Source organism: Thalassophryne amazonica, chromosome 16, assembly GCF_902500255.1.
Source record: "Thalassophryne amazonica chromosome 16, fThaAma1.1, whole genome shotgun sequence".
Lineage (NCBI taxonomy): Eukaryota > Metazoa > Chordata > Actinopteri > Batrachoidiformes > Batrachoididae > Thalassophryne > Thalassophryne amazonica.
In genome coordinates, this window is record NC_047118.1 from 80,415,570 (window position 1) to 80,651,896 (window position 236,327).

Below are 236,327 nucleotides of genomic sequence, written 5' to 3' on the forward strand. Positions count from 1 at the left end.
AAACTGTTAAATTTTCCACAGCAAGATCAAATAAATGCTTGAACAGACCCTCAAGTTGAACCTTTAGTGTTGTGTGGGCCGCTGAAGAGGAGGTACTGCTGGCCCACCACCACCAGTCAGCGCCCTGCTTGGAGTGCGGGCTTCAAGCATGAGAGGGTGCCGAGACAGAGAGTGACAGCTGTCACTCATTTACACCAGCTGTCACCAATTACCACCGTCCCTACAAAAGCCGGATTATTACTTCCACCTCCTCGCCGAGAAATCAGCTACCGTCTAAGGCAGTGATTTTCAACCTTTTTTGAGCTGCGGCACCCTTTCTATATTTACAAAATCCTGCGGCACACCACTGTCATGTGTCACGCACCACTAACTCGACTGTCTCTACACGGTGCGTTAGCACGTTAGCAACACGTGCGGTACAGATATGACGTAACATAGTATACTATAGTCATGGAGCTGTATAAACTAGAGAGCGCAGTCCCAACGCTGCACACTAAATGAAAACGTCCCTTCATGAACAGCGACATGACGTCTCCTAACCGGGCAAAATATTGACGAAGTACCCGGATGTTAATGCATTTTCAATGGAGATTCGCGACTGAACACACTCAGAAAAATGCTTGCAAAATACGTGTTAAAATGCCATTTTGTCCTGGATATCGAGCCAGTAAAATTAAATTGCATTAAATTATGTCAGGAAAGTATTAAACTTACTCTGACACACACACATTCAATCAATCAAGAACATACTCTGGTAAAATATGTCATCACTTACATATTTAGTGGGCAAGTCTTTATCCTGTAGCATGGGATAATACTCCACAAGCTTCTTGGCCATGGCAATGACTTCATGCTTGGGAGGGTAATGGAGCTCCTCTGCTTGTTGGTTAGCTCTCAACATCGAAATCATGTTGGTGACAGTGTTCCTCACCAGCCTACATCTCAGCTCCTTGGACATGGCAGCCTCCCCCTCTCTACCACAACGGACCATCTCAAAGTAGTGCTTACGAGCTAGCTCCAACTCAGTGTCTGTGTAGATTCAAGCTTTCATTTTAAAGCTTGACTCTTAGTCTTGTCCATCCAAATTAGAAGTCCCAAAAACCATTTTTATTTGTTATTATCTATTGTCCACCTGGTCGTTACTGTGAGTTTCTCTGTGAATTTTCAGACCTTTTGTCTGACTTAGTGCTTAGCTCAGATAAGATAATTATAGTGGGCAATTTTAACATCCACACAGATGCTGAGAATGACAGCCTCAACACTGCATTTAATCTATTATTAGACTCAAGTGATGGCTTTTTAAGTAATGTTTAATTACTGCCACCTTAAAAGCCTGTGGTACATAGCCAATTAATAAAGATAGATTGATAATATTTAAGATTGAAGCATTAAATAATGGTAGGGCTTCCTTGAGCAGCCTGGTAGGAATGGGGTCTAATAGACATGTTGATGGTTTGGATGAAGTAACTAATGAAAATAACTCAGACAGAACAATCGGAGAGAAAGAGTCTAACCAAATACCGGCATCACTGAAAGCAGTCAAAGATAACGATACGTCTTTGGGATGGTTATGAGTAATTTTTTCTCTAATAGTTAAAATTTTATTAGCAAAGAAAGTCATGAAGTCATTACTAGTTAAAGTTAAAGGAATACTCGGCTCAATAGTTTTCTCTGGGCCCCTCCCCAATCGGACCGGGAGTGACATGTTTAGCCGCATGTTCTCGTTGAATTGCTGGCTGTCTGAGTGGTGTCCAGAAAATGAGGTGGGCTTCATAGATAATTGGCAAAGCTTCTGGGGAAAACCTGGTCTTGTTAGGAGAGACGGCATCCATCCCACTTTGGATGGAGCAGCTCTCATTTCTAGAAATCTGTCCAATTTTCTTAAATCCTCCAAACCGTGACTATCCAGGGTTGGGACCAGGAAGCAGAGTTGTAGTCTTACACACCTCTCTGCAGCTTCTCTCCCCCTGCCATCCCCTCATTACCCCATCCCCGTAGAGACGGTGCCTGCTCCCAGACCGCCAATAACCAGCAAAAATCTATTTAAGCATAAAAATTCAAAAAGAAAAAATAATATAGCACCTTCAACTGCACCACAGACTAAAACAGTTAAATGTGGTCTATTAAACATTAGGTCTCTCTCTTCTAAGTCCCTGTTACTAAATGATATAACCCAGACAGAGCTTTAATTCATTTGAAAGCTTGACTCTTAGTCTTGTCCATCCAAATTGGAAGTCCCAAAAACCAGTTTTATTTGTTGTTATCTATCGTCCACCTGGTCGTTACTGTGAGTTTCTCTGTGAATTTTCAGACCTTTTGTCTGACTTAGTGCTTAGCTCAGATAAGATAATTATAGTGGGCGATTTTAACATCCACACAGATGGTGAGAATGACAGCCTCAACACTGCATTTAATCTATTATTAGACTCAATTGGCTTTGCTCAAAATGTAAATGAGTCCACCCACCACTTTAATCATATCTTAGATCTTGTTCTGACTTATGGTATGGAAATTGAAGACTTAACAGTATTCCCTGAAAACTCCCTTCTGTCTGATCATTTCTTAATAACATTTACATTTACTCTGATGGACTACCCAGCAGTGGGGAATAAGTTTCATTACACTAGAAGTCTTTCAGAAAGCGCTGTAACTAGGTTTAAGGATATGATTCCTTCTTTATGTTCTCTAATGCCATATACCAACACAGGGCAGAGTAGCTACTTAAACTCTGTAAGTGGGATAGAGTATCTCGTCAATAGTTTTACATCCTCATTGAAGACAACTTTGGATGCTGTAGCTCCTCGGAAAAAGAGAGCTTTAAATCAGAACTGCCTGACTCCGTGGTATAACTCACAAACTCGCAGCTTAAAGCAGATAACCCGTAAGTTGGAGAGGAAATGGCGTCTCACTAATTTAGAAGATCTTCACTTAGCCTGGAAAAAGAGTCTGTTGCTCTATAAAAAAAAGCCCTCCGTAAAGCTAGGACATCTTACGACTCATCACTAATTGAAGAAAATAAGAACAACCCCAGGTTTCTTTTCAGCACTGTAGCCAGGCTGACAAAGAGTCAGAGCTCTATTCAATCAATCAATCAATTCAATCAATTTTATTTATATAGCGCCAAATCACAACAAACAGTTGCTCCAAGGCGCTTTATATTGTAAGGCAAGGCCATACAATAATTACGTAAAAACCCAAACGGTCAAAACGACACCCTGTGAGCAAGCACTTGGCGACAGTGGGAAGGAAAAACTCCCTTTTAACAGGAAGAAACCTCCAGCAGAACCAGGCTCAGGGAGGGGCAGTCTTCTGCTGGGACTGGTTGGGGCTGAGGGAGAGAACCAGGAAAAAGACATGCTGTGGAGGGGAGCAGAGATCAATCACTAATGATTAAATGCAGAGTGGTGCATACAGAGCTGGGACCTGATTATTCAAAACCTTATAAGTAAGAAGAAGAATTTTAAATTCTATTCTAGAATTAACAGGAAGCCACTGAAGAGAGGCCAATATGGGTGAGATATGCTCTCTCATTCTAGTCCCTGTTAGTACTCTAGCTGCAGCATTTTGAATTAACTGAAGGCTTTTCAAGGAACTTTTAGGACAACCTGATAATAATGAATTACAATAGTCCAGCCTAGAGGAAATAAATGCATGAATTAGTTTTTCAGCATCACTCTGAGACAAGACCTTTCTAATTTTAGAGATATTGCGTAAATGCAAAAAAGCAGTCCTACATATTTGTTTAATATGCGCTTTGAATGACATATCCTGATCAAAAATGACTCCAAGATTTCTCACAGTATTACTAGAGGTCAGGGTAATACCACAGGCTTTTAAGGTGGCAGTAGTTAAACATTACTTAAAAAGCCATCACTTGAGTCTAATAATAGATTAAATGCAGTGTTGAGACTGTCATTCTCAGCATCTCTGTGGATGTTAAAATCACAGCTATCTTAGCTAATTATAGGCCAATCTCCAACCTTCCTTTTCTCTCAAAAATTCTTGAAAGGGTAGTTGTAAAACAGCTAACTGATCATCTGCAGAGGAATGGTCTATTTGAAGAGTTTCAGTCAGGTTTTAGAATTCATCATAGTACAGAAACAGCATTAGTGAAGGTTACAAATGATCTTCTTATGGCCTCAGACAGTGGACTCATCTCTGTGCTTGTTCTGTTAGACCTCAGTGCTGCTTTTGATACTGTTGACCATAAAATTTTATTACAGAGATTAGAGCATGCCATAGGTATTAAAGGCACTGCGCTGCGGTGGTTTGAATCATATTTATCTAATAGATTACAATTTGTTTATGTAAATGGAGAATCTTCTTCACAGACTAAGGTTAATTATGGAGTTCCACAAGGTTCTGTGCTAGGACCAATTTTATTCACTTTATACATGCTTCCCTTAGGCAGTATTATTAGACGGTATTGGTTAAATTTTCATTTTCATTTTTCAGACATAAAGACATGGATGACCTCTAATTTCCTGCTTTTAAACTCAGATAAAACTGAAGTTATTGTACTTGGCCCCACAAATCTTAGAAACATGGTGTCTAACCAGATCCTTACTCTGGATGGCATGACCCTGACCTCTAGTAATACTGTGAGAAATCTTGGAGTCATTTTTGATCAGGATATGTCATTCAATGCGCATATTAAACAAATATGTAGGACTGCTTTTTTGCATTTGCGCAATATCTCTAAAATTAGAAAGGTCTTGTCTCAGAGTGATGCTGAAAAACTAATTCATGCTTTAATTTCCTCTAGGCTGGACTATTGTAATTCATTATTATCAGGTTGTCCTAAAAGTTCCCTGAAAAGCCTTCAGTTAATTCAAAATGCTGCAGCTAGAGTGCTGACAGGGACTAGAAGTGTTGTGAAAGTGTAGTGACACGGACCCACAACAGGGGGCGCAAATGAACGATCGATAGATGAGCCAAAAAGTAACAATTTAATGTTGTGAAGGTGCACAACGAATACACAGACAATCTCAGAATATGATTACAGTCAATCCACAAAGGTGACGTGTGGGCAGGCTCGAGGATAGAAGACGTCTGTCCTGAGAAGAGCCGGAACCACACGATTTCCGCCGCCACCGAACCTGGTGAATACTGGAGCCGCCAAGTCCCGAATTCCCAGGTGATCACCGTCCCCGACTGTCGGATCTGGTACTGCCGGCAAAGAACAAAGACAGTCAAGTGTGGGTGTGTGTACACCCAGTAACAACAACGGTGGGAATGCCACCTCCACCTCTCACTCAATATGCTGAAGAGTACTGCAGTGATTCCTCAGAGGAAAACAGTGCCGTCCTGCACTCACTCAGCTTCCACAGAAAGAGGGACTGGTACTCCTGCAAACGCTCACAATATACAGATATATTGCAAAACAAACGGCTGAGGATATTACCTCCAGTGAAGTACGATATCTCGGCGATGAGGTGGAGATGACGTCTGGGTTTTATGGAGTGGGATGATGAAGAATGAGTGACAGCTGTCAGGACATAATGAGTAACAGCTGTCACTCCCGGCTGTGTCTGTGGCGGCAGCGCCCTCTCGTGCCTGAAGCCCGCACTTCAGGCAGGGCGCCCTCTGGTGGTGGGCCAGCAGTACCTCCTCTTCTGGCGGCCCACACAACAGGACCCCCCCCCTCAACGGCCGCCTCCTGGCGCCCGACCAGGTTTATCGGGGTGTCGGCGGTAGAAATCAGCCAGGAGGGCCAGATCCAGGATGAAGCTCCTCTTCACCCAGGAGCGTTCTTCGGGTCCGTACCCCTCCCAGTCCACCAGATATTGGAACCCCCGGCCCATTCGACGGACGTCCAGGAGCCGGCGCACTGTCCAAGCCGGCTCCCCGTCAATGATCCAGGCAGGAGGCGGCACCGGACCGGGAGCACAGAGGGGTGAGGTGTGGTACGGTTTGAGTTTGGAGATGTGGAACACCGGGTGGATCCGCAGTGAAGCTGGGAGCTGGAGCTTCACTGTGGCAGGGCTGAGGACCTTGAGGATGCGAAATGGGCCGATGAACCTGTCCATCAGTTTTGGTGACTGTACTTGTAGAGGGATGTCCTTCGTCGACAACCACACCTCCTACCCAGGCTGGTATGCAGGGGCCGGGGACCGCCGGCGGTCTGCATGGGTCTTGGCCCTTGTCCGGGCCTTCAACAAGGCAGAACGGGCGATGCGCCATACCCGACGGCACCTCCGAAGGTGGGCCCGGACCGAGTGCACACCGACCTCTCCCTCCACCATGGGAAATAATGGGGGCTGGTACCCCAAACACACCTCAAATGGGGAGAGGCCGGTGGCAGAAGACACCTGGCTGTTATGCGCATACTCGATCCAGGCCAGATGGTTACTCCAGGCCGTCGGGTGAGCGGATGTTACACAGCGGAGGGCCTGTTCCAGCTCCTGGTTGGCCCGCTCTGCCTGTCCGTTCGTCTGTGGATGGTACCCGGACGAGAGGCTCACGGTGGCCCCCAGTTCCCTGCAGAAACTCCTCCAGACGTGAGAGGAAAACTGGGGACCACGATCCGAGACTACGTCAGTGGGTATCCCATGCAGACGGATGACGTGGTGGACCAGGAGGTCCGCTGTCTCCTGGGCCGTAGGGAGCTTCTGGAGGGCCACGAAGTGGGCCACCTTGGAGAATCGGTCCACTATCGTGAGGATGGTGGTGTTGCCCTGGGACGGCGGGAGACCAGTCACAAAATCCAGGCCGATGTGGGACCAGGGGCGATGAGGCACAGGAAGCGGTTGGAGCTGACCTTGGGACTTCCTATGGTCAGCCTTGCCCCTGGCACAGGTGGTACAGGCCTGGATGTACTCCCGGACGTCGGCCTCCATAGACGCCCACCAGAAGTGCTGCCGGACAACTGCCCCGGTCCTTCGCACCCCTGGATGACAGGAGAGCTTGGAACCGTGACAGAAGTCAAGGACCGCAGCCCTGGCCTCTGGTGGGACGTATAGTTTGTCTTTTGGTCCAGTTCCCGGGTCCGGGCTTCGTGCCAGGGCCTCCCGGACGATCTTCTCCACGTCCCAGGTGAGGGTGGCCACGATAGTGGACTCAGGCAGGATGGGCTCCGGTGGATCCGACAGTGCAGTTTTGACCTCCTCTTCGTGTACCCGGGACAAGGCATCCGACCTCTGGTTCTTGGTCCCGGGGCAATAGGTGATCCAGAAGTCAAAACGCCCGAAGAACAGTGACCAGCGGGCTTGCCTGGGGTTCAGCCGCTTGGCAGTCCTGATATACTCCAGGTTCCGATGGTCAGTGAAAACCGTGAACGGCACAGACGCTCCCTCCAACAGGTGTCTCCACTCCTCAAGAGCCTCTTTCACCGCAAGGAGTTCTCGATTGCCGACGTCATAGTTCCGTTCAGTCGGGGTCATTCCTGCATGAAAAGTAGGCACACGGGTGAAGAACCTTATCAGTCTCTCCGCTCTGGGATAGCACGGCTCCTATCCCTGAGTCAGAGGCGTCCACTTCAACCACGAACTGGCGGCTAGGGTCAGGCTGCACCAAAACTGGCGCAGTAGAGAACCGTCATTTCAACTCCTTGAACGCGGCTTCGCACCGATCCGACCAGGTGAAGGGGACTTTTGGAGAGGTCAGGGCTATCAGGGGGCTAACTACCTGACTGTAGCCCTTAATGAAACTCCTATAGAAATTAGCGAAGCCAAGGAACTGTTGCAGCTTCCTACGGCTTGTTGGTTGGGGCCAATCTCTCACCGCCTCAACCTTGGCCGTATCAGGGGCGACAGAGTTAGAGGAGATGATAAACCCCAGGAAGGACAAAGACGTGCGGTGAAACTCGCACTTCTCTCCCTTCACAAACAGTCGGTTCTCTAACAACCGCTGCAGGACCTGACGTACATGCTGGACATGGGTCTCAGGATCCGGAGAAAAGATGGGAATATCATCCAGATATACGAAGACGAATCGGTGCAGGAAGTCCCGCAAGACGTCGTTAACCAAGGCTTGGAACGTCGCGGGGGCGTTGGTGAGGCCGAACGGCATGACCAGGTACTCAAAGTGACCTAACGGGGTGTTAAATGCTGTCTTCCATTCATCTCCCTTCCGGATCCGAACCAGGTGATACGCATTTCTAAGATCCAGCTTAGTAAAGATTTTGGCTCCATGCAGGGGGGTGAACACGGAATCCAACAATGGCAACGGGTATCGGTTGCGAACCGTAATCTCATTCAGCGCCCTGTAATCAATGCATGGACGGAGTCCGCCATCTTTCTTGCCCACAAAAAAGAAACCTGCCCCCATCGGGGAGGTGGAGTTCCGGATCAGCCCGGCAGCTAATGAGTCCCGGATGTAGGTCTCCATTGATTCGCGCTCAGGTCGTGAGAGGTTGTACAGCCTGCTGGACGGGAACTCAGCGCCTGGAACCAAATCAATGGCATAATCGTACGGACGGTGCGGGGGAAGGGTGAGTGCCAGATCCTTGCTGAAGACGTCAGCAAGATTGTGGTACTCAACCGGCACTGCCGTCAGATTGGGAGGGACTTTGACCTCCTCCTTAGCCTGTAAACCGGGAGGAACCGAGGATCCTAAACATACCCGATGGCAGGTTTCGCTCCACTGAACCACCACCCCAGACGGCCAATCAATCCGGGGATTGTGCTTCAACATCCATGGGAAGCCCACACAGCTTCCACCGCCAACGGATCTGAAGAAGACCGGAGCTGCCAAGTCCTGAATCCCCAGGTGGCCACTGTCTCCGGCTGTCGGACCTGGTACTGCTGGCAGAGAACAGAAACAGTTCAGGTGAGTGTGAGTCCGCACACTCAGTAATTCCACAGTCAGTGTTCTTTTAGGGAGGGAGCACCTCCACCTCCAATCACACACTCATGCAGCTCCTGTTCTAACCACTTATCTGGTTGGAGTGTGAAGCGAAGCCGTCGCGGATCACACTTTACGCCAATCTCACAGATAAGGACACACCAACAGGAAAACGGCTGCAAAGAAGAGTTTAGACTAACAATACAGTCTCAGAATAGCAGAGTATTACCTCTCAGTTGCTGTTTTCTCGGCAGGGAGGTGGAGTGGCAGTCCGGCTTTTATGGGAGATGTGGTTGATGAGTGACAGCTGGTGTGGATGAGTGACAGCTGTCACTCCCCGTAGTTCCGACGCACTCTCGTGCTTGGAGCCCGCACTCCAAGCAGGGCGCCATCTGGTGGTGGTGGGCCAGCAGTACCTCCTCTTCAGCGGCCCACACAACAGGACCCCCCCCCCTCAACAGGCGCCTCCTGGCGCCCGACCAGGCTTGTCCGGGTGACGGTTGTAGAAATCGGCCAGGAGGGCCGGGTCCAGGATGAAGCTCCTCTTCACCCAGGATCGTTCTTCGGGTCCATACCCCTCACAGTCCACCAGGTACTGGAACCCCGGTCCTTTCGACGGACGTCCAGGAGCCGACGCACGGTCCATGCTGGCTCCCCGTCGATGATCCGGGCAGGAGGCGGTGCAGGTCCAGGGGTGCAAAGCGGCGAGGTGTGGTGTGGTTTGAGGCGAGACACATGAAAAACTGGGTGGATCCGCATGGAAGCTGGCAGCTTTAGCTTCACTGCGGCCGGGCTGAGGACCTTAAGGATGGTGAATGGTCCAATGAAGCGGTCCTTGAGTTTCTGTGACTCAACTTGGAGTGGAATGTCCTTGGTTGATAACCACACCTCCTGCCCGGGCTGGTATGCAGGGGCCGGGGAACGCCAGCGATCTGCATGGGCCTTGGCCCTTGTCCGGGCCTTCAACAGGGCAGAACGGGTGGTCCGCCACACCCGGCGGCACCTCCTGAGGTGGGCCTGGACCGAGGGCACTCCGACCTCTCCCTCCACGAGTGGAAACAATGGGGGCTGGTACCCCAAACACGCCTCAAACGGGGAGAGGCCGGTGGCAGACGAAACTTGGCTGTTATGAGCGTACTCAATCCAGGCCAGATGGTTGCTCCAGGCCGCCGGGGGCGCAGAGGTCACGCAGCAAAGGGCCTGCTGCAGCTCCTGGTTAGCCCGCTCTGCCTGTCCGTTTGTCTGTGGGTGGTACCCGGACGAGAGACTCACGGTGGCCCCCAGCTCCCTACAGAAACTCCTCCAGACTTGGGAAGAGAACTGAGGACCACGGTCCGAGACGATGTCCGATGGTATCCCGTGCAGACGCACGATGTGGTGGACCAGGAGGTCTGCCGTCTCCTGGGCCGTCGGAAGCTTCGGGAGGGCCACGAAGTGGGCTGCCTTGGAGAACCGGTCCACTATCGTGAGGATGGTGGTGTTGCCCTGGGACGGCGGGAGGCCCGTGACGAAGTCCAGACCGATGTGGGACCAGGGGCGATGAGGCTGGAGGGGGCCCGTAGTTCTTTTGTGGTCTGCCTTGCCCCTGGCACAGGTGGTATAGGCCTGGACGTAGTCCTGGACGTCGGCTTCCAGAGACGCCCACCAGAAGCGCTGCTGGACCACTGCCATGGTTCTGCGCACCCCTGGATGACAGGAGAGTTTGGAACCGTGACAGAAGTCCAAAACGGCAGCTCTGGCTTCCGGTGGGACGTATAGTATAGTCGTATAGTCCCCGGGTCCGGGTTCCATGTCAGGGCCTCCCGGACGGTCTTCTCCACGTCCCAGGTGAGGGTGGCCATGACAGTGGACTCGGGGATGATGGTCTCTGTTGGGTCCGACAACTCGGCCTTGGCTTCCTCTTCGTGCACCCGGGACAGTGCATCCGATCGCTGGTTCTTAGTCCCGGGGCGGTATGTGATCTGGAAGTCAAAGCGCCCGAAAAACAGTGACCAGCGGGCTTGCCTGGGGTTCAGCTGCTTGGCGGTCCGGATGTACTCCAGGTTCTGATGGTCCGTGAAAACCGTGAAGGGCACCGTCGCTCCCTCCAACAGGTGTCTCCACTCTTCAAGAGCCTCCTTCACCGCGAGGAGTTCCCGATTGCCCACGTCATAGTTACGCTCGGCTGGGATCAACCTGTGGGAAAAATAGGCACAAGGATGGAGAACCTTATCGGACTCCCTGCTCTGGGACAGCACGGATCCTATCCCTGAGTCAGAGGTGTCCACTTCCACTATGAACTGGCAATTAGGATCAGGCTGCACCAGAACTGGCGCAGATGAGAACCGGCGTTTCAATTCCCTAAACGCGGCTTCGCACCGATCCGACCAGGTGAAAGGGACTTTAGTGGAGGTCAGGGCAGTCAGGGGGCTAACTACCTGACTGTAACCCTTTATGAACCTCCGTTAGAAATTTGCAAAGCCGAGGAACTGTTGCAGTTTCCTACGGCTTGTTGGTTGGGGCAAAACTCTCACCGCCGCAACCTTGGCTGGGTCAGGGGCGACGGAGTTGGTAGAGATGATGAACCCCAAGAAGGACAAAGACGTACGGTGGAACTCGCACTTCTCGCCCTTCACAAACAACCGGTTCTCTAACAACCGCTGTAGGACCTGACGTACATGCTGGACATGAGTCTCAGGGTCCGGAGAAAAGATGAGTATATCGTCCAGATATACGAAGACAAACCGATGCAGGAAGTCCCACAAGACGTCATTTACCAATGCTTGGAACGTCGCGGGGGCGTTGGTGAGGCCAAACGGCATGACCAGGTACTCAAAGTGACCTAAGGGGGTGTTAAATGCCGTCTTTCACTCATCTCCCTTCCAGATCCGAACCAGGTGGTACGCATTCCTGAGATCAAGTTTAGTGAAGATTTGGGCTCCATGCAGGGGCGTGAACACCGAATCCAACAGGGGCAACGGGTATCGGTTCCGAACTGTAATTTCGTTCAGCCCTCTGTAATCGATGCATGGACAGAGTCCGCCGTCCTTCTTACCCACAAAAAAGAAACCCGCACACATTGGGGAGGTGGAGTTCCGGATCAACCCAGCAGCTAAGGAGTCCCGGATGTAGGTCTCCATTGATTCGCGTTCCGGACGTGAGAGGTTGTACAGCCTACTGGACGGGTACTCAGCGCCCGGGATCAAATCGATGGCACAATCGTACGGACGGTGCGGGGGAAGAGAGAGTGCCAGATCTTTGCTGAAGACGTCAGCAAGATCGTGGTACTCCTTCGGCACCACTGACAGATTGGGGGGGACTTTGACCTCCTCATTAGCCGTCACACCGGGTAGAACCGAGGATCCTAAACACTCCTGGTGGCAGGTTTCGCTCCACTGCGTCACAACCCCAGACGGCCAATCAATCCGGGGATTGTGCTTCACCATCCATGGAAACCCTAAAATCACTCGGGAGGTGGAAGGTGTCACGTAAAACACAATCTCCTCCCTGTGATTCCCAGACACAACCAAAGACACGGGCTGTGTTTGATGTGTGATTAATGGAAGTAGGGTGCCATCTAGTGCCCGTACCTTCAAAGGTGAAGGCAGAGGCCCCAGAGGGAGCCCTACTTCCTTTGCCCATCTGCTGTCCAGCAGATTCCCTTCCGACCCCGTGTCTACTAGTGCTGGGGCGTGAAGGGTTAAATCCTCACTTAGGATCGTTACTGGGATTCGTGCAGATCTACGGGGCTTCCCCGCGTGCGTGTTATGGCCCACCCTTAGCCCAGTATCTAAGGACGGGCGTTGTAGTTTGACTATTTGGGGCAGTTTTTTTGTATATACTAACAACAGCCACAGAAAAAACACTCCCGCGGGCCAGCCTCCTTTGTCTGACGTTTGGTTTCACTTTGGCCCTGCTCGTGTCCATAGCTTCGTCAGCAGGGGGAGCTGTTGCCACACGGAGCTCTCTGGCAGTGGAGCATGGGGACGACGGCACCCTTTCGGACCCGGAAGGAAGAGGGACGGCTCGTGCCCGGCCACGCCCCCCGACCTGCTCCCGACGGTGTTCCTCTAATCAGTTGTCTAAGCATATAACCAAATCGACAAGCCCGTCAAAATCCTGCGGTTCCTCCTTAGCCAGCAGATGCTCCTTCAGGACCGGAGACAGTCCGTTTATGAAGGCGGCGCAGAGTGCAAAGTTATTCCAGCCGGCTCTCGCTGCCGCGATGCGGAAGTCGACTGCATACTCAGCTGCACTCCGGCGCCCCTGTCTCATTGACAGTAGCCCGCTCGAAGCAGTCTCGCCTCTGTTGGGATGATCAAAAACCTGTTTGAATTCCCTTACAAACCCAGCGTATAACGTTAGGATTCGTGAGTTCTGCTCCCAGAGCGCCGTAGCCCAGGCGCGTGCCTCTCCTCGAAGCAAATTAATGACATAAGCCACCCGGCTAGCGTCTGACGCGTACATGACGGGACGCTGTGCAAAAACAAGCGAACACTGCATTAGGAAGTCTGCGCACGTCTCGACACAACCTCCGTACGGCTCCGGAGGGCTTATGTATGCTTCAGGGGACGGTGGGGGGGGGGGTCGTTGAACGACCAGTGGAATGTCCGTGTCGGGCCCGGGGCCAGCAGGAGGAGGTGTTGCAGCAGCGCTCTGATCGCGCGTCTCCACCCTGGCGGTGAGAGCCTCCATCCTCCGATTGAGAATTACATTCTGCTCGGTTACCAGATCCAACCGAGCCGTGAAAGTGGTTAGAATTTGCTGCAGCTCACCCAACACACCTCCTGCTGACGCCTGCGCTCCTTGCTCTTCCATTGGCTGTTGAAGCTCGGGTTGACGCCCCTCGGGATCCATGACGCTGGCCGAGAAATCCTGTTGTGAAGGTGTAGTGACACGGACCCACAACAGGGGGCGTTAATGAACGGACAATGGATAAGCCAAAAGAGTAACAACCTAATGTTGTGAATCGCACAACGGAATACAGACAAAGACAGAAATGCGGGTTGCCAATTATACACAAGGTGACGTGTGGGCAGGCTCGAAGATAGAAGACCTCTGGCGAGAGAAGAGCCGGATCCCACACAGCTTCCACCGCCAACGGATCTGAAGAACATCGGAGACGCCAAGTCCTGAATCCCCAGGTGACCACTGTCTCCAGCTGTCGGACCTGGTACTGCTGGCAGAGAACAGAAACAGTTCAGGTGAGTGTGAGTCCGCACACTCAGTAATTCCACAGTCAGTGTTCTTTTAGGGAGGGAGCAACTCCACCTCCAATCACACACTCGTGTAGCTCCTGTTCTAACCACTTATCTGGTTGGAGTGTGAAGCGAAGCCGTCGCGGATCACACTTTACACCAATCTCACAGATAAGGACACACCAACAGGAAAACGGCTGCAAAGAAGAGTTTAGACTAACAATACAGTCTCAGAATAGCAGAGTATTACCTCTCAGTTGCTGATTTCTCGGCGGGGAGGTGGAGTGGCAGTCCGGCTTTTATGGGAGATGTGGTTGATGAGTGACAGCTGGTGTGGATGAGTGACAGCTGTCACTCCCTGTAGTTCCAACGCCCTCTCGTGCTTGGAGCCCGCACTCCAAGCAGGGCGCCATCTGGTGGTGGTGGGCCAGCAGTACCTCCTCTTCAGCGGCCCACACAACATTAAAGGCACTGCGCTGCGTTGGTTTGAATCATATTTATCTAATAGATTACAATTTGTTCATGTAAATGGGGAATCTTCTTCACAGACTAAGGTTAATTATGGAGTTCCACAATGTTCTGTGCTAGGACCAATTTTATTCACTTTATACATGTTTCCCTTAGGCAGTATTATTAGACGGCATTGCTTAAATTTTCATTGTTACGCAGATGATACTCAGCTTTATCTATCCTTGAAGCCAGAGGACACACACCAATTTGCTAAACTGCAGGATTGTCTTACAGACATAAAGACATGGATGACCTCTAATTTCCTGCTTTTAAACTCAGATAAAACTGAAGTTATTGTACTTGGCCCCACAAATCTTAGAAACATGGTGTCTAACCAGATCCTTACTCTGGATGGCATTACCCTGACCTCTAGTAATACTGTGAGAAATCTTGGAGTCATTTTTGATCAGGATATGTCATTCAATGTGCATATTAAACAAATATGTAGGACTGCTTTTTTGCATTTTGCGCAATATCTCTAAAATCAGAAAGGTCTTGTCTCAGAGTGATGCTGAAAAACTAATTCATGCATTTATTTCCTCTAGGCTGGACTATTGTAATTCATTATTGTCAGGTTGTCCTAAAAGTTCCCTAAAAGCCTTCAGTTGGTTCAGAATGCTGCAGCTAGAGTACTGACGGGGACTAGCAGGAGAGAGCATATCTCACCCGTGTTGGCCTCTCTTCATTGGCTTCCTGTTAATTCTAGAATAGAATTTAAAATTCTTCTTCTTACTTATAAGGTTTTGAATAATCAGGTCCCATCTTATCTTAGGGACCTCGTAGTACCATATTACCCCATTAGAGCGCTTCGTTCTCAGACTGCGGGCTTACTTGTAGTTCCTAGGGTTTGTAAGAGTAGAATGGGAGGCAGAGCCTTCAGCTTTCAGGCTCCTCTCCTGTGGAACCAGCTCCCAATTCAGATCAGGGAGACAGATACCCTCTCTACTTTTAAGATTAGGCTTAAAACTTTCCTTTTCGCTAAGGCTTATAGTTAGGGCTGGATCGGGTGACCCTGGACCATCCCTTGGTTATGCTGCTTTAGACGTAGATTGTGGGGGGGTTCCCATGATGCACTGTTTCTTTCTCTTTTTGCTCCGTATGCATCACTCTGCATTTGATCATTAGTGATCGATCTCTGCCCCCCTTCACGGCATGTCTTTTTCCTGGTTTTTTCCCTCAGCCCCAACCAGTCTCAGCAGAAGACTGCCCCTCCCTGAGCCTGGTTCTGCTGGAGGTTTCTTCCTGTTAAAGGGGAGTTTTTCCTTCCCACTGTTGCCAAGTGCTTGCTCATAGGGGGTTGTTTTGACCGTTGGGGTTTTTCATAATTATTGTATGGCCTTGCCTTGCAATATGGAGCACCTTGGGGCAACTGTTTGTTGTGATTTGGCGCTATATAAGAAAAAAGTTGATTGATTGATTGATTGACAGACGTCTTCTATCCTCGAGCCTGCCCACACGTCACCTTTGTATCTTTGACTTGATTCTAAATCTGCAATTGTCTGTATCCCGTTGTGCACATTCACAACATTAAATTATTTTTTTGGCTCATCTATTGTCCGTTCATTTACGCCCCCTGTTGTGGGTCCGTGTTACTACACTTTCACAACACAGCATTTTGAATTAACTGAAGCCTTTTCAGGGAACTTTTAGGACAACCTGATAATAATGAATTACAGTAGTCCAGCCTAGAGGAAATAAAGGCATGAATTAGTTTTTCAGCATCACTCTGAGACAAGACCTTTCTAATTTTAGAGATATTGCGGAAATGTAAAAAAAGCAGTCCTACATATTTGCTTAATATGCGCATTGAAGGACATAACCTGATCAAAAATGACTCCAAGATTTCTCACAGTATTACTAGAGGTCAGGGTAATGCCATCCAGTGTAAGGATCTGGTTAGACACCATGTTTCTAAGATTTGTGGGGCCAAGTACAATAACTTCAGATTTATCTGAATTTAAAAGCAGGAAATTAGAGGTCATCCATGTCTTTATGTCTGTAAGACATTCCTGCAGTTAACTAATTGGTGTGTGTCCTCTGGCTTCATGGATAGATAAAGCTGGGTATCATCTGCGTAACAATGAAAATTTAAGCAATGCTTTCTAATAATACTGCCTAAGGGAAGCATGTATAAAGTGAATAAAATTGGTCCTAGCACAGAACCTTGTGGAACTCCATAATTAACCTTAGTCTGTGATGAAGACTCCCCATTTACATGAACAAATTGTAATCTATTACATAAATATGATTCAAACCACCGCAGCGCAGTGCCTTTAATACCTATGACATGCTCTAATCTCTGTAATAAAATTTTATGGTCAACAGTATCAAAAGCAGCACTGAAGTCTAACAGGACGAGCACAGAGATGAGTCCACTGTCTGAGGCCATATACTAATGCTGTTTCTGTACTATGATGAATTCATAGTACAGACTGAACTGACTGAAACTGACTGAAACTCTTCAAATAGACCATTCTTCTGCAGATGATGAGTTAGCTGTTTATTATAAGAACAATGAATGTACTGTTTAAATGTAAGAAAATCGTGTTACTGCTAAAGATGTGCAATTGTTGCCTGATGACTTGACGGTCTTTGTTGGAAATGATGAAACAAATGTCCGTTAAAATATTTAATGCCTGTTATATAGAGCAGACAATACAATAATTATTGTCCTTCTGTTCCTTCATGTTCATGAACAATGCCCATGGACGTAAACAAGGAATTAAGTGTCATGAATGAATTGATGCGCTCATATCATGAACAAATCAGCCGGATCCGTCCATCCAGCTGTCCAGTGTGCGCCACGCCGAAGGACACAGCGTCATGTGGACTGTAACTCACGTGGTGGATGTGATATTTGGATCACCAGCTGGGTGTTCACATGATCAGATGGATATTTTCACCTGGGGCAGCCTGTCTGATGGTGTCTGCAGTGCACACTGAGGGGCAGCTGAATGCTTTGCAAAGGTGACATACATTTTAAATTTTAACATGTTGCGGTGGCATGTTGAGAGGTGATGTTCTTCATGCTTCATGGCACCATATGTGTTCAACATCCCACCACAATGCACATGTGTGGGCAGGCTCTCATGACAAGATCTTGTTTGACAAAAACAAACAAGATCACCTTTGGATCACCCCCAGCCACGTCTCAGCGCATGGTGCTGACCATGCAGCAAGGCTGGGCCATCTGAAATTATCCATGTGATCTTTGTGATCACACAGCCGGCCAGGCTAATGTCAGTTCCACCACGTAAGTTATAGTCCACATGACAGAAAGAAAGAGTGGAAAAATAAATAAACATACACACCAATAAGGGGAAAGGTGTTGAACTCATTCATTGTGATCACTTTGCTCTTCGTGCTCCAACCAAGTGACTCACTCTCAGCGGGCACAGTGTTAAATGTATAAATTAAATCAAACAGAACAGAGAGAGGGAGAAAAAATAAATAAAATAAATACAATAAAATAATACATATTTACATAACAAATACATTGTTGTGGTTAAACGTCTGGGACAGGGACCGAACCGTTATAGGTGATGGACTCAAATGCTAGGGAGCAAGAACCAGAACAGGTTGTTGTGACACGAAAAGAGATTTATTTACAATAATAAATAAATGAGGTGGTGAGCTGGAGGAAGCCTGCCGGAGCTGAGACTGGGCCCACACATAGTGGTGGAGGTTCGGTGAGCCACAGTGCACACAGGGACAGACTTGGGAGTCTGAGAACAAGCTGGAGTCCTGGAGTATATGGAGCTGGAACCAGGGCCAGGTGGGACGCAGGGAGCCAAGGATGAGGAACTAGGAGGACGGAGTAGAACAGAGGGAGTGATTGCACTCAACAACACTGGAAGCCCTCAACACATTTCACTGTCGGCTTAAAGCAGGAATGTTCACAGTTCATGAATTGTCATCAGAGGTCAGCTGCTGCGCATCTTGTGACGCAGTTCCAATTAAACTGGACTTGACTTTAGGAATGACTTGGAAAGTTTTTAGTAGTTCTGTATCAAAGCTCATACTGTCAGGATCTGTGGTGATGTGGCGTGGCAGGCAGGTGGACACCAATGCAGACTCATAACTCAGATGGAGGATAACGGTTTAATCAGAAACAGGCTTGGTCGGTGCACAGGTAGACAATCAGACAGGCGGCGGTACAGACGGTCGTCAGGCAGAGGCATGGTCAGTAAACAAGCGGAGTTCCAGCACGGGCAAACAGGTACATAGAAGGTGGCAAAAAACAGAGTCAAAAACAGGCTGGGTTCAGGCATGGAGAAACAGGTTAACTGGCTCAGGCAAAAGGCAAGTCAAGACAGGCGAAGGTCATACACGACAAGGAAACAGACTGTGGCAGATCGAGAGGCTTGGAACGAGGCAATATGCACAACGAACTAGCAGTGAAACAGGAAAGCATGGACTTAAATACAGAGGTTAATCAGGGCGTGATGAGAAGCAGGTGCAGGGAAGAAGGCGTGGCTGGATGAGACAGTTGAGTGACAGGTGGGCGTGTCAGAGCAAGCGGGGAAAGTGAGTGACAACAAACGCGAAACAACAAGGAAATAATGATACCTAGAATACAAATGTGAGAAAGAATAAACAAATGAAAAGGCAGAAACAGAACAGAAAATTAAAGGCTGGATCTAAACTAGATGAGAACTCAACATGTGGCAGGAGTGTACAGAAAAACTTGAGGGACTAATGTGCTCAAAACAGAGTGACTGAATAACCAGAAAATAAAAGACAAAGACTAAACTAGAACGGAACTCAATAAGTGGCTGACGTATGACATAATTCTCAAAACATAACTTGATAACACAGAATGACTAAATAAGAAACAGAGACTAAACTAGAAGCAAACCTAATGTGGCTGAAGTGTAACAAATCACAAAACCAAGACTAAAGTGTAAGAAGCAGAAAATAGACACTCAGAGCCTAACAGAAGGACCAAGACAGGGAAACGGACGACGACTGTGGGACAAAACCTTATTCTGAGCAGGTCCAGGGCCAAAGCATGACACATACAGTTCTTGGAAACAGTTCTTGGTAGTAGTTCTTGGAAACAGTTCTTAGTACTAGTTCTTGGTAACAGTTCTTGAATACATTTCTTGGAAATAGTTCTTGGTCATGCACAGTCACAAACAGGAGCAGCGTGACAACAGTATCTCACAGACATGCAGGAACTTAGCTGAACGTGTCAGAGCTATGCGCCCTGAGGCTGAGAGCAGATGAGTTCCAAAGTGACGTTGTGCAGAAGGTAGCATGGGAGCCAGGAGCATGCAGCATGGAAGCTGCGCAGGAAAGCGTCTGGAAACACCAAAAGATCAATGAGCTCTAATACAGGAATTAGAGGTGGCCAGGTTACCTTGAGATGAGCTGCAGGAAGCTCAGATGTCAGAATGCATGGAAGCGTCATCATAGACAGGGTCAAGGATTTCTTATGGAAGGCTCATGGAGTATCACGGAGAGTCACGGAAGACTCTTGTGGGTCAGGGTCACCAAAGACTCTGGCAAAGACTGAGCTTAGAGCCGGGGTTGAAGTAGCCGGCTTTTGATCAGGAGCTCAAGTGCGTCAGGTGTAAGGAGATGATAAGCTGCAAGTGTTCCTCAGCTCTGCAGCGTGCCACCTGGAGGGAAAACAAACTACACACAAGAGGAAAGACAAAGGCAGACTATGACATTCATAACTAAAATAAAACAATGATTAAATACATAAACAACTAACACAAACATAAATAATATAATGGAATGAAAGTAATAAATAGGGTAAAAATAAAATAAAGTAAAATAAATAATCGCTCCTCCTGACATGGCCACCAACTTGCCTTCCACCCAGACGTCGGATGGCACGTACAGCATTGGAGGTGCATTCTGCATTTTCCTGCCGCATTTTGGCCAGCTGGCTGATCACAAGGATATGGCCTAGCCTGGCTGCATTGTCAGCACCGTGCACACTGAGAGGTGGCTGGGGGCGATCCAAAGGTGATCTGGTTTGTTTGTAATTTTCACCATGTTGTGAGACCCTGCCCACACCTGTGCATCATGGTGGCGTGTTGATTTGTGATGTTCTTCATGGCACGATATGTGATGTCCAGCTGTGAATTGCAATGACACAGTGGTCAGCTGTTCCAGCATAGACATGATAGCTGTCCAGATGTGCACGCTGTGCTGGACAGCGATTGTCCTGTGCTGGACAGCGGAACAGCAATCACACTGTGGCCACCGTTTGAGCCCTCACCACCTCAGCTGCACCTTGACAATGTTGGATCATGGTGGGTGTGTGTGTGTGTGTGTGGGGTGGGGGTGGGGGGGGGGGTGGGTGTGTGTGTGTGTGACACACTCGCACACTATTTGTGTTGCTTGGGGGTGGACACAACATACTGACCACCCTTTGAGCTTTCGAACACCTGAACTGCAGCTTGAAAGTGGTTGTCTGCTCTCTACTTTCGTGCTGGCAGCGCAAATGGCCAAGCATTTTCTAAGTGCCCTGCAAGTGCTGTTGGATGTTCATGGGTGGCACCTGGACTCTGGCCGAGAGTGGGTCGAATGAGTACTTGCACGCCATTCACCACCATTTGGCTGCTGGTATGAAGGCTGCCTCGATCACAGCATTTGGCCAGGGTTCAACGTGGCTGATGATTTCATGCAGCCCCTCGGCCGCAGCATGATATGTCTGACCCAGAAGCGTTTTTTGATGCGGGTGAAGCGGGCAGGTGCCTGGGGTGCATTTTTATAATTTTTTTTTATCAAATTGGCACCCCCTCCCTGCAGCTGAAGGCGCCCTTGCATGCTGAGCTGCACAGAACAGAACCAGTGTAAAAGGTTCGGCAGTTCTTTTCTGTGGTTGTCCCCTGGGACAGGCATTCTGCTCCGTCCGCTTTGACTCCAGACGGATCAGCCTGCAGTGCTCCCGCTTCTCCGCTGTTCCGCCCAGCAGAATCCTGCTGTCCTGTGTCAAAGTCCACTTAGGACGCAGCAGAGAACCAGAACTCTGCACCCAGAACAGGTATTTGAAAGCAAACAGGCAGAGTGTAAGAACGGTTTGAATTTCACCAGAGAGGACAATCTGCCCACTCATGGAAAAAACATTTGCAGATGGAGAACCTGCTTATCGAGGGTTTAGAAATTGAGATGCGTTCACATTACGAGCTGAAGTGACTTGAATCTGACCTTGTTTGGTGTGCCTGTGTGATCTAATTTTTTGTTAACCCTCACCACATAACCTGGTTGTTTAACAAAATATATAGCTAATTTAACAAAATCTACAATTAACTGTATTTTATTTTACAGTATATTCTGTTTAATATTAAACAACTGAGATATGTTGGGCCGGTTTACCAAACTAGATTAAGTGAATATAGCAGAATGTGAATGTGCCAAATCAAATTATTTGATGTGAGATTTAAGTTCCTTACTGCTTTATGAGCCATCTGAACATGTCATGTTTAATGTATGTGTTGCTCTTGTTACCTTCCTTTGCGTTTGTGCTCAGAGATCAGATTCAGTTCTGATTTCATTCTGCTTTCTGTGTCATCACTGGTGATATGACTGGTGTGAGATCAGATAACGATCACTTAGAAACAGGAAAAAACAAAACAAAAAAGATTCAGGAACAAATATCACAAGGACTCAGATATGGACGGACTGTCATCAGAAACTGTAACGCTGAAACCAAGACCAGAAGGAAAGTCAGCACTACAGAGTCACTGTCATCTACGTACAACAGACGTCTGTCTTCATATGTCAGAAATGTCACAGAGGATGGAAATCTAAGATTGATCCACACAGTCAAACAAGATGATCTTTTTGGTGCTACACCACAGTCAATATGACTGATGGTTGACAACAGATATAAATAAGTAATAAAAAATGGTGAGACCACTTTAAACCTTTAAAAATGCAGAACTGTTTTAGGTGGTTTTACAAACATCAAGCTAAATATTTAGCTAAATGTTGAGACAAATATGCACCGTAATAAATTTGCTAATCGTTCCTCCCTAAAAGACAGATTAATTTAGCATCTAATGATGAACATTTAGCATGTGAGGGCATATTTATTCAAATTTGCAGTTCATGGATGTTTTGTATAAGAGTTATATTGTAGCCTACAGTCTTTTGATGTCAATTTCAATTGCAATTTCAGGGGCACTTCTAAAATATTTAAAATAATAATAAAATAAGAAAGAATGGCTGTTTGTGCAAATTTTTTTTGTGGGGGGGGGGGGGGGGGGAGGGGGGAGTTCTCGGAGAGAATCTCGCCCGGAGAGTAATTCAGTGTATAACCGCCACTGGTCCGACCTGCATTCGACGTGTGAATGTTGCAAGTATGATCAGATGGCAGTGCAACCTCATCTTGCCCGCCATTCGAATGGGTTCCTGACACGAGCTACACATGAATGTAGAGTGCATGTGCTGTGCCCAAAGGGATGTGGCGACTGCTGTACGAAGGCATTCAGGGTGGCTCCGATTTTTCACGAGTGCCATTCGAATCCTCCTTCATGCACCATTCAGCCTCAATCGTGCTATGTGTGAAGGGGCCATTAGAGGTCACTCTCAAATGTTAGAAGTATCCAGATGCCATTAGAATATTACAAAATAGTTCTTCAGTAAAACAGCAGTGTGCCCATGGAAGAATGTCAAATGTTTTAAGAAAGTGTCTTTTTTTTGGTTATTGATTTTATGGTTTTATGTCTGACTTTATGATTTTGTCCTAGTGTGTGTGTGTGTGTGTGTGTGTGTGTGTGTGTGTGTGTGTGTGTGTGTTAGCAATATTAAGTACAATATTTGCTTTTACGTATTGTGTACAAATTTTCACTTTAATGGTTTTAGGACCTGTGGCCCTTAGTCACATGCATATGTGCTTTTTATGTACTTTGTGTAATTATTTCAAACTAATAAATAAATTAAATTGTGAATTATTATTATTATTATTGTTATTTGTTTGTTTATACTATACTACACTGTTCCTTTTGACTAGTCTGTTTGGTCTCAGGTTGCTTTTCATTGAGGGATATGTGTACTTTGTTATTTCTTCTTGAAATAAAAAAAATAAGTCCCTTCGGTTGCTCCCTTGTTTTTCACTTGGGATCGCCACAGCAGATGGTGGATCTGCATGTTGATTTGGCGCAAGTTTTATACCGGATGCCCTTCCTGACGCAACACCACATTATATGTAGAAATGTGGCAGGGGTGGGGTTTGAACCTTCCGCACTGAAACCAAACTAACCACTTTGCCACCACCTTCTTCTTGAAATAAAGATGAATAAAAAAGTCAGGTGATGTAGTAAGCAACATAAACCGATGCTTCTTTCAAAATAAAAGACCACCATAAAAAACCAATACGAAACCAACAATCTCAACTCATGCAAGTCAAAAACACTTTTACTTTGAAAATGTCAGCCAGAGGAAAAGCTGATCATGCCGATGCATGGCAGGTCTGCCGAGCGCTTTAAGAAACCCCCAGATAAGTTTTTCTTTTTTGAGTCGCAGTTGACTCTTTTGCGCTTGGATGACAACACGGATACGATACGTTAAGAGATTCAGGTCTGCATTTTATCATTGAGCTCTAGTGGGTTTGAGTGACAGCTCGGAGTGTCAGCTAGCCTGGAAGCTAAACTAGCAAGACGATGAGCAGTGTTTACCTGTCTTTTAAACCGGGCGTAGTTTGCAACGACATCACCGATCTGCTGTGTTACCTTAACAAAACATTTACGATATTTGTAATTTCAAGTCATAACTCTGAAACTGTGTCTACTATGCGAAGCTCTGCTAACAGTTTTAGCCGGGGAAGTGAATAAACGTGCTAGCTGGACTCCAGCTGTTGATGTTGTAATTGCATAAATCCCAAATTTTACAGGAAACCCGCTTTTAAATTCTCACTTAATTATAGATTAACATTCTTAAAAGCTTTCAAAATAGAAAAGCTACAAAAACCTTTAATTTTGGGAAACGTTTGATTTGTTATCTGAAACATTTTTTCTCTATTTAAAAAAAAAAAATTCTTAATGGGAATCTATGCACTAAATGTTAAATTGTTGTTTGATGTGGTGCCTGTTGTGTTTTTTGTATTTTATTTACTTTTGTAGTTGTGAAGTTTGTGTTTCTTTTTGTTAAGTGTAATGAGTTACACAGGTGCTTTTTATGGTTGATTTGTCTGATTTGAAAAAGGATGCCAAACTTGAGGATATATGAGCGTGTGTGTCCAGTCAAATGATTTTCCATGAAACCTTCAAAACTGATTAACATTCTCATCTGTCCTAAAGATTTTGGGTTCCCTGCTGCTACCTGCTCATTTTGGCTTTCTGGTGAAGAACAGAATTTTCAGTCATGGCAGGAGGAATTACAGAGACTGGAGAACCCTACTCTGCATTTGTGAGTATCATTTTGGATGTCATGTCCAGTAAAGCCCCTTTCACACTGGGCTTGCATACAGTTGTGATTGGAATGGATTATGCTAGAAAATTGCGCAGATTTGGAATAGATTTGGTGTAGTCCCTGTGGCTGGTGTATGATGGGGTTTGGTTGTGTTCCTAGTCTTGCTTATAGTTGCATATGGTTGTTTACTGCCTTCTATGTAGCCCTCGCCACTATTTTTCTGCTTGGAAATGCGCTCCATTCTCAAAATGGTACATGAAAAGAAAACATCACTCATGTTCCAGACATACAGGGTGACACACTGCTGCCTCGTCATGGCTCATAGCAACAGATCACAAAGTTCAGAGTCCACTGTGCACCCCCTCCACCCCCCAAAAAAAGCAGAAAATATTGCCATTTAAACTCAAAATTCTACTTAAACATCCTGTTTCTTGTTTCAGCATTCTACAGAGAGCGAGTGAGCGAACGGTCTCTCTCTCTGCTCTTTTATTCTGTTTTCTGGATTTCAAAACAAATGCAATTTTTGAATTAAAAGAATCTAAACCATGTTTTCTGATTATCGGATGACTGAAGTGCATGTAAACAGCTCACTCAGCCGTTTTCTGAACACATGCAGCTAAGTAATTATTTTATTACGCACACGTGCTCCAGTTCAGTCAACCTGTTGTAAGCAGGTGCTGCGGGCTGTTTGGATCATTTCACCGCACACTCACGTGTCAGTTTGATCGCCTGTTGTAAGCAAGCACAGGTGCTGTGGGCTATGTGGATCATGCAGCCTCACACATGCTACCCCTCTTCCCCTCCAGCTGATTCACTCTGGATGCATGCACTCAGTTTTTGGATGTGTATAGTTGCACAGTGTTGTGTAGACTTGATTTTAAAAACTGCGTACTTTCTGCGTCCAGTGCTCTACGCAGAAAAAAAATTTAACATGGTAAATTTTTTGCGTCTGCCTCACGTACCCTCAGCATACTGCCGTGTAGGGGAGCAGAAACTCAGTGTAGAGCTGCATAAACTCAGTGTAGAGCTGCATAACTGCAATACACAACTCTACGTTGGCCCCTGTGTGAAAGGGGCTTAACTAAGTCTCTTCGGCTGCTCCCTCATTTTTTCACTTGGGGTCGTCACAGCAGATCCAAGGTGGAACTACATGTTAATTTGGCACAAGTTTTACACCGGATACCCTTTCTGACTCAACACATTAGCTGGATAAATGTGACAGGGGTGGGGCTTGAACCAGAAACTTTCCATACTGAAACCAAGTAAACGAACCGCTTGTCCACCACCCCTGCTGTGTCCTGTCCTCATTTTAAAATACTCCACATTTCTGAACACTACAGCTCTCTCAGTACAGCAGGTTGTCTGTGAGCTAAAGGGTCAGTGGATCCGAATGTCAGATTTGTTGAAGTGTTGTTGAGTCAGAAGCTGAACCCCTAAACTGCTTAACCATTGACTATAAACAAGTGTACATCAAAAAGTACAATACTTACCCTATCCTACACCACAGGGCCTAACTTCAGGCCTGTGCAACGTATGAGCAACCTTAGGGTAGTCCTGACAAAGAAATTCGAGGATGAAAAATGTCCGCTTTGTGGCAGATTTCCGCTTTTTTGCGAGTTGCATGGGTCATTTTGTAGATCAGTATTGTTCAGTAGGAAGCATTAAGTGCTGAGCTTTTCGCTGTTGTTTTATTTTGCTTTATCTTGATTTTTCCTTGCTAAAACCCTAAAGAGCATATGCTTGTGAGTAATATTTCAGTTTTTTTATGTTAAAATGACCTTTTATGGTCTTCTAAAACAGTTGATGGATGTATTTTATAACTTAAGAATGGGAGCGATACTAACGCGTTAACATGTCTATGGCATTGTCAGTGTTAAAGTTAGCATTAAGCTGTTCACATCTCAGCACATTTGTGTGCATTTGTTTTCTGACTCGGTGTTTGTTGTCATAAGAGTCAAATGTATTACAAATTGTAATATTTTTTAATTTATTTATGTATTAAAAATAATAGCAACAATAATAGTAATGATAAACTATAATGCTACAATACAGTTTTAAATAGAGACAAAAAGAATCTGATTTAAAAAAACAAAACAACAAAAGATAAAATCAACTAACAATTAATATAAATATAGAAATAAATAACGGTTTCCTGTGAACACCTAGTGACTCTTACACCCCCACTTCATCCCTGTATCCTGTGAAAACTAGGGATGGGACCGGTATAGGAACCCGATACTGATTATAATTTACGTATCATAAAATACTGATCCAACCTGCGGCATTTTCCAATACCGCAGAAAAGCCATTGTGAATCCTCTCAACTGCTGTTTGCTCTCTGCTTGTTTACTGCTGAGTGGGAGGAGGGGAGGTTTACTGTAGCCGAGGTGTTTGAGAGAGCTCTTTTCCGCACTGTTCTAGCTGTGGTTAGTGACAAATTTCTATTCGGCTCTCAGGTCAAATTGTCTGTTTGACGAGCACGGTTTTTCTGAAAAAAGAACTGAATTGTTGCTGAAAACACATGCTAAATAGTTAGCCGCTTCACTGTCCCGAGGCTGTAAAATGCCAGCTCAGTGTGCAGCCAAGGAGGAGAAGCCGAACAGAGATTTTGTCCCTAAAAAGCCTTCAGTTAATTCAAAATGCTGCAGCTAGAGTACTGACGGGGACTAGAAGGAGAGAGCATATCTCACCCATATTGGCCTCTCTTCACTGGCTTCCTGTTAATTCTAGAATAGAATTTAAAATTCTTCTTCTTACTTATAAGGTTTTGAATAATCAGGTCCCATCTTATCTTAGGGACCTTGTAGTACCATATCACCCCAATAGAGCGCTTTGCTCTCAGACTGCAGGCTTACTTGTAGTTCCTAGGGTTTGTAAGAGTAGAATGGGAGGCAGAGCCTTCAGCTTTCAGGCTCCTCTCCTGTGGAACCAGCTCCCAATTCAGATCAGGGAGACAGACACCCTCTCTACTTTTAAGATTAGGCTTAAAACTTTCCTTTTTGCTAAAGCTTATAGTTAAGGCTGGATCAGGTGACCCTGAACCATCCCTTAGTTATGCTGCTATAGACGTAGACTGCTGGGGGGTTCCCATGATGCACTGTTTCTTTCTCTTTTTGCTCTGTATGCACCACTCTGCATTTAATCATTAGTGATCGATCTCTGCTCCCCTCCACAGCATGTCTTTTTCCTGGTTCTCTCCCTCAGCCCCAACCAGTCCCAGCAGAAGACTGCCCCTCCCTGAGCCTGGTTCTGCTGGAGGTTTCTTCCTGTTAAAAGGGAGTTTTTCCTTCCCACTGTAGCCAAGTGCTTGCTCACAGGGGGTCGTTTTGACCGTTGGGGTTTTACATAATTATTGTATGGCCTTGCCTTACAATATAAAGCGCCTTGGGGCAACTGTTTGTTGTGATTTGGCGCTATATAAAAAAAAATTGATTGATTGATTGATTGAAAGGGAAAAAGTCTTGATTAAAATCCTGCACATGAGCATCAATGATGACATAGTTATTTTACAGTTGAAAGGGTTCGTGTTTCCAAAAAGTTCAAAGTTTGCACAGCGCGAAAACCACTGTTTTTGAGAGGAAGAAAAAGAGAGACAGAGGGAGAGAGTGAGCGAAAGAGAGGAAGTGGAGGGAGAGAGACAGACAGGCAGGAAGACGGTGCTGTCTTTTCTGTTTAAGTCTATAAAAATAAGGCTCTAAAAGTCTATAAAAAATAGAAGTACTTAATTCTTTCACCAAGACATCAAATCTAGGCTTTGATCTTAGATACATCTGACAAGTTGTAGCTCAACTTTCAGGTCTCCTTTTTAACAAAATCCTCATAAAATCAACAGTAATGATTATAATAATATTAAAGCAAATAGAGGTCTGATATCAGATCGGAAAAGTACCGGTATTGGCAGATATCCAAATTTAGGTATCGGATCAGAAGTGGAAAAATTGTGGATCGGTGCATCCGTAGTGAAAACAAATTTTGTTTTAAACTGTTGAATGTTTGGACACTGCTTTAACTCCTCACCCACATCATTCCACAGTCTCACCCCACAAAATGAAATGCAGAATCTTGTTTGTACGGATTTTAATTTTAAAGTTGTTTTTCCCTCTTAATTGATATTCCTCCTCTCCATCCCTGAACAATTTCTGTATGTTTTTGGTTAAATGTTATTTTTTGCTTTGTATAAGATTTGTACTGTTTGGAATTTTACTGTCTGTTAATTTTAATCATTTTAACTTTAAGAAGAGTGAGTGAGTATGGTCTTCATAGCCGACATTGTGAATGACGCGTATTACCCTTTTCGAAGAGTAGTTAGTGATTTTATTGAACTCGTAGTTATTGCCCCAAATCTCTACACTGTAATTGAAATCTGGTAAGACAATGGAACATTGTAGGATACAGAATGATTTATGATCCAGAACATGTTTTGCTTTTTTTTTTTTTTTTCTTTTTTTTTTTTTTTTTTTTTTTTTTTTTTAAACACTGAAATGCTTCTTGAAATTGTTTGTATACATTTGCTGTGTGGTTTCCAACTGATTTTCTCATCTATTTATTTTCATTAACCCTTTCAGTATACACCCCATCTATCTATCTGTATTTGTACTTGCTCATTCGTTCTGCAGTTCCAAATCACATTAGTCTTGTTTTATTTAAGTTTGATGACAGTTTGTATCAGTCAAACCATATTTTCGATTTGTTAATTTCTTCAGTGATTTCCTCTAGAACTATCTGCCAAGCTAGAAAACTGCTGCATCCTAGTAAAGGCAGAATACTGCTGGAGTGATTTTGAATAAGGAAAGCTGGGTTTTTTTTTTTTTTCTCACCACAATGGATGCTGCACTCACTGTAATTTGTTGTCTGGAATAGCCCCAGATTGCATTTCAGAGCTTCTAGAATTCAAAAATATTCATGCGGGGGTAATTTTGGGTTTCAGCTTTTTTGTTTTCACCACTTTTATCCCTGGAGTCTTCAACTTTATCAAAGTGCTTCTTCATTTTTTGGTTCCGTTAGGGGCAAAAATAAATTGGGTGAAATTTAATGAGATTTGAAAAAATATTAACCACTGTTGCCCGGCCCCTGTGTTTTGTAACGTGTAAGTGACATTTTGAGTTCTGGATTTTGTTACATCTGCCTCAGGTCACATTTTTGAGGCATTCACCGTCAACATGGAGTTTCTCATCAAGGACCCTTCAGAGTGGGAGGATGACCCATCATTCCAGTCGTCACAGCAGGTCCTGTATAACATTGCTGCTGTCAGTGATTTTGCTCATCGAGGAGTTGCACTTATCCAGGATTACAGTCAAATCTTAATGAAGGAAGAACAGCAGCGCCAACACCTGCTGCAAGTTGTTGAGTGGCATTGACGTTAGTTCCCAGGGGCACAGAAAATCGGAACCAAACACCCCTCCCCATGAATGTTTCTTTTCACCACATAGGTGGACAGTGACATGTAATACTTTTTTTTTTAATCTCTCCTCTATGGTCAGTTAAAGGAGAAAGGATTGTTGTTTCAGTTTGTATTTAATTCGTAAACGGGTACATTACTATTGCTAGTTTGCACTAATATGCTCAACCATTGCAATTTCCACCGCGTGTGCGGCAATGGTTAGAATAGTTGTATTGTTTTACAGTAGTTGTAAGATTTTCTCAAGATAAACAGTTTTGTCAGGAAGCACCTTTTAATAAAAAAAAAAAGTCACATCTGTATTTTTGGCATAGGGTAGCAGACCACCCTAGAGCAACCTGTAACACTGGTCAAAAAAACAATGTGATCTGGTCATTTTTACTCACGGAAATATTGTGAAAGACATCGCCTCAAAACTCAAGGATGTGTTACACAATATACAACACTGGTTAAATGACACTTGCCTGCAGTTGAATACAAAAAAAACAAAACAAAATAGTATGTATGATGTTTAGTAAACGTCCCACTGACATTAGAAGCTCCAACGTGTTTTTTGACAGGGAGGAGTTGGTGCTGGTATCCCAATTTAAATATCTTGTAATTATCTTGGATTCAAACTTGTCCTCCAAAAAAACATATAAAGAAAGTCAAAAACACAGTAAATTTTAATTTACTAAATTTTAAACATATACGTCCCTCTCTAACAATTAATGCAGCCAAAACGTATCTCTTTTGCATGGTTTTCCTCACACATTGACTACTGTTTCACTAACTGGGCATTTGCAGGCACCTTGGTATTAAAATCCATAGAGCAGCTGTATAATAGAGCAGTTATGATAGACAGTCTAACTCTTTCTAACTGTAAGGTTCTGGAAAAGCATACGTTTCTAGACTTTGAAAATCTGAAGGTATTCAAATATGCCTGCTTCATATATAAATGTTTACATGGACCAGCACCAACTCCTGTTAAAGAATTCATACACATAAAAAGACTCAGAGGGTACAAGATCTGACACAAGAGGTGACTGTCAGATTACTCATAGAAGGACCACCTTTGGTCAGAACGTGTTATCCATAAAAGGTGGGCAAGCTTGGAACAACCTCCCAGTCACAATCAGGGAGAGCACCACTTTCAAAGGACAACTGAAAACTTGGTTACTGGCAAATCAGACATGCAATCATCTGTAGCCTAAAAAAACAATTCAACTGTTTGTTTTTTCAGTTATACATGCACAATGCCCTTGTGTATTTTATTTTATTAAACGGTTTAGTAGTCTTTACACAGTAAACTTGTGTATGACACCCTGTGCAATATTTACACTTGTGCATGTGCAAATGAGTGTATTGGGCAACGTGCAATACAATAGTACTGTAATGTGCAATTACAACCAGGCACTGAAGCACTTTGCATGTAGCACTTGTCACTTTAATACTTTTGCACCTCAACACCCATCATAGAACTCTTTTGGTTCCTCCACCCACATATATATATATATATATATATATATATATATATATATATATATATATAAAATTTATTCTGTTTTAATTGTTTTTCTGTCATGATTAATTTATTTTGGTATGTTGTGTGGTCTTGGTCTGTTTCTGTTACTGGGACTACGGATGGAAATTAGCATCCTGCTATAATCTGGTATATTTACATGTAACAATGTTCATTAATATGCATTGTCCCATTTCAAATAAACATACACTCAACAAAAATATAAACGCAACACTTTTTGTTTTGCTCCCATTTTGTATGAGATCTAAAACTTTTTCCACATACACAATATCACCATTTCCATCAAATATTGTTCACAAACCAGTCTAAATCTGTGATAGTGAGCACTTCTCCTTTGCTGAGATAATCCATCCCACCTCACAGGTGGGCCATATCAAGATGCTGATTAGACACCATGATTAGTGCACAGGTGTGCCTTAGACTGTCCACAATAAAGGAGAGCAAAACCAAAAGTGTTGCGTTTATATTTTGTTGAGTGCATATAAAACAAAAAAGTTTCTTGCATGGACTTTTAGAACTGATTTAGATCTAGTCTAGTGGTCTTTGTCCAGTGGCCAAAGTTAGAACTGAAACATGACCATTGTGTACCTCGTTTCACCTTGATACACAAAGGCTTTCTCAAGATTTTGTGCGCACAAGATTTCACAGTATGATAGTACATGCAGCATAATGTGACTGATGAGCGTAAAGTGGGAGCAAAGTTCACATGACGTGAGATACAACTGGACAGCAAGCAACGGCAAGCCTTAGCTTAGCTCTTGAGCAGTTGTTGCTGGTTGGCGATGGATGCAGCCAGCCAAACACCGTGTGGACTGAGAAAGAAAATGAAGGTCTTTGCACACAGGAGTGAGTTGACCCGCCCGTAGCCTATAGCAGCAGTAGAGAGCGAATCATGAATTGTATGAAAATTGTGTGCCGAGGCGTCACACTTGCCGGATATGTGATTGAAAACGCATCAACGTTCACTAAAGAAATCTAGCCTTACACATTTGCTTTTGTCGTGTTTTTGTTGTTAACCCACTGTACTGAATTCATAACAAAATGTTATGTCTAAACATGTGTGAAGCGAACCATGACTCCTGTGTACCATGACACTCCTAGTGGGTAAGAGATTCCTTCAGTGATGAATTTCTATCAGTATATCGATATATGTCCCCATACCCATCCGACAGACAAACATGTTTGGACACCCAGCTATGTCAACATTGAATTGATGTTGCTTGTGTTCAGGGTTTATTGTGTAATTCACTCATCTCTGAGTACAAAGTCCACCTGCCTGCAGTTATCAAATGTTTTAAATGCTGCAGCACATAATGGAACATGTTGATTGGCCTTTTTTTGTTTAAAATGTCAGTAGATTTAAAAAGAAAATGCATATTTCAGTTTTTCAGTACTCAGAACTACCTTTATCGGATTTCTGAAAAAAAAAAAAGCCCTGATGCAGACTGCCCTTGTAAAAGAAATGATTCATTCATTCAGTGTAGATTCACACATTAACCTGATGATGAGGTGTGGGTCATTGTTTTTAGAAAAAAAACATCTCAACCTCTTGATACAAATACTGAAAATAGAAATAAATTGTTGAAAATATTTCTGAGCTGCCATTGGGGGAAAAATGTGTCCAGTAAAGACTCATTTGAAAGAGGAAACTATAATGCTTACAGATTAGGTTTTTTCTTCTTCTTTTGCAACACCAAGTCTAAAACCTTGTGGTCTTGAAGGCATTTTGACTAGTCATGTCTCCGAATTTGCTTATGTCAGCGTGAAAGAGCCACAAAGTGTTCGTTCCTGCTGGTTATGCGTTTTATTCTGGGAAGCTGAAGCTTTGTGATTATCTGCTCCCGGATGAGTGTAAGTGCTTTTCAGGTGTTGAGTCCTATAACTCAGTGGATCAGCCACATTGGCTCCACCTGTGCTCAGCTCAGTAAGCTCAGGTTGGTGTACACATTCAGTCCTCGACACCTGATATTTTGGTTTGATTGTTTCTCTGTTGGGCCAAGAAGCACTTGAGTAATATTTTAGCTACACGAAGATGACAGGAACTGATAAAATCCAAATTATCCCTGTCCTTCCTGACCCTTAAGGGCCACAGAAAAGGGCATTTTGGGCATATGACCAGTGGTGGCTCATCCATACAGGCAATCTTGTGACACGCCATTCGGGGGGATATGGAAGGGGAGAAAACACAGGAGCAGATTTTTTTTTTTTTTTTTTTTTTTTTTGGTCACATGCTCCCACACCATTTTTCATTTGGCCCTGCCTCTGAATCATTGTCCAGTCAGATTGAATTTGTTTTGTGAAGTACTGCCCCTTTTGGATGACTTCAGCGGCACTTAAGGATTGCACTGACCACTCCAGTGGACTTAATGCAACCTTTCTTTCCAAAATCCAGGCTCTCCGTGTAATCTCTATGGGTTCCAGTCACTTTGCGCACTTAATGTCCTTATGTCATACGTAACCCGTGGGATAGAATCCGCTTAACGTTGAGTGGCCAAGCGGTTGCACGATACTCCAACTTGTCTCAACATATACTGCTCAGACCCTCTCTAGGATAATTTGGCAACAGGTAGCTACAAAGTGGGATTTCGGTTGATGGAGTGTGTCCCAGCTGTTACTGGGTGAGCGAGAGGCGTTGTACACCCTGGACACGCGGCCAGGATATCGCAGGGTCGCATGGAGACAAACACATTCTCACATGTGTGCGCACACACCTGCTGTCAAATTAGTCACAAGTTCACTCAAGTTGCATGTCTTTAGAAGTGGGAGCACCTGAATGGAACACAGGGAGAACATGCAAAGTCCACACAGAAAGGACCAGGTGGGAAGCGATCTCTGGTCCTGAACTGAGGCGATAGCACTAACCACTAATCCACAGAGCCGCCGGCTTGTTCTTCAGTTTCTTTTTATGGCTAAACATCCAATGTAATAGACAGACTTCACATTTTGTTTGGATGTTTGTGCTCTTTTGATAAATGCTTTACCATAAGTGAGTAGTCCATGGTCCAAATAAAAACATGGAACTTTGTCTGGTTCTCAGTGGACCATGGCTTAGATAAGATCAGTGCAGAGAAGGAAGGAAGAAATATGTCTGAATGAGAATGGAATTTAAATACACTTCTACAAAAGAAAATACATCATAGTTTTTTTTGTTTTTGTTTTTTTTTTGACAACAGGGCTGGTACTCAGATGTACCAGTAAGTGCTAAAACATTTGCAGCCTTGTGGCTCAGCACAAATGCTAAATTAGGGGGTTGTTTGCGCAACTATACACAAGGGAAATTCAGAGGCAATGTGAATGGCTGTTAGTGACACAAACATGGCCATATAGACAGCTGACAAAATGCTAAATGGATTCCATTTACGTAGCCGTTTTCCATCTGATACATGTGTACTGATCACTGATGTCAGTGATCTCCACAAAACGGAGTTGTTGTCATCTCCCTCCACCCCCACTCAGTTGTCTTAACCTTCCTTTGTTCTGACTTCTTCTGCAGGTGGGGCTGGTGTACATGTTCAATCTTATTGTGGGAACGGGAGCTCTGACCATGCCCAAGGCCTTTGCTACAGCTGGCTGGGTTGTCAGCTTAGCACTTATCTCCTTTTTAGGCTTCATGAGGTGAGTTTTTGTTCATCCCAGCCTGATCAACATGAATGTTGATGCCTGCTGATGGTTTATACTGTATTTCCTTTTTTAGATGTCATTCTTCCTTTTAAACCAGCAAACCTTCTCTGTTTCATATTATGCATCTACAGTATGTAATGTTCAGTTTCGCAATGTTGTTCAGCAGTCAGCCAGTGCCAGTGTTTCGGCACAGGAGGTACAAAATGTTTGTACTAATGTATTTCAATTTTTGAGCTGTAAGCATATTGCTTTTGCCATTTGCTGTATGAAATTCAGTAAGGTATATCTATTATACATTCCAAATCTAAGGTGGAACTCTACTAGTGTATACTAAAATACACCTAAATATCTTAAAAAAAAAAAAAAAAAGTGTAGAGCCACTTAGGTACCTGGTCTTGAGAACCAGGGATGGTAGGTTGAAAAGCCACTTAGCTGCCTGGTCTTGAGAACCAGGGATTTTTTATCCCATGGGAACTCTCCCTACCCACCCAAGTGGCCCAAGAAAATGGACATCATGTATATAAGTGATATTTACACTTTCAGGGCACAAAACATATACAAGAAATATAGTTACTACATAATATTATAGGAGTTAGCTCCTGAAACCTAAGTGTTCATACAGGAGAAGATTGTAGTATACACCTAACTAGTCTGTAGACTTGTTGTAAAACTAAATTATAGCTAGTAGGCTAAGCTATAAATCGGTTATGTTATTATAGAAACAGAAGCTATTATGTTTTAGGTTTCTGTTTAAAGTTCACCCTGCTAGCTAGGTTATGGATTGCTACTATAGGAAGACAAATTCCGTACTCTACATGCTTTCTAATGGAAACCCCAAACTTAGATACTATCTATTGATATCTGTTAAAGAACCCTTTAAACTGAAGAACCATTTAAAAATCTGCATCACGTAAAATAAAAGTGCAAATCCCGAAAGTAGGCTAACTACAGTCAGATGAGCTACCGTTATTTTAGCTGTTAACTAGCCTAGCGCACCTTGCTAGCCAACAAAGCTAAACAAAGCCGATAACTGGCATATAAAGCACAATAGCGTCACTTCACTCTACAATAACGGTTGCAACAACAAATACATATAACAACAAATGCAACAAAAGTGTATATTAATGTTAGCTTCCTAAACAGAACTGACTATGTTGTTATCTATGGCAAACTGTGCTGTAGCTGGCTCAGTAAGCTAATGTTAGCAGCTAGGTTTAGCTAATTGTACCCCACTCTTGCCTTGTTGTCACTAGAATCAGAATCAGAAGTAGTTTATTGCCATTGCCAGTGAACAGGATTCACAGACTAGGAATTTGCTTTGGTACAATGGTGCAACATTAAGAAGAGATAAAATGCTAAGATAAAATATAACATATGTGTCAAAATAAGATAAAATATAAGATTAAAAAAAAAGAAATACAACCCCTGGAAAAAATTATGGAATCACCGGCCTCAGAGGATGTTCATTCAGTTGTTTAATTTTGTAGAAAAAAGCAGATCACAGACATGACACAAAACTAAAGTCATTTCAAATGGCAACTTTCTGGCTTTAAGAAACACTATAAGAAATCAAGAAAAAAGATTCTGGCAGTCAGTAACGATTACTTTTTTAGACCAAGCAGAGGAAAAAATATGGAATCACCCTGTAAATTTTCATCCCCCAAATTAACACCTGCATCAAATCAGATCTGATCATTGACATTGACCCTATGCCATGACATTGACCCTATGTGTCTTTTTGCAAGGAATGTTTTTGCAGTTTTTGCTCTGTGGCAAGATGCATTATCTTGAAAAATGATTTCATCATCCCCAAACATCCTTTCAATTGTCCAAAATATCAACATAAACTTGTGCATTTATTAATGATGTAATGACAGCCATCTCCCCAGTGCCTTTACCTGACATGCAGCCCCATATCATCAATTACTGTGGAAATTTACATGTTCTCTTCAGGCAGTCATCTTTATAAATCTCATTGGAAAGGCACCAAACAAAAGTTCCAGCATCATCACCTTGCCCAATGCAGATTCGAGATTCATCACTGAATATGACTTTCATTCAGTCATCCACAGTCCACAGTTGCTTTTCCTTAGCCCATTGTAACCTTGTTTTTTTTCTGTTTAGGTGTTAATGATGCCTTTCGTTTAGCTTTTCTGTATGTAAATCCCATTTCCTTTAGGCGGTTTCTTACAGTTCGGTCACAGATGTTGACTCCAGTTTCCTCCCATTCGTTCCTCATTTGTTTTGTTGTACATTTTTTGATTTTTGAGACATATTGCTTTAAGCTTTCTGTCTTGATGCTTTGGTCTACCAGTATGTTTGCCTTTACCAACCTTCCCATGTTGTTTGTATTTAGTTCAGAGTTTAGACACAGCTGACTGTGAACAACCAACATCTTTTGCAACATTGCATGATGATTTACTCTCTTTTAAGAGTTTGATAATCCTCTCCTTTGTTTCAATTGACATCTCTCGTGTTGGAGCCATGATTCATGTCAGTCCACTTGGTGCAACAGCTCTCCAAGGTGTGTTCACTCCTTTTTAGATGCAGACTAACAAGCAGATCTGATATGATGCAGGTGTTAGTTTTGGGGATGAAAATTTACAGGGTGATTCCTTAATTTTTTCCTCAGAATTGAGTGATTCCATATTTTTTTCCCTCTGCTTGGTCTAAAAAAGTAACCGTTACTGACTGCCACAATCTTTTTTTCTTGATTTCTTATAGTGTTTCTTAAAGCCAGAAAGTTGCCATTTGAAATGACTTTAGTTTTGTGTCATGTCTGTGATTTGCTTTTTTTCTACAAAATTAAACAACTGAATGAACATCCTCCGAGGCCGGTGATTCCATAATTTTTGCCAGGGGTTGTATGAAAGGCTGTGTGCAACAGAGAAACAGAAAAAACAATGCAGTGGGAGGAGTGCAATTAGAAACCAAAGTACACTGTCTAAAGTGACCTGTGATAAAATGATAAAGTGACAGAGTTAAGCTTAAGGTGACTGAGTTATGAGGAGTTTGAGTCTAACAGCAGAGGGGAAGAAACTGTTCTTATGGCGGGAGGTTCTGGTCCGGATGGACCATAGCCTCCTGCCCGAGGGGAGTGGTTTGAATAGACCGTGTGCAGGGTGAGAAGGGTCAGCTGTGATCCGACCTGCTCGACCCAGAGTCCTGGAGACGTGCAGGTCTTGGAGAGATGGAAGGCTACAGCCGATCACCTTCTCAGCAGAGGCCACAATGCGTTGCAGTCTGTGTCTGTCCCTGGCTGTGGCCCTGGTGTACCACACCGTGATGGAGGAGCAGAGGATGGACTCGATGATGGCCGTGTAGAACTGCACCATCAGCTGGACAGGCAGCTTGGCCTTCTTCAGCTGCCGCAGGAAGTACATCCTCTGCTGGGCCTTCTTGATGAGGGAGCTGATGGTTGACTCATACTTGAGGTCCTGTGTGATGGTGGTGCCGAGGAAGCGGTGACAGACCACAGTGGTGATGGGGCTGTTGGTGAGGGCGAGGGAGGGCGGGGGCTGTGGCTTTCCTGAAGTCCACGATCATCTCCACTGTTTTCTGGGCGTTGAGCTCCAAGTTGTTGCTGCTACACCAGGTCACCAGCCAGTCCACCTCCCTCCTGTAGGCAGACTCATCCCCATCCGAAATGAGTCCGATGAGGGTGGTGTCGTCCGCAAACTTGATGAGCTTTACAGAGTCGTGGCTGGAGGTGCAGCAGTTAGTGTAGAGGGAGAAGAGCAGAGGGGAAAGGACACAGCCCTGTGGAGATCCTGTGCTGAGAACCCGAGTGTTCCAGACATTTTTTCCCAGCCTCACACGCTGACTCCGGTCCGTCAGGAAGTCTGTGATCCACCTGCAGGTGGAGTTGGGCACGTGGAGCAGAGAAAGCTTGTCCTGGAGCAAAGCTGGAAGGATGGTGTTGAATGCAGAGCTGAAGTCCACAAACAGGATCCTAGCGTAGGTTCCTGGGGAGTCCAGGTGCTGCAGGATGGAGTGCAGGGCCAGGTTTATGGCGTCGTCTACAGACCTGTTGGCTCTGTAGGCAAACTGGAGGGGGTCGGTGATGGACTTCAGGTGGGATAAAACCAGGCATTCGAAGGTCTTCATGACTACAGACGTGAGAGCCACAGGCCTGTAGTCATTAAGTCCAGTGATGCGTGGTTTCTTGGGGACTGGAACTATGATTGAGGACTTGAAACAGACTGGAACATGGCATGACTCCAGGGAGGTGTTGAAGATCCCCGTGAAGACTGGGGCCAGCTCATCAGCGCAGTGTCTCAGGGTGGCAGGAGAGACACAGTCTGGGCCTGGGGCCTTACGTGCATTCAGCCTTTTGAAATGTCTCCTCACGTCCTCCTCTTGGACCGAGAGGGCAACAGGGGGAGTGGGGAGGGCAGCAGTGAGAGGGGGGAGGTCCAGAGTGTTTGAATATCCAGTTGTGTTGGGGGTGAGGAGGTGAGAGTCCTTGTTTTCAAACCGTGAATAGAAGACGTTCAGGTCGTTGGCCAGCTTGAGGTCATCAATAGAACAAGGTGCTTTGGGCTTGTAGTTGGTGATCTCTTTCAACCCCCTCCACACAGATGCCGAGTTATTGGCAGAGAACCTTTGCTGCAGACGTGAACTGTACATGGATTTAGCCTTTGCCACCTCCTTGCTAAATCTGTATTTTTCACCTCTATAGCTGTCGCTGTCTCCTTCTCTGAAAGCCACCTCTTTCTGCTGACGGAGCTGCTGGAGTTTAGGTGTGAACCAGGGCTTGTCGTTGTTGTATCTCACCCTGGTACGCTGTGGGATGATGCTGTCTTCACAGAAATGAATATATGACGTCACAGTGTCCGTGTAGTCATCTAGACTGTCTGTTGAAGCCTCAAACATATCCCAATCCGTGGTGGCCAAGCACGCGCGTAGCTCCTCTACAGCTTCGTTGCTCCACACTTTAGACGTCCTCACAACAGGTTTAGAGAGTTTAAGTCTCTGTCTGTACGTGGGGATCAAGTGGACCATCACGTGATCTGAGAGTCCCAAAGCTGCACGGGCCACCGCGCGGTAGGCGCCGCTCACTGTCGTATAACAATGATCTAACGTGCTCCCTTCTCTGGTCGGGCATTTTACAAACTGTTTGTATTTTAGTAATTCCTGACTGAGATTCCCTTTGTTAAAATCGCCGAGAATTATAACAAGAGAGTCCAGAAAGTCTCTCTCCACGCTCATAATCTGATCCGGTGGAATATACACAGAGCAAAGTATGAAGGAGTTAAACTCACGTGGAGAGTAGAACAGTCTGCAGTTTATGAGGAGATATTCCCGAGAGGGACAGCAGTGTTGGGAGATCAGTCACATCGGAGCACCAGGCGTTGTTGATATAGAAGCAGAGTCCTCCACCTCTAGCTTTTCCACCAGAGAGTGCGCGGAGGAGTTGGAATCCCTCTAGTTGGAGAGCGCAGTCCGGTGTCTGTGCATTTAACCACGTCTCCGTGAAGCACAGTACACAAGATGAGGAGCTCATCCATCTTGTTGTGGAGTGAGCGGACGTTGGAGAGAAATATCCCAGGTAGGGGCGTGTGCGTGCCCCTTCGTCTGAGGTGCACAAGAGCTCCAGCGTGTTTCACTAATATAATAATATTAAAGAAAAGAACAAATAAAGACATTTGCATATATTTACAACCATAAAGCATGCTGAAATGTATATGAAGGCAAGATATACGTGCCGCAGTGTAAGGATACTGAGGTTGAACAGCTCCCAGCTAAGGAGAGCTCGGGGCTTGTGGCAGCAGTGACACGTAAGCCTGCAGGTGTGCTGTTCTGTGGCGACACTGTGTGCATTTTCACTCATCACAATATGTGTAGTTTGTTTACAACTGTAAGTTGTGCTTGTTAGGAAAATTCTGTTGTTCCGTATGTGCTTCTGTCAAACTTTTGTATCTTAGAAGTGAAGAACCATAAAATGTCGGCAAAATTGTAATTTTTGTACATTGATACTGGGAGGTCAAAGAACTGCATGCCCCCAAAAAATCATGTATTTCTAACACATATATGTTAGAAATATATGTGTTAGAAATATGTGTATATGGCTGAACCATTAATATATATATATTAATGGTTCAGCCATTAATATATATATTAATGGCTGAACTTTAGGTTTCAAGTTTCACATCACTCACTAAATCAATCAATCAATTTTATTTATATAGCGCCAAATCACAACAAACAGTTGCCCCAAGGCGCTTTATATTGTAAGGCAAGGCCATACAATAATTACATAAAAACCCCAACAGTCAAAACGACCCCCTGTGAGCAAGCACTTGGCTACAGTGGGAAGGAAAAACTCCCTTTTAACAAGAAGAAACCTCCAGCAGAACCAGGCTCAGGGAGGGGCAGTCTTCTGCTGGGACTGGTTGGGGCTGAGGGAGAGAACCAGGAAAAAGACATGCTGTGGAGGGGAGCAGAGATCAATCACTAATGATTAAATACCCCTAAGAGCCTGGTCTGCTTGAGGTTTCTTCCTTATAGGGAGTTTTTCCTCACCACAGTTGCCTAGTGCTTGCTCTGGGGGTTGGTAAGGTTAGTCCTTCTGGCGTAAAGTGCCTTGATTCGACTTTCTTGTGATCTGGTACTATATAATTATAAGTGAATAGTATATTGATGTGTATGTCTGTGTGTCGACATGTAGTAGTGAATTTGTATTTATGTAAATATGACTGATTAGAATTGTTGGACTTGTACTAGCAGGGGTGGGCACTAATAAGCTTTGCTTCAGCCCACACCCTTTCAGACTCACTAGTTTTGTCTGTGTTTGTTTGTGGAATTGTTCATTTTTTTCTATTTGAATATTTTGTGTGCCGAATAAAAAACTTTGTCACTTGTCAGAGTATTTGTTCTGTTTTTCTTGTTGCTTAATGCTAACCAATTATAGTGTATTTGTTGTCTTTCTGCAGCCTGATTCTGTTTTTCTCTCTGTTTGAGGTGCGGCTCCATCCAGAGATGGGAGTGGCTGTCTTCTTCTGCAGGCCTCCCACCCTGTGCACCAGCATGGACTCCCAAAATTTCTTGTATATTCGTATTCTCAATTGTTGGTAGCATGGCTCAAGCAGATGGTCGTCCCTCTGAGTCTAGTCTGCTTGAGGTTTCTTCATCAAATCATCAGAGGGATTTTTTTTTCCTTACCACTATTGCCTGTGTGTTTGCTCTAGGGGTTGGTAAGGTTAGACTTATGTGAAGCACACCTTGAGGCAACTTTGTTGTGATTTGGTACTATATAAATGAAATGAAATAAAACTTTACAATACTGTGTCGAAAAACTATAGAGACGCTCAAATGACCAGCAGTTCCAGGGTTCTCATTATAACAGTGTAGCGGTTCATTACACTGTTATTACACTGCAGTTGCGCTGTTATGTTTTCAGGGTGTGTAACGGGAAAATGATTTCTCTACATTGATTGTGGCTCCTACAGACTGAATTAAGCTTCCTATTGGAGCCTGTCAAGTTTCCTGTTGGTTCCCACCGGCTCCTATCGGTTCTCCTGTTGGTTCCTATTGGCTCCTTTCGGTTCCTGTCAGTATTTAGCTGCACTGCACCCCGCCTGTCAAAATGCATAGAAAAACACTGCCATCTACTGGATGGAAATGAGAATAGTTATTCACATACAGTTGTATGCAAAAGTTTGGGCACCCCTGATAATTTTCATGATTTTCCTTTATAAATCATTGGTCGTCTGTATCAGAAATTTCAGTTAAATGTATCATATAGTGGACGAACACAGTGATATTTGAGAAGTGAAATGAAGTTTCTAGTATTTACAGAAAGGGTACAATACTTATTTAAACAAAATTGGGCAGGTGCAGAAATTTGGGCACCCTTGTCATTTTATTTATTTGAATACATGTAGCACTAATTATTTGGTCACAAAATTGGTTTGGTAAGCTCATTGACCCTTGACCTAATTACACAGGTGAATCCAATCATGAGAGAGTATTTCATGTGGCTGTTTGCAAATGTTTTCCCTCTTTGCGTCTCTTTGCGTGTGGTTAAGGTGTTGGGCTTGAGTCCAGAAGACCATGGGTTCAAATCCCCGCCTGACTGGAAAATCACTAAGGGCCCTTGGGCAAGGCCTTTAATCCCCTATTGCTCCCGGTGTGTAGTGAGCACCTTGTATGGCAGCACCCTGACATCAGGGTAAATGTGAGGCATAATTGTAAAGCGCTTTGAGCATCTGATGCAGATGGAAAAGCGCTATATAAATGGACTGCATTTATTTATTTCAACATGGGAGCCTCTAAACAACTCTCAAATGACCTGAAAACAGATTGTTCAACATCATGGTTTAGGGGAAGGATACAGAAAGCTATCTCAGAGATTTTAGCTGTCAGTTTTCACTGTGAGTAACATAGTGAGGAAATGGATGACCACAGGCGCAGTACTGAGGCCCAAAGTGGCAGGCCAAGAAAAATCTCAGAGAAGCTGAAGCGAAGGATGGTGAGAACAGTCATAGTTAACCCACAGACCTGCTCCAAAGACCTACAACATGATTTTGCTGCAGATAGTGTCTCTGTGCATCGTTCAACTACACAGAGCACTTTGCACAAACAGATACTGTGTGATGCTGTAATGCAGAGGAAGCCTCTTCTGCGTACGGTACATGCCACAAACAGTCGTTTGAGGTATGCTAAAGCACATTTGGACAAGCCAGCTTCATTTTGGAATGAGGTGCTGTGGACTGATGAAACAAAAATTAAGTTATTTGGACATAAGGGGCATGGCTGAAAAATAACAGCATTCCAAGAAATACACTTGCTACCGACAATAAAATTTGGAGGTAGTTTCATCATGCTGTGTGGCCAGTACTGGGAATCTTGTTAAAGTTGAGGGTATCTTGAATTCCATTGAGTATCAGTAGATTCTTAAGAACAATGTTCATGAATCAGTGACGAAGTTAAAGTTGCGCCGGGGCTGGATCTTTCAAAAAGACGACCCTAAACACTGCTCAAAATCTACTAAGGCATTCATGCAGAGGAACAAGTACAATGCTTTGGAATGTCCATCTCAGTCCCCAGACCTAAATATTATTGAAAATCTGTGGAGTGATTTTAAGCATGCTGTCCATGCTCAGAAACCAACAAACCTGAGATGTTTTGTAAAGAAGAATGGTCCAAAATACCTTCAACCAAAATCCACACTCTCATTGAAAGCTATAGGAAGCGTTTAGAGGCTGTTATTTCTTCAAAAGGAGGGTCTACTAAATATTGATGTATTTTTTTCTGTTGGGGTTCCCAAAATTATGCATCTGCCTAATTTTGTTTAAAGAATTATTGCACACTTTCTGTAAATCCTATAAACTTCATTTCACTTCTCAAATATCACTGTTTGTCTCCTATATGATATATTTAACTAAAATTGCTGATCCAGACAACCAATGATTTCTAAAAGAAAATCATGAAAATCATCAGGCGTGCCCAAACCTTTGCATACAACTGTATTTGTGGATTTGAACTGCAGTTTTGCGCTGAGAATGTCTCAAATTTGCTTGAGTGAGCAACACGATGAATGCGTGTAACTGATGATCTACAAATGCTGAATCACACATCACAAACAGGATTTTCAGTTTTGCAAATGCTTTAGTGTTTGTGGATCATAAAACATGTACAAATCGAGGAATATTTGTAAATTGCCCTCTCTGCATTTGTAGATTTGACAGTGTTGCTTTGTGTGAATCGCGAGCTGTTTGTGGATTTGTGCAGTTTTGCACTGAGAATGTCTCAATATTGCATAACTGAGGAAAGTGATGCATGCGTATGTTCGTTAATCCACAAATGCTGAATCACGCTTCACAAACAATTTTCAGTTTTGCAAATAAACATTTATTTGTAAAAACCCACACACAAGTTACAAATCAGAAATTTGTGTTTGTGGATCACATAGCACATGTACAAATCAAGGAAGGAATCACCCTCTGGGCATTTGCAAGTATTAATGAGACAAATATAACTCAAAGCTTCAGCGGAGTCGAAGCCTAAGCAGTCCCCGAACCCCCGGCTTCTTAAGGTGAGTTTTCCATCACTTTACGCTGAGAAAAAAATCCTGCTAAGAACCCTGAGTTCATAAAGGGAAATTGTATGTAACGTTGCTTTGAAGGTTGATGATTGTATAAAGAAGTGGAGCTCGTCGTGGGACAAATTAATCCAGAAAATGTTAAAAAAAAAAAAAAAAAAAAAGCAGGAACAGTGGCAGAGCAGGCAGAAGGAAAGTCTCTGCCTTGTTCTTCACATTGCGCTGCCTATTCCGGTATTAAATTGCATTACGACACACACCAACGCGACAGAGAACTTCGACAGGGTCACGTCAGTCATTGATTGGCCACTGTGTTACGGAGTTTTATAAGCATATGCAATAATATGTCCACAGATCATGTGCAATATTAATCTGTCTGCAAATCATGTGCAATATTATTGCTTATCTTTGCACATGCTGTTTGATGCACATTCTCCTCTACTTGCACCCATCTTGTGTGCTTTTTAAGAGCTGACTTAACGTGAATTTCTCCACTGTGAGATCAATAAAGTCTTATCCAAGCATAAATCAAGCTTTCTAGTTGTCCTGTGATCTTATGTGCACCTTACTTGTTTTCAAACTTTTCTTTGGACACACACACATACACGTACGTTGTCTGGGAAAACAGTGTTTCAGAACAAAGATGTTAAGTATTGTCGATAAATATTTCTGTTACTAGTTTTTGGAAAATGGGAAAGGCTTCAACATATATCCTGTGAGTTACAGACTAAGTCCACAAATGCACTGAATTTAAAAAAAAAAAAAAACTGGAGCTTTCTGCCTTCAGTTTAAATAAAAAAAAAAAAGGAAAAAAAAAAATCTCTGCCCACAATAAAAATAAAAGCACACTGTCAAGGACATGCCAAAGTAAGAGGGAGCAATGCTGCTTTCAGTGTCTGGCTGTAAGCGTTAGACTGTAAGCCAAACATTGCAATGGTTTCAATGAGATGTATACCTCTGGCTATGAGCATGGAAACCACTTTCTGATTTGTAACAACTGGGATATGCGTATCAGACCGACTGTCATGGTAATTGGTTGATATGGGAAAATTTTGTAAACAAAATTACACAATCATAGTGTGTGTAGCATCACAGCCAGATAATGAAATGTTTTAATTAATTTTTTTGTTTGTTGCTGTGCTGCATTTTAATTGAAAACTGTGCTTGATGACCATTTTGGATTTTGCAATGATCTGCACAAAGTGTGTGTGTGTGTGTATATACGAGGTCTGTCCAAAAAGTAACGGACCTTTTTATTTTTTTCAAAATCTGTATGGATTTGAATCATGTGCGCTTGCATCAGCCAAGCTTGAACCTTCGTGTGCATGGGTGAGTTTTTTCACGCCTGTCGGTTGCGTCATTCGCCTGTGGGCAGGCTTTGAGTGAGCACTGGTCCAGCCCCCTCGTCGGATTTTCATTGTCAGGGAAATGGCTGAGCGACTGCCGCTTTGCTCCATGAAAATTTTTTCAGAAACTGTGTGAGACAGCCAGGTGGAAACCATTCGGAAAATTCAGATGGCTTTCTGTGAAGATTCTATCGGCGTCACACAGATTAAGGACCATTACAACCGGATTAAAGATGGCCCACACCGGCGGAGGGCGCGCCGCGCTCCGAGCGGCCATCGACAGGCTGAAACGACCAGATCATTTCCAAAGTGAAGGCTGTGTTGATCCTGGATGTCGTGTGACTACCAGAGAAATCGGAGAAAATGTGGACATCAGCACTTTTGCGGCACATTCCACTGTTACAGGAGATTTTATATATATATATATATATATATATATATATATTTGAACACCCTGCGATTTTGCAAGTTCTCCCACTTAGAAATCATGGAGGGGTCTGAAATGTCCACTGTGAGAGACATAATCTAAAAAAAATATCTGGAAATCACAATGTATGATTTTTTAATAATTTATTTATGTTACTGCTGCAAATAAGTATTTGAACACCTGTGAAAATCAATGTTAATATATGGTACAGTAGCCTTTGTTTGCAATTACAGAGGTCCGTTTCCTGTAGTTTTTCACCAAGTTTGCACACACTGCAGCAGGGATTTTGGTCCACTCCTCCATACAGATCTTCTCCGAATCGTTCAGGTTTGGAGTTTCAGCTCCCTCCAAAGATTTTCTATTGAGTTCAGGTCTGGAGACTGGCCAGGCCACTCCAGGACCTTGAAATGCTTCTTACGGAGCCCTTCCTTAGTTGCCCTGGCTGTGTGTTTGGGGTCATTGTCATGCTGGAAGACCCAGCCATGACCCATCTTCAATACTCTTACTGAGGGAAGGAGGTTGTTTGCCAAAATCTCGCAATACATGACCCCATCCACCATCCCTTCAATACAGTGCAGTCGTCCTGTCCCCTTTGCAGAAGAGCACCCCCAGAGTATGATGTTTCCACCCCCATGCTTCACGGTTGCGATGGTTTTCTTGGGGTTGTTCTCATCCCTCTAAACATGGTAAATGGAGTTGATTCCAAAAAGCTTTATTCTGGTCTCATCTGATCACATGACTTTCTACCATGCCTCCTCTGGATCATCCAGATGGTCACTGGTGAACTTCCTTTGGGCCTGGACATGTGCTGGCTTGAGCAGGGGGACCTTGCTGCCCTGCAGGATTTTAAACCATGACAGCATCATGTTACTAATGTAATCTTTGTGACTGTGGTCCCAGCTTTCTTCAGGTCATTGACCAGGTCCTCCTGTGTAGTTCTGAGCTTTCTCAGAATCATCCTTACCCCACAAAGTGAGATCTTGCATGGAATCCCAGACTGAGGGAGATTGACAGTCATCTTGTGTTTCTTCCACTTTCTAATAAATAATCATAACAGTTGTTGTCTTCTACCAAGCTGCTTGCTTGTTGTCCTGTAGTCCATCCCAGCCTTGTGCAGGTCTACAGTTTTGTGCCTGGTGTCCTTAGACAGCTCTTTTGTCTTGGCTATGGTGGACAGGTTGGATTGTGATTGAGTGTGTGAACAGGTGTCTTTTATACAATCAATCAATCAATTTTTTTATATAGCGCCAAATCACAACAAACAGTTGCCCCAAGGCGCTTTATATTGTAAGGCAAGGCCGTACAATAATTATGTAAAACCCCAACGGTCAAAATGACCCCCTGTGAGCAAGCACTTGGCTACAGTGGGAAGGAAAAACTCCCTTTTAACAGGAAGAAACCTCCAGCAGAACCAGGCTCAGGGAGGGGCAGTCTTCTGCTGGGACTGGTTGGGGCTGAGGGAGAGAACCAGGAAAAAGACATGCTGTGGAGGGGAGCAGAGATCGATCACTAATGATTAAATGCAGAGTGGTGCATACAGAGCAAAAAGAGAAAGAAACAGTGCATCATGGGAACCCCCCAGCAGTCTACGTCTATAGCAGCATAACTAAGGGATGGTTCAGGGTCACCTGATCCAGCCCTAACTATAAGCTTTAGCAAAAAGGAAAGTTTTAAGCCTAATCTTAAAAGTAGAGAGGGTGTCTGTCTCCCTGATCTGAATTGGGAGCTGGTTCCACAGGAGAGGAGCCTGAAAGCTGAAGGCTCTGCCTCCCATTCTACTCTTACAAACCCTAGGAACTACAAGTAAGCCTGCAGTCTGAGAGCGAAGCGCTCTATTGGGGTGATATGGTACTACGAGGTCCCTAAGATAAGATGGGACCTGATTATTCAAAACCTTATAAGTAAGAAGAAGAATTTTAAATTCTATTCTAGAATTAACAGGAAGCCAATGAAGAGAGGCCAATATGGGTGAGATATGTTCTCTCCTTCTAGTCCCCGTCAGTACTCTAGCTGCAGCATTTTGAATTAACTGAAGGCTTTTTAGGGAACTTTTAGGACAACCTGATAATAATGAATTACAATAGTCCAGCCTAGAGGAAATAAATGCATGAATTAGTTTTTCAGCATCACTCTGAGACAAGACCTTTCTGATTTTAGAGATATTGCGTAAATGCAAAAAAGCAGTCCTACATATTTGTTTAGTATGCGCTTTGAATGACATATCCTGATCAAAAATGACTCCAAGATTTCTCACAGTATTACTAGAGGTCAGGGTAATGCCATCCACAGTAAGGATCTGGTTAGACACCATGTTTCTAAGATTTGTGGGGCCAAGTACAATAAAGGTAAAGAGTGTAGAATAAGAGGGTTTCTTAAAGACAAATTAACAGGTCTGTGTGAGCCAGAATTCTTGCTGGTTGGTAGGTGTTTAAATACTTATTTGCAGTAGTAACATACAAATAAATTATAAAAAAAAAAATCATACATTGTGATTTCCGGATTTTTTTTTTTCGATTATGTCTCTCACAGTGGACATGCACCTAAGATGAAAATTTCAGACCCCTCCATGATTTCTAAGTGGGAGAACTTGCAAAACCACCGTGTGTTCAAATACGAGGTCTGTCAATAAAGTAATGGTCCTTTTTATTTTTGTCAAAAACTATATGGATTTGAATCAGGTGCGATTACATCAGCCAACCTTGAACCCTCGGCCGCATTTTCTTCAATTAGTGATGAGTAGTAAGATGTCCTAGCTTTACGGAGGGCTTTTTTATAGACCAACAGACTCTTTTTCCAGGCTAAGTGAAGATCTTCTAAATTAGTATGTATGTATGTATGTATGTATATAATAATGAAAAGGAAATCTATGTATGTATGGGGCACGGTCTGTGTTCAGGGTGAACTGCCACAGTAATTAAGCAATCAATACCAAAGTTGTTATGGTGACTGGGGGGCACCAAGGGGGAGTTCACTGGGGCCCTTAGGTTGAAAGTGCATGTGCGTGAATATATATATATCAATCAATCAATCAATTTTTTTATATAGCGCCAAATCACAACAAACAGTTGCCCCAAGGCGCTTTATATTGTAAGGCAAGGCCATACAATAATTATGTAAAACCCCAACGGTCAAAACGACCCCCTGTGAGCAAGCACTTGGCTACAGTGGGAAGGAAAAACTCCCTTTTAACAGATATATATATATATACTCAACAAAAATATAAACGCAACACTTTTGGTTTTGCTCCAATTTTTTATGAGATGAACTCAAAGATCTAAAACTTTTTCCACATACACAATATCACCATTTCCCTCAAATATTGTTCACAAACCAGTCTAAATCTGTGATAGTGAGCACTTCTCCCTTGCTGAGATAATCCATCCCACCTCACAGGTGTGCCATATCAAGATGCTGATTAGACACCATGATTAGTGCACAGGTGTGCCTTAGACTGCCCACAATAAAAGGCCACTCTGAAAGGTGCAGTTTTATCACACAGCACAATGCCACAGATGTCGCAAGATTTGAGGGAGCGTGCAATTGGCATGCTGACAGCAGGAATGTCAACCAGAGCTGTTGCTCATGTATTGAATGTTCATTTCTCTACCATAAGCCGTCTCCAAAGGTTTTTCAGAGAATTTGGCAGTACATCCGACCAGCCTCACAACCGCAGACCACGTGTAACCACACCAGCCCAGGACCTCCACATCCAGCATGTTCACCTCGAAGATCGTCTGAGACCAGCCACTCGGACAGCTGCTGAAACAATCGGTTTGCATAACCAAAGAATTTCTGCACAAACTGTCAGAAACTGTCACTGCGAAGCTCATCTGCATGCTTGTCGTCCTCATCAGGGTCTTGACCTGACTCCAATTCGTCGTTGTAACCGACTTGAGTGGGCAAATGCTCACATTCGCTGGCGTTTGGCATGTTGGAGAGGTGTTCTCTTCACGGATGATGCGAAGGAGATGTGTTGCACTGCATGAGGCAAATGGTGGTCACACCAGATACTGACTGGTATCCCCCCCCAATAAAACAAAACTGCACCTTTCAGAGTGGCCTTTTATTGTGGGCAGTCTAAGGCACACCTGTGCACTAATCATGGTGTCTAATCAGCATCTTGATATGGCACACCTGTGAGGTGGGATGGATTATCTCAGCAAAGGAGAAGTGCTCACTATCACAGATTTAGACTGGTTTGTGAACAATATTTGAGAGAAATGGTGATATTGTGTATGTGGAAAAAGTTTTAGATCTTTGAGTTCATCTCATACAAAATGGGAGCAAAACCAAAAGTGTTGCGTTTATATTTTTGTTGAGTGTATATATATATATATATATATATATATACACACACACACACACACACACACACACAGCCTTTTATACAGTATTAGATCATGACCCGCTCACTCGAGCCCTCAGGTCAGGTAGCAAGCATCACACTTTACTTACTACATAGTAGCAGCTGGTGATGGTGGACTTTAATTAGAATCCAAATGGGCCAGTGGACACTGCATGTGAGTTCAGGTTTGCGGTTTTTTTTTTGTTTTTTTTACTTAAAATGTACCGTCTGTGTACAGCATGCCGACTTCCCAAGAAGCAAGGGCCGGTAGGTCGTAAAACCCCGAGTGCTAAACGGATGAAATGTAATAGACCTTTAAGTTGGCGGCCATGATTCCAACACTCAAAAAGACAGGACTTGAACCAGATGACCCCAACAACAACCGCCCGATCTCCAACCTTCCATTACTGAGTAAGATTTTGGAAAGAGTAGTGGCTGCCCAGCTACAACACCACATATCCCACCATGAGTTCTTTGAACTGCTCCAATCCAGTTTCAGACCCCATCTTAGCATTGAAACGGCTCTCATCAAAATCACAAATGACCTCCTCATTGCTGCAGATAATGGCCTTGTCTCCACCCTTCACCATCCTCCTGGACCGCTCCGCTGCCTTCGATACCATTCCATCTTCCTCTCCTGTTTCTCTGAGTTCATCGGCCTTACTGGCACTGCACTCTCCTGGTTCCAGTCCTACCTCTCTACCCAGAAACAATACTTCACTTTGCAAGGTTCCAACTCCACCATAGCAGTAGTTAACCATGGTGTTCCCCAGGGATCTGTCCTTGGCCCCCTCCTCTTAACCATCTACTTGCTCCCTTTTTGTCAGATCATCCGTAACCATGGACTCAGTTTTCACTGTTATGCTAATGACACTCAACTGTATATCAGCACCAAGCCCTCCTCGCAACTCCCACCAATAAAACTCAACAACTGTATGCAGGATATCAAAACTTGGATGACCACCAACCTACTGAAACTTAACACCAACAAGACAGAGCTCATGGTGGAGGCCCCAGCACCACTGCTCAAAAAGGTTGGAGACCTCACCTTGGTCATTGATGGCTGCACCACCTCCCCAACATCCGAAGTGCGGAACCTGGGTGTCATTCTGGATTCCACACTCTCATTCAGTTCCCATATCAAGAGCATCACCAAATCTTCCTTTTTCCAGCTGTGTAATATTTCAGCACTCCGGCCGTCACTCACTGAAACACTCATCCATGCTTTCATCACCTTCCATCTAGGTTACTGCAATGCGGTCCTGTCTGGGCTGCTCAACAAGGCCCGAGACAGAACTCAGCTGCCAGGGTGCTAACTCACACCAAGCCCTGACAGCACATCGCCCCAATCCTTAAGAAACTCCACTGGCTCCCAGTCAAAGAACGCATCAGCTACAAAATCCTCCTCCTCACCTACAAATCACTCCACTCACACCCAAGTACATCACCGACATCCTCCACCCCTACTCCCAGTCACGGCCCTTGTGCTCCACCAGCAAGGACTTACTCTCCACTCTCCGCACCAGACTCAGAACCGTTGGAGATAGGGTTTTCTGTTTACTGCCCCTACCCTCCGGAACATCCTGCCCCCTCTCATCCGTTCTGCCACTTCTCTGACACAGTTCCAAAAGCTCCTCAAAACGCACCTCTCTCTCTCTTCTCTCTTTCCTATCGTCCCTAACTCCCCCCCGCCTTCTACCTCCCTTCTCCCACAGTGCAATGCAACTTGCTACACCTCAACTAAAATTACATGAAATATGCATTGACATGGAAAAATTATTCTTTATTATCCATGAGTAGAACGGGTGACTTGGCTCGTATTTTATATATAGATATACAGTTGTATGCGAACTTTTGGACACCCCTGATGATTTTCATGATTTTCCTTTATAAATCATTTGTTGTTTAGATCAGTAATTTCAGTTAAATATATCATATAGTAGACAAACAGTGATATTTGAGAAGTGAAATGAAGTTTATAGGATTTACAGAAAGTGTGCAATAATTCTTTAAACAAAATTAAGCAGGTGCGTAAATTTGGGCACCCCAACAGAAAAAAATACATCAGTATTTTAGTAGATCCTCCTTTTGCAGAAATAAGAGCCTCTAAGTGCTTCCTGTAGCTTCCAATGAGTCTGGATTCTGGTTGAAGGTATTTTGGACCATTCTTCTTTACAAAACATCTCAGGTTTGTTGGTTTCTGAGCATGGACAGCCCGCTTAAAGTGTTTTTCTTGGAATGCTGTGTTCTTTTTCAGCCATGCATACCACCCCTTATGTCCAGATAACTCAATTTTAGTTTAATCAGTCCACAGCACCTTATTCCAAAATGAAGCTGGCTTGTCCAAATGTACTTTAGCATACCTCAAGCGGCTCTGTTTGTGGCATGTTTGCAGAAAAGGCTTCCTCTGCATTACAGCATCTCTTTGTCAAAGTGCACTGTATAGTTGAACGATGCACAGAGACACTATCTGCAGCAAGATCATGTTGTATGTCTTTGGAGCAGGTCTGTGGGTTGACTATGACTGTTCTCACCATCCTTCACTTCAGCTTATCTGAGATTTTTCTTGGCCTGCCACTTCAGCCCTCAACTAGTACTGTGCCTGCGGTCTTCCATTTCCTCACTATGTTCCTCACAGTGGAAACTGACAGCTGAAATCTCTGAGATAGCTTTTAGTATCCTTCCCCTAAACCATGATGTTGAACAGTATTTGTTTTCAGGTCATTTGAGAGTTCTTTAGAGGCTCCCATGTTGCCACTCATTAGAAGAGATGCAAAGAGGGGAAACATTTGCAAATGGCCGCCTTAAATACCTTTTCTCATGATTGGATTCACCTGTGTAAGGAGGTCAAGGGTAGGGATGGGTATCGAGAACCGGTTCCTTTCGTTAAGAAATGATTTGATCCACAGACATCAATAACCTTTTTGCTTAACTATTCCCTTATCGGTCCTTCAGAGTGGCTGTTGTTTTTGGGGGTGTTTGTCAGGAAAATGGTAATTTCTCTACATTGATTACAGACCCTACAGCGGGTCTGTAATCAGCTTTTCTGCAGTGCGGCTTTGCTTTGAACCTTGAACCAATCAAAGCAGTGATTCGCAGATCCAAGCAGTGCTTTGATCTATTGCTTCATTGCTTTTTTTTTTCTTTCGTTTTATCTTAATTTTCCCCCGCTAAAACCGTAAAGAGCATATGTCTGTGAGTAATATTTACCTTTTTTATGTTAAACCGACCTGTTATGGTCTTCTGAAACAATTGATAGATGTATTTTATAACTTAAAAACAGGACCGATGCTAATGCGTTAGCATGTTAGCATTTTCAATGGTAAAGTTAGCATTAAGCAGTTGCAGCTGTCAGCACGTTCGGGTGCATTTGTTTTCTGTATAATTAGTGTTTGTTGTTGTAAAAGAGTCAAATGTATTACAAATTGTAATATGTTTTTAATTTATTTTTGTTTATATATTAAGAGCAACCACAACAATAATGTAATAATAACTAATCTAATGATTAGTTATTATGTACAATTTTAGAGAAAGAGACAACAAGAACCTGAATAAAAACACAACTGAAAATATAAAACCAACTAACAATGAACATATATAAGGATATGTCATTCAAAGCGCATATTAAACAAATATGTAGGACTGCTTTTTTGCATTTACGCAATATCTCTAAAATCAGAAAGGTCTTGTCTCAGAGTGATGCTGAAAAACTAATTCATGCATTTATTTCCTCTAGGCTGGACTATTGTAATTCATTATTATCAGGTTGTCCTAAAAGTTCCCTAAAAAGCCTTCAGTTAATTCAAAATGCTGCAGCTAGAGTACTGACGGGGACTAGAAGGAGAGAACATATCTCACCCATATTGGCCTCTCTTCATTGGCTTCCTGTTAATTCTAGAATAGAATTTAAAATTCTTCTTCTTACTTATAAGGTTTTGAATAATCAGGTCCCATCTTATCTTAGGGACCTCATAGTACCATATCACCCCAATAGAGCGCTTCGCTCTCAGACTGCAGGCTTACTTGTAGTTCCTAGGGTTTGTAAGAGTAGAATGGGAGGCAGAGCCTTCAGCTTTCAGGCTCCTCTCCTGTGGAACCAGCTCCCAATTCAGATCAGGCAGACAGACACCCTCTCTACTTTTAAGATTAGGCTTGAAAACTTTCCTTTTTGCTAAAGCTTATAGTTAGGGCTGGATCAGGTGACCCTGAACCATCCCTTAGTTATGCTGCTATAGACGTAGACTGCTGGGGGTTCCCATGATGCACTGTTTCTTTCTCTTTTTGCTCTGTATGCACCACTCTGCATTTAATCATTAGTGACTGATCTCTGCTCCCCTCCACAGCATGTCTTTTTCCTGGTTCTCTCCCTCAGCCCCAACCAGTCCCAGCAGAAGACTGCCCCTCCCTGAGCCTGGTTCTGCTGGAGGTTTCTTCCTGTTAAAAGGGAGTTTTTCCTTCCCACTGTAGCCAAGTGCTTGCTCACAGGGGGTCGTTTTGACCGTTGGGGTTTTACATAATTATTGTATGGCCTTGCCTTACAATATAAAGCGCCTTGGGGCAACTGTTTGTTGTGATTTGGCGCTATATAAAAAAATTGATTGAATTGATTGATAAATGCATACATACAGAAATGTGTTTCCTGTGAACACCAAGTGACTCTTACACCTCCATTTCATCCCTGTCTTATTTAAGTTTAATGACAGTTTGTTTTGGTCAAACCATATTTTCAATGTGTTAATTTCTTCAGTGATTTCCTCCAGAACTATCTGCCAAGCTTGAAAACTGCTGCATCCTAAGTTGGGTTTTTTTTTTTTCCTCACCAAAATGGATGCTGCACTCACTGCAGTTTATTGGCTGGAATAGCCCCAGATTGTATTTCAGAGCTTCTAGAATTCAAACATTTTTGTGCAGGTGGTGTTGGGGGGTAATTTTGGGTTTCAGCTTTTTTTGTTTTTCACCACTTTCATCGCTTTTGTGCAGATTAAAGTTACTAACTGGGACTCCTGTCTTGTTGCGAGAAAGAAATGAGAATCGTCCTCCGTTCTGTTCACACAGCTAAAAACGCTGCGCGGCTCTCTGACGAGTCAAGTTAGAACGATAGAGTCCAGTCGGAATTAATAACATCAAAGTGAAACACCGTTTTGTTTATTTTTATCTATGTCCAGAGATCAAGTATACAGTGACCATTTTATATTTATTTACTTTAAGACTCAGTGAAATACATAGAACCTTGCAAAGCCTACTTTTAGTACAAAATTTGAGGTATCGATAAGGGAATCGATAAGGAATCGGATCGATAAGCAGAATCGATTAATGGCATCGATATCGATAAAATCTTATCAATACCCATCCCTAATCAAGGGTTAATGAGCTTACGAAACCATTTGTATTCTAATCATTAGTGCTAAATGTATTCAAATCAGTAAAATGACAAGGGTGCCCAAATTTATGCAGCTGCCTAATTTTGTTTAAAGAATTATTCCACACTTTCTGTAAATACTAGAAACTTAATTTCAGTTCTCAAATGTCAGTGTGCTCATCTCCTATATCCAAATATATACTGACATTTCTGAGCCAGACCACCAGTGATTTATAAAGGAAAATCATGAAAATTATCAGGGTGCCCAAACTTTTGCATACATAATTTTGAATATCTGGCTTGAGGCCTGTTTTTATTTTGGCTACATCCTGATTGTTTTAGGGGTCATGTAAAGAATCTAAAAATGTTGGTTTCGGTTTAATTTTTTGCGGGGTGAGGGAATTGTGCTTTTGGCTTATCTTTCACTCTCTCTATCTCAACAGTTACATGACTACCACCTTTGTGATAGAGGCAATGGCGGCAGCCAACGCTCAGCTGCGCTGGAAAAGGCGAGAGCAGGAAGACGTAAGAAACTAAACTTTCTTTGACATCACCAGACATTACTGCAATCAAATGTCATTAGACTTGCTTTGGTCACCCTGCCATCACTGTAGCCCCAGTTTCCTTTTCTGAGCTCTCACAATTTGCACCCAATGTGATCTTCTGCAGCTGTAGTTACACGTATTTATTTTTTTTTTAAATCTTGTACATATAAAACACAGGTCATGGGATTTTTTGGTGACTTAAATTATAATTTTGGAGTCATTTTTTCTGCATTCCACACGTGTGTGTGTGTGTGTCTGTGTGTGTGTGTACACAGTGGCATAAAAAGTATTTAGTCAGTCTCAGATTGTGCAAGTTCTCCTGCTTCGAAAAATGAGAGAGGTCTGTAATTTTCAACATAGGTACACTTCAACTGTGAAAGACAAAATGAGAAAAAAAAATCCAGGGAATCGCACTGTAGGATTTATAAATGATTTATTTGTAAGTTATTGTGGAAAATAAGTATTTGGTCAGTAACAAAAGTTCAACTAAATACTTTGCAGCATAATCTTTGTTGGCAATGACAAAGGTCAAACGTTTCCTGTAAGTCTTGACCAGGTTTGCACACACTGTAGCTGGTGTTTTGGCCCATTCCTCCATGCAGATCTCCTCTAGAGCAGTGATGTTTTGGGGCTGTTGCTGGGCAACACAGACTTTCAACTCCCTCAACAAATTTTCTATGGGGTTGAGGTCTGGAGACTGGCTAGGCCACTCCAGGACCTTGAAATGCTTTTTACGGAGCCACTCCTTCGTTGCCCGAGCAGTGTGTTTGGGATCATTGTCGTGCTGGAAGACCCAGCCACGTTGCATCTTCAATGCTCTCACTGATGGAAGGAGGAAATGTTCTATTTTGGTTTCATCTGACCACATGATATTCTCCCAGTCCTCTTCTAGATCATCCACATAATCTCTGGCATACCAGACGGGCCTGGACACGTACTGGCTTAAGCAGGGAAACTCGCCTGGCACTGCAGGATTTGAGTCCCTGTCTGCATATTGTGTAGCCTTTGTTACTTTGGTCCCAGCTCTCTGCAGGTCATCAGGTCCCTCCGTTGTCATTCTGGGATTTTTGTTTACCGTTCTCATGATCATTTTGACCCCACGGGATAAGATCTTGCGTGGAGCCCCAGATCGAGGGAGATTATTAATGGTCTTGTATGTCTTCCATTTTCTTACAATTGCTCCCACAGTTGATTTATTCACACCAACCTGCTTGACTATTGTAGATTCACTCTTCCCAGCCTGGTGCACATCTACAGTTTTCTTTCTGGTGTCCTTCGACAGCTCTTTAGTCTTGGCCATGGTTGACTTTGGAGTCTGACTGTTTCAGGCTGTGGATAGGTGTCTTTTATATAGATAACAAGTTCCAACAGTTGTCATTAATACAGGTAACAGGTGGAGGACAGAAGAGCTTCTTAAAGAAGTTACAGGTCTGTGAGAGCCAGAAATCTTGCTTGTTTGTGAGTGACCAAATACTTATTTTCCACCATAATTTCCAAATAAATTATTTAAAAATCCTACAGTGTGATTTCTCTCTCATCTTTCTAAGTAGAACTTGCACAATCAGGGACTGACTAAATACTTTTTTACCCCACTGTGTGTGTGTGTGTGTGTGTGTGTGTGTGTGTGTGTGTGTGTGTGTGTGTGTGTGTGTGTGTGTGTGTGTGTGTGTGTGTGTGTGTGTGTGTGTGTGTGTGTGTGTGTGTGTGTGTGTATATCTATCTATATATATTTGGGCTGTTCAGACTTAATTACTTACTCAATTCGAGTATTTTTTCCTCTATCATTATTATTATTGCTGGCAGTCTAAAAACAAACCATTTGAAATATAGTTGGATATAACAAGACTACAGCAGCTTCAGAATCATGTATGGTGGGTAGTCCTGCCCTCCAGCCTGTGTTGAAAGGTTTTCTCACTACAGTTACAATACATTCAGCATCTATTAGTGCTTTTCCATCTAGCAGAGGAAAGAGCTTTGCAGTAATGCCTCATATTTACTTCCCCAGCCAAGGTCAGAACAAGTGAATAGAATGAGACAATGTAGATTAAGTAGCTTGTCCAAGGGCACAGACAGTAAGCATAAGTGGGATTCGAACCCAGGTCTACATATTGGCAGGCCAGCTCCTTAGTTACAGAGCTACCTGCTCTGCAGACATTTGGATTTTATGTATAAGGCGAGTAGATCAGTAAGTTTTCAAACACTATGAGGTATTTGGTGTACCAGTTTGGACTGCAACTACCAATTATTTTGTCATTGAGTAGTCTTTTGCTTTGCCACACTGCCTGTCATGCTAATCGATATATCAACTTATCGTTCAATATATAAAGATGAGCACAATCATTTTACTGGCCTCGATATAGTACCCTTTATATATATGTTGTTTGTTGCCAACAATTCAGGGTGTCGTGCCGCTTCCTTTGTCTGTTTCAGCGTGCTGTCTGCAGGGGGTGGGGCTGTTTGCTCAGCCTGCTCTGTGTGAGGTGCACTGCTCAAACACACGGAGTGAACAGTCAGCTGAGCCGAATGCACAATTATATCCAGAAAGTTTCCATCCAGAAAGAACATGGACTTTGTTTCAAAGGCTATTGCACAGCTGTCATGTGGGAACATTTTGAACTGAAGTCGAACAAGAGAGGACAACCCAGCATGATTGAGCCGGTCTGTAGACTTTGCTTGAAATCAGTGGCAATAAAACTTTAAATACAACCAACCTGAAAATGTACCTGAAACATCATCATTGCATCCAGATTTCCCAATTGGAAACAGATCTGCACACGGACATGGAGAGACCCCATTCCACTCTCTCTCCCCGACAGTTTGCTATTAAAACCCACTTTACACAGACTGGGTCTGTCCAGGGGTCCTTGTGAGGCCATGAAATCGTATCGAACGCACCATGACTCCAAAGAGGTGCCATCAGGACCTTACAAGGTCAGCTTGGCATCCTCTCACAAACCACCATGATCACAATGGTTGCCATGAAATATGAAATCGCACCTGATTTCCGCAGAAGAGTCGCCATCCCAGAAGAGGCACAAATACCACACAGGCCATGCAAAATACCTCACAGAGGTGACCGCCATGACTGCCTGACGCCATGGTAACTGACACATGACCTGAGTGACATGAGTTTGGTTGTGAACTGAGGGAGGGGGAGCAATATTATTTTAATGTCACAGCCAACGGGCGAACAATGATTAGGGCTGTGTGCGGGTGTTGCAGACCGAACAGTCCCCTTTAAAAATTTGGCCCCCTGCCTTCACCGTGCATGTGTCATTTGGGACCACAGCAGCTCATCTGAGACTGACTCTCTACACCCAAAGGATGAAATGGATTAATGTGATTATTAACCATCAGATGACAAGGTAAAACCTCTTAAATCATTCTAAAATCAATTTTAAGCAGAAACTAGGCTGTTTTAAGTAGAAACGAGGTGATAATTGGTGAGTCGATATTGACGCTCTGAAATGATGTGGGTGCCGCAGCAGCTGCAGTGCACTCTGATCGGTCTTTATTATGAAATAATGCTGAATTCATGTGGAAATGATTGTTGTACAGAAGCTTCAGATATATACACGAGATAGACGATGACTGGAGTGCCGTTTTAAGCGGAAATGAGGTGATAATCTGTGAATTGCTGGTGATGCTCAGAAATGACGCATGCACAGTGAAGGCAGAACGGACCAATTTTTAGGGGGGGACTGTTCGGTCTGCGACACCGGGATTCTTATGAATAAAGTTCATTTTATAAAGCACTGCTATAAACTGCAAAATGAGTTCCTTGTCAGCTGATGCCCACTGCGTTCATCAGAAACTTTTGTGTGTGTTTAAGTGTGAGCAGAGATCAGCTGTAGAGATTTTTGTCTTGTACATTTCCTGCGGCTGGTGGTTCATTTTAGGCTTCTGAAAGCTCCGATGTCAATTTAGCACAAGTAGACAAACAGCTCATCTGCCACTGAATGCACATTCAATGCACTCTAATGTGCACTGAAGTCACATTAGACACGTCAGACAAGTAATCTGCACCCCAATTATTATGATGTCAACCTGGAGCACTAATGAACTAAAAACCTGTCATCATGGAAGACAAAATGAGCTAAATATTATATGGCTACTTTTTACATTTCTGTGCAGTGCACGTTGTTTATGCGTGTGTGTGTGCAGGTTTTTTCCACTGTTGTGAACCTGCATGAAAACACCTCATGTGGAACATTTTAGGGACATTTAAGTTCATTGTGGACTCACCACAGTTTTGTCCTTTTCTCCATCAATAATATAATATATCAGAGTTTGACTCACACAGCCCAGTGTGGAGCTCCAGTCCGGTTGGAGGAGCACAAAGTGAGAACAGTGAGAAAGTCACTTGACATTTTTTTTTCCAGTCCTTACAATGGTTTTTTTTTAACCAAACCTGTTTATATTTTTCATGGGTCAGTTGTTTTCCAGCCATTAAAAGTTCAGTGAAAGATGTTAATTATCCAGTGATGTAATTTTTCTGCAGATTTAGCTGACACCTTCCATGAATGACGTTGAAACACATGCACACAGGATAAAGCCAAACTGACGTGTGGAAAAAGTAGCCATTTAATATTTCACTCATCTCTCTCTCTCTCTCTCTCTCTCTCTCTCTCTCTCTCAGCACATGGAAAGGTCATCTGTAGCACACAAACTCCATGGGAGACAACAAGGATGCACAAAGGCCGCTGAAGCGGTTACACAGAAAGGTGTTTTCACATCACCTCTTCGGATTGGGCTCATTTTAAGCCATACGACAGAGGATGCAGTTGCCTGACAGTGCAAATACGAGGTCTGTGAGAAAAGTATCCGACCTTATTATTTTTTTAAAAAACCATATGGATTTGAATCATGTGTGATTACATCAGCCAAGCTTGAACCCTCGTGGGCATGCGAGAGTTTTTTCACGCCTGTCGGTGACGTCATTCGCTGTGAGCATGCCTTGTGGAAGGAGTGGTCCAGCCCCCTCGTCGGAATTCCTTTGTCTGAGAAGTTGCTGAGACTGGCGCTGTGCTTGATCAAAATTTTTTCAAAAACTGTGAGGCACATCTGAGTGGATACCATTCGAGAAATTCAGCTGGTTTTCAATGAAAATTTTAACGGCTGATGAGAGATTTTGGATTGTTTCTATCGCTGTAAGGACTTCCCACGTAGCGGGACGTCACGCAGCGCTCCGAGGTGACGTCGTCATCCTGTTTCAAGCTGAAAACCTCCAAATTTAAGCCTCTGTTGTCCCAGGACGTCACACCTCCATTGGATGCCTTAAGGGCAAGTTGGAACATGCCCTGCTGTTAAACAATTTCTCAGATACTCACTCAACTGAAAGCCACCAAAAGCCGCCTGGATTTTAGAAATGGTTATCAACACGGAGGTGTTTTTCCTGTGGTGGGTGCGCCGCGCCGGCTGCGAGCCGCCGCGCCAATCCGTCCACACATCTTTCATTAAAAAAATCTCCTTTAACAGTGGAATGTCCGGATAAACTGCTGATTCCGACCTCTTCTGAAAGTTCTCTGTTCTCTCACGACGTCCTGGGTCAACAGAGGCTTAAATTTGGAGGTTTTCAGCTTGAAACAGGATGACGACGTCGCCTCGGAGCGCTGCGCGACGTCCCGCTCCGTGGGAAGTCCTTACAGCGATAGAAACAATCCAAAATCTCTCATCAGCCGTTAAAATTTACACCGAAAACCAGCTGAATTTCTCGAATGGTCTCCACTCGGATGTACCTCACAGTTTTTGAAAAAATTTTGATCAAGCACAGCGCCAGTCTCTCAGCAACTTCTCAGACAGTGAAAATCCGACAAGGGGGCTGGACCACTCCTTCCACAAGGCGTGCTCACAGGCGAATGACGTCACCGACAGGCGTGAAAAAACTCACGCATGCGCACGATGGTTCAAGCTTGGCTGATGTAATCACACGTGACTCAAATCCATATAGTTTTTTTAAAAATAAAACTGTTGGTTTCTTTTCTAATAGACCTCGTATAAATAAGACTGTGTAAAACACTCACAAACTGTTACTCGTTTTACAGTTAGAGATGCAGCCATTCAACACAAAAAAAAAAAAAACAGCGTTTAGACTTGCATCATTATGCTGTATCATTATATCAGTGGCATAAAATGGTCTGAAAATAACAATAATGACAATAATATCGCAATATTTCCTATTATCATATTTTTTAGGCAGTATATCATCCAGCACAATTGTTATTGTGACAGGCCTAGCCACACTGCTAAAATGCAGAGGAGGAAACTCTAACATGTTCATTGTTTGAAATACAAATATTTCAAGTACAAATGGAGGCCAATTTCTATAACTTCAACCTTCAGCCTTATCCAACTTAAGATACATAAATATACAACTTAAGAGACATAAGAAACACCACGTTCTTCTTATGATAGAATATTTATTGCACAATACATAATCTACACTCTAAATATACCAAATAGCTCTCAAATTCACTTAAACCATGATATTTTTATCTTTTACATACATGTTTTCAAAATATTGGACAATCAGGTACTTTAGGTCACAATAACACCTAAATCATGAGCTCACAACATTTATTGAAAGTAAAACAGTTGTATGTACTTTAAAATACATTTTATTAAAGAATGCTCAGGCAGCAATGTCAATTCTTCTTTTATTCATCTTAGCCCAGTTGTTGCAAGCTGGGCAACAACTGCATTTAGCACGCAGGCTAAATGTTTCTGCCTCATCTCCAGTAGAAATCATAGTGGACTACAATGGAAATAAGTGTTTTCACTTTCTTGAGTCCATGTATTTTTAATATATTTATACTTACATTGAACTTACTAAATAAAATCAATCACTCAAGGAGGTTGTCCAGTCAATCAATCAATCAATTTTATTTATATAGCGCCAAATCACAACAAACAGTTGCCCCAAGGCGCTTTATATTATAAGGCAAGGCCATACAATAATTACGTAAAAACCCCAACGGTCAAAACGACCCCCTGTGAGCAAGCACTTGGCGACAGTGGGAAGGAAAAACTCCCTTTTAACAGGAAGAAACCTCCAGCAGAACCAGGCTCAGGGAGGGGCAGTCTTCTGCTGGGACTGGTTGGGGCTGAGGGAGAGAACCAGGAAAAAGACATGCTGTGGAGGGGAGCAGAGATCAATCACTAATGATTAAATGCAGAGTGGTGCATACAGAGCAAAAAGAGAAAGAAACACTCAGTGCATCGTGGGAACCCCCCAGCAGTCTAAGTCTATAGCAGCATAACTAAGGGATGGTTCAGGGTCACCTGATCCAGCCCTAACTATAAGCTTTAGCAAAAAGGAAGTTTTAAGCCTAATCTTAAAAGTAGAGAGGGTGTCTGTCTGCCTGATTTGAATTGGGAGCTGGTTCCACAGGAGAGGAGCCTGAAAGCTGAAGGCTCTGCCTCCCATTCTACTCTTACAAACCCTAGGAACTACAAGTAAGCCTGCAGTCTGAGAGCGAAGCGCTCTATTGGGGTGATATGGTACTATGAGGTCCCTAAGATAAGATGGGACCTGATTATTGAAGCCAATGAAGAGAGGCCAATATGGGTGAGATATGCTCTCTCCTTCTAGTCCCCGTTAGTACTCTAGCTGCAGCATTTTGAATTAACTGAAGGCTTTTCAGGGAACTTTTAGGACAACCTGATAATAATGAATTACAATAGTCCAGCCTAGAGGAAATAAATGCATGAATTAGTTTTTCAGCATCACTCTGAGACAAGACCTTTCTAATTTTAGAGATATTGCGTAAATGCAAAAAAGCAGTCCTACATATTTGTTTAATATGCGCATTGAAGGACATATCCTGATCAAAAATGACTCCAAGATTTCTCACAGTATTACTAGAGGTCAGGGTAATACCATCCAGAGTAAGGATCTGGTTAGACACCATGTTTCTAAGATTTGTGGGGCCAAGTACAATAACTTCAGTTTTATCTGAGTTTAAACGCAGGAAATTAGACGTCATCCATGTCTTTATGTCTGTAAGACAATCCTGCAGTTTAGCTAATTGGTGTGTGTCCTCTGGCTTCATGGATAGATGAAGCTGGGTATCATCTGCGTAACAATGAAAATTTAAGCAATGCCGTCTAATAATACTGCCCTAAGGGAAGCATGTATAAAGTGAATAAAATTGGTCCTAGCACAGAACCTTGTGGAACTCCATAATTAACCTTAGTCTGTGAAGAATATTCCCCATTTACATGAACAAATTGTAATCTATTAGATAAATATAATTCAAACCACCGCAGCGCAGTGCCTTTAATACCTATGGCATGCTCTAATCGCTGTAATAAAATTTTATGGTCAACAGTATCAAAAGCAGCACTGAGGTCTAACAGAACAAGCACAGAGATGAGTCCACTGTCCGAGGCCATAAGAAGATCATTTGTAACCTTCACTAATGCTGTTTCTGTACTATGATGAATTCTAAAACCTGACTGAAACTCTTCAAATAGACCATTCCTCTGCAGATGATCATTAGCTGTTTTACAAACTACCCTTTCAAGAATTTTTGAGAGAAAAGGAAGGTTGGAGATTGGCCTATAATTAGCTAAGATAGCTGGGTCAAGTGATGGCTTTTTAAGTAATGGTTTAATTACTGCCACCTTAAAAGCCTGTGGTACATAGCCAACTAATAAAGATAGATTGATCATATTTAAGATAGAAGCATTAAATAATGGTAGGGCTTCCTGAGCAGCCTGGTAGGAATGGGGTCTAATAGACATGTTGATGGTTTGGATGAAGTAACTAATGAAAATAACTCAGACAGAACAATCGGAGAGAATGAGTCTAACCAAATACCGGCATCACTGAAAGCAGCCAAAGATAACGATACGTCTTTGGGATGGTTATGAGTAATTTTTTCTCTAATAGTTAAAATTTTATTAGCAAAGAAAGTCATGAAGTCATTACTAGTTAAAGTTAAAGGAATACTCGGCTCAATAGAGCTCTGACTCTTTGTCAGCCTAGCTACAGTGCTGAAAAGAAACCTGGGGTTGTTCTTATTTTCTTCAATTAGTGATGAGTAGTAAGATGTCCTAGCTTTACGGAGGGCTTTTTTATGGAGCAACAGACTCTTTTTCCAGGCTAAGTGAAGATCTTCTAAATTAGTGAGACGCCATTTCCTCTCCAACTTACGGGTTATCTGCTTTAAGCTGCGAGTTTGTGAGTTATACCACGGAGTCAGGCACTTCTGATTTAAAGCTCTCTTTTTCAGAGGAGCTACAGCATCCATAGTTGTCTTCAATGAGGATGTAAAACTATTGACGAGATACTCTATCTCACTTACAGAGTTTAGGTAGCTACTCTGCACTGTGTTGGTGTATGGCATTAGAGAACATAAAGAAGGAATCATATCCTTAAACCTATTACAGCGCTTTCTGAAAGACGTCTAGTGTAATGAAACTTTTCCCCACTGCTGGGTAGTCCATCAGAGTAAATGTAAATGTTATTAAGAATGATCAGACAGAAGGGAGTTTTCAGGGAATACTGTTAAGTCTTCAATTTCCATACCATAAGTCAGAACAAGATCTAAGATATGATTAAAGTGATGGGTGGACTCATTTACATTTTGAGAAAAGCCAGTTGAGTCTAATAATAGATTAAATGCAGTGTTGAGGCTGTCATTCTCACATCTGTGTGGATGTTTAAAATCGCCCACTATAATTATCTTATCTGAGCTAAGCACTAAGTCAGACAAAAGGTCTGAAAATTCACAGAGAAACTCACAGTAACGACGAGGTGGACGATAGATAATAACAAATAAAACTGGTTTTTGGGACTTCCAATTTGGATGGACAAGACTAAGAGTCAAGCTTTCAAATGAATTAAAGCTCTGTCTGGGTTTTGATTAATTAATAAGCTGGAATGGAAGATTGCTGCTAATCCTTCGCCTCGGCCCCGTGCTACGAGCATTCTGGCAGTTAGTGTGACTCGGGGGTGTTGACTCATTTAAACTAACATATTCATCCTGCTGTAACCAGGTTTTCTGTAAGGCAGAATAAATCAATATGTTCATCAATTATCATATCATTTACTACAGGGACTTAGAAGAGAGAGACCTAATGTTTAATAGACCACATTTAACTGTTTTAGTCTGTGATGCAGTTGAAGGTGCTATATTCTTTTTTCTTTTTGAATTTTTATGCTTAAATACATTTTGCTGGTTGTTGGTGGTCTGGGAGCAGGCACCGTCTCTACGGGATGGGGTAATGAGGGGATGGCAGGGGGAGAGAAGCTGCAGAGAGGTGTGTAAGACTACAACTCTGCTTCCTGGTCCCAACCCTGGATAGTCACGGTTTGGAGGATTAAGAAAATTGGCCAGATTTCTAGAAATGAGAGCTGCTCCATCCAAAGTGGGATGGATGCCGTCTCTCCTAACAAGACCAGGTTTTCCCCAGAAGCTTTGCCAATTATCTATGAAGCCCACCTCATTTTTTGGACACCACTCAGACAGCCAGCATTTCAAGGAGAACATGCGGCTAAACATGTCACTCCCGGTCCGATTGCGGAGGGGCACAGAGAAAACTACAGAGTCCGACATTGTTTTTGCAAAGTTACACACCGATTCAATGTTAATTTTAGTGACCTCCGATTGGCATAACCGGGTGTCATTACTGCCGACGTGAATTACAATCTTACCAAATTTACGCTTAGCCTTAGCCAGCAGTTTCAAATTTCCTTCAATGTCGCCTGCTCTGGTTGCTGGTGTCGCTAACTTCACATTTCTCAAAACAGAGTCGCCAATAACCAGAGTTTGATCCTCGGCGGGTGTGTCGTCGAGTGGGGAAAAACGGTTAGAAATGTGAACGGGTTGGCGGTGTACACAGGGCTTCTGTTTAGGACTACGCTTCCTCCTCACAGTCACCCAGTCGGCCTGCTTTCTCGGCTGCTCAGGATCTGCCAGAGGGAAACTAACGGCGGCTAAGCTACCTTGGTCCGCACCGACTACAGGGGCCTGGCTAGCTGTAGAATTTTCCACGGTGCAGCGCCCAGTCTCCAATTCGCCCAGCCTGGCCTCCAAAGCTACGAATAAGCTACACTTATTACAAGTACCATTACTGCTAAAGGAGGCCGAGGAATAACTGAACATTTCACATCCAGAGCAGAAAAGTGTAGGAGAGACAGGAGAAGCCGCCATGCTAAATCGGCTAAGAGCTATTAGCTGCGCTAAGCTAGCGGATTCCTAAAAACACACAAAGTGAATAATGTGTAAATAATTTAGAGGTGATTCAGCAGAGGGAGTGCTTTAGTTAAGGCACGTGAAGATTACACTGTGAAACAAATCGTTATCTAGTTAGCTAGATCAATCTAACTGCGCAGATTAAACAGCTAACAGATACAGCAAACAGATACAGCAAAACACCGCTGTGCTCTGGAACAGGAAGTGATACAATACCGCAGTGAGAGCCAACCACCAAATGACGTGTTCAGTTCAAATCAGACACAATCATCCCCCCACCAGCTGATTGTCAGACTGAACCGGCTGGGACTGAACACCTCACTGTGCAACTGACTGCTGGCCTTCCTGATTGTGAGACCACAGACAGTGCGGGTCGGCAGCCACACATTCAGTGTCATCATCTTGAACACGGGAGAGCCCTCAGGGATGTGTGCTGAGCCCCCTCCTCTTCAGTCTGCTGACCCAGTACTGCACAACACCAACCTCCTCATCAAGTTCATTGACGACATAACTGTAGTGCGAACTGGGCCGGAAGAGCAGCTGACTTGAGTGGACAGGGCGCCGCGTCAATTGAACCTGTGGCTGAGAGGAGAGATGCGCGGGAAGGGTTCGCTAGTCCGAAGGTTCAGTAGTCTGTGTGTGTGTGTTTATTTACTCCAAATTAAGCCACGCATCATAATTCAGTCACCTGTGAAGTTTGGGTGATTGCCATTTGAAATAAATGGCAACGTCTTAATTATGGAATATTGCGTATGACGTTTACATTGTATGGTGCATCTTTATAACCAGCGAAATTAAAAACAGTTACTTTTTTTGTTTTCTTAATTTTATTAAAGTAACATTCACTCTCGCAGCACAGATGAAGAAATGTCCTTTAATTGAACCAAAAAGCACATGTAAGTATACAGCCCCTAGTGCAGCCTACTGAAACTTAGCATCAAAATATATTCATTTATTGACCTGAACCTTGGGGCTAGTGGGATGTGCCTGAGATGTGCAATATTCATTTATTGACCTGAACCTTGGGGCTAGTGGGATGTGCCTGAGATGTGCAGTTGGGCATAGACATTAACAGATGGTGGCAGAGGCAGAAAACAACAGCATTTGGAGGAAAAGTGTTTTATCAGAGAAATCTCACAAAAACAAAGTACTAAGGATATTATTATTTTTCCTTTACACGAGGGACCGTACCTTCAGCTTGCCAGCGAGCAGCGTCCCAGAGGACAGCCATGCAATCTGTAACAGACAGTCCAGCTGCAACCTTTGTGATGAAGAATGTTTAATCAGTCAAAGTCCCACAACAACACATGGACGATATTATTATTTTTTTCCCTTTTCATGAGGGACCATAACTTCAGTTTACGAACCGGCAGTGTGGGAGGTATTAATGTTCCAGTCCGTGCCCGAGAGCTGTTGTCCATGCCCCATGATAAAGGCACGTTAATGGGGAAAAAATATAAACTGTCTGGTTTGAAACTGTAGTTGATTCTCATTTCTCATTTCTTTGCGCAACAATAGCCAAAAGTCTCAGTTAACAACTTTATTCAGCAGAAAGGTGAGTCATGATTGATATTTTTTTTTAAATGGCTTTGATGAAGGTTGATAAATAAATTGTCAAAAAAAATTGCAATATAACGCCACAGTATAACGGCGCTGTGATGGAAGTAAAATGGTGCAGCGCCTTTATTCCATTGTCAGTGGAGAACTCTGGGTTGTGTCTGTGTCCTTGGCTAAGCTAATTTATACTTCTGTAATGTCAGCATTAAAGCAGAAAAGTGTATTTAGAATTTAGAACACCATATGCTGCCTTAAAGATAAACATCTTTTTAGCGACATCCATGAAATTTTCAACAAGCAAAGCAAAACCATATTCTACACCCATTTTGAAGGCACGGCTGTGGAAGTAGAGTGTAAAAATCCCAGACTCGCATGTCTGCAGTCCTGAAGTGTCCCAAATAGACAGTGTGTTGGGGAATTTTTAAAAGAAAAATGCATCAATGATCCTATACTGTTGCAGACCTTAAGACTTGTTTGAATGAAGAATGGTACAAAGTAATATCTGAAATACTCAATATCCTCGATGCCAAAACACGTTGTGAGAAGGAATGGTAAAATTCCAAAGTGGTTAATACTTTAGTGTCCCACCTTTTTATTTGGAATGTATTGATGGCCTTAATTGCAGGAATGGATGTATATTAACAAATAAAATGACATTGACCAGCAAAAAAAAAAAAAAAATCTTTGGTTCTACTGTATGCAATTAAATAGAAGTCAAAGTAAATGAAAAGTTCACTGCATTTGTGTATGTTAATTTGATTTTTTTTTTTTTTTTTAGCTCATCTGTCCTAGTTAGCATTGCAAACCCCAGCAGAACTGAATTTATACCAGGCTGGAAAATGTAAAGTTAAATTAGTGGAAACAGGTGCAAAGCACCGCTTTTACTCCCAGGTGTAATATACTTGGATTTAGTACTGCAGTATCAGTCAGCTTTTTAAAACAAATTATCCAATATTGTCCATAATATATTCACAATTAGCATTTCTCCTACATTTGTTTAATCTGTTTTTGAAACTGATCACCCATTGTGCTGTTGCTAGATTCTCTGGCAGGCTGTTCCGTTGATCCACCACTCTCACTGTAAATGAAAATTTCCTCAAATCTGGACAAGACTTTCTACTCAGTTTCTTGCTGTAACACTTTATTTTCTCATAAAGATAGATCAGGAGTACATTCACTGTCAAAAATATTTAACATTATATAAACCTTGATCATGTACCCTCTTTTGTGTCTACGCACCAGTGCTGGTAGTTTGTTCTTTTAGTCTTTTGTGGTATGAATATTTGTGCCATTGGTTTTGGTCTGAACCACCTCCAATTGGTTATCTCTCCAATGTATGATGGACCCCATATCATTTGTCCATATTTTAGCCTCCTTCTAACAAAGGACTTGTACAGTAGTGAAAACAATTTCTGTAGTGAGATTATGGAATATTCTGATTTTACCAATCATTTGTGATGCCCTTTTAACAATGTTTGATCTATGTCCCTTAATGGTTAAATTACTATCAAAATAATTCCTAAGTCTTTGTCCACTCTTTCCATCTTCACCTGATTTGATTTATGTTTATTCCCTCTGTATAAGTGGCTACTAGGTACAGTTATTTTATTATTATTAATAACTTAACTATTCTCATTTTTCTGTAGAAAATTTTAGGAATCAGGTTTCTGACACTTATGGATTTCAACCAAATCCTTTAGAATATTATTTACCTCATGTAATTTACCTTTATAATGTTTGTGTTTGACAGAAAGGGGAACATTGGGAACGATGTCACAATGTGTGGTTGAGGCCCAGGACATAAAATCTGGATGTCAGTATGTCACAGCGAGACTTGAAGAATGTTCCAGACCTGTTTACAAAAAACAGTAAAATTCTCTGCCTCTGAGTCGCATATGACGGATCAAAGGACATAAAAAAAATTTTAAATGAAAAATAACATTCATTGTCTCTCTGGAAATGTAAATAAAACTAAATTCTCAACTAACTAAATGTATTATCATGCTACACTTACAAAACCAAGAGCAATCAGAGATTTCTGAAGTATGATAATCCGGATCCAGATGACCTCCAAAATTTAGTGTAATCTTCCATGCCCTAATATCTGTGTGGTGCAAATTTAGTGAGAATCCCTGAAGTAGTTTTAAATGCAATAATAACCTTTTATTTAACCAGATGAAAGCTCATTGACATGGAGACCTCTTTTACAAGGGTGACCTGGCCAAGAAAGGCAGCAGCACACGTCACAATAGACAGGTTAACACCAGCAGGCTTTAGCAGAAAAAAAAATGAACACAAAGACATTTGGAGTGCTGCTAACAGCTGTATTAGCTGTGTTTAAGACCATCCCCGGTAATTAGTAGCTGACAGTGTCCCAACACTTAAGGCGGCAAACACCAGGCTTTAGCAGTGAGTGGCTTTAGCAGCCTCCACAGACAGAACCCGAATGGTGCCGCAGGAATGACGAACAGCGGATGAGCTGGGAGCTTGCAAGTATTAGCCAGAGGGATCCTCAGCTAGCTAACCTGCGATTCATAAAATAGTTAAAAAGAGTTTAAAAAGACCAGTGAAAACATGCTGCTGAATCGGTCTGGTCAGAAAAAAACTCCTAATCCCTTAAAACCTAGAATAACCCCATCGTTAAACCCCTAAAAACCCAGTTACAATGACCAAGTTAGTAAGTAAACATAGATTTGTGCTTGCAGCCATCTTGGAAATTTTTGGATGTAATCCTTCAAAGCCTAGATAAAGTGAAATCTTGATGCAGAATATAGCAGGTTAAATTCTAAGTAACTTCATATTTTTGACGGCTCATTTTAGCTAGTTTTATACCAAAAATAAATAAAACTTTTTATCTTCATACAGAGTGGGAAATGTAAAGTCCAAGAAGCTAACTGATTGCATAATTCATTATCTGCAAATTACCTTCCTAGATTATTCTATTTTCACATTTAAAGCCCCTCAGGTTGGGAAAAAACCCCCTGTTTTGTCACGTTTTTCCTTTTTGAGCCAAATTTTAAAGCTCTATTTCCTAAACTGGGCAAGATTGGAAGCTACATTTTGCAGGATGGGTAGAAATTTATTTTTCTACAATTTAAGAATTTTTCTGACAAAATCTGAGGTGGCGACATGGTGACCCCTGGGGTGAAAGACATTTACTATATTTGTCAATTGTGTGGTAGTTTGAAATTAACGTGAGGATGTTTGTGTGCACACTTTTGAATTTTGACCATTAGTTTCTCTTCCATATGCTAAAGTCACTGTTCTTTATTCAGAGAAATTACCAGTTGTTTGAAGAGAACTGTTCTGTAGAATCTTTTTGGCTTCCCAGTAACCCAAGATAGGTCCATAGTGTGGTCATTGCAGTGAAGAATGGCTCCGTCACATGTTCTCGGACCTGATCTGTCTTGTTACCTACTGTGTAATCAATCACATTTTTGGATTGTTAACAGATCGATGACAGTGACTCCAGTTCTGGGTATTCAGATGATGATGAGTTTGTGGGCAGAGGCCGATCAGAGGTAGAAACAAGGCCCATCTTGTCTGTTCGTGAGTATTGCTCTTTGAATGATGTCTAAGTCTAATTATATTCTAATATATCTATATTATAATAGGCAAGTGGCCTCTGTGTGTGTGTGTGTGTGTGTGTGTGTGTGTGTGTGTGTGTGTGTGTGTGTGTGTGTGTGTGTGTGTGTGTGTGTGTGTGTGTGTGTGTGTGTGTGAGTGAGAGACTTCGATCTCGCTGAAACCGGGGAGAGCTGTCATTTGACGTTTGGTATACTTATGTATTTTGGTTCAAGGATGAACGCTGCGAAAATAGAACATTGATAGGACTAATATTTTTTGGAGAAATTAGCAATTTTAGCTAACCTGTAAACAAAGGATATTGTGCTGCAGTGCACCATGGGAGTTTAGGGTTTTGGGGTTTTAAATGTTATTGTGGTTCATGTTAGTTTAACAGTGTTGTTAGTGTTATTGATTTATTGGTTTGTTTTGTTTTTTTTGTAGTTCAGTTGGTTTAGTCAGTTTAGTTAAGCCTCATGTTGCCATTATCTTGTGTGAAAAGTGTATTACGTTTGATGTCTTCTGCTGTGCATGTCTAAAATTAGAAGTACTTGCTTGCAGCAGAATGCGAAAAAGACAAAAACCTCTCCGTGCGTGGGTGTGTGTAACTTCGATCACAAGAAAGTGGACAGCTGACAGGGTTCTCACCAGGATTTTTTCACAGCATAGGGACCCAGACGCAGGTATTGTAGAAGGATCTGGGGGAAAATATCAATCAATCAATCAATCAATTTTTTTTAATATAAATATGGAAATTTATAATCCTCTGAAACACTATTTCCTGCATTTTAAAAGCCAAATTTTATGAAGTAAAGACCAAGATTTTTATCTTTGATACAACCTTAATGAAAGCCAAAAGAGACAAGGCATCAGGCCTGTATACGGAAGAGTGTAAAAATGTGTCAGAAAAATATCAGGAAGGCTGTTTCACAATCAGGGTACGTAAGTGGATTTTAAAGATAAAGTTTGGTTTAACCCTCTGCGGGCCGAGGGATTTTTTTTGGACAGTTCACTCGCCTGGCATAAATGTTTTATTATTGCTGTTAACAGCTCTCCCTGCATCCCACAATCAAGTTTTTATGTCTCTTTTTTCAGGACAACCTGTGCTTTTATAATATATATGCTTTTCTTGTGTTTATAAGTGTAATAAAGGTTTACAATCAGAAATAAGAAAGGAAAAAGTAAAGCGGAAATTAATTTTCCACACATTTATTCAAAACACACAGCAAAATCTAATAAACAACTGTTTTGGCACTTTATAAAGGTAATTTGAGGTCTTGTGTGAAAGGCTGTACAACAAAAAGGTTCAAACAATAAACACAAATGCACATTTTGAACAATATATACAAAATGGTCTATGTGTTTTTGTTTGTCTTCATCTCAAAGCAATTTCTGTCTGCTGTAACACAAAGGTCACATCACAAACTTCTGTGTTTTGGAGTGTTCTGTGCTGCTCCTAAAGTAGCTTTCATTCAGACTTTAGCCCCTGTCACATTGGCTCATTGCAGCGTTTTCATTTAAATATGCCCGAAATGCGTGCGTACTCAGCCTTTTTCGGTGTTCATTCATACTTGCAGCTGCGTGTGTTTGCTTTTTAATGTGTGCACACAGTCGCATGTACCATGCCGCTATTAAGCCAGTTCAGTGCTATTTTCTGCCTCTGTGGAAGTGCGCTCTGTTCTCTACTGCATGGTGTGGTGCGGCTCAAAAACAAGTCATTTAACATTATTGTTATTATTATTATTATTATTATTTTATTTTTTTGTCTTGGTGGATCACTTTCTTCGTGTCCAGATGCTGCTGAGTCTGGCTGTGGTAAAGGCTGCCCTGAACGAAATGCTGTGACTCGTTAATTTTTTAAACCTCTGGTTGCTCCGATCAGGTCCGCTGATTTGATCAGACTGATCGATCAGGTTGTCTGATGAGCGCACCGACATGCAGCGAGTACGCGTTTATTTTAAAGAGTCACAGCACTTTTCAGCTTTGAACAGACTGATCGATCAGGTCGTCTGATGAGCACACCAACATGCAGCGGGGGTGCGTTTATTTTAAAGAGTCACAGCTCTTTTCAGCTTTGATCAGACTGATTGATCAGGTTGTCTGATGCTTTAGACCCACTTTGGCGGCCCTCCCCCTCGCTCCATTGATATGGTAAACAGTGCTTTATGCTGAGAAAGCAACAGAGTTATCCAGTAAAGCCCTTGTCACACCGGGGCTGCTCCCAGTTTCTCCCAGTTGTGTCGTGCATCGTTATGACGACGGCGCATGGAAGCAACCTAGTGCTGAGACGATGCAGCTCGGCGCCACAACAGTGCGAGGAGTGCAAACAAAAATTAAACATGTTTAATTTTTTTTGCGTCCTCTGCTCGACACAGAATTAAGTGGTTTCAGCGCAAGTCAGAGCAACAGGACGGTACTCAGCATGACTGGAATCCACACCCTCACAAGACAACGTTACCCGACGCCAATTTATGATTCCTGCTGTGTTCCATTGTTCCTGCAGTATAAATCACGCAGGATTGTTTTTATACTGTGTATTCAATGCAGTAAAAACTACATGCTTAAAAAAAAAGACCATAGAAAAAAAATGCTGATTGCAGCTGCAGCTCTTTGTAGAGCTGTCTGGTGAAGAGAGGCACTGTGAAGCAGCTGCAACTTCTTCTCTCATAAATGTGTTAAAATAAAATCTATAAAAGTCCTGCTCACAGACTGATTGATTGCCAGAGACATCCAGTGAAAAGTCCGGAAATCTCCAGTCCACTCACGGAACGATTCGTTCACGCGCGCACATGTGAACAATTAAAAGAAAGAAAAAAACTGTCTGCCCAGCTAACAATGGAACGTTGCCGGAACATTGCCAGAACGTTACATCAAAGTGACAGTAATGTTGCATCACAGCGTTGTAGGAACGTTCATTTGGAGACTCTCCAGAACGTTCCTGGGATGTTGCCAAAAATGTTGCCAACCAACCAACCTAGAACGTTCTCAGGAGGTTGTGACACAACATTGCTGCAACGTTGCTGCAATGTCCCCCAACACGAAGAAACATTGTGAACACTGCATGAGTCTGTAAATTGCAAGTTTATTACTTTAGAAGTATTATTACAATAGCAATGCATTAAGCAATGGACAAGTGCTCAGTAAATGGATTAGTTCTCATCCGCGCTCCAGTATTATTACAATTACAATAGCATTAAGCCAGGGATAAGTTCTCAGTATAAAATGGATCAGTTCTCATCCGTGCTGTGTGACCCATGACTAAGGTTCAAGGTTCAAGATTTGTTATTTTCACTGTGCAGTTGTATACACAAGAGAACGAAATTTCTTTACTCAATCAGTGACTTCAGTGCAATAAAAATTCAATAGAATAATTACCTTACATAATAAATAACACATCATAATAAAATAATAGTACTAGAAACAGATAAAATACACTCCAATCTCTCAGGTACTAAGCCAGGTGACAGCTAGTCACCTGGCTTAGTAATGGGGGTCATCATCCAGTATTATTACAGTTACAATAGCTTTAAGCCATGGATAAGTTCTCAGTATAAAATGAACAAGAAGGGTCAACGTTCAACAAAACTGAAGATGTCTCCACCCCCCACCCTTTAAAGCAGCAACATCAGGCCCGGATCCAGACCGGTTTGGTCAGATTTTTTTTACGCATTGTTCGTCATCAGAAAAAAAAATCTTGAATAATCCGAATATGCCGAACATGTCCCTGCGGTGAACACAGCTTTTGATTGATCCCACAATGCACCGCGCAGGTGGATCAAAACAAACATAGCGTCAGTCCAGTCGAGTCGATGATCATGGCATCCAGGAAAAAAGTTGTTGTGCAAGGAAAATTGGGTGCTTATTTCAGCAAGAAACAGTGAGTGGTTTATAGTTTTCAGACAGTAGTGTGGTTTGAAAGGCATTCTATGATGACTGAAATTACATTTTCGGTGGTTTTCCAACTAAAATCGTTGGTCGATCGATGGCCGAAACTTGGAAAAAAACCCACTTGCTCAGTCCCTGTTGATTGTCGATATGCCACATGCATTGATTGTAAAAGTATTTAATTTATCCATAAATCATTGTGGAAGTATGCCTGGTTTAAGTGTATTTATGCCACACACAAACTTTCAGATCGGAAAACATTTTTATTTACTAAATACAAGGTCTGTTAGAAAAGTATCCGACCTTTTTATTTTTTTCAAAAACTATATGGATTTGAATCGTGCGCTTGCATCAGACAAGTTTGAACCTAAAAATCCAACGAGGGGGGTGGACCAATGCTCACTTAAAGCCTGCCCACAGGCGAATGACGCAACCGACAGGTGTGAAAAAACTCACGCATGCGCACGAAGGTTCAAGCTTGTCTAATGCAAGCACACATGATTCAAATCCATATAGTTTTTGAAAAAAATAAAAAGGTTGGGTAGTTTTCTCACAGATCTCGTACATGTATCCGAACGAAGGCACCCATTCAGTCACGTGGCATAGGACACTTTCCGATAATCAAAGAAATTAAATCATTGTTGACACACAGAACTTACCTATTTTAAATACACTGTAAATTGGTAGTTATATTTTTCTTCTGGAGTGAATAAATACTATTAGAATAAATTCTATAGAATTCTAAAAACTACACTGTAAATTTGCAGATCTACTTTTCTTCTGGAGCAAATAAATAAATTCTGCAAATTCTAAAAACTTGATTATTTTTAAATTATAGGTAAGTTCCACAGCCACGTGATACACAAAATAAATACAAATAAAAGAATGAAGATTATTGAATAACAAGAAGTGTACGATTTATTTTATCATTGGGCAAAATGCATCTGTCAGATTTTCACTCTGGATCCAGCCCTGAACATGTCAACTTGTGTACACACCTTTGGTCATAACTTCAGTACTATCCAAAGGGTACAAGAGCTATATGATAAATGTATTGTGCACGCCCACAGAAGCAAAACCAACATGTCTCCCCCGCACCTTACAGAGGGGGACACATAAGTTCTCAGTATAAAATGGATCACTTCTCATGTGACCCATGACTAATTGTGGCATCATCACTCATGTACCGCAATCCATGGCGTCATCATTCACCACACCATGGTCCATGGCGTCAGCATCCACATCGTCGCCCATGGCTTCATCCACCCCAGCATCTGAGTCAGCATTAACACCAGTGCCAATTCTTTCATCCTCCTTCTTTGCCTAAAAAAACAAAGAAAATCATTCATAAAAATACAATACAATAACTTCTATAGTGCCAGTCCCCTCAGCACAGTGAAGTTCCAGGGAGCTGGCGCTCAATCAATCCATGTATTAAGATGCAAAATCCTTAATTCAATATTTAAATTTTTACAATTCATATTTTAATTTTCAGAGGATACTATTCAATGGTTTCAATCCTATCTTTCGAATAGAAAGCAGCGTGTTGTTGTGGATGGTGCCACATCCTCTTATCTCTCTAGTTATGTTGGTCTTCCACAAGGCTCAATATTAGCCCCTCTATTATTCTCTCTGTATAGAAATGATCTCCCCAATGTGTGCTCTGAACTAAATATGCAAATGTATGCAGATGACGCAGTAATCTTTACCCAGGGAAAGAGTGACAAAATATCTGTAGACCTCACAAATGCACTATCTAAAATACACAAATGACTACATAAAATTTTCTTCTGCTGAACACCAAAAAACTGTATGTATGATGTTCACCAAAAGACCAATTAAGCCAGCCAGATCCCATGTTTTCTTGGAAGGGGAAGAACTGTGCTTGTTTACCAATTCAAATATCTCTGAGTGATATTAGACCCAAATCTTACATTCAAAAAAACATATCAAAAAGGTAAATCACACTGTAAAGTTCAATCTATCTAATTTTAAACAGATAAGACCGTTTATTACAATAGATGCGGCCAAATCTTACTTAGACTGCATGATCTTGTCACATATAGAGTATTGCATTTAAAAACTTGGTCAACGTAAGTTGGATAACATCTTGGAACAAATGTATGCCTTGCAAAGGAAGATGTTGCAGACCATGCACTACTCATAAATTGGATTTGGTCACTCAGGAGAACTGCAAATGTGTTTCTCTGCTCAGCCCTAAGCATGGCAGGCTTATCAGCCTCCGATGGTCAAAACGCCCTGCTGTTTTCCTCCAGAAGAATTTCTACGGCCTTGGTGAACCTTTCGGCTGCCTTATTATCTTCTGCCCTCCCCGACAGTCTGATGTTGTCATGGCAACTCCAGACATTATGCACACACTGACAACAGCTGATACAAACTCATCTGACTGATACAAACTCATCTGACTGATACGAACTCATCTCTTCTGCCCACATGATGACGCACACCCCCTACCCCCCCCCCTTGCCTCCGCCCTGCTACCCCCCCCCCCCCCCCCCCCCCCCCCCCAGCTCGCGGCTGTGCGGGAGACACAGACACTGCTGCCCCCCCCCCCAGTGCACATTCACATTGTCTCATTTCGGATGACGGCTGTCTTAAAGTTTAGCGTACATAAACAGTCAAATGTATATCTATGGGTGTTCTAATTCTGATGTGTGCCATTATTATGTTCAACTTGTAATAATTGGGGATTAATTGTGTTATTGTCTGAGGTGATTGGGTGGGAGAAATTTTGTTGCACTTGTTATAATGACAATAAAATGATCTAAACATCTAAAAACATCTAAACTGCATGAAAAAATAGTCCAACAGTTTAACCACATTTCTCAACGTTCAATTGCAAGGAATTTAGGGATTCCATCATCTATAGTAAATAATATAATCAGAAGATTCAGAGAATCTGGAAAACTTTCTACACATAAGCGGCAAGGCCGAAAACTAACATTGAATGCCTGTGACCTTCGATCCCTCAGGCGGCACCAACATCATTGTGTAAAGGATCTTACCGCATGGGCTCAAGATACTTCAGAAAACCATTGTCAGTTAATACAGTTTGTCGCTACATCTACAAGTGCAAGTTAAAACTCTACCATGCAAAGTGAAAGCCATACATCAACAAATCTAGAAACGACCACCGCCTTCTCTGGGCTTCAACAATTACTGTCCTCAGTTCCCAATCGCTAATTGAGTGTTGTTAGAAGGAAAGGTGATGTAACACAGTGGTAAACATACCACTGTCCCAGCTTTTTTGAAATGTGTTGCAGACATCCATTTCAAAATGAGCAAATATTTGCACAAGAACAATAAAGTTGATCAGTTTGAACATTAAATATCTTGTCTTTGTGGTGTATTCAATTGAATGTAGGTTGAACATGATTTGCAAATCATTGCATTCTGTTTTTTTTTTTTACATTTTACACAACATCCCAACTTCAGTGGAATTGGGGTTGTATGTACAATGTTTTTTTTTCCCTTTTAAAGTTAGTGGGTGCAGCTTATATTCAGGTGTCCATCACTCCATCACTATGCAGAAACACATTAGCAGCTGTGTACTCTGAGTACATGCTTACCGACTGTTTTTAGTAGATTGCACGAATTTTATCTGTATAATTTACACAAGTTATTTTAGTCAAAGAAAGTTCTCTCTGTGGACAGGTTGCAGTAATTGCATTGTACGCAATTTCTCCACATCCGTCACAGCCACATAGCCTATAATGTCTTCTGGGTTGTCTGTGTGTCTTGGTGGCTTCCCTCACTCTTCTCCTTCTTGCATAGTCAGTTTTTGAGAACTGTCTGCTCCTTGTAGATTCACCATAGAGTGCCATACTGGTTGTATTTCTTCATAATTGATTTAAGTAAAGTCCAAGACACATTCAGTGGCAGCTTTACCATCAGAGAGCCTCGTCCAGAACGACCACAAAAGACTCCAAGTTGTCATTAAGGGGTCACGTTAAAGGGGTCAATACATGGTATAAAGAACAGAGGTATGTAAACTTTTTGATCAGGGTCATTTGGGTAGTTTCTATTGTCATTATGATTTTAAAAGAGTAAACACAGTTGTTTGACAATAAATGCTTTCACCCAACCATTAACCATGAGTGGGGAAAAAAGTTTTTGTTTTATCATTCATATTCTCTGAAAAATGGGTAAGAAATCAGAAATTCTGCCAGGGTTTGTCAACTTTTCAGCACAGCTGTATATGCAAACTTCTGACAGGTCTGAAAGTTTGGTCGTTCAAATGAGATCATTGATGTTCATTTGTACATTAAAACCATAACATGTTATTCTTCTTCTTCAGATGAGATGATTTCTTGATTAACATAAGGAACCTTGGGCATTTATTTTTAGACAAAATAGCATGACAAGTAATGTGTACATTTTTAAGTCTGGTAGATTAATTCATATCTGCATTCAACTAAGAAAAAGATAAATATAAATAAATTAAAATATTTATTATAAACACAACAGATGATGTAACGATGACTGCAGTGTGCCTGTTAATTAGGATTTATAAATGTGACATAAGTCTCATGATGAAATAATTTTTAATTTAGTCATTTCAACATGATTGAGTGCTTTGAAATTAGGCAAGGGGTGGGGCTTCCTCTATCTGTGCAAGTATCTTATTGACTGAACTTTGACTTCATGGATATGTTTAATTTATTTATCATTATAAATGATAAAAATAAAATAAAATCGATAAAATAAATATCATTTATTTATCATTTAGATAAATAGTTGCTCGTTAAATAGTCTGTTTTATTTAGAAGCGTAGTAGCATGTGAGTTTTCAAAGAGGACAGGTGGGCTGGAATCTCAAGACATTTAACCAGATGAAGGTCTCCTCTCCAGCTTCACCTGTTGGTGGAGTTTTTGGAGACACTTTCCTCACATTTTGCAGAACAGAGATGTTCTCTCTTCCATCTGGACTTTAGGCTCCATTGCTGGAAGTTTTTGAAGGTTCTCTGCACAGCAAATGTTGAAATATTCCTGATGTAGGACAACTGAAGAAATACGTTTCTTAAAATATGTTGAAACACGAAACAGTGCTGTTCTATTTTCTTTGTTTGCTAGATAGTTTAAAAATTAAAATAAAATAAAAAAATCGAAGTTGTTTAAAGATGAGACGTTTCTTGTAGTGACAGCAGGAACCAAACCATGTAGTTTTGTTAAAAATAAAAATAGATTGAACAATTTATGGATATAAAATATTCACTCAGTTTGACAGTGACTGAGTCAACATCCTGCAGCTAAAGGCTAACGTTAGCTGATAAACTTTAGCAGAGCACTAACATCGCATATTACTTTCACCTCAGACAAATTTGTAGAAGCTCCGTTGCTCAAACTGGGGGTGTGTTTGTGTGTGTATTCGGTGTTTTGCAGTTGTGAATCTCGTGCCGTCTCGCGGTCCATGACTCTGCGAGAGGTCAGTTTCAGCAGAGTTCCTGTTCAGAGCACAGTATCAACAAACGTGAAGTATGGACAACACAACAACATGGGGGCACAGCAGAAGTTCATCACAGGTGCTACACCTCCTCTAGATAACCCTTTCAACTTGGGAGGACGTGTCATCATCTTAATGTGAAATTGCTGAATAAACGACATCCACATCCTCGTTAGTCATTGTTGACGTGCTGTGATATGCCGGAATGCTGCTGGTGCCGCGGTGCATTGTGGGAAGCGCAGGGGACCCCCAGGCCCCCATGGGAAGCGTTAAAGTACCGAATATATATCCAAAAGTGGAGAATGATCACAGCCGCTGCTGACTCTCTGCCTGACTATACTGTAGTCTCTCTCTGGCCGGTTTAAGTCACAGCTTCGTCCGGCCTCACTGACAAACAGTCACTGAAAGAAGCTCCTTTCAGTCCATCACTCATTCTTGTGCTTTTTGTTCAATCTTGTGGTTATGACTTGCAGAATGAGGGTTTTGCTTTTTCATTTTCAGGGATCAAATTTTTGGGGGATCACACAACACTTCACAACCACACTAACTGCAAAAAAACAAAACAAAAAAAAAAACAGTGACTGCAAGACTTGTTAAACCTCCGACAAAAATGCATCTGCTGAATCGCAGAGAAAAAGGGATAAAATACATCAGCGACCGGTAATTATTACCGAATGTATGTGGAAAAACTTAGAATCATGAATACTTTGTGTAGTTAACTGGGATGTTAAATAACGTGTGACATGTCATTAAAAAGAAAAAGAAAAGCCCCTTATAATGGTTGATTCACGGCATAGGGGAGAGAGAATACTGAGAGACCTTATGTCAAAAAGTGATGTCAGCCAATCAGAATCGAGTACGTCACTAAGCCCCGCCCCTAATCCTGCCCCCTTATGATGTCACAGCCAATCAGAATCGATTACGTCACTATGTCCCTCCCCTAGTCCCGCCCCTGGCTCCTCCCCAATCCAATCAATTAATTTTTTTATATAGCGCCAAATCACAACAAACAGTTGCCCCAAGGCGCTTTATATTGTAAGGCAAGGCCATACAATAATTATGTAAAACCCCAACGGTCAAAACGACCCCCTGTGAGCAAGCACTTGGCTACAGTGGGAAGGAAAAACTCCCTTTTAACAGGAAGAAACCTCCAGCAGAACCAGGCTCAGGGAGGGGCAGTCTTCTGCTGGGACTGGTTGGGGCTGAGGGAGAGAACCAGGAAAAAGACATGCTGTGGAGACATGCTAGCCCCACCCCAAGCTCCTCCCCTAACCCCGCCCCAAGCGCCGCCTCCAAGCCCTACCTCCCCTCCCACCCGAGTCTAATATTTTAATGTCATTTTATTTCATGAATTAAAGAACGATTAAAAAATACCTAGATCTTTTTAATGTATTAAAGAATTAACTAATTCTGAAATAATTAAACATAAATCAGTGTCTATTATTTAATACGCCCTTTAATATTTTTAATTCTTAAATTAAAGCGCGTCCTTTTATGGTTTTTAATGCCTCAATTAAAGAAGGAATAAAAAATACCGTATCTTATGCATAATTATGGGAGGTTTTCTTCAATTTAGTGATTAAACACGAATATTTTAATACGCCTTTAATATTTTTTAATTCTTAAATTAATGCGTCTCCTTTTCTGTTTTTTAATTCTTAAATTAAAGAAGGGTTAAAAATAACCGTCTCTCGGCTGCAACGGCTGTCTTTGCAGCAAGACGGTCAAATACCCACGCATAGAGCTCCTCACGGAAACATGACCCCACGGCTGTAATACCTGTTGCAGACGCTAACTGTGTGTGTGTGTGTGTGTGTGTTTCGGAGGCGTGTGTGTGTGTGTGTGTGTGTGTGTGTGTGTGTGACCTGCGCAGCGGGGGTGTCACGCCGGATGGTCTTTTATAACATAGTAGAGAAGCTTGAATCTTTGGTTGAAGCTTGAATGTTTTATTACATCCGATTTCCTGATGACGGGGTCGTTCGCTGGGCTTGTTTGAAGACGGAGAAACAAAGTTCCTTCTCAGTCACGCCAGATGCAGTTTCTTTTAAGATATTACCCGATTGATCAGGGGCTGCGGGACACCTGCTGATCGGAGATGCCGCCCGAGGTGATGAAGCCGGAAAAAAACAAAGTTCCTTCTCAGTCACGCCAGATGCAGTTTCTTTTAAGATATTACCCGATCGATCAGGGGCTGCGGGACACCCGCTGATCAGAGATGCAACCCGAGGTGATGAAGCCGGAAAAAAACAAAGTTCCTTCTCAGTCACGCCAGATGGTGTTTTTATTCATCCGAGGCGTTGAATTATGCCCCGCGGGCGAAGACGGGGTTTAAAAATCCCCTTTTCGATGACAGAGTGACATACAGCATTCACCATGGCGAGACGAACTCCAGTCCTCCGCTACATCTGTGAGACGCCCGTCAACATCACCATGACGACAGAGGGCTCGCTCGCTCCAAAAAAAAGCGAGGATGTACGTCAGCCGCTTGAGTCAGCCGATACCGGAGGAAGATTTGACGTACGGCCTGGAGGGGCCCAAGTAAGTTTCTTCACTCTGGCTGAGGGTGAGACTGCCACTCGAGGAACCCCGCGGGTGGCGCTTACTTCCGCCGACTGGGGAGTGTTCTCCGCGGCTGCAGGGTCGATGATTCGCGACACGGTCAACCCTGAGCCTCCAGGAGATCGGACGCCGGAAAAGAGGAAAACTCGCTTCCAACTCACCTAGCTCAGCACCCAGGGGCCGCGCTACAGGGTGATATTTCAGCGGGGACCTCCTGACACTGACTCTGAGGGTGAAATTAAATTGGAGCAAGTTAGTGCCAGCGGCCGCGTCAGGTCCGTCACAGCCGCGGCTGAGAGCTGGCACGAGTTGTTCAGCACCTGCAACGACAGGATTACAGGCCTTTTTACAAGGTGTCTGGCCTGGAGGGACCTCTTTTTACTTAAAAAAAAAAAAAAAAAAAACTCTGCCGTAGCTCCTCCCCCGCATGCACAGGGATTTCTATAAAAAACCAGGGGACCACATCTCATTTAAGCATCAGACAACGAACCAGCATGAGCTCCTCAACCTCCCCCATCGCACCGGCCGATGACATCGCTTGTGACTGCGCGCTCGCCTGTGGAAGAGACCCGCCATCCCCGGGGCAGGCCTGGACGAGATCCGCCGAGCCGGTCGTGAACCAGGACCGGCGCCAGAAGGCTTCACGGACCCGCGGCGGGTACGAGAGCCCGTGGGGAGTTCAGCTCGAACCGGTCTGGGGAGAGATCCATCCTTCTCACGCGCTTTCCAACCCGGGAGGCGTGGGCTCTCTTCCCGCTGTCACGGAGGCCGCGAGTCCGGGGGAGGTACAAGACCTCGAGCGGGCTGAGAAATACGCCACATCTTACGCATCAGACCGGCCAGATGGGTTCCTGTCAGAGGAATTCCTGAAAACGGTGAAAGTCGGCGTGGCCCACTTACTTTGGCTGTGATCAAAAGTTACAGACAAAAACTCTGTTACGGGTGTGAGATCCCCAGCCAGCGCCAGCACGAGTGCCTGGACCCGTTAAATGAATATTTCTTTACCGGACATTTTGAGAGATTAATGGTGAGACTCTGGAGACCGACCTTCATTCCAGCTGTGGTAAAACTCCTAGCCCAGCGCTTCCTCAACCCATCGGCGGCGAGGGTCCAGGGGGCGGTAGAAAACATCCTCACTGAGCTGAAATACACTGATAATTTTGAAGCAAAGATCAACGAACTGTACACGTTTCGGTGAAGACGCAGATCTCGACCTGGAGGGGATGGTAGCCGTCTATAACCCAGATGACTGAAGAAAAAAACCTGCATTTTTTTTTTAATATCATTATATTGTTTACAGTCATGGGTAATTGTGCGATGAGTCTCTTTCAAAGCTTGCGGGAAGTTTATATTATACGTGGACTCTCGTATAAGCTGGAGCGGGCAGTCATTCGCAGGCTGGAGACCCCAGACACCCCGCCTTCATGCGTTATGGAGAGGGTCTTCGACGTTATCAGACGTCGCCCTGGGCCCGGAGTCTGGACAGAACATATCTACAACGCGGCTCTCCATTCATCTGAAAAATCTCTGTACAACGTATTACTGGAAATCTCTGTTTTGACCACCGACGATTTTACACGGTGTAATCCGCTGCACCTGCTTACATTATACACTCTGTTTGTGGATGTGATGGCGTGCCGGGTGAAACAGCTGGGACTGCCCATAGGGGAGATTGTTCCTACACTTTTACAGCTGAATACTGAAATAAACCGTAAATGCGGGGGAGATGTATTACTGAGAGTTTTCCAGTTTTGTACGTGAATGTATACTTTTTCCTTCATGTATGTTGTGTTTAATAAACATGAACGTATACTTTTTTCCTCCACGTATGTTGTGTTTAATAAACATGAACAATTGTTTTTTTCTCTGTGTGTGACTTTAATGAATGTAATAAAGCATACATTCTAAAACTCAGACGGTCAGTGTTCTTTCCAATAATATTGTTCAAAAAAAGGGTGATATTGTTTTACAAATCAAATTTATATAACGCCAAAACCACAACAAAACAGTTGCCCAAAGGCGCTTCATATTGCAAGACAGAGTCATACAAACGAGGTTTTGGTGGAAAAAAGTTTCTCGTATGAATTAATGCGGGGTTTTAACACGGTCTTATTAAAAGGTCGAGGCTGTTCTGTGAGCGCTCTCCGCGGTGCTGAATCAGAGTTCAATTTAACGTTTCCAAGAGCGCCTATTTAAAACAAAAGACTAATATTTATGGTCGCTAAAACATATAAAAATGAAAAAGGACTATCCGGTTCATCATTCTGAAGAGATCCGTCTTAAAAGATGGGTGATGAGAGTTTAATGAGGGATATGTATTATAGTCCGGTAAATCCGGGGAGTTTTGGAGGACCGGAGCGTTTACGCAGGGCTCTGCGCGATCAACACGGATCTAAAATTCGTATGAAGCATATCAGAGATTTCCTGTCGGGGGAAGATGCATACACATTACACAAACCTGCCAGGACGCATTTTCCAAGAAATAGAGTATTTGTCACAAACCCACTTAACCAATTTCAGGCGGATTTATGCGACATGCAGGGGTTATCAGATTTTAACGACGGGTACAAGTACCTGCTGACCGTTATCGATATCTTCTCAAAAAAAGCGTATGCCAGAGCCCTGAAGTCAAAGCAAGGCCGCGAAGTATCACAGGCCTTTGCCTCGCTCTTAAAGCACAGCGGGGTGCCTCTGAAGCTGCAGACTGATGCTGGGAAAGAGTTTTTTAACAAACCGTTCAAGGATTTAATGAAAAAACACCGGATTCTACATTTTGCCACGGCCAGTGATCTGAAAGCCTCGGTTGTCGAGAGGTTTAATCGCACGCTAAAGACGAGAATGTGGAGATATTTTACTGCTAAAAACACACAAAGATACGTCGACGTCCTGCCGTCTTTACTCACGGCTTATAACGAGAGTTATCATAAAAGCATTAAGATGAGACCGAATGAGGTTAATGCTCGAAAGGTGGATCAAGTGTTTCAAAATTTGTACGGGGCATCCACCCTACGCAGGAGGCCTGCGAAGTTTAAATATAAGATCGGAGATATAGTCAGGGTCTCCAAGCTCGGGAGTTTTTGATAAAAAATATGAACAAAGTTTTACGGATGAAATATTCACGGTGTCAGAATGTATACAACGTGCGCCGCCCGTTTATAAATTGAAAGATTATGACGGCGAGAAGGTTCATTCTATGAACCAGAATTGCAGAAGGTTAAAATAGCAAAAGACAGACCGTATCAGGTTCAATAAATTATTCGTGAACGTTTTACCAAGGGGAAGAAATTTGTATTTGTCAGATGGAAAAATTGGCCCGAGAAATTTAACTCCTGGGTTCCCGCGGACCAGCTGATGGCCGTATAAATATGAGAACATCTATCTTCAACCGACATATGAGAAATGGATCGGGATCTGAAACACGGATTTTATATGACTCTGCCTTCAAACGCCAGCCTAAAAGTAAGCCTAAAAGTATTCCCGGACAACACAATTTCATGCTACCAGGTGGACTTGGCTCGACACCTGGATCTAGAGCAGACCTGGGCAAACTGCGGCCCGGGGGCCACATGCGGCCCTTTGCATGTCTCTGTCCGGCCCTCATGAGGTCTGTGATTATTATCACATATATTAAAAATGTCAAGCTTGTGTGTTGCAAATCATTATAGAGGTTTATTTAGGTATATTTAAGGTGGCAGTAATTAAACCATTACTTAAAAAGCCATCACTTGACCCAGCTATCTTAGCTAATTATAGGCCAATCTCCAACCTTCCTTTTCTCTCAAAAATTCTTGAAAGGGTAGTTGTAATACAGCTAACTGATCATCTGCAGAGGAATGGTCTATTTGAAGAGTTTCAGTCAGGTTTTAGAATTCATCATAGTACAGAAACAGCATTAGTGAAGGTTACAAATGATCTTCTTATGGCCTCGGACAGTGGACTCATCTCTGTGCTTGTTCTGTTAGACCTCAGTGCTGCTTTTGATACTGTTGACCATAAAATTTTATTACAGAGATTAGAGCATGCCATAGGTATTAAAGGCACTGCGCTGCGGTGGTTTGAATCATATTTGTCTAATAGATTACAATTTGTTCATGTACATGGGGAATCTTCTTCACAGACTAAGGTTAATTATGGAGTTCCACAAGGTTCTGTGCTAGGACCAATTTTATTCACTTTATACATGCTTCCCTTAGGTAGTATTATTAGACGGTATTGCTTAAATTTTCATTGTTACGCAGATGATACCCAGCTTTATCTATCCATGAAGCCAGAGGACACACACCAATTAGCTAAACTGCAGGATTGTCTTACAGACATAAAGACATGGATGACCTCTAATTTCCTGCTTTTAAACTCAGATAAAACTGAAGTTATTGTACTTGGCCCCACAAATCTTAGAAACATGGTGTCTAACCAGATCCTTACTCTGGATGGCATTGCCCTGGCCTCTAGTAATACTGTGAGAAATCTTGGAGTCATTTTTGATCAGGATATGTCATTCAAAGCGCATATTAAACAAATATGTAGGACTGCTTTTTTGCATTTACGCAATATCTCTAAAATCAGAAAGGTCTTGTCTCAGAGTGATGCTGAAAAACTAATTCATGCATTTATTTCCTCTAGGCTGGACTATTGTAATTCATTATTATCAGGTTGTCCTAAAAGTTCCCTAAAAAGCCTTCAGTTAATTCAAAATGCTGCAGCTAGAGTACTAGCGGGGACTAGAAGGAGAGAGCATATCTCACCCATATTGGCCTCTCTTCATTGGCTTCCTGTTAATTCTAGAATAGAATTTAAAATTCTTCTTCTTACTTATAAGGTTTTGAATAATCAGGTCCCATCTTAGGGACCTCGTAGTACCATATCACCCCAATAGAGCGCTTCGCTCTCAGACTGCAGGCTTACTTGTAGTTCCTAGGGTTTGTAAGAGTAGAATGGGAGGCAGAGCCTTCAGCTTTCAGGCTCCTCTCCTGTGGAACCAGCTCCCAATTCAGATCAGGGAGACAGACACCCTCTCTACTTTTAAGATTAGGCTTAAAACTTTCCTTTTTGCTAAAGCTTATAGTTAGGGCTGGATCAGGTGACCCTGAACCATCCCTTAGTTATGCTGCTATAGACGTAGACTGCTGGGGGGTTCCCATGATGCACTGTATGCACCACTCTGCATTTAATCATTAGTGATCGATCTCTGCTCCCCTCCACAGCATGTCTTTTTCCTGGTTCTCTCCCTCAGCCCCAACCAGTCCCAGCAGAAGACTGCCCCTCCCTGAGCCTGGTTCTGCTGGGGGTTTCTTCTTGTTAAAAGGGAGTTTTTCCTTCCCACTGTAGCCAAGTGCTTGCTCACAGGGGGTCGTTTTGACCGTTGGGGTTTTACATAATTATTGTATGGCCTTGCCTTACAAGAAGGGTTTCATCCGGCGAGCTGCTCCGTCCGTTTTTAAGCTTCTGAAACTGCTTGCGGGCTTGCGGGTTTGATACGCACGCCACCGGAATGTTCCGCTCCTGTAAAATATTGAGGAACTTCACCCAGCCTGTAGGGGGGCTCGATTTCTTGAACGAGGATCTGAGATGTTTCATAAGATCTATGGCGTGAGACCCCCTCACGACTTTCCCCTTGTAAATAAATTCCCCCGACGGACTCCAGCGCGTATCACCCACCGACAATTTCCTCATAATATATTCAGCGTTTCTACGCTCTCTGGAGGGGATATTCTTCAGGACCTCTGTGACAGTCTCATCCAGCTCCTCCTCCTCCTCCTCCACCCCCTCCTCCTCAGGTTGCTTAGCGACGCGAGTCTCTTGCGGGGGTGAAACGCGTGATTCGAGTTCCCCCTGTTTGATCAGGGTTAAATAGCGCTGCAGCAGAGCCTCATACTTTTTAATTTTTTCATAAGGGGAGTGAGTACGTTCCTCCAGCACGGCCCGCATTCACGAGTCTAAATCATTTTCCGCCGTTTGTCTGATGTTATTTCCGCTCGGCGGAACGGAATGTCTGAGTTGAAGCATCTGTTGAGGAGTCAGTAAAAACATCTTTTGCGCCGCTTTGAACGCCATTATCCTCTGGGTACTATTAGACTCGTTATAACGGGCAGGGCCGCGGCGAGCAGAGGCAGGAGAAAGCCGCCCGTCTGAATCAGCGCTCCCCGCTTCCTTTTGTAACTGGTTTTTCTGTCAGCCAGAAGACGTAAAACTCTTTTTCGTTTTTTCAAGGCATGGAATTGAGAGTCGCTCAAGGCGATATTCCCCTTTAATATATTCAAAGCGATCTCGGATAAAGTTTTCAGAAGCTCCGGCCTGCAGGTCTTCAGGCTGTGGTGACGCTCCCTCGCCCCGGCTCTGATTAGCGCTTTAAGAGCGGGGGCGTTCCTTTTTAAAAGAGAGCTCATATCCGTTTATCTTTCTGTAAATAAACTGTGGGCCACTCGTGCGGGAGTAAACCCGATCTCAGTCTGAACTGATCTGGACACTCCTGCGTGCAATCCAGTAATAAATACCCGTAAGGTACGCTCGTAGCATCATCAAGAGCCTCCAAAAAAATTGTTTTCTGCCGGGAAACATTTGCTGAGCCAGAATGTTCATCTGTAACTTGTCTCTGGGGTTTTTAAACAGCACCATATAATTACAATTCAAACTGATGGTTCGACTGTATTTCCCTTTATGAAACACGTTCTGTGTGATCATGATGACACTCATATTCCGGTGATGTCTGTACTGGGTGAAAATTCTTACAACTTCAGGATGATCCGTTGCTTGAAAGATGAGATCGTCCAAAATAACCAGATGGCTCTGACCTTCAGGGAAAAGGCTGTCGTCCAGAAATGAGTCAGGGAGTCCTCTTACAAATTTAATATTTTTATTCTTCAGTTCAGAATACAGAGGTTGTTCAGACGTATACAACCATACAATGTTGTCAGGCACATATCTCATAGCGTGGCTACAATTTTCCAGCAATGTTTTCACAAACACAGTCTTTCCCGAACCACTCGGTCCAACGATGAGACAGGAGAATGGGGGCTGAAGTCTGGGGTCAATCTCCACCGTATTTCCCGAGTGAGACATGTTTCAAAATCCGAACGGTTCGGTTTCCCCGTCCTTTAAAAGACGCCGTTTGTCATACACCACCCTGAAGGATTTTTGAAATGACACGTTTGTCAAACTGAAACTGCTTTTATGACGTTTAATTCCCTGCTGCGGTGTTTTGATAGATGCAGTGAGGGCGGGGTCTTTTATATAACCCTCGACCAGATCTTTGACGCTTTCAAAGTTTATTTTCTGACAGCTCTCGTGGGTTTGAGTGATCCCCTTCACACGCATGACCGTTTTGCCTCGTACGGTTTTATATGCGTAACTTTTAGGCCCCGCTGCTGCAAACTCTGTGATGACGTCGCCGTTCAACTCGTCGGTGAGCTGCCCCAGATAATTACCGGTAGGCAGCGGGGTTTCACCCCGCCTACAAACGTAAATCAGGCTATCGGTATCATAATACAGAATCCTGTCAGGATTTGCCACAGCCTCCATAAAACCGTACAAGGTCAAACGCGCGTACGCCGTTGTAAACGCTGCGATGAAAATATTGACGGCTTTACCCGGTCGGCTGACGTACCGCGGGCCGTACCTCCATTGAACCATAGCCGCCTGACTGCTGAGGAATGTTAGATATGTGACCTCGTACTCTTCAGAAAACAGATACCTGAACAGATCGTCAGCGTTTTTAACGAGCGCCGTCTGCGTCAGATTTGACCTCTGGGCGAATTTCCCCCAGAAGGAGTTGAGGCAGATCTTAGCCATCTGTCGTTTTGCCGGATTGTGACTGATTTTTTCTGGGTCTAAACGAATCTTCTGATTCAGCCAGTAGTCCGTGATATATTTTTCTCTGCTCTCGGGGTCTTTATCAAATTCGGGAGGGAAACCAGAGGCTTCCTGCTTGTGTTTTAAGAAGGTGTTTATGTACCCCTCAAAGATTTTATCACTTTTTTCCTCAAAATGCCAGACTTCAAAAATCTTAGCTACAACGTAGCCTGTATCCAGAGCTTTGTGGAATTCCGGGGTCGTCCAAGTCCCAGACAGAGCTCTCTGCTGCTGACTGTGTGTGCACGCTCCCGCTTGATTATTTTCATCAGCGCAGGTGCGACACAGAGTAAACACCAGTTTACCGTGAGGAGTTCTGTGTGGGAGGACGGGGAATTTTAGCCCCCGGGGTGGATACACGACGGCTTTGATGAGCCCAAAATAAGTCCTGGGGTCTCGGAAATTTCTCTCGATAATTTCCGGATGCCCTGTGGGATATGTGAAATTTACGTTAACGTAAGGATACAGCGAGGTCACGTCGACGTAATAGACCCTCTCATCTTGCTTAGCCGTGTACCTCAGACGGGACGCGCAAGTCCGACCGCCGTATAAAGCGTCGCGAGGTTCGAGGGGCGGCGGTAACCCCCTGAGGCTGAGGAAACGCCGAACGCTCTCATCCCTCAGCCTCATTTCAAGCCACTGATGTTCACAGAAAGGCTATTTTTTTCTGACACGCTGCGTGGAGCTCTCCAAATGAGGTGTTTGTGAGAGGGTTTATTTCGTGCTGTGTAAAACACCTTGCACACCCGTGGTAAAAACACCCGAGAAACTCCCACACTTTTATCCGCCCGTCAATCTGAGCATACCCATCAACATAATAACCTCCTATTTTTTTCTCGTCCCTGTTTAGAGCGTGATCGATGATAATGTTTTGCGTCTCAGCAACCCATTCTAACCACTGCACGGCCACGTCCGAATATTTTTTATGCTTCGTTCTATAATTGTCGGCGGAGGGGATCGCCAGCGTTTTTGGAGCGAGAAAGTTAGTTTGGAAGACTTTCATACACACCGAGGCGATTGTAACGCAGCTAAAAGGATCCATGCGTGTTTCAGCGATGAATTCAGACATAAATTTGGAGCAGGCTGCAGCCAGGATTTTTGTATCGTTATCACAATACATAACGGCCTCGGCTTTAAAATCGAAAATTGCGGTTTTTTTGCGCACGTACCACACGTTAAATTCCTCTCTTTCTTCCTCTGACATATTTGCGACCCCGTAAGCCGCAGAGTCAGGTTACGGTCCGACATAGTTCAGATTTTTTTCTGAACTGAACAGGTGCGGAAAGTAACCTTTGCGGACGATTTCGTCTTTCAGCCGGATTCCCAGGGCTTTAGGCATCTGAGATAAGCGCATTGTAAGGAAAGATAACGAATCTATATATTTCTGTTTAAAGGCGGTGTCTGTCATGAGTAATAGTTTACTCCCGGTCATAATCACAGCGGGGGTTACGCCCTGCTGGACTAAATACTTTAGAAGCAAATAGCCGTCAAAACCTTTTGAGTTGTGAGCGATGAACATGTATTCTTTGAATTTTCTCGTTCTAAAATGTTTAAAGAAACGGGCTACGCAGTCTGTCCCCCATGTGCTCCAAAAATCACCCGTCTTTGTTACAGCGCTGACGTAAAACGGTACGTGTTCCCCGTTATTATCGACATACGTTTCAAAGTCATAAAAAACGTATTTGTCTGAATGCATTTCTTCAGCTTTGAGTGGCGTCATATAGCAGAGGTGACCCTCGCTCGGCTCCTGGAGAGCCTCGCCGCATATATGACACCTCTTCTGCTTACACACGTGCGGAGCGCTGTTTTTAGAAAATGCTATGTAATACTCGCGTTTACATCGAGGGCATTTTTTTCTGTTATCACACACATTACCGAACTTACCAGCGGAAGGACGATACTTCGGCTGTTTATGCAGGCTGTAACAGGCGGGCGAGCGACACTTCTTATTACATTCGCTGCAGAATACAGGGTTATTTTTCTCGTAACACTGCGTGGATTCACAAATTTTACAATATGATGGACAATTATGGGAGGCGGGGTTATTGTACCCCTCAAAGCAAAACTCACATACATATTTCACTCCCAAAAATCTCTTTAAATCGGTGATTCCGTAAAAATGATTATTAAACAGAAAAACGAAAAGAGTTTTCTGCAGCGCCGGTATTCCTGTCTGGAATTTTGTCAGCTTTCTCTCCCCTTCAGCTCTGAAAAACACCACAATTTTACAACCCAAAACGTTTTCAAATTTTCCCACCTGCTCTAAAGATACCGGCGTAGCAGCCGTTAATCTGACGCTAATTTATAACGCCAGCCCGCGCTGCTCCGCCTCGTGCGTAGTCAGATGAGGATTCAATAATTGAACGAGGTTTATCGCGAAACATAAACTGTTGTCAGGATTATACACGATATTAAGGCATTTGGATTTTTTCCTCAGAACCTCGTGATGGAGGAGGTCATCTATTCTGCGCTTCCCCGCGCCGTTCTGGTTGCGGATGACTTGGACCACTAATTCCAGAGACTCGTCAGATAAAACGTTGGAATTCGATTGTATCAATCGTTCTAACAGATTTTGGAAGCCTGTCACATCGCCCGCGTCGTTATATGAGCTGATCAAAGCGGCCTCGTTGTAGACTGAGTCCCTACGAATCTCCATTTGGATAAAGTCCCCGGCCCTGGCGTGTGTTAAAGCCTTTTCGACCGAGTTCTGAAGAGTCCCTACGACGTTACGATAAAATTCCGCGTAGTTGGGAATTTCGTCGACGCGCTGGAAATTTAGAGGCTGCCTGATTTCGATATTGTTAAAAGCCGGTCTCCTGATGACGTTAGCAGCCCCACCGCCCGTCATGGGAGAGTGTCGGCTGGACCCCGGTCGTGCATCATCCCCGCCTTCCATCAAAACAGAGATTGCCGCGTTTATCGTGGTTAAACGAGCTCTGTTTAAAATCTCTTCTCCGTGCGCATTGCGCGGGGAGGGACTTCTTAAAGGTGAAAAAACGCGCGCGTCGTTAGGCATTTGATTTAATTCATCCACCGCGGATTGGACGTGAGGATAACTTCACACGCGAGGAGGTTTCCGGCGTTATTTAGAGGAGTCAGACGCACCTGGTTCAATGCCGCGGGACCGGACTCGTCTGGAGGCGGGGTGTGCGGGGGGTCAGGGGGCTCTTCAGTATCAGACTGGACCGTCGAATTTATAGTGTTAATCGCAGAAATGATGTAGGGGTTAATTTCTTCCGATTCTCGTTCAGCCGCCAAATTGTTAAGAGCATCATTTAGTGGTGTTAAACGAACACGGCTTAAAAGTCTCTCTCCGGACTCGATGTTATTTCGAGGCGGTGAATTTAATGCCTCGGGTAATGGACCATCTGTTCCAGGAGCGCTCCCCGCTGAGTCGATTATTGAAGCGTTTAAATCCAATACACGTCCGAAGTTATTTTCCCGACCTGAATTCTCTCCTTCCATCTTTTAAAATCTGTACCAGGATGAATCTACCTCAAGAAAATCAATTAATATACCTCTTCAAAATCAATTAATATACCTCTTCAAAATGAATTCTCCCGTTCCATCGGAATAAGAAAAAAAAAACAGAATACACATTTTCAAAAAAGTTGCTAGATGAGGTTAATCCCAGCTCAGAATATCTTCGAGCCTTGCGTCTCGGTGGAAAATAGATGGTCTCCCTCCACCGCGTGCTGAAAAAAGAGAAAATCGTTAGTTATTAAATATTTAAAATAAATAAATACATAAATTCCGACTCCTTACCGTGTAAATCCGTGGATCGTTTTACGGTTCTCTGCCGCTGACCCGCTTCTCCACGGGCTGTAACAGAAAAAATCAGGTTATTCCAGAGTTTTAACCGTGATTTAATTTCGGTCGGTGTACTTACATCTGCGTGGTGAAGTCGGGGCTTCCAGCCTTCGAACTTCTTCAGGGGGCTCTGACTTGATTTCTAGAATTAACATAAATAAATAAATAAAAAGCAGCACCCTCGCAAGCAGCTATTCTGTAATATTTCAAATATATTACCGAGGCCGGGTCCGAATGCACTCTGGACCGTCTGCGTGGTTTTGTCTAAAAAAGACACAGTTTCAGACTGCGTGCATCATTTAAAAAAAAAAAGATTATTTAAATCACTTACCCTGAAAGCTGATGTGGTTTTCGCACTCTGCTCGAAGACAAGAAAACTTAATTAAACAACATGGTTTTTCAGGATTTTTTTATTTTTTTTTTTTCCGCAAATTAATTCTATTTTATACCCATCGCGGGGTCCAGGCGCCATCACTCTTCACCGGTCGTAGTAAAAATGAGCGGTGACTCCTTCCCACAGGGGTCGTGACTGAGAAGGAACTTTGTTTTTTTCCGGCTTCATCACCTCGGGCTGCATCTCCGATCAGCGGGTGTCCCGCAGCCCCTGATCGACCGGGTAATATCTTAAAAGAAACTGCATCTGGCGTGACTGAGAAGGAACTTTGTTTTTTTCCGGCTTCATCACCTCGGGCTGCATCTCCGATCAGCGGGTGTCCCGCAGCCCCTGATCGATCGGGTAATATCTTAAAAGAAACTGCATCTGGCGTGACTGAGAAGGAACTTTGTTTTTTCCGGCTTCATCACCTCGGGCGGCATCTCCGATCAGCGGGTGTCCCGCAGCCCCTGATCGATCGGGTAATATCTTAAAAGAAACTGCATCTGATGGGCGATGGACCTTGTGACGTTCGTTTGAGAGGAACAGAGGAAGTTGATACGTGTTCAGATACGTGTTGGCATCAGAATTTTGGCTCTCTGTTGGGACTGTTTACACAGAGACTGCTACCTGCTGCTTTGGACTTGAATTAAGTCTTTTTCAAGACTTTTTTACCTTTTTACTTTTTTTTTTTACTTTTTTACTGTGCTCCAACGCCTAAGGAAGACCTCTAACGGTCAAAACATCGCGACGGAGCACTTTTGTCAGCTAACTTTCATCAGCGTTGGCAAGCTAACTAGCTTGCTAACGCTTTCGTTTTTATTTATTTATTTATTTATTTATTTTATTTTTTCTCTTTTAGCACTGTTGTCGTGCGTTATCTGTGCTGCTCCACAGCGTGTTTAGTTGATTTTTATTTTATTTTAGCACCGTTGTCGTGCGTTGACTGTGCTGCTTCATGGCCTGTTTGGTGCCTTGATTGGGGCACTCCTTCTACTGAATCACCTTTAAATTATTTACACATTATTCACTTTGTGTGTTTTTAGGAATCCGCTAGGTTGCGTAGCTACTAGCTCTTAGCCGATTTAGCATGGCGGCTCCCCCTGTCTCTCCCGTACTTTTCTGCTCTGGGTGTGAAATGTTTAGTTATTCCTCGGCCTCCTTTAGCAGTAACGGTACTTGTAATAAGTGCAGCTTATTTGTAGCTTTGGAGGCCAGGCTGGGCGAATTGGAGTCTCGGCTCCGCACCGTGGAAAATTCTACAGCTAGCCAGGCCCCTGTAGTCAGTGCGGACCAAGGTAGCTTAGCCGCCGCTAGTTCCCCCCTGGCAGATCCCGGGCAGTCGGGAAAGCAGGCTGACTGGGTGACTGTGAGGAGGAAGCGTAGCCCTAAACAGAAGCCCCGTGTACACCGTCAACCCGTTCACATCTCTAACCGTTTTTCCCCACTCGACGATACACTCGCCGAGGATCAAACTCTGGTTATTGGCGACTCTGTTTTGAGGGCTCTGTTTTGGGGTGGGGCTAGGAGAGGTAGGGGAGGAGCTTGGGGGTGGGGCTAGGGGAGGAGCCAGGGGCGGGACTAGGGGAGGAGCCAGGGGCGGGGCTTGGAGGCGGGACTAGGGGAGGGGTTAGGGGCGGGACATAGTGACATAATCGATTCTGATTGGCTGTGGCGTCATAAGGGGCGGGATTAGGGGCGGGGCTTATTGACGTACTTGATTCTGATTGGCTGACATCACTTTTTGACATAAGGTCTCTCAGTATTCTCTCTTAGGGGGCAAAATTTAAATTTCACACAAGGGTTGTCGTCATGTCAAATTCATTAGTGTGCAGTGTTCCATATTTGGAAGGCGTCGCTCCCGTCCACCTCTGTAAATCTTGCATTTGTTTACATTTTTGACACTGGATACTTTTTGTTGTTAAAAAGGTGCTTAAACTGAACCTTTTTTTTCCTTGGGAAGGACAATTTATAGAATAGTCTTTGTCTATCCCACAAAGGTCACAGAAATTCTTCTTTAACAACTGGCTCATAAAAACACAAAATGCTTACACAAAACTTCACTGTTTTTTTTTTTTTTTTTTTTTAAAGTGCCAACAGAAGCGTCTATCTGGTCTTACTGAGGGTTGCTACAGTGGAGGGGATGAAAGCTTTCTTGATTTATATTTTGTGTTCTCTGAAAAATCCCACCTAATTGCATTTTCTCAGAGGGAATGTCTTTCAATTTCATTTTCAATTAATTTTCCTTTATATAGCGCCAAATCACAAAAAAGTTTCTTCAAGGTGCTTCACACAAGTAAGGTCTAACCTTCTCAACCCCCAGAACAAGCACACAGACGACAGTGGTAAGGAAAAACTCTTACGCTAAATAAAAATCTCTTGCCTTGAATAAACTGATAAAATATACAGTGGGGTAAAAAGTATTTAGTCAGTCCCTGATTGTGCAAGTTCTCCTACTTAGAAAGATGAGAGAGGTCGGTAATTTTCAACATAGGTACACTTCAACTATGAGAGACAAAATGAGGAAAAAAAAATCCAGGAACTCACATTGTAGGATTTTTAAGGAATTTATTCATAAATTATGGTGGAAAATAAGTATTTGGTCAATAACAAAAGTTCAACTCAATACTTTGCAACATAATCTTTGTTGGCAATAACAGAGGTCAAATGTTTCCTGCTATGCCGCGTTCACACCGGGCGCAATAGCAGCGACAGGTTGCCATGTAATTCCTATGGAACGACGCGTTTTGGCACCAAGTCACGCAGCGCGACTCGATGGACGCGAATGAAGCGACGCGAGTGAAGCGAGTTTGAGCGATTGCCGCATTTGTGGCGTGATATTGCGTCGCATCATGTCGCGTTGCCCTCCTCCCCAAGTTGAAAAATCGGAACTTTTTTCATCTCGTCACGCCGCGATGACCAGTCAGGGACTGAATACGTAGTGACGTGGAGATGTCTGGAGTTTGACTGAAGATGTGAACATGTCCTGTATCTGGTAGCAGCCTGTGAGCAGGACTTGTCTCTTTTGTCCTTTATTTCACAATTATGACAGAGTTTTTGGAGCAAACGGCAGCCCTGCAGCAGGGGAGCGAGTTTCTTTTACGTACGCGCGCGAGCGAATCATCCGTGGAGATTATTTTACTTATTAACTAAACAGATGTATAATAAAACAAATGGTGACTTGTTTCTAAACACAATTATGTCAGAGTTTTTGGAGCGAGCAGCAGCCCTGCAGCAGCGGGAGCGGAGTTTTTTCCTTTTGTTTTTTTTTTTCGTGCGCGCGATTGAATCGTCTGTGGAGAATATTTTATTAAGTAACTACACAGATATATAATAAAACAAATGGTGACTGGTTTCTAAACACAATTATGACAGAGTTTTTGGGGGTGAAGAGCGAGCTGCAGTAAGCAGTGGAGTTTTTTTTTTTTTTTTACATGTGTGCGCGTGAACAGGACAGGAGGTCCTCAAACTGGGTCCCGCAGAGGTGGAAGGACCACTGAAAGGAGCCGTCATCCAGACACAGCTCCTGCAGCAAATAATGATACTCCCTGTATTGGGAGCTTTCCACAACAACTCGCTCCGTGTGATCAAGGTCCGTCATGTTAACTTGACTGACAACCGGAGCTGGCGAGCAGAATGGAAGCTCCTCCTATTTGATGAAGCACCGGGGCGAATTTTCGCAGGAAAAGCAGAGCAACACACCGGGCGAAGGAGGCGTTTCCGTCGCCACGTCACCCCCGCGAATTTGTAGCTTCTGAAAGCGCCCGGTGTGAACGCGTCATAAGTCTTCGCCAGGTTTGCATACACTGTAGCTGGTATTTTGGTCCATTCCTCCATGCAGATCTCCTCTAGAGCAGTGATGTTTTGGGGCTGTCGCTGGGCAACATGGACTTTCAACTACCTCAACAAATTTTCTATGGGGTTGAGGTCTGGAGACTGCCTAGGCCACTCCAGGACCTTGAAATGCTTTTTATGGAGCCACTCCTTCATTGCCCGAGCAGTGTGTTTGGGATTATTGTCATGCTGGAAGTCCCAGCCATGTTGCATCTTCAATGCTCTCACTGATTGAACGAGGTTTTGGCTTAAAATCTAATGATACATGGCCACGTTCATTCTTCTCTTAACACACATCTGTTGTCCTGTCCCCTTTGCAGAAAAACAGCCCGAAAGCATGATGTTTCCACCCCCATGCTTCACAGTAGATATGGTGTTCTTGGAATGCAATTCAGCATTCTTCTGCCATTAATACAGGTAAACAGGTGGAGGACAGAAGAGCTTCTTAAAGAAGTTACAGGTCTGTGAGAGCCAGAAATATTTCTTGTTTGTGGGTGACCAAACTTATTTACCACCATAATTTACAAATAAAATCTTAAAAATTCCTACAATGTGATTTCCTGGATTTTTTTTCTCATTTTGTCTCTCACAGTTGAAGTGTACTTATGATGAAAATTACAGACCTCTCTCATCTTTCTAAGTAGGAGAGCTTGCACAATCAAGGACTGACTAAATACTTTTTTACCCCACTGTAACTAAGCATTGCTGGGAGGCACTGAGTGTTTATTTATGATGAAAAAAAAATCAGGTGGGAGCATTTTCAAAGCAAAATGCAAGCCTCAGTTTTCCTTAAAGGGTCACAGTATAGAAGTTCAGACCATGGTGTTCACATTACAAAGAGATTCAAAGAAACCTGATTTTGAAAGGACAACCATCATTTCTTCATTAGCTCCATTCAACATGATATCAATAATCCTGGCGATATTGTAATCAAGGTTGGACTGACAGTAAATGCTTTTCAGACTTGTATACTGCATTTTATATACTGTGCGGAGTGTGCCACTTTTCATATTCAAGTGATGGGGAATTAAAGTGATAAAGTTGTGATTCAAAACTGAAAGTTTACAGTCTTCTACCATTGAGGGCAGCATTCATTTTCTGACTATTTGAATTGATTCAGAAGAAACGTTCCCATAAAATCTTAGCTTACAACCGTTGGAAGTACAGAAATGTATACTACTATCAGCATGATCAATACTATAGTTGAGGCCAGATGCCTTTGCTGCTAAATGAATTTACTCTAAAATGATGACTTTGGGGTGAGGCGTGAATTTAGCATGGCAGTCTGAATGAACAAGATTCTTCGACAGGTTTTTTTCTGACAGTCCCTTCTTACCAAATGAACTGTATCTTCCACTAGACAGACAAATTGTGGTGAATGTTGACTTGCGTAAACTTAAAAGGATAATAAAAAAACAAGCGTAAAAGTACCACACATGATGTGTAACATTAACATACTTAATTTCCCTCCAAAATATACAAATACTAATGGAGTATAAAGATAACAACTAGTGTGATGATGCTGAGGTGGTACCATCTTACAGTCCTATGACTACCAATGTATGTTTTGTTTAATTATTGGCCAACCAAGTTTGGAATTTTTTATGGAGATGGCACACACACCAATCCTTTTAATTTCATCAAAAGACTTCTATCCATACATCTAAAAGCCTGAATAATACCAAAGCCTTAGTGCATATTTTCCATGCCAATAACAGGATGTCAGCTGGTCTGATGAGGGATGAGCACTTTTTAAATTGAATTCTGTTGGTCTATCACTGGCGAGGCAGAAGAAATGAAATGAATTTTATCAACACACAACAGGTCCATCAAATGCAAGGCCTCTCAACAAAACAAGTAGTGAAAGATTCATCTGAGGAGCTTACGATCCAAACACATTCAAACTGAAGACAATTTTGCTTTGCAGACAAGTGTGTAATGGGAGAATGAACATACAGAAGAGATGCACTTATAACCAACAGCGAGATGGAAGGAAGTTAGAGGATATGACTACATGTACCATACGTTTTGGGTTTGGCCAGTGTACCAGGGGTCTGGAAGAGTCATGTAGTGTGATCCTCAAGATGCATTTAAATGTGCTTATTTTCTTGGACAAATTGAGCCAATTTGGCAGTTCCTTTTCTTCCAGGTAACACTGAGCTGTCCATACATTTCTTTTACACTTTGGATCCTCGTGGTCATCCAACCTTGAAAACACCACATCCACGAGACAATCCACCACGGTGACGAACTGACCCAGAAGGTTGCACAGGTATTCGCCTTCCACAAAACCTTCCATAGCTAGTGGTCTTCCCAAAGCAATAGAGCATACTTGCTAGCTTAGAAGTGGAGAATACATTAGATTTGGCTGATGCAAGCATGTACTGGTCACAGAACCTCTCCACACCTTGTACTATGTAAGTTTTAAACACCTTGGTGCAACCGAAATTCCATATCAGCCAAAACCACAGATAACTTCTCATGGATGTTGTTGCAGTTAGGAGTGATATATTGCTGGCTTTCAACCATGACTGGGTCGGTGTTTTCAGAATGATCCGAAATGCCTCTCTTACTGAGGTCCACAATGGCTGCGTCTTCATCTGTTTCAGCTCTTCATCTATTACAGAATAGACTTTCTCCTGCAGAGCCATGTAGAAGTCTGTGTCCTTAACACTACCAGGACCAAGTGCCAGTTCTGCAAGAACTTTCATTTCCTCTGTAAGTGACTGGGACAACTTGAGCAGCTGACACTTTGTAGTGCATTATAACGGCAGTCTGATGCTTACAAAGTTTTCCACTTGTGCTCTGGGGGTAAGTACAGACTCCAGACTGGATGTCCAGCCAATACAGCATGTTCTTCTTGGTGAGACTGGCAACCTTGAATTCAGAAGATGACACCTTTGTGATGTTGGCCACTGGAACACTTTCAGCATTCAGTCCTTTGAATTTCATGGATATCGCATAATCAGTCCTGTTGTTTGGCAGGGAGAGCAGATTCTGCTCCAGCGTTTGGGTGATGAAGTGAAACATCTGCACAAAGTTATAGGCTTTGATCTTCTGAAAAATGACTTCCTTGACAACCCTTATACCAGCTTCTGCATAGTTGTTGGTGTTGTGCCCCCTAGTGATCAGCTCTGATCGGCAACATTCCTTGGGGCGGGCATACAAAGTGTTGTAGTACTTGAAGAACTTGCCGTACTTCTGGGCAAAGGAGCTGGACACCAACGTTTTGTGTAGTTCATCCAGTCTGCTGTTTCTGCACACAGGACATCTGAAATGGCCTTCATAAGGTTTTTGTCAGCCACTTTATTCTTTGCACAGTCACTTAGTTTTTGAGAACTGTCTACTCCATGCAGATTTACCATAAAGTGCCATACTGTTTTGTATTTCTTTGTAATTAATGTAAATAAAGTCCAAGACATATTCAGTGGCAGCTTTACCATCAGAGAGCCTCGTCCAAAACTACCACAAAAGACTCCAAGCTGTCGTGGATGTTAAAGGAGCAATACACAGTATTAAGAACAGGGGTATGTAAACTTTGGATCAGGGTCATTTGGGTAGTTCTCTTGTCATTTTGATTTAAAAAGAGGAAACAGTTGTTTTGCAATAAATGGCTTCACCCAACCACTAACCATGAGTGGAAAAAAATACATTTTTTCTGTTGTCATTCATATTCTCCTAAAAATGGCCAAAAAAAGAAACAATTCTGCTGGGGTATGTAAACGTTTGAGCACAACTGTAAGTATTTGGTCACCCACAAACAAGCAAGATTTCTGGCTCTCACAGACCTGTAACTTCTTCTTTAAGAAGCTCTTCTGTCCTCCACCTGTTACCTGTATTAATGGCACCTGTTGGAACTCCACAGCCTCAAACAGTCAGACTCCAAACTCAACCATGGCCAAGACCAAAGAGCTGTTGAAGGACACCAGGAAGAAAATTGTAGATGTGCACCAGGCTGGGAAGAGTGAATCTACAATAGTCAAGCGGGTTGGTGTGAATAAATCATCTGTGGGAGCAGTTATAAGAAAATGGAAGACATACAAGACCATTGATATTCTCCCTCGATCTGGGGCTCCACACAAGATGTCATACTGTGGGGTCAAAATGAGCCTGAGAACGGTGAACAAAAATCCCAGAACTACACAGAGGGACCTGATGAATGACCTGCAGAGAGCTGGGACCACAGTAACAAAGGCTACACACTACGCAGAGAGGGACTCAAATCCTGCAGTGCCAGGCGAGTCCACCTGCTTAAGCCAGGCCCATCTTAAGTTTGCCAGAGAGCATGTGGATGATCCAGAAGAGGACTGGGAGAATATCATGTGGTCAGATGAAACCAAAATATAACATTTTGGTAAAAACTCAACTCGTCGTGTTTGGAGGAAGAAGAATGCTGAGTTGCATTCCAAGAACACCATACCTACTGTGAAGCATGGGGGTGGAAACATCATGCTTGTGGGCTATTTTTCTGCAAAGGGGACAGGGCGACTGATCTGTGTTAAGGGAAGAATGAACGGGGCCATGTATCATGAGATTTTAAGCCAAAACCTCCTTCCATTGACGATGCAACATGGTTGGGTCTTCCAGCATGACAATGATCCCAAACACACCGCTCGGGCCACAAAGGAGTGGCTCCGTAAAAAGCTTTTCTTGGTTCTTGAGTGGCCAAGCCAGTCTCCAGACCTCAGCCCCATAGAAAATATGTTGAGGGAGTTAAATGTCCGTGTTGCCCAGCGACAGCCCCAAAACATCACTGCTCCAGAGGAGATCTGCATGGAGGAATGGCCCAAAATACCAGCCACAGTGTGTGCAAACCTGGTGAAGACTTACAGGAATCGTTTGACCTCTGTCATTGCCAACAAAGATTATGTTACAAAGTATTGAGTTTAATTTTTATTATTGACCAAATACTTATTTTCCACCATAATTTACATATAAATTCATTAAAAATCCTACAATGTGATTTCCTGGATTTTTTTTTTCTCCTCATTTTGTCTCTCATAGTTGAAGTGTACCTATGTTGAAAATTACAGACCTCTCTCATCTTTCTAAGTAGGAGAACTTGCACAATCAGGGACTGACTAAATACTTTTTTTACCCCACTGTAATTTTCAAACAGGTCGAACAATGGCTTTGCCAATACCACTACCAGTAAGTCAAAAGGCATTGGTGAGTGTTGGGTGGGTGGCTTAATGTGCTTCATTGAGGTCCTCTCTCACTCCATGGGAAAGATGGAGCAGTAGTGGAGATGGGAGACTCAGCAGTTTTAGATGCTCTAAAACCTTTTATATTGGTTCTGCAATAAGACCAGGAGCAAGACTACTACTATTGTTATCGCCTTATTTTGATCTTACTAGTGCAGTGCCCACAGGAACTTTGTGTTCCTATAGAAAATTAGGAGTTTAAGTAGATTTTTCATGGATGGTCATAGGAGGCTGTGTTTGAAGGTGGGATGTAGCAAGAGGTGTATTTATGTTATATTCTTATTTGAATATACTATTTCATATTTTTAAAAATCTGTTTTTATTATCAATCATATGAAAATAAAAGGATTATTATTGGAAGAGAGTTAGACAAAATTAAACAGAACTGTTGTGTGGGCCGCCAGAAGAGGATGTACTGCTGGCCCACCACCAAAGGGCGCCCTGCCTGAAGTGCGGGCTTCAGGCACGAGAGGGCGCTGCCGCCACGGACACAGCCGGGAGTGACAGCTGTCACTCATTAATTCCTGACAGCTGTCACACATTCTTCATCATCGCACTCCATAAAGACCAGACGTCATCTCCACCTCATCGCCGAGATATCATACTTCATTGGAGGTAATATCCTCAGCCGTTTGTGTCTTTTGCAATATATCTGAATATTGTGAGTGTTTGCAGGAGTACCGGTTCCTTTTTCTGTGGAGGCTGAGTGAGTGCAGGACGGCACTCTTTTCCCCTGAGGAATCACTGCGGTACTCTGCAACATATTGAGTGAGAGGTGGAGGTGGCATTCCCACCGCTGTTGTTACTGGGTGTACACACACCCACACTTGACTGTCTTTGTTCTTCGCCAGCAGTACCAGATCCGACAGTCGGGGACGGTGATCACCTGGGAATTCGGGACTTGGCGGCTCCAGTATTCACCAGGTTCTGTGGGGGCGGAAATCGTGTGGTTCCGGCTCTTCTCAGGACAGACGTCTTCTATCCTCGAGCCTGCCCACACGTCACCTTTGTAATTTGACTGTAATTATATTCTGAGATTGTCTGTATGTTCGTTGTGCACGTTTCACAACATTAAATTGTTACCTTTTGGCTCATCTATTGACCGTTCATTTGCGCCCCCTGTTGTGGGTCCGTGTCACTACACTTTCACAACACAGAATATTTAGAATATTTGAAACAACAAATCAATATCCCACCTCCTGGACACAGTTTATTTAAACTTGAATTCACAGCAAATACTTAAACGTTGTAGAAGTTGTGGGAAAATATAATATTTTATTCAGTTTTTGTACTTAACTGAAACATTGCACACATAGTGGGAAATTTGATTTTAGCTAACGTTTCCTCAGTGTTAAGTTAAACTCAGGAACAAGGAATACTGACAGCATGGCTTTCACAGTAAAAGTATTTGCTGGGATGCTGACATTAAACATTTTATTGTGAAAGGGTGTGAGCAACATATGAACTATCTGATGTTGTTTAACTTTGCTACCAGCAACATCAGGGTGGGTATGTGGCTTGAGATACAGTAGTGTTCAGAATAATAGTAGTGCTATGTAACTAAAAAGATTAATCCAGGTTTTGAGTATATTTCTTATTGTTACATGGGAAACAAGGTACCAGTAGATTCAGTAGATTCTCACAAATCCAACAAGACCAAGCATTCATCATATGCACACTCTTAAGGCTATAAAATTGGGCTATTAGTAAAAAAAAAAAAGTAGAAAAGGGGGTGTTACAATACAATACAGCAGATGCCACAATAATAGTAGCATCTGCTGTTGACACTACAAACTCAAAACTATTATGTTCAAACTGCTTTTTTAGCAATCCTGTGAATCACTAAACTAGTATTTGGTTGTATAACCACAGTTTTTCATGATTTCTTCACATCTGCGAGGCATTGATTTTGTTGGTTTGGAACCAAGATTTTGCTCGTTTACTAGTGTGCTTGGGGTCATTGTCTTGTTGAAACACCCATTTCAAGGGCATGTCCTCTTGAGCATAAGGCAACATGACCTCTTCAAGTATTTTGACATATCCAAACTGATCCATGATGCCTGGTATGCGATATATAGGCCCAACACCATAGTAGGAGAAACATGCCCATATCATGATGCTTGCACCACCATGCTTCACTGTCTTCACTGTGAACTGTGGCTTGAATTTGAGGGTCGTCTCACAGACTGTCTGCGGCCCTTGGACCCAAAAAGAACAATTTTACTCTCATCAGTCCACAAAATATTCCTCCATTTCTCTTTAGGCCAGTTGATGTGTTCTTTGGCAAATTGTAACTTCTTCTTCACATGTCTTTTATTTGACAGAGGGACTTTGCGGGGGATTCTTGCAAATAAATTAGCTTCACACAGGCGTCTTCTAACTGTCACAGCACTTACAGGTAACTCCAGACTCTCTTTGATCATCCTGGAGCTGATTAATGGGTGAGCCTTTGCCATTCTGGTTATTCTTCTATACATTTTGATGGTTGTTTTCCGTTTTCTTCCACGTGTCTGTTTTTTTTTGTCCATTTTAAAGCATTGGAGATCATTGTAGATGAACAGCCTATAATTTTTTGCACCTGCATATAGGTTTTCCCCTCTCCAATCAACTTTTTAATCAAACTACGCTGTTCTTCTGAACAATGTCTTGATCGTCCCATTTTCCTCACACTTTCAAAGAGAAAAGCATGTTCAACAGGTGCTGGCTTCATCCTTAAATAGGGGACACCTGATTCACACCTGTTTGTTGCACAAAATTGACAAACTCACTGACTTAATGCCACACTACTATTATTGTGAACACCCCCTTTTCTACTTTTTTTTTAACTAATAGCCTAATTTCATAGCCTTAAGAGTGTGCATATCATGAATGCTTGGTCTTGTTGGATTTGTGAGAATCTACTAAATCTACTGGTACCTTGTTTCCCATGTAACAATAAGAAATATACTCAAAACCTGGATTAATCTTTTTAGTCACATAGCACTACTATTATTCTGAACACTACTGTATGTAAGCCACATACCCACACAGACGCTTTTTGCTTTATAGATTCATAATGATACATTTACTCTGTGGCTATTCAAAAACTGAAACAAAAAAACCCTTAAGATCTGCACTACCAGAATTAAGTTAGGATGGGTACTGGTAGGAATTTTGATTCACATTATTTTGCATTGAATCATAGACATAACCATGTGTGTTATTCATTTACTAAGCTCCATATTGTGATCTGTATCTATTTCATTTCGATGCATTTTCATGTTTATTTGCGTTGTTGCTGAGTCTCGAGGAGTTGTTTTTTGAATTTTATCATTCCTTCCCCCTTGACTGCACCGCCTACGAAGTAGAAAGAAATGTCTGTAGTTAAAGAAATATTATGCCCACCCCCCCCCAGTACTTGCACTACCAACATTATCAAGATAATTTTCTAAATCAGCATTTTCAACCAATGTTATTTCAGTGAATATAGATTTAAGCAAACCATAGACATCCTGGTTACAATGTGTTTTAGCTGCTTTGATCCTGAATTTTTTAACTTCGATGTTCTTCTGGTCAAAAGCAGTTGCCAGACATATGGAGATCGCAATTATGGACATCGCAGTCCCTACAGTACTCATTGCTGTTGTTACTTCTCTTTGACTAGCTACAACATTGCGTCCGTCAAGATATTAAAGCCTGTAAGAAAAGTGCAAGAAAGGATCGGATTTAAGTTGAGATAATAGGCATGCATATGTCTTCTTCTTCTACATTGAAATAATTGTATAGATAATATAACCATTTACAATAAACAAGTTTTCATCATATATGATCAGTTTTTGCAGATTCTGCATATTCTGCTATAAATCCAGTTGCCCTTCCTTGAAAATGGGATACATTAGTTCTTGATCGATTGATTTGATTTATTTTTACATATTTTTACCTTTTGACCAACCAAAGTGTATTTTGGTTAGTCGGCAGTTGAACTAGAAGCGGTAAAGGGGCAAAGAAGTCGAAAGTCTGGTTGATATTCGACTGAATTACATGGCCAGTGTGGCTAATAATAAGGTTCCTTGACACTTGGACAAATTTGATCTCTGCATTGGCACACAATTTGGCGTGCCAGTGAGTAAACTTGTAAACTGTGTGTGAGCTGTGTGTAGCTGTGTGCAAGTGCACAAAGAAAATTTTGAAATCTTCAAAATCTCTGGCACGCATTCATTTTGTGAACTAGATGTGAATGTTGCGCAGCCTATTCAAAGACAGCGTGTCACTGCATGTCAGTGTGTTTCATTGTCTAAGGCACACCTGTGCACTAATCATGGTGTCTAATCAGCATCTTGATATGGCACACCTGTGAGGTGGGATGGATTATCTCAGCAAAGGAGAAGTGCTCACTATCACAGATTTAGACTGGTTTGTGAACAATATTTGAGGGTAATGGTGATATTGTGTATGTTGAAAAAGTTTTAGATCTTTGAGTTCATCTCATACAAAATTGGAGCAAAACCAAAAGTGTCGCGTTTATATGGTTGTTGAGTGTAGACTCAAAGTGAATTCCCTAAATTATTCTTCTTTCGGCTACCCCTTTTAGAGGTCGCCACAGCATATCAGTTATTTCCATCTCATCCTGTCCTGCATCTTTCTTTGTCACACCAACCATCTGCATGTCCTCCCTTAGCATATACATAAACCTCCTCTTTGGCCTCCCTCTTCTCCTCCTGCATGGTGGCTCCATCCTCAGCATCTCTTTTTCCCTATATACGCTGGGTCCCTCCTCTGCACATGTCCAAACCATCAATCTCGTCTCTCTGACTTTGTCTTCAAACCGTCCCGCCTGAGCTGTCCCTCTATGTTCATTCCTAATCCTGTCCATCTTTGTCACGCTCTGCCGGTTCCAGCTCTGCCTCCTAACTTTTTGTTAGTGCCACCGTCTATAAGCCATAAAACATAGGTGCTGGGTGTGACATCTTGCACTTGCTAATTTACTCTGTCCACATCCAACATTCTCTCTCTCACTCTCGCTCTTTCTCTCATATATTGTCAAAATATTCCCTTCACCTTCTCAACTCACTCTCCTCACTTGTCAGCACATTTCCATTTGCATCCTTTATCACCCTAACCTGCTGCACATCCTTTCCAACTTGGTCCCTTTGTCTGAGCAATTGGTAAACGTCCTTTTCTCCTTCCTTTGTGTTTAACTTTATGTACAGCTCGCTCTATGCCTCTTCCTTAGCCTTAGGCACTTCTCTTTTCACCTTAAGCCACATTTCCTTGTGCTCCTGTCTGCTTTCTTTATCTCTCTGACTATCCCAATTCTTCTTTGCCAGTGTCTTTCTCCTTATGCTTCCCTGAACGTCTTTCCACCAGCCTCCTTGTCTTCTTTCCACTGTCCAGATGTGACACCCAGCACCTTCCTAGCTGTCTCCCTCACCACATCTGCAGTACTTTTCTAGTTGTACATTACTTCACCTTCATCCAGTGCCAGTGTCACCTCCTCCCTGAATTTCACACAACTTTTCTTCTTCAGCTTTGACCATCTGATCCTTTGTTGAGCTCTCACTCTTTTTCTCCACCTTGAAAGTCATCCTACAAGCCACCATCCGATGCTGTCTCGCTGTACTCTCCCCTTCCACCACCTGACAGTCTCCGAAGTCTTTTAGGTTGCATCTCTTACAAAGAATGTAGTCCACCTGTTTGCACCTTCCTCCACCCTTATACGTCACCCTGTGCTCTTCCTTTTCCTTAAAATAGGTATTTTTGACAGATATTTCCATTGTTTTTGCAAAATCAACTATCATCTACCCTTCTACATTCCTGTCCTTGATGCCATATCTACCCATTATTTCTTCATCACCTTTGTTCCCTTCACCAACATGCAGTGGCGGTCCTAGAGTGATAGAGTGCGTGCGCACCATATAAATAACAAAAGAAGTTAATCTGTATATTACAGAATACCATGAAGTGACAAAAAATGTACAAAAAAAACCCCTATACATTAAAGTGGCAAAAATGGTAAAGCGCAATCATGTATCATAAATAAATGAACTAACGACAGGTAAATTCTATACCCATTACTGTACACATAAGAAATAACAAACACTATTGTGTATCATAAGTAACAGGAAGCAACAAGTGAAGAAGTTAACACTCTTTAAAGGCAAAAATGGCAAACCACAATAATTTGTCATAAATAACAAGAAGTGCAAAAGAAGTAAGAGGAAAAAAAAAAAAAAATTTGATTGATATACAAAAGTTTGCAGGAGGGCATCATAATTGTTTGCCACAGTGCTCACTATCCGTGATGTGAAATTACATCGAGTAGGAGCATTTCTGGGCAACCTTGAGCAGCCTGCAGACTCAAGAAAAGACATCCTCTTTGTGAATTTTGAGAAAAATGTGGCAAACCCAGAGTGTGATGCAAAAAATATTCTGCACTCAGATAAGCATTTAGCCCCCTGAGACAGAACCAGATTCAGTCTGTGTGCATAGCAATGCACAAACATTGCACTGGGGGCTGTTGCTTTAACTTTGGCCTGTAAACCATTGAGAGCTGAAGCCATGACAGCAGCCATGGCTTCTTCATAAGGAAGACTATCAAATGGCTTCGCCAAAATCCGGTCCACAACATTGAAATTGTCTGCCATCATGTGCAGCTTGCTACCTAGCTAGCTCGCTAGCTGGGACTGGCGCGAGGCTAGTGTGAAGTTTGTCCGCCTTTGAGTGCTTTGTGACGGTGGAGGAGCTCAGCAGCACCCGCTGCTCGGTAGGGACAGAAACTGCGATAGAAGTCAGAAAGAGTGATAGAAGTCAGTCTCCAAACACAAGCAGCTACAAAAAACACACCAGAAATAGAAGCTCGATTTGTCGCTAGTCGTTTTTAACAAAGAAAATGCTGCTAAGAGGATTAGGAAAGACTCCGGTTCAACTCAGAACAGAATGAAAATTAAAAAATGCTCCCACGGATGTTTACACCAAAAGATCGCTGATTCGCTCATTTCGCTGTCAATCAAAAAGGGATTCAGCCTCAGACAGATCATCCAATCATCATGGAGAAGCTGAGCGTCCGGGCCAGCCGAGGCCAGCCCACTGCCCCATAGACCCCAGACACGCTGAGCGTCCGATGGGCGGGACAAAGCCCAGCATTTATCCAGTGATCGTCTCGTTTCGCTGCAGTCTTTGCTTCGCTATTAAACTCTGTGGACGCTCAGCGTCCACACTGTTTAAAGCACTGTGAAGCTGCGGGAATACGTAAATCAGTACATACCTTTTTCCTTTGCTTGTTTCTCCTTTTCTTCTTTCTTTTTCTTTCAAAATTGGGCACCTGATGGCTTTGATCATTTCCTATCCATGATTGTCTTACTCCATTTCAACCACCTCCTCGTCCAAACATTGAATGATTCCCCCCTCCCCCTGCACAAACTCTGCACTGTGCAGCGTTGCTCACCAGGTGAGATGGGGGGGGCGCTCTCCCGTAACGTAACCACAAACTCCCCCGTCAGGACAAACCCCCCCCCCCCCCCGGTTTTATTTATTTATTTTTTTAATTTTTTTTTTGACAGGTTTTTTTTTTTTTTTTTTTTTGCACACTCGTGCCCCCTCCCCCCGCGATGCCGCTGCCTGGTCCTCCAGGACCGCCCCTGCCAACATGCCCAGTTCTGCTCCAGTCACCACTCTTTCACGCTTTTATACAGTCTCCAGCACCTCATGTAACTCACTGCAGAAAACTTCTTTCTCCTTCATCTCACAATGTACTTCTGGGGAATATGCACTGATGATATTCCTTGTCACCCTTTCACTTTCCAATTTCACACTCATCACATTGTTAGACACTTGCTTCACCTCTTAAAATAGTCTTCCTTTAAAATGAACCTAAAACCATTTTTCTTCCTAGCCACACCATGATACAGCCCATTTAACCCACTGCCTAGGTCCCTGCTCTTACTTCCCTTCCACCACTCTGTCTCTTGCGCACACACAGTACATTTATCTTTTTCCTCTGTATCATGTCGGCCAACTCTCTCCCTTTACCAGTGATACTGCCAATATTCAATGTCCCGGTTCTCACTGCCAATATTCAGTGTCCCGGTTCTCACTTACCCTTCTAGTTTTCCTCATCTCCTTCTGTCTGTGGTCACGTTTACCTCCTCTTCTTCATCTTCGCCCAGCAGTAGGCAATTTCTGCTGGTAGCCTGTTGGGCAACAGCACTGATGGTGGTGGTTGTTGTGGTTAACCCAGGCCTTAACTGATCTTGTATGGAAATCTGATTTGCGACCTGCATTAATATGCTTGCTTTTTTACACTAGATGCCCTTCCTGACGCAACCCTACTCATTTATCTGGCCTTGGGATCGACACTGAGTGTACTGGCTACACACCTCGTGGCTGAGATTTTACAAAATTTAGAGTTAATACCCTTCCTCCTTGTCCCCTCCTCATTTTTCCAGGTTTGGGACTGGCACTCAGAATGTACTGGCTGCACACGCCATGTGGCTGAGTTGTGAATTCCCTAAATTAATGCTCAGAAAAATTGGGGTCATGCATCAATGATGTTTAACATTCATGGTGCAAAATAAAATGTGTTGAGGCATTTTTATTAAGTACAGGTGACATTGTTACCAAGTAATTATATTCTCTAAATTGTATTGAAGCAAATAAATAATTATTTAACTGCCTGATAGAGCAGCAACTCTGCATACCTTTATGTGATCCATAGATCATGGACAGTTGGGTACAGTTACTTTTGGCATCTAAAGATGGGAGGGAGTATGTATGAAAAAAATGTAAGTGAAGCATAAATTATGGATCAGGATGCCACATGGCACAAATGCATGCTTTTAAAAAATGAGGTAAACACAAGACCCAATTCCAACAGCGAAGTGGTAGGATGAAGTGTCCCTTCACCGCTCCACTTTGCCTTTTCCCTCCATTTTGCACATTCCTGTAAATTGCAATGTGTCCCATTTCTTTTCTGTTTGGCTGTGGTGGAGTGATCATATCTTCTGCCAAACAGCCCTTGAAAATGACAGAGAATGCTTTAGGAACAGAGGCATTGCAAAATGATCACGACCTGTTTAATAACCAGGTTTTAAAAAAAAAACTTTCAAGAGACCGCAATTGGAATTCTGTATTTTATTTTGAATTTTTAAACGCAATGGTGTATTTTTGAAGGTAGGAAGTGGGTACACATTTTAATTCTAAAAGCTCTTATGTCCAGGGGTGCACATAACTGGCACTCATGCTCATGTGTGCTAACAATCATTGATGCACACAGAAGGAAACACTTTTCCTACAATCAATCATTGCTTTCCTCCTATGAAGTGCTTCCCTTGTGTTTTCTGGTGCACATCATTTATTTTTAGCATGTACAAGCACATTGAGTACCAGTTATGTGCATGCCTGCGTATGTCATTTTCATTGTTTATAAAGTTGTTTTTTCCCCCCTGTATCCTACAATCTCCAGTGTATGTGGTTTTTACTGTCGAATCTGTTTTCCCAGAACGATCTGGAGGCCAGTGTGATCATTTTGACATTATCGAGCGGGTTGAGATGGGTCAGATGGCCTCTATGTTCTTTAATAAAGGTAATGATTTTCTTCTTACCTGAAGCTTTTTTTCCTGATGACTTTTATTCCATTGCAGCTTCATTGTATAACTTCTAACTAAGATAAGTCGCCTGATTCACAGTGCTATAAAGGTGATTGGAAAGAAGGATCGCCAGTCCCTTTAATTTGTGTTCGACCAGTCTGCCCGGAGGGTAGCGACCGACCCTTCACATGCACAGAATATGAGCTACTGCCCTCTGGTAGACCTTATAGAGTCCCCCACTGTAAACGTAACCATTTCAAAATATCATTTGTGCCCATTTCAGTCAGATCTAATGATGTTACCTGAAAAATGCAATGGTTTTGTGGTATTTGTGGGGTGCGAGCAATATGAGTTGATGCCCAGTGCTTATTGAGTTGGGGGGTGTGGGGGGGTCTTGTGATGTCAATCCATTATGTGTTGTTTATGCCACATTGTCTGTTTTACGATGAAGATTGTTTTTACTTTTTATTGTACTGTGAAGGCATATGTACAGTAGTGTTCAGAATAATAGTAGTGCTATGTGACTAAAAAGATTAATCCAGATTTTGAGTATATTTCTTATTGTTACATGGGAAACAAGGTACCAGTAAATTCAGTAGATTCTCACAAATCCAACAAGACCAAGCATTCCTGATATGCACACTCTTAAGGCTATGAAATTGGGCTATTAGTAAAAAAAAAAAGTAGAAAAGGGGGTGTTCACAGTAATAGTAGCATCTGCTGTTGACGCTACACACTAAAAACTGTTATGTTCAAACTGCTTTTTTTTATCAATCCTGTGAATCACTAAACTAGTATTTAGTTGTATAACCACAGTTTTTCATGATTTCTTCACATCTGCGAGGCATTAATTTTGTTGGTTTGGAACCAAGATTTTGCCCGTTTACTAGTGTGCTTGGGGTTATTGTCCCCTTCAGCATAAGGCAACATGACCTCTTGATCATCCTGGAGCTGATCAATGGGTGAGCCTTTGCCATTCTGGTTATTTTATCCATTTTGATGGTTGTTTTCAATTTTCTTCCACACGTCTCTGTTTTTTTTTTTTTTTGTCCATTTAAAAGCTTTGGAGATCATTGTAGAAGAACAGCCTATAATATTTTGCACCTGCGTATAAGTTTTCCCCTCTCCAATCAACTTTTTAATCAAACTACGCTGTTTTTCTGAAAAATGTCTTGAACGTCCCATTTTCCTCAGGCTTTCAAAGAGAAAAGCATGTTCAACAGGTGCTGGCTTCATCCTTAAATAGGGGACACCTGATTCACACCTGTTTGTTCCACAAAATTGACGAACTCACTGACTGAATGCCACACTACTATTATTGTGAACACCCCCTTTTCTACTTTTTTTTTACTAATAGCCCAATTTCATAGCCTTAAGAGTGTGCATATCATGAATGCTTGGTCTTGTTGGATTTGTGAGAATCTACTGAATCTACTGGTACCTTGTTTCCCATGTAACAATAAGAAATATACTCAAAACCTGGATTAATCTTTTTCAGTCACATAGCACTACTATTATTCTGAACACTACTGTATGCAGCACATGAATCAAAGACAAATTTCCCTCTGGGATAATAAAGTGTATTGGATTTAATGTACTACTGATGCCACCGTCATTGGCCCCATACACTGTATATGGACTAGTGAAGTTGTACTTTTTTAGTTTTGCCCTCACATTTACAAAGCAAGGTTGCATGCTTTCTGATAGATGGTTATATTCTTTGAACATAATTGGCTGTTTTAAAGCTAATTAAGGAGTGTGTGTGTGTGTGTGTGTGTGTGTGTGTGTGTGTGTGTGTGTGTGTGTGTGTGTGTGTGTGTGTGTGTGTGTGTGTGTGTGTGTGTGTGTGGTGTAAGGTGGTCAACTTATGCTTAATCAGCTTGATCAACCTGCTTCTTTTAAGCTTTCACTGTCACCAGCTAAATTTAAGAAGTCATTATTAGTTTTTCTGAAATTTCCCCAAACCCTGAAAGATTACAGACCAGTTGCAATAACCTCTGTTGTGGTGAAGTGTTTTGAAAAGTTAATTTCAAATCACATTAAGTCCAACATTTGTCACATAATGAACCATTATCAACATGTGTACTGTCCCAACAGATCCACATAGGATGCTGTCACAACGTTAATGCATACAACATTGACTCACCTGGAAGAACCAAATACATACCCCAAAATATTTATTTTTATTGTCTGTACCTCTGCTTTTAATACTGTGGAGCCTCACAAGCCTCACTTTTTAAGACCTTTGAAATGAGAAACATAACACCACAGATATTGAGTTCCATCTGTTAAAGTCCACTGATGCACCTGTGATCAGCAGCTGCTGTCATTTAAAAAAAATCTGCCCACACCTAAATTGCAGCTTATCTCATAAATAATTAGAAACTTCTTAAGTTGCTACAAAATAAATTATCACCACGATTTATTGATGGTTGTGGCCATGAATTACTACTTTGCATTGGATGATACATTTTTTTTGCCACACTTTATTTTCCCATTAATGCCCCCAGGGGTGAAACAGCTTCTTTTTTTTTTTCTTTTTTTTTTTTGTTAAATGTCCTTTAAAATTTCTGTTCATGAAATTGAAAAAGAAGTTAAAATGTGAACAAAAAGAAGTACCAATATGTGTGTGTGTGTGTGTGTGTATGTATATATATATATATATATATGTATATATATATATATATATATATATATATATATATATATATATATATATATATATATATATATATTCATAGACAGTGTGTTTATCCAAACTTTTTTTACTGCAGTTGTTTCCAGAGCAGACGTTTCCCACTTCAAGAGTGGAGGAGAGCTGAAGGAACATTAAAAATTTCTGGGCATGTTGCGATTTTATTATTTATTTATTTTTGAATGTTTGTAAAACTGAGGTGGTGATTGTCTAAAGGATTAAGTGGTGAGCTTGACACCAGAGGATCCACAGTTCAAATCCCTGTCAGAACATCACCAAGGGCCCCTTCACAAATAACACAAAAGACACAGAAACCAGAAGAAAATCTGCGAACCAAAAACAAAATGGGGAACCGCAAAACATTCCTCCTGCTGTTGGGTGGGACGCATGGTTGGACAGGTATGCACGATACTGCAGCGATGGTTTCATGGAAGCTCGTGTTCGCGTGCACGAACACAGTGCGAGCATGTGGAAAATGGTGCACACAGCAGCAGAGTAAAAAATGAATAAAACACCGCAATTTCTAATACTTAATTCCTGTTATAAATAGCGGAGTTAGCCTCTGCCCAGACATACACCAGGAAGTAATGAAATGACATGGATTACTGTTCTGCATTTTATGTTTTACTTGAATTACCTGATGCGCTCCTCTCATGAAGACATCAGCCAGGCTCTCATGAAGAGCCGGCTCCCGTGTCATGAACATATCAGCCAGCATGGCCTGTCCAGCACGCAGTGATCCGCTGGTGACCATGATGCAAATGTGATATGTGTTTTAATTAATATGTATATGTTGCGGATATGAACGAGCAAAGCTCTTCAACATCTCACCATGTCATTTCCGGTTTGTGGCTTCGTCTACCATCGGTTTGTGGCTTTTTATGACAATGTTGTCCGGTGTGTGGCTTTTTCGCCACTGGGCAGATTTTTTTGTGCCATTCCCAGTTTGCGCCTTCGTTTTACCAAAGAGCGAGCTTCGCTCGTGGGGAAATCCCGCAGTGACACGCGGCTGCAGGTCACAGGGGGACATGCTTCCATTTGTCCGTGGATGTCACTGCTGTGGGGAAAAAAAAAACCCTATACCATAAAAAAAAAAACACCGCAAGTTACTGTATTTAATCTCTCCTATCGAGCGGACAATATGAGTATGATCCTTCTGTTCCTCTGTAGATGACATGTGGTCAAAGACATACAGTTATGAAATGTCATGAATGACACAGTGCGCGCTTGTCACGTCCACATCTACTGGCCCGGCATGTCCGGCAAGCGGCTCATGTGTCCAGCGAGTGGCACACCTAGGGAGAGGCACCGTGTCATGTGGACCAGAGCTTACTTGGGTGACATGACATTCAGATTGCCAGCTGAGTGTTCACATGTTTAGACGGTCCTTTTCACATGGAGCAGCTTGCTGGTGTGTGCGCTAAGCAGCCGCTCCAGCCTGTGGCAAAAACAATATATATTTTTATGTATTTCCACGTGAGGACAGCAGGCACGCACCTCACGTTGTAGAGTTGTAAGGTCATGTCCTTCAAAACACTGTATGTGTTCAGTAGCTGTGACTCAGGGGTCCAGAGATCTCAACAGGTGCTGCTGTTTGGGGCCATGGCCACCTGTTCGTGCAACGCACAGAACAAAGAGATTTGGTCTTGGTGTTTTTCTAAAAAAAAAAAAAAAAATATATATATATATATATATATATATATATATAGTTTTGAAAATCAAATCAATTTTATTTATATAGTGCCAAATCACAACAAACAGTTGCCCCAAGGCGCTTTATATTGTAAGGCAAAAGCCATACAATAATTACAGAAAAACCCCAACGGTCAAAACGACCCCCTATGAGCAAGCACTTGGCGACAGTGGGAAGGAAAAACTCCCTTTTAACAGGAAGAAACCTCCAGCAGAACCAGGCTCAGGGAGGGGCAGTCTTCTGCTGGGACTGATTGGAGCTGAGGGGAGAGAATCAGGAAAAAGACATGCTGTGGAAGAGAGCAGAGATCAGTCACTAATGATTAAATGCAGAGTGGTGCATACAGAGCAAAAAGAGGTGAGGGGCTGTTGTCTTATTTGATATTTTATACAATGCTATAATATTGATCTTCATTTAATTTTTCTTTTTCAGTTGGGGTCAATATGTTTTACATCTGCATTATTGTCTATCTGTATGGAGACCTGGCCATTTATGCAGCTGCTGTGCCTATATCGCTAATGGAGGTTGCATGGTAAGATCAGTATGCTCATTTTACCGCAGTCATGAAATTTTTCATACATGCAGTAACTTAAAGAAACGAAGTCTTCTATGCCTTTAATTTTGAAAAGACATGTATTACTGCTTTGGTGCCGTTGTCACCCTCTGAATATTACACTTATCACACATGGTACACATATTTACCATGCTGGGACGCACAAAAAAGTCTGTTAACACAGTGGTGAAATGTCGACAGGAAGTCGGCCATTTTGTTTCATTTTGTTTTGAAGTTTCGATTTTGAGGTCATTTTTGCCATTTCCACTGCTTATACTTGAACAAACTCGTCCTAGGGATTTCATCCAATCGTCTTCAAATTTGGTTCACATCATCATGACCCCATGCTGATCAAAAGTTCTTAAAAGAATTTCTATAGGTCAAAAGGCGTGGCTGCTAGGATTGGCGAGCGTTTCGGAGCACGCTGTTTCACTTTGAACGGCTTCAAACTTGCTCGACATGATGAGGGCTCTGCCCTGAACATCCCCATATACTAACTTCCCACTTAACATTGCATGCATTTCAAATTTCCTTCAGATCATCCAGAGACTATACTGATCAAAAGTTATTAAAAGCTTTTGATGGAACATCAAGTCATGATAACTCCTTCATGCTTTGTCTGACTGACTTGAAACTTGACATGTGTGGTGAGGGTCAGCCCCTGAACAGAAATTGCGCTGGCCCGTGAGGCGGTGGCGCTGAAGCGAGGGACCGTCCATGACTACTTGCAGTCGTAGTTATTAATTAACATAATTTTGCAGACAAAAGCTTTTTTTCCTCTATCTTCCCTTTCTTTCTTCTTCTGGCTTCTGAGTCTTGTAGATTTGCTTCCAAGGAGATATTTTTTTTCATTATTTTTATTGCTGGACTCTCTCTCAGACCAGTCCTGAATTTGTAATTTCAGATTTGATGAGCAGAGTTCAAATAAATGAAGTACCCATTCCCCTTTAACAGTGTTTCATTGGGATGATTTTATAGGATGAACGTTTGTTTCTAAATGGACTGCATTTATATAGTGCTTTTTCATCTGCATCAGACGCTCAAAGCACTTTACAAATAATCCCTCACATTCACCCCGATGTGAGGGTGCTAAATGACTCTTTAAATTCAGGTGTTAGCCCCACAAGACATTTTCTCTGACATAAGTATTTAGAGCTATCAACTACGCAATTAGTCTCACTAACTTACCTGCAATACTTTCTCTTCCCCAATATGCAAAAGCTTGGATTGGCCAGGCAATTTAGCACTCCTTATCTGGGTTCCTAGTAAAACAGATCTTGATTCTGCACTGTCTCAGTCCACCTTCTTTGTCTTTCGGCTGTTCCCGTTAGGGGTCGCCACAGCAGATCAATCGTTTCCATCTCACCCTGTCCTCTGTATCTTCCTCTGTCACACCAACCCTGGCAACATTTTCCTCCTCTTCTTCGTCGTCTTCGCCCAGCAGTAGCCCAATTTCCACCGGCACCCTGTTGGGCAATAGCACCGGTGGCGGACGTTGTTAACCCGGGCCGTGACCGATCCGGTATGGGAAGTCGATTCTGAGTCTGCATAGTTGGGTTGGCTTGTTTTACGCCGGATGCCCTTCCTGACGCAACCCTCCTCATTTATCCGGGCTTGGGACCGGCACTCAGAATGTACTGGCTGCACACCCCATGTCTCAGTCCACCAACACCATAAAAATAGAATCGCTGAGAAAATGTAAAATTTTTAGGCAGCCGTATGTTACGGTTAGGAGTCCAGACGGGACCAGACCGGTATTTGGCAATGGACTTGACGTTCTCTTATTTAACATGGGTAACCAACGAAAGTCTCAATGAAGGACTTGTTTCCAGAAGGGCCAAAGCAAACTCGAATTGCTGGTGTCCCAGTCCAACATGCAAGCCATTACGCCACCACTTCCCTTGCAGGGAGGTGGTGACTTAAATTGCAAGGGAGCACGTAACAGGACAGAATATGAACAAAGGAAGATTTATTAACACTAAACAATGAAATAAAGGTGGCTTGCTGAGGTGAGAGTCAGCCCGCTCGTAGCTGCATGATTCCGAGCCAGTCTTGAAGGAGAGTGTCTACTAAGGTTTCAAGGACCAGGTGGAAACACTCACCTCCAAAACCAGGAACTATGGGAATAAAGACACACAGGGTGAGTGAATGCACTCGTAATGCTGGAACCTCAAAACAGTCACAATTCATAAAAGGGTTAACACAGGTTGTTTCAGAGTTCATGAAATAAAATTATCTTCTTAAGAAAAACAGTTCACTGTTGAGCAATTGTTCATAGTCCATAAGATGTAGCCAAAGGTCAGAGGTCAAGTGCTGTGTGTTGAAGCGCAGCGGCAGTTAAGCAGGACTTGATACAGCTGGGCTGGGTTCTTCAATTGTTTGATGTCAGAGTTCATGCAGTTCTTAAACAGAGTTCTTGGAATAGTTCTTTATCATAGCACAGTCAGAAACAGGAACAAATAAGAACGGGATCCCACTGAGACAAAGGAGAACTTAACTGGCATTTAGTCAAGACACGCTGCACACCGGGAGCCGATGAGTTCCCAAAGTGACGTTGCGGTGCAGGTAGTTAGTGCCAGGGTCCAGGTCCGTTTGTGAGCTGTACTGGAATCGTCTGGAACATCGGGAAAAGACAGTTCGCTCTAATGCGGGAATTAGAGGGGGAGGCCAGTGTTACCTGAACTTAAGCTGCGGAAAGGCTCGGCGTGTTGAGCGCACAGCTGGAAGATGCGGTCAAGGTCACAAGGCAGTAATCAGGTTTGGTCCTCCTGGTATCTGTCTGGATCACAGACGAGGCTTCGGAAACTGGCGAGGCAAGGCAACAGATAGCAAAGGACATGCAAGTATCTGGCTTGGTTCTTGGAAGAATCCCGGCAAATAAATAACAGGAAGTCTGGGTTTAAATAGTCTATCAGAAATCAGTCACTCATCTTATCCAGGTGTGAAACAAAATTGAGGGCGCCATTTGGTGGAGAAACTAACACAACACTGGTAAAAACAAAGTTAAAACCAGGATCCAGGGGAATCCTGACACCGTATGCAGTAAAATTTTTTGAATTGTTTGCTGTTTCATTGTCCTGATCAGTGCTGCCACAGTTACTTTGAAAAAATAATCTCATTACTGATTACTCATTGAAAAAGTAACTTGGTTACTTTAGTGATTACTCAATTTTAAAAGTAACTAAGTTAGAGTACTCATTACTTTTATTAGTTACTTTCAGCAGCTGCTGACAACACCCTCTGCCACCTCAACATGAAAATGATAACCCGTTTTGCCAATACTCACTTTGTCTGACACTTTTTCTGTTCTGTCACCCTTTCATGACTTAAATTAACATAAATACTCATTTTATAAAAAATAAAATAGACATCTTTCTTGACCTCATATTTAACTGTTGACAGCACTGCAAAAGTAAAACTTTAAATTTCTAATCATTTCAATTTCAGTGAGCTGTGGCAAAAGTGGAACAAGTTTCAAATTTGATCATTTGCTTTTATAGGGCTCTCTTATCCCAACAAAATCATCACTCTTAATTATTACAGACAGCGAGTCATTGCTGAAATCATGCCACATGTCTATAATTCTGTCCAGGTGCTCGCCAGCCTCTGTGGTCATATTTGTGTGCAAGCACGTGTTCTGTTACTTAAGACTCACTATTTATGATCTGCATCTCCATGGTAGACTTGAAATGACAGTTAGTTACTGTCCTCCCTACTGTTTGTAGAAAAACTTGCCTTTCGTTTGTTCAGTATAAATAATTGGAGATATTTAAAGCAATAATCAGCCTGATAACATAACTTAGAATCAGCTGATTTTACTAAATGCTCAGTTTGTCACAAAAAGACAGCTGATTCAGTCATCTCTATATGTTCAAACTGAAAACACTTGTCAACTACAGTAAATATTGGTGAAGCAATGCATTCTGTCATTCACCCCCCCCCCCCCACCCCCAAAAATATGCGGTAGTCACATGATGGTGCTAAACTTGTTACTGTGTTTTTTGTGTTCCTTTTCAGTGGAAATCACTCCTGCAGTGCTGGACGAGGGAAGTACAACGACACAGACCCATGTTGGGGTTCTGTCTCGAGAAATAATGCATATAGGGTCTTTCTGGTAAATTTTCATTCATTATCCCCAAAATGCCAAATTGTTTTACCAGTTGCACACCTCAGACACTGGTGCAGAAATATTTTTTTTCTCTCACTCTCTCTACCTGTCTGTAAATATTGCTCTGTGTCATACAATGGACATTTCCTACATTTTCACCGTGATTTTAGGGGTGAACAAAAAACAAGCGGAACAGTTAAAATAACAGTGACCGTGGTTGTGTCAAAGGGCATCATGGGAGACAGGTCCTGGATAGATAAGAAGTCCAACAAAATGCATATGACTGAGAGCCTTGAAACAGCTAAACAAAGGCTCACAGCTCTGGTTACTAGGTTACTACTCTGGTTATCTCCAACCAGAGAAGCAGAGGCCAAGAGAATAAATGGCCTGTTCCTTAATGAGCCATCCGGGATGTGCTTCCAGCTGCAAGGGAAAAAATGATAGCACACAGACACTTTCACCCAGTGTTGAGAGTGATCTTTACTGGGTGAACATCTGGGAGAAAGAAGCAACACACAACATAAATGCCAAGTGGCTGGTGGATGTAAGAGCACACCACAGTGACCTCCCAGAACAAGAACCAGTCAATATCACAAATGCAGGCATCCAACATGGACGGACATGAAGACCTGGACAGCATCGGGACCTGATACGATCCAGCGGTACTCCACGTGCCTTGCAATTTCACTTTATTTTATTTCAATTTATTTAGTTTATATAACATCAAATCACAACAAAGCTGCCTCAAGGCGCTTCACACAAGTAAGGTCGAACCTTACCAGCCCCTAGAGCAAGCACACAGGTAAGAAAAAACTCCCTCTGATGATATTGAGGAAGAAACCTCAAGCAGACCAGACTCAAAGGGGTGACCCACTGCTTAGGCCATTCTCCCAAAAAGGTTTACAATACAGCAATTGATGAGTCCATGCAGACGTCCAGTCCACCATCGGCGAGGGGGGCGTCATTGAGCCACTCATTGCATCTGTTCCTGCAGCAGAGTCCGTTCCATGTCTGTTAGAAATAATCTAATCCAGCACGTGGATCCAGCCGCATCTGAGACAGAGAGAAAAAGAAAACAGAATCAGTCAGACAGAAATAGGCAGCACAAATAACTGGGTTGCAAACAGCACATAGTCACCCAGACAGACTAACATAGGCCAGAACAATCCTGATCATGAAGGATCTCCATCAGATTATGACACCCTTGTACTACCTGCCTCTCCATGACATGGAAGCTCCTCTCAGGCATCATCGAAACTTAGAAGGGCATTGGAAGCAGTGTCAGAGGTGCATAATACCAGCTAGTGGTCGATAGAGCAGTACACCAAGACTCTTAAGACCAGATAAACCAACCTGAACATGGTCTGGATTAACAACAAGAAAGCCTATGGCTCAGTGCCCCACACATGTATACTGGAGTACTTGGCAGTAATGGCTAACAGTGCACTAATAACCTTCATCTGGAATGCCGTGGGACTGTGGAAGTCATCACTTGAGGCCAACTCCAAGGCAGTTGCACAAGTTGCCAGCAAGTGCAAAATACACCTCGGTGCACTGTCCCCGCCGACGTTCTACACAGGCCTCAACCTGCTAACCAGAGATGAGTATGCTTTCAGGAGCAGATCGACCATCAGTCCCCCTCCTGTACATGGATGACATCAAGCTGTATGCCAAGAGCAAGCCAGACATTAAGTCACTGATCCACTTCATCAGAATGTACAGTGGAGATATTGCAGTGTCATTCAGACTGGATAACCGTGGCAAAAAGAGGGAAAGTGATCCAGACTGAGGGGTTGGAGTTCCTAGAAGGCAGGATAGTGGATATACAGGATAGCTCCAAGTACTAGGAGATCCCACAAGGCAACGGGAACCATGATAAAGATCTAAGAAGGTCAACCACAGCCAGATACCTCCAGAAGGTAAGGTAGGTGCTGAGAAGCCAGTTCAACATTAGGAATAAGCTCCAAGCCATCGGTAAAGACGTCCTGCCAGTCATCAGCTATCCAGCTGGAATGATGACTTGGCCACAGGAGGAGATAGATGCCACTGATGTCTACATGAAAACTCGTCACAGTGCATGGTGATTTCTGCCAAATGTCCAGCACTTTGAGGCTCTGTGAGCAACAGAAGGAGGGAGGGCGAGGATTAGTGGTCAGAGCCACAATCCAGGATGAGACGAGGCGCATCCATGAATACATCAGAAAGATGGCATCCTTTCATTTCTTTGATGCCTCACATCTATGAGCTGTTGGTGTTTTAACATTTATGAACTGTGTTAAACTTTATTTCATTTGTCATGACTTAGAGGTGTAATTTAGTTTTTTGGGTCACTGTCATTCACATCTGTGCAACTAATATGTTTCTGAATAAATTACTACTGGACCAATAAATTGTTTAGAAGAGCATATAGTCCTTCATACTTCACATCTCAAAGCACACAAAATTTAACTTTACAGATTTTTTCTTTTGGAGGTGCATGCCCCCTAACCACCCTGATTGGTGACATTTTTCTGTTTCTTTAATGTTTAATTTCTTGTCCTCCTCATGCAGAGTATTTTCACTCTTCTTTTGGGGCCTTTCACCTTCTTCAGTGCTCAGAAGACCAAATATCTTCAGATCCTCACCTCACTCATGCGCTGGATTGGTAAATATAAGTTCATCCATTTCTTCTGTTCCGACAGTCTCAGGTACCACGGTGCACTGATCATTATCTTTCTTTTCACTTTTCTCTTTTGTAATCACCCTCTTTCTTTAAGCACTGTTTCTACGATCACATTATTTTTTTTCCGATCTCCTTTCATTTATTCCATCACTCTCTCCTGTCTGTGAGGTTACTGCGCTCAGATCCACTGATCATAGTTTGGCTCTGCTTTATGTCTCTGATTTCCACTTTGTGTCAGTCCCAAGGTTGATGGACTGTCACTCACAGGGTGGAGAATGTAAATAAACCTTCTGTCCTACACTCACTATTCAAAGTCACACCACCACCATGCTGCCTAATGATGGCTCATTTAAACAGCAGCATCCACACACTGTGCACACATTTTGGGTAAACGGCTCTTTGTGTCGCTTGTCGTTCTGGGCCGTCACCTGTTGAACGCTTCAGGAATGTGCATCAATATTGAACTGGATTTCATGTTTAAAGGATACAGTCAGCACAGGGTCTGTATGCACACGAGCACAGTGGTTCCCAAACTTTGTCTGCAGGGCGCCCCTTTTTTGTAGAAAGGAACACTTTCAAGTAGAGTCCCTTTATTCAGAGAGTAACGACATGACAAGTCGAAAACAAAATGGTCACGAGACTCGTGGTGCCATCTTGAGGCCAAAATTGCATTCGCCATTAATCTGTCTGCATGTTAATCCAGCTGTTTTATTTATTTGTTGGCTGAAAATGCCGTGTTGTTGTGCATTTGGATGCACAAATAGACACAAGGGCTTTAAGATGTACAGATTCCTTTCAGATCCGAACAGAAGAAACATTTGGGAAAATAAAGTCAGCTGTCTGGGATGGAAGCCGACATCATCATCAAAGCTTTAAGGGAAATTTATTGTTCAGTACCCCTGTACAGTAAAACTCACCAAAACCATCATCGTATAAACCGGATATTCACAGATTTTATCACAGATAAAAAAAGTCCCAAAGGTTTGTATTGTTTTCCACGTAATAAACACAGTATATAACAGATTTTGTATAACAGATTTTTCGCTCACATCGGATAAAATGTCCTCTCTGATTGCAATGTATTTCCATTAAAAAACCCTCGCATGTGGGACCGGATATGTTTTTTCACACTGTGCTCAGACTAGGACCCGCAGCCTGATGTGCACCTGTTAAATCAGACACCACAAAAAGCTGTGATTTGACGCTTTTCTGCTTTCACTCCTTCATCTCCCGTCATATTTTAATAGTTTTTGCAGTGCACACGCTGATTACATTTTCGGATCACATACATTTGGCAGAAAAGTCTGCAAATTTACAACACGAGTCGATAAAAAGAGGTCAAATTAATCCAGAATAAAGCAGAATCCAGCAACGGAGAACTTCAAAACTGTCACGCATGTCATTGCATGACACGGAGTTACAGAGCTGCAGAAGCATAAATCAGGCTTTAAATTAATTAAATAAATCATCATAAATTGTAACTTCATGTAAATTTGATAGCTTAACTATTTTTATATTTATTTTGATAGTACCTGTACCTCTTTGTTTTGCTGTATGTGATTAAATGATAAAAAAAACTGTTGAAAACATAAAAGGTTCATTCAGTTATTCAGTACATTTGGCCCCAAAACGGCACCGTGTTCTGAGTTGATGCCACTCTCTCAATAAAGGGACTCTACTTTCAAGCATCCCCCCCGATACACACACACACACACATACATTTCTGTTACTTCCCAACATCACTGGAATTTATTGTAAACATTGTAATTTATACAAAACTGCATCTTCTTATATAAAAAGAATATACATGAAGTGACAAATCACATTTACAGGTGAACTATTAAAAATGACTTGCAGCATGTATCTTAAATTAAAAAAACTATTTCTCACAAACGTTGTCTTATACAATTGATAATTTTCAGCTCCAAAGCTGAACACCAAAATGAACACAAACCTATGTAACCATAAAAGTATGTTATTCATTATATAAATATTCTTTCTCTCTCTGTGTTAGTTTAATGTAAGAAGTCCCTTCGGCTCCTTCTCAGGTTACTTGTATAATATTCTAACATAATTTTTAAAATAGTGCCATAGGTACTGTAGCTCCACTGGATGATACAAGACATCACAGTTTCAGCTACAAAAGTGGGCATGGTCAAACTCCAAAGATTGTATCAAGGTCAAAACCAGTTGGCCTTCCTGATACAACTCCACATTACATGGACAAATAGCAGGGGTGGGGCTTGAACGGGGAACCTTCCACACTGACCTCTTGGCCACCATCCCCACCATATTTGGTCCATAAACCAGGTATTTCCAATTAGTTTAATTCTTCAGGGAGTCGTTCTGATCCTATTTCAAATATGGCTGCCATGGCAACCGTCTTGAAAATATAGCGAAAAGTAATCAAGGGCTAGGCCCGAAACGTCACCCTTGGTGCTATTAAAGATTTGTTGGTTGCTAACCGGCTGTGCGGATCTTTACTTCATTTTATTTGTGCTAACCGTCTTGAAAATCTCATATATAGCCATTTGTGCAGCAGTTGAGCTGAAATTTGCTATATGGGTAGTAATCTGCAAACCAACATGCCCAATGGGTTTTGTGAAATTTTCTGCTTTGGCTAAACCAACAAAGCTGAAACTTGGTGTGCATGTTCCTACCCATGAGGACACCAAAGTTTATTTGAAGCATTGCAAGCCAATTTCAATATGGCTTCCATGGCACATTGCCACCCAGAGCCATTGGTCTGCAGTTTTTAAACATACTGAGTCTCAGTAAAAATTATACATATGTGTGTGTGTGTGTGTGTGTGGTGCACGGAACTGTACACAGAATACACAGTGCAACTTTGCACAGTATGATTATACACACGTGTGTATGTTTCCATAAGTCAGTGACATTTTGGCGAGTTGCGCTGCTCACGTCCACAGACTGTGTCCCTCTTGTCTCCTGCTTTCTGTGTGTGAGACGATAAGAGAGATAAAGAAACCAGCCAGTTGAAGTGATGCCATCACATTTTTCCACCAAGAAACTTTGGCAGAATAAATGGAATTGGATAATTTACGTTTTTCTTCCAAAATATGAACAGTGGTGGGCACAGCTAACCAAAAAGTTAGCTTCGATAACAGCTAATCAGCTAACTGAAAGTTATCTTTTATAAAGCTAAACCGATAAACCACCCAAAAATTTATTGAAAGCTACAGCTAACCGATAACTTTCAGTATTGTGTTCGGTACACTTGCAACTACTAACAAGCTGATTTTGAGTTTTAACACCACAGTTGTTCTGGTAGCATTAAAAGTGACCACAGACTCAAACAATGAGTCAGCACTTCTGTCTTTGTGCATCCTGCCCACTTCTGGAAGCTCCTGTTTACTACATAGCTTGCAGCAGTGAAGCAGCTGAGAGGAGCAGCAAAGCTCAACTCCACACACAAACAAAAAATACGTCATTATTCCTTAACAGAATATAGCAGAGTCGCTGTGAGGCAGAGGTCTGGGAAAATAAAGCAGTTTTGACTTATGGTTTTGATTTTTTTTTATTATTATTCTGGATAGAATAACTCAATTAATGTCAATTCTGTCATTTGTACAAAGTTAAAATATAACATACGAGGTCTGTCAATAAAGTAACGGTCCTTTTTATTTTTTTTAAAACTATATGGATTTGAGTCATATGTTTTTACATCAGACAAGCTTGAACCCTCGTGCGCATGCGTGAGTTTTTACACGCCTGTCGGTGACGTCATTCGCCTGTGAGCACGCCTTGTGGAAGGAGTGGTCCCGCCCCCGAGCGAGACGAAGAACACCTCCGTTTCGGCGTGTCATGGGACAAGTTGTGTTCTTTGTCTCGCTCAAACAGCGAATCGGTCGTTACGCATGAAGCCTCCGCGCGGCTTTCCATGACGAAATCTCTTGTTAAAAGTGAAATTTGCCAGAAAATGGCTGATGTCCAGCTCTTGTGATAACCAGAGAAAGTGCACACGACGGTCTCGTATCCACAGAGCCATCAGCTTAGAAATGATCTGGCGTTTTCTGCCTCGTTGTCGCAGCTCGGAGCGTGGCGCGCTGAGCGTCCTTAAAGCTGTCCTTAAAGCTGTAGTAACAGTCCTTATTCTCTGTGAAGCCTGTAAAATTTTCACCAAAAGCCAGATAAATTTTTCAAATGGTTTCCAGGTGCCAGTCTCTAACAGCTTCTGAAAAAATTCTGATGGAAAAAAAGTCCAAATCATTCCGCCATTTCCAGACAATGAAAATCCGACGAGGGGGCGGGACCACTCCTTCCACAAGGCGTGCTCACAGGCGAATGACGTCACCGACAGACGTGAAAAAACTCACGCATGCGCACGAGGGTTCAAGCTTGACTGACGTAAAAACATGAATCAAATCCATATAGTTTAAAAAAATAAAAAGGGCCGTTACTTTATTGACAGACCTCGTATATCTTTTAATTTTAAATAATGCACTAATTTTGAACACAGACAGATGCCAAAAGGATTATGGATAAATGAGCCTCCGCTAACACTGATTGGTTGACTCATTCTATGTAAATACCAACACGTTAATGTGAAGTGATGTGTGTTGGTATTTACTTATAAATGTGCTTTTGTAAAATATGCCATTTTTATTCATATGTAAAAAATAAATAAATACTAAAAATAAAAAAATCCATTTGCAGAAGCCAAAAGTCAAGTTGTGATTACCATCTGATATAACCGGGGTCAAAATGCATAGAACACTGCCATCTAGTGGCACCCAGACACTCAGACCCTTACACATAATCCTTTGCATAACTGTTTTTGGTTTTTATTGTTTTTATTTTTTTTACGTGCCAGAAAGTTGCTGCAGTTTAAACAACAGAATCCACAACAATTGTAAATGAACATTATACAACCAAAATGTACATTTTTATTTCTTTAGCTGCTGCAAGAGGCTGCAACAACTCTCAAGCTCAATACTCAGGGCGAATACTGCCATGAACACTGCTGGCCAGTTGATGGCAGTAGAGACCATGAAAACTTGCCAAAACAAATATTCCAAATAATCCATGTGCTACGTTTAATCTTCGTGGAATTTAATAAACGCAAACTGAAATTTAGACATCTTATATATATTACTCTGGAACAAAGATGACAAACAGTGTTGTAGGACAATAAGCAGGACATTATAAACCAAATGAAAATAATGGAGAAGCAACCTGAACTTCTTCACACTGAAACCTTAAAAATTAGTGCAATACTTTAAAACTAAAACATATAGCTGATGTTTTCATTTTATAAAACTTCAGAAGTGACGTTAATTTAAATAACATGTCTGAAATTAGTTTGGTTAAAATTTTAACCATAAGTTAAAACTACACTCAACAAAAATATAAACGCAGCACTTTTGGTTTTGCTCCCATTTTGTATGAGATGAACTCAAAGATCTAAAACTTTTTACACATACACAATGGGCCTCATGTATCAACGTTGCGTACTGCGATATTTGAGCGTATATGGGGTGTACGCCAAAACGGCTGCGCTACTTGGCATTTATCAATGTGGTCGTTGGCGTACGCTGCGCTGAAAATATACACCAGGTCGAGAGGTGGCGTAAATTACACACCAAAATGAACCAGCGCTGGAATCCACACAAAAATGAAGATGATCAACATGATAAACAGTGCCATTATACAAATCAATGCATATGTTACATAAATAACACTTTCCTGATTATACTACATAATAATCAATACAAATCCCGCTTTTGCGGGATTGTTATGGAGCACGATCCGTGGTCACAGCGCTGACTGCAAAGACAGCGCTGCACGCCCTTTTCTCCAGACTTCGAGCCTGGAGCCAGAGCAGCGCTGAGCTTAACTTCATGTGGTGTGATCGTTTTAGACTATGAAATTGATAATAACAACTGTAGTTTCGTCATTCCCTTAATTCGCCCGTGCTGCAACCAGGTTTTGTCGTCTCCATTCGGTTGTCACAATAAAATAAATACAGAAATACATTTAAAAAATAAAGAAATCTGACAGATTAGGCGTGTCTTATTAATTGAGCGAGCAAATATTGACATGTGAAAAGAGAATACAGCGGTCCCTTGCTATAACGCCATTCACCTGTCGTGGCCTCGGAGTCTCGCGGAGTATTTAGTCCAATTTTGCATGCCTTTTTTTTTTTTTACAGTGTTCTGCGTATCTGTTTATAAGAATCTTGTTGCCCAGAAGAGAAAAGAGCGCCAACAACTACTCATAACTGTGTTTGTCACACGGAAACAAACACCTGCTGCAGCCAGGTGTGAGTGGGAAAAGGCGCGGTGTCAGGACACAGAGGCCCGATCTGTGAAATACTGGTCAGTCACTATTAATAATTTCTTATGTGTCCGACCTCGTTCGTTGATCGTTAAAATTAATTTGTTAGTTCTAAAAGCCATCATAATTATTTATAGGAAAACGTTCTATTTTTATTTCTCAAACAAATGTTTGGAAAAGTGAGAAAATGTTCATGCCTGATTGAGAAAGTGTTATGTGTCGGACGCAGCTCGGAGAACCGACCAGCGTTTGAAGGACCCAGTATGAAATAAGCAGAGCACGGTACAAAGGCTAACTGAATTTAATACATAACAGTGATACATAAAAAACAAAGTGCGGTCTGGCGTGGTGCGCTCCCAGCAGCGCTAACGGTCCGGAGCCAGAAGCTGTTCGGACTCAAGGACCCCGCCGACACCCCCCAGGTGGCCGCAACAAACCGAGTCTGTGAAAGAAGGAACCATTATGTGAGTCCACACTCTACACACAGAGAGAACACTTAAAGGTGTACAAACAGCAAACACTTCCTGGCTTGATTACTAATCAACTTCCCAACCTGCAGGCATGGAACATCCAGTTCACAAAACTCCACTGCAGGGGAAGTCGATACATGACTAACGTACAGCTCAATATAACAAGGTGTGAGGGACACCACATTTACTGACTGTATAAATGTTAGTCACAAAATCTAACGTACCTCAGGAAGTGTGCTGACGAGCGTGAGACCTCACCCCCTCCTCTTTCACAGACCGTGCATCAAACCTGGACGTTCTCTGCATCCACTGATGATGAGATGGCTCCCGAGACGACGATCTCACCCGTCTGGTCACAAGGTCGAGTCTCTGGCAAATACACACTGTGCACTCCAGTCTTAAATGCCACCATGTTCCAATCCATGCAGATGCACCACAGCTGTGAGTCCTGATGAGCCGCAGGTGATCAGCCTCAGGTGATCAGGGTGAGGTCCTGATAAACTCAGCAACACAGCCACTCAGTTCCAAATGCAAGCCACCTGGAAGGAAAAACAAAAGACAGAAACAAAAAGGCAGCCAGGCCCCCCAGCCATACAACAGTACCCCACCCTCACGGGAAGCCTCCCGGCGACCACACAAACCTGGCCCAGGAGAAACACCCCCCTCCAGGGACCATGGCTGGAAACCGTATCCGCATTCATCTTCCAGCAGAATCCTCATCAAACAGAACGGTTGATGTCTTCTCCTCTAGCTGCATCTTTGCCTTTGTTTCCGTCAGTCACTTAGCACAGGTGTGGCCAGGATCTGTGCGGTCAGCCTTTGTCCAACCATGTTCACAGTCTGGTTAGTCATAAACCCAAAAAGACAAACAAACAACCAAAACACCCCCCCCCCTCCCCAGAGGCCCATTCCATCAAACCCCGGGAAGGGGAGAAAAGAAAAACAACCCAAACTTAAGCTAACAAATAAAAATGCTAACACCCCCCCCCCAACGACATGTAGGGACCAACACCCCCCAGAGGACATCCCGCCAGCTCCAGGAGTAATAACCACAGCCGAGGTCCCTCTGGGATCCAACGTCACCCACGGGGACTCCCAGCGCCTCCCAGAGGACCACTCGTCAACCCCAGGAGACGCCCCCCCTCATGACCAACGGACCCAGCCCGGCCGACTATGGCTAGATGGACCCACAGCCCCTTCCCCCCCAGAGGACACCTCAGTCAAACCCTGAGGGCGGAAACTGGGGGGGGGGGGAACAAAAGGAGAAACCCCCCCCCCCCCCCCCCCTCAGGTGCAGAGGTTACCTGGGAAACGCCCAGCATAACCAAACTGCACCACTCCAGCAACGCCGACACTACGGCTCACCCATCTGGAGTCAGAGGAGAAGAGAGGGCATAACAAAAAACAAAATAAAAAAACAAGAGAAAAAAAAAAAACCCAATTACCCCCCCATGACCCCCCAGGGGACCGTCCCATCAAACCCTGGGAGGTGAAACTGAAAGAAATAAAGGAAAGACTAACCAGACTAACATACAGTTGCTCGGGTCCTTTTTTTTTTTTTTTTTTTTTTTTTTTTTTTGTTTGTTTGTTTGTTTGTTTGTTTGTTGGCAGAACTGCAGGGTCACGACCCCAGACACTGAATAGTGAAAAACAAAAAATAAAATCCCACACAAAAACCAACTCAAAAAACACCCACACAAAATGAACTAACACAAAACAAATAAGTGATTTATACCGTCAAGCTCCAACAAATGGAACACACCTGTTCCAAGTTAAGAGCTTGACGGTAATGTGACTCAGTCACCAAAAGAGGGAGCCAAAGTGCTAAAAATGAAAAACCCCCTTTGGTGACAAAAAACAAACGAGCTGCATCTTCGTGCGCAGCTGTGTGCAACACACAACCAAAATGTGCTCAACTAAATAACGCCGGAGCTGATACAACAGACGCAGTAGTTATCTTTATCCGGGGAAACGGGGCTACAACTGTAACACAGGAAGCTCAGCGACCCCGTGCCACAGAGCTCCGCCGTGCGCGTGCACCCATTACAGACACACTCTTGCAGCTCCCGTTTAAACCTCTTATCCGGTCGGAGCGTGACGCGAAGCCGTCGCCAGTCACACTCCACCACGACCCACGGATAAGGCACAAACACAGGAACACGGCTGCAAGAGAGCACAAATCAGTATTCAGTAATGGGTCTCAAACACGCACCATCCGGGCGGAGAGCACCCGCAACTGATCCGGATAACTACTGAACGTCTGCTGCCGCCTTCCCGGCGCGTTACCGTCTCTGCTACCGCTGGGTCCGTGATGTTTGGCCAGAGACTATTGTTATGTGTCGGACGCAGCTCGGAGAACCGACCAGCGTTTGAAGGACCCAGTATGAAATAAGCAGAGCACGGTACAAAGGCTAACTGAATTTAATACATAACAGTGATACATAAAAAACAAAGTGCGGTCTGGCGTGGTGCGCTCCCAGCAGCGCTAACGGTCCGGAGCCAGAAGCTGTTCGGACTCAAGGACCCCGCCGACACCCCCCAGGTGGCCGCAACAAACCGAGTCTGTGAAAGAAGGAACCATTATGTGAGTCCACACTCTACACACAGAGAGAACACTTAAAGGTGTACAAACAGCAAACACTTCCTGGCTTGATTACTAATCAACTTCCCAACCTGCAGGCATGGAACATCCAGTTCACAAAACTCCACTGCAGGGGAAGTCGATACATGACTAACGTACAGCTCAATATAACAAGGTGTGAGGGACACCACATTTACTGACTGTATAAATGTTAGTCACAAAATCTAACGTACCTCAGGAAGTGTGCTGACGAGCGTGAGACCTCACCCCCTCCTCTTTCACAGACCGTGCATCAAACCTGGACGTTCTCTGCATCCACTGATGATGAGATGGCTCCCGAGACGACGATCTCACCCGTCTGGTCACAAGGTCGAGTCTCTGGCAAATACACACTGTGCACTCCAGTCTTAAATGCCACCATGTTCCAATCCATGCAGATGCACCACAGCTGTGAGTCCTGATGAGCCGCAGGTGATCAGCCTCAGGTGATCAGGGTGAGGTCCTGATAAACTCAGCAACACAGCCACTCAGTTCCAAATGCAAGCCACCTGGAAGGAAAAACAAAAGACAGAAACAAAAAGGCAGCCAGGCCCCCCAGCCATACAACAGAAAGTGTATAAACTGTGTAGTGAGGGGTTTTACAGCTTTAAAACGTCTATAATAATTGTAAAAAATAACGCTGACTACGTCGCGGCTTCGCGTATTTCGGGCTATTTTTTAGAACGTAACTCCAGCGATTAATGAGGGACCACTGTAACAATTTATTGATTATATACTACAAAATAATTGATACGACAGCCGCTTTTGACGCTCTATTGGCACACGTCGTGATTGGTGGAGTTCTTTTTCATTGCCGTCTTCCTGGCTTCCATGTCATAAAATGAGGGTGTGTCTGAAGCGGAGTCTGAATATTTATGGGCGTGTTTATTATAATTACAATCGGTTCTACCCGCCGCATTTATCAAGGTCACGTCAGGCGTACGCCAGAAATGGGCAGGTGCGCACTGCTTGATACATGTCACGGCGACTTTGGTGTATTTCAAGTTTACGCCGTAAATTTACGCCACAAGTGCGCAACATTGATAGATGAGGCCCAATATCACCATTTCCCTCAAATATTGTTCACAAACCAGTCTAAATCTGTGATAGTGAGCACTTATGGCTACTGGTCTGGCAATCTACTGGTGGTTGGCTCTCATTGCGGTATTGTATCACTTCCTGTTCCGGAGCACAGCGGTGTTTTGCTGTATCTGTTAGCTGTTTAATCTGCGCAGTTAGATTGATCTAGTTAACTAGATAACCATTTGTTTCACAGTGTAATCTTCATGTGCCTTAACTAAAGCACTCCCTCTGCTGAATCACCTCTAAATTATTTACACATTATTCACTTTGTGTGTTTGTAGGAATCCGCTAGCTTAGCGCAGCTACTAGCTCTTAGCCGGTTTAGCATGGCGGCTTCTCCCGTCTCTCCTGCACTTTTCTGCTCTGGGTGTGAAATGTTTAGTTATTCCTCGGCCTCCTTTAGCAGTAATGGTACTTGTAATGAGTGTAGCTTTTTCGTAGCTTTGGAGGCCAGGCTGGGCTAATTGGAGACTCGGCTCCGCACCGTGGAAAATTCTACAGCTAGCCAGGCCCCTGTAGTTGGTGCAGACCAAGGTAGTTTAGCCGCCGTTAGTTCCCCTCTGGCAGATCCCGAGCAGCCGGAAAAGCAGGCCGACTGGGTGACTGTGAGGAGGAAGCGTAGTTCTAAACAGAAGCCCCGTGTACACCGCCAACCCGTTCACATTTCTAACCGTTTTTCCCCACTTGACGACACACCCGCTGAGGATCAAACTCTGGTTATTGGCGACTCTGTTTTGAGAAATGTGAAGTTAGCGACACCAGCAACCATAGTCAATTGTCTTCCGGGGGCCAGAGCAGGCGACATTGAAGGAAATTTGAAACTGCTGGCTAAGGCAAAGCGTAAATTTGGTAAGATTGTAATTCACGTCGGCAGTAATGACACCCGGTTACGCCAATCGGAGGTCACTAAAATTAACATTGAATCGGTGTGTAACTTTGCAAAAACAATGTCGGACTCTGTAGTTTTCTCTGGGCCCCTCCCCAATCGGACCGGGAGTGACATGTTTAGCCGCATGTTCTCCTTGAATTGCTGGCTGTCTGAGTGGTGTCCAAAAAATGAGGTGGGCTTCATAGATAATTGGCAAAGCTTCTGGGGAAAACCTGGTCTTGTTAGGAGAGACGGCATCCATCCCACTTTGGATGGAGCAGCTCTCATTTCTAGAAATCTGGCCAGTTTTCTTAAATCCTCCAAACCGTGACTATCCAGGGTTGGGACCAGGAAGCAGAGTTGTAGTCTTACACACCTCTCTGCAGCTTCTCTCCCCCTGCCATCCCCTCATTACCCCATCCCCGTAGAGACGGTGCCTGCTCCCAGACCACCAATAACCAGCAAAAATCTATTTAAGCATAAAAATTCAAAAAGAAAACATAATATAGCACCTTCAACTGCACCACAGACTAAAACAGTTAAATGTGGTCTATTAAGCATTAGGTCTCTCTCTTCTAAGTCCCTGTTAGTAAATGATATAATAATTGATCAACATATTGATTTATTCTGCCTTACAGAAACCTGGTTACAGCAGGATGAATATGTTAGTTTAAATGAGTCAACACCCCCGAGTCACACTAACTGCCAGAATGCTCGTAGCACGGGCCGAGGCGGAGGATTAGCAGCAATCTTCCATTCCAGCTTATTAATTAATCAAAAACCCAGACAGAGCTTTAATTCATTTGAAAGCTTGACTCTTAGTCTTGTCCATCCAAATTGGAAGTCCCAAAAACCAGTTTTATTTGTTATTATCTATCGTCCACCTGGTCGTTACTGTGAGTTTCTCTGTGAATTTTCAGACCTTTTGTCTGACTTAGTGCTTAGCTCAGATAAGATAATTATAGTGGGCGATTTTAACATCCACACAGATGCTGAGAATGACAGCCTCAACACTGCATTTAATCTATTATTAGACTCAATTGGCTTTGCTCAAAAAGTAAATGAGTCCACCCACCACTTTAATCATATCTTAGATCTTGTTCTGATTTATGGTATGGAAATTGAAGACTTAACAGTATTCCCTGAAAACTCCCTTCTGTCTGATCATTTCTTAATAACATTTACATTTACTCTGATGGACTACCCAGCAGTGGGGAATAAGTTTCCTTACACTAGAAGTCTTTCAGAAAGCACTGTAACTAGGTTTAAGGATATGATTCCTTCTTTATGTTCTCTAATGCCATATACCAACACAGTGCAGAGTAGCTACCTAAACTCTGTAAGTGAGATAGAGTATCTCGTCAATAGTTTTACATCCTCATTGAAGACAACTTTGGATGCTGTAGCTCCTCTGAAAAAGAGAGCTTTAAATCAGAAGTGCCTGACTCTGTGGTATAACTCACAAACTCGCAGCTTAAAGCAGATAACCCGTAAGTTGGAGAGGAAATGGCATCTCACTAATTTAGAAGATCTTCACTTAGCCTGGAAAAAGAGTCTGTTGCTCTATAAAAAAAGCCCTCCATAAAGCAAGGACATCTTACTACTCATCACTAATTGAAGAAAATAAGAACAACCCCAGGTTTCTTTTCAGCACTGTAGCCAGGCTGACAAAGAGTCAGAGCTCTACTGAGCCGAGTATTCCATTAACTTTAACTAGTAATGACTTCATGACTTTCTTTGCTAATAAAATTTTAACTATTAGAGAAAAAATTACTCATAACCATCCCAAAGACGTATCGTTATCTTTGGCTGCTTTCAGTGATGCCGGTATTTGGTTAGACTCTTTCTCTCCGATTGTTCTGTCTGAGTTATTTTCATTAGTTACTTCATCCAAACCATCAACATGTTTATTAGACCCCATTCCTACCAGGCTGCTCAAGGAAGCCCTACCATTATTTAATGCTTCGATCTTAAATATGATCAATCTATCTTTGTTAGTTGGCTATGTACCACAGGCTTTTAAGGTGGCAGTAATTAAACCATTACTTAAAAAGCCATCACTTGACCCAGCTATCTTAGCTAATTATAGGCCAATCTCCAACCTTCCTTTTCTCTCAAAAATTCTTGAAAGGGTAGTTGTAAAACAGCTAACTGATCATCTGCAGAGGAATGGTCTATTTGAAGAGTTTCAGTCAGGTTTTAGAATTCATCATAGTACAGAAACAGCATTAGTGAAGGTTACAAATGATCTTCTTATGGCCTCGGACAGTGGACTCATCTCTGTGCTTGTTCTGTTAGACCTCAGTGCTGCTTTTGATACTGTTGACCATAAAATTTTATTACAGAGATTAGAGCATGCCATAGGTATTAAAGGCACTGCGCTGCGGTGGTTTGAATCATATTTGTCTAATAGATTACAATTTGTTCATGTAAATGGGGAATCTTCTTCACAGACTAAAGTTAATTATGGAGTTCCACAAGGTTCTGTGCTAGGACCAATTTTATTCACTTTATATATGCTTCCCTTAGGCAGTATTATTAGACGGTATTGCTTAAATTTTCATTGTTATGCAGATGATACCCAGCTTTATCTATCCATGAAGCCAGAGGACACACACCAATTAGCTAAACTGCAGGATTGTCTTACAGACATAAAGACATGGATGACCTCTAATTTCCTGCTTTTAAACTCAGATAAAACTGAAGTTATTGTACTTGGCCCCACAAATCTTAGAAACATGGTGTCTAACCAGATCCTTACTCTGGATGGCATTACCCTGACCTCTAGTAATACTGTGAGAAATCTTGGAGTCATTTTTGATCAGGATATGTCATTCAAAGCGCATATTAAACAAATATGTAGGACTGCTTTTTTGCATTTACGCAATATCTCTAAAATTAGAAAGGTCTTGTCTCAGAGTGATGCTGAAAAACTAATTCATGCATTTATTTCCTCTAGGCTGGACTATTGTAATTCATTATTATCAGGTTGTCCTAAAAGTTCCCTAAAAAGCCTTCAGTTAATTCAAAATGCTGCAGCTAGAGTACTGACGGGGACTGGAAGGAGAGAGCATATCTCACCCATATTGGCCTCTCTTCATTGGCTTCCTGTTAATTCTAGAATAGAATTTAAAATTCTTCTTCTTACTTATAAGGTTTTGAATAATCAGGTCCCATCTTATCTTAGGGACCTCGTAGTACCATATCACCCCAATAGAGCGCTTCGCTCTCAGACTGCAGGCTTACTTGTAGTTCCTAGGGTTTGTAAGAGTAGAATGGGAGGCAGAGCCTTCAGCTTTCAGGCTCCTCTCCTGTGGAACCAGCTCCCAATTCAGATCAGGGAGACAGACACCCTCTCTACTTTTAAGATTAGGCTTAAAACTTTCCTTTTTCCTAAAGCTTATAGTTAGGGCTGGATCAGGTGACCCTGAACCATCCCTTAGTTATGCTGCTATAGACGTAGACTGCTGGGGGGTTCCCATGATGCACTGTTTCTTTCTCTTTTTGCTCTGTATGCACCACTCTGCATTTAATCATTAGTGATCGATCTCTGCTCCCCTCCACAGCATGTCTTTTTCCTGGTTCTCTCCCTCAGCCCCAACCAGTCCCAGCAGAAGACTGCCCCTCCCTGAGCCTGGTTCTGCTGGAGGTTTCTTCCTGTTAAAAGGGAGTTTTTCCTTCCCACTGTAGCCAAGTGCTTGCTCACAGGGGGTCGTTTTGACCGTTGGGGTTTTACATAATTATTGTATGGCCTTGCCTTGCAGTGTGGGGCGCCTTGGGGCAACTGTTTGTTGTGATTTGGCGCTATATAAAAGAAATTGAATTGATTGATTCCTTTTTGCTAAAGCTTATAGTTAGGGCTGAACCATCCCTTAGTTATGCTGCTATAGACTTAGACTGCTGGGGGGTTCCCATGATGCACTGAGTGTTTTTCTCTTTTTGCTCTGTATGCACCACTCTGCATTTAATCATTAGTGATTGATGTCTGCTCCCCTCCACAGCATGTCTTTTTCCTGGTTCTCTCCTCAGCCCCAACCAGTCCCAGCAGAAGACTGCCCCTCCCTGAGCCTGGTTCTGCTGGAGGTTTCTTCCTGTTAAAAGGGAGTTTTTCCTTCCCACTGTCGCCAAGTGCTTGCTCACAGGGGGTCGTTTTGACCGTTGGGGTTTTTACGTAATTATTGTATGGCCTTGCCTTACAATATAAAGCGCCTTGGGGCAACTGTTTGTTGTGATTTGGCGCTATATAAATAAAATTGATTGATTGATTGATTCTCCTTTGCTGAGATAATCCATCCCACCTCACAGGTGTGCCATACCAAGATGCTGATTAGACACCATGATTAGTGCACAGCATTTGCCCACTCAAGTCGGTTACGACAACGAATTGGAGTCAGGTCGAGACCCCGATGAGGACAACGAGCATGCAGATGAGCTTCCCTGAGACGGTTTCTGACAGTTTGTGCAGAAATTCTTTGGTTATGCAAACCGATTGTTTCAGCAGCTGTCTGAGTGGCTGGTCTCAGACGATCTTGGAGGTGAACATGCTGGATGTGGAGGTCCTGGGCTGGTGTGGTTACACGTGGTCTGCGGTTGTGAGGCTGGTTGGATGTACTGCCAAATTCTCTGAAACACCTTTGGAGACGGCTTATGGTAGAGAAATGAACATTCAATACACGAGCAACAGCTCTGGTTGACATTCCTGCTGTCAGCATGCCAATTGCACGCTCCCTCAAATCTTGCGACATCTGTGGCATTGTGCTGTGTGATAAAACTGCACCTTTCAGAGTGGCCTTTTATTGTGGGCAGTCTAAGGCACACCTGTGCACTAATCATGGTGTCTAATCAGCATCTTGATATGGCACACCTGTGAGGTGGGATGATTATCTCAGCAAAGGAGAAGTGCTCACTATCACAGATTTAGACTGGTTTGTGAACAATATTTGAGGGAAATGGTGATATTGTGTATGTGGAAAAAGTTTTAGATCTTTGAGTTCATCTCATACAAAATGGGAGCAAAACCAAAAGTGTTGCGTTTATATTTTTGTTGAGTGTATATGCCTCTACATGATATTGCCAGTGAGTTAATATGGTGTCAAGAGCAATTATCTTGTGACCAGCTCTTCTAGATAGCCAAGAGCTGCTAACCAGCTCTATCCTCTGTTTACAGAAAATAGTGTTATCTGCTACAAAACATTTAACAGGTAAGTGCTAAAATCTTTGATATCAAACTTAACAAAGGTTTTTAACTGTTTCAGATTTATTCACTTCACCTGCAAAAACATGTTAACGATCTAAAAATTATTGGCCCAAAACTTATCGGAAGATAATTGGTCCAGTGATGGTTTTCAAAGTTATCTGAAAAGCTAATCCAATAATGAAAACATTAACTTTGATAATTAGCGGTTTAGCGGAACTGTGCCCACCACTGAATATGAACCTAAAAGTGAAAGCGTACCGATCTGCATTTGTATTGAAATCAGACCGCATTCGAGTTTAGACAGACACCACCACCAACTTATGACAAACGTTGACGATTCTATGAATTACTTTAAAATTTCAAGGATGAGATGGCTGCCGAATAGCGACACTGCGTGTAATAATTTCACATCTGTACAGAGAGGTTTTATGAGATGCAGTAATTTGCGTAAAAATCAAACAAATTTAAAATGGACAAAATATTGAAGGCGGTCTGGCTCGACATGTTGCACAACATAAAAACAAACAAAATAAAACACAACACCCAGCACAGTAAATTCATCCATTGGTCATGACGTGATATAATCCAGTTTAAAAATATTTAGTTAATATTTACACTTTGTCTCACAGTGCTAAAGTGCCTGACAGAGCTCTCTGCTGCTCACAGATTAAAGCTACTGTACGCAGGTTTTCAACATTATTTATGATGTATCCATCAAATCAAATGGCATGAAATATCTCATCCACTGACTGATATTTTTGGACATGAAGACATAAATCATCTAATTGGTAATAGATTAAAAAAAAAAAAAATTCATACCAAACCGTGATATCTAAACCGAGGTGTGAACCAAACTGTGACTTCTCTGTGCTGTGATATATGTATATTTGCATGTGCTATTTGTTTGCTTTTGTATTCTCTGCCCTCACCCCCTCACTTCAAAGATGGTGTGTTTTTGGCTCAATCAATAAATTGGCTGCTACACCCTTGTAACACCCTGTCACACCTTGACGATTTAGCCAGCGTATTGCCGACCGTATTAAAAACGCTGGCGTACATCTAACAAGTTATGGGTAAATTTTGTATAATTTAAGAGCACGCTGATATACGGTGTAATACGCCGAGTACCTCAAAACATTTTCAACATGCACAATATTTTTGCCGCATGCCAGCGTATGACTTTTGCATTGCTCACATGCGGGGGCATAAGTTGTAGGTAAATTATGTGATTGTTGACCCACGTTTCTTCTAAGTTACTCATAAGTAGAAATACGAGGTCTGTGAGAAAAGTATCTGACCTTTTTATTTTATGCAAAAAATATATGGATTTGATTCATATGTTTTTAGCCAAGTTTGAACCTTCGTGCACATGCGTGAGTTTTTTCATGCCTGTCGGTTGCGTCATTCGCCTGTGGGCAGGCTTTGAGTGAGCACTGGCCCACCCCTCTCATCGTTTATTCATTGCGAGGAAATGGCGAAATGATTTGGGCTTTGTTCCATCAGAATTTTTTCAGAAACTGTTAGAGACAGGCAGCTGGAAACCATTCGGAAAATTCTCATGGCTTTCGGTGAAAATTTTATAGGCTTCACAGAGATTAAGGAATGTTACTATGGCTTTAAGGACGGCCCACAATGGCGCACGGAGCGCCGCGATCGACAGGCAGAAACCACCAGATCATTTCTAAACGGATGGCTGTGTGGATCCGGGACCATCGTGTGCAATTTCTCTGGTTATCACAAGAGCTGGACATCAGCCATTTTCCGGCAGATTTCACTTTTAACAAGAGATTTTGTCATGGAAAGCCGTGCGGAGGCTGCGCGTGTCATGACGGAGCCGCTGATGGAGCGAGACAAAGAACGCCTCTGTTTTGGAGTGTCAGAGGACAAGTTGGGACATGCCTATCTCGGCTTTCAGTGGCTTACCAGTTGAGTGAGTATAAGAGAAATTGTGGAGAGCTGGACATGTCCCAACTTGTCCTTTAACACTCCGAAACGGAGGTGTTCCTTTGTCTCGCTTCATCAGCGAATGGGTCGTGACGTGCGAAGCCTCTGCGCGGCTTTCCATGACAAAATCTCTTGTTAAAAGTGAAATCTGCCGGAAAATGGCTGATGTCCAGTTCTTGTGATAACCAGAGAAATTGCACACGATGGTCCCGGATCCATACAGCCATCTGTTTAGAAATGAAATGGTCGTTTCTGCCTGTCGATCGTGGCTCGGAGCGCGGCGCGCCGTGCACCATTGTGGGCCGTCCTTTAAGCCGTAGTAACATTCCTTAATCTCTGTGAAGCCCATAAAATTTTCACCGAAAGTCATATGAATTTTCCGAATGGTTTCCAGCTGCCTGTCTCTAACAGTTTCTGAAAAAATTCTGATGGAACAAAACCCAAATCATTTCGCCATTTCCTCGCAATGAAAAAACGACGAGAGGGGTGGACCAGTGCTCACTGAAAGCCTGCCCACAGGCAAATGACGCAACCGACAGGCGTGAAAAAACTCACGCATGTGCACAAAGGTTCAAGCTTGGCTGACGTAAAAACATATGAATCAAATCCATATATTTTTTGCATAAAATAAAAAGGTCGGATACTTTTCTCACAGACCTTGTATGTTCATTAATATTGTCCATTGATTGGCTGAAAGCTGCAGTCCTCATGCAAACAGACTGTTTCAAATATTAAAACCATTTACACATGGCATAAATTAATCTTACCTGTTAATATCGTTTCAGTCAGATTCATCATCCCAGCCTTACGAAAAGTTCACATGAAGCGTCTTGATTTTGGAAAACGTCTGAAAACACTTTAATTACTTGTTGTGGCTGAAGAAACGTAGCATTTTAAAAGAAGTCCCTTGCTGGTTTGTTCTGCTCACTGTGTGTTTCTGAGCCTGAACCAGGCAGGGGGACCGATCAGGCTGTGACACTGGCTCTTTCCACCACAACAAGACAAATTAACTTATTTTAAAAGTTAAAAGATCGCAGTGCCTCATCCATTCACAACAGTATTTACCACAGACATCAGTCGATTCTTCACATGATGAAAATTAATCCCTTGATCCACCAAGACTAAAGTAAAATGTTAAATTACTCTGTTTTGCCTCCATGTGGATGTGCGAAGCCGCACAGCAGCGTGCGCATGCTCGATGACGTGCTCGTCAATATTTATGTGTTCCACTTGGTAAACAAAAGGGTTCTGCTGGTGGTGGAAACACAAACCAAGCCAGACTTAAGTGTTCAGGCCCACACCATCCGTGCAGTACCAACCAGAACCGCTCAGTGGAAACGGGACTCTCAGCATCCTCAAGGTGTGACAGCTGCATAATTTATTAGATGTATGCCCACATACGCCAGAGTTCTTAATACGGTCGGCATATACTGGAGAAATCATCAAGATGTGACAGGGCCCTAAGGTTTTGGTAACATTTGTGGATAATTCATGTTCTTAAAACATGCTTTTCTGTTGTGTTTTCACAGCTTTCACCATGATGATCATCTTGGCTCTTATACGCATCGGTAAAGGGACAGGCGAGGGCAAACCACCAGTAGCCAGCTTGTCTGGGGTGCCAAACCTGTTTGGTGTATGTGTTTATTCCTTCATGTGCCAACACTCCCTACCTTCCTTAGTGACGCCCATCTCTGAAAAGAAACATGTTGGCGTCTTGGTTCTTGCAGACTATATTCTTATCCTGGGCTTCTATGTCCTGCTGTCCTTCACTGCCATCTTCTGCTTCGACAGCTCATTGCTCTATGACATGTATACACTCAACTTCACTGATAACTGCAATGTGCTCGACATTCCTGCCTTGCGCTATTTCTTAGGCCTCTTCCCTGTTTTCACCATTAGCACTAACTTTCCCATCATTGCAGTCACTCTTCGCAACAACTGGAAGACTCTGTTCCACAGGGATGGAGGCACATATCCGTGGGTCGTGGACAGAATTGTATTTCCACTTATTACGCTGGTACCCCCTATCATTGTGGCCTTCTGCACCCACAACCTGGAGTCCTTAGTGGGCATTACAGGATCCTATGCTGGCACTGGGATCCAGTACATTATCCCCGCCTTCCTTGTATATTATGCCAGACGGCATCTGGAGCCAGTGGTGGGCCAAGATGCCATCAACAAGCACCAGTCTCCCTTCAGACACACTTTCTGGGTGTGGTTTGTTTTGGTGTGGGCTGGATCCTGCCTCGTGTTTGTCACAGCCAACATTATCTTGACTGACAAAAAATGAGGACTGTATTTCATAATTTTGTTTGGGAGAAAGAAAAAAATCTCTGGCCAGCACAATTAATGAAGCCTTACGTACCGCTGGTTGGACCATGTGCCTTTTTTATGGGACTAAATGGAACTCTGCCACATATATTAAATGTATTTAAGATTGAAATGCTGGTTTGTATTAAATGTAATTAATTTATCAAACTTATTAAAAAGGACCAAATGGGAAAACGTTGTTCTATCATGAACGTTGGCGCGCTGCATGGCAACAATAATATCAGGGAGTGTAAATTGGGAGACTTGTGTGGACAAAAAGTATGTTTTCAGTCTATATCCAATGGTTACGTTTCTGAAGGTTTTGTCCTTTCACAGCTTCTTTTTTGTAATGTACTTGATAGCTGTGAGGTACAAGGAGTGAAACGTGTGTCTTAATGGCGCATTCTTTCCCACATGCATCATTTACCTTACTGTTAGATACTAGAGGTTTTTTCCATTACCAGAATGTTTAATGAAAGCCACAGAGTACTTTGTGATGGCAAAGGAACTGGACAGAGTAGGGTGACGTTTACAGAATGCTGAATATTGGTGACTATAATTTAATGCTCACAATAATGACAATTGAATAGACAATGAGGTGTTGATTTGACTCCCACAGAAACAGACTGCTGGTGTGGATGTTGATGCTGGATTTCAGTCACTGAGGTAGGGGAATTTCTGATGACTACACCAGCTGGACCTCCAATTTGTCTTGTAGATGTTTTTACTACTCATTGAAGTGACTTTGATACTATAAAGTTACTATATAGTCTGTGTATGAAGATGCAGGAGCTCATGTCGCCTGTCATTTAGATAGAAGACATCCAGAAGGTCACAACTATTGAACCTCCCATCTATTGGCAATCTCCTCCTTGCATGTTTATTAACTTTTTCAAAACAGCTGAGTCCAGAGTTGTCACAGTACCTGTTTTTGTTGCTTAGTGATTGAGGTAAATGAAGTCGAAAACATTTTGAGTGACTTGGAAATGTTAAAGCATCCCTCCACTGACCTGTCCAAAGAAAACTTCAATGTAAAAATGATGATTTGTATTAAAATTTACTTATGGGCTTTTAAAATGGATCATGTGTAAAAATGGCTGTAATTCCTAAATTATAAAGGATATTTTTTGTTAAACTCCTGGAATTAAAGATTACAATCTTCATGATGAGCACATCTTGATTGTTTTGGAGCATTTTCAGGGGAAAGGTTGCAAACTTGTCCTTTCATGAGCAGTAACTTTACAAGCTGTCAGAAGGCTCATTGGACAGCACAGTACTAATAAGGCATATACTAATATTTGTACTGTTCTAATAAAATCTGTTCTTTCCTGAACAAGCACATACAGTGAAAACGAGGACCAAGAGGCTAATCATGTTCATGAATGGACTCAGTGGGACTTTGTTTTGATTTTGATTTGTGTGATATTTCAGGATCAAGTGTTGAAAGAAATTCTCTTTCCTTAACATTTATTTAACAACACAACCTTTTCCTGTGAAAATGTCCTTTGTTTGAAACTCTGTGGTGGTGGTGTACGGATGCAAAATTTCATTTAAACTGCACGACTCCATATAGACATGAAAGGAGTGGAATACCTACTAAGATTGTTTGAAATTAATGTGAATGAGTTTGTGATTGCCATCCATTGGCCACTAGAATAGGCTAGGGTCCCTTTATTCAGAGAGTAGCGTTAACTTAGAACATGGCACCATTTTTGGGCCAATTGTGCTAACAGCTCAAAAAAAAAAAAACGGTTTTAATGAAGCTTTTATGTTTTCAGTGTTTTTGTTTTTAACCACATACAGCAACACATCCAGGTATTGGTGCTATCAAAATTAATATAAAAATAGTTAAGCTATCAAATTTACATAAATTTACCATTTATGATGATTTATTTAATTAATTTAAAGCCTGATTTATGCTTCTGCAGCTCTGTAACTCTGTCATGACGCCGACGTGCATGACACACGTGCGTTTTAAAGTTCTCAGTCACTGGATTATGCTTTATTATGGACTAATTTGACCCTCAACAAGCTTTTCTTTCTACTATCATCACCTCCAAATTCAAAGGTAAGCTGTACAATTTCATCTTTTACCGACTCCATGTTGTAAATTTGCAGACTTTTCTGCCAAACGTATGTGATCCCCAAATTTAATCAGCGTGCGCACTGCAAAAACTATTAAAATATGAGAGTGAAAGCAGAAAAGTGTCAAATCACAGCCTTTTGTGGTGTCTGATTTAACAGTTGCACATCAGGCTGTGGGTCAGTGTCTGAGGACAGTGTGGGGAAAAAAAAATAAACGGTCGGGCTTTTAATCATGGAAATGACTCCGGTCCCGCTTTGTTCAAATCGACGAGTGTCAGTGCTGAACTTTAATTTTGTACCTGTTACTGTGCACGTACAGACTTATCTGTCCGGTACATGTGAGGGGTTTTTAATGAAAACACGGTGCTATCGGAAGGGACATTTTATCCGATATAAATGAAAATCCGTTAAACAAAATCCATTATATATGGTGTTTATTATATGGAAAACCGTACAAAAACAGCAAGGGAATTTGAAACTTCTGGATTGATCTGATTTAAATTATTTTGCAGTGTCTTTTTTTATGTAGTCTTGTGCATTTTTGTTACTTTTGATGATCAAGGAAAATATGTATGAGCTGTAAGGGTATTAAATAAGGTGAAGAAAATGTCTTGTACTTTTTTTTACCATTTTAAAATAAGGGGACGCAAACCTTTGCAAACCTCAGCTATATGACTATTTCTATCCATCTATATAACAATCTGCTGACGACACAAACAATGTGTCAGGACCTCTTCGGAAGACCAGGGGCTGTGTCCGTTTCTCAAGGACTGGAGTTGCATTGGGAAGAACGTCCCAGTGTGGATCTGTGCTGGATCTGCAATACTAACACTGATAACCCTAGTTCTCAGGTATTTGACACAATTGAAAATGTCCAGAGCAGCAACACTGAAAAAGCTTTAGGGTGTCTGTCATACTGAAGTGATGATATATACAGCTGAAAGAAGGAGACAGACAGGAAAAAACAACAACCAGGGCTGGATTAATTAACAGGCTCATACTGGCTGAGATAATCACATGCTAGATAAGACCCGTGATGCTCTCCTGTGGGTTCTCATATATAAAAACAGTAACTACATTTGTTTGTCATAGAGGCCAAACCTCCGTCACAATCCAGATCTGATCCGGATTGTGTGGACATTTGAATTTAATATTGAAAAGCCCATTTGATGTGCGTTTTGCATTGTATCTCAATCAAACATACCTTAATCACTCATTTTTCTGTTATGGATTTACGTACATCACCAAAATTGGATGGAGGTTCCAATTTTATGTCTGTCTTCCTTCCAGTTCCAGTCGGAAACCAGGTGCCAAAAAGCAATGACAAATTGTGCATAGCAGGTATAAACAATGTTCTATGAAAATTATCTGAAAAAATTCAGAAACTGAAAAAGTTGGGGGTTAAATACTCTGACAACACCACAAAAAACACGCTTTTGCATCACTTTTGTGTCACTGACAGCAAAGACCATCACAACACTTGAAGGTTCACTTAATGGGGACTTTTGGATCGGGTGAAGAGGTTTGTTTACTGGCCTCCTTTCACGACTTGTGTGTGGTTAATCCCAGCTGATTTACAGGTGTATGCCCTGCTTGTTTAGTTTCAGTGAGACCGAACGTAATAGTTCAGTGGGTCCATAGACACTTGGTTCACTGACCAGCAAACCTTCAGGGTTTCATTTAAAGTCTTTGTAAAAATTTAGAAAAAGGTTCGAGTCTTGGAAAAGAAAGTTGTGGAGAATAATTAAAATTAACAAAATGAATAAATAAAACTTTTGGCATTGAGCAGAAAAGGAAGAATTTGGAGGCTCACAAATTCACTCTTAATTTGGAAAACTCAGCCAGGAAGTTGTCTTCAAAATGCAGATGACTTGACTCATTCCTTAAAGTTATACGTGCAAAAGTTATGGCCCCTTCACACATAATACGAAGTTGGGTGAAAGAAATGCGGAAAAAAAAAACAACAAATTGGGAAACCATGAAAAATTCCACCTGTTGTCGGGAGGGACGCACGGTCAGACAGGCGTGCACAATACCGTATCAACAGTTTTGTGCATGCTCATGCGCATGCACAATGCAAGCACGTTACAGGTGTGAAACCACATCGTGCACACGCAGCAGCGGAAGAAATTAGATGTGGAAATGTACATAAATCAAATGTCTAAGGACAAATTAATGACAGTGCACAGATCATTATAAGAACTATTAATGTACTGTATAAATGTAAGACAATCTGGTAATGAGTCTGTTCTCACTGTACTAAAGTAAAGAATGAAAACAATTTTTACTGTGACTGTTTCTGCACTCTGGCCAAACAATTTCCTGTGGGATAAATAAAGTTCCCCTTATTATTCTTATGTAGTACCACTTCAGGAAAGCATGCCGATATGTACTGAGTGGACTATTCAGAGGTTGTGGTCTACATGGCAGGATATGTGTTCTCCAGCTGTGAGCAGAGATAGCACAGAGCTGGACTGCTGCGGGTTGTCTGCGACACACCCAATTTTTCAGTGCAAGTCACAGCAGCAGAACACATATCTGCCATCAACTCAACATGCCACAGCAATGCACGTGTGGCCAGGCTCTCATGACATGCTGATCATTGTTTTATTATTTATTGTTCTTTGTTGTAATTTAACATGTTGTGTTCACCCTGTCAGTGTCAGCTGCGGGAGTGAGTCTGAGCTGGACACACCCTGTATCTGCAGAGTGAAGCAAAGCCATCACGCATGAGTGAGCTCCTCATTGCTTGAATTCTTTTATTTTCCCACTGTTTCTTTTAATTGAACACCTCGCTGTCATTTGCACTTTTGTCTGACAAAGTATGTGTCATCTGACAGCATCAGTGAGCCTTCGCTGACATGATCTGAGCAACACGCCCCCTTCGGTTCACTGTCACTGTCTATGTTGCGACCGCATGTCACATGGCTGTCTGCTCGATGGCCACGGCAGCCATGGACCAAGCATTTTTTTTTATTTGTGACAAACTACCAGAAAGAATATAACTACATGCAGAAACAACTTGAACATTTGTGCACTGCTGCGTGGTGATCCCACCTCCAGAGGGACATGCAGAATAAGACATGTTGGGTGATCCACAGCTCCGACATGCTGGTCAGGTGTTTGTGCGAGCCTGTCAAATGCATCAACGCGTGTGGGCATGCAGCTGAAATGATCATAATGTCCCATTTTGTGTAATGAAAGGGAATGTGATACATGACGTCCAATCGTGGACAGGCCAGGCCGTCCAGATGTGCACAATGCACTGGAGAGCGATCGGACTGCACTCCAGCCGCATTTTCCACCTCAGCTGCACCTCTACAGTGTTGTATTGTGGTTTAGGGGTAGACACATGACACACTGGCAATGTTGCTGGGGGGGAACCGCACACTCACACACCATTTGTCTGTGTGTGTGTGTGGGGGGGGGACACTGCATTCATTTTAGTTGTTGCTCGGGGGGAGGGCATGGCACACTCGTGGGGCACTTAGGAAATGTGAAGCCATTCGCACATCCAGCTCGAAAGTGGTCACCTGCTCTCTACTTTTGTACTGGCAGTGCGAATGGCCCCACGAATGGCACCTGGACTCCAGGTGACTATGGCTGAGAGTGGGTTGAATGGCCATTTGCATGGCATTCAACGACTTTTGGCCGCTGGTGTGAAGACGGCCTCAATAGCGTCATTCAGCCACAGTTTGACATGGCCAATGATTCTGTTCAGCTCCTGGGCTGCGGCACAATGTGTCTAGCCTGTGTACGACATACCGTTCAAATGCTCTGAACACGATCAGATGGCAGTGCAACCTCATCTTGCCCGACATTTAAATGGGTTTCCGGCATGAGTGCATGGGCTGTGCCCGAATGAATGTGGCAACTCCCATACGAGGCATCTAAGTGCAGCTCCGATTTCCCATGAGTGTCATTTGACTCTTCCTTTGTGCACCATTCTTCCTCAATCGTGTTATGTGTGAAGGGGCCCTTAGCCATGTAAGTCCATCAGAGTACATTTACTCTGATGGACTTACATTTACTCTGATGGACTACCCAGCAGTGGGGAATAAGTTTCATTACACTAGAAGTCTTTCAGAAAGCACTGTAACTAGGTTTAAGGATATGATTCCTTCTTTATGTTCTCTAATGCCATATACCAACACAGTGCAGAGTAGCTACCTAAACTCTGTAAGTGAGATAGAGTATCTCGTCAATAGTTTTACATCCTCATTGAAGACAACTTTGGATGCTGTAGCTCCTCTAAAAAAGAGAGCTTTAAATCAGAAGTGCCTGACTCCGTGGTATAACTCACAAACTCGTAGCTTAAAGCAGATAACCCGTAAGTTGGAGAGGAAATGGCGTCTCACTAATTTAGAAGATCTTCACTTAGCCTGGAAAAAGAGTCTGTTGCTCTATAAAAAAGCCCTCCGTAAAGCTAGGACATCTTTCTACTCATCACTAATTGAAGAAAATAACAACCCCAGGTTTCTTTTCAGCACTGTAGCCAGGCTGACAAAGAGTCAGAGCTCTATTGAGCTGAGTATTCCATTAACTTTAACTAGTAATGACTTCATGACTTTCTTTGCTAACAAAATTTTAACTATTAGAGAAAAAATTACTCATAACCATCCCAAAGACGTATCGTTATCTTTGGCTGCTTTCAGTGATGCCGGTATTTGGTTAGACTCTTTCTCTCCGATTGTTCTGTCTGAGTTATTTTCATTAGTTACTTCATCCAAACCATCAACATGTTTATTAGACCCCATTCCTACCAGGCTGCTCAAGGAAGCCCTACCATTATTTAATGCTTCGATCTTAAATATGATCAATCTATCTTTGTTAGTTGGCTATGTACCACAGGCTTTTAAGGTGGCAGTAATTAAACCATTACTTAAAAAGCCATCACTTGACCCAACTATCTTAGCTAATTATAGGCCAATCTCCAACCTTCCTTTTCTCTCAAAAATTTTTGAAAGGGTAGTTGTAAAACAGCTAACTGATCATCTGCAGAGAAATGGTCTATTTGAAGAGTTTCAGTCAGGTTTTAGAATTCATCATAGTACAGAAACAGCATTAGTGAAGGTTACAAATGATCTTATGGCCTCGGACAGTGGACTCATCTCTGTGCTTGTTCTGTTAGACCTCAGTGCTGCTTTTGATACTGTTGACCATAAAATTTTATTACAGAGATTAGAGCATGCCATAGGTATTAAAGGCACTGCGCTGCGGTGGTTTGAATCATATTTGTCTAATAGATTACAATTTGTTCATGTAAATGGGGAATCTTCTTCACAGACTAAAGTTAATTATGGAGTTCCACAAGGTTCTGTGCTAGGACCAATTTTATTCACTTTATACATGCTTCCCTTAGGCAGTATTATTAGACGGTATTGCTTAAATTTTCATTGTTACGCAGATGATACCCAGCTTTATCTATCCATGAAGCCAGAGGACACACACCAATTAGCTAAACTGCAGGATTGTCTTACAGACATAAAGACATGGATGACCTCTAATTTCCTGCTTTTAAACTCAGATAAAACTGAAGTTATTGTACTTGGCCCCACAAATCTTAGAAACATGGTGTCTAACCAGATCCTTACTCTGGATGGCATTACCCTGACCTCTAGTAATACTGTGAGAAATCGTGGAGTAATTTTTGATCAGGATATGTCATTCAAAGCGCATATTAAACAAATATGTAGGACTGCTTTTTTGCATTTACGCAATATCTCTAAAATCAGAAAGGTCTTGTCTCAGAGTGATGCTGAAAAACTAATTCATGCATTTATTTCCTCTAGGCTGGACTATTGTAATTCATTATTATCAGGTTGTCCTAAAAGTTCCCTAAAAAGCCTTCAGTTAATTCAAAATGCTGCAGCTAGAGTACTGACGGGGACTAGAACGAGAGAGCATATCTCACCCATATCGGCCTCTCTTCATTGGCTTCCTGTTAATTCTAGAATAGAATTTAAAATTCTTCTTCTTACTTATAAGGTTTTGAATAATCAGGTCCCATCTTATCTTAGGGACCTCGTAGTACCATATCACCCCAATAGAGCGCTTCGCTCTCAGACTGCAGGCTTACTTGTAGTTCCTAGGGTTTGTAAGAGTAGAATGGGAGGCAGAGCCTTCAGCTTTCAGGCTCCTCTCCTGTGGAACCAGCTCCCAATTCAGATCAGGGAGACAGACACCCTCTCTACTTTTAAGATTAGGCTTAAAACTTTCCTTTTTGCTAAAGCTTATAGTTAGGGCTGGATCAGGTGACCCTGAACCATCCCTTAGTTATGCTGCTATAGACGTAGACTGCTGGGGGGTTCCCATGATGCACTGTTTCTTTCTCTTTTTGCTCTGTATGCACCACTCTGCATTTAATCATTAGTGATCGATCTCTGCTCCCCTCCACAGCATGTCTTTTTCCTGGTTCTCTCCCTCAGCCCCAACCAGTCCCAGCAGAAGACTGCCCCTCCCTGAGCCTGGTTCTGCTGGAGGTTTCTTCCTGTTAAAAGGGAGTTTTTCCTTCCCACTGTAGCCAAGTGCTTGCTCACAGGGGGTCATTTTGACTGTTGGGGTTTTACATTATTGTATGGCCTTGCCTTACAATATAAAGCGCCTTGGGGCAACTGTTTGTTGTGATTTGGCGCTATATAAAAAAATTGATTGATTGATTGATTGATATACTTTTATATGAATTAAGAAATGAGATCAACATGTTATGCCCATCTTCCTAATTTTCACAAAGAGTTTGGAACAAAGGAAATTGCCTAATGCGTGGAAGGAAGCATAAAGTCAATTTATAAAAAAAGGTGATAAGCATTCAACAGCAAATTATAGACCCGTCAGCCTAACATCCATCAGCTGTAAGATCATGGAAAAAATCACATGCAGTGATTTGATAGAGCACCTTGAAAACAATAATATAATAATCAGAGACCAACATGGATTTAGAAATGGAAGATCGTGCTGCACCCAACTGCTGGAGGTCATGGAACTCTGGACCAACATACTGTACCACGGCATCCCACTAGACTGCATTTACCTGGACTTTGCCAAGGCTTTCGACAAAGTCCCTCATAAAAGGCTAATTTCTAAAATTCATTCTCTTGGCATAGGTGGGGACATATTAGGATGGCTAATAGATTTCTTATCAAACAGAACTCAAACAGTTGTAATTAAAGACAAGCAATCAACAAAAAATTCCTCAAGGGAGTGTTTTAGGCCCTATGTTCATTATGTTCATCAACGACCTAGTGTCATCTTCTATAAAAATTTTGCTGACGATACTAAAATGTTAAGCAGCATCCAAGACCATGAATTATTACAAGATGACCTAAATGCCCTACTGGAATGGTCCAAGAAATGGCAGCTACACTTTAATATAGATAAATGTAAAGTTATGCACTTTGGAACCAATAATCCTTCTTTAACGTATAGTATGTTAGACAACAACTTAACCACTGAGTCGATGGAAAAAGATCTGGGAGTAAATTTCGATGACAAACTTAAATTTTCAAAATGTAGGAATAATTACTGCACAAGCTAACAGCAGATTGGCTTTAATAAAAAGAACTTTCAGTAATTTATCGGTGGACACAATAATCCCCCTTTACAAAGCCCTAATTAGGCCCATTTTAGAATATTGTACCCCAGTGTGGGGACCAATGCTCAAAAAAGACAAGATTGAATTAGAAAAAGTACAGAAAAGAGCTACCAAACTAATTCACTGCCTTAAGGAATTGGACTACAACAAACGTCTTTATAGGCTGACCCTGGACTCACTTAATTTCAGAAGGAGAAGAGCCAATGTTATACAGGTGTTCCAGATTATAAAGCAGATTGACAGAGTTGACCAAAACCAATTTTTCAACCTCACCGAATCAGACAGAACCAGACGCCATAGGTACAAGCTAGCTAAAAGCAATGTAAATAACAACCTTAGGCAGAACTCTTTTGCCATCAGAGTAATTAATGATTGGAACAGCCTCACTGATGCAACAGTTTCCTGCGACAACTCGTTTAAGACTGCACTCAAAAAAGAATGGTTATATCATCCAAAACGATATAAAATGCCCTAAGGCCTAGGTGTAATTAGGTTACATCTTACGAAATACCAATTTGGATATTGATATGTCTTATTAATTTTCTCTTTTTTCTGCTTTGTTTCCAAACACAGGTAGCCATCAAGACATCACAACAGATATGAACATGATATTGGGTGATGGCAGAGTGGGGGTACTACAAAAAAGTACACACAAAAGATTGATTACCGAAGGGGTGGAGGACGTATGGGGCAGGCCGGGGGCCAAATTTGAATGAATAACACAAATGGCACTAGATAACATTATTTATCATCACCCCCCAATCATACCAGCCAAAACACATTATTACATAGCTGCAGGCATCTGTGACATCACTACACGATTGACATCTCCAAATTACTAAGAAGTTATCTTCAATAATAGTCAATTACACTACACCCAAATAATAGCAGCAATAGACAACACAATCTCATCCATCCACAAACACGGTGTAACACCTATAATAGCTACTAAGTACCCGATCCACTTACACACATGGAACCTTCACACGCTACTCAAAAAGAAATCTTCATGCCTAAACTACCAGAAAGAATACAACCCCTGGCAAAAATTATGGAATCACCGGCCTCGGAGGATGTTCATTCAGTTGTTTAATTTTGTAGAAAAAAAGCAGATCACAGACATGACACAAAACTAAAGTCATTTCAAATGGCAACTATCTGGCTTTAAGAAACACTATAAGAAATCAGGAAAAAAAAATTGTGGCAGTCAGTGACGGTTACTTTTTTTAGACCAAGCAGAAGGAAAAAAAATATGGACTCACTCAATTCTGAGGAATAAATTATGGAATCACCCTGTAAATTTTCATCCCCAAAACTAACACCTGCATCAAATCAGATCTGCTTGTTAGTCTGCATCTAAAAAGGAGTGATCACACCTTGGAGAGCTGTTGCACCAAGTGGACTGACATGAATCATGGCTCCAACACGAGAGATGTCAATTGAAACAAAGGAGAGGATTATCAAACTCTTAAAAGAGGGTAAATCATCACGCAATGTTGCAAAAGATGTTGGTTGTTCACAGTCAGCTGTGTCTAAACTCTGGACCAAATACAAACAACATGGGAAGGTTGTTAAAGGCAAACATACTGGTAGACCAAGGAAGACATCAAAGCATCAAGACAGAAAACTTAAAGCAATATGTCTCAAAAATTGAAAATGCACAACAAAACAAATGAGGAACGAATGGGAGGAAACTGGAGTCAACGTCTGTGACTGAACTGTAAGAAACTGCCTAAAGGAAATGGGATTTACATACAGAAAAGCTAAACGAAAGCCATCATTAACACCTAAAGAGAAAAAAACAAGGTTACAATGGGCTAAGGAAAAGCAATCGTGGACTGTGGATGACTGGATGAAAGTCATATTCAGTGATGAATCTCGAATCTGCATTGGGCAAGGTGATGATGCTGGAACTTTTGTTTGGTGCCGTTCCAATGAGATTTATAAAGATGACTGCCTGAAGAGAACGTAAATTTCCACAGTCATTGATGATATGGGGCTGCATGTCAGGTAAAGGCACTGGGGAGATGGCTGTCATTACATCATCAATAAATGCACAAGTTTACGTTGATATATTGGACACTTTTCTTATCCCATCAATTGAAAGGATGTTTGGGGATGATGAAATCATTTTTCAAGATGATAATGCATCTTGCCATAGAGCAAAAACTGTGAAAACATTCCTTGCAAAAAGACACATAGGGTCAATGTCATGGCCTGCAAATAGTCCAGATCTTAATTCAATTGAAAATCTTTGGTGGAAGTTGAAGAAAATGGTCCATGACAAGGCTCCAACCTGCAAAGCTGATCTGGCAACAGCAATCAGAGAAAGTTGGAGCCAGACTGATGAAGAGTACTGTTTGTCACTCAGAGACTGCAAGCTGTTATAAAAGCCAGAGGTGGTGCAACAAAATACTAGTGATGTGTTGGAGCCTTCTTTTGTTTTTCATGATTCCATAATTTTTTCCTCAGAATTGAGTGATTCCATATTTTTTTCCCTCTGCTTGGCCAAAAAAAAGTAACCTTTACTGACTGCCACAATTTTTTTTCCTGATTTCTTATAGTGTTTCTTGAAGCCAGAAAGTTGCCATTTGAAATGACTTTAGTTTTGTGTCATGTCTGTGATCTGCTTTTTTTCTACAAAATTAAACAACTGAATGAACATCCTCCGAGGCCGGTGATTCCATAATTTTTGCCAGGGGTTGTATAAGAACATGCAGAAACAACTTGAAGCCACCCTCAGCATGTTAAACAATTACATAACAGACAAGAACACTGAAAGAAACATTGAAACACCACTACTTCATACCTGTATTAAAAAAAAATAGGAAAAACAAAAAATATACCATTTACAAGCTTATGCATGACGGATCCCCTCTAGCTGCCACCTTATCGTGGTGGGGGAGTTTGCGTACCCAGATGATCTTAGGCGCTATGTTGTCAGGGGCTTTGTGCTCCCTGTAGGGTCTCCCAAGGCAAACAGGTCCTAGGTGACGGGTCAGACTAAGGGCAGCTCAGAACCAACATGACCAGTGAAAGATCAAGGGCTGAGACGTCGCCCGGTATGGAGGAGCCGGGGTCCCACCCTGGAGCCAGGCCTGGGATTGGGGCTCGCGCGCGAGCGCCTGGCGGTCGGGCCTTAGCCCATGGGGCCCGACCAGGCTCAACGCGAAGGAGCAGCGTGGGCCCGCACCTCCTGTGGGTTCACCACCTGCAGAGGGGGCCATGGGGGTCGGGTGCAGATAGGATTGGGTGGCGGTCGAGGGCGGGTGGCCCAGCGGACCGGTCCATGCTCACAGCCCCTGGCTGTTGGGACGTGGAATGTCACCTCGCTGGGGGGCAAGGAGCCTGAGCTTGTGCGGGAGGTTGAGAGATACCGACTAGAGATAGTCGGGCTCACCTCCACGCACAGCATGGACTCTGGTACCCAACTCCTGGAGAGGGGCTGGACGCTTCATTTTTCTGGCATTGCCCACGGGGAGAGGCGGAGAGCTGGGGTTGCATTGCTTATTGCTCCCCAGCTCAGTCGCCATGTGTTGGAGTTCACTCCGGTGAACGAGAGGGTCGCGTCCCTACGCCTTCGGGTCGGGGACAGGTCTCTCAGGAGTACGGGGTCCGGGGTCCTTTGCTAAGGGCTATCCGGTCCCTGTACGACCGCAGCAGGAGCTTGGTTCGCACTGCCGGTAGTAAGTCAAACGTGTTTCCAGTGCACGTTGGCCTCTGCCAGGGCTGCCCTTTGTCACCGGTTCTGTTCATTATTTTTATGGACAGAATTTCTAGGCGAGCCAGGGTGTAGAGGTGGTCTGGTTTGGGAACCACAGAATCTCGTCTGCTGTTTTCGGACGATGTGGTTCTGTTGGCTTCATCAAATCAGGACCATCAGCGTGCACTGGGGCAGTTTGCAGCCGAGTGTGAGGCGTCTGGGAAGGAAATCAGCACCTCCAAATCCGAGGCCATGGTTCTCGACCGGAAAAAGGTGCTTTGCCCTCTTCAGGTCGGTGGAGTGTCCTTGCCTCAAGTGGAGGAGTTTAAGTATCTCGGGGTCTTGTTCACAAGTGAGGGACAGATGGAGCGTGAGATCGATAGACGGATCGGTGCAGCGTCTGCAGTGATGCGGTCGCTGTATCAGACCGTCGTGGTGAAGAGAGAGCTGAGTAGGGGGGCAAAGCTCTCGATTTACCGATGGATCTACGTTCCGATCCTCACCTATGGTCATGAGATTTGGCTCATGACCGAAAGAACAAGATCGCGGGTACAAGCGGCCGAGATGAGTTTCCTCCGCAGGGTGGCTGGGCACTCCCTTAGAGATAGGGTGAGCATTGGAGATCATTGTAGATGAACAGCCTGTAATTTTTTGCACCTGCGTATGTTTTCCCCTCTCCAATCAACTTTTTAATCAAACTACGCTGTTCTTCTGAACAATGTCTTGAACATCCCATTTTCCCTCAGGCTTTCAAAGAGAAAAGCATGTTCAACAGGTGCTGGCTTCATCCTTGAATAGGGGACACCTGATTCACACCTGTTTGTTCCACAAAATTGATGAACTTACTGGCTGAATGCCACACTACTATTATTGTGAACACCCCCTTTTCTACTTTGTTTTACTAATAGCCCACTTTCATAGCCTTAAGAGTGTGCATATCATGAATGCTTTGTCTTGTTGGATTTGTGAGACTCTACTGAATCTACTGGTACCTTGTTTCCCATGTAACAATAAGAAATATACTCAAAACCTGGATTAATCTTTTTAGTCACATAGCACTACTATTATTCTGATCACTACTGTATGTCTCACAATTGTATCTAAATTCCTATAAACAAGAGGTGGGGGATGGCTGATGCTGTTCAGCACAGAACCGTCATGTCAAACCCTTCCTCTATATGTGCTTACAGTCAGAACCAGATAATCACAATATAGGAAGGGCCCGGGGCTCACCCACAGGTCGGCACAGACCTGGTTACAGCCCTGAAACTATTCCTTTCATTGTATTCACGTCAGCGATCCCAAATCTGGACTTAAAATTGCTATATCATATATTCAAGAACATATACTGGAAGTTAACTTGATCATTGTAAAAAACTCAAAAAGCTGTATTATAGTCCTATATTACTGTTGAATTTCTTGGTGACAGATGCACTATGATGAATTTGTTTAATTAAGCACAGGCACTGTATACAACCCCTGGCAAAAATTATGGAATCACCGGCCTCGGAGGATGTTCATTCAGTTGTTTAATTTTGTAGAAAAAAAGCAGATCACAGACATGACACAAAACTAAAGTCATTTCAAATGGCAACTTTCTGGCTTTAAGAAACACTATAAGAAATCAGGAAAAAAAAAAATGTGGCAGTCAGTAAAGGTTACTTTTTTAGACCAAGCAGAGGAAAAAAATATGGAATCACTCAATTCTAAGGAAAAAATTATGGAATCACCCTGTAAATTTTCATCCCCAAAACTAACACCTGCATCATATCAGATCTGCTCGTTAGTCTGCATCTAAAAAGGAGTGAACACACCTTGGAGAGCTGTTGCACCAAGTGGACTGACATGAATCATGGCTCCAACACGAGAGATGTCAATTGAAACAAAGGAGAGGATTATCAAACCCTTAAAAGAGAGTAAATCATCACGCAATGTTGCAAAAGATGTTGGTTGTTCACAGTCAGCTGTGTCTAAACTCTGGACCAAATACAAACAACATGGGAAGGTTGTTAAAGGCAAACATACTGGTAGACCAAGGAAGACATCAAAGCGTCAAGACAGAAAACTTAAAGCAATATGTCTCAAAAATCGAAAAATGTACAACAAAACAAATGAGGAATGAATGGGAGGAAACTGGAGTCAACGTCTGTGACCGAACTGTAAGAAACCGCCTAAAGGAAATGGGATTTACATACAGAAAAGCTAAATGAAAGGCATCATTAACACCTAAACAGAAAAAAACAAGGTTACAATGGGCTAAGGAAAAGCAATTGTGGACTGTGGATGACTGGATGAAAATCATATTCAATGATGAATCTCGAATCTGCATTGAGCAAGGTGATGATGCTGGAACTTTTGTTTGGTGCCTTTCCAATGAGATTTATAAAGATGACTGCCTGAAGAGAACATGTAAAGTTCCACAGTCATTGATGATATGGGGCTGCATGTCAGGTAAAGGCACTGGGGAGATGGCTGTCATTACATCATCAATAAATGCACAAGTTTATGTTGATATTTTGGACACTTTTCTGATGTTTGGGGATGATGAAATCATTTTTCAAGATGATAATGCATCTTGCCATAGAGCAAAAACTGCAAAAACATTCCTTGCAAAAAGACACATAGGGTCAATGTCATGGCATAGGGTCAATGTCAATGAGCAGATCTGATTTGATGCAGGTGTTAATTTGGGGGATGAAAATTTACAGGGTGATTCCATAATTTTTTCCTCAGAATTGAGTGATTCCATATTTTTTCCCTCTGCTTGGTCTAAAAAAGTAACCTTTACTGACTGCCACAATTTTTTTTCCTGATTTCTTATAGTGTTTCTTAAAGCCAGAAAGTTGCCATTTGAAATGACTTTAGTTTTGTGTCATGTCTGTGATCTGCTTTTTTCTACAAAATTAAACAACTGAATGAACATCCTCCGAGGCCGGTGATTCCATAATTTTTGCCAGGGGTTGTATATGCACGTCCGCTCGCCCAGTCGCACGTATATTTATATATTACTTGTTACAATTTTGCTGGATTATTGGGAGGTCAATAACCCTGGAGGTTACAGCCTAAAGCGACTACGACTATGAAGATAAGTTCCGCCCACTTGGCATCAAAATGCTTTCACCAGAAAATTGAGAAAATCCAACTACATTGAATAAAATAATGTGATAGTATTGTAACTTTCTTTCTTTGACTCATGTACGAATGGACTAGTCATCTTCTAAACCCAACCTAGAAAATGGAAGTGATTAACAAAAACACTGTACACCATGATTCATTAATAATCAACAAACATTTAAACAAGCACCAACAGATTAAAAGGAAGACTTCTAACATCACATGAAATGAAAGGTTAAATTGGAATATAAATTGTTGATTAAGCATGAAAACACAGGAAATGACATCAGAATTTTCTGTTTTCTTTGTTAAAAGGATATTCGTGTACTAAGCGGTCTGTGTTCTTCCAAAAGGGAGCACTGTGGTTCCACCCCTATGTTGATCACTATATAACCTCTATTCTTTAGCCATCTAGCTGAAGGAGGCACTATATTTATTGAGATGTTATCAGTAGAATGTGTCCTATTTGTGTCTGGACATTCTCTGCATTGGACAGGTTTCATTAAACTCTCGTAAATTCCATTTGAACTGGTACTGACTGGAACAGTCTTGATCCATAAGGACTGTTTGTTGAAGTTTTCTTGAGATGTCATAAATTCACCCAGGAAATGTTTGGAAGGCTTGGTCACTTTGTGAAAAAGGAGGTTATGAGCATTTTGATGCTTGGTATCAAGCCAAGTGATAACACATTCATTCTGGCCTTAGGAATGTTTGGGTAGTCCACTCCTTTGTTAAAAGTGAAAATTGAAGCCAATCTTTGTGTTGTGTGGGCCGCCAGAAGAGGAGGTACTGCTGGCCCACCACCAGAGGGCGCCCTGCCTGAAGTGCGGGCTTCAGGCACGAGAGGGCACTGCCGCCACGGACACAGCCGGGAGTGACAGCTGTCACTCATTAGCTCTTGACAGCTGTCACCCATCTACTCTACATCATCTCACTCCATAAAGACCAGACGTCATCTCCACCTCGTTGTCGAGATATCGTACTTCTATGGAGGTAACATTCTCTGCCTATATTGATTGATTCCAAGTGCTATTGTGTTGCAGTTGTCAACCAGAGGACCGGCGTGGGTCGCGACTGTTTCGTCCTACGTCAGATAAGTGGTTACACAGACGCTGCACCAGTGTGTGTTAGAGGTGGAGGTGGCATTCCCACCATTGTTGTTACTGGGTGTACACACACCCACACTTGACTGTTTTTGCTCTTCGCCAGCAGTACCAGATCCGACAGTCGGGGACGGTGATCACCTGGGAATTCGGGACTTGGCGGCTCCAGTATTCACCAGGTTCGGTGGCGGCGGAAATCGTGTGGTTCTGGCTCTTCTCAGGACAGCCGTCTTCTATCCTCGAGCCTGCCCACACGTCACCTTTGTGGATTGACTGTTATCAGATTCTGAGATTGTCTGTATATTCATTGTGCACCTTCACAACATTAAATTGTTACTTTTTTGGCTCATCTATTGACCATTCATTTGCGCCCCCTGTTGTGGGTCCGTGTCACTACACTTTCACAACACTTTGCTTCTGTAAAGATGTCTTTGAGCAGATTCCCCACACCGTTCAGTCTCACTAACTACAATTTATGCATAAATTTAAATGAAGTTAATTTAAACAGTATTAAGGACATAACTGTATCAGTATGGTGATCCATTTGAAGTATCGGATGTGATGATCTGTATTGTATCGAGTTTTGAGAAATGATATAGAGCCCTTGTGTGAATGAATAAATGCATCTTGATATTTTGTATGCAGTCTTTATTTAGTTTATGTAAATCACTCAAACATTTGGTATATGCGGTGACTGACGGCACATTTACTCAATATGCAAAATTAATGTATCATGTCCAAAATGAATATATGTAATGTTTTTTTTTTATATTACACTTCTTTTGTGACTTTGGTAAAGCCATTTCGAACACCAAAAAAGCTTATCCACATGAATAAAGGAGTATTTTCACTAAGAAATTTGAAGAGTTTCTGGAATTGCTTTTCATATTTTCACATTTCGACCCAAATTACATTTTGACACAGTGTTCTATGTCTCACATTCACAAAACATGCAACACATGGGCATTATACTATACAAGGTCTGTTAGAAAAGTATCCAACCTTATTTATTTATTTTTTTCAAAAACCTGATGGATTTGAATCACGTGTGCTTGCATGAGACAACCTTGAACCTTTGTGCGCATGCGTGAATTTTTTCACGCCTGTCGATTGCGTCATTTGCTTGTAAGCAGCCTTTGTGTGAGAACGTGTGTAGTCTCTCGTTGTTTATTCTTTGCAAGGAAATGGCCGAATGACTGGAACAGCGTGACTGCATCAAATTTTGCCAAAAACTGGGCGACAGCCAGGTGGAAACCATTCGGATTATTCAGACGGCTTTCGGTGACGATCCTCTGGGCATCACACAAATTAAGGAGCGGTACAACCGGTTTAAAGACGGCTACACAACGGTGGAGAGCGCGCCACGCTCTGGTTGGCCATCAACATGCTGAAACGACCAGATCATTTCCAAAGTGAGGTGTGGGGCCATCGTGTGACTATCCAAGTAATTGCAGAAGAGGTGGACATCAGCACTTTTTTGGCACATTCCACTGAATTTCGCCGCCGCTCCTTTTCATGGCCAAATCTTCTGTTACAGTGGAATCCGAATGGTTTCCACCTGGCTGTTGCCCAGTTTTCGGCAAAATTTGATGCAGTCGCGCTGCTGCAGTCGTTCCGCCATTTCCTTGCAAAGAAAAAACGACGAGAGACTCCACCCACCCTCACACAAAGGCTGCTTACAAGAAAATGACGCAATTGACAGGCGTGAAAAAAATCACGAATGCGCACGAAGGTTCAAGGTTGGCTCATGCAAGCACACGTGATTCAAATCCATCAGGTTTTTGAAAAAAAGAAATAAATAAGGTCGGATACTTTTCTAACAGACTTTGTATACAAGTATCTTAAAAGGAAAATTACTGAAGGTATGGTAAAATCAAGAAAATATCCTTTTGGCTTTAAGGGTCAACATTCTCACACACATTCTCAAGAAATGTTGGTTTCTCAGAATGCAAAAGATGGAGAACCACACCAAAGAATGTAGTACTGAGAGGTGAAGCTCAGTGCAAAGCCCGTAACAACAGATTCCCCCATGCCACTGTTCTGCCGCTGCCATGTTGGAGTGTGTTTGAAACCCGTCAAGACCCACGCAGACTTTGGTCAGACCACAATGTGGCTGACGAAAGAAGCCGAGATCACCACAGCTGCTATGAATGTTGCTGTTTTTTTTTTTGTTTGTTTGGTTTTTTTGGGGGGGGGGGGTCTTTTCCTCATACTTTGAAGTAAGAAGTAAAATAAGTACATTAATACATGGTGTTGACAACTTGCATAATATGTAATGAGCCCCAAAGGCCACAGACAAACCAAACTATTCATGCAAACTGTACACATCCATAAAATGATCCATAAGATGCTGGAAAAACTGTGTGGACTTACATGAGGATTATTTTGATAAAGCATTACATTCATTCATTCATTGTGGTTTCTTCTTGGTCAAGCTCCAAACCTTTCATTTCCCCTCCTAAGATAAGCATCAATCCACACAAAATACATGTAAACCAGAAAAATTAAAACAGAAAGAAAATAGGCAACAAAAAACATGCCATAAATGATTTTTGCCAGCCTTTTGTAGCATCCGGGCTTTTTGGTTTCTTCCTGTCTTGGAGAACAGCATTCCTGTCGAGCTACTTTCACTTCCTCCAGGATCAGTTTGAGCAGCACGTGGTCATCAGGACACTCCAACGGAAGGCAACGCTTTTCTGGGTTCATCACGCCTTTTGGTGCAGGTCCAGCATGCTCTGTGCAAAGGGAAGAACATTAAAAAGTTCAAAGTTCTTTATTAATCGTCTCCTTTCGGAGAAATTTAGTTTGGTGCATGAGGGGGATCACCTGCACAGACAATAAAAACAGGACCAGCCTTTACACAGTAAAAGCCACAAAAATAAATATCACCAACAATAAAATTACATAAATAACCAAAAATAACCTTAAAAATCACTGTAATCAACCCACTATATACTACTAAGACCACACAGCCATTTACCACTCGCCATTCAACTGAAAAATGTGCAAAATTTATCCTATGACATAAGTACAATTTAAGCTTGTTCATTAATAAGCTTAATAGACAACGGAACAAATGAGTGTCTGTACCGGTTACATTTGCACAAAGGAACACGATATCTCTTTCCCGAGTTTAACAATAAAACAAAACAAGATATTAGTGGCAAACTGACAGCCGTCACCGTTTCTGGCCCTTTTTATCAAGAAGGCTGGAGAAAGCCAAGGGGACAAAATGCTTCAAGTGGCTGTGGCAGAGAGATGGTTATTTTAGTGATGTGAAGATGGACCAGTTGTCCTCCTGGGTGGTTATCATCCAGGTGGTCCTTGGTTGTCATCTATGTGGAAATGTGCAGCACCACTGCACAGCCCCAGACTTCACTTTAACATCTGAGATGTTGTTGAGCAAGACATCAAGTATCATGAATGAGGCACTTTTTTTGTCCCCTGCCATGAAATAAGGAGGACCATTGAAATGGACTCTGTATGTGCGTCCGACCATCCATCTGTGTGTGCGTCACATTTTAGAGCTCTAGCTTTCCCTGTTGCCCCTTTCTGACACATTACTTACCTGTATCAGATTGTAAATGGACACCAATATGACATCTACGCATATGACCTTGACCAAGATTTCCAAGGTCATCTAAGATAACAGCTGACAAATACATTCACCATCTCAGCCCAAAATACCACTTTTTCGTCTCTAAATATCAATTGTAGTGCTTACGTTTGTATTGAACGCTGATAGCAAATCATCTATCCTCCCTTTAGTACAAAACATTTGACCTCGAACCTTGGGGTCAAAGTTAAACATGCAAATGGATAAAAAAAAAAAACAACCTTTTGGGTATCTTTTGCCTTCTCAGTGCCAAATTTCTCTTCTAAAGCCTAAATTTGCTTTGAACACCAATAGCAAATCATTCACCCCAGCTCCATTCAGCCAACTGTATTTGACCTTGGACCTTTGAGCCAAAGTCACACATGAAAATGGATGGGAAACTACGCTTTCCTGTATTATCTGGCTTTTTTTTCCCCACTCATTTTTCTCTGTCCCCCACCAATAAATAGAGGGACCATGGAACTGGACTCCATGTGTCCGTCCATCCGTGCTTATTTGTTTCATTTGTCACCATACTGTGTCAGCATAATAGGCAGGGGACCTCAGCCGAGCATTGACTTCTTGTTGTTGCAGTAGGATTTCACTTCAGCTGCATTGCTTTCATGATTACAGTAAGCAACAAGGACAGTTAAAATATTTATATTTAATTAAAATACAAGGTGCATGCAAAATTATCCAATGAAGCATGCGAGTTGTCCTTTGATGGAGAGGTGGCGGGAACCTTTTTATGCATGCGTGATGTTTCTATAGTCCATAGAGCATGTCAGACACAAGAACCAAGTTAAAGAGTGCTGACATGTACTGCGTCTCATTGAGTTTTCATGACAGAATGACTTCAGGCCATCCACACCATAGAAGAACTTCCAGAGGACGTGGGGATTAGCACAGATTCCTTTTTGATGGGTGATTTGGGCATGCGGAGAGTGTGAGCGAAATCTGTGCTGAAGCAGTTGATGGTGAAGGAGAAGCAACTGTGTTGTGAAATCCCTCAGTAACTCATTCTGCTCAGCTGATTCAGGCTTTCCTGGCCAAAAACAACACTCCTGTGATTCCTCAGGATCTCTACTCTCTTACTTCTCCCAGCAGTTCTGCCATTGACAGAAGCATTTCTGGACTGGTATCCAGCTGGGCCATCACGTTCCGCTTGAAGTCTTCTCATAACGCAAACAGAGTCCTTTTTAGTGTTGCGTTGAACAGCCAAAAATCAGAGAGGTCCATATTACAGAAGCAGGAAGCCTGAATTACAGGAGTGATGTGTTTGGCCAGGAAAGCCTGAATGAGCTCTCTGCATGTCAAAAGTCTATGCTTCAAGTCAGTCCATCATGTTAAAATCTGTGGGAGACACAGTACATCTGCACTCTTTGATTTGATGCATGTGTCCAATGTGCTCTGGAGACAAGAAAAAATTCATGTATGCTCAAGAAAGCTCCATACATCTCTTCACTAAATGACAGCTCCCATGCTTCATTTGTTTCCATGGGATAAATTAAGGTTGGATACTTTTTGCATGCACCTCATAAAAATAAACACATACCACCAGATCCACAGGAGGCAGGAGTCTACCACAACCAACAGGACCCAAGTTGCAGGCTGTGCAAATGAGCCCCCGGACACAGTTCAGCAAATAGTAGCAGGACGCAAGATGCAAGCAGGAACAGTGTACACTGAGACACACAACCAAGTGTTGGGAATAGTGTACAGGAACATCTGGGAGACACCTCAGAATGTGACAGAGAACGACAGGGCTAAGGTTCTGTGGGACTTGTAATTCCAGACAGACAAGCAGCTGCTGGTCAACCAACAAGACATAGTGGTGGTTGACAACGGAAAGAAAACTGCAGCTGTGATTGATGTGGCAATTCCAACTAACAGCAAGATCAGAAAGATGGAGCATGAGTGAGAAAAAGCAGGAGTGATTCAAAAGCTGTCCCAAATGATCCCCACTACAAAACAGTCATACCATCAGCAAATAAAATACAACTCATGGACTTGAAAACCAAACAGTTATTATTAATATATGAAAGAAATAACAATGGCCAAAGTGTCAGGTCTTACCCCTGCTTGGTCCTCACCCATCATGTTTGTTGTCAGTTTTTTAATTGATTTTCCTTTTGTCTGCTTTTTTGACAGTCTGATTATTTCACTTTTGTCACAGCTGCTTATTTTCTGTTCATCACACCATAGCCACATCTTGAGTTCCGTTCTGGTTTAGTTTAGTCTTTGAACCACCGTCTTTGATTTTGGTTCATTACTGTTTTTGTCACAGCTTGTTTTCTGTTCATTACACTTCAGCCACTTATTGAGTTCTGTTCTAGTTTAGTCTAGCACATTTGTAAATCAGGTTTTTCTGTACTCTACTGCCACATGTTAAGTTCTGCTTTAGTTTAGTTTTGCTCCACAGTTTTTGATTGTATTTGATTACTTGTGTCACTAAGTTTATTTGTCAGGTTTACCACATTTGTCTTCAGTTATTATTCATGTCAGTTCTATTCTGGTTTTAGCTTTTGGATTTTCTTGCTCTCCAACCTGATTCTGTTCATGTCTAGTTTCTATGCCGTTTTGGATATTTTAGTATCATTTGTCATGTCCATCTTGTCACTGCACTCCTTTGTCTCTGTTCTTATATTTTCACATCCAGTTTCTTTTGGATCACAGTCACGTCCTCAGATCACTCCACTCTCTTGCCCATCACCTTCTCAGCTCAGTTGGCCACACCCAGTTTTGTATGTCACCTCCTTGTCCACCTGTCACAGCCTCTCCTGTTAGGCCACACCCTCCTCCTGCCTGCACACCACACCTGCTCCATATCACCTCCTAATTAACTCAGTGTATTTAAGCCCTGCATGTTTTCTTTTCCTTTGCTTGCTCATTGATTTTGTTATCTTCGTCCTGGCCTCTTGTCACAGTTTTTTGCTCTCACGTTTTTCTCGACCCCACTTGTATTCTGGATCAGGATTTTGTCTTTGCCCTTGTTACGTCGTTTGCTGTGTTATTGAACCCCGCCTGTTTTCTGACGACGCCTCTGCTTATCACCTGCCTGTACCTCCGCATCGCTGACTGCCATTCTGTGTACCAGACCGTGCCTGATTTATTGATAAAGCCTTTTTCTTAATCCACCACCTGCACGTGTGTCTGCATTTTGCTCCCTACCACCTGCTGAGCCCTGACTACCTGTGAATCATGACACAAAGGACTGAACCCTGGGGTACCCCACATGTATTCTTCAAAAATTCAGAATTTATCACACTAGGACACACTGAATTATTGTTTGGGTTAATAGGGTTCTAAAAAGGAATAGTTTGCACCACCTGTCATGCTTAGTTCATATTACAGGGTAACATATGTCACATGTCATAGAATCCAATGGATGTCGACCTTGTTTGATCTTTACTTTGGAGACCAAACATTCAACACAGTAAAAACTATTTCATTTATTAATCCTTTTATTTCAACCAATAATTTGCATCTTTTTTTTTTTTATTGAAATTGGAGCAACTTTATCTTTTGACCCCTGTACAAACTGAAATTGACCTTTGTCACTAATCTTGCTGTTTTTGCCCCATAACTCCAGGACATTCAGTCATCAATCAATCAATCAATCAATTTTTTTATATAGCGCCAAATCACAACAAACAGTTGCCCCAAGGCGCTTTATATTGTAAGGCAAGGCCATACAATAATTATGTAAAACCCCAACGGTCAAAACGACCCCCTGTGAGCAAGCACTTGGCTACAGTGGGAAGGAAAAACTCCCTTTTAACAGGAAGAAACCTCCAGCAGAACCAGGCTCAGGGAGGGGCAGTCTTCTGCTGGGACTGGTTGGGGCTGAGGGAGAGAACCAGGAAAAAGACATGCTGTGGAGGGGAGCAGAGATCGATCACTAATGATTAAATGCAGAGTGGTGCATACAGAGCAAAAAGAAAAAGAAACAGTGCATCATGGGAACCCCCCAGCAGTCTACGTCTATAGCAGCATAACTAAGGGATGGTTCAGGGTCACCTGATCCAGCCCTAACTATAAGCTTTAGCAAAAAGGAAAGTTTTAAGCCTAATCTTAAAAGTAGAGAGGGTGTCTGTCTCCCTGATCTGAATTGGGAGCTGGTTCCACAGGAGAGGAGCCTGAAAGCTGAAGGCTCTGCCTCCCATTCTACTCTTACAAACCCTAGGAACAGTCATGGTTACAAATGATCTTCTTATGGCCTCGGACAGTGGACTCATCTCTGTGCTTGTTCTGTTAGACCTCAGTGCTGCTTTTGATACTGTTGACCATAAAATTTTATTACAGAGATTAGAGCATGCCATAGGTATTAAAGGCACTGCGCTGCGGTGGTTTGAATCATATTTGTCTAATAGATTACAATTTGTTCATGTAAATGGGGAATCTTCTTCACAGACTAAAGTTAATTATGGAGTTCCACAAGGTTCTGTGCTAGGACCAATTTTATTTACTTTATACATGCTTCCCTTAGGCAGTATTATTAGACGGTGTTGCTTAAATTTTCATTGTTACGCAGATGATACCCAGCTTTATCTATCCATGAAGCCAGAGGACACACACCAATTAGCTAAACTGCAGGATTGTCTTACAGACATAAAGACATGGATGACCTCTAATTTCCTGCTTTTAAACTCAGATAAAACTGAAGTTATTGTACTTGGCCCCACAAATCTTAGAAACATGGTGTCTAACCAGATCCTTACTCTGGATGGCATTACCCTGACCTCTAGTAATACTGTGAGAAATCTTGGAGTCATTTTTGGTCAGGATATGTCATTCAAAGCGCATATTAAACAAATACGTAGGACTGCTTTTTTGCATTTACGCAATATCTCTAAAATCAGAAAGGTCTTGTCTCAGAGTGATGCTGAAAAACTAATTCATGCATTTATTTCCTCTAGGCTGGACTATTGTAATTCATTATTATCAGGTTGTCCTAAAAGTTCCCTAAAAAGCCTTCAGTTAATTCAAAATGCTGCAGCTAGAGTACTGACGGGGACTAGAAGGAGAGAGCATATCTCACCCATATTGGCCTCTCTTCATTGGCTTCCTGTTAATTCTAGAATAGAATTTAAAATTCTTCTTCTTACTTATAAGGTTTTGAATAATCAGGTCCCATCTTATCTTAGGGACCTCGTAGTACCATATCACCCCAATAGAGCGCTTCGCTCTCAGACTGCAGGCTTACTTGTAGTTCCTAGGGTTTGTAAGAGTAGAATGGGAGGCAGAGCCTTCAGCTTTCAGGCTCCTCTCCTGTGGAACCAGCTCCCAATTCAGATCAGGGAGACAGACACCCTCTCTACTTTTAAGATTAGGCTTAAAACTTTCCTTTTTGCTAAAGCTTATAGTTAGGGCTGGATCAGGTGACCCTGAACCATCCCTTAGTTATGCTGCTATAGACGTAGACTGCTGGGGGGTTCCCATGATGCACTGTTTCTTTCTCTTTTTGCTCTGTATGCACCACTCTGCATTTAATCATTAGTGATCGATCTCTGCTCCCCTCCACAGCATGTCTTTTTCTTGGTTCTCTCCCTCAGCCCCAACCAGTCCCAGCAGAAGACTGCCCCTCCCTGAGCCTGGTTCTGCTGGAGGTTTCTTCCTGTTAAAAGGGAGTTTTTCCTTCCCACTGTAGCCAAGTGCTTGCTCACAGGGGGTCGTTTTGACCGTTGGGGTTTTACATAATTATTGTATGGCCTTGCCTTACAATATAAAGCGCCTTGGGGCAACTGTTTGTTGTGATTTGGCGCTATATAAAAAAATTGATTGATTGATTGATTGATAGATAGTCCAAACTATACCTTTTTGGAAACATTATGATCAGACAAATAATGTAGTATAGTTTTCAACACGACTGAAGCATTTTTATATTTTGACCTCTTCATTGACCCCTAGCTGCTACACCTACCACCCTGGGATGGTTATCATACATTTTTGTGTAGGCCATGTTACACTGAGGCTGGATTCTAAGTGTTGTTTTGTCACCTTATGTGGTACTGATTAGGTAAAAATTGATGACTGGCTCATAGACTAGACATCACTTTCAAAGAAAAGCTCACAAGCGTCGTTATTGAACATAACCACATTCGTTTCGCTCTGGCTGTCGACCATCGGGATGTTTCTGTTTTCCTAATACATATGTACGTCATACACTGAGAAATGTAGAGAATTGCAGAGTAAGACGTATTTTTGGAAATGCACCTGTTAACACGCTCAGGGAGAGCAATAAAAAAAAAACATCAGACACCACTAATTATGAGCACATGTGTACGGAGAGACTTACTATCATGAATACTTTAATGTTGTGTTGCTAAATGGGATGTTAAAAATGTGTGGCATGTCCTTTAATGATCTGTTGCTCCACGGAGTGGATATCTGCAGCGTGTCCTCAACACTGAAGACACAGCCCACAGCAAATTCCTTGTATGTGCAAACTTGCTTGCCAATAAATTTGATTCTGATGATATATAATTATCCCTATAATTATTATTAATAAGTAATGTGTGATATATATACATATATACACACTGTATATATACTGTATATATCTTGCACCAGAGTATAAATTGCACTACTTATACTCCAGAAAATATGGCATTTGGTATATACCTACAGAACAAGTAATGCATGAACAAAATATTTTTAATATATATTTGTGATATCAGTGTGACTATGAAATACTGCATGCTGCAACCCAAAAAGTCATGTAAACAGAAAAATTAAAACTGTGTTTATTTGGTAGAAAGCTCACCTTTGTCTTGGTAGAATTCTGGTTGAGAATTTTCATCTTTTTCTTTATTTGTGGCGATTTCAGCTGTTTTACTGTCACAGTCAATGAGGAAACTGACCAGCATGACCTCTAGGAGGCTGATCCCCACCATGGCGAAGATGATAACACAGTAGACGGCTGGAACCAAGGTGCAATAAAGAGCACGTTGAAGGTTTATCACAATTAAATGTAAATATATGTGAATAAGATAAGATAAACTTTATTAATCCCACAGCAGGGAAAAGCACTTGTTGCAGCAGCAGAGAAAAGAAAAATATTTACTTATTAAGTGTGTGTGTTTGTGTGTGTATATAGATATGGTAAAATTATTGCACAGGATAAATTGCACATTTGTGCATGTAATAAAGCAGAAAAGGTGAAGGAAGACGTAGTTAATAGACAAACGTTTAGGCCTCTACTGGTGGTTGGCTCTCACTGCGGTATTGTATCACTTCCTGTTCCGGAGCACAGCGGTGTTTTTCTGTATCTGTTAGCTGTTTACTCTGCGCAGTTAGATTGATCTAGTTATCTAGATTACGATTTGTTTCCCAGTGTAATCTTTACGTGCCTTAACTAAAGCACTCCTTCTGCTGAATCACCTATAAATTATTTACACATTATTCACTTTGCGTGTTTTTAGGAATCCGCTAGCTTAGCGTAGCTACTAGCTCTTAGCCGATTTAGCATGGCGGCTTCTCCTGTCTCTCCCGCACTTTTCTGCTCTGGGTGTGAAATGTTTAGTTATTCCTCGGCCTCCTTTAGCAGTAACGGTACTTGTAATAAGTGTAGCTTATTCGTAGCTTTGGAGGCCAGGCTGGGCGAATTGGAGACTCGGCTCCGCACCGTGGAAAATTCTACAGTTAGCCAGGCCCCTGTAGTCGGTGCAGACCAAGGTAGCTTAACCGGCGTTAGTTCCCCCCTGGCAGATCCCGAGCAGTCGGGAAAGCAGGCTGACTGGGTGACTGTGAGGAGGAAGCGTAGCCCTAAACAGAAGCCCCGTGTACACCGTCAACCCGTTCACATCTCTAACCGTTTTTCCCCACTCGGCGACACACCCGCCGAGGATCAAACTCTGGTTATTGGCGACTCTGTTTTGAGAAATGTGAAGTTAGCGACACCAGCAACCATAGTCAATTGTCTTCCGGGGGGCCAGAGCAGGCGACATTGAAGGAAATTTGAAACTGCTGGCTAAGGCTAAGCGTAAATTTGGTAAGATTGTAATTCACGTCGGCAGTAATGACACCCGGTTACGCCAATCGGAGGTCACTAAAATTAACATTAAATCGGTGTGTAACTTTGCAAAAACAATGTCGGACTCTGTAGTTTTCTCTGGGCCCCTCCCCAATCGGACCGGGAGTGACATGTTTAGCCGCATGTTCTCCTTGAATTGCTGGCTGTCTGAGTGGTGTCCAAAAAATGAGGTGGGCTTCATAGATAATTGGCAAAGCTTCTGGGGAAAACCTGGTCTTGTTAGGAGAGACGGCATCCATCCCACTTTGGATGGAGCAGCTCTCATTTCTAGAAATCTGGCCAATTTTCTTAAATCCTCCAAACCGTGACTATCCAGGGTTGGGACCAGGAAGCAGAGTTGTAGTCTTACACACCTCTCTGCAGCTTCTCTCCCCCTGCCATCCCCTCATTACCCCATCCCCGTAGAGACGGTGCCTGCTCCCAGACCACCAATAACCAGCAAAAATCTATTTAAGCATAAAAATTCAAAAAGAAAAAATAATATAGCACCTTCAACTGCACCACAGACTAAAACAGTTAAATGTGGTCTATTAAACATTAGGTCTCTCTCTTCTAAGTCCCTGTTGGTAAATGATATAATAATTGATCAACATATTGATTTATTCTGCCTAACAGAAACCTGGTTACAGCAGGATGAATATGTTAGTTTAAATGAGTCAACACCCCCGAGTCACACTAACTGTCAGAATGCTCGTAGCACGGGCCGGGGCGGAGGATTAGCAGCAATCTTCCATTCCAGCTTATTAATTAATCAAAAACCCAGACAGAGCTTTAATTCATTTGAAAGCTTGTCTCTTAGTCTTGTCCATCCAAATTGGAAGTCCCAAAAACCAGTTTTATTTGTTATTATCTATCGTCCACCTGGTCGTTACTGTGAGTTTCTCTGTGAATTTTCAGACCTTTTGTCTGACTTAGTGCTTAGCTCAGATAAGATAATTATAGTGGGCGATTTTAACATCCACACAGATGCTGAGAATGACAGCCTCAACACTGCATTTAATCTATTATTAGACTCTATTGGCTTTGCTCAAAAAGTAAATGAGTCCACCCACCACTTGAATCATATCTTAGATCTTGTTCTGACTTATGGTATGGAAATAGAAGACTTAACAGTATTCCCTGAAAACTCCCTTCTGTCTGATCATTTCTTAATAACATTTACATTTACTCTGATGGACTACCCAGCAGTAGGGAATAAGTTTCATTACACTAGAAGTCTTTCAGAAAGCGCTGTAACTAGGTTTAAGGATATGATTCCTTCTTTATGTTCTCTAATGCCATATAACAACACAGTGCAGAGTAGCTACCTAAACTCTGTAAGGGAGATAGAGTATCTCGTCAATAGTTTTACATCCTCATTGAAGACAACTTTGGATGCTGTAGCTCCTCTGAAAAAGAGAGCTTTAAATCAGAAGTGTCTGACTCCGTGGTATAACTCACAAACTCGTAGCTTAAAGCAGATAACCCGTAAGTTGGAGAGGAAATGGCGTCTCACTAATTTAGAAGATCTTCACTTAGCCTGGAAAAAGAGTCTGTTGCTCTATAAAAAAGCCCTCCGTAAAGCTAGGACATCTTTCTACTCATCACTAATTGAAGAAAATAAGAACAACCCCAGGTTTCTTTTCAGCACTGTAGCCAGGCTGACAAAGAGTCAGAGCTCTATTGAGCTGAGTATTCCATTAACTTTAACTAGTAATGACTTCATGACTTTCTTTGCTAACAAAATTTTAACTATTAGAGAAAAAATTACTCATAACCATCCCAAAGACGTATCGTTATCTTTGGCTGCTTTCAGTGATGCCGGTATTTGGTTAGACTCTTTCTCTCCGATTGTTCTGTCTGAGTTATTTTCATTAGTTACTTCATCCAAACCATCAACATGTTTATTAGACCCCATTCCTACCAGGCTGCTCAAGGAAGCCCTACCATTATTTAATGCTTCGATCTTAAATATGATCAATCTATCTTTGTTAGTTGGCTATGTACCACAGGCTTTTAAGGTGGCAGTAATTAAACCATTACTTAAAAAGCCATCACTTGACCCAGCTATCTTAGCTAATTATAGGCCAATCTCCAACCTTCCTTTTCTCTCAAAAATTCTTGAAAGGGTAGTTGTAAAACAGCTAACTGATCATCTGCAGAGGAATGGTCTATTTGAAGAGTTTCAGTCAGGTTTTAGAATTCATCATAGTACAGAAACAGCATTAGTGAAGGTTACAAATGATCTTCTTATGGCCTTGGACAGTGGACTCATCTCTGTGCTTGTTCTGTTAGACCTCAGTGCTGCTTTTGATACTGTTGACCATAAAATTTTATTACAGAGATTAGAGCATGCCATAGGTATTAAAGGCACTGCGCTGCGGTGGTTTGAATCATATTTGTCTAATAGATTACAATTTGTTCATGTAAATGGGGAATCTTCTTCACAGACTAAAGTTAATTATGGAGTTCCACAAGGTTCTGTGCTAGGACCAATTTTATTCACTTTATATATGCTTCCCTTAGGCAGTATTATTAGACGGTATTGCTTAAATTTTCATTGTTACGCAGATGATACCCAGCTTTATCTATCCATGAAGCCAGAGGACACACACCAATTAGCTAAACTGCAGGATTGTCTTACAGACATAAAGACATGGATGACCTCTAATTTCCTGCTTTTAAACTCAGATAAAACTGAAGTTATTGTACTTGGCCCCACAAATCTTAGAAACATGGTGTCTAACCAGATCCTTACTCTGGATGGCATTACCCTGACCTCTAGTAATACTGTGAGAAATCTTGGAGTCATTTTTGATCAGGATATGTCATTCAAAGCGCATATTAAACAAATATGTAGGACTGCTTTTTTGCATTTACGCAATATCTCTAAAATCAGAAAGGTCTTGTCTCAGAGTGATGCTGAAAAACTAATTCATGCATTTATTTCCTCTAGGCTGGACTATTGTAATTCATTATTATCAGGTTGTCCTAAAAGTTCCCTAAAAAGCCTTCAGTTAATTCAAAATGCTGCAGCTAGAGTACTGACGGGGACTAGAAGGAGAGAGCATATCTCACCTATATTGGCCTCTCTTCATTGGCTTCCTGTTAATTCTAGAATAGAATTTAAAATTCTTCTTCTTACTTATAAGGTTTTGAATAATCAGGTCCCATCTTATCTTAGGGACCTCGTAGTACCATATCACCCCAATAGAGCGCTTCGCTCTCAGACTGCAGGCTTACTTGTAGTTCCTAGGGTTTGTAAGAGTAGAATGGGAGGCAGAGCCTTCAGCTTTCAGGCTCCTCTCCTGTGGAACCAGCTCCCAATTCAGATCAGGGAGACAGACACCCTCTCTACTTTTAAGATTAGGCTTAAAACTTTCCTTTTTGCTAAAGCTTATAGTTAGGGCTGGATCAGGTGACCCTGAACCATCCCTTAGTTATGCTGCTATAGACGTAGACTGCTGGGGGGTTCCCATGATGCACTGTTTCTTTCTCTTTTTGCTCTGTATGCACCACTCTGCATTTAATCATTAGTGATCGATCTCTGCTCCCCTCCACAGCATGTCTTTTTCCTGGTTCTCTCCCTCAGCCCCAACCAGTCCCAGCAGAAGACTGCCCCTCCCTGAGCCTGGTTCTGCTGGAGGTTTCTTCCTGTTAAAAGGGAGTTTTTCCTTCCCACTGTAGCCAAGTGCTTGCTCACAGGGGGTCGTTTTGACCGTTGGGGTTTTACATAATTATTGTATGGCCTTGCCTTACAATATAAAGCGCCTTGGGGCAACTGTTTGTTGTGATTTGGCGCTATATAAAAAAAATTGATTGATTGATTGATTGATTAATAGTGCAAAATGATGGTTATAGTGCTAAAAACTTTTTGAGGTATTATACAGTCCGACTGCAGTTGAAATAAATGACCTGCAGAGGCGTTCTGTTTTGCACCGAGGGTGCAGCAATCTATTACTGAAGGAGCTGCTTAAGGCAGAATACAGAGTGTATTTTGAGGCTCACAGATTAAGGGCAGTGCATCCTCAGTGGAGGGCAGCATGTCCTTTAGAATTAGCAGCAACACGGAGATGGAGAGAAGAATCGTCACTTTGAAGCTCAGCTTTTCACCTCTGGCTTCACTGATGAAGTAGGAAGCCAAATCCAGGATTAGCAAATAAAAGAGGGGCAAAATGAAGATTACCACATACAGCATCGGCTTCCTCTCAAGTACGATCGGTGAGAAAATGATTCAATTAGTTATACAGACCCATAAAAACAATGGTGGGAAAACATTGCTTCGCTTATGCAATATTCTTACCATGTATGTTAGTGTGCTTTGATTGTTCAGTTCTAGACTACCATTATTTTGTAGTTTATGCAGTTTCCATTCTCCCTCTGTAATCATGTAGTACTTAGAGAGTCTGGTAAGTGTCGAATCATTGCTGATTGTTTGGGGAAAATTTTACATTTCAGTTATACAACAACATCAGAAACGTGTGTGCAATTCATGAGGTGTAACTTACCTTCATAGTTCATGGGCATAAACTTGATATAACATTTTTGCATATCAAAAAAGAAGAGAGAAAGCTTGAACTGACAGGTTGAAGTGAACCGCTGCCGTTTATTTGCAAGCACAAGGCCGCTGGACAACACGGTAAGATACGGACTCGTCACAGCAGCACTGCTATCCGAAGTACTGATGGACAAAAGAATGTCATCAGCAGACAGACACATGAAAAGAAAAACATAAAGGTCAATGACACGTTTTTCTCAATCATCTCACCAGTTTCAGATGAAAGGATTTGTTTGACTTCATGTGAAACAGGTTTATTTTATGACAACTTTCAAACGAGGTCATAGTCATACGTACATTCAAAGCTCTCAAATTTGAGTTATAAAATGTGTTAATATCACTGCCAAGAAGGGCTTTAAAATAATTAAATAAATTAATATGTTAAATGAAAATTGATGATAAGTTTGAGGGTGACCAGAAACAGCAACCATTATTTTCAAGTGTAGAGCAGCTAAAGGAGAACTAAGTACATCCATAAAAATAGGAAACCTAAAAAAAAAAAAAAAAAAAAAAAACCTGCTAGATATAATATGGTGGTGTAAATCCAGTCTGGGTCCACAGGGTTGGCTTCAGTAGTACAAAGTGGATGACAGTCTAGGCCTGGCCCTGGATGGAATGCCACTCCACCCCAGGTTACCCCCAGTCAAGACTGGTACCCATTTACAGCTGGGTACTTGCCCAATCATACACCAAAATTTTGTAGACAACATTTTTTTTGTTTGTTTGTGTACAGATTTGCCACCTGTGTGGAATTAATACACAGAATTCCACACCATGAATATTGCACTGTGATGGATCTATCTATAAGGTTGGAGGGATTGTCTTCTAAGTGGGAGGTGTTTATCCTGGGTGTACCCTGCCTCACACTCTATGACTGCTGGGACAAACCAGTCGAAATCTGTGATAATGAGCACTTCTCCTTTGGTGATATAATCCATCCCACCTCACAGGTGTGCCATATCAAGATGCTGATTAGACACCATGATTAGTGCACAGGTGTGCCTTAGACTGCCCACAATAAAAGGCCACTGAAAGGTGCAGTTTTATCTCACAGCACAATGCCACAGATGTCGCAAGATTTGAGGGAGCATGCAATAGGCATGCTGACAGCAGGAATGTCAACCAGAGCTGTTGCTCGTGTATTGAATGTTCATTTCTCTACCATAAGCCGTCTCCAAAGGCGTTTCAGAGAATTTGGCAGTACATCCAACCAGCCTCACAACTGCAGACCACGTATTTGTTTTATTGGGGGGGGGGGGGGGGGGATACCAGTCAGTATCTGGTGTGACCACCATTTGCCTCATGCAGTGCAACACATCTCCTTCGCATCATCTGTGAAGAGAACACCTCTCCAACGTGCCAAACACCAGCGAATGTGAGCATTTGCCCACTCAAGTCGGTTACGACGATGAACTGGAGTCAGGTCGAGACCCCGATGAGGACGACGAGCATGCAGATGAGCTTCCCTGAGACGGTTTCTGACAGTTTGTGCAGAAATTCTTTGGTTATGCAAACCAATTGTTTCAGCAGCTGTCCGAGTGGCTGGTCTCAGATGATCTTGGAGGTGAACATGCTGGATGTGGAGGTCCTGGGCTGGTGTGGTTACACGTGGTCTGCGGTTGTGAGGCTGGTTGGATGTACTGCCAAATTCTCTGAAACGCCTTTGGAGACGACTTATGATAGAGAAATGAACATTCAATACACGAGCAACAGCTCTGGTTGACATTCCTGCTGTCAGCATGCCAATTGCACGCTCCCTCAAATCTTGCGACATCTGTGGCATTGTGCTGTGTGATAAAACTGCACCTTTCAGAGTGGCCTTTTATTGTGGGCAGTCTAAGGCACACCTGTGCACTAATCATGGTGTCTAATCAGCATCTTGATATGGCACACCTGTGAGTTGGGATGGATTATCTCAGCAAAGGAGAAGTGCTCACTATCACAGATTTAGACTGGTTTGTGAACAATATTTGAGGGAAAGGGTGATATTGTGTATGTGGAAAAAGTTTTAGATCTTTGAGTTCATCTCATACAAAATGGGAGCAAAACCAAAAGTGTTGCGTTTATATTTTTGTTGAGTGTATATGATAACAGCCAAGTGGCCTCTGTGTGCGTGCGTGCTTGTGAGCACGCAGACGTGTATGGCTTCGATCACACAAAAACCAGGGAGAACTGAGATTTGCCATTTGGTATGCTTATGTATTTTGGGTCAAGGATGAACTCTGCAAAAATGGAAAGTTGATAGGACAAATATTTTTGGAGAAATTAGCTATTTTAGCTAACTAATGAACAATGGATGCTGTGCTGCAATGCACTGTGGGAGTTCTGGTTTTTGAGATTTTAAATGTTGTTATTGTGGTTTATGTTAGTTTAACAGTGTTGTTTATGTTATTGATTTATTGGTGTTATTGATTTATTGTGTTTTGTAGCTCAATGCATTTAGTCAGTATAGATCAATCAATCAATCAATTTTCAATCAATTTTTTTTTTTATATAGCGCCAAATCACAACAAACAGTTGCCCCAAGGCGCTTTATATTGTAAGGCAAGGCCATACAATAATTATGTAAAACCCCAACGGTCAAAACGACCCCCTGTGAGCAAGCACTTGGCTACAGTGGGAAGGAAAAACTCCCTTTTAACAGGAAGAAACCTCCAGCAGAACCAGGCTCAGGGAGGGGCAGTCTTCTGCTGGGACTGGATGGGGCTGAGGGAGAGAACCAGGAAAAAGACATGCTGTGGAGGGGAGCAGAGATCAATCACTAATGATTAAATGCAGAGTGGTGCATACAGAGCAAAAAGAGAAAGAAACAGTGCATCATGGGAACCCCCCAGCAGTCTACGTCTATAGCAGCATAACTAAGGGATGGTTCAGGGTCACCTGATCCAGCCCTAACTATAAGCTTTAGCAAAAAGGAAAGTTTTAAGCCTAATCTTAAAAGTAGAGAGGGTGTCTGTCTCCCTGATCTGAATTGGGAGCTGGTTCCACAGGAGAGGAGCCTGAAAGCTGAAGGCTCTGCCTCCCATTCTACTCTTACAAACCCTAGGAACTACAAGTAAGCCTGCAGTCTGAGAGCGAAGCGCTCTATTGGGGTGATATGGTACTACGAGGTCCCTAAGATAAGATGGGACCTGATTATTCAAAACCTTATAAGTAAGAAGAAGAATTTTAAATTCTATTCTAGAATTAACAGGAAGCCAATGAAGAGAGGCCAATATGGGTGAGATATGCTCTCTCCTTCTAGTCCCCGTCAGTACTCTAGCTGCAGCATTTTGAATTAACTGAAGGCTTTTTAGGGAACTTTTAGGACAACCTGATAATAATGAATTACAATAGATAAGTCTCATGTTGCTATTACCATGAGTGACTCAAGTTTCATGTTGGTACCATGAGTGAAATATGTAGTGGTTTTAATGTCTTCAACTCCTGTGTTTGTTAAATTAAAACCAGCTGTTTCAGCAGCTGTACGTGCGTGCGTGTTGCTAACTATTTTCTGGACTCACACCATTCCATATACACCATATAAAGGTGGGCTGTGACCCACTTTTATATTAAAAGCGTGAGTGACTTAAAGTTCGATGTAAGTACATATTATAATTGTAAATATGTTAAAAATACATGAATGACACAAGAAAGTGAAAACACTTATTTCTATTGTACTCCATTTAAAAATCAAATGACAAAATTGAAGTAGAAATAAAATAAAAATAGTGTATATGATAACAAGAACCTAAACAATTTTTAAATATATTAAGACAGTAAATTAAAATAAAAAAATTACATAATTAACAGGAAATAAAAGGGTTGAGTCCCTCTTCTAAAAATTGTTGTCTAGTCTTGTAGGTCTCAGGTTCTAAAAATATTCTGGACTCACACGCCATTTCAGCTCATAATACAAGCTTTGCTTAATTTCTTATCATCCTTACCACAAAAATGTCAGCTAATTATTTTATAAACACTCAATCTAGAGCCCATGAATCCCCACCGGCACAACATGCTAGTATATATATATATATATATATATATATATATATATATATATATATATATATATATATATATATAGTGAGGAAGATAAGTATTTGAACACCCTGCAGTTTTGCAAGTTCTCCCACTTAGAAATCATCGAGGGGTCTGAAATTTTCATCTTAGGTGCATGTCCACTGTGAGAGACATAATCAAAAAAAAAAAAATCCGAAATCACAATGTATGATTTTTTAATAATTTATTTGGACCCGTCCGCACGTCTTTCATTAAAAAAAAATCTCCTTTAACAGTGGAATATCCGGATAAAATACTGAAACCGACTTCTTCTGAAACTTCTCTGTTCTCTCACGACGTCCTGGATCAATAGAGCCTCAAATGTGGAGGTTTTCAGCTTGAAACAGGCTGACGACAGCGCCTGAGAGCGCTGCACAACGTCTTGCACCGTGGGAAGTCCTTAAAGCGACAGTATCACCTCAAAATCTCTCATCAGCCGTTAAAATTTTCACCGAAAACCAGCTTAATTTTTCGAACCGTGTCCACTTCGATGTGTCTCACAGGTTTAGAAAAAATTTTGATCAAACAAAGCGCCAGTCTCTCAGCAACTTCTCAGACAAAGGAATTCCGACGAGGGGCTGGACGACTCCTCCCACAAGGAGTGCTCACAGGCGAATGACATCACCGACAGGCGTGGAAAAACTCACGCATGCGCACGAGGGTTCAAGCATGTCTGACGTAAAAACATATGAATGAAATCCATATAGTTTTTGAAAAAAATAAAAAGGACCTATACTTTATTGACAGACCTCAGGACCACAGCTCCAACACAATCTGACCTACTGACAAAAGTAGACAAGAGGTAGGCAGAGAAGGACACGGTGCTACAAGCGCCCCGTCACAGTGTACATTCTACATCAAGCTGGACAACATTCTATCTGTGATCACAGCATCTGAGAAAATCATCCTCAGTTACTTCAGTGCCTGGGTTGGAAAGGACCACAAGATCTGGAACAGGACAATCTGAAGAAACACAGTGGTCAAGTGCAACATCACAGGCATACTGCTTCTCAGGAAGACCACCAAACATGATCTTGTAATCACCATCTTCAAGCAAAAGTGAAAGTTCAAAGTCTCCTGGCAAAACAATCTTGCTCAAAGCATTGGCATTTGCTCAACTATGCCATCTTCTGAAAGCGTGACCAAAAAGATCCCCTTTCCACAAGGGCAATGAGTAAATGGACTGCATTTATATAGCGCTTTTCCATCTGCATCAGACGCTCAAAGCGCTTTACAATTATGCCTCACATTCACCCCGATGTCAGGGTGCTGCCACTGCACCACAGTGTTGGATGGATCACCATCTGATCTGCTTCAGTATTTAAATGAACATCTGCCCCAAGAAGAAGCCTGGACACTACAAAACTCTCAAAAGGTTCAACATCACCAAACTTGAAGACCCAGACCCAAAAGCAGAGTTTTGACATTGCCTGATGAGAACTCACCACAGGTTACTCTGTCCCACCTCCAAAACACTGGGAAGACTCCAGAACACTGGGACAAGACAGCCATAACAACAGCCTGCCAAGAAATACTCCGACACCAGAAGAGGAAGCACGAGGACTGGTTTGATGGGAATGACCAGGTTCTTCAATGATTCATCGTTCAAAAACAAAAAGCTTTCCTTTACCACCAGAAGATCCAACCTCACAAGAGGAAAAAGTCTCTACTCCAGTAGAGCAACTCTACAAAGTGAAACTAGAAAGCTCAAAAATCAGTGGTGAATCATCAAGGCTGCTGAAATCCAAGCCCTCACCGACAGAAAGGACAGCAGAGGCTTTTTCAATGCCACCAAAGCAATCTATCGCCCCTCCTCACATGGAGAAGCACCTCTTTGAAGCAAGGCTCACCAGAGCCTGCTGAAGACCAAATATGATGTCAGTGTTTGATGTTGTCATTTTGAACACCAATCCAATCATTGAGGAAGTGCTCATACCAAGACATTGTTGTAAAACTCAGCCTTATATTTTATGGTCTACACTACAACCCCAATTCCAATGAGATTGGGACGTAGTGAAAAATGTAAATAAAAACAGAATACAATGATTGGCAAATCCTCTTCAACCTATATTCATTTGAATACAACACAAAGACAAGATATTTAATGTTCAAACTGATAAACTTTATTGTTTTTGTGTAAATATTTGCTCATTTTGAAATGTCTACCTGCAACACGTTTCAAAAAAGCTGGGACAGTGGTATGTTTACCACTGTGTTACATCACCTTTCCTTCTAACAACACTCAATAAGCATTTGGGAACTGAGGACACTAATTGTTGAAGGTTTACAGATAGGAATTCTTTCCCATTCTTGCTTGATGTACAGTAGTGTTCAGAATAATAATAGTAGTGCTATGTGAGTAAAAAGATTAATCCAGGTTTTGAGTATATTTCTTACTGTTACATGGGAAACAAGGTACCAGTAGATTCAGTAGATTCTCACAAATCCAACAAGACCAAGCATTCATGATATGCACACTCTTAAGGCTATGAAAGTGGGCTATTAGAAAAAAAATTAGAAAAGGGGGTGTTCACAATAATAGTATTGTGGCATTCAGTCAGTGAGTTCATCAATTTTGTGGAACAAACAGGTGTGAATCAGGTGTCCCCTATTTAAGGATGAAGCCAGCACCTGTTGAACATGCTTTTCTCTTTGAAAGCCTGAGGAAAATGGGACGTTCAAGACATTGTTCAGAAGAACAGCGTAGTTTCATTAAAAAGTTGATTGGAGAGGAGAAAACTCATACACAGATCAAATCAAATCAATTTTATTTATATAGCGCCAAATCACAACAAACAGTTGCCCCAAGGCGCTTTATATTGTAAGGCAAAAGCCATACAATAATTACGTAAAAACCCCAACGGTCAAAACGACCCCCTGTGAGCAAGCACTTGGCGACAGTGGGAAGGAAAAACTCCCTTTTAACAGGAAGAAACCTCCAGCAGAACCAGGCTCAGGGAGGGGCAGTCTCCTGCTGGGACTGGTTGGGGCTGAGAGAGAGAACCAGGAAAAAGACATGCTGTGGAGGGGAGCAGAGATCAATCACTAATGATTAAATGCAGAGTGGTGCATACAGAGCAAAAAGAGAAAGAAACGCTCAGTGCATCATGGGAACCCCCCAGCAGTCTAAGTCTATAGCAGCATAACTAAGGGATGGTTCAGGGTCACCTGATCCAGCCCTAACTATAAGCTTTAGCAAAAAGGAAAGTTTTAAGCCTAATCTTAAAAGTAGAGAGGGTGTCTGTCTCCCTGATCCGAATTGGGAGCTGGTTCCACAGGAGAGGAGCCTGAAAGCTGAAGGCTCTGCCTCCCATTCTACTCTTACAAACCCTAGGAACTACAAGTAAGCCTGCAGTCTGAGAGCGAAGCGCTCTATTGGGGTGATATGGTACTATGAGGTCCCTAAGATAAGATGGGACCTGATTATTCAAAACCTTATAAGTAAGAAGAAGAATTTTAAATTCTAGTCTGGAATTAACAGGAAGCCAATGAAGAGAGGCCAATATGGGTGAAATATGCTCTCTCCTTCTAGTCCCTGTCAGTACTCTAGCTGCAGCATTTTGAATTAACTGAAGGCTTTTCAGGGAACTTTTAGGACAACCTGATAATAATGAATTACAATAGTCCAGCCTAGAGGAAATAAATGCATGAATTAGTTTTTCAGCATCACTCTGAGACAAGACCTTTCTAATTTTAGAGATATTGCACAAATGCAAAAAAGCAGTCCTACATATTTGTTTAATATGCGCATTGAATAACATATCCTGATCAAAAATGACTCCAAGATTTCTCACAGTATTACTAGAGGTCAGGGTAATGCCATCCAGAGTAAGGATCTGGTTAGACACCATGTTTCTAAGATTTGTGGGGCCAAGTACAATAACTTCAGTTTTATCTGAGTTTAAAAGCAGGAAATTAGAGGTCATCCATGTCTTTATGTCTGTAAGACATTCCTGCAGTTTAGCTAATTGGAGTGTGTCCTCTGGCTTCATGGATAGATAAAGCTGGGTATCATCTGCGTAACAATGAAAATTTAAGCAATGCTGTCTAATAATACTGCCTAAAGGAAGCATGTATAAAGTGAATAAAATTGGTCCTAGCACAGAACCTTGTGGAACTCCATAATTAACCTTAGTCTGTGAAGAAGATTCCACATTTACATGAACAAATTGTAATCTATTAGATAAATATGATTCAAACTACTGCAGCGCAGTGCCTTTAATACCTATGGCATGCTCTAATCTCTGTAATAAAATTTCAGACAGAACAATCGGAGAGAAAGAGTCTAACCAATACCGACATCACTGAAAGCAGCCAAAGAGAACGATATGTCTTTCGGATGGTTATGAGTAATTATTTCTCTAATAGTTAAAATTTTATTAGCAAAGAAAGTCAGGAAGTCATTACTAGTTAAAGTTAAAGGAATACTCAGCTCAATAGAGCTCTGACTCTTTGTCAGCCTGGCTACAGTGCTGAAAAGAAACCTGGGGTTGTTCTTATTTTCTTCAATTAGTGATGAGTAGTAAGATGTCCTAGCTTTACGGAGGGCTTTTTTTTATAGAGCAACAGACTCTTTTTCCAGGCTAAGTGAAGATCTTCTAAATTAGTGTGATGCCATTTCCTCTCCAACTTATGGGTTATCTGCTTTAAGCTGTGAGTTTGTGAGTTATACCACGGAGTCAGGCACTTCTGATTTAAGGCTCTCTTTTTCAGAGGAGCTACAGCATCCAAAGTTGCCCTCAATGAGGATATAAAACTATTGACGAGATAATCTATCTCACTCACAGAGTTTAGGAAGCTACTCTGCCCTGTGTTGGTATATGGCATTGGAGAACATAACAAAGAAGGAATCATATCCTTAAACCTAGTTACAGCGCTTTCTGAAAGACTTCTACTGTAATGAAACTTATTCCCCACTGCTGGGTAGTCCATCAGAGTAAATGTAAATGTTATTAAGAAATGATCAGACAGAAGGGGGTTTTCAGGGAATACTGTTAAGTCTTCAATTTCCATACCATAAGTCAGAACAAGATCTAAGGTATGATTAAAGTGGTGGGTGGACTCATTTACATTTTGAGCAAAGCCAATCGAGTCTAACAATAGATTAAATGCAGTGTTGAGGCTGTCATTCTCAGCATCTATGTGGATGTTAAAATCGCCCACTATAATTATCTTATCTGAGCTAAGCACTAAGTCAGACAAAAGGTCCGAAAATTCACAGAGAAACTCACAGTAACGACTAGGTGGACGATAGATAACAACAAATAAAACTGGTTTTTGGGACTTCCAATTTGGATGGACAAGACTAAGAGTCAAGCTTTCAAATGAATTAAAGCTCTGTCTGGGTTTTTGATTAATTAATAAGCTGGAGTGGAAGATTGCTGCTAATCCTCCACCTCGGCCCGTGCTACGAGCGTTCTGCCAGTTAGTGTGACTCGTGGGTGTTGACTCATTTAAACTAACATATTCATCCTGCTGTAACCAGGTTTCTGTAAGGCAGAATAAATCAATATGTTGATCAATTATTATATCATTTACTAACAGGGACTTAGAAGAGAGAGATCTAATGTTTAATAGACCACATTTAACTGTTTTAGTCTGTGGTGCAGTTGAAGGTGCTATATTATTTTTTCTTTTTGAATTTTTATGCTTAAATAGATTTTTGCTGGTTATTGGTGGTGTGGGAGCAGGCACCGTCTCTACGGGGATGGGGTAATGAGGGGATGGCAGGGGGAGAGAAGCTGCAGAGAGGTGTGTAAGACTACAACTCTGCTTCCTGGTCCCAACCCTGGATAGTCACGGTTTGGAGGGTTTAATAAAACTGGCCAGATTTCTAGAAATGAGAGCTGCTCCATCCAAAGTGGGATGGATGCCGTCTCTCCTAACAAGACCAGGTTTTCCCCAGAAGCTTTGCCAATTATCTATGAAGCCCACCTCATTAATTGGACACCACTCAGACAGCCAGCAATTCAAGGAGAACATACGGCTAAACATGTTACTCCCGGTCCGATTGGGGAGGGGCCCAGAGAAAACTACAGAGTCCGACATTGTTTTTGCAAAGTTACACACCGATTCAATATTAATTTTAGTGACCTCCGATTGGCGTAACTGGGTGTCATTACTGCCGACGTGAATTACAATCTTACCAAATTTACGCTTAGCCTTAGCCAGCAGTTTCAAATTTCCTTCAGTGTCGCATGCTCTGGCCCCCAGAAGACATTTGACTATGGTTGCTGGTGTTGCTAACTTCACATTTCTCAAAACAGAGTTGCCAATAACCAGAGTTTGTTCCTCGGCGGGTGTGTCGCCGAGTGGGGAAAAACGGTTAGAGATGTGAACGGGTTGGCGGTGTACACGGGGCTTCTGTTTAGGACTACGCTTCCTCCTCACAGTCACCCAGTCGGCCTGCTTTCCCGGCTGCTCGGGATCTGCCGGAGGGGAACTAACGGCGGCTAAGCTACCTTGGTCCGCACCGACTACAGGGGCCTGGCTAGCTGTAGGATTTTCCAAGGTGCAGAGCCGAGTCTCCAATTCGCCCAGCCTGGCCTCCAAAGCTACGAATAAGCTACACTTATTACAAGTACCATTACTGCTAAAGGAGGCCGAGGAATAACTAAACATTTCACACCCAGAGCAGAAAAGTGCGGGAGAGACAGGAGAAGCCGCCATGCTAAATCGGCTAAGAGCTAGTAGCTGCGTTAAGCTAGCGGATTCCTAAAAACACACAAAGTGAATAATGTGTAAATAATTTCGAGGTGAGTCAGCAGAGGGAGTGCTTTAGTTAAGGCACATGAAGATTACACTGTGAAACAAATCGTTATCTAGTTAACTAGATCAATCTAACTATGCAGATTAAACAGCTAACAGATACAGCAAAACACAGCTGTGCTCCGGAACAGGAAGTGATACAATACCGCAGTGAGAGCCAACCACCAGTAGAGGCAGTGCATCAAAAGGATCAGGATTCGATTTTTTGTACACAGGTGCAAAAATTATAGGCCGTTCATCTACAATGATCTCCAATGCTTTAAAATGGACAAAAAAAAAAAAAACAAAACAAAACAGAGACGCGTGGAAGAAAACGGAAAACAACCATCAAAATGGATAGAAGAATAACCAGAATGGCAAAGGCTCATCCATTGATCAGCTCCAGGATGATCAAAGACAGTCTGGAGTTACCTGTAAGTGCTGTGACAGTTAGAAGATGCCTGTGTGAAGCTAATTTATTTGCAAAAATCCCCCGCAAAGTCCCTCTGTTAAATAAAAGACATGTGCAGAAGAGGTTACAATTTGCCAAAGAACACATCAACTGGCCTAAACAGAAATGGAGGAATATTTTGTGGACTGATGAGAGTAAAACTGTTCTTTTTGGGTCGAAGGGCCATAGACAGTTTGTGAGACGACCCCCAAACTCTGAATTCAAGCCACAGTTCACAGTGAAGACAGTGAAGCATGGTGGTGCAAGCATCATGATATGGGCATGTTTCTCCTACTATGGTGTTGGGCCTATATATCGCATACCAGGTATCATGGATAGGTTTGGATATGTCAAAATACTTGAAGAGGTCATGTTGCCTTATCCTGAAGAGGACATGCCCTTGAAATGGGTGACAAGACAATGACCCCAAGTACACTAGTAAATGAGCAAAATCATGGTTCCAAACCAACAAAATTAATGCCTCGCAGATGAGAAGAAATCATGAAAAACTGTGGTTATACAACTAAATACTAGTTTAGTGATTCACAGGATTGCTAAAAAAGCAGTTTGAACATAATAGTTTTGAGTTTGTAGCATCAACAGCAGATGCTACTATTATTGTCAACACCCCCTTTTCTACTTTTTTTACTAATAGCCCAATTTCATAGCCTTAAGAGTGTGCATATCATGAATGCTTGGTCTTGTTGGATTTGTGAGAATCTACTGAATCTACTGGTAGCTTCTTTCCCATGTAACAATAAGAAATATACTCAAAACCTGGATTACCATAATCTTTTTAGTCACATAGCACTACTATTATTCTGAAGACTACTGTACGACTTCAGTTGTTCAACAGTCCAGGGTCTCCGTTGTCATATTTTGCGCTTCATAATGCGCCACACATTTTCTATGGGCGACAGGTCCGGACTGCAGGCAGGTCAGTCTAGTACCCGCACTCTTTTACTACGAAGGCACACTGTTGTAACACATGCAGAATGTGGCTTGGCATTATCTTGCTGAAAAAAGCAGGGACGTCCCTGAAAAAGACGTTGCTTGGATGGCAGCATGTGTTGCTCCAAAACCTGGATGTACCTTTCAGCATTGATGGTACATCACAGATGTGTAAGTTGCCCATGCCATGGGCACTAACACACCCCCACACCATCACAGTTGCTGGACACAACGTCCATGATTTCCAAAAACAATGTGAAATGTGTGTTATGTGTCGACGCGGGTTGAGGAGCGGACCTGCGTCTGACAGAACCCAGCGCTACAAATAACCAGAAAAGCGGTTCCAAAAACAATATATTTATTACACCCGCTGTGCATAAAAAGTGTAAAAACAAAAATAGCGTCCCTCTGGTGGAGTGACTGTTGGCACACTCTCCAGCACCCGCAAGGATCAAAGCCCGACGCTCCTGGACTCACTACCACTGCCAAACACCCCCCAGGTGGACACGACAAACTGACTCTCTGTGAAGCAAAGAAGAGGTGAGGTAAGTCAGCAGTTACAACAATATCTTTCAAAAGACACACGCTATCAGCAACACATTCAGGTCTGTATCTTTTTTAACTTTATGCAAATGAGCAGCTTCTCACAACAGGTGGAGGATCACTTATCCGCCCGCCACAGCAGTGAGAAGCAAGCTGCACAATTCTCATCACAATTCAAGTATACTGTGTAACAAAACACCAAGTTACTATCAACAATTAATCAAACACTTAATTACCTTTAATGTGTGCTGACAGCATGTGTCCTCACCCTTCCTTGCTTCACGGGCTCGATGTGTCAAACCCAGGCGCGGTCCTCAGCGTCTCACAAACGAACATCACAAGGTCGAGTTCCCGGCAGTTCTGCTTGAATCACACATGCCTTAAATGCAGAACGCCATCCAATTATCTGCTTCAGCTGAAAGTCTTTAAGGTTGCATGTGAGCACCAGTCACAGGTGCTACACATGATGTTGATGAGGGTGAGGATTCTTCAGCCAGCACCTTCTCCACAGACAAATCAGTTTCCATGCCACCTGAAGAGCAAAGAAAAGAAAAGAACACCAAAACATCCAGCCACACCCCCCAACACACAACAATGTGGACTCATCAGACCACAGCACACTTTTCCACTTTGCATCTGTCCATTTCAAATGAGCTCAGGTCCAGAGAAGGTGGCGGCGTTTCTGGATGTTGTTGATGTATGGCTTTCACTTTGCATGGTAGAGTTTTAGAGTTTTGCACTTGTAGATGTAGCGACGAACGGTGTTAACCGACAATGGTTTCCGGAAGTGTTCCTAAGCCAATGCGGTAAGATCCTTTACACAATGATGTCGGTTCTAAATGCAGTGCTGCCTGAGGGATTGAAGTTCACGGGCATTTAATGTTGGTTTTCGGCCTTGCCGCTTACGTGTGGAAAGTTCTCCAGATTCTCTGAATCTTCTGATTATATTATGGACTGTAGATGATGGAATCCCTAAATTCCTTGCAATTGAACATAGAAAAACATTGTTCTTAAACTGCTGGACTATTTTTTTTTATACAGTTGTTCACAAAGTGGTGATCCTCGCCCGATCTTTGCTTGTGAATGGCTGAATCTTTTAGGCATGCTCCTTTTATACCCAATCATGACATTCACGTGTTTCCAATTAGGTGTTCTTTGAGCATTCATCAACTTTCCCAGTCTTTTGTTGCCCCGTCCCAACTTTTTTGATGTGTTGCAGGCATCCATTTCAAAATGACCAAAGATTTGCACAAAAACAACAAGGTTTATCAGTTTGAACATTAAACATCTTGTCTTTCTCGTATATATATATATATATAAAATTGTATCGTTACATTATTATACATTATACATTATACATTACATTATTATTGCTTATCCTTGCACACGCTGTTTGATGCACATTTTCCTCTACTCGCACCCATCTTGTGTGTTTTTCTAAAGCAGCTTTCACAATGATGGTGTTGGGAAAGTGTAGGTACACGGACCCACAACAGGGGGCGCAAATGAACGGACAATGGAGGAAGTCAAATAACAACACTTTACTGTTGTGAATGGGCACAACAAATACAACAGATTACAAAATAGACAAAAAGCCAAATCACAAAAGGTGTCGTGTGGGCAGGCTCGAAGATAGAAGACGTCTGTCCAAAGTAGAACCGGAACCACACGATTTCCTCCGCCACCAGACCCCGGGAATACTGGAGCCGCCATGTCCCGAACTCCCAGGTGGCCACTGCCTCCGCGTGTCGGACCTGGTACTGCTGGCGAGGAACAAAAAAACAATTAAATGTGGGCGCGTTTGCACCCAGCAATCCACACGGCAGGAAAACTACCTCCACCTCTCGTTGGAAAAAGAGTCTGCTATACAATGCACAAAGTCACAAAAGGTTACTGTCGAAAGATCCCACAGTCAGCTGAGAACGTTACCTTCCAGGTAGAGCGATATCTCGGCAAAGAGGTGGAGACGTCGTCCTGCTGATGTACCCCTGCTGATCAGGTGATTGGTAACAGCTGTTGCAGGTGATGCGTGACAGCTGTCACCCTGGCTGCTCCTGTGAGGCGGCTGCGCCCTCTGGTGCCTGGAGCCCGCACTCCAGACAGGGCGCCCTCTGGTGGTGGGCCAGCAGTACCTCCTCTTCTGGCGGCCCACACAACAGATGGATCAAGGAAATTTATGAGCAACAGAAATGAAATTTTGATATCTGTTGCTGTCCTGTATAAATCATTTTCTCATTCGTTAAATGTGTTCCTTGTCAGCTGATGTTCAGTGAGTCCAGTGAGGAGACATCAGATGGAGAGCTTTCTCAGTGGTTGCACGTTTACGTACCATTTTCTCTGGTACTTGTTTGTTAGCTTGCCAGTGGACATCTGGTAGATTTTAGTTTTACCAGTGTCCTATATTTTCATCTTCTATTCGCATCCGGAAATGCTGCTCACCAACATTTGCTGGTTGGCCCAGGCACCAAATGTTTGTTGTGACCAATGGCCAGTCATACCATCAGGGCCTCAAATCCACCAGAGACCCCCAGACAAATTATTTTAATTTGATATAATTAGTTTACTCTATGCATCACAGTGTGACTACACATTAATGTATCGCCTGTATTATATGGTGTATAATACATCCCCTAAACCCAACAATATATCCCCTACAGTGCATCTGGGAAGTTTTCACTTTCACTTTTTTTGTTGTTTTCACTTGTTTTCACAGCACTTCACTTTTTCCACATTTTGTTATGTTACAGGGACAGCATGGTGGATTAGTGGTTAACACTGTTGCCTTACAGCAAGAAGGTCATGGGTTTGTTTCCTACCTGAGGCCTTTCTATGTGGAGTTTGCATGTTCTCCCCGTGTCTGTGTGGATTCCCTCCGGGTGCTCCGGCTTCCTCCCACATCCAAAGATGTGTTTGTTTATCTACAACCCCTGGCAAAAATTATGGCATCACCGGCCTTGGAGGATGTTCATTCAGTTGTTTAATTTTGTAGAAAAAAAAGCAGATCACAGACATGACACAAAACTAAAGTCATTTCAAATGGCAACTTTCTGGCTTTAAGAAACACTACAAGAAATCAAGAAAAAAAGATTGTGGCAGTCAGTAACGGTTACTTTTTTAGACCAAGCAGAGGAAAAAAATATGGAATCACTCAATTCTGAGAAATAAATTATGGAATCACCCTGTAAATTTTCATCCCCAAAACTAACACCTGCATCAAATCAGATCTGCTCGTTAGTCTGCATCTAAAAAGGAGTGATCCCACCTTGGAGAGCTGTTGCACCAAGTGGACTGACATGAATCATGGCTCCAACACGAGAAATGTCAATTGAAACAAAGGAGAGGATTATCAAACTCTTAAAAGAGGGTAAATCATCACGCAATGTTGCAAAAGATGTTGGTTGTTCACAGTCAGCTGTGTCTAAACTCTGGACCAAATACAAACAACATGGGAAGGTTGTTAAAGGCAAACATACTGGTAGACCAAGGAAGACATCAAAGCGTCAAGACAGAAAACTTAAAGCAATATGTCTCAAAAATCGAAAAATGCACAACAAAACAAATGAGGAATGAATGGGAGGAAACTGGAGTCAACGTCTGTGACCGAACTGTAAGAAACCGCCTAAAGGAAATGGGATTTACATACAGAAAAGCTAAACAAAAGCCATCATTAACACCTAAACAGAAAAAAACAAGGTTACAATGGGCTAAGGAAAAGCAATCGTGGACTGTGGATGACTGGATGAAAGTCATATTCAGTGATGAATCTCGAATCTGCATTGGGCAAGGTGATGATGCTGGAACTTTTGTTTGGTGCCGTTCCAATGAGATTTATAAAGATGACTGCCTGAAGAGAACATGTAAATTTCCACAGTCATTGATGATATGGGGCTGTATGTCAGGTAAAGGCACTGAGGAGATGGCTGTCATTACATCATCAATAAATGCACAAGTTTACATTGATATTTTGGACAATTGAAAGGATGTTTGGGGATGATTAAATCATTTTACAAGATGATAATGCATCTTGCCATAGAGCAAAAACTGCAAAAACATTCCTTGCAAAAAGACACATAGGGTCAATGTCAATGAGCAGATCTGATTTGATGCAGGTGTTAGTTTGGGGGATGAAAATTTACAGGGTGATTCCATAATTTATTCCTCAGAATTGAGTGAATCTTCTGCTTGGTCTAAAAAAGTAACCGTTACTGACTGTCACAATCTTTTTTTCTTGATTTCTTATAGTGTTTCTTAAAGCCAGAAAGTTGCCATTTGAAATGACTTTAGTTTTGTGTCATGTCTGTGATCTGCTTTTTTTTTACAAAATTAAACAACTGAATGAACATCCTCTGAGGCCGGTGATTCCATAATTTTTGCCAGGGGTTGTATATGTGGCCCTGCAACGGACTGGCGTCATGTCCCAGGTGTAACCCGCATCACGCCCTATGACTGCTGGAATACGCTCCAACCCCCATGACCCTTCATTGGAGTAAGTGGTTGAAGATGAGTGACTGAGTTTTATGTTACAGCTTTATTCCAAAATGGAGTAAATTAATTTTTTCCTCAAAATTCTACTCAGAACACCCCATAATGACAAAATGTAAACAAAAGTTGTGTTTTTTTTTTTTTATAAAAAAAAAAAAACCTACAAAATAGCATGAACATAGGTATCTTGCCCTTTGCTCAATACTTTGTTGATGCTCTTTTGGCAGCAATTACAGCCTCAAGACGTCTTGAATATGATGCTACAAGCTTGGTGGACCAATCTCTTTGGGCAGTTTTGTCCATTCCTCTTTGCAGCACTTCTCAAGCTCCATCAGGTTGGATGGGAAGCGTTGGTGCACAGCCATTTTCAGATCTCTCCAGAGATGTTCAATCGGATTCAGGTCTGGGCTCTGGCTGGGCCACTCAAGGACATTCACAGATGTTGTTCTGAAGCCACTCCTTTGATATCTTGGCTGCGTGCTTAGGGTCATTGTACTGCTGAAAGATGCTGCCACCACCATGCTTCACTGTAGAGATGGTGCCTGCTTTCCTCCAAACAAGACACCTGGCATTCACATCAAAGAGTTCAATCTTTGTCTCATTAGACCACAGAATTTTGTCCCTCCTGGTCTGAGAGGTCTTCAGGTGCCTTTTGACAAACTCCAGGTGGGCCACCATGTGCTTTTTACTAAGGAGTGGCTTCCATCTGGTCACTCTACCATACAGGTCTGATTGGTGGATTACTGCAGAGATGGTTGTCCTTCTTGAATGTTCTCCTCTCTCCACAGAGGAATGCTGGAGCGCTGACAGAGTGACCATTAGGTTTTTGGCCACCTCCCTGAGTAAAGCCCTTCTCCCCCGATTGCTCAGTTTAGACGAGTGGCCAGCTCTCAGAAGAGTCCTGGTGAATCTGACCTTCCATTTAATGACCTCATTGGGAAATTTAAAGCAGCAGAAATGTTTCTGTACCCTTCCCCAGATTTGAACTTGCTCTGTGGGTGGTTGGCTCTCACTGCGGTATTGTATCACTTCCTGTTCCGGAGCACAGCGGTGTTTTGCTGTATCTGTTACCTGTTTAATCTGTGTAGTTAGATTGATCTAGCTAACTAGATAACGATTTGTTTCACAGTGTAATCTTCACGTGCCTTAACTAAAGCACTCCCTCTGCTGAATCACCTCTAAATTATTTACACATTATTCACTTTAGCATGGTGGCTTCTCCTGTCTCTCCCGCACTTCTCTGCTCTGGGTGTGAAATGTTTAGTTATTCCTCGGCCTCCTTTAGCAGTAATGGTACTTGTAATAAGTGTAGCTTATTCGTAGCTTTGGAGGCCAGGCTGGGCGAATTGGAGACTCGGCTCCGCACCTTGGAAAATCCTACAGCTAGCCAGACCCCTGTAGTCGGTGCAGACCAAGGTAGCTTAGCTGCCGTTAGCTGCCCCCCCAGCAGATCCCGAGCAGCCGGAAAAGCAGGCCGGCTTGGTGACTGTGAGGAGGAGGCATAGTCCTAAACAGAAGCCCCCTGTACACCACCAACCCGATCACATCTCTAACCATTTTCCCCACACACCCGCCGAGGAACAAACTCTGGTTATTGGTGACTCTGTTTTGAGAAATGTGAAGTTAGCGACACCAGCAACCATAGTCAATTGTCTTCCGGGGGCCAGAGCAGGCGACATTGAAGGAAATTTGAAATTGCTAGCTAAGGCTAAGCGTAAAGATTGTAATTCACGTCAGCAGTAATGACACCCGGTTACGCCATTCGGAGGTCACTAAAATTAACATTGAATCGGTGTGTAACTTTGCAAAAACAATGTCGGACTCTGTAGTTTTCTCTGGGCCCCTCCCCAATCGGACTGGGAGTGACATGTTTAGCCGCATGTTCTCCTTGAATTGCTGGCTGTCTGAGTGGTGTCCAAAAAAATGAGGTGGGCTTCATAGATAATTGGCAAAGCTTCTGGGGAAAACCTGGTCTTGTTAGGAGAGACGGCATCCATCCCACTTTGGATGGAGCAGCTCTCATTTCTAGAAATCTGGCCAATTTTCTTAAATCCTCCAAATCGTGACTATGCAGGGTTGGGACCAGGAAGCAGAGTTGTAGTCTTACACACCTCTCTGCAGCTTCTCTCCCCCTGCCATCCCCCCAATACCCCATCCCCGTAGAGACGGTGCCTGCTCCCAGACCACCAACAACCAGTAAAAATCTATTTAAGCATAAAAATTCAAAAAGAAAAAATAATATAGCACCTTCCACTGCACCACAGACTAAAACAGTTAAATGTGGTTTATTAAACATTAAGTCTCTCTCTTCTAAGTCCCTGTTAGTAAATGATATAATAATTGATCAACATATTGATTTATTCTGCCTTACAGAAACCTGGTTACAGCAGGATGAATATGTTAGTTTAAATGAGTCAACACCCCCGAGTCACACTAACTGTCAGAATGCTCGTAGCACGGGCTGAGGCGGAGGATTAGCAGCAATCTTCCACTCCAGCTTATTAATTAATCAAAAACCCAGACAGAGCTTTAATTCATTTGAAAGCTTGACTCTTAGTCTTGTCCATCCAAATTGGAAGTCCCAAAAACCAGTTTTATTTGTTGTTATCTATCGTCCACCTAGTCGTTACTGTGAGTTTCTCTGTGAATTTTCGGACCTTTTGTCTGACTTAGTGCTTAGCTCAGATAAGATAATTATAGTGGGCGATTTTAACATCCACATAGATGCTGAGAATGACAGCCTCAACACTGCATTTAATCTATTATTAGACTCAACTGGCTTCACTCAAAATGTAAATGAGTCCACCCACCACTTTAATCATAATTTAGATCTTGCTTTGACTTATGGTATGGAAATTGAAGACTTAACAGTATTCCCTGAAAACCCCCTTCTGTCTGATCATTTCTTAATAACATTTACATTTACTTTAATGGACTACCCAGCAGTGGGAATAAGTTTCATTACAGTAGAAGTCTTTCGGAAACGATATGATTCCTTCTTTGTTATGTTCTCCAATGCCATATACCAACACAGTGCAGAGTAGCTACTTAAACTCCGTGAGTGAGATAGATTATCTCGTCAGTAGTTTTACATCCTCATTGAGCACAACTTTGGATGCTGTAGCTCCTCTGAAAAAGAGAGCCTTAAATCAGAAGTGCCTGACTCCGTGGTATAACTCACAAACTCGCAGCTTAAAGCAGATAACCCGTAAGTTGGAGGGGAAATGGCGTCTCACTAATTTAGAAGATCTTCACTTAGCCTGGAAAAAGAGTCTGTTGTTCTATAAAAAAGCCCTCCGTAAAGCTAGGACATCTTACTACTCATCACTAATTGAAGAAAATAAGAACAACCCCAGGTTTCTTTTCAGCACTGTAGCCAGGCTGACAAAAGGTCAGAGCTCTATTGAGCCGAGTATTCCTTTAACTTTAACTAGTAATGACTTCATGACTTTCTTTGCTAATAAAATTTTAACTATTAGAGAAACAATTACTCATAACCACCCCAGACATATCGTTATCTTTGGCTGCTTTCAGTAATGCTGGTATTTGGTTAGACTCTTTCTCTCCGATTGTTCTGTCTGAGTTATTTTCATTAGTTACTTCCTCCAAACCATCAGCATGTCTATTAGACCCCATTCCTACCAGGCTGCTCAAGGAAGCCCTACCATTAATTAATGCTTTGATCTTAAATATGATCAATCTATCTTTATTAGTTGGCTATGTACCACAGGCTTTTAAGGTGGCAGTAATTAAACCATTACTTAAAAAGCCATCACTTGACCCAGCTATCGTAGCTAATTATAGGCCAATCTCCAACCTTCCTTTTCTCTCAAAAATTCTTGAAAGGGTAGTTGTAAAACAGCTAACTGATCATCTGCAGAGGAATGGTCTATTTGAAGAGTTTCAGTCAGGGTTTAGAATTCATCATAGTACAGAAAGAGCATTAGTGAAGGTTACAAATGATCTTCTTATGGCCTCAGACAGTGGACTCATCTCTGTGCTTGTTCTGTTAGACCTCAGTGCTGCTTTTGATACTGTTGACCATAAAATTTTATTACAGAGATTAGAGGATGCCATAGGTATTAAAGGCACTGCGCTGCAGTGGTTTGAATCATATTTATCTAATAGATTACAATTTGTTCATGTAAATGGGGAATCTTCTTCACAGATAAGGTTAATTATGGAGTTCCACAAGGTTCTGTGCTAGGACCAATTTTATTCACTTTATACATGCTTCCCTTAGGCAGTATTATTAGAAAGCATTGCTTAAATTTTCATTGTTACGCAGATGATACCCAGCTTTATCTATCCATGAAGCCAGAGGACACACACCAATTAGCTAAACTGCAAGATTGTCTTACAGACCTAAAGACATGGATGACCTCTAATTTTCTGCTTTTAAATTCAGATAAAACTGAAGTTATTGTACTTGGCCCCACAAATCTTAGAAACATGGTGTCTAACCAGATCCTTACTCTGGATGGCATTACCCTGACCTCTAGTAATACTGTGAGAAATCTTGGAGTCATTTTTGATCAGGATATGTCCTTCAATGCGCATATTAAACAAATATGTAGGACTGCTTTTTTGCATTTGCGCAATATCTCTAAAATTAGAAAGGTCTTGTCTCAGAGTGATGCTGAAAAACTAATTCATGCATTTATTTCCTCTAGGCTGGACTACTGTAATTCATTATTATCAGGTTGTCCTAAAAGTTCCCTGAAAAGCCTTCAGTTAATTCAAAATGCTGCAGCTGGAGTACTGACAGGGACTAGAAGGAGAGAGCATATCTCACCCATATTGGCCTCTCTTCATTGGCTTCCTGTTAATTCTAGAATAGAATTTAAAATTCTTCTTCTTACTTATAAGGTTTTGAATAATCAGGTCCCATCTTATCTTAGGGACCCCTTAGTACCATATCACCCCAATAGAGCGCTTCGCTCTCCGACTACAGGCTTACTTGTAGTTCCTAGGGTTTGTAAGAGTAGAATGGGAGGCAGAGCCTTCAGCTTTCAGGCTCCTCTCCTGTGGAACCAGCTCCCAATTCAGATCAGGGAGACAGACACCCTCTCTACTTTTACGATTAGGCTTAAAACTTTCCTTTTTGCTAAAGCTTATAGTTAGGGCTGGATCAGGTGACCCTGAACCATCCCTTAGTTATGCTGCTATAGACGTAGACTGCTGGGGGGTTCCCATGATGCACTGAGTGTTTCTTTCTCTTTTTGCTCTGTATGCACCACTCTGCATTTAATCATTAGTGATTGATCTCTGCTCTCTTCCACAGCATGTCTTTTTCCTGATTCTCTCCCCTCAGCCCCAACCAGTCCCAGCAGAAGACTGCCCCTGCCTGAGCCTGGTTCTGCTGGAGGTTTCTTCCTGTTAAAAGGGAGTTTTTCCTTCCCACTGTCGCCAAGTGCTCATAGGGGGGCGTTTTGACCGTTGGGGTTTTTCTGTAATTATTGTATGGCTTTTGCCTTGCAATATAAAGCACCTTGGGGCAACTGTTGTTGTGATTTGGCGCTATATAAATAAAATTGATTTGATTTGATTTGTGCCTTGAGACAATCCTGTCTCAGAGGTCTACAGACAATTCCTTTGACTTCATGCTTGGTTTGTGCTCTGACATGCACTGTAGGTGTGTGCCTTTCCAAATCATATCCAATCAACTGGATTGACCCCAGGTGGACTGCAGTTAAGCTGCAGGAACATGTCAAGGATGATCAGTGGAAACAGGAGGCACCTGAGCTCAATTTTGAGCTTTATGGAAAAGTCTGTGAATACTTATGTACATGTGATTTCTTTTTTTGTTTGTTTGTTGTTTTCTTTGGGGGGGGGGGGGTGGCTAAATTTGCAAAAAAATCTATTTTTTTCATATTGTCATTATGGGGTATTGTGTGTAGAATTGTGATTAAAAAAATAGAATTTCATCCATTTTGGAATAAGTCTGTAAATAATGGATAAAAGTAAGTCCATTCAGATGTTCCTCATTTTTTCCACAGCAGATAGGTTCTGCATATTGATTTGGCATAGCTTTTACGTTGGATGCCTTTCCTGACGCAACTCCACATGGAGAAAAGTGACAGGGTGGGGTTTGAACCAGGAAACTTCTGCACCGAAGCCAAGCACACTAACCATTTGTCCATGCCCTAAATGATACGGTGGACTACCAGGTTCATTTTCATCCAAGATCTTGTTCCAAGGTACGCCTGTAAAATTTAGTGTTACAAAGTTCAAAGGTTTTCAAGATGTTGCATGCACGTGCATACACACACACACGCACGTGCGCTCAGGGCCAGTGATGTCTGAAAACATGAAGATGCTCACTAATGAGGTCTGTAATTTGACGATATGTGAGTGTTGTGCAATTTGAATATTTTAAATTTGATTTTGGGTTGACATACAGACGAAGAAAATCATAAACCTCAAATGCTTCATTTCTTTTAAAATTCTATGGTACCTAAAATGTTTGTGTACTGCTGAACACAATACTGTCCAGACATGTTGACACAATCAATTTGTTGTGTTGGTGACTGTGTTCAAATTCCTACCGTGAATATCCAGATGTGACCCACAGAAGTTTGAGACTTTAAATCCTGCAAAAAAGAAAAAGAAAAGAAAAATCATTAACAATGTGTCAGTTAGGCCATAAGTAATTAGAAAAACTAAAGATTTATTTTAAGCAAATCGTTCCTTTTACATCCAGTTTTTTCAGATAAGTCAGGGGATGCATACATGAACATTTTCAAGTCAACGAATACGTCCTGGACTTCGTTTATATGAATCTTTAAGAAATCCAAATATATGAGGAAGCAGTTCTCAAAAACTGAGTGGCCGAGCAAGACTAGTGAGGGAAGCCACCAAGAAAGACACCTGGAGAAATTTTGCATGGTGCAACCTTTGGCTTTGGTGGCACTAGTTATACAGCTTCAGTGGACAGAGAAGGATTTTCATACAAGAAAACAGATTAGATCTAGATTTGAGTGTCCTGTGTGCATTCTGACAAACTGTCTCTGAAATTTCACATCATCTTAAGAAAATCTTCTCTTTGCCAAACGATAGCAGCCTTAGGGCCCCGTCACACTTGAGCACGAATGCTGTACGAAACATACAACCCCTGGCAATAATTATGGAATCACCGGCCTTGGAGGATGTTCATTCAGTTGTTTAATTTTGTAGAAAAAAAGCAGATCGCAGACATGACACAAAACTAAAGTCCTTTCAAATGGCAACTTTCTGGCTTTAAGAAACACTATAAGAAATCAAGAAAAAAAAAATTGTGGCAGTCAGTAACGGTTACTTTTTTAGACCAACCAGAGGGAAAAAATATGAAATCACTCAATTCTGAGGAAAAAATTATGGAATCACCCTGTAAATTTTCATCCCGAAAACTAACACCTGCATCAAATCAGATCTGCTCATTAGTCTGCATCTAAAAAGGAGTGATCACATCTTGGAGAGCTGTTGCAGCAAGTGGACTGACATGAATCATGGCCCCAACACGAGAGATGTCAATTGAAACAAAGGAGAAGATTATCAAACTCTTAAAAGAGAGTAAATCATCACGCAATGTTGCAAAAGATGTTGGTTGTTCACAGTCAGCTGTGTCTAAACTCTGGACCAAATACAAACAACATGGGAAGGTTGTTAAAGGCAAACATACTGGTAGACCAAGGAAGACATCAAAGCGTCAAGACAGAAAACTTAAAGCAATATGTCTCAAAAATCGAAAATGCACAACAAAACAAATGAGGAACGAATGGGAGGAAACTGGAGTCAACGTCTGTGACCGAACTGTAAGAAACCGCCTAAAGGAAATGAGATTTCCATACAGAAAAGCTAAATGAAAGGCATCATTAACACCTAAAGGGAAAAAAACAAGGTTACAATGGGCTAAAGAAAAGCAATCGTGGACTGTGGATGACTGGATGAAAGTCATATTCAGTGATGAATCTTGAATCTGCATTGGGCAAGGTGATGATGCTGGAACTTTTGTTTGGTGCCGTTCCAATGAGATTTATAAAGATGACTGCCTGAAGAGAACATGTAAATTTCCACAGTCATTGATGATATGGGGCTGCATGTCAGGTAAAGGCACTGGGGAGATGGCTGTCATTACATCATCAATAAATGCACAAGTTTACGTTGATATTTTGTACACTTTTCTTATCCCATCAATTGAAAGGATGTTTGGGGATGATGAAATCATTTTTCAAGATGATAATGTATCTTGCCATAGAGCAAAAACTGTGAAAACATTCCTTGCAAAAAGACACATAGGGTCAATGTCATGGCCTGCAAATAGTCCGGATCTTAATCCATTTGAAAATCTTTGGTGGAAATTGAAGAAAATGGTCCATGACAAGGCTCCAACCTGCAAAGCTGATCTGGCAACAGCAATCAGAGAAAGTTGGAGCCAGATTGATGAAGAGTACTGTTTGTCACTCATTAAGTCCATGCCTCAGAGACTGCAAGCTGTTATAAAAGCCAGAGGTGGTGCAACAAAATATAGTGATGTGTTGGAGCGTTCTTTTGTTTTTCATGATTCCATAATTTTTTCCTCAGAATTGAGTGAGTCCATATTTTTTTCCCTTTGCTTGGTCTAAAAAAGTAACCGTTACTGACTGCCACAATTTGTTTTCTTGATTTCTTATACTGTTTCTTAAAGCCAGATAGTTGCCATTTGAAATGACTTTAGTTTTGTGTCATGTCTGTGATCTGCTTTTTTTCTACAAAATTAAACAACTGAATGAACATCCTCAGAGGCCGGTGATTCCATAATTTTTGCCAGGGGTTGTACAAGTGGGGGGGACAGAATTCTAGCTGTGTGCAAATACCCAGAATCTGGTAGTGAGCCAGCAAGAATGATTTGTGCAATTAGGAGAGTAGCAGCACCGGAGCAGGTGGATGACCCATAGTGCAAGTCAGTGAACCTTCCCCCATAAAAAAAAAAACAGAATAAAATAAGAGACATGGAATTAACCCCCTCCCCCGTCACTCATTCCATCTCTCTCTCTCATATATATATATATATATATATATATATATATATATATATATATATATATATATATACTGTACAAAGTATATAAAGTATATATATATATGTATGTATGTATATATGTATGTATGTATATGTATATATATATATATATATATATATATATATATATATATATATATATATATATACTGTACAAAGTATATAAAGTATATATATATATGTATGTATGTATATATGTATGTATGTATATGTATATATATATATATATATATATATATATATATATATATATATATATATATATATATATATATATATCTCAAATCAAATCAATTTTATTTATATAGCGCCAAATCACAACAAACAGTCGCCCCAAGGCGCTTTATATTGTAAGGCAAAGCCATACAATAATTACGGAAAAACCCCAACGGTCAAAACGACAGGTCGTTCTAGTCCCTGTCAGTACTCTAGCTGCAGCATTTTGAATTAACTGAAGGCTTTTCAGGGAACTTTTAGGACAACCTGATAATAATGAATTACAATAGTCCAGCCTAGAGGAAATAAATGCATGAATTAGTTTTTCAGCATCACTCTGAGACAAGACCTTTCTAATTTTAGAGATATTGCGTAAATGCAAAAAAGCAGTCCTACATATTTGTTTAATATGCGCTTTGAATGACATATCCTGATCAAAAATGACTCCAAGATTTCTCACAGTATTACTAGAGGTCAGGGTAATGCCATCCAGAGTAAGGATCTGGTTAGACACCATGTTTCTATGATTTGTGGGGCCAAGTACAATAACTTCAGTTTTATTCAATTCAATTTTTCAATTTAATAGATAGATTGCTCATAACCAAATCCATAGTATGTAGCACAAACAAAAACAAATTCATACTTTGACAAAAGGAAAACACTAGAAATCAAAATTCAGTACAAATCCAGATCCCCTTTCAAATAGGCACCCAGTTTACAAATAATTTTCCTGTTTTCAGATTGAAACAGTAACACGAACTTATGTTTAGACGGACACTCTCTATAAAAAACAGGGATATATTTTTCTCTTAGTCTCTTGACCTCATGATGTGTACAAACAAACAAAACATGGAATTCATCTCCCACAGAACCGCTATTACAAAGGTTACAAGTCCTCAGTGATCTGTCCAGGCCTTTGTATCTGCCAGTGACCTTGGGGATCCTGGTGTTATTAGTTCTCAGGTTGCAAATGGCCTGCCTGTATTTGAGGTTTTCACACAATAGATACTTTTCTAGTTTTAATTCTTTTTTTAGTTCAACGTAAACATCACACGATGTCATTTCCCATAATTGGCTTTTCTGTTTTTTTACATACTGGTCCTTTAAAATCCATTCCACGGTTAACTTAAGCCACTGAACACTACTGAAAGACTGTAAGGACCACACGTAGGACAGACCACATTCATCCAGGGTGTTCTTGACCTCCTGCAGCCACGGGGACATGAAAACACCCTCACAGAACTGTTGATACAAATATTGATACATATGTTGTACTAGTTTGTTGTCATTATTTACTATCAATCTCCCCCAATACCCAATGATTCTCTTTTTTACAGCTATGTGGATGGGGAATCTGCCGAGCTCACCATAAACCAAGTTGTTACATGTAGATACTCTAACTTTCAAAATATATTTAAGAAATCGAATGTGCATTTTTTCTAAAATATCAAATTTTCCATAACCCCAAACTTCACATGCATATAACATAACTGGCATTACTAACTTGTCAAATAAATCAAGGGTGACATCTAGTGGCAATTTGAGGTTTATACATTTCGTGAGCAAAGCAAACATTGCCCTTGAAGCAGAATCATGCAACTCTTTAATGGCCAACTTAAATGATCCATTGTAATTTAAAATCAATCAATCAATCAATTCAATCAATCAATTTTTTATATAGCGCCAAATCACAACAAACAGTTGCCCCAAGGCGCTTTATATTGTAAGGCAAGGCCATACAATAATTATGTAAAACCCCAACGGTCAAAAACGACCCCCTGTGAGCAAGCACTTGGCTACAGTGGGAAGGAAAAACTCCCTTTTAACAGGAAGAAACCTCCAGCAGAACCAGGCTCAGGGAGGGGCAGTCTTCTGCTGGGACTGGTTGGGGCTGAGGGAGAGAACCAGGAAAAAGACATGCTGTGGAGGGGAGCAGAGATCGATCACTAATGATTAAATGCAGAGTGGTGCATACAGAGCAAAAAGAGAAAGAAACAGTGCATCATGGGAACCCCCCAGCAGTCTACATCTATAGCAGCATAACTAAGGGATGGTTCAGGGTCACCTGATCCAGCCCTAACTATAAGCTTTAGCAAAAAGGAAAGTTTTAAGCCTAATCTTAAAAGTAGAGAGGGTGTCTGTCTCCCTGATCTGAATTGGGAGCTGGTTCCACAGGAGAGGAACCTGAAAGCTGAAGGCGCTGCCTCCCATTCTACTCTTACAAACCCTAGGAACTACAAGTAAGCCTGCAGTCTGAGAGCGAAGCGCTCTATTGGGGTGATATGGTACTACGAGGTCCCTAAGATAAGATGGGACCTGATTATTCAAAACCTTATAAGTAAGAAGAAGAATTTTAAATTCTATTCTAGAATTAACAGGAAGCCAATGAAGAGAGGCCAATATGGGTGAGATATGCTCTCTGCTTCTAGTCCCTGTCAGTACTCTAGCTGCAGCATTTTGAATTAACTGAAGGCTTTTTAGGGAACTTTTAGGACAACCTGATAATAATGAATTACAATAGTCCAGCCTAGAGGAAATAAATGCATGAATTAGTTTATCTGAGTTTAAAAGCAGGAAATTAGAGGTCATCCATGTCTTTATGTCTGTAAGACAATCCTGCAGTTTAGCTAATTGGTGTGTGTCCTCTGGCTTCATGGATAGATAAAGCTGGGTATCATCTGCGTAACAATGAAAATTTAAGCAATACCGTCTAATAATACTGCCTAAGGGAAGCATGTATAAAGTGAATAAAATTGGTCCTAGCACAGAACCTTGTGGAACTCCATAATTAACTTTAGTCTGTGAAGAAGCCTCCTGGTGTCCGACCAGGCTTGTCCGGATGTCTTGCGTAGAACTCGGCCAGGAGGGCCGGGTCCAGGATGAAGCTCCTCTTCACCCAGGAGCGTTGTTCAGGTCCATACCCCTCCCAGTCCACCAGATATTGGAAACCCCGGCCCTTACGACGGACGTCCAGGAGCCTGCGGACTGTCCAGGCAGGCTCCCCATCAATGAGCCGGGCAGGAGGCGGCGTAGGTCCCGGAGTACAGAGGGGCGAGGTGTGGTGTGGCTTGAGATGGGAAACATGAAAGACAGGGTGAATCCGCAGTGAAGCCGGGAGTTGAAGCTTCAACCCGGGTTGATGATCTTGAGGATCTTAAAGGGTCCAATGAATCTGTCTTTCAACTTTGGGGAGTCGACACACAAAGGGATGTCCTTGGTCGAGAGCCACACCTCCTGCCCGGGCTGGTATGTGGGGGCCGGGGAACGCCGGCGGTCCGCATGGGCCTTGGCCCTCGTCTGGGCCTTTAACAGGGCAGAGCGGGCGGCCCGCCACACCCGACGGCACCTCCTGAGGTGGGCCTGGACCGAGGGCACACTGACCTCTCCCTCCACCAACGGGAACAATGGGGGCTGGTACCCCAAACATGCCTCAAAAGGGGAGAGGCCGGTAGCAGACGAAACTTGGCTGTTGTGGGCATACTCAATCCAGGCCAGATGGTGACTCCAGGCCGCCGGATGCGCGGCGGTGACACATCGAAGGGCCTGCTCCAACTCCTGGTTGGCCCGCTCTGCCTGGCCGTTTGTCTGGGGGTGGTACCCGGACGAGAGACTCACGGTGGCCCCCAGCTCCTTGCAGAAACTCTTCCACACCTGTGAAGAGAACTGGGGACCACGATCTGAAACGATGTCCGATGGTATCCCATGCAGCCGCATGACGTGGTGGACCAGGAGGTCTGCCGTCTCCTGGGCCGTCGGTAGCTTCGGGAGGGCCACGAAGTGGGCCGCCTTGGAGAACCGGTCCACTATCGTGAGAATCACGGTGTTGCCCTGGGACGGCGGGAGGCCCGTGATGAAGTCCAGGCCGATGTGAGACCAGGGGCGATGAGGCACTGGTAGGCAGCTCTTGCTTCTGGTGGGACGTACAGTCTGTTCTTGGGGCCAGTCCCCGGGTCCGGGCTCCTTGTCAGGGCCTCCCGGACGGTCTTCTCCACGTCCCAGGTGAGGGTTCGACAGCCCCGCTTTGGCTTCTTCTTCGTGCACCCGGGACAATGCATCTGATTTTTGGTTCTTGGTCCCGGGGCGGTACGTGATCTGGAAGTCAAAGCGCCTGAAGAACAGAGACCAGCGGGCTTGCCTGGGGTTCAGCCGCTTGGCGGTCCGATGGTTCCGATGGTCCGTGAAAACCGTGAAGGGCAACGATGCCCCCTCCAGCAGGTGTCTCCACTTTTCAAGAGCCTCCTTCACCGCGAGGAGCTCCCGATTGCCGACGTCATAGTTCCGTTCAGCTGGGGTCAACCTGCGGGAATAAAAGGCACAAGGATGGAGAACTTTATCAGCCTCCATGCTCTGGGACAGCACGGCTCCTATCCCTGAGTCAGAGGCGTCCACCTCTACTATGTACTGGTGATCAGGATCAGGTTGCACCAGAACTGGTGCAGTCGAGAACCGGCGTTTCAACTCCTGGAACGCGGCTTCGCACCGATCCGACCAGGCGAAGGGGACCTTGGTGGAGGTCAGGGCAGTCAGGGGGCTAACTACCTGACTGTAACCTTTAATGAACCTCCTGTAAAAATTTGCAAAGCCGAGGAACTGCTGTAGTTTCCTGCGGCTTGTTGGTTGGGGCCAATCTCTCACTGCCGCAACCTTAGCCAGATCAGGGGCGACGGAGTTGGAGGAGATGATGAACCCCAGGAAGGACAAAGAAGTGCGGTGGAACTCGCACTTCTCGCCCTTCACAAACAGCCGGTTCTCCAACAACCGCTGTAGGACCTGACGTACATGCTGGACATGGGTCTCAGGGTCCGGGGAAAAGATGAGTATATCGTCCAGATATACGAAGACGAACCGATGCAGGAAGTCCCGCAAGACGTCATTTACCAAAGCTTGGAACGTCGCGGGGGCGTTAGTGAGGCCGAATGGCATGACCAGGTACTCAAAATGACCTAACGGGGTGTTGAATGCCGTCTTCCATTCATCTCCCTTCCGGATCCGAACCAGGTGGTACGCGTTTCTAAGATCCAATTTCGTAAAAATTTGGGCTCCATGCAGGGGCGTGAACACTGAATCCAACAGAGGTAACGGGTATCGGTTGCGAACCGTGATCTCGTTCAGCCCTCTGTAATCAATGCATGGACGGAGTCCGCCGTCTTTTTTACCCACAAAAAAGAAACCAGCACCCATCGGGGAGGTGGAGTTCCGGATCAGCCCGGCAGCTAAGGAGTCCCGGATGTAGGTCTCCATTGATTCGCGTTCCGGACGTGAGAGGTTGTACAACCTACTGGACGGGTACTCAGCGCCCGGGACCAAATCGATGGCACAATCATACGGTCGGTGCGGGGGAAGAGTGAGCGCCAGATCTTTGCTGAAAACGTCAGCAAGATCATGGTACTCCTTTGGCACCGCCGATAGATTGGGGGGAACTTTGACCTCCTCATTAGCTGTAGTGCCGGGAGGAACTGAGGATCCTAAACACTCCCGGTTGCAGGTTTCGCTCCACTGCGTCACAACCCCGGACGGCAAATCTATCCGGGGATTGTGCTTCACCATCCATGGAAAGCCCAAAATCACTCGGGAGGTAGATGGTGTTACATGGAACACTATCTCCTCCCTGTGATTCCCAGACACAACCAAAGTCACTGGTTGTGTCTGATGTGTGATTAATGGAAGCAGGGTGCCATCTAGTGCTCGCACCTGCAATGGTGCCGGCAGAGCCACCAGGGGGAGCCCTACTTCCTTTGCCATAATTAACCTTAGTCTGTGAAGAAGACTCCTCATTTACATGAACAAATTGTAATCTATTAGATAAATATGATTCAACTACCGCAGCGCAGTGCCTTTAATACCTATGGCATGCTCTAATCTCTGTAATAAAATTTTATGGTCAACAGTATCAAAAGCAGCACTGAGGTCTAACAGAACACGCACAGAGATGAGTCCACTGTCTGAGGTCATAAGAAGATCATTTGTAATCTTCACTAATGCTGTTTCTGTACTGTGATGAATTCTAAAACCTGACTGAAACTCTTCAAATAGACCATTCCTCTGCAGATGATCAGTTAGCTGTTTTACAACTACCCTTTCAAGAATTTTTGAGAGAAAAGGAAAGTTGGAAATTGGCCTATAATTAGCTATGATAGCTGGGTCAAGTGATGGCTTTTTACGTAATGGTTTAATTACTGCCACCTTAAAAGCCTGTGGTACATAGCCAACTAATAAAGATAGATTGATCATATTTAAGATCGAAGCATTAATTAATGGTAGGGCTTCCTTGAGCAGCCTGGTAGGAATGGGGTCTAATAGACATGTTGATGGTTTGGAGGAAGTAACTAATGAAAATAACTCAGACAGAACAATCGGAGAGAAAGAGTCTAACCAAATACCAGCATTACTGAAAGCAGCCAAAGAGAACGATATGTCTTTGGGATGGTTATGAGTAATTTTTTCTCTAATAGTTAAAATTTTATTAGCAAAGAAAGTCATGAAGTCATTACTAGTTAAAGTTAAAGGAATACTTGGCTCAACAGAGCTCTGACTCTTTGTCAGCCTGACTACAGTGCTGAAAAGAAACCTGGGGTTTTTCTTATTTTCTTCAATTAGTGATGAGTAGTAAGATGTCTGAGCTTTATGGAGGGCTTTTTTATAGAGCAACAGACTCTTTTTCCAGGCTAAGTGAAGATCTTCTAAATTAGTGAGACGCCATTTCCTCTCCAACTTACGGGTTATCTGCTTTAAGCTGCAAGTTTGAGAGTTATACCACGGAGTCAGGCACTTCTGATTTAAGGCTCTCTTTTTCAGAGGAGCTACAGCATCCAAAGTTGTGCTCAATGAGGATGTAAAGCTATTGATGAGATAATCTGTCTCACTCACAGAGTTTAGGGAGCTCCTCTGCACTGTGTTGGTATATGGCATTGGAGAACATAACAAAGAAGGAATCATATCCTTAAACCTAGTTACAGCGCTTTGCTGGGTAGTCCATTAAAGTAAATGTAAATGTTATTAAGAAATGATCAGACAGAAGGGGGTTTTCAGGGAATACTGTTAAGTCTTCAATTTCCATACTATAAGTCAGAACAAGATCTAAAGTATGGTTAAAGTGGTGGGTGGACTCATTTACATTTTGAGTGAAGCCAATTGAGTCTAATAATAGATTAAATGCAGTGTTGAGGCTGTCATTCTCAGCACCTATGTGGATGTTAAAATCGCCCACTATAATTATCTTATCTGAGCTAAGCACTAAGTCAGACAAAAGGTCTGAAAATTCACAGAGAAACTCACAGTAACAACTAGGGCTTGTTGTGTGGGCCGCCAGAAGAGGAGGTACTGCTGGCCCACCACCAGAGGGCGCCCTGAAGTGCGGGCTTCACGCACGAGAGGGTGCTGCCGCCACGGACACAGCCGGGGTGACAGCTGTCACTCATCAACTGTGACAGCTGTCACCGATCATCTGCACTTCATCCCGGATAAAAGCAGGATGACACCTCCACCACGTTGCCGAGATATCGTTCTTCTAAGGAGGTAATGTTCTCAGCCGTAAACTAAACTGTGTCTTAGTCTGAACTCTTTTTGCAGCCGCTTTCTGTTGTGTGGGCCGCTGAAGAGGAGGTACTGCTGGCCCACCACCACCAGAGGGCGCCCTACCTGGAGTGCGGGCTCCAGGCACCAGAGGGCGCTGCCGCCGACGAAGGCTGTCAGGCTGACAGCTGTCACCCATTACTAGACACAGCTGACTGCACTCAGGACGGAGTATATCAGCAGGACAGCGTCTCCACCTCAGTGCCGAGATATCGCCTTGAGATTAAGGTAACCTACTCTGCTAGTATATATTTTGAGGACTCTGATAAACCTTGCTAAACTATTTCAGGACAGCTGATTACAGAAAGCACCTTGCTTGGATAAGTACTCACCTTCCTGCTTCATTATTTCAAGAGGTGGAGGCGGCTTCTCCCCTCTCCGTCTACTGGGTGCTGTCGCACCCATACCTGTGTGTTTGTGCTCTTTCCCGCCAGCAGTACCGGATCCGACGAGCGAAGGCAGTGGCCACCTGGGAATTCGGGACTTGGCGGTTCCAGTACTCCTGGTTTTCGGTGGCAGAGGAAATCTGGGTGGTTCCGGTTCGACGGGGACGGACGTCTCCTACCTTCGAGCCTGCCCACACAACACCAGCAGATTTCGACTTACAAAGTATTAATTGTTGTATTGGTTGTGCCCTGTTCACAACAGTAAAACTTGTTATTCACCTTTCTCTATTGTCCGTTCATTGCGCCCCCTGTTGTGGGTCCGTGTACCTACACTTTCACAACAGCTTTCCTGTGGTGTTCCTTATCTGTGAGATTGGCGTTTGGTGTGATCAGCGACGGCTTCGCTTCACACCCCAACCAGATAAGTGGTTAAACAGGAGCTGCACGAGTGTGTGATTTGAGGTGGAGGTGGAATTCCCACCGTTGTTGTTATTGGGTGTACACACACCCACACTTGACTGTCTTTGCTCTTCGCCAGCAGTACCAGATCCGACACGCGTAGACGGTGGCCACCTGGGGGACTCGGGACCTGGCGGCTCCAGTATTCTTCGGGTTCGGTGGCGGAGGAAATCATGTGGTTCCGGGTCTTCTTTAGACGGACGTCTCCTATCGTCGAGCTGTGTATGGTTGTGGTATTCACAACAGTAAAGTGTTCAAATTTGACTCCTTCTATTGTCCGTTCATTTGCGCCCCCTATTGTGGGTCCGTGTCACTACACTTTCACAACAGGGCTGTCACGATTAGGAATTTCTGGAGACGATTAATTGTCAGACAAATAATTGGATTGATGAATATATTGTCTATTTTTTTCTTTTTTTCCCCTTCTTTATATTCTACTATTGTAGTATAATTACACAACTCTGGAAGAATGTTTGGCTTCTGTGAGTGGATAAACTGGGAATGGTGCAACATTTTTATTTTTATCTTCATTTTACATACAGTCCCAACTTTTTCTGAATTGTGGTTGTTTCTGTTGCATTTCTCCTCATCAGTCACGTTTTGTGCTTAAACACTGCATTAAGCTCAAGACTGAACAAATAAATACCTTTGGAAAGTAACAGCTGTTAAAGTTCAGAGTTCTCACCTGCTTTTTGTGATCTGTGCATCTGAACATTGTTTTTTTTTTTTTTTTGTGGCTCAGTTCATTCATATATTCTCATTTTTAAATATGTTTTTAAAGATATTTGACCATTTATTTCATCTCATGATCTCATAAATTCAGCATACGATGCGCACATGGTGTGAACAGGACAGTAATGGCAGAATCACACCTTTAGAGAAAGTTCAGAGAGAAGTAAAGGCAGCTTCACGTTTTCGTTTTCTTAACATGTTCACTCGGGTTAAAATCCTCTCTCTGCTCCGCGCTCGCTGCGCACTGAACGTGTCGCACTGAATCTCCCCCACCCACCCCCTCCCTCACAGTCTGCAGCCTGTTAACTCCGCGTGCGCGCACACACACAGGCACACACACAGACACACACACACACACCGACAGCTCCGCATTTTAGACGGCTTTTGAAGAAGACGGCACTGTTTTAATCTGCCGTCAGCCTCCTTGTTATTGTCCCGCCTTAAGACGAGAGCGAGGCTGCAGCACAATGACGTCAGATTCTGAGTCGTTTTATGCTTTGTGGATAAAATAAATAATTCACGGTAATCGCGAATATGAAAAATAATCGCGAATATGAAAAATAATCGCGATTGACGAATATTGTAATAATTGTGACAGCCCTAGTAACGACCAAGTGGACAACAGATAACAAATAAAACTGTTTTTTGGGACTTCCAATTTGGATGGACAAGACTAAGAGTCAAGCTTTCAAATGAATTAAAGCTCTGTCTGGGTTTTATATATATATATATATATATATATATATATATATATATATATATATATATATATGTATATATATATGTATATATATATATATACACTTTATAACTCATTGGTTGTCTGGATCATAAATTTCAGTTAAATATATTATATAGCAGACAAACACACTGAATAAAGCACACGCTATGGTTGTCTGAATGTAGAACTTGTCTCCTTTCATTGCTTCTGACTCAGTTTCTAGTTCTACTTATTTTATCTGCTCTGTCTGTGTGTGTGTGTGTGTGTGTATTTTAGGGATAGACTGATAATCGGTTGGACCAATAATTGGCATCGGCTGATAATCCCTCTGGGTGCTCTGTAAGGACAGACCGATAATTGTCCGGGCTGACAATCGGTCTATCCCTAGTGTGTGTGTGTGTGTGTGTGTGTGTGTGTGTGTGTATATATATATATATATATATATATATATATATATATATACATATATATGCAAAAGTATGGGCACCCCTGATGATTTTCATGATTTTCCTTTATAACTCAATGGTTGTCTGGATCAGAAATTTCAGTTAAATATTTCATATAGCAGATAAACACACTGATATTTGAGAAGTGAAATGAAGTTTATAGGATTTACAGAAAGTGTGCAATAATTATTTAAACCAAATTAGGCAGGTGCATAAATTTGGGCACCCTTGTTATTTTATTGATTTGAATCCATTCAGCACTAATTATTGGAACATAAAATTGGTTTGGTAAGCTCATTGACCCTTGACCTCCTTGCACAGTTGAATCCAATCACTAGAAAGAGTATTTAAGGCGGCCATTTACAAATGTTTCCCCTCTTTGCATCTCTTCTAATGAGTGGCAACATGGAAGCCTCTAAACAACTCTCAAATGACCTGAAAATAAAGACTGTTCAACATTATGGTTTAGGGGAAGGATACAAAAAGCTTTCTCAGAGATTTCAGCTGTCAGTTTCCACTGTGAGGAACATAGTGAAGAAATGGAAGACCACAGGCACAGTACTAGTTAACGTACAAAGTGGCAGGTCAAGAGAAATCTCAGATAAGCTGAAGTGAAGGATGGTGAGAACAGTCATAGTCAACCCGCAGACCTGCTCCAAAGACCTACAACATGATCTTTCTACAGATAGTGTCTCTGTGTATCATTCCACTATACAGCGCACTTTGCACAAAGAGATGCTGTATGATGCTGTCATGCAGAGGAAGCCTTTTCTGCATACACGCTACAAACAGAGTCGCTTGAGGTATGCTAAAGCACATTTGGTCAAGCCAGCTTCATTTTGGAATAAGGTGCTGTGGACTGATGAAACTAAAATTGAGTTATTTGGACATAACAAGAGGTGGTATGTATGGCTGACAAAGAACAGAGCATTCCAAGAAAAACACATGCTACCTACAGTAAAATTTGGAGGTGGTTCCATCATGCTGTGGGGCTGTGTGGCCAGTGCAGGTACTGGGAATATTGTTAAAGTTGAGGGTCACATGGATTCCAGTCAGTATCAGCAGATTCTTGAGAACAATGTTCATGAATCAGTGACAAAGTTGAAGTTGCGCCGGGGCTGGATCTTTCAACAAGACAACAACCCGAAACACTCAAAATCTACTAAGGCATTCATGCAGAGGAACAAGTACAATGTTCTGGAATGGCCATCTCAGTCACCAGACATGAATATTATTGAAAATCTGTGGTGTGATTTTAAGCGTGCTGTCCATGCTTGGAAACCAACAAACCTGAGATGTTTTGTAAAGAAGAATGGTCCAAAATACCTTCAACCAGAATCCAGACTCTCACTGGAAGCTATAGGAAGCATTTAGAGGCTGTTATTTCTGCAAAAGGAGGATCTACTAAATATTGATGTTGGCATGCCCAAATGTATGTACCTGCATAATATTGTCAACGTCATCACACGGCAAGTCGTGATTCAGCAGCACGAAATATATATTAATCTATTTGGTTCATGATATTGTGACGAAAAGCGCCTCATTTTCATCACGGCAGCACGGATTCATTCTAATACATTCTGTGATGGCTGCACGAAATTAAAAGTGAAGCGCGGGGGGGGGGGGGGGGGTATGGTTAGGGTTGGGAGAAGGAGTAGGGTTAGTAATAGTGAGTTAAAAAAAAAAAACGTCACAAAAATTTTTAGTCATTTTGTGATGGGAGCACAAATAAAAAAAAAGTGAGACTGGGCTGAGTTTTGTTTAAAGAATTATTGCACAAACTTCATTTGACTTCTCAAATATTACTGTGTTTGTCTGCTATATGATATACACTCAACAAAAATATAAACGCAACACGTTTTGGTTTTGCTCCCATTTTGTATGAGATGAACTCAAAAATCTAAAACTTTTTCCACATACACAATATCACCATTTCCCTCAAATATTGTTCACAAACCAGTCTAAATCTGTGATAGTGAGCACTTCTCCTTTGCTGAGATAATCCAACCCACCTCACAGGTGTGCCATATCAAGATGCTGATTAGACACCATGATTAGTGCACAGGTGTGCCTTAGACTGCCCACAATAAAAGGCCACTCTGAAAGGTGCAGTTTTGTTTTATTGGGGGGGGGGATACCAGTCAGTATCTGGTGTGACCACCATTTGCCTCATGCAGTGCAACACATCTCCTTCGCAGAGTTGATCAGGTTGTCAATTGTGGCCTGTGGAATGTTGGTCCACTCCTCTTCAATGGCTGTGCAAAGTTGCGACGACGAACTGGAGTCAGTTCGAGACCCCGATGAGGACGCCGAGCATGCAAATGAGCTTCCCTGAGACGGTTTCTGACAATTTGTGCAGAAATTCTTTGGTTATGCAAACCGATTGTTTCAGCAGCTGTCCGAGTGGCTGGTCTCAGACGATCTTGGAGGTGAACATGCTGGATGTGGAGGTCCTGGGCTGGTGTGGTTACACGTGGTCTGCAGTTGTGAGGCTGGTTGGATGTACTGCCAAATTCTCTGAAACACCTTTGGAGACGGCTTATGGTAGAGAAATGAACATTCAGTACACGAGCAACAGCTCTGGTTGACCTTCCTGCTGTCAGCATGCCAATTGCACGCTCCCTCAAATCTTGCGACATCTGTGGCATTGTGCTGTGTGATAAAACTGCACCTTTCAGAGTGGCCTTTTATTGTGGGCAGTCTAAGGCACACCTGTGCACTAATCATGGTGTCTAATCAGCATCTTGATATGGCACACCTGTGAGGTGGGATGGATTATCTCAGCAAAGGAGAAGTGCTCACTATCACAGATTTAGACTGGTTTGTGAACAATATTTGAGGGAAATGGTGATATTGTGTATGTGGAAAAAGTTTTAGATCTTTGAGTTCATCTCATACAAAATGGGAGCAAAACCAAAAGTGTTGCATTTATATTTTTGTTGAGTATACTTAACTGAAATTTCTGATCCAAACAATCAATGATTTATAAAGGAAAATCATGGAACTCATCAGGAGTGCCCAAACGTTTGCATACAACTGTGTGTGTGTGTATATATATATATATATATATATATATATATATATATATATATATATATATATATATATATATATATATACACACACACACACACCAGGGATGCATCAATACCACTTTTCCAGACTGAGTACAAGTACGAATACATACATTTTGGCACTCGTTCATACTGAGTACACCGATACAAATACTTAATGATACCATTACAGTCTATGATGAGTTTGACATCATGTTTTATTCATCAGTTGTTCCTTACTTTTTGACTGTAACTGTTACCAGTATCATAGCTTTGTTTTTATTTACAAACATTTCACTTAAATCATATAACCTCACTTTTTGACTCCAACAAATTGTCCTTTAACATTAAATGTGTGTTTCTTAACAAACATGACACTGCCAGACATCTCACTTAAATGTAACTTCAGCACTACAAAATATATCACACCGAGAACAGAACTGAAACTGTCCATTTGCACAAAAACAATAAAGTTTATCAGTTTGAACATTAAATATCTTGTCTTTGTGGTGTATTCAGCTGAATATAGGTTGAAGAGGATTTGCAAATCATTGTATTCTGTTTTTATTTACATTTTACACAACGTTCCAACTTCAATGGAATTGGGGTTGTATGTCTGTGAGGACTAAAAGCCTTTTTTGAAAATGCAAGGGACAGATTCCTTTTGATGAAAAGCAGCTTCTCTGCATTATCAGCTGTGAGCCTGTTTCTGTTTTTATCTACAACACTGAAAGCAAGCGGAGATAGCAGAGCACTACGTCGAGTGCCAACTTCCTGTTTTCAAAATAAAAAGGTGGGATGTTCAAACCAGAGATACTGTGTTTAAAGCTATTGAGGCGCTATTGAGGGAAAATGCTAATGTTTACATTTCAAATTAATTAAAAATGTGAACCAATTTAAAATGCAAAAACAAGAGGTGTCTCTCATGCAGCCAGTGGAGTGCTATGGTTCCACATGGAGTTTGAGTCAATTGATCACATGACCTGGAAGCTATTGACCTAAAATCAAATCAAATCAAATTAATTTTATTTATATAGCACCAAATCACAACAAACAGTTGCCCCAAGGCGCTTTATATTGTAAGGCAAAGCCATACAATAATTACGTAAAAACCCCAACGGTCAAAACGACCCCCTGTGAGCAAGCACTTGGCGACAGTGGGAAGGAAAAACTCCCTTTTAACAGGAAGAAACCTCCAGCAGAACCAGGCTCAAGGAGGGGCAGTCTTCTGCTGAGACTGGTTGGGGCTGAGGGAGAGAACCAGGAAAAAGACATGCTGTGGAGGGGAGCAGAGATCAATCACTAATGATTAAATGCAGAGTGGTGCATACAGAGCAAAAAGAGAAAGAAACTGTGCATCATGGGAACCCCCCAGCAGTCTAAGTCTATAGCAGCATAACTAAGGGATGGTTCAGGGTCACCTGATCCAGCCCTAACTATAAGCTTTAGCAAAAAGGAAAGTTTTAAGCCTAATCTTAAAAGTAGAGAGGGTGTCTGTCTCCCTGATCTGAATTGGGAGCTGGTTCCACAGGAGAGGAGCCTGAAAGCTGAAGGCTCTGCCTCCCATTCTACTCTTACAAACCCTAGGAACTACAAGTAAGCCTGCAGTCTGAGAGCGAAGCGCTCTATTGGGGTGATATGGTACTATGAGGTCCCTAAGATAAGATGGGACCTGATTATTCAAAACCTTATAAGTAAGAAGAAGAATTTTAAATTCTATTCTAGAATTAACAGGAAGCCAATGAAGAGAAGCCAATATGGGTGAGATATGCTCTCTCCTTCTAGTCCCTGTCAGTACTCTAGCTGCAGCATTTTGAATTAACTGAAGGCTTTTCAGGGAACTTTTAGAACTACCTGATAATAATGAATTACAATAGTCCAGCCTAGAGGAAATAAATGCATGAATTAGCAGCCAAAGATAACGATATGTCTTTGGGATGGTTATGAGTAATTTTTTCTATAATAGTTAGAATTTTATTAGCAAAGAAAGTCATGAAGTCATTACCAGTTAAAGTTAAAGGAATACTCAGCTCAATAGAGCTCTGACTCTTTGTCAGCCTGGCTACAGTGCCGAAAAGAAACCTGGGGTTGTTCTTATTTTCTTCAATTAGTGATGAGTAGTAAGATGTCCTAGGTTTACGGAGGGCTTTTTTATAGAGCAACAGACTCTTTTTCCAAGCTAAATGAAGATCTTCTAAATTAGTGAGACGCCATTTCCTCTCCAACTTACGGGTTATCTACTTTAAGCTGCGAGTTTGTGAGTTATACCACGGAGTCAGGCACTTCTGATTTAAGGCTCTCTTTTTCAGAGGAGCTACAGCATCCAAAGTTGTCTTCAATGAGGATGTAAAACTATTGACGAGATACTCTATCTCACAGAGTTTAGATAGCTACTCTGCACTGTGTTGGTATATGGCATTAGAGAACATAAAGAAGGAATCATATCCTTAAACCTAGTTACAGCGCTTTCTGAAAGACTTCTAGTGTAATGAAACTTATTCCCCACTGCTGGGTAGTCCATCAGAGTAAATGTAAATGTTATTAAGAAATGATCAGACAGAAGGGAGTTTTCAGGGAATACTGTTAAGTCTTCTATTTCCATACCATAAGTCAGAACAAGATCTAAGATATGATTAAAGTGGTGGGTGGACTCATTTACATTTTGAGCAAAGCCAATTGAGTCTAATAATAGATTAAATGCAGTGTTGAGGCTGTCATTCTCAGCATCTGTGTGGATGTTAAAATCGCCCACTATAATTATCTTATCTGAGCTAAGCACTAAGTCAGACAAAAAGTCTGAAAATTCACAGAGAAACTCACAGTAACGACCTGGTGGACGATAGGTAATAAATAAAACTGTTTTTTGGACTTCCAATTTGGATGTACAAGACTAAGAGTCAAGCTTTCAAATGAATTAAAGCTCTGTCTGGGTTTTTGATTAATTAATAAGCTGGAATGGAAGATTGCTGCTAATCCTCCGCCCCGGCACGTGCTACGAGCATTCTGGCAGTTAGTGTGACTCGGGGGTGTTGCCTCATTTAAACTAACATATTCATCCTGCTGTAACCAGGTTTCTGTAAGGCAGAATAAATCAATATGTTGATCAATTATTATATCATTTACTAACAGGGACTTAGAAGAGAGAGACCTAATGTTTAACAGACCACATTTAACTGTTTTAGTCTGTGGTGCAGTTGAAGGTGCTATATTATTTTTTCTTTTTGAATTTTTATGCTTAAATAGATTTTTGCTGGTTGTTGGTGGTCTGGGAGCAGGCACCGTCTCTACGGGGATGGGGTAATGAGGGGATGGCAGGGGGAGAGAAGCTGCAGAGAGGTGTGTAAGACTACAACTCTGCTTCCTGGTCCCAACCCTGGATAGTCACAGTTTGGAGGATTTAAGAAAATTGGCCAGATTTCTAGAAATGAGAGCTGCTCCATCCAAAGTGGGATGGATGCCGTCTCTCCTAACAAGACCAGGTTTTCCCCAGAAGCTTTGCCAATTATCTATGAAGCCCACCTCATTTTTTGGACACCACTCAGACAGCCAGCAATTCAAGGAGAACATGCGGCTAAACATGTCACTCCCGGTCCGATTGGGGAGGGGCACAGAGAAAACTACAGAGTCCGACATTGTTTTTGCAAAGTTACACACGATTCAATGTTAATTTTAGTGACCTCCGATTGGCGTAACCGGGTGTCATTACTGCCGACGTGAATTACAATCTTACCAAATTTACGCTTAGCCTTAGCCAGCAGTTTCAAATTTCCTTCAATGTCGCCTGCTCTGGCCCCCGGAAGACAATTGACTATGGTTGCTGGTGTCGCTAACTTCACATTTCTCAAAACAGAGTCGCCAATAATCAGAGTTTGTTCCTTGGCGGGTGTGTCGCCGAGTGGGGAAAAACGGTTAGAAATGTGAACGGGTTGGTGGTGTACACGGGGCTTCTGTTTAGGGCTACGCTTCCTCCTCACAGTCACCCAGTCGGCCTGCTTTCCCGGCTGCTCGGGATCTGCTGGAAGGGAACTAACGGCGGCTAAGCTACCTTGGTCCGCACCGACTGCAGGGACCTGGCTAGCTGTAGGATTTTCTAAGGTGCGGAGCCGAGTCTCCAATTCGCCCAGCCTGGCCTCCAAAGCTACGAATAAGCTACACTTATTACAAGTACCATTACTGCTAAAGGAGGCCGAGGAATAACTAAACATTTCATACCCAGAGCAGAAAAGTGCGGGAGAGACAGGAGAAGCCGCCATGCTAAACCTGCTAAGAGCTAGTAGCTGCGCTAAGCTAGCGGATTCCTAGAAACACACAAAGTGAATAATGTGTAAATAATTTAGAGGTGATTCAGCAGACGGAGTGCTTTAGTTAAGGCACATGAAGATTACACTGTGAAACAAATCGTTATCTAGTTAACTAGATCAATCTAACTACGCAGATTAAACAGCTAACAGATACAGCAAAACACCGCTGTGCTCCGGAACAGGAAGTGATACAATACCGCAGTGAGAGCCAACACCAGTAGAGGCAAGCAATGGTGAAACGTAACCGCTAATAAATGGAAAATGCTAATATTTACATATAAAAATTAATAAATAAAAATGAATAGATTTAAAATGTAAAAACAACAGGTGTATCTCATGCAGCTAGTGGAGTACTGTGATTCCACACTGATTTTGAGTCAATTAATCACATGACCTGGAAGCTATTGACCTAAAATGCTAATATTTACATATAAAAAATAATACAAAATGTGAATAGATTTAAAATGTAAAAACAAGAGGTGTATCTCATGCAGCCAGTGGATTACTGTGATTCCACATGGATTATGAGTCAGTTGATTACATGACAGATACACCTCTTGTTTTTAAATTTTAAATCTGTTCATATTTTTAATTAATTTTTGTATGTAAATATTAGCCTTTTAGCTCAATAGCTTCCAAGTCTTGTGATCAAGTGACTCAAAATCAGTGTGGAACCATAGCGCTCCACTGGCTGCATGAGATATGCCTCTTGTTTTTACATTTTAAATCTGTTCATATTTTTAATTAATTTTTATATGTAAATATTAGCATTTCAGCTCAACAGCTTTCAGGTCATGTGATCAATTGACTCAAAATCCATGTGGAACCGTAACACTTCACTGGCTAATTAATTTTAAACGTAAACATTAGCATTTTTTGCTCAACAGCTTCTCAATAGCTTTAAACACGGTATCTATGGTTTGAATATCCCGCCTTTTTATTTGTTATGATGCCTCACGGAGCGACTGATTGATCCGTTTTTATGACACCGCATGGGGCTGCTAACCGATCAAATGTTATGACGCCTCACGAAACAACTGATTAATCCATTGTTATGACACGGCACAGAGCGACTAACCGATCAGATGTTATGGCGCCTCATGGAGCGACTGATTGGTTACGATATTATGACACCACACCGCAAAGTTCTATAACCAAAATACCAACATTCTGGGTGTAATGAACATGTTTTCACTATTGAAAAGCTGTGGAGTTGGAGTGATACTTGGAACTATGCCTGTTTTTAAGATGGTGCTTTTTGGTAGAGGTCTTGTTCAAATAAAGTCTTGAGAAGATACCAAGGCACTCATCTAATAAAAAAAGTTAAAATGCCTTTATTTTATAGGCAAATCATAATTAAAAACAATGCACTTCGACGTGTTTGGCTAGAAGCCTTCGTCAGGAAGTGAACACTCTCATTGTGAGACAGGTCTGATTAAAAACCTCAAAATGGGTGGGTTAACGGGTGTGAACAATTGGATCATCAGTTAACCAATGAAGACAAAGTCAGGTAAAGGGTAGTCAAAGCTGAAACAAAAAACATAAATGGCCAACAGGGGGCCCCGTGTCTGCCCAACAATACAAATAAACCATCAGATAATATGTCAAACATATAAATTAACACATTGCATATCATTAGGACAATAAACTCTTTAGAGGAAATGCCAATATTCTATATCTTCATTGAGACCCGGGTATATTGGTTGTCCATTCGGCTGCTCCCGTTTTTGTGTTTGGGGTCGCCACAGCGGATACAACCAGATCCGCATTGATATTTGGCACAGGTTTTACGCCGGATGCCCTTCCTGAGGCAACTCCAGTGTTACCTGGAGAAACACACACAGCCGCTGGTGTTCCGAAGAGGTCTCCCATCCAAGTACTAACCAGGTCCCACACTGCTTAGCTTCTGAGATCTGACAGGATCAGGCTGACACAGAGCAGCTTGGCTGCATTGAGACCAGGGTATATAGTTGCTTTTAATTTAAAAATCCAAAAAGTCTCGCATTGATTCAGTTGTTTTATCCTATTGCCTCCTCTTATACACTCAACAAAAATATAAACGCAACACTTTTGGTTTTGCTCCAATTTTGTATGAGATGAACTCAAAGATCTAAAACTTTTTCCACATACACAATATCACCATTTCCCTCAAATATTGTTCACAAACCAGTCTAAATCTGTGATAGTGAGCACTTCTCCTTTGCTGAGATAATCCATCCCACCTCACAGGTGTGCCATATCAAGATCAATCAATCAATCAATCAACTTTTTTTCTTGTATAGCGCCAAATCACAACAAACAGTTGCCCCAAGGCGCTCCACATTGCAAGGCAAGGCCATACAATAATTATGAAACACAGTCTACGTCTAAAGCAACATAACCAAGGGATGGTCCAGGGTCACCCGATCCAGCCCTAACTATAAGCTTTAGCAAAAAGGAAAGTTTTAAGCCTAATCTTAAAAGTAGAGAGGGTGTCTGTCTCCCTGATCTGAATTGGGAGCTGGTTCCACAGGAGAGGAGCCTGAAAGCTGAAGGCTCTGCCTCCCATTCTACTCTTACAAACCCTAGGAACTACAAGTAAGCCTGCAGTCTGAGAGCGAAGCGCTCTATTGGGGTGATATGGTACTACGAGGTCCCTAAGATAAGATGGGACCTGATTATTCAAAACCTTATAAGTAAAAAGAATAATTTTAAATTCTATTCTAGAATTAACAGGAAGCCAATGAAGAGAGGCCAATATGGGTGAGATATGCTCTCTCCTAGTCCCCGTCAGTACTCTAGCTGCAGCATTTTGAATTAACTGAAGGCTTTTTAGGGAACTTTTAGGACAACCTGATAATAATGAATTACAATAGTCCAGCCTAGAGGAAATAAATGCATGAATTAGTTTTTCAGCATCACTCTGAGACAAGACCTTTCTGATTTTAGAGATATTGCGTAAATGCAAAAAAGCAGTCCTACATATTTGTTTAATATGCGCTTTGAATGACATATCCTGATCAAAAATGACTCCAAGATTTCTCACAGTATTACTAGAGGTCAATCAATCAATCAACTTTTTTCTTATATAGCGCCAAATCACAACAAACAGTTGCCCCAAGGCGCTCCACATTGCAAGGCAAGGCCATACAATAATTATGAAAAACCCCAACGGTCAAAACGACCCCCTATGAGCAAGCACCCGGCCACAGTGGGAAGGAAAAACTCCCCCTTAACAGGAAGAAACCTCCAGCAGAACCAGGCCCAGGGAGGGGCAGTCCTCTGCTGAGACTGGTTGGGGCTGAGGGAAAGAACCAGGAAAAAGAGATCGATCACTAATGATTAAATGCAGAGTGATGCATACGGAGCAAAAAGAGAAAGAAACAGTGCATCATGGGAACCCCCCCACAGTCTACGTCTAAAGCAACATAACCAAGGGATGGTCCAGGGTCACCCGATCCAGCCCTAACTATAAGCCTTAGCGAAAAGGAAAGTTTTAAGCCTAATCTTAAAAGTAGAGAGGGTATCTGTCTCCCTGATCTGAATTGGGAGCTGGTTCCACAGGAGAGGAGCCTGAAAGCTGAAGGCTCTGCCTCCCATTCTACTCTTACAAACCCTAGGAACTACAAGTAAGCCCGCAGTCTGAGAGCGAAGCGCTCTAATGGGGTAATATGGTACTACAAGGTCCCTAAGATAAGATGGGACCTGATTATTCAAAACCTTATAAGTAAGAAGAAGAATTTTAAATTCTAATCTAGCATTAACAGGAAGCCAATGAAGGGAGGCCAACACGGGTGAGATATGCTCTCTCCTGCTAGTCCCCGTCAGTACTCTAGCTGCAGCATTCTGAACCAACTGAAGGCTTTTTACGGAACTTTTAGGACAACCTGATAATAATGAATTACAATAGTCCAGCCTAGAGGAAATAAATGCATGAATTAATTTTTCAGCATCACTCTGAGACAAGACCTTTCTGATTTTAGAGATATTGCGTAAATGCAAAAAGGCAGTCCTACATATTTGTTTAATATGCGCTTTGAATGACATATCCTGATCAAAAATGACTCCAAGATTTCTCACAGTATTACTAGAGATCAGGGAAATGCCATCCAGAGTAACGATCTGGTTAGACACCATGCTTCTAAGATTTGTGGGGCCAAGTACAATAACTTCAGTTTTATCTGAGTTTAAAAGCAGGAAATTAGAGGTCATCCATGTCTTTATGTCTGCTGCAACATCACCTCATGTTGCAGCAGGATAATGCACGGCCCCATGTTGCAAGGATCTGTACACAATTCTTGGAAGCTGAAAATGTCCCAGTACTTGCATGGCCGGCATACTCACCGGACATGTCACCCATTGAGCATGTTTGGGATGCTCTGGACCGGCGTATACGACAGCGTGTACCAGTTCCTGCCAATATCCAGCAACTTCGCACAGCCATTGAAGAGGAGTGGACCAACATTCCACAGGCCACAATTGACAACCTGATCAACTCTATGCGAAGGAGATGTGTTGCACTGCATGAGGCAAATGGTGGTCACACCAGATACTGACTGGTATCCCCCCCCAATAAAACAAAACTGCACCTTTCAGAGTGGCCTTTTATTGTGGACAGTCTAAGGCACACCTGTGAACTAATCATGGTGTCTAATCAGCATCTTGATATGGCACACCTGTGAGGTGGGATGGATTATCTCAGCAAAGGAGAAGTGCTCACTATCACAGATTTAGACTGGTTTGTGAACAATATTTGATGGAAATGGTGATATTATGTATGTGGAAAAAGTTTTAGATCTTTGAGTTCATCTCATACAAAATGGGAGCAAAACCAAAAGTGTTGCATTTATATTTTTGTTGAGTGTATTTTTGTGGTATGTGATCAATGCCAATAGCTCTTAAAATAGAAGGATCACTATTATGTTTATCCTTAAAATGATGAGCTGTAGGATAACTGTCATTTTTAGTTCTTATGGCATACTTATGCTCTGAGACTCTATCCTGTAAACGGCGTTTAGTTCTGCCAATGTAAAAATCAAATCAAATCAAATCACTTTTATTTATATAGCACCAAATCACAACAAACAGTTGCCCCAAGGCGCCTTATATTGTAAAACACATTGCAGACTGGACACTCTAATTTGTAAATCACAAAAGTAGTTTTACAATTAATAAAATGTTGTATTTCATAAGCATTGTCTTAATGTGTATCATAATCATGTTGTCACAGATGCATCGTCAGTCACAGATACATCGTCAGTCCCTCTCATGGGTTAGCTAATGTATCTGTAATATCATGGTCATCACAGCTGAAACACCATGAGTAAGTGCACTGGTGCGCGCTGCTACGCCACACCATGTCAATGCATTCCAGTAGCACAGCGCATTTGAACGGGGTGACTAGTCAATTCAATTTACTTCATTTATACAGCGCCAAATCATAACAAAGTTGCCTCAAGGTGCTTCACACAAGTAAGGTCTACCCTTAACAACCCCAAGAGCAAGCACACAGGTGACAGTGGTAAGGGAAAAACTCTCTCTGATGATCTGAGGAAGAAACCTCAAGCAGACCAGACTGAAAGGGGTGACCCGTTGCTTAGGCCATACTACAGACACAGTAGACAATACAAATATACAGGAAATTTTGGGAATCATGCTGGTGCACAGGACAGGAGGCCTGCAGAATAAGACACCCACTCCAATCTCTGGATGGAGCCACACCTCAAATAGAGAGAAAAAACAGAATCAGACGGCAGAAAGACAACAAATACAGTATAATTTGTCAGCATTAAGCAACAAGAAAAACAGAAGAAATACTAAGGTGATCACCGGCTACTAGCCCTAAGCTTCACTATAAGACCCAGACTTTAGATAAAGTTGATGAGTGACACAGCTGATCCATTTAGAGGTTTCTTCAAACACAATCAGAATGATTCGAATGCAGCACGAATGAGGTACGACTGCCCTTCGAACACCGTTTGAATATTCCCCAGTTCAAATGCAGCATGACAGTGGTGTGCATGTTCTCTACATTCGTGCTGGCCGTGCAAATTTGGACAGTCGAGATTTGGCCAGGATTCTACATTTTGTACAGCCCCTTGAACGCAGTCTGAATGGTTCAAATTGCGTACCAATTGCCATACTTATGTCATACCATATTTGTAAGGCAGTCAGAATGTGGTACGACTGCAACTCGACCACTGTTTGAATGCGTTCCAATACAAGCACAACACAAATATAGAGTGCATGTACTATGGCCGCACAAATGCTTTAAGAATGCTGTACAAGGCGTTTAAGTGGAGCTTGAATTTGACTGATTTGCATGACTGTCATTCTAATCCTCATTTGCATGCTATTCAGGCTCTGTGCTCTAGTGTGATGGGGGTATGAAGTCAGCCATACGCTACACATTGTGTCTGCCTTGCACTTACTTTACTGTCAATTTGTCATTCTCCGTTGTTATTTTTTAAGGTGAAAAGGAAGAAAAGAAAAAGCTGTACCTAAAACTGCAGTTCTAACTTTTCTTCTGTATGGTGCCTTAACCTCATCCCTTTGCAGTCAAGTGATTACGATCCTGACCGACGACTCTGGTGCACATTCCTGTTAGTGCACCTACTTTGTGTAGCTGTATGAAGCTGATCTTCGTGGCGTGTTTCTCTATGCATGATCCAGCACATAATGTACAGTAAGGGCTGAGTACCCCAGTGGCTGGAGAAGGCCAAGAAGATGTGCACTCTTCACCTGGCTGCTGCGGCGGACAGATGTTTACTTTTGAGAGGTGGTGATGGACCAGATGTCTGCCTGGGTGGTTGCTATCCAGAACCCAAGGCAGTGCCATGGTGGATGAAAGGAACCGTGGCACCAGCACACACTCCCACGCTTTACTTCCTGTCAGGATGAAGAACCACCTCTGTTGGCAAGGCTCTGTCAGCCGACCCACCAGTCAGTCAGAAGAGATTAAAGCACTAAAGGTGTGTGAGCCTGCAGGCGTCAGTGACATCAGAGCTGAAGTCATTCAGGTAATCCCTGCTTCTATTTGGGAAACTTATCTTCTCAACAGACAGGAAAAAGTATTTGTCAATCTTTGGTAAGGAGGACTGCAACATGTACAGGGGCATTACAGTGTTCTCCATGCCAGGTAAGTCAGGGCCATAAGTAACTGGACAGTAGCCATTTTTTTCCTTGGTACACACTATCATAATGGATTTGAAATGAAACAATTACTATACTTATAGGCTCTGAAAATGGAGATACTAAACATACAAACAACCTCAACATATATACATATATATTACCAGTCAAAAGTTTGGTTTGGACACATTTTCCCCATTCATTTGTGTGAGTGAGTGATCAAGAGAGAGATACTCACTAACTATTGTGACCAACATGATCCCCGGTCAGTGTATTTCAGGAAAGGCACCAGGTAAGCATATTAGCTGTACAGACAAGATAAATGTTTATTTTCACAAAGCATAGTTCTCGCTAGCGCTATAACAGAGTAACGGGCCATTACGCTGCTGCCTGAAAAACATTATGCTGCAACTGGTCCGCTACATGTTTTTGAGGGCATGTAGCTGGAAAATGATCATTTCTCTATGTTGATTGTGGATCTGCTGCTTCCGATTCATAATCAGTGAGTCGACGTTTATTCAGTCTCCGTCAAAGCCATTTAAGATTTCAATTGTGACTTACTGCTGCTTAAAGTTGATAATCACGACTCTTGGAAACTGAGGACACTAATTGTTGAAGCTTTGTAGGTGGAATTCTTTCCCATTCTTGCTTGATGTACGACTTCAGTTGTTCAACAGTCCGGGGTCTCTGCTGTCGTATTTTGCGCTTCATAATGCGCCACACATTTTCAATGGGCAACAGGTCTGGACTGCAGACAGGCCAGTCTAGTACCTGCACTATTTTACTATGAAGCCACGCTGTTGTAACACGTGCAGAATGTGGCTTGGCATTGTCTTGCTGAAATAAGCAGCGACGTCCCTGAAAAAGACGTTGCTTGGATGGCAGCATGTGTTGCTCCAAAACCTGGATGTACCTTTCAGCATTGATGGTGTCATCACAGATGTGTAAGTTGTCCATGCCATGGACACTAACACACCCCCATACCGTCACAGATGCTGGCTTTTAAACTTTGTGCTGGTAACAATCTGGATGATCTTGTTGTGTGGGCCGCTGAAGAGGAGGTACTGCTGGCCCACCACCACCAGAGGGCGCCCCGCCTGGAGTGCGGGCTCCAGGCACCAGAGGGCGCTGCCGCCTCACAGGAGCAGCCCAGGTGACAGCCGTCACCCATCACCTGAAACAGCTGACATCCATCAGCTGAGGGGTATATCAGCTGGACGGCATCTCCATCTCATTGCCGAGATATCGTTCTACCAGGAAGGTAACGCACTCAGCCAGTCATCTCATTTCTGAGGAATAACCTTTTTGCTTGTGCTTAAGACAGCTGAAGACTGAACTAGATTCATATCGGATAAGTACCCTACACTGCAGTATTGTTTGTGACTAGAGGTGGAGGTGGTGTTTCCACCCTACGTGTTGCTGGGTGCAGCCGCACCCACATCTGACTGTTTCTGTTCCTCGCCAGCAGTACCGGATCCGACGAGCGGAGGCAGTGGCCACCTGGGAGTTCGGGACTTGGCGGCTCCAGTATTCCCGGGGTTCGGTGGCAGAGGAAATCGGGTGGTTCCGGTTCGACTCGGACGGACGTCTCCTATCGTCGAGCCTGCCCACACGACACCAGTGGAATTGGTTTATTTTTACAATTGTGATCTGTTGTGTTTGTTGTGCAAATTCACAACAGTAAAACCTTGTTATTTGACTTCTTCATTGTCCGTTCATTTGCGCCCCCTGTTGTGGGTCCATGTTCCTCACTTTCCCCAACAGGATATCTCGGCCAACGTCATGGATCCCGAGGGGCGTCAACCGGCTGTTGAACGGCCAATGGAAGAACAGGACGCGCAGGCGTCCGCAGGAGGGGTAATCGGTGAGTTGCAGAGGATCCTCACCGCTTTCACGACTCGGTTAGATTTGACGACCGAGCAGAACGTCCTCCTTAGCCGCAGGGTGGAGGCTCTCGCCGCGCAGGTGGAAGCGGGCGCCGCTGCGGCTCTCCCTCCCGTAGACCCTGTGCATAACATTGACGTTCCACTGGTCGTTCAACGACCCCTCCCACCTTCCCGGAAGCATACATAAGCCCCCCAGAGCCGTACGGAGGCTGTGTGGAGACGTGCGCGGATTTCCTTATGCAGTGTTCGCTCATCTTCGCACAGCGTCCAGTTATGTACGCGACCGATGCTAGCAAGGTAGCTTATGTAATAAACCTGCTTCGCGGCGAGGCACGCGCTTGGGCTACAGCGCTCTGGGAGCAAAATTCACGGCTCCTTCAGACATATGATGGGTTTGTGAGGGAGTTCAGAACCGTGTTCGATCACCCTAATAGAGGAGAAACCGCTTCAACTGTGCTACTGTCGATGAGACAGGGGCGTCGGAGCGCAGCTGCCTATGCAGTCGACTTCCGCATCGCGGCTGCGAGGTCCGGCTGGAATAGCACTGCCCTCCGCGCCGCCTTTGTAAACGGACTGTCATTGGTTCTTAAGGAGCACCTGGTGGCTAAGGACGAAC

At 42.5% G+C, this 236,327-nt stretch overlaps 2 protein-coding genes across 3 annotated transcripts; one reads left to right on the top strand and one right to left on the bottom strand.

The window, feature by feature from the left end:
- Positions 1-23,854: 23,854 nt before the first annotated feature.
- On the top strand, positions 23,855-149,974 carry tmem104 (transmembrane protein 104). Of its 2 annotated transcripts, none has more exons than XM_034190527.1 (10): positions 23,855-24,094; positions 24,731-24,839; positions 35,256-35,377; positions 57,349-57,430; positions 73,661-73,757; positions 116,224-116,307; positions 121,132-121,231; positions 125,270-125,366; positions 127,911-128,004; positions 148,031-149,974. In XM_034190527.1, exons 2-10 carry the CDS (start codon positions 24,795-24,797, stop codon positions 148,789-148,791), a joined length of 1,482 nt encoding a protein of 493 aa, XP_034046418.1. In that variant the 5' UTR covers positions 23,855-24,094; positions 24,731-24,794; the 3' UTR covers positions 148,792-149,974. The 2 variants fall into 2 exon arrangements, with proteins under 2 accessions (XP_034046418.1, XP_034046417.1); XM_034190526.1 differs by having other exon boundaries at positions 23,855-24,011.
- An 18,863-nt stretch (positions 149,975-168,837) lies between these two features.
- On the bottom strand, positions 168,838-182,859 carry LOC117528770 (5-hydroxytryptamine receptor 3A). Its single transcript, XM_034191398.1, has 6 exons — positions 182,852-182,859; positions 182,521-182,697; positions 182,321-182,443; positions 182,025-182,236; positions 176,769-176,924; positions 168,838-169,142 (listed from the first exon to the last, which is right to left on the bottom strand). Exons 1-6 carry the CDS (start codon positions 182,857-182,859, stop codon positions 168,838-168,840), a joined length of 981 nt encoding a protein of 326 aa, XP_034047289.1.
- Positions 182,860-236,327: the final 53,468 nt, after the last annotated feature.

Bases quoted from the DNA above. Each gene is read 5' to 3' on its own strand.
- LOC117528770 (XM_034191398.1), bottom strand. The intron at 176,925-182,024 runs GTGAGCCTCAAA...CCTTGGTTCCAG, and splicing joins GGATGCACTGCCCTTAATCT to CCGTCTACTGTGTTATCATC. The intron at 169,143-176,768 runs GTGAGCTTTCTA...CCCTTTGCACAG, and splicing joins AGAATTCTACCAAGACAAAG to AGCATGCTGGACCTGCACCA.
- tmem104 (XM_034190527.1), top strand. From the start codon at position 24,795: ATGGCAGGAGGAATTACAGAGACTGGAGAACCCTACTCTGCATTT. The intron at 125,367-127,910 runs GTAAATTTTCAT...CTCCTCATGCAG, and splicing joins ATGCATATAGGGTCTTTCTG to AGTATTTTCACTCTTCTTTT. The intron at 128,005-148,030 runs GTAAATATAAGT...GTGTTTTCACAG, and splicing joins CTCACTCATGCGCTGGATTG to CTTTCACCATGATGATCATC.